Source organism: Hydra vulgaris, chromosome 12 (genome assembly GCF_038396675.1).
Source record: "Hydra vulgaris chromosome 12, alternate assembly HydraT2T_AEP".
NCBI classification, from domain to species: Eukaryota; Metazoa; Cnidaria; class Hydrozoa; order Anthoathecata; family Hydridae; genus Hydra; species Hydra vulgaris.
This window is the reverse complement of record NC_088931.1, coordinates 47,076,826-47,346,337: the sequence shown is the minus strand read 5'-3', so window position 1 is coordinate 47,346,337 and position 269,512 is coordinate 47,076,826. Positions and strand designations below refer to the sequence as shown.

At 27.6% G+C, this 269,512-nt stretch overlaps 6 protein-coding genes across 16 annotated transcripts in view; 3 read left to right on the top strand and 3 right to left on the bottom strand.

Annotated features, from left to right (window-relative positions):
* Nucleotides 1-9,695: 9,695 nt before the first annotated feature.
* LOC100213753 (protein DEK) lies at nucleotides 9,696-37,310 on the bottom strand. The gene is made up of 15 exons (XM_065813491.1): nucleotides 37,151-37,310; nucleotides 31,367-31,499; nucleotides 28,859-28,980; nucleotides 28,740-28,773; nucleotides 28,585-28,661; nucleotides 28,440-28,493; nucleotides 28,260-28,364; nucleotides 19,556-19,612; nucleotides 17,176-17,209; nucleotides 17,054-17,082; nucleotides 16,863-16,955; nucleotides 16,673-16,763; nucleotides 10,329-10,489; nucleotides 10,007-10,075; nucleotides 9,696-9,893 (listed from the first exon to the last, which is right to left on the bottom strand). The coding sequence occupies exons 1-15, from the start codon at nucleotides 37,184-37,186 to the stop codon at nucleotides 9,882-9,884; spliced, it is 1,107 nt and encodes a 368-aa protein (XP_065669563.1). The 5' UTR covers nucleotides 37,187-37,310; the 3' UTR covers nucleotides 9,696-9,881.
* A 21,469-nt stretch (nucleotides 37,311-58,779) lies between these two features.
* LOC136088780 (uncharacterized) lies at nucleotides 58,780-64,548 on the bottom strand. Of its 3 annotated transcripts, none has more exons than XM_065813489.1 (6): nucleotides 64,382-64,548; nucleotides 60,530-63,212; nucleotides 60,289-60,388; nucleotides 59,434-60,004; nucleotides 59,159-59,357; nucleotides 58,780-59,009 (listed from the first exon to the last, which is right to left on the bottom strand). In XM_065813489.1, the coding sequence occupies exons 2-6, from the start codon at nucleotides 60,723-60,725 to the stop codon at nucleotides 58,816-58,818; spliced, it is 1,260 nt and encodes a 419-aa protein (XP_065669561.1). In that variant the 5' UTR covers nucleotides 60,726-63,212; nucleotides 64,382-64,548; the 3' UTR covers nucleotides 58,780-58,815. The 3 variants fall into 3 exon arrangements, with proteins under 3 accessions (XP_065669561.1, XP_065669562.1, XP_065669560.1); XM_065813490.1 differs by having other exon boundaries at nucleotides 60,530-60,737; nucleotides 64,382-64,471; XM_065813488.1 differs by lacking the exons at nucleotides 58,780-59,009; nucleotides 59,159-59,357; nucleotides 59,434-60,004; nucleotides 60,289-60,388 and having other exon boundaries at nucleotides 60,725-63,212; nucleotides 64,382-64,522.
* A 4,033-nt stretch (nucleotides 64,549-68,581) lies between these two features.
* LOC136088155 (uncharacterized) lies at nucleotides 68,582-69,466 on the bottom strand. The gene has a single exon (XM_065811831.1). The coding sequence runs from the start codon at nucleotides 69,464-69,466 to the stop codon at nucleotides 68,582-68,584; it is 885 nt and encodes a 294-aa protein (XP_065667903.1).
* A 37,787-nt stretch (nucleotides 69,467-107,253) lies between these two features.
* LOC100215063 (ubiquitin-like modifier-activating enzyme 1) lies at nucleotides 107,254-179,825 on the top strand. Its single transcript, XM_065813487.1, has 26 exons — nucleotides 107,254-107,556; nucleotides 108,191-108,249; nucleotides 108,646-108,814; nucleotides 110,766-111,007; nucleotides 124,530-124,851; nucleotides 124,940-125,032; nucleotides 131,951-132,004; nucleotides 136,415-136,474; nucleotides 136,577-136,687; nucleotides 137,818-138,003; nucleotides 139,853-140,008; nucleotides 140,103-140,199; nucleotides 140,512-140,580; nucleotides 140,666-140,748; nucleotides 140,998-141,111; nucleotides 145,502-145,566; nucleotides 145,723-145,771; nucleotides 146,845-146,988; nucleotides 163,064-163,202; nucleotides 163,312-163,383; nucleotides 170,302-170,355; nucleotides 171,454-171,545; nucleotides 171,664-171,948; nucleotides 172,782-172,883; nucleotides 179,159-179,256; nucleotides 179,334-179,825. The coding sequence occupies exons 1-26, from the start codon at nucleotides 107,437-107,439 to the stop codon at nucleotides 179,476-179,478; spliced, it is 3,180 nt and encodes a 1,059-aa protein (XP_065669559.1). The 5' UTR covers nucleotides 107,254-107,436; the 3' UTR covers nucleotides 179,479-179,825.
* A 1,153-nt stretch (nucleotides 179,826-180,978) lies between these two features.
* Nucleotides 180,979-216,028, top strand: LOC100211465 (probable E3 ubiquitin-protein ligase makorin-1). 9 transcript variants are annotated; one of them, XM_065813484.1, is made up of 21 exons: nucleotides 181,005-181,096; nucleotides 181,185-181,260; nucleotides 181,418-181,508; nucleotides 181,626-181,701; nucleotides 190,611-190,685; nucleotides 199,291-199,331; nucleotides 199,436-199,505; nucleotides 201,217-201,324; nucleotides 201,740-201,829; nucleotides 201,985-202,086; nucleotides 202,347-202,445; nucleotides 203,543-203,586; nucleotides 205,090-205,169; nucleotides 205,256-205,319; nucleotides 205,722-205,804; nucleotides 206,865-206,943; nucleotides 207,067-207,109; nucleotides 207,256-207,323; nucleotides 215,570-215,643; nucleotides 215,732-215,822; nucleotides 215,937-216,028. In XM_065813484.1, the coding sequence occupies exons 9-21, from the start codon at nucleotides 201,800-201,802 to the stop codon at nucleotides 215,974-215,976; spliced, it is 897 nt and encodes a 298-aa protein (XP_065669556.1). In that variant the 5' UTR covers nucleotides 181,005-181,096; nucleotides 181,185-181,260; nucleotides 181,418-181,508; nucleotides 181,626-181,701; nucleotides 190,611-190,685; nucleotides 199,291-199,331; nucleotides 199,436-199,505; nucleotides 201,217-201,324; nucleotides 201,740-201,799; the 3' UTR covers nucleotides 215,977-216,028. The 9 variants fall into 9 exon arrangements, with proteins under 9 accessions (XP_065669552.1, XP_065669550.1, XP_065669551.1 ...); XM_065813483.1 differs by lacking the exon at nucleotides 190,611-190,685; XM_065813481.1 differs by lacking the exons at nucleotides 190,611-190,685; nucleotides 199,291-199,331; nucleotides 199,436-199,505 and having other exon boundaries at nucleotides 181,007-181,096.
* A 23,717-nt stretch (nucleotides 216,029-239,745) lies between these two features.
* LOC100214290 (brefeldin A-inhibited guanine nucleotide-exchange protein 1) overlaps nucleotides 239,746-269,512 on the top strand; it is an 89,173-nt gene continuing 59,406 nt past the window's right edge. The window contains exons 1-12 of the mRNA XM_065813475.1: nucleotides 239,746-240,173; nucleotides 244,260-244,293; nucleotides 245,774-245,888; nucleotides 247,213-247,359; nucleotides 251,792-251,971; nucleotides 255,870-256,179; nucleotides 256,429-256,744; nucleotides 256,873-257,107; nucleotides 258,361-258,460; nucleotides 258,623-258,783; nucleotides 261,461-261,557; nucleotides 261,898-262,057. Coding sequence (XP_065669547.1) covers nucleotides 240,050-240,173; nucleotides 244,260-244,293; nucleotides 245,774-245,888; nucleotides 247,213-247,359; nucleotides 251,792-251,971; nucleotides 255,870-256,179; nucleotides 256,429-256,744; nucleotides 256,873-257,107; nucleotides 258,361-258,460; nucleotides 258,623-258,783; nucleotides 261,461-261,557; nucleotides 261,898-262,057 — 1,979 coding nt within the window. The 5' untranslated portion in view covers nucleotides 239,746-240,049. The remainder of the gene's footprint in view (nucleotides 240,174-244,259; nucleotides 244,294-245,773; nucleotides 245,889-247,212; nucleotides 247,360-251,791; nucleotides 251,972-255,869; nucleotides 256,180-256,428; nucleotides 256,745-256,872; nucleotides 257,108-258,360; nucleotides 258,461-258,622; nucleotides 258,784-261,460; nucleotides 261,558-261,897; nucleotides 262,058-269,512) is intronic.

The following is a 269,512-nucleotide window of genomic DNA, read 5'->3' as shown; positions in this document are numbered from 1 at the left end:
TTTTCAAAATATAGACAAATGAGTGGAGGTCGTTTTCTTGTTAGTTTACGTGAAGTTGAATCTTCTGAGAAAATACTTCAAATTAAATCTCTAATGAAAGAAGATATAAATTACTGGGATTTAAATCTTAAACCAGAGACAAGTCCAGATCTTTCATGTGAAATCGATTTTGAAAATGATTTTGAAGAAATTGATTTAGACGATGACAGCGAGGAGGTGGCAACCTACATTGCAGGATTTATTATGAAAAAAATCTCTAAAAAATTTGTTTGTTCTGAATGTGAAGCGTTATTAAATCATGAGAAGGTCACCATTTCTGTTGAGTATACAAATTTGCTCTCTAGAGGGGGGCTTCAATTACCTGGGAAACATCTTGCATCATATATATCCCATTGCTTTGCTAAACTAGATTTAGCTCAAGAAAATTTATTTTTAAATGCTGATAATATCAGATATGCAAGAAAGCTCCTGAATCTTGGAAGAGGAGGGATCTTTATGTGTCCTCAGCATTTTAATAATGCTATAATATTTATTAATAATATAATTATAAACATATAATTTAACATCAAGCAAATAATTATCAATGGTGAAAAAAGAAAAGACGAGATTGTTGCTTTTAAATCAAAGAGAACAAAAAGAAAGCATAATGATTAATCTATGTCTTGTTGTTAATTTCACAGTATTTTAAAATTTATTGTGATTTTATGAATGTTTATATTACTTTAAATAAAAAAGAATTTTAAACAGTTGTTTATTTGTTTTAATAATTTATATATTTATTATTCCAGCATTTTCTATGAAAACTCAATAATTACAAAAAAAAAAAAACTGGCCTCCAAATTTTTTCCGTAAAAACCAACAAACCCGGCCGTGTATTTATAGTAAGCCATGCCCTACACCCGAGTAAATTATTAAACTTGCGTCTGAATTATCTCTTTCTTCCTAGTAAATCATTCAATAAAAGATGGTGTGATAATGATATTAAGTGATGTAATTAATAGTAAACAACTATAAACTTTTGGTTATATATTTAATTAAAAATACTTCACAAATACGTTTTTTAAGTTTTTAAATTATTACCCTATTATCCCCTTAGTAACTCGTTTAATGTAAGATGGTGTGATAATGGTATAAGTAATAGTAATAGGAACGATGCAACTATACATCAATAAATTATAAAATTAATTAATCAATTAATTTACAAAAACCTTTAAAAAACTGCAAAAACGATGTCACGCTGCAAAAATATCTACTCGAAAATAGACTTAAAACAAATTTCCGAACAACAAAGACATTCACTAGACAAACCGATTGATTTAGCCGAAGTCAAAAATGAAATAAAAACAATGAAAAACAACAAATCACCCGAAAAAGATGGGCTATCCGCGGCATTTTATAAATCTAACATTATTATCTTAGGAGAAAGTCTAGTTAAAGTCCTAAACGATATAATAAAGAAAAGCGAAATATCAGAAGCCCAGAAACAAGCCATAATAACTTGCCTCTATAAAAAAAGGGGATAAGGCCGATATCTCAAACTGGCGACCCATATCACTTCTTAACACCGACTACAAAATACTTACTAAAATAATCTCAAACCGACTAACAAATATACTATTGTCAATCATCAAAGAAGAACAAACCGCATGCATCCCCCACAGATCCATTCACGAAAACCTTGCATACACTAGAGACATTATTTACATCGCCAACAAAAACAATTTAGATGCCTCCATCGTATCCATCGATCAAATAAAAGCTTTCAATCGCGTTGACAGGAACTTCTTATATGACTGCCTATTTAATTTTGGTTTAAGCGTGCAATTTATAAACCTTATCAAAACACTGTACTATGACATAAGTTAACATCTAAAAATAAACGGTTTCCTATCAGAAAAAATAGACATACACAGGGGAGTACGAAAAGGATGCCCTCTTTCAATGACACTTTACGTTCTCCAAGCTGAGATTTTTGCAGGATACATCCGTAAAAATACCGAAATAAAGGGAATAACTCTCAACAACAAAGAGACAAAGCTCCAACAATACGCCGATGACACAAACTTTTACCTCTCTTCAGACAACTCTATAAAAGCTCTAGACAACGCCCTAAATGTATACAAACAAGCCACTGGAACAAAACTAAATACTACTAAATGCCAAGGTCTGTGGCTCGAAATGAACAGATCTCTGATAAAAGAAAATTTCCTCAATTTTTCCTCGCACAGCAACACTCTCCAGAGCAAAGGTATAACCTTCTCAAACACAAGTAACTACATAAACCGTCAATGGAATGAGAGTATCAACAACATAAGCAACAAAATTGATAGCTGGAAGCGATTCAAGTTATCCATAAAAGGTAAAGCTGTCATAATAAATCAAAGTCTTTTAAGCAGTTTATGGTATTTAGCCTTCACAATACCCATTCTGACAAGAAAATCAAAATAATTAAACGTAAAATAGAACAATTTCTATGGAATAACAGCACCGTAAAAACCCCTAACCATACATCAAAGCTTCCGATAGACCAGGGAGGTTTAAATATAGTCAACGTAAAGAAAAAACTCGTATCTTTACAGCTGAGCTGGATCTCAAAGTTATATAACGAAAACAAAAACGGCGCCTGGAAAGACTCAGCTTCCTACATACTTAATCAATACCGAAACGCTAATCAAGGAAACCTTGTCCTTCTCACATCACACTCATACGAATCTTTAAAAACTCTACCTCCGTATTACCAAAAAACAATGAATTATTGGAAGAAATTTTACCTAAAACACAATAACCATAAGAATCTCACCATCAAAGAAGTACTAATGCAACCAATACTTTTTAACCCATACATACACAACAAAATCCAAACTATTAAACCAACTCCATAATCCATAAATAATAACATAATTAAGCTAGGGGAAATATCAAAAGTATTTGTCCAGGGCTTTCTGAGATGCCAAGTTATTGGTATAAAACAACGCTTCTTAACAACCATAATAAAGTCATTACCACCCCAATGGAAAAACATCATAAACACCCAAAGTCAAAGCCTCGACTACATCAAAACGTCGTTGTGCATTAGCACCAAAAACAACCATCGACTACGATTCTTTGACTTAACTCCTAAAGCAATTTAAAATACTTCTCTAAATATAAACGATAAAAGTACACCCAATAAATTTTACAGATGGGAGGATATTTTCAACAGTATGAATAATACCGCAACAAAAGAATGGGTCCCTTTGTTTATATCCATACACAAAACCAAAAGCAACAACAAAACTTGATAAAATAAAGTATAAGCTAATACATTTTGCACTACCCACCAATACACTTTTAAAAAAAAGAGGCTATATAGTAGAAGATCTCTGCCCACAATGTATGAAGAAATCAGAAAACATACAACACACGATGTTTAAATGTGAAAAAGTTCAACCTTTAGTAAAATACACTTTGATCCTCATTCACAAAATATACCCATACCATATACCTCCTAAAAACACTTTCAAATCACTTCTTTTCTTTTCATCAACTTTTGTAAATAAATTTTATATCGGAAAACTTATTACTAACGAACTATTATACATAATATATTGCAATAGAATGAGGTTGTTCCACGACAAGAAAATTTACCCCAGAAGGACGCTCATGCTGGAATTCCAAGGCAAAATTAAAAGAACTTTGTCAGAAGAATTCCAAATTTCTATAATTTTTAATAAAAAGCTTTCTTTTCTACAAGAATGCAGAAATAGCTGGAGCGGAGAAAACAATATTAATCTTTTTTTAATATAAATCTGAAATTAATATTATTTCTTAAACGTGAACCCCCTGGGAGTCTGTCTTGATGTATTTTAATATTTATGTAAAAATGATTTACACATCTACTGTCTGAATTATCACATCCCCCTTAGTAAATCATGCAAAACGAGATGTATGATACTGATATGATATAAATTATTATCATATTTACTGTAAATGGGAACTTCTAGAACTTTTGATATTTAAGTTGTAGGACTTTTCTTTTACTATAATCAAATCATATGTATTCTGAAATAGATTTTACTTTTCATGGAATATTTACATATAGTCCAAGTACTAATTTTAAGTAAACACCATAATAAGAAACATAAATTAAAAAAAAAAAAAAATCGTAATGAAAAACGAAAAACTTTATGGAATAATAATTAAGTAAGAAGTTTGAAATATTTTGGACAAAATTCAATTTACTTTTATACGTCTATCTAGAATAAAAGACTTTTATATACCTAATTTAAATATAGCAATAAAAGAGAAGTAGATTATAATAATATACAACATAACAACATTGTAAATTATATAGTAATATAAGTATCACTAATAATAATGGGCAATAATAATAAAAACTCCAGTTATTGGTAATAATAATCAAAATGATAATAATATTAACGATAAAAATGATAATTCTATTAATAATAATAATAACAATATTAACAATAATATTAATAGTAATAATAATAACAACAGCAATAATAATACTAATAACAATAATAAAAATAGCAATATTTATAATAGTGAGAGTTGGAAATAGAATAGTGATATTATTTTGAGAAAACGTTAAGAAAGAGCAAGTATTAGTAGTAATAAATCAGCATTGAAATGAAGAAAGTAGTAGAAAAGAATTTTAAAAAAGATCAAGTATTTACGTAGGGTAGTTAACAAGTAGTTACGAGGTAAACAAGTAATTACGAGGGTCACTATTTATATTTCGGGAATAGAAACAAAAACAAATAATTAAGCTGCAAATATATTTTTATTAATTTTCAAAGTACTCGCCACGATGATCGACACACTTTTGCATGCGCTTAAACCAATTTTCAAAGCATTTATTCCATTCCGATTGAGGTATCTCCAAAAGATGATTTTTGAACGCTTCAATAGCTTCTTCAAACAGATGGTTGTGTACTACTCAGAATTTATTGTTCTACGATCCTCTAGAGGCACTGTTGCAATATGAACAATTTTTCCGAAGAAACAGGCCACCATTTTCTTTAAAGTGCTTCGTGAGCGAACAACTTTGTTGGATTTGGTTCATCTTGGAACACCCTTACAGTCGACTGCTGCTTACTTTAGGGCTCATACGAATATATCCATGATTCGTCACCTGTCACGATCTTATAAATGTCTTTTGAAGCACCGCGGTTGTATATCTTAAGCATTTCTTTCACCAATCGACACGAGCCTTTTTTTGAGCGATTGTCAAATTATGTGGGATCCAACGCGAACATAACTTTTGCACATATAAGTGTTCATGTAAAATCACATACAGTATTGGACTAAACATTTGCAACCAACATCGAACAATGCTAAAAAGTGTTCCTAATTTTACATGTCTTAAAAACGAAACGAACTATACTACCACAGCAAACAGTTCAGGAGTCTGGAGTCATAGCATGCCATGACATGAGCAATCAGCTGACAGATGACAGCACACAGGCAAAATTTCGTTGACAAGTGCCATTTTGCAGCGAACAAAACAAGTGCAACTTTTTTGGTTTGTTTCATTTTCTTAAGTCTGGTCCGTGTCAACGTCACGGAAGTTTTTTAATAATTAAAGGAAGTATCCAGAAGTTTCCAGAACCATGCAGAAGCTTCCAGAAGTTTTCAGAAGAAGCATCTGGAAGCATCCAGTAGCATCCAGAAGTATCCAGAAGCTTCCAGAAGCATCGAAAAGAAACATCTAGAATCATCCAGAATAGGTTCACACAGGTTCATTTTACTACATAAGAGACATGTAAATCGACATGTAATTCAGTCAGTATATGGAAGTCAATCAGTCAGTATTATCAAGACAGTTTATCGAAGTGAGTTTTATCAAAGTGTTTTATCGAAGAACATCAATACAAGAAGTGAAATACAACAAGTGTTTCATTACATCAATACAGTCCCCATCCAACAAAAACGTTGTGTTCCACAGAGCATTATTGTATCATCACAAGGTAAATGTAACACGGTAAGCCTTGAAAAGCGTGATTACTTATTTTTATTATTTTTATGACTTCAAGTGCAAAAATGGGTCCCGACAGTCTTGGATTGGAACTAAGAAAGAAAATTATTGGCGATTACGTAAGTGGAATGTCACAAAAAAGTATTTGTGATAAATATCGCGCGAATTAATGGACCGTATTAAGACGATGTTCCAAATATCGTTCTACGGGGAAGTTGGCAGCAGATAAAAAAGATGGAAGACCGCGTTCCACCACTTCTAGAGAGGATTCTATGATCGTGAGATCTGTCAAGAAGGATCCCTGGATATTATCAGTCGAGATACAAAAGCAATTAGAGCTGCCTGTATCGGACCGAACAATCAGACGACATGCTATTGAAGCCGGATTGTTTTCTCGACGCCCTGCAAAGAAACCGCTGATTTCACTGAAAAACCAGAAGAAAAGACTCCTGTTTGCTACATCTCATATTGACTGGAATGTGCAGAAATTGCGAACTGTCCTGTTCAGTGATGAATCGAAGTTCAACATCATTAGGAGCGATAACATTTGCCGTGTACGTCGACCGGCCGGAAAACGCCTCGATTTACGTTACTGCCATAAGACCGTGAAGCATGGTGGAGGCAATGTAATGGTCTGGGGTGTTTTTCTGCTAACGGTCTAGGTCCAATACATCGAAACGATGGAATAATGGTCCGTTTCATGTATAAAAATATCCTGAAAGATGTTATGTTACCTCATGCTGAATGGAATATGCCAATAAAATGGGTTTTTCAGCAAGACAACGGTCCGAAACACACTGCATAAGTAGTCAAACAGTGGTTTCAAGACAACCACCTATCGGTGATGGATTGGCCGGCTCAATCTCCGGATCTCAACCCTATCGAGAACCTGTGGGAGATCGTCAACCGCAGAATTAATCGTGAAGGTGTACGTAATAAGGATCAACTGTTTGAACAAATCCAAATGGCCTGGGCAGCGATTCCACAAAGTTTCATTGATCACCCGATTAAATTTATGCTTCGAAGATGCAAGGCTGTGATCGACAACAAAGGATTCGCCACGAAATATTGATAGCGAAATACAGCTTGGTCATGATTTTGTCAAGTTGCACTTGTTTTGTCCAGAAGGAAATCAACTTTTTTAAATACTTTTGATTAATTTATTAATTTTCGTGTACAAATAATGAACTTTGTAATGAATAAAACTTGAAGAACTTTGTCTCTAAACAGTTACATAGTTATTTCTCTTAATTGAAAAAATGCAGCACTTTAATATAAAGAAACTAAATTAGCATTATTTGGTTGCACTCGTTTTGTCCGATACTGTATATGCTGGTGGAACTAATGCTTAGGGGTGCCTCATTCTCACAATCGGTTACATGACGATCTTGCTTATTCATTTCGTGCACAGCATTGATGTATTCTGGCACTACAGTCGATTTTGGACGACCTTCACGAAACTCATCGGACAGCGAACTGCGACCACGATTAAATTAACTATACCAGCGATACACAGTGGTTTTTGATGGAGCTTCATCGTCAAGTCAAATTAAGTTGATTGACGCACTCTTGTTGTGATAATCCACGTCGAAAGTCGTAAAAAACCATCGCACAAAAATGTTCACGATTCAGTTCCATTTTTTGCCGATACGAAACTTTCAACTAAATATAAAATAAACAATAGCGTCCGTATGACAAAATGTTCTGAGTACGTATACCGTAAAAAATGTCAAACTTTACGATGGAACCGTCAGGTGGACTCACATGACATCAGTGTTGCCAATTCCCGAAATATAAATAGTGACCCTCGTATAAAACAGCATTGAAGAGAATAAAGTTAAAATGGATAGAAGATAGTTAGCAGTCGAGTAGCATAGAAATTAGAAAGAATATTTGTTAATAAAAAATTAAATAGACTGTTTTTAAATTCGGAAAAGGTAGGGAGAGATTTAACTGCGAGGGGAGACTATTCCATGTGCATATGCTCTGATATTGAATCGATTCATGTCTATGGCAAACAGTTCTATGTTTAGGTATAGATAATTTGAAGCTTTTAGCTGATCGAAGTTGGTAACGAGTATTTTATTTATAAGTAAAAAAATCAGTAAATGGAGGAGGTAAGGTTTAATGTTGCTGTTTCCAAACAAACAAACAGTTGGAGTGTTGAATAAGGTCTTTTAACTTAAGTATCTTTGATATGTAGTAGAGGATATTAGGTTCAGAGTTAAAATATAGGAACATAGAATAGAAGTGTTAATTTTAATTTAGTTATTATAGTTATTAGTGCAACATATCATTATTATTTTAGCTTGATTTAAAGATTGTAATGTTATATTAATATTTAATTTTTTTCCAAATTTGTGCATATCGATTTTTGTTATGAATATGTTTTTAAGTTTTATGTTTGTTATTTCTTATGTTCTACAAAAAACAAGTATTTATGTGCAAATTGACAAATGTTTCTGACCATAAGGTTCTGCTCAACTTCATTTTTTATGCTTAATTTGGCTACTGTTGAAATATGGTTTTAATTTAGTAAATTTTCATGAATTAAAATTTACTTTATTAATAATTAGCCAACAGTTTAGGTAATAAAATTGAATTCATTACTATTAAGGTAAGAACAACTTTGTTTTCTGGTAACACCATTAAACAGTTTTTTTTAATTAATTTTTTTTTATTGGTATTTTTCATTAAAACAGTTTTTTATGATTATTATTATGCCATTGCTATTTTGTGTAAACTATATATTTATATATATAAAAGATAATTCAGTTGACACATTTCTGAAAATATAATAGTTTTTTTATACTTTTAAACTTAAAAAGATGAAATAAAGATTTTTTCTAAGGGTTGTAGCAACCTTTTTGAAATTGGTATTTGTAAAACAAGGACTAAGTCAAAAATTATAAAAAAATGCTGAATTAAATCGAATAAGTTTGACTCTTTCGTGAATCAAAAAAATTAACTTTAAGCTAAAAAAAACAAAACATTTTATTGAAATTAAGCCTCAAAAATTGTCGAAATTTAAAAAAAATCATGTATCTTTGATACATGATTTTTTTAAATTTCGTGGATCGCAAATCTCGATTTGTCAAAAATCAGGTTTTCTTTTTTTTAACCATAGTACAAAACTTATGTTAGGATGTTAAATTCTATTGAAATCACGATGAAGCAGTAGTTAAAAAATTGCGCTTTCGACCGCAAGTAACACTAGAATTGAATTGTTTTATTCGTGTTGACGTCATTATGCAAAATTATTTATAAGTACGTGCATAGTGTCGGCACCGCCAACAAGATAACTTTGATATCACTATCTTAAAAGTACGCGCATAGTGTCGGCACGCCACGGCCAACGAGATAACTATGAAATCAATATAAAGACAAAAAATGGCCCCGACAGTAACCTCGAGAAATTTATTTTAATTTAAAAAATTAATTTTTGATTTTTATATTAAATTCATAAACAATTTTGCATAACGATGCACTTTAAGTAAATAATTCCAACCTTTTTTCTTTTTTTGAAAAATAAAAATAGCACCACACAATTACTCCACACTTAACTATAATACAAATAACTTTTAACTAGTAAAATTTTCAAGTAACATTAACCAATATTAGAAAAAAAAAAAAAACTGTAGTGTTTTGACTTATGTGGTTTGTAACTAGATATTAATTGATGTTATATTTGGGGTATTATAAAATAAAAAAAGAAACATTCACGCATCTATTTTGCTAATTTCACAAGGTAAAAAATTTAAAATTCCTTACTAAAATCCATTCCTGAAAATTACAACATACTTAAAGAAACAGCGAATAATTTAGTTTTCTTTCTTTAGATCCGAGTTGTTCTCTCGCAACTGCTTAATATTCGATTATTTTATCAAAATCTCATACATTCGACTCAAGAGATGGTCTAAAAAATTAATTTATATTTACAGTTTTTGTGAAACAAATCTTATATATTTATATTTGTGTCCAAGATGTCTAAAAACTCTTTAAAAACGCTTTTAACTTCAACAAAATTACCTCTTTAACTGTAGATTTGATAAAATCCTTCCTACTTGTGAGATCGAAATCGGGGAAATGATCATAAACCTAAAAAAAATTCATTTCACTTATCTATTTTGAAAGCTTAATAATAATAATAAGTTTTGAATAAAATATGCGTTTCATAGTAAGTTTTTTGTGATTCTTTCAATTCCCAGATAAAACCATGTTTTAAAAATAATTTAACTGAAAAAAGGTTCAAATGAAGCAATAAAGATAATGGAAGTAAAGAAAAGAATTAAAGATTACAAAAATTTTATTTAACGGAATAGGATTGTATGCACAAATATTCCAGCATTACCTGCTTACAAACTGTTTTCATGGTCACTTCTTCTAAATTAACATCTTTAAGCAAATCCTTTACAACTTTCTTGATTTCAGAGTCTGAAGGCTCTTTTTTAGTTTTTTTTAATAATGGCATATCTTCATTTTCAGAGTTATCATCAGCTGTACGTTTAGGTACTGTAAAGATAATATTGTTTTCTAATCTTAGATAATAAAAATGATTTTGAAAATAAAAACATTAGTAATAATAACACAGGCCTGCAATGGTTTTTCTCTTTAAAATCTGAGTAACGTTTTTTATAGTTTCTGATGTGCTGATTACGAGAAAAATAATAAAAAAAATCCATCACGTCAGGATTTTTTGATATGGAATATTTAAGATTTTGCTTTAAAATGTTTGAGCGCCTACCTTTTGAAATGTCTGAAACGTTATTAATTTACTTCAGCTCAATTTTTAATTCATATAATTAGTGTAAGGGAACATAGAAATTAACGCCAATTAGTAATTTGTTAATGACTACATAATAAGTATTAGTAATTCGCATTAAACATGTCAAAAACGGGTCATTTTGGCTTAATTTAGTAATGAGCTCATTATTACATAATGATTTGGTAATATTAACTAATTGTTGTGAATATTATTAGAAAAGGGTGTAATTAAGATAAACCAAAGGATTTTTGTATAAGTACCCGCACTGATTTAGAAATTTAACAGTTGAAGTGCGCATCTTGCAACATAAACTTTAAAATGGCATCGCGAAGTTGTTTAAACTCTCCTAATTGTTTCTGTTATATTTGCGGGAAATTTATGGTGATAAAACAACGAAACAGTATTACAGACTTAATAAAAAATATTTATAAAAGTTATTTTGGACTCGTTTTAAGTAACCAAGACAAAACTTGGGCACCTCATAAAATTTGTACGACTTGTTTATTAGAACTTCGCAAGTGGTCAAAAGGACAGAAAAATAGCTTCAAAATCGTTTCGCCTGTGCTATGGAGAGCCTAACAACCATGTTAAAGATAGCTACTTTTGTTGTTGTGACATAACTGGATAAAATTCAAAAAATAAAAGGGACATAAACTATCCAAACGTGTCATCAGTTACGCCTGCAATTTTTGGCAAAATATTACAGGCGTACAAAATATGCTGGCACCTGGTACTTCATTTTCATGGTACCGTCACAGAGAAAAAGATTTTCTTCCATTCTTCGCTGAAGATGAAGATTTAGTGTTCTGTAAAGATATTCCAGGCTTGACGAAAATGTACGACATTGAATACAATCCTAAAGAGTGGAGATTATTTATTGACTCCTCAAAAAGAAGTTTAAAAGCAGTTCTTCTGCATAATGGTAATACATATGCCTCGTTACCTGTTGCACATTCTGTCCATTTAAAGGAATGTTATGAAAATTTGGAAAAGCTTTTGACTAATATAGCTTATGAGCAACACGGTTGGATGTTGTGTGGAGATTTAAAAATCATAAGCATGCTACTAGGCCAACAAGGTGGTTATACAAAATACCCGTGCTTTCTTTGCAAGTGGGATAGCCGATAAACAACATCATTGAACCAAAAAGGAATGGACTCCAAGAACCAGGGTTGTTATCTGTCAAATATGTCTAAATTATTTTCTGCTGACATAAAATATGTCAGACATATTTTCTATTGACATATTTTGACATAATTTTATGTCTAAATTATTTTCTGCTGACATAAAATGTCAGACATTTTCTGTCGACATATTTTGACATAATTTTATGTCTGAATTATTTTCTGCTGACATAAAATATGTCAGACATATTTTCTATGGACATATTTTGACATAATTTTATATCTGAATTATTTGCTGTTTGATATTCTTGAAGAAAAAATCAGTCTGACAAATTTATTGCGCATTTTAACTTAATTTACAGAGTTAAGTGAAAATTGTTTAACAAATCTGATGCTTTTTTGCAATCAATTATGCTTCATAAAACTTTTACTTTAAACCCTATAAGCAAACATCAGTTGTTTCATAAAGGTCTTTTTCTGCCCTTTTTAGCGATGTATCATTTGATAGTATTGACTAATATTGGCATTTATTGACTTATTTATTGATTATGACTTATTTATTGATTATGACTAATATTGACATTGATAGTATTGACTAATATTGACATTTGATAGCATTGACTAATATTGACTAGTATTGAGGCATCATTTGATAGTATTTGATAGTATTGATTAGTATTGGCGCTTTCCCTTATTAGATTGTAAAAACCATCTCAAGCTGAGTTTTTATTATTGAAAGTGGTTTTTATTAGTATGACTAAACTTAAAATTATTTCTTTAAAATAATAATAAAAAAACTTTTTCAGTTATTTTTAATTATTAGTTGATCCTGAAAAAGATTTCATTATGAAAAATTGAATTCAAAAGATTCTATGAAAAAAACGGTTCACAAAATTTCAAAAAATTCGTGCCAAATTAAATTCATTTAAGCTGAAGAATTTGAAATATTTCACAAAAGTTATATTCATCTCATTAAATTCATATTAAGAAGACTAACCGGTAAAAATTTATAACTAATTACGAATAATATACTTTTAGTTATAATAGTTATGATTTATTTAACAATAAAATAATTGACAATTGCATTATAACAGCATAATTAACTGCCATAAACTTGCATAAAATGTTTTGAGTGAAATATATATTGGAATAATTATTTTTTTCGTTTTCCTTACGATTTAAAGTCAAAAATTGAGAATAATTTATTGAATGAATCAACTATTAGTTAAAAATAACTAAAAATGTTTTTTTTTAAAATATTATTTTAATCAAGAGAATAATTTTAAGTTTAGTCATATTAATAAAAACCATTTTCAGTAATAAAAACTCAGCTTGAGATGGTTTTTACATTCTAATAAGGGAAATCGCCAATACTAATCCATACTAATCAATACAATCAAATACTATCAAATAATATCAAATTCTATCAAATGATGCATCAATTCTAGTCAATACTCTCAAATGATACATCGCTAAAAATACTTTGTCAATACTATCAAATGATACATCGCTAAAAAGGGCAGAAAGACCTTTATGAAACAAAAGATATTTGCTTATAGGATTTAAAATAAAAGTTTTATGAAGCATAACACAGGTCAACAAAAACAAAATTTTTTTCTGGTGCCAAGAAAACAATTTGTTTTTTATGTAGGATTTCTTATTTTGATTTTAAATATGCAACTCATTTTTTACCATCACGTCAAGTTGTAAAGATATTTGGGTTCAAATTTTTAGAATTTGGGGTAAAGTCCCTAATATTGTCGAAAAAAAAGTTGTTCAAAAGTATGTCAACCTGGGTCTCAAAAGAAGCGTATTTTATAGAGATTTTAAAGATGTTATTCGTTTGGAATAAAAATAAGTATTTTTTGTATTATTGCTGAAAAACATTTTGTTGGCATTTTTTTAAGAGTCTTTAGTATTTTTTCAAATAATTTTTTTGCCAAAAAATTTTAAGGAAAAACTTTTATGTTTTCTAAAATCTCTATACTATCTTCTAAAATACGCTTTTTTTGAGACCCAAGTTGACATACTTTTGAACAACTTTTTTTTTGACAATATTAGGGACTTTACCCCAAATATTAAAGATCTGAACCCAAATATCTTAACAACTTGACGTGATGGTAAAAAATGAGTTGCATATTTGAAATCAAAATGTGAAATGCAATCCAAAAAACAAGTTGATTGCTCGGCACCAGAAAAAAAATTTTTTTTTTGTTGACCTTCAATTATAATTGATTGCAAAAAAGCAACAAATTTGTTAAACTATTTTTGCATAACTCTGTAAATTAAGTTGAAATGCGCAATAATTTTGTTAGATTGATTTTTTCTTCAAGAATAACAAACAGCAAATAATTCAGATATAAAATTGTTGTCAAAATATGTCTATAGAAAATATATCTTATATATTTTATGTCAGCGAAAAATAATTCAGACATAAAAATATGTCAAAATATGTTGATAGAAAATATGTCTGACATATTTTATGTCAGGAGAAAATAATTCAGACATAAAATTATGTCAAAATATGTCGACAGAAAATATGTCTGACATATTTTATGTCAGCAGAAAATAATTCAGACATAAAAATATGTCAAAATATGTCGATAGAAAATATGTCTGACATATTTAATGTCGGCAGAAAATAATTTGGACATAAAATTATGTCAAAATATGTCAATCGAAAATATGTGGGACATATTTTATGTTGGCAGAAAATATGTTTGAAAATATGTCGACAGATCTGCCAGACATATTATGTCGTAACAACTCTGCCAAGAACTGAACTAACCCCAGGATTCAAAAACGTAGTTAAACAGAGTTTGGTTCCCAGAGAAAAAGTTTTACTGCCACCATTGCACATCAAATTGGGTATAATGAAGCAATTTGTGAAGGCTTTAAATAAAGAGGGGGAAGGCTTCAAATATCTGCATTAAGTTTTTCCATCTTTATCAGAAGCTAAGATAATAGAAGGAATTTTCGTCGGCCCTGATATTAGGAAATTAATGTTGGATGAAAAGTTTGATGAAAAACTTAATGATATCGAGTTGCAAGCATGGCAGTCATTTTAAGGAAGTGGTGACAAAATTTTTGGGGAACAATAAAAGCTCCGACTTTAAGAAATAGTGGCCAAAATGATTTCCAATTTGGGTGTAATGGGTTGTAATATGAGCATTAAACTTCATTTCTTAAATTCTCATATTGATTACTTCCCAGAAAATCTAGGAGCCGTTAGCGAAGAACAAGGCGAAAGATTTCACCAAGATTTGAAAGAGCTTGAAGTCCGGTATCAAGGAAGATGGAATACCAACATGATGGCGGACTATTGTTGGTTATTGAAGCGCGACGATCCAAACCGGAAATTTAAGCGAAAATCGCACAACCGAAGCTTCCAGGAGAAAAGGACCAGGTTCCGCAAATGAAATTTGAATGTTATTTAGACTAGTGTTAAGTTGTTATTAAATAGTATAATATTAGTGTTAAGTCGCTATCAAATTCCAGAGAGGAAGTTATGACTCTCATTTTGCAGGCCTGTGTAATTTATTGAGTTTAACACTCAGATATTGTTATAGTACAAAAATATTTTAAAATCGTTAAGTGATCTTTATGTGGAAAATGAGTAATTACAACATAAAAACTTTAAAAAGTGAATTTATTTTCTGTCATCAACATACTGACAAAAAATAAAACAACAGCAATAAACAAATCAACATCACAGAGAAGCAAACTTCTTGTTAGTCGCCTTTTTCTATAATTAGATTTGATTAATGCAAATAATAAATTTCCATTCAATAAAAATAATTTTTTTTTACAGAAATAAACAGTAATTTTAGAGTATGATTTAAATAACTTTTATTTGTAAAGAAAAAACAGAGAATTTTATTTTTTTATCAAATTTTGTGCAAAAATCGTTTAATTTAACATGTATTCGTTTAAAATTAATTTACTTTGCAATATAAAAACAAGACCTTTATTATCAACACATATATTAGGAAATGATACTTAAAAAATCAGACATTTTTGCACTGCTGTAAATATGTAGTCAGGAGTTATGCGAGATACTTATTTAAAACAAGTTTACAAAAAAATTAAGAGTTTAGTTTAAACGCACCTCCAGCATTAAGAATGTTAACTTTACTTGAGGTAAAAACTGCTTATCCCTTTCAATTATCAAAGTTACTAATATGGTTGCTAATTAAATTAGCAACCATATTAGCAACTTACATATACTCAAATGAACTTCATATACTTGTTAACTTATGCAACTTAAAAGTTAGAATAAATTAATCATAATTATTAGATAAATTATTCACCTCATCAAAAAACTGTAAGTTACATGTTTGCAACTTTCCTTTGCAGAACATATTTTGCTAACAAGCTTCGTGAAAAGTTTAAAGTAATTTAGTTTTACCAGATATTGACTCAGTCAAAAAAAAAAACAAAAAAAAAAAAAACAATTAAAAAAGTGTAAATACCTTAAAAAGCAATTAGGAAATCAAAACAAACATTAATGAGTTTTAAGGTAAAACTTTGTTTCAACACAAATTGCAATTTCATAAAAATACCAACTATAGATTTATGATTAATAAAAATTTAATCAACTAATTTAATTTAGTTCTGCTAGAAAACTTGAAAAATATTTTAGTACCATAACAATAACAAAAAAAATCAATATTTTTTAAATTTTTTCAGAAAATTCTAAATTAAAATAAATAACATAAACAACTTTGAAACAATATTCAGAATATTTCTTTATAAAATAAAGATTAGTCTTAGATCCCATCAGACCCACATTTAAAGACAACATACCCTCTTTCTTTTTCGATGGTGTCTTTGTTTTTGGAGCAGGTAATTTAACAGACATGGCTTTAGACTTTTTCTTTTTTTTTTTAGGAGAATCCTGCATTATAAAACCAATTCATAAAAAAATGTGTATTAATATAACAAATATATATTATATAACTAATAACTTATAACATTTTTTTTACTGCTACAATACCTTTTCTGTATCCTCTTCACTTTCACTTTTAATAGCATCACTTTTTGTGTTATCTTTTTCCTCTTTTGCTTTTTTACTAGGTGCACTACTTACCTTTAAAGCCAAGAAAATTATTTATTGCATTCACAAAAATAAACACTTATTTTACAAATGTACTAAGAGAAATAACATCAAAATTGAAAAAATTAAACCTTTGTATCTTTTAAGTCTGTAGATTTTTCTAAAAAATGATAAAACTTAGCACTTTAATAACTTGAAAAATTCAAAAAATGGAAACGAATGCACTTAAATGAAACCAAATTCATATTTTTACTTTTTGATTTTGTTTTTTTGGTGCCAGGTATAGTCTAGAACAAAAAAAAAATTAATAAAAAGTAATTCATTTATACTATTTTAATAATAAGTTCAACTTATTTATACAATTTTATAGAATAATATTAGGTTGCTAGCATTAACTATTGATATAATTAATGCTAGCAACCTAATATTATTGCAAATATTAAATCTTCAAATCTCAAATGCCTTCAAACTATACTTGAGGCTACAAAAAATGCTCATATTCATTTTTGGAATAATTTCAGAAACCATTATTGTTATTTCTACTAAACAGGATTTCAGAAGGGTGTATCTAAAGGTAATGATTAACTTACTTAAAAACTTCAATCAATCAGTTGCAGCAACACAATAAGGATCTTAATATACAGACATTAATAATTTGATCATGAACATGTATTGTAGTTATAAATGGAGTAATATTAGATGAAAAAATTGTTCAAGATATTATTTAACCACTATAATAAAGAAAAAACAAAACAAAAAACAACAGCAACAAAGCAGTGATAAAACCAAAAAATCAAGATATCCTTGTAAATATTTTAAAATTTACTGGAAATAGTAAAACTTTAGGGGTTTACAGTCATGTGACATTGAAATAGAAACACTTTTGTTACTTGATTACTCTTAATTAAACAATATCTTATTTATACAACTTAATTAAACAATATGTAACAATAAGTTATTTATACAATTTAATCACACATTTAAAGTAGTTAGCAAAAAAAAATTTGTAAAAACGACGTGGTGAGAATTAAAAGAAAAGATAATTTAAATGAAAAAACTGAACGTCAACATTGACCATTAAAGCTAAATTTATTGCAAAATTTACAGATTAAAAACTTATTAAAAAAAGACATTCCACTAACTATTTCTGAATTATCTAGAAAGTTTAAGATATCAAGAAAGCCAATTAAATGTTATATTGATAAAATATTTAATTTTAAAAAAGTTTCTAAAGGATGTGCACATGCATTATCACCTTGTGTGATCGAGAGAAGGTTCCAAGATCAAAAAAGCGTTACGGATTTATTAAGAAAAACTGGACAAAAATCATTTCAACCGATGAAAAACTATTCCACCTTACTGATTGTGATCAAAAATCTAAATAAATTTACATAAATATCAAAAAGCACTGAGAGTAACCTATTATAAAAAGAAAAATTTTCCAAAATCCATTATGGTATAGGGATAAATTTGTACAAAAAGATTAACATCTATAATACTTGTCGAATCAGGAGTTAGAATTAATTCAAATAAACATATAGTGTTTTAAAACCATTTATTTAAGACTATATCCAAAAAATGACTTTTTTTCTATCAAGACTCTGCACCTAGTCACTCTTCGAAAATGACCATTAAATTTTTAACTGACCAAAAAATCAAATTTATTTATCCTGAAATATGGACACCAAACTCACCAAATAACGGACCTGCAGACGTTTTTACATGGGGTTATATGATAAATCAATCAAAAAAGCAAAAAGTAAAAAACATTACAGGATTTATTTGGAATATAAAAGATATATTGAGGAGCATCCCTTAAAAACTTATAAATAAAGCATTGATGTCCTGGTCTAAATGTTGCAAACTTATCTATGATAACAAGGGTCATTAAATTTAACATTTAAGAAAAACAAAAATTAAGAATAAAAAAAAAATATTGCTTTTTAAATGTTTCCATTTCAATGTCACATGACTGTAGATGCTTCAAAGCTGTTTAAAAATAACTTATGCAATTTAATGAAATAAACATCTATTTGGACTTTTCATATATAGAATATATTATATCATGCATTGTATACTAATTACTACAATATATTATTTATAATAATTCTATTTTAATATTTAAATATTAACAAACATTTGACATAATGATGTGATGAAATTTATTCAGTGTTTTTTAATGTTTCACTATTCAGAAAATTTAGACATTTACAAAAAGCAGAACTGGAATTGAGCATATTGCAATCATGTATTACAATTGCTTTCCACATCTTTGTGATTATTTTGTTTGCTTAATTTGTTTTTTTCTTCAACCAATTTTTTAGGCAACTCATTTAAATATTTGACAAAAATTAAATACTTGACATAAAACATTGATTCAACGAGGGTTAAAATATCAGATTGAGAAGGAAATATTGAAAACATTTTTTAAAATTAACAAAAAAACTTTTTATAAAAAAAATAATAAACAAATATAAATATTTAATAATAATTAAAAAGAAGGGTTCACATTGATTTAAAATGACAAAAATTAATGTAGCAAATAATAAAGCAACAATAAATTTAATTAGTAGAAAATAATAAAGGTAAATAAATATATAAATGTAATAAAAAATGTTAAAAATAAGACTCACCTTTCCAGTATCAACAGGCTTCATTAAAAACTCTAACAATTTTTCTTTTAACTTTCCCTAAATAAAATATAGATGAAATTTTTGATAATAAATATTACCAAAAATAATGTGTTTATGTCGGTGTCGGTATTTTACATTTTCATTCAGGTACATATTAGTTCAATTTCCTAAAGTTTTTAATATTATTTGAATATCCACTCTATTTTTACTAGACGCTTATCAACTCTAATTTAAATTTGGGATCACTTATGATGTTTGAACAAAGAATGAATTATAAAAGTTATAAGTGTGTTATAAAAGTAATAACACTATAATAGTTTTATTACTTTTATAATGCAGTTAGTGACTAGAGTGTTGTTACTTTTGTAAGTTTTGTTTAGTCGTAAGTTTATTGATTTGTTTTTTTATAACTTTTTGGCTTACAAATTTAAGTTAATTTGCCCCTTGAAAACAAAGTAACGGTTTTGCATAAAATATAATATATACAAACACACAACAAATGTAGCAAAAATATTTAATATAAATATTTTTATTTAAGAAAAAAAATATGATAAAAAGACATTCGGTACAAGTCTTCATAAATGAATTATTTGTTTGAAGTAAAAAGTGTAAAATAAAGCATGAATAAAATGTATTTTTATATTTTACTGTTAAACATATTTTTATTTATGAAATTAAAAAAAAAAAAAGATTGAATGTTATTTATTAAACATGTCATTAAACTAGTATGTATTTTTTTCTGAGTAAACTTTACATAAGTTTACATATTTAAAATCAGAATAGAATTACTTACTATATGTATGTTTAATACTTAAACGAGTTGCTATCATTCTTTTAATAGTATTAGGGAATTGTCAGATGTTTAAGAATCTTGAGCTTCCCCAGTGGTCAAAATAACACCCAGTCAATGATTGAATACTTTTAAAAATGATATATTTATCTCCCAAAATCAATCTGGCAAATCGCATTTGATCAGCAAGCATTTTAAGTCAAACTTTTGTAGCTCACTCCCAGCATAGCTGCAAGCAACTACTGCTAAGTTAGGAGTTACTAGAAAACAAAGAATAGAATTAAAGAGCAAGGAAATGGTTGATAGAAGATTGTCAGAGTAAATTATTAGACTTAAGATGGGATGTTAGAAATTTGATTAGACCTTGCTTATAATAGGGAGAAAACTGATTTGATGATAGTTAAAGGGTTCAAAATGTTATTCAGAGTTTTTCAAAGAATCACAGACATTATGGAACCTCAGGAGGCAGGAAAAAAAGATTCATTCAAGCACTTATTAAATAGTTTCAAGAAGAATCAAAGAGAGTTCTGGAGAACATCTTTGTACGACAGGAATGTTGTCTTTGTAAGACTACGACAGGAATTGAGAAATGACAACAGAAGCCAAAATGATTTAGACGTATAACAATGGTTAACTAAAATGGTAGAAAGAGTAAAGCCATTAGATTCAAGAGTTCAATTAGAGGAAAAGTTTTTTGCAAGTAGTTCTGCCTTATTCTTTGGAGAGGTAATAAGATTAGACCAATGAATTAGAAAAGGAATGTTTAACTTACCTTTGTTAATGACAATATTGAAGATTTATCAAGTTTCTAGAACATAACTCCTGAGATAATATAATGGAGCTTAGCATCAGACAGCACCCTTTTAAATTGATTTCTTACAATAATAAAAGGGCATTTATTATTAAGAGTTTTTTTTTTTTTTTAAAAAAAGATGAAAAAAATGATTATGATTAGATATAGCAGCTACACAAGAGAGTGAAAACCATGAAGTGAAATGAGACTTGATTTAAAACTGACAAGAAGGAAAGAAATTGTTAAGGATTTTTGATATTTGTCTTTCTTTTTTTGTTCTTAACACTAGATTTTCTTTTAATTGATTTACTCTCTAATGCACTCGCACTCCTACTCGCACATACATACATTTTGACCAGGCTGAAGATAGTAAATGCAGTTACGCAAAGCGTTTATTAAAAAAAAGTTGTGATAAAGCAAGACAAACATAAGGCTGATTTAATGGGAAAAAAGAGAGCTGATGCAAAGGCATAAAAATCTAAATCTGAGTTAGCTGCATTGCATAGAAAAGCAGTATTATCATCATAGAAAAGTCACATCAAAGTTAAGAATGGTTTCAAATTCTGATGAGAATTTGCAATTTCAGAAACACCAACAAAGTCACAAAGAACAAAGTGTTTAAGAAGATTTTCAGTGATTTTAGCTATTACAACAGTAACCCCATGGAACTTTGTGATATGCAGGTGTAGAATGGAAATACGGATTTAAGGAAAGAAAAATTGATAGAAATGAATTACCTCTTCAAGCTTCAAAGTCATGGGAAGAACTATTCAAGGTTAATGTCAACGCCTGATCAAAAGTTACACCAATTAAAAATTAAAGGTCCTAAGACTGATCCTTGTGGTATCCCACTACAAAATGTTTCCCATTCCGATTCAAATAGTCCAAAAACAACTCTCTGTTTTTGATTTGCCAAAATCTTTACACCATTGCAAGAATTTTCCAACAATACCAAATGTCTTCAGACAAATTAGCAATCTGGAATGCGGAGCTGAATCAAATGTCTTAGAAAAATCCAAAAAGGCAACATCAACACATTTCCCACTATTTATTGCTCCTGTTATTATGTCTAATGTCTCAAGAAGGTTTGTCACACAACTTTTTGTCTTAACAAATCTGTGTTGCTCTGGTATCATAAATTTATTTTAATACTAAAATGGTTCATTATTGTGTCCTTAACAACACTTTCTAATAGTTTACAAACAACAAAGGTCAATCAAATTGGATGGTAGTTACCTGCATGCAGCCTATCCCTATATTTAAAAATTGGTGTAATATTAGCTTTTAACCAGCTTGTAGGCAATGTTCCAGTTAGAAATGAGTAGTTAAAAATCAAACAGAGTGGTCTAGATAAACTATCAGCACACTTAAAAACATTGGATGAATTTTATCAATACCTGGAGACTTGTGCACATATAAATTTATTAATTGATTTTTTATATCTTTCTCATTAAACAACAGGGTAGGGTGAATTTTTTCTATTATACTTTCATATGTAGGCATATTAGCTAGACTTTTGTTTATAAATACAGAATTGAAAAATGGATTTAATTGATTAGCAATAACTTGACCGTCAGTTGATATTTTGTTGTTTTCAATTGAAATTGCTTTTATATGATCTTTAGCTTTTGGTATACAGTTAATATAAGCATAAATTTGTTTTGGATTTTTTTCGATTCTGTTGCACCTTTTTTTTACATTTTTTTAAATTGTAATCTTTACAAGTGTTCTGATTAACTCATTTTTTAATTTATATTCTTCCTTAAGATCTAAATTTTTGAAATAAGAGGCTTTGTATCAATACCAAATGTTAGGCTTGAGTCGAATTTTGTGTTTTAATTCTTTATTCATCCATCTTTTGGTTTTAGTTGTTTTTTGATTAAACAGCAGTATGAAGTAATTACATCCATTTTCTTATGAAAATTTTGAAAAATCTTTCATAACACTGATCAACATCAAATTCAGTAAACTCATGACTCCAGTTAAATTTATTTTGATATTTTGAAAACTCGTGATAATTTCTTTTCATGAATACTTGTTTTGTAGAGATATTTTCATTTTTGCAATTATTACAAGCTTGATAAATAAAATAAAGTTAAAAAATGGTGCTTAAAACTTTTTCTCAAGGGATCCACATGTACCAAGCTAGATATGCAAAAAGAAGAGGCTGTAAACACTAAATCTAATATATTTGTTAATTTTGTGTCATTTAGTTGAAATGTTGGTTTTTTTACATAATGTGTAAGATAACATTCTTCAATACATTCCAGAAAGTCTCTCTTTTTGTCCAATGCAGACATCTTCATAACTAGAATTCCATATATTATTCAAGGATGGAAAATTGAAATCAACACATTAAAACTTCAGAATATATTTTAGTTCTCGAAAAATGTTTGTAACTTTCCTTGATGGAATTGATAATGTTTTGACAGTTTACCAAATCATCACTTCCTGGTCGATAAATACAGCCACATAGTATGCATTCATTGCTCATTTTAATTGTACACTATATCTGCTCAACATTTTTATTGTTATAGGCTTCATTATTGACTTCAAACAAATCAATCAGGTCATTAACATAAATACAAACTCCACCACCTCTGCTATTCATTCTGTAGATCTTTTATTCCACCTCTGCTATTCATCCTGTAGATCATTTAAAGAAGATTGAATATAAATCTATATGCGCTTCTTGTGAAGATGCAAAGCACCATGGTACTAGTTTAGTATGAGATTTTAAAATAATTTTTTATTAAATATAAAAACTTCTTTTGGATATAAAATATTTTCCAAAAAAAGCTATGTGGAGAGGAGAAAAGGTTAATTAAGAATTAAACACTTTAGCAATAAAAATATTATTAAGCAATTTGGTTTATTTAAATTTTTGATACATATATAGATTAGAAAAAAGTATGCACAATAACTTTAATAACTAATATGCATAAAATGTTACACACAAAATAAAATATAAACAGTGAAAGTTTGATTGTCCATGGTTTGATCATCTACTTTACAATTTTTTCATTTTAGTTGATCAAAGTTGATAGACAACCTTTGAATAATAATTTTTTTTTTTTGGAAGTTGTTACTTTATTATATAGAACACATATAGGAAAGAAAAAGTAGAGCGAATGTTTCTTAAAAATGTCATTTTAAGTGCTACCTTAATATATGTAAATGCACAGTATGGGCTGAAAAAATGGCCAAGATTTTTTTAAAGAAAAATTTAATGTTAATAGCATTTGAAAGAATTTTACTTAAGTTTAAACCAATGTCTGCTTATTGAATATTTATTAATTATTTTTATTGATCAACCGAAACAGAAAAAAAGCCAAAACCAAAACAAACTGAAATTTTGGGTACTCTAGTTTGGTGCCGAAACCGATATTTCAGCAAATATTTAACCAAAACCGATACAGACATTTCGACTACTCAAAATTAACTTCATTAGGAAAATGTATTTAAAAATGCAATTTTCCATTGGTCTTTTTTAATGTTATTATGTTAAAATTGATTACATGCATGTCACAAATTGAGATTTATCATATAAGTTGGCGATATAAGTTAATAGCGAAAGTTAACAACTAGCAGATTTTTTCTGCAAGATCAGATTTTTTCAAGGTATTTTGTGATTATTCTCAAAATATTTTGTGATTATTCTCAGAAACAATTGCTTTTCTAAATTAGATAAAAATTTAAAATCTTAGAAATTTTTTGGTTTTTGGTATGTATTTCAACTGAAATTTTGCTTTTTACAAAATTTATAAACAGTACCAAAACTGAAATTTTTTTAAAAATATCTACACTGTTTCTAAATTTTAAATTTAGAAATTGTGTAGATATTTAATCCTTATAATGACATAGATGTCATTATAAGAATTGAATAGCTCTAAAAGTATTTGAACAAAAGCAGTTGAGAAAAGTAATTGTTTTAGCCCTGACTGAATAACGAATTTCTACTTTTATCTCTTCTGTTGAAATGCAGCAACTTTCAAAGGTATCTTAAAAATTGCCGCATTAAAAAGCTTAACAATGCATCTATCTCTTTTAGCAGTTTTTTCCTGGTCCAGATCGACAGATTGTTTGTGTCCTTATACTTTTTCAAAAAATCAGTAATGGTGCTTTTTTCATATCCAACCATGCTTGCAATATCTCTAAGTCATTCCAAATGATGACATCTCAATCTTCTTTTATTGATATCATTCAGGATCATTTTTATCTACATATTATATTATTTATATATCTAATATAAAAAGTATTAAATCAGCATTGTGCCATTAATGAATGCATATCAGATTTTATATGTGAGGATAATGGTTAGGTTAACACTATCTGTATACAGTTTATATTACTATCTGTATACAGTTTCTGTATACACTATCTGTATACAGTTTATATATACAGTTATAAAAATGATGTCTTCTTAATATCCAAATGATGATATTTTAATGATTCTTCCAATACTAACATCATTCAGGACCACTTTTATCTATATATTATGTATTTATACATCTAATCTAAAAAATAATCAATTAACATATTGACTCATTATTGAATATATATCAGATTTTATATATATATACAAGGTTAGATTAACTCTATAAGTTAATATAAACAGTATATATTTCTATTTTATTGAAAAATAATAAAGTACTTTTTAAATGCCAATGAAATAATTTCAAAATCCATTAAAAGTAAATTTTTCTTTCAAAAGATTCTTGACTAGTGTTTCTTGACCCATACCGTACATTTTGATTAAGGATTACTTTATATAATTACGATAAAATATAAATATATTTATGATAAGCTGAGTTAAAAACTATTTGAAATTTTTTAAACTGAAGTTAAGCAACAACATAAAAATTCTACAGAGCTCAATGATGTTAAGTGTGTTCTAATATATTGTTAAAATATTAAACCATAATAAAAAAATCAAGGAGTGAATTAAGCGATATCTGGAAATTTTCTTCAAATTTTTAGTTTAATCATTCTCATAAAAATATTGATCTCCACTACATCCCTGGTAGTACGGCATTAAAGTAGCCTCCTCACCTGTAGTGGTCTTCATGACCTCAAAAAGTTAAATTAACATTAAAAAAAAAAGAAGCTATGAACACTGTTTTCATGAAAGGGTCAATATTAGGTCATATTAGAAATTTTTAGGAAAAAACAAAACAATAAATTTACGAATGCAAAAATAATAATTGTCAAAACTTAGATAATTTAACTTATTGTTTGTTTAAACACCAGTTAATTAAAGTTAAAACATTCAAGTTATATAAAATATATAAGTTATAAAATTCATTTAGTCGAACTGTTTTTCTTGGTCTCTTGATGGGTTAAGCTAATGGAAATTTATTTTAATTACTAAAGGTTCGAAAAAAATGTGCAGTAATTTTAAAATCAACCAATTCAAAATTATACTAAAGCTATTTTGCACATTGCGCCAAACATAAAAATCTGATTTTAGTTAAAGTTAAACTTGAAAATTTATTTATTTAAAAAATTAAATGTTTGTAATTAGAAATAAATTAATTGATAATAAAAATGTCAATATATGTTATTAGAGTTTTGTTAGTTTTATTTTAAAATAACTGAAAGTTGTTTAAATTAGTTTTTGTATGCTTTTAAACAACTCTGTCTTTCATATAAATATTTGTGCTAGAAAATTACAGGCATTTAATTGAATTTAATTATAAATTGTTAAATAAGATTTAAATTAGTTGCAATGCTTTTAGATTAAAAATATTTGATTACTGCTCAATTCCTAGGGCTGTAAATCCTGGCTTGTGTTCGTGAACGGCTCCGTGATCAGCTCGACAAGAGCTCGTTCATGTTCGGCTCGAATGGTAAACGAGCCGGGCTTGAACAAAAAATTAGGCTCGTTTATTAAACGCCGAGCCGAGCTTGAACATCGTTCATATAGGCTCGATTAAAGCTCGAATATATATATATATATATAGATATATATATATATATATATCCAATGCAATGAGAGCAAGACTTATATTTGTGAAAATGTAATTTGAACTATTAGAGTGCAGTGTTTGATAGGAATTATTATGTTTGTGAGAGTTTACATTATGTTTGAACTTTGAACATTAAGTTTGAAGGTTGAACTATTAGTTTTAACTTTAATTTTAAACTATTAGATTTGTGGGATTTTATTTCATTATCTTGTTTATTTGCATGTTTAATAGACTGTAGGATTGTTTATGTTGTTTGTTGATTTGGACTTGCATTATTTACAGACGAGCCTTTAACGAACAATTTTTTTTTACTAAACGAGCTTTAAACTAACAGGTTACAATAACTATTTTGAGTTTTAAACCACTTGAGCTCGAGCAACATGTAAAACGAGCCGAGCCCAAACAATACTAATCCTTAACGAGCCGAGCTCAAACAAAGAATCTCATGTTCAAAATGAGCTCGAGCCGATCCTGAACACTCTTAATATGTAAACGAGCCAAGCCGAGCCCTGGCAAGCTTGGCTCGCTCGGCTCGATTTACAGGCCTATTAATTCCATTAGACAATTTGAGGTTATTTTATTTTAATTATTACATTTTATGCTTTATTTTTCTAGTTTTATCTGATGATAAACCAAATTAAAGTTTAAATTATAATCATTATCATTATTAATAATGAATAACAACTATTGAGCTTTGTGACATAACAGTGTCTACGGTTTAAAAAAATTTAAAGACTAGAATATAAAGAAGCATTTCCAGATACCAAAATTTGCCCTTTGGAAATCCATCTAGAAAAAGTAACAGGTTTATGGTTGCCATCACTTGATAGGGTTAATCTTTGTGTGATTTTAATAAGTTTTATTCTATCAAATTAAAAAAAATTTCCATCTAAAACTTTAAAGTAGCTAAAACTTTTATTCTTAATTACTTTGGTTTTACTCAATGCAGGTCTGAAAAAATATTACTAATATTATTATTTATTAGAGGTTTAATAAATATACTTTTTGAAACTTGATTTAGTCTAAGCTAAGAATTAACCTTCTTGTACTTTTGAAGACAAAATTTTTTATTTAAGTCTGAAAAACTAAAATGGTTAGACAAAACCAACCCTCTGATTATTGCAATTCTCTCATTAAAATATTTTGACATACCTTGTCACCACCTTTTTCTAAACTTAATACTCCAGAAATAAACTTTAATTCAGGTATTGAAACTCTCTCCATCATGGATGAAATGCGAGTGCTGAGTTCAGAACTCTAAAATTAATAATAAATTAAATATATTAAACTGCTGAAAAAATTTACATAAACACTTTTTATAACATGAATTACCTCCTCAAAAGGATAGCCACAAAATGTGCGTATTTCTTTTTTCAACGTTGTATTCTAAAATTATTTTTTATATAAATTATTTTACTTTTTCAAATTGTAGAAAAAGTCTTTTGAATATAAAAATCATATTCAAAAAAACACATACTTTTCCTGGTTTGAAATATAGAAGTTTGTGTAGTGTTTTCAGGTCTTCTGGGCGTGTTTTATCTATCATGTATTTGACTAAAATGAAGAACAAATCAATAAAAGCTTTCAAACACAAAACAAAAAATTAAGTACTATTTTAAATTTATTTTATACCATATTGAATATCACCCAACTTCATTCCTTTTCCCTAAAAAATAACAACAACAAAATATCTATTACAAAAACAGTTGTATTAATTCTTAGAGATTTTTAGAATAAAAAAAAACAACAACCTTTGAATAATCAAGGTCATTTTCTGGAGCTTTTTTTAAATCAGCATTGTTCAAAGATAATCTTTCAACACTTTTTCGATCTCTTTTTTTGGTTAATATTTCAATAGGCTTTTCCAGAGAACCTGATAAAAACAGAATAGGTTATTAAGATTAAAAACTACAATTAGAGGTTTATTAGAATATCAGTCATTCCACAAGTCATGATCATAACATTTGAAGCTCTTAACTGTTAAAGCTAATTAAAAGCATCTAAGCATGTTTAATGACTTAAAACTCTGCATAAATGTTAAAAATTATCATATTGAAATAACTTTTTGTTAAGTTTTAATTTTTCTTACATAACTTGACATAGTGTGGTCAGAGCAATTTTAATTTTGGGGCTTGAAAAAAAAATGGTTTATTAAAAGCTTCAATAAATCATTTTTTAATCAAGTCAATACAAATCAAAAATTATATTATCAAAAGTGAGCTAACTTAGTTAAAAAGCATAACAAATGTGCTTAAATATATATATATATCAAAATAGAAATCCAATATTTTTTTTACGATTTGTTTATTAACTCTGCATAAAAACAGATAAATTTGTCTCATTTGTGAGTACAATAATTAAAAAGGTAGATAACAATAAAGATATAAAGAAAAAAAAGATATGAAAAAAGATAAAAAGATGAAAAATATATATTTTTAGTTAAGTAAAATTAAAATCTTTTGTTGAAATTTCTTTTTATTATTTATTCTGATGTTGTTACGTAGACACAGAAATAATTCTGTAACATGTAAAAATGAACCTAACATGATTGTCATTCAAGTTAACTTAACCATGCATTTTTAAAACAGAAATTATTTAATTTATAGAAAAAACTTTTAGCATAACTAATATAGTAATTGAGAGAAACACTGATCTTAATAACCACCCTATTTATTTATGGTTACATATAATATAGATATTATTTTCTTTTTAACCCCCATGTTTGGATAAATTTCCATAATGCCATTTTATCACAAATATGAAACTAAGGGAGAGTTTAAGATAAAATACTCAAAAAGAATTACCATCAGAGTTACTTATCTTATTTATATATTAGTTTTCTATTTTCTATTTTTGCATAGATATTTAATTTATCTATTTTAATTTGACGACATTTCAAGATCTGAAATTCAAATTTTATCACAAATCATTAATTCCACTGATGCTGAGTAAATGTATACACATTTCCAAGGATGTTTTACCTAGAGAGTCAGTCAATGGATTACTGAAACACATGCAGCTACCTATTTCAATATAATGACATCAGTGTGTATCTAATGCTGCATTCAAAAGTGTGTGTATATTATATTAAGGATCAGCAAAGTCAACTTCTCAAGACCCAAATTTAACTAGATGACGAATTTAGACCGTATACGTTCACCAAATTTATGACATGCGCACTCCAAATTTTACTGAAAGCCAAATTTGGACTTTTAAACCAAATTTAACTGAAAGCTAAATTTGGATTTTATAAACCAAAAAATATTATTGTTTGGCTGTTAATTAACCATATTAAAAAAAAAGTGAAACAAAATAACTTTATTTATTCGAACGAAAAATATACGCTTATAAAAAACAACAACAATTTGTGTCAAAATTTCAAATCCAAAAATGCAGTTATAATGAAAATTCTCAATGTTTAATGAACATTAACAAAAGAACATTAACAACATTCATTAAAAAAATTTGAATTTTATAAAGAAACAAGATCAAAAAAAAATATTATGTTAAACATTTACCTGTTTTTTACCTTTAAAAGGCTTCTTCTTTTTTTTTGAAAGTGATAAATTAGATTTAATAAGTGATGTCTATTTTTAAGCAAAGTCATGTATACCTTAGAACACAAAGTCTACTGACTTTGTGTTCTAAGGTATACATGAAACATGTAATATATTAATTATAAAATTAGTAAATTTTGAATTTAACTGAAAGTTATAAGTAATTTTGCGTTTGTTACTGAATTTAACTTGAAAGCCAAATTTCTATTTAAAATTCAGTTTTTACTTTAAAAGCCAAACTTCTACTTAGAATTTTAACCAATATTTGCCAGTCCTTAGTATATATATATACACACACACATATATATATATACATCACATGCATAAGCACACACACACACACACATATATAAATCACATATACACACATATATATGAATGCAACGTTTGATACACACTGACTTCATAGTTCAAAATATAATTTTATCATTAAACACTCTTTTGTAAGTAATAACTTTCTGGTTGCCCTGCTAGGCTTTTTTTTTTTTTAAATTTCAGTAGAACTTTGCAAAAACAAGTTATCCAGTATCACTAGACAACTATAACGTTACACCCCTAACATATATAACATAAAACAAAGAATCATTCAAAAGAATTTAAACCTTTTTAAAATATTTATTTCAAGATTTATTGAAACGCAAATGAAACTCTTTTTATATTTATACATTCATTTTCATGATAATTCGATTAAACATACTATACCAAGTTCCTCTTCTGATGATTCTGATGCTAATGTCTCCTCCCCATTTTTCGGTGTTTCTTTCTCTTCTTCAGTGTCAACTTTTTTAAATTTGTCTTCAGTATTAGCTTTTTCATCCAAAGGAACATCAGAAATCTATAAAATTAGAAGTTAAGAAAACTTCAACCAAATTTTTAATAATCATGTAACCAAACTTTTTTTTGCTTATTTTTTAACTATGGGCAGGACTTCTGATATATCTCTACATAATTTGGGGAAATATGTCGATTATTGAATGATACTGACATGCAATGTAATGACAATAACTTGTTTTGGAAAGTTAAATTAACTTTTAACTGATTTTCTAATGTTTATCTATGATATGAACACAACTTGTCTCAGCACATGGGAATTCCTTTAAGTTAATACACATAATAAAAAAAAACAAAAAAAAAACTTTGTTGAAAAAAATAAAATGAATTTTTCTGAAAGCCATTATAATTAAATAACTTTGATCTTTACTTATTATATTATTTAGACACATTTAAATCAAGTAACTTTTAATGAGTAATTATTTGTATGTATTTATATGGACATTAACTATTTTTAAACATGTTGAAAAAAAAAAAAAACTATGATTTAAATTAAATGTGCCTATTTATTAAGAAATCATTAAAAGTCAATACTTTTCCTATATAAAAACATGAGTGAAAATGAAAATCGAAGTTTATTATTCCAAATCTATTTAAAAACTTCATTTCATCTTAATTGAGTTATATTTTTATATTTTGTGTTTTAGTTTTAGTTAAGTATTTTCATTTTCACTTTTGTTAAAATTTCTTTTCTTATTTTAAATGCAGTATTTTTTGAGGCCTTTTTTTTTCTTTTTCTTTTTTAAACATCTTGGCTTCCAACAAGGCTGCAAGCAACCACTAATTAAAGTTGGAAGTTACTGGAAGAGAAAAGACGAAGATTGTAGAGCAAGATAACAATTGACAGACGAATTCCAAAGAACTGATGTTCGAGGAAAAAAACTAGATGAACAAGAGCTTTTAGAGCATTTAGGAACAGTCACAGAAAAAGGATAAGACTTAATTGAATGACGAGTAACACGAGAATGAATTTTAGTAGATGGCACAAGAGACGCTAGCTCTTTAGAGCAGAGCCCATTATAGTATTTGTAGAAAAGAGAAAGAAAAACAAAATTACGACAATCTGATAATGGTTGAAGGTTGGCTGCTAGAGCAGGTCCAACTATGTTTACAATGTATTTTTGCACCTTGTCTAAAAAAGAAAGGGCATCATTAGAAGATCCGCCATAGATAATGCAACAGTATTCCATTCAAGGCCGGATTTGAGATTTATAGAATCCGGAGTAAGGAAGTGTCGAGCTTGATAAAGAGATGCAACCTTAGCAGATGGTAATTTTGTAATGGATTTGATATATGGTTTCCAAGAAAGATTGGTAGTAAGAGTTAATCCTAGAAGATGAAGAGTAGGTGACTCATCGAGTACATCACCATTCATAAATATAGGAAAATCTAAATTATTGCGATAACAATTGGCTGAAAAAAATTGAGTTTTATCTGAATTAAAGTTCACCAGCCACTGCGAGCCCCATGCTGTACCAGAAGTGAGATCCTTTTCAAGCTTAATTACCCCCTCCAAGCAATCTGAGTGTTGGCTTCTTATCATGTTAAGATTAAATATCATCAGTTAAATCAGATTAAGTATCATCAGTGAACAATGCCACCGATCGTTAAAGTAAATAAAAAAGAGTATAGGGTCAAGGATTGAACATTAAACAACCCCTGAAATTACAGAATAAGAAGAGTGCTATCCAATGTTTTACATTACAATTGGAAAGGAAGGATTACAACAAGTTTTACATTACAATTGGAAAGGAAGGATTGAATAATCTTAAAGATGTTACCAGATACATCACAAGAAGAAAGCTTATGGAGAAGACCAGCATACCAAACTTTATCAAAAGTTTTAGAAATGTCAAGAGCGATGGCCTTAACCTTTCCACCTTTATCTAATGCACGATAAAACCTATCGGTTATTACTGTTAGCAAATCAGCTGTAGAACAAGAAAATCAAAATCTATACTGATGATTAGAAAGAAAGTTGTTAGATTCAAGATGAGAGATTATGTGCGTGTTAATTAAAGATTCAAAAACGAAAGCACATAAAAGAATAGTCTGTGATTTAAACCTAGTTTCCTGACGAATGGGTGAATTCTTATGAATGTAAATGCCCAGACCATGCGACTATTGGAGTTTTTACAAATTAAAGGAAGATAACCATCCACACTAAGATCACAAGATCACATCATTAAATAATTAGCGATTAGATCAGCCCCCACGCTGATAGTGCATGCACAAGCCATCAGCATTGTTGATAAATTTTTCGATACTGAGATAAAAAAGCTCATGGTTGTAATAATTATGCTTTAGTAATAGTTTTTTTAGTTACACTGGAGTGTTTAGTAAAAAACATTCTGAATTGGTTTTCCTATTTTTATTTTATATTAATAATTTTTGTTAAATAATACGTTCGTTTTTTGTTATAAGGAAATATAATCTTTTACAAATACTGAATTTAGATTCTATTAATAATTTTTGTTAAATAATACGTTCGTTTTTTGTTATAAGGAAATATAATCTTTTACAAATACTGAATTTAGATTCGTTTTTTGTTATAAGGAAATATAATCTTTTACAAATACTGAATTTAGATTCTATTAATAATTTTTGTTAAATAATACGTTCGTTTTTTGTTATAAGGAAATATAATCTTTTACAAATACTGAATTTAGATTCGTTTTTTGTTGTAAGGAAATATAATCTTTTACAAATACTGAATTTAGATTCTATTAATAATTTTTGTTAAATAATACGTTCGTTTTTTGTTATAAGGAAATATAATCTTTTACAAATACTGAATTTAGATTCTATTAATAATTTTTGTTAAATAATACGTTCGTTTTTTGTTATAAGGAAATATAATCTTTTACAAATACTGAATTTAGATTCTATTAATAATTTTTGTTAAATTAGTTAAAATAATTTTTAAAATTAAATTTAATTACAACGCGATACTTTAAAATACTTTCAAAATATTATTAATTTTTAAGCTCCTGTAACAAAAAAGATCTTAATAATTACAGCACATCAAAAGCAAAGGGTTTTAAAGTATTTGTAAATTGTTTTTTTTTAACATTTATCAATACTTTGTTGTTGTAAAAAAGAGGACATAATTTTATGCTAAAAAAAACAACGCTTAATTCAAGTGAAAAACCTAATGACATATATATTGGCATGTGTTTATTCGGAGAAGTGAATGTTGTCAATAGTTTACAATATTACTTTTAATTACGCAAATTACTTCTAGTCTACACTTGGCCCTATAACGAAAAATGACTAGAATATGCAAAAAATCTGCTGAGTGCAAAAACTATTATAAAAAATAGCAACAAGCAACTTAAAAACTTGGCAGGCAACCAAAATTAATGATCTAGTTACTTTCAGTCGCACTTCTGGCGAACCAAAAGTCCAAGTGTACACCCCTGATAAATATACACACAGTCAATTGCTGATAACTTGAACCTCCAAAGGACCAAGAAAAATGGTTTAACTTAACTTATGTTCAACTAAATGTTTAATGTTTTTAAGCGAATTCCGGTTAACTCGAACATCAGCTGATATGAGATAATAGTTCAAGATAAGGCGATTTTTTAAATTTAATTTAAACATTAGTAATTAATTAGATGATTTTAAGGGACCAGGTGAAACAGCTTGAGATAACAAAAGTTTGAGTTTATCAGTGTTCAACTTACCAGGCATTAACTGTATATATATATTCATTCTAAAAACCATGATAAATTTTTTTTATCATCCTATAACTAGAAATATAGCAAGAGATGTACAAAAGCAGCATTGACCACTTTATAGTGTCTTCTACAATTTTACAACATCTCAGGAATTATATAACATTATTATTAACTTTACATATATATAAGTATAAAAAATAACAAGCAGTCAGGGGTTGAAGTAAACAAAACTATTATTTAAACCTTACTGGTAAAGGTTGGTCATACAAATTTATAAAAATAAACCAAGATTTGAATATTTAGGCTTCACAAAAATAAATATTATAAATATTTTTAATTACTATAAACAAAAAACAGTTGCTGTCATTAAATTCTCCAAAAAAAACCTAAAGTCTTTTTAGTGAGCAATTAACACAAAATTTAATACTTTGATGATCATATTTTCATCATATTTTAACGAAGTAAATAGACTTATTTAGAGAAATGCTTTTTTATTAGCAAAATCTTAAATGATTTTTACATTTAAAAATGGATACCAATTTATTTAGGTTTCAAATTTTAGCTCCTAAGAGAATATTTGTGTGTTTTATGACACTGTGAAAGAGTACTTTATTGACTGCTAAGAAAGATCATTAGGGATGAAAGAGTTGCAAATAAATAACCCTCTTTGACTGTATTGCCCTCTTCATAGCCATGGGTAGACAAAATTAAGAAGATTAAATTATAAATAAATTTACTATTTTAGTCCATAATGTGTCAGTTCATAAAGAAATCCAATTTTTAGGTGTCAAACGTGTACGTTTTGACACTACCAGTGACAGTTGCATCTTGTGAAAAAAGTTTTAATAAGTTAAAGATAATAAAAAACTATTTAAGGTCTTTAATGGGCTAAGACATTTTATCAAGTTTCTCTATCATCTTAATTAACATTGAAATATTGTTATTATTGAAGTTTAATAATTAGTTTGACTTTTTTTTTGGAGGGGGAGGGGCCCCAAATTTCAGCCTTGCACTGGGCTTTGATTTGGCTTGCTACGGCACAGATAATATTTATTCTTTATTTTTAAAAAGTCAGTAAGTAATAAACTAAAAACTTTATTATTGTAAGAAAAAAACTGTGCCATAGTTTATTATTATAATTTTTTTTTTTTTACAAAATGATTTTACATATTGTATATGTTTACAAGGAACTTTATTCCTAGTAAAATAAAAAAAAAAGGTTAAATGAAAGCCTTAGATACGCTTGTGTTATTAAAATGAGTTATTTACACTTGTGTCATTTAAACAACTTTAATGTACATTAATGTACATTAGTGTACAATTTTTATGTACTTTAATGTACAACGCTTTGTACATACTTTTATGTCTACAAGTAATATCATTTTTAGTAAAATGGAAATAGTGAAATAAAGTCTCTTAAGTCTAAATTTTCAATAATTGCTTATTGAGAAATGTAATAATAATTGTGATAAAATTTAAAATCAATTAGGTTTAAGGAAGCATTACATGGTTAAATATGAGAACAGGCCGTGTTTTAAATCGTTACGCTGCTGGCACCTTATGTATGCATTAAGCCATTTTATGTATGCCTAAATCGTACAAACAATATTGGTAGTATATTTCAATAATTATAATTCTATTTTTTTCTAATAAAAATAATGGTTCATATTTGTATAAAAAAAAATTTAAAAACTTAAAACGAGTTGCATGTCTTAGAATGCATTGTTTGCAAAATATAAAAATTATATCAAGTATTAACTTATTACAAATAAATAACTATTTTCCTTATATTTATAAACTAAATAATTTTTAAATGCAAAATAATATTTTGCATTTAAAAATTATTAACAATAAATAGTACACTCCATACAATTTTGTAAATTCAATATTTTGAATTTTTCTTTGTTTTGTTTAAACACTCATCATTTATACTCATAAAATATAAAGTAACAAGCATTGTCATAAAAGTAACCTCTTCTTTTTTTTGATCGTCAACAACTTCTGCCATAGTTAAAACTAATATTACAAAATATTTATAACGATATTTAACAAATGCAATTTAAAAATTCCAACGAACCATGTATTAGATGAATGAAAATGATTTAACCCGCCAAAAAAATAGAAAATGAATAAATAATTCGTTACCAGTTTTCTGCTAATTATTTGAAACTCTGCAAAGTATTTGAAAAAATAACTCTTAGGAACTTCAGATTGCTAAAGTGCTGCAAAAGTATTATGTTTGATAACGTTTTATAGTTGTGGTTTTGGAAAATATTAATGGTCCAAGAAAAATTGTTTATTGTGTGTAAAAGTTAGGATCAAAACACGTTTTATTTAAAACTCGTTTTATATTTTGAACGATAATATCTTGATATGTCATGTCTTTTTTTAAGGAACAATCGTAAGGAACTTGATAACCCATGTCGTCGACCATGATAAAATAACTAATGTTATTTTATCATGGTCGACGACATGGGTTTCGAAGTGGAAAGGCACAATTGTCAATTTCTAAAAAAATTTCTCTATATCTAGTTTCTAAAAAAAAAAGGGTCTTTAGAAAAAAAGTGGGGGACGCCAGTATGCTCCTGGGTCCCCCCCCCCCGCCTTTGTGTCGCGCTCTGTTTATTAAGAATATATGCTTTTTGAACCACAAGAAAATGTGATAAACTATCTAAGCAATGTATATTTTGTAGGAAAAAGGAAATTTATACCAAAATCATCAAATTTAGAAAAACTTTTATCTTCTATGGAAATGAGAGCCGATAAGCTAATTAGAAAGCGTAGCATTGAAAGAAATGATCAAAGAGTTAAGACAATATGCAGTGATGATTTAGTTGCCAAAAGAAGCAAAGTATCATGAGTCATGTTATCATAATTATACTCGTGAACAATACTTTAGAAAAGAATGTAAAGATATTATATCATTTGTAAAAAATGATCTTGCTGAAAAGATTAATGAGCAGAAAGTGATTGCATACGCTCTTAAATTGTGTTAGAGTGCAGGCATGAAGAAAAAGTTGGAGCCAAAATTCAAACAAATTAGACAGCCATTTACTTTACCATTGAACAACAGCACAGTTAGTTTTAACTTTGGTAAACGATTAGGACCAACCAACTTAAAGTTATTAAAAAATGAAAAAAGTAAAATGTTGCTGGAAAGTTAACAAGTGAATAATCTACTTTAAATTTTAGCACTAAAGACTTCTTCACCCCAGACAACTACTAGTTGCACAGGATTCAATATTGAAATAAGAAAAGGTATAGGTATCACAAAATCTACAATTTGTTATCTTAAAACTACTAATAGACCTGCAACTGATATTTCAACGTATATACCATACTTGATCGATTTAAAGTTGAAAGAACAGTTAAATGTTGAAGTGATTATCAGTGTCTTTGATCAAGCCATATATGCAAAATCTGTTCAAATTAAATGGAAAATCCAGAAAAATACAAAAGTTGCATTATAATGCTTGGAATCTCTCTCGGAATTATTGGCAAAAGGTGTAGAGATGCAAGATTATGTGATGTTGTTATTCAAAGTGAAGTAATTAAAGAAGGGTCTGTAGAAAGGGATTTATCAGGTAAGATGTACAGTTGTTCAGTGCGTTTCAATAAATTACTTTAGGAAGCTTTATACAGATTGCTTATAAATAAATTTGAAGAAGAAGTTGATCATACCAAGGATTAAATTGTTATTGATAATGTCTTTTAGCATCTGTCTAAATTTAAACCGAATGTGCGCAAATAAGAATTTGAAAATTTGAAGGAAAAAGATGCAATTAATCACTTTTACATAAGGTTTGTTAATTTAAAAATAACTTACTTCAAGTGGGTGCAACCACTCACAAAGTATTGGTTATCTTACTTAGAAATGGTTGAACTCCTGCTAAACACATTATATGCTGTAAGAGCTGGAGAGTAGTCACTGCTACTTGATTGCATTCGAGATATTGTAGTTTATGCTTTTGTTTATGATAATTACAATTATGCCAGGTATTTGACCCTTTACCTTGCAAAAATGATTGCACTTGAAAATAATTTTCCTATGGTTTATGAAGAATTTACTAATGGAAAATTTGTTGTTCAGCTTAGTGAGTTTAATACATTTGGTAAAGTTGGACCCGATAAGGTTATTGAGGTCACAATTAACCAAGATACTAAAACTCCTGGAGGTACAACAGGGTTTTTAATGAACAGTAATGCAATAAATAGATGGATACTTAATTCACCCTTAAGAGCAGGGATTAGAAAGTCTTTGCATGAATTTGTCAATATGCGTCATAAACTCCATCAACACAAAGATTTAACATCAAGTAGAATTAGAAAGGATGAGAACTATGTCAAGTCATTGATGTCACTATTGCATTGATACCTTTATAAAGCTATTGCATTCACTTTTGCATTGATACCTTTATAAATCTATTTTCTGAAAACCCTTTGCTCTGTTTATTAAATGCCATTGTTGCCTCAGATGAAATGCCAATGATTTATTAAATGCAAAAAAAAAACAAACGGAAAATCTGCTTTGAAAACATTTGTAGATGAAAGGTTATCTTTTTGTGCCACTAAATCAATATTTGATTCCATGAAAATGTTACAACTTTAAACATTTTCTTCTTTGAAGAAAGAGGTACATATTAGCTCAAGCAAAAAATTTATTCCTCTAAAGGCTTCACGAAGCTTATTATCAAGTATTTGTTTAATCATGGAATTAAGAAATGTATTTAGTTATCCATTAGGACCCCTTCCACTGTCATTAGCAGATTACATAGGTGACCTAAAAAAACATCAAGAGTTTCTATCCTTCATGAGGTAGAAAAAGAACCAGAACCTTTGTCTGATGAACTTTTCCACTACGTTAGTTTGATTGATGGTATGGCTATTTTACAACAAGCAAAAACTGCAGCTTTAACTTTTGGTCAATTGGCTTAAAAGTTGTTGCAATTAATATTGAATCTAAGTTTTAATGCAGACCGCATAGATGTTGTATTTGATACATGGAAAATTCAATTAAAGATGCAGAACAAAAAAAACTAGCATTAGCAGATTTCATAAATTTTGTAGTTTAAAAAAAGATCATCCAGTTAAACAATGGAATGACTTTCTTTGAGTTGGAAGAAATAAGACAGAAATTATTGAGTTTCTTATTAACGAATGGGATAGAGATAATTACTTTAGAACAGAAAACACCGTGACTTTTTATGTTACAAGTAAAAACAGATGTTATAAACTTTCTATATTAGGTATAGAATTAGTTGAGGAATTGCAAACAGTGCAGGATGAAGCTGACACTAGAGTTTCTCTTTATATGTTTCATGGATTCTCAGTAGGTTTCATGAAGTTTGTAATTCACTTGCCTGATACTGTCGTATTTATTATGAGTTTATCATTTTTAGAGCATATAAATGTAAGTGTATTCTTCCATTCAGGGACTAGAGATAAAGATAGAGTTTACCAGGTATATAGAGATATCCATGTTAACACATTTCTTTCAAGGCCTTCTTGGTTTTTATGCATATACAGGTTGTGATACTGTCAGTGCATTTTCTGGGCTAGGGACGATTAAAGCCATGAAGCTTATGATTACCGACAAGAAGTACATTGAGCTGTTTTGCAATGTGTGAAAAAATGTTAATAATGACGAGAAAATAATTTTAAAGCTGGAAGCATTCACTTGCCACTTGTATGGTGCTCAATGTGAAGTCATAAATCATCTTCGATAAAAAATGTACTGCTCAAAAAGAGGAAAGATTGATTGTGAGAAACTCAAATGCATGCAATCTTAAAGGTGTGAAAATGTAGCTGCGAATAGTGATGATGAGTTATCTGATTTTGATACAGAATCTAAGTATTCTCTAAGTAATGTTTGTAAATTATAATGTAGTATTTATGAATTACTTTATGTAGTACTTAAAATAAAAATTTTCTCCTGTAATTAGTTGTATTAGTAAAAATTATTCACTAGTTCTTGAAATGTCGATCTGTATTTAATAACATAGATTCCAAAAAATGTTAAATATAAAGTTTAATACAAATGTAACAAAGATAAACAATTTTTATGCCCTCATAAATTTCATGCATTTCCGCGGTGCTCTGTGACAAGACCGTTAGGACTTCTTGGGGCACCTAAAATAAAAAAAAATAAAAAAATAAATGCTACTATTAGTTAATCATAAATGTCATTAAATGGCAAAATTTATGTTAAGGGTTATTTCGTGTCAAATCAACCAAAAAAAATTTTTTGGCACCATGTCATCTTGGGTTTTGATGATTTTTGGAATACAAGCTTAAATTAAGGAAAGAAAACTTCACTCAAAATTTTAGTATCTGAATTCATACGGTTTCAGAGATATCGATACTCTTTTCCAATCTCTTTTTTTTACTGTTTTTTTCAGCGCCATTTATTTTTTTAGCTAATACAATTAACTTTAACTTTTGAAATACTTGTTCAAAAGTGGTAAAAATGTTCATCTAACTATTTGTTAGGGCGAGGAACTCAAAACTGATGGCTAAAACCCCCCAAAAATCAAGCTTCTATATGAAAATCTAATTTCAAAATGGTGTAACACTTATTGTATGTGTTTTGATGCCCCGTACAAAAAAATATTTATTTTGAGATGCCTAAATGACATGATTCTGAAATTTTTCTTAAGGTTCTATATGTAACAAACTCCTTAATATAAAGAAACTGCAAGGGTTCTATTTTTTAAATCATATTTATTTGTATTTAAAGTCTTATAATAATAAACCAAAAAATATAGAAACAAATTGAACAATAACAAATAAATAAACAAATTGAAATAAGTAAACTGTAGTAAGAAAGATTAAAGTTAGAAGGCAATAAAAATTAACAATCTTTAACAGTTTTATAAAAAATTAGTTCTCTGGTTTAAAGTTCGCCCAACTGTCTTCAACGCGTTGATGATCAATTTCACTGATTTTATATTGTCTTCCTGTGACAGTTGTTGGGATATTAATCATTAGCAATACTTTTCAATTTTTATTTTAGGTGCCCCAAGAAGTCCTAACGGTCTTGTCACAGAGCACCGCGGAAGTGCATTTAACCAGGAAGTTCACGCCTCCTTCCTTACCGTGACGCGAAAATTTGTCCAGAGCTCGTTTCGAACCTGGATCTCCTGCTTATTAAGCAAGCGCTCTAACCACTGCGCCACGGCCGCAATAGGTTTGTTGATGGAACCCCGCACACATCATCTCTAGAAGGCCAATAAAATGACTTTGAAGGGTAACATGGATGCATAAATCTAACTTGAAAGTCTTTATTTTCAACATCAATCTCCTCAACTAGTCTGATCCATGGATTCTTATTGTGTATCAAACATACACAATTTTAGTTCCAATTTTAAACAATTTTAGTTCCAATTTTTGTGTTACTTATTGGAATGAAATTGTGATAGCTGCGAGTGCCTGGGAAAGTTTTTGCAGTTGCATATCTTTGCTCGATTTCAGTTCGAATTACCATGTTTGACTTCTTAAATATGTAATAAAGATTAATTCCTATGATTTCATTTTGACAAAAATAAAACATTGCAGATGCTTAAGTATATGATTTGTTGTTGTTCGATAAAGGCTAGCAATTGAAGTTAGTCATTTAACAGTCCCACCAATACCATCACAGGGTGATTTACCGTGACTTGTAGCAAAGAAAGATCATGTACATTTTATAGAAAAATCTTGTTCATGGTGGCATATATTTATGAAGTGTTTGCAGTTTTTGTACTCGCTAGAGCACCCATCTCAAAAGTAATGAACAGTTTCTATTTGATGAGCAATATTGCTTTTAATATGTTCAACTGTTAACTTCATCACATGTTATACCATATCTACATCATGCAGTAAATCGTCAGAGATAAAACATATTGAATCACATTTGAGAACATTATTTACTTTATAGTAAACTACTGTTGGATGCAATGTTGCTTGAATTTTGTTTCAGTGAAAACTTTGTACTTCGACTTGTACTACAAACCCATAGTTTTCTGAGAAATCACAAAGGACAATGACCTCAGTACTACTTAACTCATCTTTTAATTTTTTTAAAGTAGCAGCTTAACTTTTTGCAATATAAGAATGAAACATTAATGTAAGCTTTTGTAACTTATTTGTCAGAGTATTAATGAAGCTATTTGTGGTTTCTGTTAGACTTACTAGCTCAGATCGGTCTGTTGTCTTCCATTATTTGTAACCTATACAACAATCATCATCTCCATCAATATCTACTTGAGAACTCAACTCATTTTCAAGATAATTTATTAATTTAGAATCATCTGGACACAAAGGGCAACGATGTATTACGCAATTTTTGTTAGCCCTACTACAAACAAGCATATCAATAAGTTCATGATAATCCTTTGATAATTCAACTGCACCAATCATTAACTTAACATTTTGATGGTAGTTGCACACACATACTGTATGTGTACTAGATGCTTTTACTGTAATGCACCATTTTGGACGATGTGAGCTAAAGTTAGAATAATAAGTCTTTATATCTGGATGACCGGTTTTAAACTTAGCATATAGTGCTTTTAGATTTGAGAGAATCAAACCTATTTGCATTTGAGATCTTCGAGCTATACTCACAAAATTTTGTTTACCAGCCATTTGTCTGCTATTTTTGTCGTTACAATAAAATTCAATAATTTTATCTGCAGTCTCTTGAGATATTTCTTTGCATTTTTTTTTCAGGGAACCATAAAATACCATTTTTCTGCAGCAATTTGCGTGATATCTGCACCATATAATTAGTAACACTAAATTCTCTTTCTATATCTTTGTTAGACCAAGAAATTGGAACCAGTGTTAGTAGTTAAATTTTCTGATTCCGATTTGAAATTAACATTTTTTCTTTGATTTTTTCATAGTATATTCCATTTTCCAAGTATATCCATATCATTTGCTTTATTTTTAACTTCCTTAGATAATTTATTGAAGGAATCTTCTTGGCTGAACTGATTAAGATCTATATTTAAAGTCCTTGCAATACCTAACTTTACTGTTTTTTGAACATGTAATAATTTCTTTTTACCAAGGGCAACTCTTGAGTGTCTATTCACAGCATGCATTTAAAGAGGATATATGTTCATAGCCGTCAAAGAAGAATTAAGATTTTCTTTTAACAACTCTTTTATAGTTAGTTCATTATCTTTATCTTCATAAATTTGGCTGCAAGTTGGTTCTCCTGGTCCGTTATCCTTAAATGACATCAATTTAATCTGAGATGAGGGAAATTAATACTAATGTTTTTGAATTTTCTAAGTTGGATATTAATTTCTTTACATCCTCCTAAAAACATTATAATTACTGCTTCAGTGAGAGTTTTGCAAAAAAAAATCTTATATATAATTACAATGAAGCTTTAAAAAAGTTTTATGGCTAAGTAGTAAAACCTCTTCTTCTTTTTCCATTGTGTAAATGAAATGGATCACAGCAAGTTATGTGGATTGTTGAGTAACGTTTTAAGTAAACATATTTATAGTGTAGGCAAACTGTTGTATTTTCATTAATTTCAATACCAGAACGACTAATTATCAAGTCTATATCAAAATGATTAAGACTTGAAACTTTTTTGATATTATTGGATTTTACATATGTTTGTTTGTGACAAACTTCTTTCTTTATTAATCCAATTGAACATCTCTTTTTATCATTCATATTGTTATACTATTTTTAGTTCTGTAAGAAATAATTTTATAATAATTATAATTTTAAGATTCTTAAATAGAAAATCCTTCAGCTATAAAACATAAAGATTACATAAAATAAAGATGTTTTTTTTGAAATGCAAACAAGTTTATATGTTAGAACTCTACCTAAGATACTGAAATTCTACAAATTTTTTTAAAATGCAAAAAATAAATGCATATAATTTGATATTTTTTCATTATTAAATTAACAGTTTTTTCTTATTTTTTTATTATAAAACTTTAAATCCAAATAAATCTGGTTTAAAAAAGAAAACCCTTGCAGTTTTTTTGTATTAAAGAGTTTGTTAAATATAGAACATTCGGAAAAAATTTAGAACCATATCTTTTAGACATCTCCAGATAAACGTTTTTTTGTACTGGGCATCAAAAATCTTAAAAAAAGTGTTACCATTTTAAAACTAGATTTTCATATAGAAGTTTGATTTTTTTTTTGGGGGGGGGGGGGTTAACCATCAGTTTCGAGTTTCTCACCTTAAAAAATAGTTAGGTACAAATTTTTACTACTATATTTCATAAGTTAAAGCTAATTGTGTTGTGCAATTGGCTTTAAAAATTAATGGCGCTGAAAAAAAAGTCAAAAAAGAGATTGGGACTGAGTATCAATATCTCTGAAACCGTAAGGTATCAGACACTAAAATTTGGAGTGAAGTCTTCTTTCTTTAATTTAAGCTTGTATTTCAAAAATCATCAAAATCTAAGATGGTATGGTGCTGAGCATAAATTGAATTGAGCTGGAATGATTCTTAATGCACTTATTAAATATGCAAAGTTTATAATTTTTGACATGCGGTTTAAAAGTAAGTTTCTTAATTCATTTTTTTGATACAAGATGCTAACAACACAGAAAGGTTACGTACCAATTTTCTTTTTATACTTACCGATTTTCAATTTTTTAGTAATTTGTTACCCTTGATTAATACGTAAATTTGAAATTTGGCTAAAATATAGTACCAGATTCAAGTTCGTTATCTTGAAAGTAGGTTATATACTAATTTTGGTATTAATACCTGTAATTTAAAAATATGTCCGTATTTGGGCATTTTATGATTTTTTTAGGCTTCTTTCCCAAAAAATCACTCAAAATGTAGCTAATCCCTTAGTCTATATAAGATTTCTATATAATTTTAAACATTTTTTTTTAACCAAATCTTGTCATATCCCATCAAAAAATGTGTCATCTGTTTCTTTTGCATCTGTTAAGGAAAGAGTACTAACTCATACTCAACGATACCAGACAGTAATGTCATATTTACAACCAATAGCTTCAATTCTTGCAGATCTTCCTCCTTCAAATTTTGTTAATGCATTGGAATGGGTAAAGACGTTGGAAGATCACAGTCGCACCACTCAATGGATGTCAATAAACCCAAATGTTCAAAGTAATGGCTTAACAGATTTTGATTTAAAGAACTCTTCCAAAATTGGTAGTAGATTTTATTTCTTCGAATGTGTTTTATTTGATCTAAATAAAAAATAAATAATGTTATATAGTAATACAAAAGTAATAAATACTTATATATATAAAAGTTAATTGTTGTAAATATATTTATAAAAATAATTCAAGATGAGATAATGGGGCTTGATAAAGAAGAAAAAGAAGAGCGGTTTGACTATTCAATTCATCAGAAAGAGGTAGAACAATGCAAAGAAGAACCAAATGAGCATGAAGTTCAAGGAAAAGAACTTGACCAAATCAACAAATGACGAAATTCCAACAAAGTTAATTAGCCAACCAACTCTTTTATTAAAATTTAATAGATAGGCAAATTATAAGTTTGCGATGGTTAGTGTCCGATGACGATGCTAATAAAGCTATAAATTTTTGTTCAAAATTTTCAACTACATCATTAAAATCAGTCATTGATATGCGAGCTGCTGATCCTAGAGTCGATATTCAACAGTTTAAACAATATTTTGATGATTCGGCATGGATGGCATTGGAAAACCAAGTCAAAAATTTAAACAACATCAGTCGACGTTGCACTCTTTGCCATCAGGAAGATGATCCAGCACAGGAAGATGATCCAGCACAGGAAGATGATCTAGCAACGATATTATTGTTGGTAAAAAAAAAAAAAAAATTGTTGCCTTCAATGTGTTAGATGTTCATCATTTGGTAATTTTTAAATTATTATATCATGCTGATCTTATTATTATTTTGTGTAAGTTTGTTATATTAAACTTGGTATTTTTGTTTATTTTTTATTTTTGTTATGTGAAACTAAAGTTTAATTATTATAAATTGTTTATTTGAGAAAACCATAATCAAAAGTAAAATATAGTAAACTAGTTCTTGTTTTTTAAATGTGACCGTTGCTTTTATTTATACACTAATATATACCAAACATTTTATTAGATTTTGACAAGAGGTCTCTATATACCAAACATTTTATTAGATTTTGACAAGAGGTCTCTTTAATATATTGATGTTTATACATAGCACATATTAATGTTTTATCAATTTTTGTTTATTGTATTATATGATTCAGATACATAATTTTCTCTTATACTTTGTAATCTAAATGGTTTAAGTCTGGATAAGGTAACACTATAACCGTTCCCACACCATAGATTTGCATTCACAAAATTTAAACGGCATTTTGTAAGGACTGCGGAAGTTATAGCCATATTAATGTTTTTAACAGTATCCCTAAAATTCAAAAAGTTCCGATGCTATATTTTAGCTATAGTATATCCAATACTATGAAAATTTAAAAAAATAATAAATAGATAAAATTTGCAGTAATAAACCAAATCTGACTAACTAAGTCTTACTAACCACAGCTTAGTAGTTGTGAAAATATATTATGTAAAATTATAGATAAAACAAAACAGAATCGGTGAAAAGAAGAACAGTACTAGTCCAATATTTTCATTAACAGTATAATCAGATAATCAATCTTTAAGTTTTAAACAGTTATAGTTTATAAACTATTTATCAATCTACTTTGTGTCAAAAAATAATGAAAGAAAGATGGACTAGTGATGTAGTACATAGAGACTAGAGATGTAGTACATAAAATGGACTAGTACTGGTCTTCTTCTCACTATTTCAATTAAGAACGCTTGATTCTAAGTGGGATTATCTTTTCCGGATATGTACGTAATTTCAGATATTTCTTTCATCTTTTAGTTTTACCGGATTTACCCAAAAAATTTATAAATTTGTTGGAAATACTAAAATGGGCACAAAATATATGTATATATATATATATATATATAGATATATATATATATATATATATATATATATATATATATATATATATATATATATATATATATATATATATATATATATATATATATATATATATATATATATATATATAATTATTATTATTTTATAAACATCAATTAACACGAGTTTCTCTCGATACTAAATTTATTTTTTAAAAGAAGTTTTCGCTGGATTGTTGTGACCAGCGTCTTCAACTTTGAAGCTTTTTTTTTTTTTATTTTTATTTTTGTTTGTATCTTATTTTTAAAACGGCAGTTCTATTTTATGTCAATGGGACGGTTTCATCTTTTTCTGACGTAAGTGCGCCATAAATGGTGTCCAAAATTTTGTTGACACATATTGTTCCTCATCTTAATTGATACCGTTTTTTTGAGGGGCACATTGGAGGTACTGTATTTCAAGTGCCTCACGAACTTTCCTATCAAACTTTTTAGCTTTAACTATTAGAGTTCTGCAACTGTCCCAGTTAATTTGATGTGCACAATGTCTCATGTCGCATGGACATTGTGCACATCAAATTAACTGGGACAGTTAATTTAAACGATATGCATTAGCTACACACATGAGTCATGTGTGTAGCTAATGGATATCGTTATGTTTTATTTCCTATTGTACTGTTTTTGTGTTGTTGCATGCTTGTTTTTATTTGCATTTTTGTTTCACCTATATACTTTTTGCTACAATGACATTTAATAAGGTAGACTCCTGGGGGGCTGTTCATTTGTAGTTTGGATTTATTTCTTGATGTTAATATTACTTCTAGGTTCATTTTTGATTTAAAGATCGTTTTATATCCTGCCTTCCTAAACACCTTACGTAATTTGGGAGACAATATTGGTACCCAAGGTAATGAAATCGCTGGATACGTACTGGTGATGTTGTCAATGTTTGTAATAGTCACTAGTGATTTTTTGTTCTTTTGTTTTATTTCTTTTATGGTTTTTATCAGATTAGACTGTTTGTAGCCATTTTCGACAAATACTTGAATAAGGAATTTCAGTTCATTTTCTATATGTTTTTGACTGCATACATTAAATGCTCTATGTACGAAACCCTTGAATATTCCATTTAAAATTTGTGGGTCATGGTTTGATTTTGCCTTAAATTGAATGTTAGTAATTGCATTTTTTCTGTGTATTTTAAATTCATATTTACCATTTTTGTTATTTATTATGCATATGTTAAGAAAATTTAGTGTTTTTTTGTCATTTTCAAATTCGAACTTTTGGATGCTGTTGATTAAGTATTGTCTTAAATTGATCAGCCTGGGTAATGTTAGGGACTCTAGCATGACTGTCATCTACGTATCTATAAAATGACTTTAAATCAATAAGTGGGTTGTTTTTCAGCGCTGTATTAAGTACTTTTTTTTCAAGATGTTGAAGAAAAGATTCAGCTAAAACTACCATAAATGAAAGACTTATCGGACCTGAATTTTCAAGTTCATGTATTTCATTGTTCCTTAAAAATTATGGTCAGTATAAACATAGTTCTATCAGAATTTTTATTCCTTTCATATTTAATTTTTTTGCTTTTTTAAAGTTATCGCTCACCTCCAATAAACTTATAAGTACTTCAGTCGCTTCTTTAAGAGGAATTGATGGGTATAAGTTTATAACGTCCAATGATACCTGAATTTCGTTACTGGATATGTCCCACAATTTTACTTTTTCTACGAATTGTCGCAAATTTTTTAAACGAGTTGGGTTTTCATTTAATATTGATTGTATTAGTTTTACTAAGTAATTTGAGATTCCGTAGTTTGGTGGGCCTATTGTGGATACTACAGTTCGCGTTGGGTAAGATTGTTCAGGCTTATGTGCCTTCACCACTTCACTAGTTAAATTCATTGCAAATGAACTCATGAAAAAACTTGAAACGAAGGATTATGAAGCCGTAAAAAGAATCACTGAAAACGCACAAGAAAATATGTTCCTGAAATCAAGAGACAGATTAATCAAAAAATTCAAATTTCTTCAAGATCAACGCGTTAGGCGAACATTCCATTCAACAATCTATACTAAAGCTGTTAATATAATTTCGTATCTACCGGTATAGCAGCCTAAGTATCTATTAGACGATTCTTGTCTATGAGATAATTACTAGTGTTAAAAACTGAATCTATGGCAACGCTAATTGCTCATGTGTTTTTTAAAAGTCATTTAGGAGTCATCATCAGTCAACGGTCTCATCACAGAAAACTGCAAAAAAGGATTTAACCAGAAAGTTTACCCCCTCCTTCCTTACCAATGTTGCATATATTGCGAAAGCTGGTCTCGAATCACGGACCGTGGAAGAGCTTTTAAGGTGGTCTTATGGTTTTAAAAGTCCTAAAATCTAAAGAAAAAAATTGATATTGTATTAGTTTTTATTTCGAATTTATCCTAGATAAATATAAACGGGTTCGACCAAAACTTATTTTAAATTATCCGATAACCCTTATTTAAAGGATGTTGCGTCTTCATGGCATAATCTTTTAGTTAAATCAGACATTATACGTCTTATTTGCTCCTGTCCAACCTATAGTAGTAGGGATATAGACTTCAGTTATAATGTAAAAAAGAAGAAAGTACTTTCAACTTTCTCTTGTAGAGTTTGTGAATGGAGTTACTGAACCTACACTAGTAAAAGCTTGCACAGACTCAATAGTTCAAGGACTGTAATAGCATTTCGCAAAATAGAAAAAAGTTTGTTTGTGGAACCTAGTGGTCTAGTGGCTATTTTTCGTACGTCAGAACAGTTCAAAGGCTTGCGATATACTGAATGGAGATACAAATATAAAACCCTAATCCTGATAGAAGAAAGGGTTTTAAAGACAAAACTAGTAAAAAGAAGTAAACACTTATGGTGCTGGTTTTAGTTTACTTAGATGCATTGTAATTTGTTATTTAGATTTTACTGTAAAAATCTTTAAATGCTTTTTTTGAAAATCAACATTTTTCAACCGGTGTGGCTCATAACTTTTAAAATACTTACCCAAATTAGTTGAAATTTAGAAGTGTTTATCATTATATGAAGGGTGTTTAGAATTGATATTGTGCTATTTGGATGATGAGAACTTATCTAATTTTTTGGGGGGTAAATATTTTTTGTTTAAATTTTTTATTTTTAGAATTTTAGTTGTCAAATTTTCTTTCCAAAAAAAAACATGGTTTTAATCAAGCGTTCAGATTCACAGTTACGATGTAGTAAAAAAAAGGTACTTTAGTGGTATAATGTTAAATTTTTTTGCTATCTTCTTTATTAAAAAAGAAAATATTTTTAATCAAAATATTTTTTAACTGACTAATGTACTTTCTAAAGTTGTCCAAAATCAATTAATACATTTTTGAAATCAGACTTAAGTCAGAAATCTTATAACGAATTTAGAAATAAGAATGTCATGATAATTAACCAACTAAATCGACTTTTAGTCTATTAGTAGGAAATCCATAATTGATTGACTACTCAATTTTTTCATAGTTAACTATTTTCAATTATTTTAGAAATGTCACTTAATTAAAGTTTTGATTATAAGTGACTTTTAGTTGATTTAATCAAATTCAATTACAACACCAGTTGATATTGCAAAATAAAAATAACTACATACAATTGATCGGAATTTTTTAATGGAATCATACTCTGTTATGAAACTATATAAGCAGATATAAACTTTTACAAAAAATATATTTAAAATATTAATAATCTCTTTTTAAATGTAAAAGATTTTCTAAACCGTCAAGTTCTTCTTGTTTTTATTAAATCATCAGCTGGTGCTTGAATTAGTTTCTTTTTTTACATCAATTTCAACGTTTCTTTTTGAACTTCAGTTGATAATGCTTTTACTTTTTTGGGACTTTAAAAGGCAACTTAATATCACATTCTAGATGATTTTAAAGATTTTAACATTTCTCTAGTAATTGGAATAGCTAGATCATTTTGTAGCTTTGATGATATGTGATCGTTTACAATTCTTAAGAAAATCTTCAATTAAATTTTTCAGGGTTAGGGTTAACAATATGCAAGTACCAAATCAAACTTATAATTTTATACGACTGCTTTAAAAGTTTATCAAACTAAGCATTTATATTAGAACCATCCACACTGATATGTATAGTCCATAAATTTTATATTAAGTTTAACTTTTACAAGAAACTCAAGGAAATGTTCTTACAACTTTTCAGCAATGCAATCACATACAATGATAAATCCACAGAGTGTAACTTTAATGCAGCTAATTTTTTAGATCAATATTGTACATACCTATTACTTTTAGTAAATTATTGCATTCTAGAATCGTTAAATTTAAATTTTAAAAGAGTTTAATTTAAATCCTATAACAATAACTTTAATATAAAAATATTCCAGACTGAATGGTGCATTAGGACTTTGTTTTGCTTTGTTTGAGACCTTTGGCAATTTTTGAATATGAAAACATCTTGATTGATCAAGTCAAAAGAATTATTAGATTCAACATACATAAAACCACGAAGGTTTCAGCTTTTAAAACCTCTTTCTTAACTGCGTAATAAACCATTAGCAAAATATCTACCTTTATCTTTATTGTCCTTACTTTCTTTAAACAATGACGAAGATAACTACATTACTTGCTCTACTTTCACTGACTTTAAAAAAGATTTTCTGACATAACTTACAACATGAAGAATAATGATCACCATAAAATACTTGGATCCAGTTAAATTCAGACTCTTGCAATTTAGTATATTTTATTTTTCTCTTAGATATCTTAAAAGTATAAATAAACAGTTGAATTTTTGAAAAGTTAATGAAGAAATTTAAAAACTTTTGTACAGTTTTTTATATTTTAAATTGTGATCAATGAAAGACATTAAGAAATTTTACAAAAATTGACAACCACATATTTCATATATCTTTTCCCTATATCATCATAAATTACACATTTTAATAACAATAATATATATATATATATATATATATATATATATATATATATATATATATATATATATACATATATATATATACATATATAAATATATATATATATATATATATATATATATATATATATGTATATATATATATTTATATATATATATATATATATATATATATATATATATAAATTTTACTTTCTAACTTTGATTCCGGCGATTAGCAAATATCGGATCACTTACACTTGACGTCAGATGCCGTTGCAACGCTAAATTTGTATTTTTTATAACGGTTTTTATTTTATATTTGAATAATATGGCTGATGATTGCCGAATGGCATGAAACTTCAGGTTCCATTATAAAGTTGTATTTTTTTATATAAAATATTTTAATATTATTTGATCTATTTTTTTCAAAAAGATATTGATCTTTTTTAAACAGACGAGAGTTGTATTTTAAGCAGTATACAACATTTATCAATAAATAAATATATATATATATATATATATATATATATATATATATATATATATATATATATATATATATATATATATATATATATATATATATATATATATATATATATATATATATATATATATATATATCAGGGACGTGGTGGCCCAGTTCGAGGTTACGAGGACTTGTACTGGGCCCTTAACCTGGCTCAGGAAACTGGGCCCCCAATCCTCAAACAGAAAAATTTATTTCAGTTCTATAAGTTTCTATCAGGGCATTTCTTACAACATTTAATTTAACTTGCTTTCACGTCGGTTTGTTTGTTTGTTTGTTTGTTTGGTGTCCGCTCAAAACAAGTACTAGGTCAGCGGTTATAAAAGAAATACGCTAAACTTTAGTTTAGCGTAAATACAAGAAATCGTTAAGAAAAGTAATTTAAACAAACAAAAAACAACAAACTTTGTTTAGCGTAAATAAATAAAATCGATGAATAATAATAATAACAAAAAACGTTGTTGACCTGAAATTGATAGATTTTATGCTGTAAAAAAGTAAGTAAAGTTTTAATACTTTACTTATAAATAGTAATTAAAAATAATAATTAATGTTTTTAAAGTAAATAAATAATAAAAATATCTTATAAACGTAGAAATATAAAGAAAAAAGCTAAATATAAAAAAGAAATCTGGAAATTGAATATGATCGATTGTCTTGCTCGAGAAAGAGAACGGAAATTTCGAGCTAGAGCAAATGAATCAGCTGAACAACGAACATCTAGGCTAAAAAAAAGAAGAGAACGGTATGTTAAGGGAATGGCGTCTGAAACAAAAGAAGGTAGAGGCAGGTAATTATAACTCATATCATAAATTTCAATTAAAAATAACATTTTTATAGGATTTATCAATATTAATGCAGCACTGATCATAAACTCATCCCCGGTCGCGGCTATGTGTTATCAAACCTGGCCCCGGCCATAGCCCCCGTCGTTTACTAAAATGAGAAAGACTTTTTCCTGTTGGTATGTTAACTAATTTCGTTTTTGCGAACTTTGGTTTTGTCACCATTGAAGTTCTTGTCAATCTTGAGAGCATCCAAAAATGACAAACTTATGGCTGACGCCTCAATTTTTTTTATTAGAAACTCTATCAAGCAGTGGTTTGCACATCACAAGGGTAAATTCCACACTTTTGAAAACCATTTTAAAGATTTTTATAATATTTGGTTCTAGAAAATCAAGTATTTGTTTTAGTAGCGACGGAAAGTATTGCTTAGGTAAGACACCAAGACATAAACCTTCTGGAGTTCCTTTCCACTCTAACAAAATTTTTCTCCATGCTATTTTTATTGGCCTAAAAAAAACAACATCTAAGGGTTGTGTAAGATGCGTACTGTTAGGAGGCAAAAATACAATTGAAATATTTTCTTCTCAGCACATTTGAAATATAGTAACATTAAGGTGAGTAGATACGTTGTCAGCAATGAGAACCTTTTTACCAATTAACTTTTTTAGTTTTGGCAACATAAGACTTTCAAACCTACTATTAAAAGCAAATGAATCAAACCAATCTTATTTACTACTTTGAAAGCGACAATATTTTGACCCTCTCTCTGTCCATGTATTCCAAATTTTAATGGCTTTGTACAAAACAAATGGTGGAAGCAATTCACCAGCTGCACTACCAAACATCATTAAGAAAGTGCTGGACTTTGAAAAACTATAAACTTTCTCTAGATACTTAATGCCACGACGACATATCACTCTTCTTATTCCAGGATCATCAGTTAAGTTAGTTTCGTCTAGGTTCCATATGTTTTCTGCAGGTAAGTTTTTTACAATCTCCTTCAAATTTTCAATATATGCTTTTTGCATAATTTAAACTACTGATAGTTTCTTCGCATAAAAAAACTAAACTTTGCTTAAGTTGATTAAGTTCTCGTGTTGAAACATGCCACTTTTAAAGGAGGAAAAAATCGGTAAAAAAAATGGCTTCATAAATATAAAAAAAAACAACACTAAAAATGACAGCATCATTCAAAATTAATTCCGAAAATTGAAGATAATGGCCGAACAAACAAAAAAAAACCAAATACATTTAAAAATCAACAACAAATCGGTAGGAGTAAAGTAAAGTAGCTGGATAAGTTTTTTTGCCCGAAAAAGAAATGGCTTCCACGGCTTCACTTTTCGGACCAAAGTTAGACATCTAATATATATAATATATCATTGACTGGTAATAGATTTTACGGCAAAATATTATAAACAATCAAAGCATCTGTTATAATAGTTTTTCTGTAGATATATCAATATAATTATAAAGATATCTTGAAGTGTTTGTTTGACACAATTTATAAACCTAATTACAATTTAATACATTTGTGTTGGTATGTTTTAAAAAAATATGCTACTTTTAAAAGCAGTTGGAATGAATTATGTAATATATATTTCATTTTGCGCTGTGCTCACAACAAAAAGTATTTATCTTAATACATTACTGAAGCCATAATAGCTATTTGTATCGACTTTGTGTTCAAAGAAATAATTGTTTTTATAACAATAAGTTAAAAGTAACTCATGTTATCTTAAATTATTGTTATAAAAATAAAAGAAACCGAATGTCAATTAAAGTTTACTGCTAATATAAAAACGAAATGAGTTTGAAAATGAAAGTAATTTGTTAATAAAGTTTACCGCCTCCAATGATATTATAAAACAAGATATAAAACTTCGATCCGAAAAGTAAAGAGCCGCTTTTTGTCCTTTTTACAAATGGCGGATTAAATTTGTAAACAAATATTTTTAACTTTTCTTTTCTTAAATGAAGTTAATATATTTTAAATTTAAATACTATTTACGTAAAAGTGTTAAGCGGAAATTATAATACTTGTAAAATAATAATTTATGATTCCTTAATTTATTTTCGATTAAAAAGAGATTAAATTTTTGAATAAAAAAAAAAACGACAGACGCTTTTGAAGCATTTTTATGAAATTAAAATACTTTTTAATAAACAAAGGCACACAAAAAGAACTTTAATAAGTATTTTATAATTATTAAAATTTGTTTTTGAATTATCTTTAATTTATTGGGAACTTTTGACTTGCATTTTTAACTTTTATTCCACACTTCGGCTTCAGCTTTTGCTCTTTTTACAAATGGCGAACTATTGTTATTAACAAAAAAAGCGGCTTCATTTTTTGTCCAATAAAATTCCGCAAGTTAGACATCTAGTTATCTCATATATTATTGACCGCCTCTGCTTTTTAATTGTTTAGCATAAATGGAATAAATTATTTTTTCAAGATAGCCGAATATATCCGGAGTATTTCTAAAAATGATACTAAATACCGAAAACAGTTTTTTGAAAGGGTTTTTTGAAAAGTTTTTTTGAAAAGAAAATACTTTTAATATAATTTGCTTAACAGAAACTTGGATTTCTTCGAATGAGTTTAAAAATAATTCTATTTTCCATCTTCAGGTTTTGAAACAATTTTGTTAGAAAGACAAACAAATAAACGGAGTGGAGGAGTTCTGATTTACGTTAAGAAACACATTGTATATCACATTAGGAATGATATGTGCGTTTCTGACGGTGATAAAGAAATCGTAACTATTGAAATTTTAAACAAAAAAAAAAAGTATTCTATTAAGCTGCTGTTATAGACCACCAGATGGTGCGTCTGAAAATCTAAGTTTCTTTTTACAGCGTAATATCATTCACAAAGGTAGCAAAGAAAACAAAATTACTTTTATAATTGGAGATTTCAACATGAACTGTCTAATTTATAGTAAAGATAAAAAAGTAAAAAGTTTTTATGATGAAATATTTATGGCAGGAGCTCTTCCTTTAATTAATCGCCCTACTAGAATAACCAAAACTTCAACGACGTTGATTGATAATATTTTTACAACAGATATTTATAATAAGAAATTACAAAAAGGAATTATAAAAACCGACATATACGATCATTTCCCAATTTTTCTTACAATTCATACTGTACCCTCTAATAACCCCGAAAGACAAAATATTATAAAAAAATGTGTCTTCAACGAAAACAATATAAAATCCTTTCAATATCAATTATCACTTCTGCATTGGAAACATATTAACTTTAATGATGACGCAAATACAATATATAATAAGTTCTTTGATACTTTCTTCTCAATATACAATGCAAACTTTCCACTTTGTGAACAAATAACAAAAAACAAACCTTGAATAGTCCATGGATTACCAAAGGACTTATAAAATCCTCTAAAATCAAACAGAAACTATATATAAAATATTTAAAAACAAAATCAGATGAAAACCAACAAAAATATAAAAATTACCAACATCTATTTGAAAAAATTCGTAAAAAACTTAAAAAAAAATTATTATTCAAATTTAATTTGTAAATTTAAAAACGACTCAAAAAATACTTAGAGAACGTTGAAAGAAATAACAGGAAAACAAAATTGGCAAATAAGATTCCTATTACGGAAAAAACTTTTAGTGATTTCCTAGAGCCTATAAATAATTCGCTTTTTATAGATAATTTATATTCTGACTTATCTTTTGATGAGTTTGAGAGAGCTTACAAATCTCTTAAAAGAAACAAAGCTACAGGTGCGGACGAAATAAATGGCAACATAGTCATAGATTGCTTTGAAAATTTAAAATGTATTCTTTATAAAGTGTTCAGGGCATCTATACAGCAAGGTGTATTCCCCGACCAATTAAAAATAGCTAAAGTTACTCCAATTTACAAAGACGGAAAAAAATCAAATATTAGTAATTATCGCCCTATCTTAGTTCTTTCAACTTTCTCGAAAATTTTAGAAAGAATTACCCAGCAAACATGCCTTTATCGGACCGCCGTGTTGCCGCCGTCGGCACTATATGCTGGCACGACGCTGACGTCCGGTGCCGGTGCCGCTGCATTTTGCTCATCGGTTCTATGGCGGCCCACCATCCACAAGCCACTGATGGGCCATCATCGAACCGGCAGAATCCCCGAAAACAAACCTTCCTTGGACCACCGCGTTCCCGGCGTCGGCTAAATATGCTGGCCCAGCTTAGGCGCCCCGTGCCTGTACCACTGCTTACTTTTCTTATAGCTCCTATGGCGGTTCTTCGGCGGCAAAGCAGCATTGTATGTTGCACTAATTTTATAGCATTGTTGCACCTCGCGGTGCAGCAATGTATGTTGGTCAACATTGTATGTTGCACTAATTTTATAGCATTTTTGCACTTCGAGGGAGCGAATTCGAATAAAATAGTAAAAAATTAGTCATGAAACTAAAATAATGCTATTATTAAGATATAAAATTTATTCTTGCGGTTCGTCATCATTGTCGATTTCAGCTCTTCTCTTTTCGATAAAAGTTCTTCTTTTAACACTTACGATTGCTCGCGCTTGCCTCCCACCATTTCGGTCTGGCGCTCCTCGTAAAAATCGTACAATTTCTTTTTGAAAATCACACTCACTAACTGTACTTGTAGGCGGATTCCTTAGCACGGCTCCTTAAAATAAATATACGCGTAAGAGATTTTAAAATAAAAATAGCAAGTTTACAATTATTTTATAACCTATAAAATTATCTCCGACAAAACAAATGACATTTTCTCAGAAAGGAATGCTAATATACCTGCATAAACAAAAAACAACTCACTTTCAAGTACACGCCTACACTGCGATTCTTTTAATCCAAATTTATTTTTTATATCCAATTTAAGGTCAGCTTCACTTCCTTTACGTTGACCACCGGTCCAATTAAGCTGACAACAAAGTTGATTTGTAAATAGAGAAGCAGACATTCTTCTTACAGCATCTTTCAGGTTGTATCCGCCTTTGCTAGCTACAGCAATAACCTATATATAAAGATTGGAAATACTTTGTAGCAAAATATTTTATTATGTTTATTAATATTTAAAACAATTTACTTACTAAGTTTGAAAATACTGTCTTATCGTTCTGTATGAGCTCTTCAAGTGTATTCAGCTCTTTTAAGTCGTTAAGAGGTAAGTGTAGCTTATCAAAAATTCCTTTATCATTTTCCCCCGCAGTTAAACTTTGCAGCAATTTTGTATTAATTTCAGTTTGACGTTGAAGATCTTTCAAGCAAACTTTGATCTCCATAACAACATTTACTAATGATGTTATATCAGTTGGCAAAATGTTCAAAGATGTAGAAGGAACGACAGGATCATTAAATGTATTTTTTTTAAATATGGGTTGTGTTGCTTTCTCGAAATTGAATTGACCATTTGTTACTGATGACAATTGATCTGTATTATTATTTGGTGAAGATGTTAATAAACCTGGAGAAGTTACTCTATTAGTAAGTATATCATTTCGAACCAGTTGGTTTGGTATTGCCAATGATATTTTAGGAGCTTCAGGTAGAATGTGTCTCTTCAATAACTTTGTCATCTTAGCTTTGCTTTGCTTATAGCTGTTATTAAATTTATTTGTGTCATTATCACTCTCGTCCTCATAATACCAGTAATCGTTCTTTCTGGAAAAAAAAAGTAAGTTAATGCAGAAAATAAGTTAATGTTTTAGAAATGAGAATTTTTTATTAAATACAAGAAATTCTTATCTACTAAATTCTAGTTTTATAAACTGTGCAGAAATTCTATTGAAACTAGATAAAACAAACAAAAAACTAGACAAAAAGGTATTAAAAAAATAAGTAAAAAATAATAAAAATAAACAATTCTCAAGTAAGAAAATGAATAATAAGAGAAAAACATCATTAAAACTATTTCCATAAAATCAAAAAACTGTTAAAACATAAACCTTTTTTGGCGGCTTTGTGTCTTATGCTCTTCATCTTCTGTTTGTAAATCTGAAGTATCTTGCGCAACCACCAATTTTTTACAAGCTTTTTCATATGTTTCTGAATAATAAATAATTTTATTTTATTTCATAAATATTCGAGAGGTGGTTTTAATATTATCTGAAGATGGTTTAACTTAGTTTGCCCACTAATTATACAAATCTCTTACTTTCTGAAAAAAAAAGTTTTAAAAGATTATACCTGTTCTATACATGATGGAAATAGTGTGCTTTGACCAGGTGTCACCTGGGATCTCCCCGGCTTTGCTTGATTTTTTAATTCTTGCATCACTAACATATTGTGGCCAATAGCATGAACAATCATCCACTAACCAATTGTCTGGTATAACATACATTGAACCTTGTTCGTTGAGAAATGATACAACAAGGTATTTCATTTTTCTTTCTTTCTAAAAATCAAAAACACTACTGGGTTAGGGTTAGGGGTTAAGGTATTACGGCTAACCCTAATCCTGATGAGTAAATATTAAAAAAGATTCATTGCTGTCGAATGAATATATTGCTAAACAAATATTTATTTATGATTTAAATGTTATTAGTAAAAAAAACTAAACAATCTACAAACAAATCAAATAGTAATTAATATTTAAAAATACATTCTATAATAGCAAGCAATGAGCAGCTTTTTTTATAAAACCTGGTATACAATAACTCTAGTGCCTGCTTATTTTCTTCTTGACATTAGACTTAATTAACTTATAATATATTGCATAATTTAGTGAAACTAAATGTTTTTTAAATTATTAATTAAAAAAATACAATTTGAAACAAAATACAAATTAATTTTAAATATATTTTGAACTTATAAATAATCCATTACATAGACAAAAAAAGCTTTTAAAAATGCAAAAGTGGGAGTGCAGCATATGTTTGGTTGTAAGGCAAAAGTGCATACTTCTTATCAATGTTACCAATAGAGCAAGACTTTGTATTGTCTGATAAATTACAAACTAAGTATATGCCAACGGATGATGAGTTCCAAGGATATGTGAAAAGTGTTTCTACGCTTTCAAATGTGTTGTATAAAACTAAAATATCACCATCTTTTCCATATTTTTTAACTATGTTTTGCACAAAAATAATTTCACCAGTTTTCAATTGACAACAACTGTCACCCACAGTACACTTAATACAAAAATCTCCTAAAATCACTTGCTTATGCTGAGATTCAATATCTGTAATATCGTTTGGAAGCCTAATATTCTGCTGCTGTTTTAATATAGGATACTTTAATTCAACCGCTTTTAGTTCCAATAAATTTTTTTCATGCAATCTTCGTTGTACCTGTTGTAATGGAAAATTTGGCTTTCGTATTAACTTTTTCAGCTGACCAAGATAGTTTTCAAATGGAAACGCAGATATGTTGTCTAAAGGTCCATACTTGATTGCATCTTGGCACAAATGTGAAAGTCCATGCACATTATAAGTTATCATTTCTGGACCATATATATCTGAGGTATGTTTTATGAACAGATTAAGAAAAGTATCAGCACTGACAGCATGATGTAAACATAATTTTGGACACAATAAAATTCTCATAGCAACAGATAATAACAAGAAGTTTTTATACATGGCTTCATTTAGTATATCTGCTAAGTATACAACACCAGTATATAACAAGAACTGTCTGAGTTCGGTTGCTTTCCATCTTTCAAATTCAGACACAGCCCTAGGCTTACGAGCAAATTCTTTTGGTATATACTTGGAAGCACCAACCAATCGAACAGAAAGTCGTGTTGAATCTCTTGCACCTAATCTAACATGCAAAGGACCTTTCAACCATATGTAAAGCAACTTTCTTACCACTCCCAAGCAGACAAGATGCATATAGTCATGAGGAAACTGTGTTACCATTCCAATACCAAGTTCCAAAAGAACAGACTCCCCATTGTGATGTTTTTTTTGAGTCATGTTAAAAAATGACTGATCTGTTCGAAGTTTAGCACCTAAAATAGGAAAGGTTACCCTTCCTATATAAAAACCTTTTTGGCAGCACTTATCACATCCGAAATATCCTCCATGCCCTTTGCATGCTTTTACAAATGCTCGTGCTGGACTATCACAAATAACAGCTGATATACTAAATTTGTATAATTTTCCACAGATAACAATTCCAGAAAGTAAAAGTGCTTTACTTTCTTCAACAAACTTTTTTAGAAACTCGTTGCAGTTTGATGGTTTACTTTTACCATAAAATAAACCAATTATAAATGGAGATTTGTTTTTCTGAATATTGTTTTGATGATACTCAATTAAACCCAATATTGGCCAAAACTGACCATTAGAACTTCGAAACAAAGGAAGACCATCAATATTTACTTGTATAGATATACAATTTAAATCATTAAAAAAAATTAAATTTGATATAGAACTCTTAATTCCGCTTTTAACACCAAAGTGATAATACTGTCCTCCAGAAATTTTGTCTACAGACATAACCAATTTTGTTTGACGTAAAGTACGTGAATCATTTGGCAACTCTGGAAACCAATTTTGCAAAACTTTTAACAATGAAGACAAAGCTTTCTCTGTAATGCCAAACTCAATTGACCATTGTGCCAAATTAAATCTTAAATTATAATCAATATGTAAAATACTATCGCCAGAAGATTCAGTGTCGGACGATTCTGGATAGCAATCAGAATTGTTCAAAATAGAATCTAAGTTTGCATCAATTTCATAAGTAGAAACATTGCTTTGACATTGGACTACATGATTTCGTGCTATATCAGGACTAATAACCAATTGAAGATTTGCATTATCTGCAGTTTTTGGTAAAATGTTTCTCTGATCATCTGTGTAGTCATCTAAGAACCTCTTGACATATTTTACTACCATTCGTCTTTTTGTCCAATAACTCATTACTAAAGATAAATAAGTAGATTTGTTAACATCATGTAGTTATTGTATAGTTTTAAGATTCCACTCAAACAAATTTAAGAAATATATATATATATATATATATATATATATATATATATATATATATATATATATATATATATATATATATATTTACAAATACATCATAAGTTGCAAAAAAGTGCGCTTTACTGCTTTAAAAAAGTGCGCTTTAATTCTTCATAAAAAATGAGGGAAACGAAGAAGATGTCATCAGTTGCGCCTAATGCTGCATTTGTAGATGTATATATATATATATATATATATATATATATATATATATATATATATATATATATATATATATATATATATATATATAATATATATACCTAATATATATATATTTATATTATATATATATATATATATATATATATATATATATATATATATATATACATATATATATATATATATATATACATATATATATATATATATATATATATATATATATATATATATATATATATATATATATATATATATATATATATATTATATACATTTATTATTACTTAGTATATATAATATAAAGGTAATTTTAACAATAAAGCATGTACAACTTAAGTTGTACATGCTTTATTATTAAACACAAGGAGAAACTTCTTAACATAAGGAGAAATTTCTCCTTATGTTGAGTTTAAGCTATACAAATTTTTTTGTGAACTTTAAGCACATCTGAAATATTATGAAAAAATTATTATGAAGGAAAAAATAGTTAAATGTTACTTATGTATTTCTAAGATCTTTAGTTACTAAAGATCTTAGAAATACATAAGTAACATTATTTAAATATTTTTTTTACTAAAAATTTACAAAGCTAAAGTTTAGTAAACTTTTTTAATTATAAATGGTAATGGGGTATATACCCCATTACCATTTATAATTTTTCAATTAATATATATATATATATATATATATATATATATATATATATATATATATATATATATATATATATATATATATATATATATATATATATATTAAAATAAAATTTTAACGTTAAAATTTTAATATTAATATTAAAAACCAACATTTTTTCATTAGAAGGTTTTAAATAATAACATAATAAATTTCAGTTGCCATAAAATATGAACTATATTTATTTACTTAAATTTGTTACCTTATAGAAATGTGTCCAATCAATTTAAATAATGAACAATTTGAACTTTACAATAAAACTTTACTTAAGTACTTAAGTTCTAATTTGAACTTTACAAATTTCAAATTAAAAAAAAAACAGCGTGAACTTAAGTTCACGCGTAAGAGTAAATTTACACTTCTCGCCAATTTATTTTCTAGTTAAGGCACTACAGATATCGGACCGCCATGCTGAGCTGCCGCATTCGGCATTCTGCATAGAAACGACAAAGGGCCAACATGCACTAGCCTCTGTCGGCATTTTGTAGGCAAATCGAGCTATGGACCGCATTATAAATGCCGGCGGCGGTATTTTGTAGGGTAATCCAACTATGGACCGTTTTCAAAATGCCAGCAGCGACATTTTAGATAATGGTCCGCAACCGGCATGTTTGCTGGGTATATACATAAGAACATACAATTACCTTAATCTAAATAAACTTCTATATAAAATCAATTCGGTTTAAAAAAAAATTGTTCAACTGAACAAGCCATTACACAGTTCATTCGTGAAATCTCCAATTCATTTGGTAGATCACAATATACACTAGGTATTTTCATTGACCTATCAAAAGCATTCGACACGGTCGATCACAAAATTCTACTTAAGAAACTCAAGTTTTATGGCAAATTAATAAAATGGTATAAAAGTTATTAGACAAATAGAAAACAATTTGCTTTCTATGGAGATTATTTTCAAAATGAAAAATTAATTGACATAAAATGTGGTGTTCTACAGGGTTCTATTCTAGGCCCATTTTTGTTTTTAGTCTTATGAGCTTTTTTTAAATATGAATAAAGAACTCAATCATATCTCCAACTGGTTTAAGTGCAACAAGTTAACTTTAAACATTGACAAAACAAAATGGATCCTTTTCCATTCCCTCGCAAAAAAGCGTTTTTTACCAAATAATTTACCTAAACTTTTTATTGATAAAATTGAAATAAAAAAGGAGTCGGTCACAAGATTTTTAGGCATTTACATTGATGAAAGTATTACATGGAAGTATCATATCGACTTTATTTCTACTAAATTGGCCAAAAGTATTGGAATTCTATATAAGGTCAGATACTAAATAAACAAAATTTAATTCAACTCTAGTACTCATTTATACATAGCTATATAAATTATGCCAATATTGTTTGGGGAAGTACCTCTAAAAGTAAGTTACGAAATCTCTACCATCGTCAGAAACACGCAATGCGTTTAATATGTTTTGAAAATCGTTTTTCTCATTCTAATATTTTGTTTAAAAACGTTAAAGCACTTAACGTTTACAAACTCAATGTTTATAATATTTTATGTTTTATGTTTCGTTGTAAAAGTGAACAACCATTATTCATTTTTAAAGATCTTTTTACCCATAAAGCTATAAACAAATATACTTTACGAAATAATAATTTAATAATTGAACCCTTTTGTCAAACAAAGTTTAATCAATTTTGTATAAACTATGGAGCACCGTATTTATGGAATTCTTTCTACTGACAATATATATAAATATTTTTGAAATGTAAAACTATTTTCTGTTTTTGTTTATTCTACATTGTTAATAATTATTAAATCAATTGTATTTTTATTATATTATATATACACGTTTGATATATTTTATATGGTTCTGACAACAAGATCTTTTGGATCTTCTTTCAGATACCAAGTTTATTTATTGTTATATTGTTATATTACGATTAATAATGGTAAACTAAAAAAAAAAGAAAAAAAAAAGATATGATTATTTATACAAAAACGACTTTTGTAGAAAAGTTAACACTACCATAGTTTATCTGAAACGTGACATTATTGTTAAACATACTCATTTAGGTATGGTATTGAAAATATTAACTTTTCATAAAAATATTAAATTTTCATATTAAAATTTTTTTTCATAAAAATATTAAATTTTCATAAAAATATGGTTTTTCATGGATAATTTTTCTAAATAATGTCTGATTATAAATGTCAAGTTACATTCATTGAAAACAAACACCAATACATACTTTTATGAAAAAATCAAATCCATAGACTTATCTATAAGGTACTTTATGTTGAAAATTACATCTTTCTAAATAAAATTACGCTTGACGATTTGTTATAGTCGCATTACTTTTACCAGATTATATTAGTGGTTAAAATAATTTTTCCATACACACCAAATATATCATACTTTTTGATGAAAAAACTTACACATATTGTAATTGAAAAAAACTTATAATTTTGTTCGGAAAAACGTGTACCATGCCTTAGTTGCATTGACAATATCGTACTACAAAAAACATTTAGCCAATGTTTTTTTTCGACGTAATATTTCAATTCTCCAAATCGGTTTTTTGCAAATATCCTGTTATGTTGGGCCAAGGGCGTAAAATAAGATGGACGTTCAACGCATTGTTTAAAAAAAAAGATATGCGTGTTACGGAATTGTTTGGAGAACAATGGGAAAACAATAGGGAGAATAGACGTATCCCGCATTCCAATGACGTAATGATGTAATGACATAAGGCAATGATGAAACGTAAATATCGAAATAATTGTTAAAAAAATGAACTCTCAAGTAGAACATGTTCTGGTAGATTCACAAAATTATTCAACTGAAATACCAATTGTTTTAGAAATAAATAGAAATTTAAATGTTTTACATAACTTTAAATCTGCAGATGAAACTTAAGCATGGTGTAAAAGTTTAAAATACTTGCCACTATTCACTATTAAAGAAATAGAAAACTACAGAAAAAAAAAGCTAAAAACAAAAGTATTGCAATAAAAAAAACATTTGAAAGAGGCAAAAGATTTAAATCTGAACGATATACATCATCCGATACACTTCATATAACCTAACGTGTATCATAGTAAAAGCAAAATTCAAAGCAAGCATGAAAAATGAAGTTCGTGATTTAAAAGTTTATATTAGCAGATTGACTAGCTCTGTTAGAAAAGCATATTTCTCGTGCCCTGCTGGAAATAGTGGTTATTGTAATCACGTGATGGCTTTATTATTTGAATTTGCAGAATATTCTTTAAATTTACTTAAATTTGTACTTGAAGATATTGCTTGTACAAGTAAATCAAGGCAATGGGGCATTCCAGGTCATAAAACTAAAACAATTAAAAATCCTGTTATGTTTACGAATGTTCAAAAATTTGAATTTAAACGTGGCATTAAGCCTACTTTATATGATCCAACGCAAATAAAATGTAAAGAAGAAACTTTAAAAGGAAATATTAACAATCTAAAATCAAATGTTGCTTTTTTCAATAAAGATATTGGTATTGTTCATTGCGTACCTGACATTTTTAGTTTTACTAAAACATCATTTGGAAATTTTCCAATTGGTTCTCCTTTATCTTATCAACTCCAGATAAATGAGAGTTTTGAACTTATCACTAATATTGAAAAACTTAAAGCCATTTCTTCTAATGTGTTTAATACCCTACCTCTTTTACCTCTTGGCTTTTATAATAAAAATCATTGCTATATACCTTGCAATTGGGAGCTTAATGAAAAACAAAAAGACTTTTTGTTATCAATAAAAGAAACTTCTGAACAGTTAATTAATAACTCACAAAAAGTTGACTTGCCTAAATTTATTCAAGAGTCTTTAGACCACGGGCTTGATTATGAGCCGCACGCACGATAGAAATATACTGATGTTTTGAAAAATAGATTAAATTGCAATATTTCAGTTAGGACAACTGGAATTGTAATGCAACCTAATTTATTTTGGTTATCTGCGAGTCTGGATGGTCTTGTATATGATGAAGAGGCTAAATATTATTATGGTTTAATTGAAATTAAATGTCCTAGAATGAAAAATCTCTTGTCTATTTCCGAATGTTTGAATGACAATGATTTTTATATTGGACTAGACAATGGACACCCATGTTTAAAAATTATACTGGTTATTATACACAAATACAAATGGCTATGGGGTTAAGTTATTCCCAGTTTTGTGACTTTATTGTGTACACATTTGAAGGAATTGCTATTATAAGAACACCTTTCGACCATCAGTTCTTTTTTGAATTAATTACAAAGTTGAATAATTTTTACATTAACTATTTTTTACCACAAGTATTGGACAATAATGTAAATACCAAAGAAAGTATATTACCTTCTATATGTAAATAAATGTTTTTATTTTTGATTTTTGATAAGTGGTGGCAAAAAGTTACATAAAAGACAAATTACTGTCCAAAGTTGGTTAATTGAACCATGAAACACCAAGGAATTTCATTACTTAATTGGCGAAATACTTTAATTCTACGAATAGCACATTCTACATGAATTCTCAATGATGCAATGGTTTGACTTTCTGTAACATCCTCTTTACTTAGCTGTAGTTGTCCATTTAAAAAAGATGGTATATTTAATTTAACATTGATTGTGTTTAAATGGTCTGAAATGGTAAACCCACGATCAGCCATAACTGATTCATTTTTGTTCCAGAGTTCTTTATTAAGGAAACCCGATCTTACAACAATTTCTTTGACAGAAATAGCTCCATTGTAAAGTTGATTTATAAAAGTTATTGCTCCTGAAGGAGAAATACCTAACAACCCTTTGTAAGTTACATGATGTTTATAACTAGAGAATAAAGAACTCTGGTGTCTCAGTGATGAAGGTTTCTGACAAAACAGTTCAGTACAATCAATAATGCATCTTGTTGATGGAAATGTCATCTTAAAGCTTTCTGGCATAAACTTATTAACTTGTTCGCGTGAAGGCCAAATAGGTACACTTCCCAAAGAAAAATATAGAAAGTTTGTCCATGTTATTAAATAGCGAGATGGTGTTGATTTTGAAATTTTAAATAACCAAGATGTGTGCAAAATTGTAAATCCATTTTTTAGCCACACTAAAAACATAAATAACTGATTTTCTGTGTTTAATTTTGTTTTTGGACCAGTTTTTGCATGATTACCTAACCTGTGCAAATTTTCAGATAATCCTAAGTTGTGGTATTTAACATTTTCACCATTTTTTTCTGGATTTAAAAAGTTGTACAGATTAATATACTGTTCATGTTTAATGCCAGTATATTTTTGAAACAGTTTTTTGTCTGTTGACATAATTTCATAACTAAGTATATGTTTACTTTTATATTGATTCAGTTGATTTTTTATTTTTTTATTTTTAGATTCTAAAATGCTTATTTGAGATTTCAACTCGTGTTTTTCTTTTTCCAGTAGATCAGTTTTGTTTTGTAGTTCAACACAACATAAGCAAACTTTCTCAACCTCAAAAAATCAATTAGTAGTTCTCTATCGTTAGTTTTAAAATTGTCTTCATTTCTAGAACATCGCTTTTGTACATCAACTTGTTTTTTAAATTCAAAAATAGATGGAAATGCTTCTTTTCTTAAAGCTTTTCTGCCAATATTGGATAAAAATTGAATGTCTTCATTTTTAAAATGAAGCTCGCATACTAGAGTCATGTCCTTAATAACAAAATTATCATTAGCACCTTTTCTTCTAAATTGAGAAATAATTTTTTCCCACTTATTTCGACGAGCAATATTCTTGGGTATTTTAAAAAATCCAATTCCTGACTTTTTTTTTTGAAAATCGTAAAATGAACTTTTGCATTGTGGAATACAGCAATAAGCTCCACTTCCTCCTCCTTTATTTAATGTACAACAGGCAAAATCACTCATGTTAATTTGAAATAATTAAAACTACAATATTCTAATGTTTACGCTTTATCGTTGCCTTTTGTCATTACGTCATTGGAATGCGGGATACGTCTATTGCAAAATGTGGGAGTATTTTTATAAGATTCGACGTCAAAAAAAGTTGGTCTCGACTATCCAATAAAATATCTTAAAATTTCGTAAAATATATTTTTTGAACAGTTAAACATAAAATGGATATGACAGATGACTTTAATATTAATCAAAAAGATTATTTTTTTTTGCTTGAAAATATTGATTATAAAATTGAAATAGTTGTGGAGGATTTAATCGAGCTAGACCTTGACGAGTAAGCAGACTTCTTATCAGAAAATTTGAAATTAGAGCTCATACCATCAGCAATACCGACAGAATAATCGATTTCAGAAGCAGAACCAAATAAGCTCAAAAAAAAAAAAAAAAGAGCGAATAATAACTAAATATACTTGTCGGAAATGTCATAACAAATATATTAGAGAATCGAATTTTAAAAAGCATGAAAAGAAATGTTACATTGGTACTAAAGGTGTGTTTATACTCGAGTATTTATTATTTAGTACTCAATGAATGTCTGGTAATGTCTAAACTGGTAAACTCACATTATGAGTACTCATAATGTGAGTTTATTAGTTTAGACATTACCAGACATTAATCATTTTAGATATTCCACAACATGTTGGTCACATGTTATGAAACCTAATTTCTAAACTGGTGCTGCTGTTTTTAGGATCACTCCAAAGTTATGAAAATATTGCATATTTCTAATTTTGATTTTATAAACCACTCAAAACTATAAATTGTTGCAATTACTACTGGACCTCCAATAGAAGAATATTTTATTACATTTTTATTACTTTTTTACAAATTGTAAGAAAATTGGTGAAGTTAAAAATGGTAGGTTAACGGTTTGATTTTATTGAAACAATTGAAGTTAAAATATTAGTTATAATATATCCCAGTACTTTTGATTGGTCAAAACATGTTTACAATATCTCTTAATCTTAAGCAATCTTCCACAGCCTGCAAACTAATAAATTAGGCCTTATATAAATAAATATATATATATATATATATATATATATATATATATATATATATATATATATATATATATATATATATATATATATATATATATATGTATATATATATATATATATATATACATATATATATATGCATATATATGCATATATATATATATATATACATGTATATATATATATATATATATATATATATATATATATATATATATATATATATATATATATATATATATATATATATATATATACCTTTTTAGAAAACACAAACCATCTTGTCATTTTTTATATTTTTTCTAATATAACAATGACTAGACGGGATAGTATTTTAAAACTACTGTGAAACCATACTCTAAATTTTTTCTTCCCACTTCAAGCATTATATATTTATATATATATATATATATATATATATATATATATATATATATATATATATATATATATATATATATATATATATATATATATATATATATATATATATATATATATATATATATATATATATATATATATATATATATATATATATATATATATATGAAAAATGTTTGTCATATTGTTTAAAATTAAAAAAGTAACATAAATTGTTCGAAGTGAACTAGAGTTATTAAAAGTTGAATTTAAGCAATCAAAATTTAGGTGTAAACAATGATCTAGCCTAGCTTCCATGATATGATAATGTTAGGCCTAAGAAAAATACTGATACAGCCGTATTCGGAAAAACAATTATGTAAGTTTTTTCATAGATTTTTCAGTGTTTTTTTTCTGAAATCTAGTAACATATTCTGATAACTTGTAACATATATTGTTTTTGTGCTTCGTCTCCCGTTAAATTATTTGCAAAGTCTGTGATGAGCTTCATTGCCCTCTCGGCTAAATCATTGACAACTTTTGCATGACGTATAAACATTGCTGCTTCTTGAAAATTATTTTCGGTTTCCCACTGCTTTGGAGGCAAGTGCAACCAGGCTGTTTCGATTCCAAGTAAATTGAACAGGACCCAGGATTTCTCGCCAATCAGATGTACAAATTTTGTTGAGGATACTAGCTGTGGGAAGACAGGAACACCTTTATCTAGTGGTTTGTCTTTTTTTGCTTTGATAAGTTGTCTACCAATTTGTTTTTTTTCCGAATCTGACACCAAATTTGAAAAGAGCGAAAATGTGACCGTTTCTTCTGCCAGATACCACATATGCCTGTTCAATGCTGAAATTGTTGCTCCAGCTACCTCGGGGTCAATTTTCTTGAACATATGTAGATCATGCCATAACTAAAGATCATTTGATGGTGCATCAGCTGCAGAAGGGGCGGCTAACCACGCTTTCACATAAAATAGGGCAACATTTTCATTTTTTCACGATCATAATTCAGCTGATCACCAAAAGCGTACATTTTAGCACTGTATATAACAGTTGCCATTCACCCTGCATGATGGTGTGCACCAGGCTTGAGCCAGTGCACTCCACGAGAAGGCGATTCTCCTAGAAGTATGAGCACAAGTTCTGCACATTCTTTGTAATCATCACGAGGAATGCTGTTACCTTCTAAGGCCAAGATTTGTTGCAAGAAATTAACAACATTTTCCTTCTGTTGCTTGAGACGTCGATCAGTAACATGTTTATATGGGTTTTATTTTGGCGAGCCCATTTAACTAATTTGACAAAACATAAAGAGTTATACACTTGTTCAAAAAATTAACTTTTTTTATTAATTTGTGAAAAAGTTAGCAAAAGTTATTAAAAATGGTATTAGTTAAATATGCAATATTACTAATTCAACATAGTTATGCTGCTTACAAAGCACACAAAGCAGTAGATGTCTTGCAATTTAGCATTGCTTCATGCAGTATAAGTTATTGCTAATATTAACTTGTTGCAGTAATCATTTTTATACATATATTATTATATATCATGGCATATGATAATATAATATATTATCATATACCATGATATATAATATATATATATAATAATCTATATTATTATACATGTATAATAATGTGTTAATATGTAAAAAATTGAATGTTAAATAATTGACATTTAGTTGATTTAATAATCAAATCATATATGACTTAAATAGCATTAATAATAGTATTTCGTTATATCTGTAATAATCAATCATATATATCTAGCATAATCATAAACATAATAGGCACTGGTTACCATTTAACAAAAAATTAATTTATGCCTTTACATGTATAAGTGTAACATGTATAAATGTAACGTTAATGACATAACAGTTTTCAAACTAAAAAAAAAAACTTTTATCTTTTTTACACAGCATATAAAAAATATTTACTTTTAAAAAAGTATATCATAGTAATTCGATCAGTGAAATGATTTCTATGAAATAGCTCTACTGGTCAGCCATCAGCTTGACCTAATCTCGCATAGAAAAATTTAATGTTGTACTTAAAGAAAAGCAGGTTGTTTAACATTTTAACATGCTATCCACTTCTATGTCCCAAGTTATAAAATATTTGTTTTCAACCATAGTTATCATAACTCAAAAGATATTTATTGTATACTTTAGTAACTTCCAAAGAGCAAGAGAAAAACTATAGTTTTCAGAAAACTCATCTGATTTAAATATTACTAAAAATAAAAACACTCACAAACGCAACAGGTATGCTAAAAAGAAAGAGGTAATATCTTTATAATTTTAGAGATATTACCTCTATATTATTTAACATAAAAAAATATCTTTAGTAATTAATTTTGAACTCGTTTACAAATATATAAAATGCTTAAGTAATTTTACTACTTACGTTGAAGAATGAAATAAAAAATTTGAAATTACAATTATGTTTTTGTTAAGTATGCACCATATACTTTTGAATAAAATATATATAAACTTTTTTTAGTAACGTTGTATACATGAAGTTATACAGTGGTGTGAAAAATATTAAGACCACCAAGAAAAAAAGCTTTTTTTTTAGTTTATACCACTTTTTAGATTCTAAAAAAGTTGCAGCACTACTTTATTTTATTATAAACGTGCTGTGGGTGTGGCTGAGTATTGAAATTATTAATTTTAATTTTAATTTATTAACTTTTATTGTAGAGTTATGTGTTTTAGTAAACATTTGGTATATTTTGCCTTGTGAAATGTAAGTTGCAGACAAGTGAATATGTATGGTTCAAACGAACTATAAGTGATTTTTGTTAGATTATTGCTGTTGTTAGTGATACAGTTTAATATTTTTCTGATTTTAAATATGTGATTTTGATTATTTAAGCATTTTTTTTTGTCAGATTATATTATATTTTCAAAATATGGGCAAAGTTGCTGACCCTAGTCCCAGAAAGCGAGGCAAAGTTGAAGCATTATTAAAGTTGGAAACATTTTCACAACGGGAAATTGCCAAGAGATGTGGACTAAGTAAAACAGCAGTTTTTACCATCAAGAAACGATTGGACTTTGGTTTTACATCCTCTCCAAGACGTTCCACTTCAGGACGAAAACCAGTCATGACGCCACGTGCAAGAAGGGTTCTGCTTGCAAACGTTCGAAAAAACAGAAGAATGACCAGCAAGCAGCTCCAGGGTGTGCTGCAGGAGCACCAGATCAATGTCTCAACAAGTTGTGTTCGGAGATGGCTGATACAAGATGGATTTGTAGCACGTCGACCGCGCAAAAAACCGCTCTTGACCAATGCTCAACAAATGCGACGGCTGCAATGGGCCATGGATCACAAAGATTGGACCACAGAACAATGGAGAAAGGTATTTTACCCTTTACCATTTTTTATATAAGAGCTTACAATCATGTACTTTAAGTTGAAGCAAAATGTAACATATTTTTTCATATAATAATGATGTTTAATATCATTACCCACTAGTGCAATTGTTTTATGTATCGAACATTGTAGCAATGGCTATGTTTATTGCATGAATTCAAAATGAATTGAACATGTAACCAGTGATTACAGGATGTTAATCTAATGTAAGCTCAAGGCTTTTACAGTGTGTTTGTATTTTTAGGTTTGCTTTAGTGACGAGTCTATGTTCGAGATACTCGATGATAAATGTCAGTACGTGCGCCGTCGTTCTGGGGAAGAATTTCATCCGCAATGTCTGGTAAAGACCGTCAAGCATCCTACCTCAGTAATGATATGGTCAATGATAAGTTCCCATGGTGTAGGAGCCCTTAGAATTGTTGAAGGCAGAATGAATCAACATCAATACATCAACATATTAGAGAAAAGCCTTCTACCTCAACTTCCAATTCATTTTCCCGATGGTGATTTCATCTTCCAACAAGACGGTGCACCGTGTCATCGGGCACTCTCTGTTACAAACTTTTTGAATCATAATAATGTTCCTATCCTACCATGGACTGGTAATTCACCTGATATGAACCCGATAGAAAACTTGTGGATGATAGTCAAAAAGAGAATTGCCGACAGAAAACCAACAACAAAAGTCGCATTGATTGAGGCGCTCATAGAGGTTTGGACACATGATCCAGAAATACAAGACATGTGTCCAAGACTGATTGATGGAATGCCTAAGAGGGTTGAAAAACTTATTGCAGCTAGAGGAGCATCCACAAAATACTGAACTATGCCCATTTTATGACATTGTGTGCGTGTCTTTAAAGGAAATATTCAAAAAATTTACTTTTTCAACAATGGTCTTAATAATTTTCACACCACTGTAGTAAATTTTATCAAGCTAATAAATATGTAAATAAGTTTTTATAATAAAGGTACGTTTATTTTATTGTTCAGTTACATTTTGTTGAAATGATTTTATAATTGTTTTATTCTAATCTAATGCTTTTTTCTTTCAGAATGGTTACCACCTACTTTATCAACTGACTGCAATATAGATTTTTTGCAATGTACATTTTTAAACATACATTGTACATTTTTTACCTGGAATTTGATATAAGTACATAAAAATTACCTTTTCCTAATCACAAAGCTTCGCAACGTCTTTCCATCCATGCTTATTTTAATTTAAATGTGAATTATTTTTGTTTCTGTATTAAAAGCGCTTTGTTTATTCAAAAAGCTGCAAAATACAATTCTAAAATGTCAATAATAAAAAGTATAAAAATGACACAAGAATATTACAGAGCAGCCTCCTAAAAAACAGTAGTATTAACTTTTAGGCTCCTTAGTTGCTTGAATTCATAATTTTGTCGCAACCTATAAAAAACTTAAACAGCAATGGAAGAGTTTAATTTAAAGCTGAGAGATTTTGACGAAAACCTTGTAGGTTAAATGTCAATAAGCATCATTATATAATATACTATATTATAAAACGTATTATATAATAGATGCTTATAAACATTCAACATACTTGTGTTTTAAAGATATCAGGATCCCTCACCTTCACTGAACAAGGAATAAACTATAAATTTATAAAATTTATTGTGTGTTCTGTCGACTAAGTACTTTAGAAACCATTCCAACTTTTTAAATTTTTTTTTCTTTAAATATTAAAATTATTCTTTTTAACAGGTTGGATGCTAATTTGATTAAGGAGGTTGTAGACTACGATGAGCAACTCATTAAAATATTCTTTTTTTAAAAATAGATGGATTAAATTTATTAATTTTTTAAAAATTTTCCGCAATCCCAAGCTTATTAACACCCCCTGTTTATCAATTTAAGGCCTTAAAAATCTGAATATTGGATTATTTTTCTTAAATTAAAAAACAAAACAAAAAAATTCACAAGAGACGCTTTCTCAATTATTACTTTCGATTTTTATTTATTATATTATTAATTATATAATTTCAATATATCAATCTTATATATTTAATTTTTAAGGTTGGTTGTTTTAGCTAATTCCAACTTTATTAAGAATTAATATTGCAAACAAACAATTTCAGAAATAATTGATTATAAAACATGAATAACATAAAAAAAAGGTCTCATGCTGCAAAACAATTTAATAAATAAAAGTCGGAAGTTAAATTCTCTTAACATTATACAATAGAGATAAATATATACAACATTATACAATAGACAAATTAGGAATGTTTTTGGCATTGTTCTTCCCAATTATATATACATATATATATTTATATATATATATATATATATATATATATATATATATATATATATATATATATATATAAATATATACATATATATATATATATATATACATATATATATATAAATATATATATATATATATACATATATATATATATATATATATATATATATATATATATATATACATATATATATATATATATATATATATATATATATATATATATATATATATACATATATATGTATATATATATATATATATATATATATATATATATATATATATATATATGTATATATATATTTCTGATGAATCAACATCATTCATCAACAAAGATTCATCAGAAATATATATATATATATATATATATATATATATATATATATATATATATATATATATATACATATATATATATATATATATATATATATATATATATATATATATATATATATATATATATATATATATATATATATATATATATATATATATATATATATATATATATTTCTGATGAATCAACATCATTCATCAACAAAGATTCATCAGAAATATATGTTAAATGGAAAAAATTTTTGTTAAGTGATTCTCTACTAATATATAATTGCTCTGTTCTTTTAAGAACATTGAGCACTCTATTGTGTAGAATACTTTTTAAAGTTGTTTAAATATATATATATATATATATATATATATATGTATATATATATATATATATATATATATATATATATATATATATATATATATATATATATATATAGATTACAGATCAGCTGTTGGAACCAAGGTACTCCATCTACTACAAAATTATTTGAAGTTTCTCAAATAATTCAGTAAAAAGCTTGATGTAATCATAAAATAACTTACATATAATCTAACATCATCTATCGCTTTATATCGATCGAGATCTGGTTTTTGAGAGTAATTAAAAATCTTTGAAACATTTAAACAATCGAAAAAATTTGTCTATCATTCGAATAAACTTAATTAACGATTTTGTTGAATGGAGCCCTTGTTCTTCTAACATGCCTGCTACTGTTGAACTGAGTACCTTTTTATAAAAATACACTACAGATAAAAAAAAAATACATTTTTTTTCCTGCAACAGCAGCCTTTAACATAGTACAGATTGTGAATAGGCTGAGGAATACATGTATATCATTAAACCCTCTTCACTGGCATGTATGAAATATCTACCAGGTCAGCAGAAGTACAATTGGTTTAATTCTAACCTATACTGCTAGATTTACTCTCATACGTGTTCTTAAATTGAGGTTGATATGTTCTTCACTTAACTTGTGTCCCATTGTCAACCCCACGGCATCTCTATCTATTCCAAGATCCCAGTCATACAACCTGATTATTTGATCCCAAACAAGCGGCTGGCCATCAATCTGAAATTCACCAAAAAATATTATATTTAAAATAACAAATACCTAAGATAGTAGTTACAAGGCAGGGGAACCTATATGATTTTTTTAAAGTGTAACTAAAAATTTTTGAACAGTGTTATAATCAGAACTATTTTATTAGTCGACCTACATCAAAAAGACGTCCTACAATCAATTTTAATACGTTTTTCACTGAGTAAAAAACATTTCTTGCTTTAAGTTGTGCTTATTAAACTCCCATTTTCCCTGATTTTCTATAATATATTCAGGTTAACTCGGAGATTTTGCATTTATCCATTTAAACACATTTTTATATTTGACAAGCTAAAATGCTTTACATAAGCACCAAAGTTTTATTAATTCATTATAATCTGTCTTGATAGTTCTTAGAAGTACAGGTTTTCTTGAAATTCATGGCAAGACTGAATTATTCTTTCAGTTTTAAATGATAAATGAAAGAGTTGATAAGCTATTTCATCTTGAACCTAGTTTAGTTTACACCTATTATATATTTAGTGCTAAAATTAATACTAAATTTGCCTTGGCTATTCTGTTATACATACAACATGTCTAACTTACTTAATGAAGTGCACCATATGGAAGGTAACCCATAGGACTTTGCACTCCATTTGTTGGTTGTAATGTTGCCTAAGACCTAGAAAACATTACAACCCTACTTTTTCTTGATAAGCAATAATATATATTATTATTAATATAGCATAGGCTAATAATATTTAAATTGAATTTTTTAATCACCAGAGAGGAGTGCTCCTAAAATGCATGGAACAACTTGAAATAGTAAAAATGTTAAAGCAATTCAAACATCTCTCCTTGTTAATGACATTAGAGAAATTACATCCTTATTTAATAGAAATTAAATAAATCTTTATTTAATAGAAATTAAACAGCAAAAATTGAATATGTTGTTTAAAAATACGCATTTGTCTAAAACATATACATACCATAAGACTTCTAGTTGAAGAGTTTCCATGTGATTTTTCGAGGTTGTTTCTAGTGGTTTTTATCAAGTGAGGTACATCACAAATAAAAACATCTTCCGGTCTAAAAAATAGTTTCAATAATACTTTAAAAGATAACTTTTTTGAACAATTTAATGTTGAGCCACTTTTCACTGGTTCTTATTGAAAACTGACATCTGTAGATTATAAATGCTAATAAATTTAGTGTAACTATATTCATTACTTTTTTAAGTCCAGTAAGTGACACCATTTTTAGTATTTTCTTCAGATTTTCTTCAGATGGAGACGCATAAACTTTCTATTTGGAGATGCACCATCAGCTACAATAGCCATCACCATTAGACCAACAGAATCTAATTGCCTTACACCATCCCATATAGTAAAGTACAATCGGCTACTAGAAAGACCTCCAGCAGATGCAAAATGGATAAACACATATTTCAGAGAAGATCTGATCCCCCTCACCATTAAAACAGTTACATATGATGCCAACGGTATGTCTATTGGATCTTCTTGATTGCTCTTTTCTTTATTTTCTGTATATTTATTTTCAAAATTCAAGAGCAGCTCATTAATTGATCCACTTTCTAAAAAATCCACCAACTTTCCAGTAGATGAGCTAAAAGCAAGCCCACTTTTTATTTTCATTTCGCCAACAATGATTGAAACATACCTCTGGTGCTCTTTTATATTTGGTAAATCAATTTTTTTGGTCAAGTTGTACATTACATCTTTATTAAAACACACAACCTTTACATATATATACTGGGTCAGTAAAGGTAATATATTTCTGAACAGTATTTTTGCATGGTAGATTTAAAAATGGTGTTGAACAAATATGACGATAGGCATTCGGAGATTTCAAATATAAACTGATGCACCATCTTATAATTAAAGGATGCCACCTCGTGACCTTTTGTCTTTAAGTCCAGCCTGGATTTTTTGTTGCTGCCACAACAATGCTTGAGGTGAGTCCTCAGTAAATGGATTTTCTTCCCCATATTATATATGTTTCCTCAATAATTGTGTGTTCCTCCTTTTCAAGAACAACCCCTTCTTCTATTATGGATTTTTCAAGTTTTTTTTGCATACATTGTTGTTTTGCAAGATTTTCTTTTTTTCTTTCTTTAAGAGTTTAATTTTTGTTAATAGTTCTGATTTATAAAAGCACCAGTCGTTCTTCTTACTGTTAGATGAGGTAGATGATTGGTTTCCATTATTCTTTCTTCTGGATTCCATTACACGCAAGTTAGTATGGTACATGGTACAAGAATCGCAACAGACTTTGGAACATATTATGAACAATCTTTATGTCTAATAATTTTAAAGTTATCAACTGTATTGCCTTCTTCCATCTCAATTATTCCAACATCCTAATTTGATGTGCTTTGGAAATTTTTAAAATCAGAAAATTTATTTCTTATTAAATAGTGAAAGTCATTATTACCTTTACATATGTTTACACATAAAATGGTTGAGAATATAATATCAGCAGATTGAAGATTTAAGTGATCTGGTAGTGATATATTAACATGATTGGAAATAGTACTTCACGATTTAAAACAATTAGTCTCCACATGCTGTTTGACTCTAATGACAATGTTTTGCTAATAGTTTGACAACTATTGATTTCAACTATTACAAAATAATTTTTGTTGTTTTCATTGTAACAGTCAAAACCATGTTTTGATCCAATTGCTTTTAACTGTTGATTTGTATTTATCGCAGATACTTTTTTATTTCTTCCAACTTCTGTGAGTGTGTTACATATATAACAGTTTTCTGTGTGTTCAGTAAAAGTGAAGAACTTATCACTCCTTTTAATTACAAAGTTATTTTTTGTCATGTTTAACATGATTTGCATAAATATTCATGGTGTACCTTTTGATTGTCTGAAGTTATATCCAGCTTGTAAAAACTAAGAATTGTATGCTTATAGATAATAACAGGTTTTAGTTTGTAGTGACTATCCTTTCTTGTTTTTAAGCCACATTTTCTACATAAACTTTTCAAAGATTCCTCATAAAGACTCATTATTTATCCAGCAATGAGATAAAAGATATGTGCATATATTTCTTTAGATATAATACCTATAAAAGGTTAAAGTTGTGCATCCTTTGTAGAATACATAAAATTTGATACTAAAAATACAATCTCTAAGATAGCAATACTTTAATAACAATTGCATAATAAAATTAATAAAATTATCTTATTATTCTTAATAATATCGATTAATATAGTAAGATTATCTTATTATAACTACAATAACACTTTTGTTAATAATAATAATTATTTATCTAGATTATCTTATTATAACAACAATAACATAACATCATTGTTAATAATAATAAGAATATAATCTTATTAATTTTATTACTATATTTGTTATTGTCAAGTTTTATTTATTTACTATCATTATTATAAAATAAAGTAGTTTACACGACTGACTGTTTAAAAATGCTTTATTAAAATTACTAATTAAAAATGCATACTTTATATTTCTTTCTAACTTCTGAAACTAATAATTTTTTATACGAATTGTAAGATGCTCTTAGCTAAACTACCTTAAAATTTTAAACTTAATAAATATTAAAATGCAATTTATAAATCAAAAATAAGGAACTTTATAAAAAGGTCGTTCGCGGAAAAAAAACAACATATTTATTAAAAAAAAAAAGTGAGGCAAACAAGTTGGACATTTCCTACAAAAATTTGAAATATTCTCTTGTTCAAACCCTAAAGTGGGAAGTATATTCAGAGAGTGGGGTGAAAAGAACACTCAAAATATCTTATTCGACCTTTAAATTATATCATAGTATTTTCAATTTAGCGTCAAAAATTCGCTTCACTTTATACTATCTATTCTTGTAAACTATACATTGCTTTTGTGCAAAAGCTTAGCTTTAACATCAAAGTTTAACCTTAGGTATCTTTTTATTAAGCAAAGTATATAACTCAACTCTACCTTTTTCAAACTTATGAATTATTTTTGAATAATTTATGTGTCTTTTATAACCTTATATATAAGATGGACGTTGAACGTCCATCTTATTTTACGTCCTTGGTTGGGCCAACATTTGGCCATAGTCATAAGAAATATATAGTCTGGCCGCTTGCGGTATTCCTTTGACCAACTCTTTGTAAGCAATTTTTTATTGTCCAGTCCGCCGCAGAGTGCACAAAATTTATTTTCATCGTTTTGTTTTTCTATGAAGTACTTGTTTAAACTGCATGTTCTTCATCCAATTCTTTAAATGCCTGGTGCTAATTGTTCTATTTATAGATGCAGTACTTCTAGGAGGCATAAGGAAGTTTCAATATTTAAAATTCCTGCATCTAACAATAGTTTTAATACTTCTGTATTAAAACTATTGTTAGTTTTAATACTGGTGTATTAAAACTAACATAGTTTTAGTCTGTTTATTTGTGAAAAGCATTATCTTCCAGAAATGATACTTCATAACGATAACAGAAAGTTACTAAAACCTGGATCATTAACGACTATGTGTCTACCAAAAAAAAGTTTTATGTCATCAATACCTATACAAAGGGAATCTGCATCTTCAATTGTTGCTAAAAGAGATGCTTCAATGATTTCTAATAGTATTATTACTTTTAAACCTTATATAAATCATACAAAGCGTTCCTAATTTGTATTAGCAAGTTCAAGATTTGTGACTGGACAGTGAGTGTGAGTCCTGTTGTGGCAGAATTTAAACTTTATGACACAATCCACTTATGTCCTCAATATGAAATATATGTTGATGATAGTCTTGCTTTTACCATTCGTGTATATTCTTGGCTCACTCAAGATGATCATTCAATATATACAAAATATAAAAGATCAATGCGACACATTTCAGCTTCAAATCTAATTTATGTTGTTACTTCGTTTAGCCTGTGTTCTGGAATTACTGATGTATTCCCATTAAAGTCAAATCTGTATATTAAACATTATATTTCAAAAAAGTTTGATTTATTTTTATCTAGGAATGAGTTTCTCTTAAATCAGACAGAGTATTTTCGATCTCAGTCATGTATTATGCTGATTGAGTTAGTGTTAGACTGTTCTCAATGCAAAAGCATTGAATAAAAAAAGAAATCACAAGTTGAAAAGAAAAAAAATGTTGCTGTTGTGTTTGCGGCCCTTTTGTAACGCGACATTTCTTAAGATAAAACATTTTCTGAATACATCACGATACATCAGCGGAAAAACGTGCTAAAAGCAAGATGGCGGTTTTCCAGAACTGATATATGTATATATATTTTAAGTGCTAATTATAACAAAGAGATTTTATTACGAATAGTATTCTTAGTGTTCATTTTTATGTAACCGTATACAACGTATTTAAAATTTGGTGACGAAGATTATTGCATTACTTAGTGGTTTAATTATTGGTGATTTTATTAAATGGTGTTAATATGGTTATGATTATGAGTAGTACAAATTGATTAGTGCGTTAACGTGATGACTTCGCATTTCGGAAATTTATCAGAATTCAATTCAGATGAGGATTGGGACAATTATGTCGAGAGACTAGATTTTTTCTTTATTGCTAACGACATTATTAATGAGGAGCAACAAAGAGCTATCCTTTTGAGTTCATGTCGGCATGTGACATATAAGTTGTTCAAGTCTTTGGTAGCACCGGGAAATAGAGCGATAGATCGTACACTGAGTTATGCAGGTTGATGAACAACCACAAGAGCCCAACTCCAAATCCAATAGCCGAACGTTTCAAATTCAATTCAAGAAATAGAGACACTAGTGAATCAGTAGAAACATTTATTGCTGATCTTAGAGCTTTGACCACCCATTGTGCTTATGAAAATACACTGGATGAAATGCTACGAGACAGAATAGTGTGTGGGAATAACGACTCGAATTCAGAGGAGACTACTAAGTGAAGGATCTAACTTTTCTTTACAAAAAACATTAGACATTGTACTAACTATGGAAGCAGCAGCAAATCAAGCAGCAATAATTCAATGCCATCAAAACATTACCATCCCAACAGCAGTCAATAAAGTTGAAATCAAATCAGAAGGGCATTATGAACGTGACTGTTTTCGTTGCGGAGGCAAACATAATCCAGAGACATGTTTTTTCAAAGATCAGGAGTGTTTTTTTTGCCACAACAAGGGGCACACTACAAGGAAATGTCGTAAAAAGAAAAGGGTGTCTAAAAATACAACAACCCAACACAAGATAGACGAGATTAATGGAAATCAAAATGAAGAAGAGCTATTTCGCATTCAAAACAAGTCAAATAAAAGGAAACCAATCATGATTGACGTGGAAATTGAAGGTATTTGTACACAAATGGAACTCGACATTGGAGCATCTGTGTCAGTAATGAGTCTAGAAACATTTACGAGCTTGCAAAAGAAAGGACTCATGAGCAAGGAAGCTTATCCAACCAAATCTTTTTTGCTGACATTCACTGGGGAAGTAGTATCACCAGTTGGGAAAGTTGAGCTTTCTGTCAAAATAAATGGGCAGACTAATGTGTTAACTTAAATAACCACTCTAGGTAGAGGACCTTCATTGATTGGCAGAAACTGGCTGAAAAAAATTAAAATTAATTGGGAAAAAATATTTCATGCAAGCTCAGGAATCCTAAGAAGTCCAAATTCATCAATGATAAATACATTGGTTAAAAAATATTCTACAGTGTTCCAAAATGTGCTGGGACAGTTTAAGAATACAGTGGTGCACATACCTATGCTGCCTAATGTAAAACCTAAGTTTTGCAGAGCACGACCTATACCATATGCTTTATTAGAAAAAGTAAATACAGAACTCGATAGGTTGATATCTTTGGGCATCTACAGACCAGTAAGTCATTCCCATAGGGCAGCTCCAATCTTTCCAGTCCTAAAAAAAGATGACACCATTCGATTATGTGGAGACTATAAACAGACTGTAAATCAGGCAGCAATATACGATTTTTATCCCCTACCGAGGACAGAGGATTTATTTGCAACTTTGGCCGGCGGACAAAAGTTCACAAAACTGGACTTAGCATTTGCCTATCAACAATTACTTCTTGATAAAATATTTGATAATATTTGAATATAATATAATATTGAATTATAATATTTGAACCTACACGATTACAGTTTGGGGTGCATTCAGCATCTGGAATTTTTCAACGAGAAATTGAGAAGCTAATTGGCAATTTTACCAAAGTTCGAGTTGATGACATTTTAGTGTCAGGCCGGTCGGATGAGGAGCATATTTAAAAATGTTGAAAGGATTTTACATATTCTGGAAAATGCAGGACTAAAGTTAAAGGAAAATGAATGTGTATTCATGTCACTTAAAGTTGAATATCTAGGTTTTAAATTAACAAAGGATGGGGTAGTACCGCTGGAGGACAAACTTACCTCAATCAGGAATGCTACTGAACCTAAAGACACTACCCAGGTAAAATCGTTTCTTGGCATGATCAACTATTACCACAGACATTTACCAAACCTAGCAACAATCGTGGAGCCACTCCATAGGCTTCTCAGAAAAGGGTTGTAATATCCGCATCGTTATAGGAGATGATATTAAAAGAGTTGCACAGTGCCCATCCGGGTGTGGTACGCATGAAAGCGTTAGCGAGGAGTTACGTGTGGTGGCCCAATATGGACAAATCGATTGAGGAAACGGTACACCGATGCCGGTTGTGTGAAATGCATCAAAGAAGCCCTGAAAGTGCGCCAATACACCATTGGGAATATCCAAGTAAAGCCTGGAGTAGAATACACCTTGATTATGCAGGTCCATTTTTAGGACACATGTTTTTAATCGTATGCGATGCTTATTCAAAATGGATTGAGTGATAAAAAATGCCAAATCCGAAAACACCATTGAGCAATTGAGAAGTATATTTGCGGTTCATGGGATTCCCGAAGTAATTGTTAGTGATAATGGAACTTCGTTTAGCTGTGCTGTCTTTGCTGAATTTTTCAAAAGAAATTCAATAAGACATATCTTTACAGCCCCGTATCACCCTTCGTCGAACGGGCAGGTCGAACGCACGGTGCAAACATTCAAGGAAGCGATGAAAAAGTTGACCGCTCGCAAGGCAATTCTATTGAAACTACGGTGAATCGATTCTTGTTTTCATACCGAATCACCCCTTATTTGACCACCGGAATATCACCAGCAGAGCTTTTAATGAAGAGAAAATTACGTAGTGCGCTTCTAAAACCAGATCCAAAAAGCAGAGTGGAAGAAAAGCAAGAAAGAGCCTAAGGGCTTAGGAACAGGAAAACACACTTGAGGCAATTCAACTGTGGAGACAATGTGATGGTAAAGAATTTCGGAAGTGGTCCGAAGTGGATACCGGGACGGATTATAAAACAGAAGGGACCAGTCAATTTTGAAATCCTATCTGACGACGTAGTCGTTCATCGACTCATTGATCAAATAAGGCTGCAATTTTCCGATTTACCGGAATACGATTCGAATCCCGTAATCACGTTTCCTGAAAGCACTAACCCTCATCTACCAATTAAAAATTCGTTACTAAACCCGTGTTCGCTGCAACCGAATACGTCTAACGTGAAAGAACTACCATCCGCGGAGGAACCAATAGCCAGCAATGCCGTGCAAAGTTACACAGAAGAGGACGGGGCTAGCAAACATCCCACCGTGTTGGAATCGAGTATTGCGCCAGTGGAATCACGCAAGTCAGGGCGACTCCGACAGAGGCCAGTACAGTTCCGGGATAGTGAATGAAAAAAACTTATTGGTGGAGGTGTTGTGTTTGCGGCCCTATTGTAACGCGACATTTCTTAAGATAATACATTTTCTGAATACGTCACGATACATCAGCGGAAAAACGTGCTAAAAGCAAGATGGCGGTTTTCCAGAACTGATATATGTATATATATTTTAAGTGCTAATTATAAAAAAGAGATTTTACTATAAATAATATTCTTAGTGTTCATTTTTATGTAACCGTATACAACGTATTTAACAGTTGCCAATGCTTGTATCCCTGCTAAATTAAATGCACCAATTAAATTTACATCTCCTGATTATCTGAAGCTTACATAACTTAGTGTTCGTCTGGTTAATAAAGAATTAAAAAAGGAATTAGCTTTTATAAAGCAGGAGATTGAAAATTCATCACTAGTTATAAGTAAAGGTATTGAAAGTGATTTAGTTCAAATAATGGCAGGAGTTGATAAAAGAAAATTTCTCCTTTTATGAGCCTGTTTTGGGAAGAGCAGCAAAAATATTTAAAAAGCTCGAAGCAAGGGATTCACTATATTACAATAATACGTTACTGTTTGGAATTAGCTCCAAAATCACCAGCTGCTAATCAAGCAGCACGATTAAATGAGAAAAATAATTCTGGTTTCTTAGTTTGACCATTGGCGGTTGCGTGTGTTCTTTGGCGTGGTTCTGTGGCGATTGCGTGAATTCTGGTTTCTTAGTTTGACCATTTGGCGATTGCGTGACTATAAAAACTATGTGAAGCCAAAGTTAGGATTTAATAAAAATATAATCAAAAAATTAAAAAATAAAGTCGAACATTTTCAGCTCAAGAAAAGTTTATTGTCCTAGTTCTTGATGAAATGAAAATTCAAGAAAATCTTGTTTGGGACAAACATTCTGGAGAATTAATTGGTTATGTTGATTTGGGCGATCTTATTGTTATTTTTGCAACCTTACAACAGGCAGACAAACTTGCTTCTCATGCATTAGTTTTCTTAATAAAGAGTGTTGTAAATCCTTTAAAATACAGTTTTGCAAACTTTGCTACTAAAAATATTACAAAAGTGCAATTATTTTCTCTATTTTGGAAAGCTGTTGACATTTTAAAAATCTCAGTTGGTTTTAAAGTAGTAGCAGTTACTTGTGATAAAGCATCATTGAATAGAAAATTTTTTAAAATACATTTTAATCTGACTGAGAAAGAAGATAATAATGGTCATGTTGATGTGACTTACCGCACTGATAATTTATTTGCTGATAATGACAATAAAAGGTTTATATATTTTATTTCTGATGCCCCTCATTTAATTAAAACAGTAAGGAACAGCCTTTCTCATTCTGGAGCTGGTAAAAGCAATAGTTATATGTGGAATCATGGTCAACATGTTTTATGGTCTCAAAACTGATTTGTTTTATGAAGATTTAAAATGTCAATTGCATGCGCGTCCAAAGTTAACCGTTGAGCACATTAAAATAACTCCATTTTCAGCTATGAATGTTTTTTTAGCTGCATAATTTTTAAGTAATTCATGTAGTACTGCATTAGAAATCTATTCACCATCTGCTGGAACTGCACAGTTTTGCAAATGTTTTAATAATTTTTTTTTATTGCTTAAATGTTTGTAATACGAATGGTTATATATTAAAACGCAACTCATTTTTGAAACCATTTTCTGACACTAATGATGTTCGATTTGCATGGCTAAAAGAAAATTTTTTTTATTGAATCAAGACCGGAAATTTTTCACAAAGTGATAGAAGTAATATGTAAACCCATGAAGGTATAAAGTGATAGAAGTAATATGCAAACCCATAAAGGTATAAAGATCACAGTTAATTCTGTTATTGAGCTTGTCAAATTTTTAATGAATAGCAATGTAAGTTATGTATTAACTGAAAGGTTTAGGTTAACCTGAAAATATTTATTTATTATAAATTTAAAACTATAGTGTGTAAATTTTAATTTTGTACCACATTTTGATAAGGGTCCTTTAGAGTTAAAGTCTTAAGGGCCTTACCTATGATTTATTGACACAAACAAATCAAAACACTTTTTCAAATTATTATTTTTAATGACAAATAAATAACAGAGTTACTGTCAAGTATGTTTTTGTGAAATTTATGGCTATGAAAATAGCCATTTTTGAATGTGATGTTACATTAAACTATTTATTCGAATCCAATTGACGTTTTTATTTTTTATTTTTGAACAGAGTGATTTTGACTTTGTTTGATTCTTTTTAAGTTTTTGGATAGCTTTTCTTTTGCATATGAAAAAGATCTCACTCTAACATAAAGTGTAACCAGATGATAAAATAAGTCTTTAGTCAGATTGTTAATGAAAATTCCTCTCTCGCAATTAATATTTTTGTAAAATTGAGGATAAAACTTTTCTGCATTGACATTATCTTTAAAACTAGCAATTGTTGCCTCTAATAGTGATAGGGTTTGTTGTGAATTTTCCAATAGCATTGCATGATTAATTCTTAACTCATTTCTATACAAATCAGGATAGCATTCGTCGCTAACCATGGTAGTAATGCTTATATCGGTAGCAGACTTTTAAATTCGCTGATAAGAATAGTTGGTTTAGGGTTTTGTAATGTAAAATCCAAAGGAATACTTTGATGCTTTGAATTTGTATGCCTTGTAAATTGTGCAAGAAAATGTGCTTTCAACAGATTCACTAGACAGCTCCAACACCAAGGCCTCAAAATCTTTATTAAAATTTTTGTCTGCAAAAAGAAAATCATTCTCCAAAAAAAAAGTTGTTTCAATATCAAATTCGCCATTGAACTCTTTGTCCGTTTCCATACTTTGTGCACTCTGTTCCTGGCCGTTCGACAGTTTTCAACTGTTTTTAACGAATATTTGAAAAATCACATATTACGACCCGAGTGACCTATCTATTTCTGATGACTATGATTTGGCCAATGTTGCATCGGCTCAATATTTTGCTGTTCTTACACTAATTGCCGTAACAATGTTTAGCCAATATTCAGCAAATGTAGTTGCGGATCATTTTTTTGGTATATTTTTAAAATTTGTTGCATGCCATTTTTAAAAGTATCGTTTTACAAAATAAAAAAGGCTTTGATATTATCTTTCCTTTTTTTTTAATTATAAAAATAAACAAAATAAGCTATATTTATTAACCTTCTAAGAATCTTAGAAGGTTACCTCATAAAAAGTAAACTTCAAGAGGTTCTCGTGACTTAATGTTTTATTTATATTTAAATAATGAAATGTTTATTAATATTTAAATAATGTGCTTATAACATTTTACTACAATCTAAACTATCAATGGAATAGTAAAGGCAATAATCAAATTATTTTTGTGTAAGATCTTACAGAATTTTACAACTTTGTATTTAATATTAAATTTTTTTGTAACAGCTGTATATTTAGTCCAATGTTCAGTTCAAATTATTTATAACTGAACATTAGACTAAGTATGCAGAAGCTGTTACACAAATATAATTTTTACTGTGTGACATTTAAAATGTCTTCTTTATTAAATAAATCAAACATTTGAAATGTCATACAGTAATTAGTATTGAAAAAAAAGTTTTTTTTTATTAACTTATTCATAATAGTTTAATTTTTAGTTCATAAAGTATTAATAATATTAGTGTCATTAGATATGAGATTTTATATATGACTACTACAGTAGTCATTTATAAAACTTTGTAGTTGGCATTGTAGTTGTTGAAAGCTGATGTTTTAGATTTTAAATATGTTTCTTTTGTTTGATTTTTCCTGTGTTTGATTGTGAAACCCATCGACAAACATATTATCACAGTGTACAAAAAGTGAATGCACATCAGCAAATTCCATAATTCATAAAAATTTTATGAAACTATTTGCAAGTATATATTTTTATCATTAAAACTTTGCCTATCTGTTTTTAATTTTTTTTTGCTTTATTAGTGAATGTTGTATTTACTTTCAAAAATTCTAAATGTTAAATGCAATTGTATAGTTTCTTAAGATTATTACTAACTTTATTGTTTCAAGATAAAATTGTATCCACTAAAGATATGCAGATATTATTGTCACAATTGGCAAGCATTGAAGTGCATCCTGTGAACTACAAAACACATCAAATTTAATTTTGAGCATCATTAGAATGGGTAACAAAGACATGCCTATAATGATTTGCCTGACAGAATGTCGTTGCCACTAAAAGCAGTAAAGAATTTAAGTGATCTAGAAGAAAAGTTAAAAGACAAGAAAATACTTAAGTATATGGTAAATATTTTTTTATGATCTGTTTATGCATTTCATATGATATCTTTATACAAACTATGTACTCTAAACAAAATACTATTTGATGGCTTTTTGTAAATAAGATTTTATATTATTTTTAAGTCCAACCAAAAGTAACTTCAATTATTGCCAGGTTGGATATTTTTGCAGGTTAATTATTCGGGACAAATTGGAGTCAAAGACGAAGGAGATTGTATATGTTTTTTACTAAGAATAGTTTTTAAAAATGGCCTAGTTTTAAAATTAAACAATACAGGGAGAGAACAAAAAATCGGAATAGGAAAAAAGTTGTATAAGTGGTTTAGAAAAGCTTTTTTTTTTAGTTTCAATCTTGCATTAAATAACTACTTTCAATTTGTTATGTTTCTTGGAGCGTAGTTAAACAAACAACAAATTTTTTTTACAGAAGCAGTGAAGTCAAAGCATGGCTTAGCCAGACTTGTGATAGAGATGGTGGTTTGCAAAAAACACGTCGCCGTCCTATTCTCTTGACAATTACATCTATCTTGAATCAATAATATCGATAATTAGCAATCTCTGTGAATCTATTCCTCAATTTGTCATTGTTGGAGATTTCAACTAATCGAAAGTTGGTCGGCTTAGTTACGTTTTGCCGAATGAAAAATGCCAAAATTGTTTTTTTACTTTAGTTAACAGTCTTGAAATGCACCAATATGTACTGAAGTCCACTCGAAAAAAGAATACTTTTGATCTTGTTTTTTCAAATATCATTTTCTTTTTAAGTAATTTTTCTGTTGAGTATCCATTTAGTACAAGTGACTATAACTCAGTCCTTTTTCATATAAACACCTTCGATTATTGCCACTCCGAAAGGAACTCTGAATCTTTTTACGATTTGAAAAATACATTTGTAATTGGTTTTATTTCTTATTTATAAAAAATTAGTTAGGACTACGATTTTTCTTTTGTTTTTACAACCGAAGAGTATGGAACATCTATTCTGACTATCTTCATCAAGGTATTAATCGTTTTATTCCAATCAGAACAATATACCATAAGAAAAAAAGTCGTTCTTATTCAAAATGTATTTATAAATTGCTAATTCGCAAATCATTTTTATGGAAAAGATAGTCGATCACTAAAACCATCTTGCATAAAAAGGCATTTACCAAATATGCACCAAAATGTAAAAAAGCCATATTCACACATCACAAAAATGTGGAACTAAAACTTGTCGCAGAAAATAACTCTAGTAAGTTTTTTAGTAACGTAAATAAAAATCTACACAACCCCCCAAAATATATCCTGTGAAAACCAATAACAACTTCATTATTAGCAAGGTTAAAATCGCAAAAGTTTTAACAAGCACTTTGGAAATGTTTTTACGCTAGACAACGGAAATTTGCACTTTTGATAGTGAATATATAAAGATGGATTTCGTATACTTTTCAGCAAAGATCAAAAACTAAAAAATCAAAAACCTACCACATCATTTGGACCTGACGGTATACCAAATATACTTTTAAAATAGTTTGCACATCTAATATGTATTCCACTTTCGTATATATTTAAATCAAGTTTTACATGAAGCTCATAATCTAAACAGTGACTTCAAGCTTCGGTTTCCCTTATTTTTAAAAAAGGATCCACTTCAGATGCGAACAATTATAGAATTATCTCCCTAACACATACTAGCTGTCGTGTCATGGAAAGTATTGTTAGTTCAAATATCGCTGATTATCTTTATGTAAATACTTTGATAACACTTAAAAGGCATTTGACTCTATACATCATCAAAAATTTTGAAAAAATTTGCAATGTACGGTATAATAAATAACCTCCTTCATTGGATATCAGCATTTCTTTCCTTCAGATATCAAATGGTTCTGGTTGTATATAAACTATCCAATCTAACAAGCATCTTTAGTGGAGTTCGTCGGGTAGTATTTTGGGTCCAACCTTTTTATATATTAATGATCTACTCTCTTTAGCAAAAGATCTTAATTGCTCTCTAATGTTATGTACCGACAATATCAAGCTATATAGTTCTTTTAAGGATGCCGATTACAGTCACAATCTCGCTGTTACTATTTATAAATTTATCTCTGGTCAGAAATATGGCCAATAAAAGTAACCAATAATAAGTGTTTTAGTCATAAAATAGAACTTAGGGGAGATAGGGGCTATCTCCCCTAGGTTCTATTTTCACAATCGTAAATTTCTAAAAAAAGTTCACCATTTCTAGAATTTTTGAAAAAAAAAAAAAAAAGGTCTTCTAGAAAAAAACTTTTTTTATAATTTTACATTTAAAAAAAAAGTAAAATTATAAAAAAATATATATATCATTACAACTTAATACACACCAATGCATAGAGTTTTCATTAGAATAAATTTTCATTAGAAGAATGACCACAATTGTATGTATGAAAATAAGCCCGTTATATACTACTAACGTATATATGTGTAAAGTTTTACAAAATTTGAAGCTTATAAAGTCTATAAGAACATAAAATTTAAAAGTTTACAAAGAATATATTAGATTCTTACAAGACTTTTATTAAGACTAAAGTTTACAAGATTGTCTTTTTATATTATCATTTGTCAAAGTTCCCTTTTTTTATCTTTTGGGATGAGTTTCTTTTGTTGGATGGTTTGTCTTAGGGTTTTCTTTTCTTCTGACAAACGAATTTCATTCCTGATTGGGGTATCAGTTGAGATCCTTGTTTTTAGTTTCCTACCTTTAACACTTCTTTTTCTAGCAGATGCTTTCAGTTAAGGTTTCAAAACTTCAGGTGAGAGTAATGAAGCAATGCTTGGTAACACTTTGTTCAAAAAACTTGTTTCACAATGTACTACAGGTATTTCAGGCTCCATCCCATCAACATATGCTACAATCATTTCAGGTTCCACAAGAATCGTATTTACTGCATTTGGAGCAGCACGATCTGTAACTGATAATGGTAAATAATATTCGTCATCTTCAAAAATTTCTGGATTAAATGGTTCAATGCCAGCTACTTGAAATCCTCTCTATATATGGTGAGAAAGCTTTTGTATATGGTTTGAAAACTATTGAAACAATATTGTTAATAGTCATAGGTCTTGGAATTGTGACCATCCAGTTGTTACACGCAGCATTGTAAAATCTTTTCAATGGTTCGAAAACAATTCTATCCAATGGTTGTAATTTATGGGTGCAATGGGGAGGAAAACCTAGCATTGTAATTCTATGTTGAATTGCAAGATCCAAAGTTCTAACTTTGTTAGAACTTTGGATCTTGCAAAGATCCAAAGTTCTAACTTTGTTAGTTGTTAACTTTGTTTTTCCAAAATTTAAGTTCTGACTTTTATGGCTGTCCAGAAGTAACAAAACTGGAGATTCAATAGTTTGAATAACTCACAAAATATTTAATTCATTCTATAAAAATGTGTAATTTCATCCAACCAGAAGGAATTCCAAATGCCACACATCCAGGACGACCTTTATCATGTAATCATTAAATTTGACCCTAGGAAAAACAAACAGTGGAAGGATAGAGTTTCCAATTGCATTTGAAGCACAACATAGAGTTACTAATGTTCCTCGTTCTGCAGATGCGATTCTTCCTACTTGTTAACTTCCTTTACCTGCTAACACTTTTACTGGATTTTGTACAGTATGTCAGTTAAGGGCAGTTGATTGAGCAAAGCTTTATTTCAGGTGTTCGTAAAGACAACTCTGATTGTCTTTTCATAAAATCTTGCAATCAATAAATCCATGCTATTTTATTTTTGATCCATGATGATGGGCAGATCTTATTATTTTATACAGCAAACTTATATGCCAATAATCGTGTTGACTTAGTTGAAATATCATAGTTCATTTTTGATGCAAGTAGTAAATAACTTGATCATCTTCTGAAGTAAAAACTTGTTTATTTTTGTAATTAGGCTTTAAAGATTTATTTGGATTGAGCTTCTTTTTATGACAATATCTTTTTAAAGTCATTCAATTTATGCTAAACTTCCGAGCTACAACATTCACTGTCTGTCCTCTAAAATTTCATTAACAGCTGCTTTCATTGTATCACAATATATATATATATATATATATATATATATATATATATATATATATATATATATATATATATATATATATATATATATATATATATATAAATTAGTAAATTAGTAAAAAACACTTATCTAACTTTTTTTTTTAACTTTAAGTTTCACCATTGCTGGATCATCAGGAAGAGTTTCTCTTCCTGATGATCCATCAGAAAGGGCAGTATAATGGCAGTAATATTAGAGACAGTATAATTAAATTACAATCTCTGTCATAATAAGGCAAAAATGAACGAGTAAAAGCTAAAAGATCATACTGTCCCGGCGTTCAATGCGCCCTTATCTCCCCGACTTCATTTTGTAAAGATTTAAACTGCAACAATCAATTAAAAGATCATATTTTAACCTAATCTACAAACCCCAAAGACATTTTACCAAGAGAATAACTAGCCTTAATAACTTATTCAAGCTAACCTAAACAACATATTATAATAAACTTAGAATTCTTGGTTTGAAACTACTAGAAATTCGTCGCCTTAAGCAAGACATGATTACATGTTACAAAATTCTGAGCAATTTAGTTTACCTAAATATGTTAAGTTTCTTTTTAATAAACAACTATATTTACACTCAAGGTCACAAATTTAAATTTCGCATATGAAAGTGTGAACTCGATGTTCGTAAATACTCTTTCTAACTCAGGGTTGTTAATATTAACTATATCAACTTCAAAAAACACTGTTCCGGCTAACTAATTTGAGCATTGAGCATGATAGTATTAACAGAAACAAAAAGAAATGTAACCTTACAACAGTGGGAGAGTGGCTCATGCTTGGCAGATAAAGCAGGTCTAATTACATTTACAATGTGCTTTTAGACTTTGTCTGAGAGTAAGAGGGTTGTTATTTTTTTTTGCAGTAAATGAGTTTTGTTGTCTAACAAAAATTGTGTATTTTTAAGTCCAGACTTAAAATCCACAAGCAACTGCAAGCCTTAGGCTGTTACAGAAGAGAGATCAGGTTAATAATTGGCTGCTTGTTTTAAGCAAACAAAAAGTGAAGAATTTTTGTCCAGACAAGAATATAAAGTTGAGTCACCTTAGATATAAAAATTTTATAAAGATTGTTATTGTAGATAAGAAGCAATACAGGAGCGAAGATTTAAGGGTATCACAAGATACCTTGTGGTATCTTTAAATTTACTTGAAATAAAGAAGAGCGTAGGCCTTCAAGAATAACTATAATACTGCAGTTAGAAAGAAATGATTTAATAATATCAAAACTCTTTAATAGTTAATAGAGTTCTGGGGAACACTTTTTTAAGACTATCATAGAAATCTTGTATAAAGCGCAAACTGTAGAAGTGTTTAATTGAGAATTAAATTTAGCATCGGAAGCAAGAGTGATTTGGATGTTTAACAAATGATTAATCTGTTTAACTGGTATGAAAGAAAGAATATGGCCATTAGATTCAAGAGTCAAATTAGAGGAAAAGTGCTTCCAAATAACTCTGCCCTTATCTGGGAAGAAAAAAAAAAGATTAGATCCTGTAAATTAGAGAATAAATGTTAGACCTACTTTAATTAATGACACAGTTAAAGACAATCTCTCTTGTTATTCTCTCAACGTTAATGTTGAAGACAAGAACATCGGTCTTAAAAACATCTTAAGAACATTTGTAAAAAGTCTCTTGAACCTAATATCTGAAATAAAATACAGGGTTTAGTAAACTGAGAATAGAGCTTTACATCAGACAGGACCTTTTTATATTGGGTTCTTGCAGTAATAAAAGAAAATTTGTACTTAAGAGAGATGCTCTTGTAAAAAAAAAAAATGAAAAAATAGATTACAGTTTTACAAAGCAAGTGCTCAAGATAATGTAAAATGTGGATAAGAATGATGCTTGACTTAAAATTAAAGATAAAGAATAAAATTTTCCAAACTTTTATTTCAGAATAAATAAAAGCCTCCAAGATGCGCATTTATCTATACATAATATGGGTATAAACATATACGCCTGCTATTTATTTAGATGCTGCAATACCCTTACATATTTAAATAATCATTAGTATTTAAATGGTATAGTATTTGAGAAAAGAGAAGATGATCAGATGGATGTTTGGTGTGACTCTAACAAGACAAGAAAAGAAGGTATAAGCTTAGATTAGAAAAAAGTGAAGTATCGAATAATCATGTTGATCATAATGATGTTTATACATGCATATATATACAAATTATAACATGAGTTTTGAATAAAAAGATATATACTTTAGGATGTATAAATGTTTATGAAGCCGGTTACAAACCCGGACCCGGCCCTGGCCCTGGCTATATTTTATCAATATCGGCCCTCGTCCCGACCCAAAAACCCGGTCAAATTTTAAACCCTGTTGCTTTCTACCACTAACTACCACTACTAATAGAGTTGGAAGTTACTGGAAGAAAAAAGATGAAGTTTATAAAGCAAGATAACAGTTAACAGTCGACTTAAAAGATTGGAAATTATATATATCATTTTAACAAGAAGAATGGAGTGAATTCCAGAGAACTAGTGTTCAAGGAAAAAAAATAGACGAATAAGAATTTTTGGAGCACTTTGGAAAAGTCACAGGAAAAGATGAGACTCAATCGAATGACGAGTAATACGAAAATAGGTTTTAGTAGATGGCACAAGAGACGCTAGCTCTTTAGAGCAGCGCCCATTATATTATTTATTGAAAAGAGAAAGATAAGCAACATTACTAAGATTTGACAATGGTTGAAGGTTGTATACAAGAGCAGATCCAACTGCTTACAATGCGTTCTTTCAATTTGCCAAAAAGAGAAAGGGCATCACTCAAGAGATCCGCTCAAGATATGGCAACAGTATTCTATACAAGGAAGAATTAGAGATTTATAGAGATAAAAAGTAGAATCTGGAATAAGAACGTGGAAAACACGATAAAGGGATGCAACCTTCTCAACGCCGTTAATGCAAGTTCTCGAACTTTTTTGTCTTGTTTGTTCTCGGTGATAACAAACATACTTTTTTTCCGGTCTGCAACATTTGTTAAGATATTGTTTAAAACTTAACATATCTTTTGCGATGTAGTAAAAAAATATGTAGTAAAGAAAAGCAATATTTTGTTGAATATATATATATTTTTTGTTTAACTTTACTTAATTATTAGAAGTAATATATTTTTTTATATCATGAATAAAAAATTCATTTTTGATAACAATAATAAATCCTTATTTAATATAATAATCCTAATATAAAATAAAATTAATAATGTTATTAAATAATGCTTTATATCATATATACATATGTATATACTATATATCATCACATATACATAATAATACTATATATATGTATATATATATATATATATATATATATATATATATATATATATATTTATATATATATATATATATATATATATATATATATATTTATATATATATATATATATATATATATATATATATATATATATATATATATATATACAAATATTATATGTGTAGTTATAACTAGTAGTTATAACTACTAGTTATAACTATAGTAATGTTATTATATATTATATAATAACGTTATTATGCATAATATGGCATGCATACTGCTAAAATTATGGCACAATGATTGTGTACTTGACTGTACATACAATGGCTATGTACTACATAATGGTAATGTTGTAAACACATTATAAACATATTTTTTATAATATTTAAGTTCTTTTATAATAAAATAATAATAACATTAGATGTTGTCATTAAGAATAATAGTATTATTTATATAACTTTTTTTAATACTATTTGAAAAACTTTGATATTATTAAATCAAAATTATATCTAGTGGTATAATACTATTTCTAGATATATTTCCAGTGTTAAAAATATGAAAATATTGAAGTGTGTCTAAATAAAAAACATTTGCATTAACTGTGATTTTATAAGCAGGAATTTTGTGTTTGTTTTCCAAACAATGTTTTCAGCATTTTTCTAAGTACTCTGACTGTTGTTGCATTGAGGAGGAACGAAAATGGGAAAATGTTTTTTTCGAATTATTGGGGTAGTTTATATCAAAGAATACTACTCCATCTTCAACTTCTTTCCACCATACATTAATGCCTTCTACTAAATAGTCAGCTGATTTTTCTAAAAGTTTTTGATATTCATTGCTATTCTTTTCAATCCAAGTAATTGATATTTTTGTGTCATTAAATAGACTATGTAATGGTTGGTAGAATTTGTGAAGTATTGAAACGCCATCACATAACTTTTTTCCTTCCTTTAAATATTTTTTTGCTTGGTTGCGGATTATTGCATTAGAAATAACATTATCTGAATGATGATTAGAAGATGTTTTTGTAGACAGTTTCAAATTTTGAAACATTGCTTCTTCTTTTTCCACATTAGACGTACGACCTGCAAACAATCTATACTGTAGTGGAACATGGGATGTGATTGAGTGATAGTATGCACCAAAGAATTTTCGCTTGCTATTTTTTAGATTTGCTTCTAAATGTTCTTTTATAATTATTGCATTCACAAATGTGGTATTTATTAAACAAAGAATACTGTGTGTTGATCTAGATTCTTCTGGCATATAAAGGATGTTTTGTATTTCAAGTTAGTAAAAATTTAAAAACAAAGTGACCAACCTTGTAATGTTCTAGGAACAGTTAGTAACTATTAATCTTTATATATAAATACTTTTTCAATAGTTATATATATACTTAATATAAATACTTAAATATAAATAATATAAATACTTTTTCAATAGTTGGCAGCATTTTTTGCTTCAATGCCATTGAAAGAGCTTTCAATTATATTTTCTACAATTTTTTTTATCTTTTTTTTCTACTAAATATGGCAATTCATCAAATATATTTCTAATATGGTTTGAAATATCATGCATTGGTTCATTATTTAAAATTTTATAGTGTAAAAGATTTAGTTGTGTTAAAGAAAAACCTGGTTTTTTAAAAAGAAGGGCAGGCAATCCTTGCACTCCATGCATTTCATTTGCCAATAGCTCCTTTAATTTTTTGACAGACGTATTTAATGGAAATTGAATATTTCTTTCATAAAGCTCTCGTTCAATCTGATTTTTTTTTAGACATGAATATAATTTTGTTTTTCCTTGGTTTACTGCCAGCTGTGAGGTGTTACTTGCATTTATATGGTCTATACGATTTTTTAAGGAAGTGTATGGGAAGCTTAGTGATATAGATATATTATTAGAAAGATCTGCATGCATGTTGCATGCCCAACAAAAATAATTACCACCCTTCTGATGACCAGCTTCCAGTTGTGCTGCTGGATTGTCACCTTTGAATATTCGTGCAACATCTAAAATAGGTGTTCCCTTGAATTCTAAGAGATCGCTCAATTGCAAAATGTCATTAATCCTGTCATCGCTATACAAAAGTTGCTGGTCATTGGAAGGACATCTACCAAGTATGTATAAATAAGGCTTTTCGACCTCTGATTGAACATTTATATTCTCTCCATACTTTTGTTTATATTCAAAGCTACTTAAAAATATGGCTGTATCATACATTAAGCTAACAGTAACAAGAAAGTGAGTGTGATTAGATATACTGTAGCAATCATACCAAAACATTAAATTCCTTGTTCTTTCATAAGTTTTAAGTATATTTATCAGCTCTTTTTTAGTTAGGGTGTCATATTCATCTTTATATTCCTGAATTCAAGAGCATCAACAATTTGCCTTCGAGAAAGTGCTTCTAGTTCATTATCGTTTTGAACTTTCATAAAAATCTCATGGTCTTTGAACATATTTAGTCTTATATCTTTCAAGGAAATTTTTCTGCCTTCAGTATGAACCTCTTTTTTTGTAATTGTTTGATTTTCAGATGATATAAATACTTTTTCATATCTTTGGGGTACAATCTTTTCCCCTGAATTATATGTTCCATCGTCTATTTTTTTTTTGAGTTGCTGCTTTATTTTTTTATTAGTTGGTTCGCATGGCAAAGATATATCTCTGATGTATGGCATGTTTAACCTATAAATGAGTTTAAACATGAATGATTAATAAAATTTGAAAAGTTTAACTTATTAATGATAAGTGAAGGTAAGGTAATAAATATCTCCGTTTTTTTCTTCTATACTGTATGTTATTAATATTAGTGCCATCAGGGTATGTATTGTCTGACATTTTATCTTTTTAGATTTAGTCTTTTTAGATCACAGTTCATAGATTCTAAAAGTCTTTTCAGTACTTGGCCTCTGTTTGCGGGTGTAATACCTAAAAATTATTTTGTTTAAAATTCTTGTTTTTTATTGGTACTTATTACTGTTAACATGGTAAAACTAGTTTATTAGTATAATACTTTTATTATTGGTTTATTATTTTTGTAAATATACTATATTGCAGACATTTAAAACCATTACCTTTTTTGTTTGTCACAGAAAATTTACGTGCTAGTTCAGAAAAGTTTATTTTAAAACCATTAGGGTAGGATGAAATTACATCCAAACACTCAACTTGTTTCCAGGAATATTTCTCAACAGAACCGACAGGGTTTTTTGCTTTTTTCTCTCCCTAAATTAGTGGTAGAAAAAAAAAAAACTTTGTATAAGCCTCACTATATGCACCTTTCAATCCTTAATCCTTCTCTGTAGTATGCTAGAAGGTATATAACATAACTACATAAGGAATGGCTAGTACTTCTCTGTACTTAGAACACATTTGTCATATGGATTGTTAAACGAGCTCTGTGAGTGTTTCCACATCTCGTAGGTTCCTTCTAGATGTGAATAGAGTTTTAAAGTATGTGTGTATGAATATATATATATATATATATATATATATATATATATATATATATATATATATATATATATTGAAATATACAACTTGAAATTATAATACCAAGGCCATCTGTTGCATTTAATTAATACACATTAATTAAATGTCCAAATTATAAAAAATTCATACATCATTTATAATTAATGATCATTTGAGCTGGTAAGAACTATAATGGTGTAAGTTAAATTTTCCTCTATTTGATATTTATTAGGTTTTATTAGATTCTTTATTTGGTTTATGTAGAAAAATCCCTACATACTACTTCACCCAGGGATCACTGGATGAACTAATGACTTATGCCAGTCCTAAATTTAACATAATGACGCATTGTAATTATAAATATTGACTTAATTCAAATCTGTTTTGATGTTATACTATTCTTTTTTTAACCAACTCATTTGCTTGTACTTGACTTACATTTTTTATAGCTGATAGTTTTAATATTCTTCTTTTTTTCGCATTTTTTTGTGTTTCAAAACTATGGGTTAGGCGGAGCTTATCTCTATTGCTTAATGATACAGGAACACCAAATGCCGTAAAAAAGTTAATTTTTTATTATACTTTGTGTTATATACATATATTATACATGTAAAACAAAGTGAGAGAGAGTACACTCTCTCTCTCTCTCTCTCTCTCTCTCTCTCTCTCTCTCTCTCTCTCTCTCTCTCTCTCTCTCTCTCTCTCTCTCTCTCTCTCTCTCTCTGGTGCAGCAAGCACATACACACTTGTGTAGTATATACAGTATGTACAAACAATATTTATTATGTATAGATCTAAATACTCAGGTGTTTATGAATACTTATCTGCTGAGCTTTCGTATATAAATACCTATCTGTTGAGGTTTCTTTTCATTGATTTTCAATACCATTTTTTATTTTATTTGCATCATATCTGTGTTTTTTATTTTGTGGATTAGGTATATTGATTTTCATAGCCTTTGTGAATGTGGTGGAAAATGTTTTATTAAAATCCTGCTCTAGTTTGTTCAGTGCTTTATGAGTTGCGATTGAAAGTTTTTTCTGCCTATACATTGCTCTTTTTTCTTCTTTATATTTAAACCTTTTACATTTGGCAGGAAATATTTCTAACACTAATTTTAATCTTTTGTTAGCTATTCATCCTTGACAGTTAAAAAGGCTATGAAGCATTTTTGAGCTTCCTATATTATTAAATCTTTCTTTGGAAAAGGTAAGCAAAATATTTTTCAAAGACAATTTTGACCTGGTCTTCCCTAAGTTTTTTAAATGTTTAACAATAACCCGGCCTTTTCTTTTTATTTGTTTATAGCTAAAGTGAAATGTAGGATTTTTTTCAATATAAATTTTGTATTGATGATTTAGCACTCTTGATCTAAAAACTTTATAATTTTCATTTACTAAATGTTTGATTCTATGTTTTTCAGTTAAAGCTATATATACTGCAACTTTAGAGAAACCGCAAGTTAAAAGATCAGCAATTGACAGCTCTGACATAACAAAAAATTGAGTTAATTTTATTATAAATCTGTTGCTTACTTGTATTCTAAATTTGGTTAAGTAAATTTATATTCTGCCCGCTATTTTACATGTTTACATTAATCTATGGTAATTTAAAGACCGGAATTTTAGTAAAATAGTTTTATGGCATTATAAAATAGGGGTGGCTCATATCACAGTAATGTTAAAATTTTGAGCTTAGACTTTTAAATAAACATTAAGAGGTTTAACTTTAAAAGTCTAACTGGCCGTATGTCAATTTGTGTGTTCTTCACACTCAAATTAATAAAAACTTTCATATAAAATGGAAAAAACAGATTTTAAACTTGAAATGACTAATTTTTTTCGACCTTTAATATGTTTGCAGACATATGACTGGTTAGAAATTAAACATATAACTTAAAACTTGTTTGAAAAAGTTGTTTTCTAAATTTAATGTTTTATCTTCATTGAGCGCAGCACCATTTTATACCAAAATATGGTTCATCAACCATAAAGAAAAATTTTAAATCTAAACTTTAGTAATTTAAAAAAAAGTTAACTTTATTTGATTTTAGACAAATTAAAGCGCTCGGGGAAAAAAAAATAATTAAAAAAAATAAATTATTTGGGCTAAAAAAATGCAGTCAAACATAACCTTTTTATAAAAACGCAAAATTCGTGTATTTTCCAGAACATGCATTAACGGCGTTGAGTTAGCAGATGCTAGTTTTGCAATGGATTTGATATACGGTTTCCAAGAAACATTGGAAGTAAGAGTTAATTCTAGAAGACAAAAGGTAGATGAATTATTGAGTTCATTACTGATCATAAATATGGGAAGATCTAGATTGTTGCGATAATGATTGGCGAAAAAGAAACTAAGTTAAAGTTCTCCAGCCACAGAGAGCCCTAGGCTGTTGCAGAAGTGAGACCCTTTTCAAACTTGAACGCCCCCTCCAAGCAATCAGAAAGTGTTGGCTTCTTATCAAGAAAAGAATAAATGTTAGTATCATCAGCGAACAATGCTATCTGAGATGTGAGAATTTCTAGGAGATCAAAACTGAGCAGTGAATAGGATTAGAAACGAGACATAAATCAAGTAGAGAAGGTAAATGGTTCGGATTGTCTGGAGAGCGAGAATAATTAGAAAATAACTAATCAGATCTATTTAATAAATTCAAAAACAAATTGAAACGCGCATGGCAAATTATCAAAGAGATTACTGGAAAACTAAAATTATTCTTAGATTTTCTGCCGCAGATGATTAAAGTTGATAACATAAGTTTATGTGATCCTCTTATGAGCTAACTCAATTATTCTCCTAAAATGAGTACATTTTTTACTGAAATAGGTGTTCCTTAGAAACTATATATTTTTTTAATCTAGCAGACTTAAAAAAATATATTCTTTACATACATACATATATTTCTACTCAATAAAAGTTAATAGAAATAAACTATTTATAAGCGTTTTCCATCTTTGTAATAACTTAGGCACTGATTTTTTTGTTGATCATGGAGTGTAAAGCTTGCTATAGTTTAATGCTAATAAGCAGGGCCATCTCGAGGGGGCGCGTAGGGGTGTCTAACCCCCAACGAAATTTATACTCAAAAATTATTAAGCAAATTTGGACACTGAAGTCGGCAAAATTGGATCTGTTGTTGGCAGTCGGTGAATGTTAGCCTTCGAGGACTTTTTTGATCTTAGTCGGCAAAACATTTTTTCTTGGTCTTATTTGGCAAAAAACAGAGGCGTCACACCCCCTTTAAGATCTCTTAGGGACGGTCCTGTCAATAAGTTCTGCTATTATCATTGTTATATTTATATAATAGGTCCAACAAACTGATGACACAATATAATGGAAAAATATATAGCAATAAATTACACATTGACCCATATTGTCTTCAAATAACGTCAAGTAACATTTGTTAAGTTCTGTAGTAAATCTTTCAAATACCTCGGAATAGATCTTAATATCACTTTCGTCAACGTTGTTCCTTTTTGATATGTCCTGTATTATAAAATATTTTGATATAAAATTAACAGCACTACCTGAATCCTGCTTTTTCGGATGACTCTTTTGTGCAGTTAATGTTTTAACACAGAAAATCCTAAGACATAAGATTTTAAGACATAGCACAAGATTTTGCTGTTCTATAGTTCTTGGCCAGATAAATACTTAATTTAGGTTTGATAGTTTGATGATAAAATCATTTTTTAACTTAAATAATTTTTTCAAGTTAAACCTAGTTACAGTTTTTTCAAGGCCACAGTCAGAATACCTTAACTCTTGCAGACAATAGCAAAAGAAAATTATTCTTGTCTCATCTCGTATTCTTATCAATGTTTTTTGAAAAACGGTAGCTTTATACAAACTTTTTAAAGTTTGTATAAAGTTTTTAATAGGAATTCTGAGCCTTTTTGAAGCAAGAGTATATTAATTACACAACAATTTTATAGATCTACATACTAGAGTTAGTTTAGTCTAATTAGCAAGTAATGTCACTCTTAACCGAACGGAATTGTGCATATGTATTTTGAAAAAAAAGGAAAGACGAGTTGGCAAAAAAATACATTCGCAGGGAATAGTCTCAACCTCCAGAGTCTTTTTATTAACAATTTCATATTTATTTCATTAATTTCAAAGAAAGAAATAAGTCTACAGAATATAATCTATAGTCTACAGAATATAAGAAGATGCAAGAGATTCCAAAAAGAGAGAAAAGATCAATACACCAAAAAATTGCACTGCTCTATTCAACTTACAGCAATTGAGGAGTGCAACCAAACTAAACGTAAGCTCGGAATATTACCTTCGGAAATTAAGAGTACAACTTTACAATTTTAAATCTGGCGAATTAAAGCAGCAATTGGCGTTAATACTATTTTACCTGGGCCGAGCATTAAGTTGAAAAAACTGCAGTAGGCCAAAAATATAACTTTGTATTTCTAAGACTAAAATATAAAAAGATGTTGTGGTGGGGTGCGTTGAACGTTAGAGATATTTTTGTTTCAAGGCTAAATCACAGAAGTTTTTCGAAAAGTGTCTTAATTTTAAATTAATATAAAATGGTGGATCTTAGTGTTCATACAATTCTTCTATCGATCAATAAAAAAAAACAGACTTATGCTGGTTTCAGAGCTGAAGAATTGTGGTTTGAAGCCGGCTCCGGCCATGTATTCATCATTGGTAAGGAATCTCCTGGGTAAATGCAATTCCGCGGTGCACTGTGAATATACCAATATGATTTCTTGGAGCACCTAAATAATTAATAAATAAAAAAAAGATAGTAAAAAAATAAATTCATTTATCGTAGCATTTATTGTTTGTTTTTTGTATGAATTTTATTCAAAAATATGAATAGCTTAAATAATATTTTGTTTATTTTTTTATTTGCATACGATGGAATCCAGGCAAATATTTAATTTGGCGCTATGCAAAAAAGTTTGCATTTCGCAAAAGGAATTTCACTTGTCCAAATAGAGCCGATTGCCTTGTTTTTCCAAATTTTGGCGTGCATTAAAATCAGTGTTTCGTTACAAAGGGGACACTAAAAGTTAAGCAATTTCACCCAGAATCGCTGCTAAATTATTAAAGACAGTAATATAAAACTGTGTACTTTAATCTATATTGATGTCAACAGTAGATCAAAGTTCTCCTCCAAGTAAACGAATTCGACCAAACCCGTCCTTTGAACAATTAAACGGAAGTTCTTTTGAAACATACAACGATCAAAAATCATTTTCTGAAGATGTAAGATTTGATCCTAATCAGATAATAAAAAATCATTTATTTTTTCCAGATTAAACTTTTTAAAATAAAAAGTAAAAAATACTTATGTTTTAAACAATTCCAGAAGCCTAATTACCTGTTCAAAAACAATTACTATTAAAACAAATTACTATTAAAACAAGTCTAATTTTGAATTTACTAGCAGTAAACGATATTTAGTATTTATTATTTTTGGACAGCCATTAAATGACTCTATATAAATAAGTTTATATAGAGATAAAGTTTTTTGTAACAAAAATTAGATGTAAAAAAACAGCAAACATACTTCATATGAATGTTTAAGTTCTTACTCATTTTTTTAAAGAAAATTAAGTCTTGGAAGTTAGAAAATTATTATGCAATCATCAAAATTTTAAAGCTGTAATGTATAATCTGATAAACATTGTTAGGTTAATGATATTTTAAATATTGTTAAATAGATAAAAAAATCCACATTTTGTTGGGTTGAAATTTTTCACATGCATTTTTTATTAATAGGCTAGTTTTCTAGACTAACACATTTTAAGATCTATTTTAATTAGTTTTTCTTGTTAAGTTTGAAATCAGCAAAATTTAAATAAAGGGGCACATTTTAATTATATTCAATTTTTTGTAGATTACTATGATGGCAGATAATGAACAAGAAATCGATGAGGGACTATATTCTCGACAATTGTGAGTTTTTTAAACTGCTATATACTACATAAAAATGAACTTAGTAAAGTGCGAAACACCACTGATGTTGCACTATTCAGCAAAAAAATAATTTTTTTGTATATATATATATATATATATATATATATATATATATATATATATATATATATATATATATATATATATATATATATATATGTAAATATATAAATATGTATTGATACAAATGTATATATTATATATATATATATATATAATATATATATATATATATATATATATATATATATATATATATATATATATATATATATATATATATATATGTATATATATATATAATTTTTATATTTTATAAATTATTTTATAATTATATATATATATATATATATATAATTTTTGTTATGCAATCAGATATGTTTTGGGTCACGATGCTATGAAAAAGATGGGAGTATCTAATATACTTATATGTGGATTAAAAGGACTTGGAGTAGAAATTGCAAAAAATGTTATTCTAGCTGGTGTAAAGTCAGTTACCTTATATGATCCAGAACCTTGTCATTTGGAGGATTTATCTTCACAGGTTATTATCATTAAACATAAAATTTCAAGAAATATAGATGTTGCTTTAATAATTAGAGAATTATTTATAACTTATTTTAACTTTATACAAAGTTTCTTTGCAAATTGATGTTCCAAGCCAATTGTCAATTTTTGTAAAAACTCAAATGAATTTGTTTATTGTGCCAAATTAAAAAAAAAAAAAAGTAATTATAACAATTTTTTTGTTTATTTTTGATAGTTTTGAAATTGTCCTATTAAAGTTAAAAAAATGCGTTGTCATTGCCAACGATGAACCCAGAGTTTTTTTGGGGATACTGCTTTTTTCTCAGCAACGTTGAGAGAGGGGGTGTTTTTAAAATTACCCCTATTACAATTTCTCCCCTAGTTAAAAGTGGTGCCGCGATGATGATTTTTAATCATCATTTTAATCATTTGTGTTTATCTTGTTTAGTTTTATTCTAAGATAATTTAAGTTGATTTAAAGGCATTTCTTTGAATGCATGAATTTACTGCAAGATGTAACCATGTTACTTTAGTTATGAAAAATAAAACTATTTTAAGAATTTAACCACGCTGTTTGTAAATAATTATTGAAAATTGTTTAAAGTATTTTAAACATTAACTATACTTTAATAAATTTAATATTAGTAGATATTAATGTTTTAAGTAATTAGTAATTAAATGTTTAAATTTTTAATGAATAATTACATTACATAATGCATTTACATACATTAAATTGTGTAGTATTTTTAAAATTAACAAAATAGTTTTATGTCTTGTATTCAAATAACTATTCGAAAAAAAAAAAAACATTTAATAAACCTTTTTACTACTATTAAACTTGAAAATTTTAATTTAAATATTAGCAAATCTGTTCATTTAAATTTTACTAAAGGTGATTTTAAGGCACCTTTTAAATTAAAGATAATTAAAGAAGAGTTATGATAAATGTAATTTATTAAAATGATATAGTTTTTTAATTAAAAATCATGTTATATTTAAAAAAATATATTTTATTTTTTTATTCATTAAGTAGGTAATTATAATTAAAAAAAAATTATGTTTAATAAATAAGTTACATTTACTATGGATTTTTTTAAACATTAGAAACATTGAAGTTTAAAAATAACTAGATCTTTGAAAAATTTGATTAAGTTATTGTAATTGTTATTTTTATTATTAGTCAAAAAGAATAGGAAATAAAAATTACTGAAAAAGTTTACATTTCGTTTTCTTCATGTTAACTAAAATAGAAAGCTAAAGATCAAAAGTCATTCATTCAAAAATTAAATTTGCGCGATAGTTATTAATAGTGAAATTTTTTTCTTTTGTTCATTTATTATCAAAAGCAGTTCACTCTTGCCAATAATTGCCAATAATTGCCAATAAACAAAAGTTAATTTTGTTATGAATGGATGTTTTAAAATCGTTCTATCTTTCAAAAAAGTAAACTTTATACATTCCATTGTTATAAAATTTTGTAACAAGTTTTTAAAATTAAGTTTCGTAACGACATTAGTTTTTTTTAAACATTCAGTTGTAATTGAATGACAGTTATGTCACATAATTATGTGAAAAAAGCTGTTTCTTTTTATTTCATTTTATTGTCCTAAAGAAAAAATGGTGTAGCTAAAATAAAGTGAAGATTAATTATATGCTGCTGCATTTAAAACCAAAATTTGTTTTTACAACTTAAGTGAAAAAGAAAAAGAAAAATTAAAAAATAAAACAATTTTTGGGCGCTTTTTTTTGGGTGACCATACCGCGGCACTAAAACAGGTCTGGGTTTGTCCCTGATTGCATACAAAATCTTTTTTTTTTTAATTCACTTTTATTTCAAAACGGTGTCAGTAATTATGTTACTGACAAATATTTTTTGATTTGCAATTCAATGTTTGATAATTATTAGTCTTAAAATTCTTGAGAAAATTTTTAATATACTTGTAGTGTTTTTTTTATTGAAATTATAGTTTTATCTGACCCAACTTGATGTTGGCAAAAATAGAGCAGAAGCAACCGTGAGTAAACTTGCAGAGCTGAATAGTTATGTGCCAGTGTCTGTTTACGATGGTGAGCTTACAAATGATTTTCTCAGTAAATTTCAGTGCGTTGTATTGACAAATTCATCGCTGTCTGAGCAATTTCAAATAAGTGATTTTACACATCATAACAACCAAAAGTTAATTATTGCTGATACAAAGGGACTTTTTGGGTTTGTATATTTATTGTTTCTTTTTCTTTTTTTGTTGCAGCTTTTTTAGTTTTCTAAAATTTTTATAAATATAATTTTGTTTTTATTTCTGACAAATATAAGTTTATGGGTGCTGATTTCTAGTACTGTAACAATAATATATATACTACATGTGTATAAATATAGCTAGTGAAATGTGAAGGATTAAGGTTCCCACAAGAAAGCTGTAATTGTCTATTAGCAGGTTAGCAAAAATTTGCTATACTCTGCAATGATTTGTTGTGAAACATAAGGTTCATTTAATTGTAGGGAATAACTGAGCATTATTGAGGTAACTGAAATTCAGGGTATAAAGTTCAGGCCTTGTTAGAAATGATGCACATTTTATCAATGTCAAAGTTTTTCTGATAATGTCAGCGATGAACACAGAATTTATTTGGGGGTACTGTTTTTTTTCGCCAATGTGGGGAGGTGATGTTTTTGAGATCCTCCTCCCCTAGGTAAAACTGTTGCCACGGCAATGATTTTTAATCATCATTTTCTTAATCATCATTTTAATCATTTGTGTTTAGTTTTATCTGGAGATACAGAGTTGATTTAAAGCATTTCTTTGAATATATCAATTTACCAGTGGACATAACCCAGACTTTGTTTTGATTAAAAAATGTTTAATACATTAGTTTTTAATACATACTATAATAAATGTTTAATACATTAGTTTTTAATACATACTATAATAATAAATGTTTAATACATTAGTTTAACGGGATATTTGACGTCATAAAATTCTCTTTATTTTTTTATTTTTTAAAAACATTAACTTTTTTAATTTACTGCAATAATATTAATTACCACAAAACGAGTTAAATGTTATTTAACGGCTTTTTTATTATTACTATGAGGGAATGTTTATTTTCTTTTTTCAATATTAAATAATTAACTTAATATTGCATTTTTAAAAATGTTTGATATTAACAAAGTTCTTTCTTTTCTCGACATTTGCCCAAATGAATTAAAATATGTTAAAATGATTATTTCTTAAATTTCTAATTGCGGCTTGGCAACTACAAATGATTTTTTATTTAAAAAAATTAGTGAGTAACAAAAAGAAAAGTTATGTTAATTTATTTACTTTATTTATTAAAAGTTTATTAGTTTATTTTATTATTAAGATTATATTATATTGTTATATGTGTATAGCATTAATTAAAAAATAATTGCTGCGATTTAACTTGCACTATAAAAAAAAGTTTTGTAATTTTTGGTGCAAATTTTTGCAAATTTTTGGTGCAGCCGTTTGTTTAAAATTTAATTTTGAGTAAAAAAAAAAAATGTTTAGGAAGGAAAACTGAAAAAACAATTGCGATAAAAATGAGCAAGTTTTTTTTTAAGAACAAATAAATTTTTAATATTGAATAATATTTAGTAATATTATTAAATAAATTTTATAGTTAAGTTAAACCCAAGCATTAACTTTAGTTTTAATAAACTTAAATATATTTTTTAAATCAAAATTAAATTATGTATTTTTAAAATCTAAATTAAATTATATATTTTTTTAATCAGAATAAAGTTATATATTTTTATTAAATTAATTTCAAATTAAATCATATTTTTTATCAGAATTAAATTACAGTGAGTTACATGAGTATAGAGTCATTACTTTGTTTGTGTAAAATTTACCAATTTTAGTTAAAATATCTCAATGAAATGTTATCTGAGCAATCTAAAATTTGGTGGTTGATTTCTTTCAAACTATGTAAACGTTCTTGCGAAAATAAAATAAAATAATTATTTTTATGTCTTGAGTTATTTGCATTGGTAATTATTTGGTAAAGTAAAAAGACAAAATTGGGCAGAAAAGCTGTTTTAGACAAGGTACGATGACAAATTGTAGGTCTGCTAAAAGATAAAACAAACAACGTTGAAAAACCACGAGCTACATAATGATGTCAAAGATTTACCAAGGCTTGGTAGGTCTTTAAAGCTAACTTCAAGAGACCAAAGTTATCTCTATCGAAAGGTTAGACAAGACCATAAAATTTCTCACTGCCAACTTGTTGAAGGGTTCACAAATACGCCTGATAACATTAGTATTAGTAGATGGACTGTACAATAATTCCTGAATAAGAAAGACTTAGATTGCTATGTCGCTGCTCGAAAATCACTTTGATGTTTCTTAGATTGTCTAAAAAGATTAAATTGGTGTAGAGAAAGACTTCACTGGTCTGTAGAAGACTGAGACAAAGTCATTTTCAGCGACAAATCCAATTTTGAGGTGATAAATCACAATTCAAGATTAATCATCAGGAGGCTGGCTGGTGAAAAGTTCAAAAAGCGTTTTTGTGTACCAAGGATACAAGATGGAGGAGGATCAGTTCTCTCTTGTTCTCCAGTCCCATTGAGAACATTTGGGCTTGGATAGACAAGAGATTGGTCAAAGAGAGCATAGCCATTAGTGTTCGTGCATGTGTGAAAGTTTGTGGTGCACATATAATCTTAAGTTTGTTTTTTTTGATAACTTTTTTTCTTATTTTGTTTATGAAACCACTGTTAATAAAATTTAAAACAATTTAAATTATTAACTTTTTTGTTTGCTTTGAATTTTAAAAAACATAAAAAAAATCATGTTAAAAATTAACTGACTCTATATTTATGCAACCCACTGTATGTTTTTATTATCTTTGCTTCAAGCTTAAAAAATCAATTATTAATAAACTTTTAATTTTGAGTTTTTTTCATTAGTAAATAGGGCTTATCTTAAACATTATTGTCATTCAAACTTTTGTAACAAATATTTTTACATAAATATCATTCAAAAGTTAATGTGATTTTTTTTTTAAATTAATAGTTTCTTTTATCTTACCGCTTATAGAATAATTCTATGCGTAATGCTTTAAAACAAGGCCTAGTAATAGTGAACGACCAGGGTTGATATTTGACCGGGGCCGTATTTGATAAGATATAACCGGGGCCGGGTTTGTGACTGGAACTGCATAAACATTTATACATCCTAAAGTATATTTTTTAAATTCAAAATTCATGTTATTTTTTGTATATATATATGCATATATAAACATCATTATGATCAACATGATCATCATCATCATCTTATCTCTCAGCAAATACTACACTATAAATACTAAAGTTTATGTAAATAGAAAGGATAATGTATGCCAGTATCTGAATAATGTATGCCAGTATCTAAATAAATAGCAAACATATATGTTTATGTCCATAATATGTATGCATAAAGCACATCTCAGAAGCTTTTATTCCTTCTGGACTAAAAGTTTGTAAGCTTTTATTCCTACTCTTCAATTTTAAATCAAACCTAATTCTTAGCTCATCTATTTAACAAGAACATCTCTCTTAAGAACAAATGTCCTTTTATTATTCCAAGAAGCAAATGTGATAAGGCATCAAACAACAGGCGGGACTGATGTTTAGCTCTGTTATTCTCAGTTTACTAAATCTTGTATTTTATATCAGATATTAGGTTCTAGAGACTTTTGGTTAGTCTTCAACAATGTCATTAGCTAAAGTAAGTCTAACATTTAATCTTATTAATTATATAATATTTAATAATTTAATTTTTTTTTAAAGTGCTAAAGTGGTTCCAATTTTTCAAAACTCTTAAAAACACTTTGACCTCTCTAGCTATCCTATGATTAATCTTCACTCTGTTTTTTTAATTAGTTTTTTTATATAAAGGTTTTAAGATTATCAAATTATTTCTTACTAACTGCAGTAATAAAGTTATTCTTGAAGGCCTACACTCTTTTTTATTTCAAGTAACTTTAAGGGTACCACTAGGTATCTTGTGGTACCCTTAAATTTTTGCTCCTGTATTGTTTCTTATCTACAATATCAATCTTCATGAAAATTTAACATCTAAAGTGGCTCTATTTGTTGATGACTCAACTTTATACTCTTGTCTTGACAAAAAATCTTCACTTTTTGATTGCTTAGAACAAGTAGCTAATTTTTAATCTGATCTCTCTTCTGTAACAGCCTAAGACTTGCTGTGGCTTATGGATTTAAATTCTGAACTTAAAATCTGCAATTTTTGTTAGACAACAAAACTCATTTACTGCAAAAAAAAATAAAAAAATAACAACCCTCTTACTCTCAGACAAAGTCTAAAAGCACATTGTAAATGTAATGCGGACGTGGTGTAGTGGTAGAGCTCTCGCGTCATAAACGTACCAAATTCGATCCCCACCATGTCTCTGGTAATACCGTGCTCAACATATTTCTCTGAGCAGTGGCCTTGGTTGTCAAGGTTCATGTTTTGGAGTTATATAGTTGAGAGAGGTAAATAAAGACAATTAAGTAGCCTCCTCTTATTTATAATACTTTTATGTATTATAATTTTATGTAAGCATAAAATTATAATATATAAAGTATTATAAATTTTTTTCTAGCCCCGGCTATCAACCCCTGCTAAATCTTATAGTTTAGCCGAGGCTAGGGCCAGGTTTGAAAAAAGTCTCATTTTTAGCTGGGGCCCCAGCCACTTACTACCTGGTAACCATGTTACTTTAGTTTTGATAAAAAAACTACACTACCTAAGAATTTAATAAACGCTTATGTTGCAATCACTACACTATTTATATATAATTATTAAAAATTGTTTAGAGTATTTCAAACATTTATTAACTATATTTGAGTAACTTTAATTTTAGTTAATAATGTTCCAAATAATTAGTAATTAAATGTGTAAATACTTTAAACAATTTTTTATCCATATTGCATAAATTATACATATATTGAATCGCGTAATATTTATAAATTGTAAAAATCAATAAAATAGTTTTGTCTTGTATTTGAATAAATATTCAAACAAAAAAACATAAGCATTTATAGACATATTTACTGTTATTTTAATTTTGAAATCTTGATTTAAATTTTAGCAAATCTGTATTTTTAACTTTTACTAAAGGTTAATAATTTTTATTGTGATTTTAAGGTGCCTTTCAAATTAAAGATAATTAAAGAAGAGATAATTGCAGTAAACATAATTTAATTAAGTAATTTTTTTGATTAAAAGACATAATATATTTTAAAAAATGTCTAATAAAAAAAAATTATGTTTAATATATAAGTTATATTTACTATGGATTTTTTTAAACATTAAAGACAAATAAGTTTAAAAGTAATTAGATTTTAATAAAACTTTTAAAGTCAAAAAGAATAAGGAAAAGAAACAAAACTTTCTGAAAAAGTTTACCTTTCGTTTTTTTTTTTCATCAAATAAATTAAAATAGCCGGCTAAAGATCAAAAGTTCATACATTCAAAAATTAAATTTGCGCGATAGTTATTAAGAGTAAAATTTTTTTCTTTTGTTCATTTATTATCAAAAGCAGTTCACTATTAATTGCCAACAAAAAAAAGTTAACTTTACTCTGAATGGGTATTTTAAAATCATTCTATCTTTCGGAAAAACAAACTTTTTATACATTCCATCGTTATAATATTTGTAACAAGTTTTTAAAATTAAATTTTGTAATGACTTTTATTTTTTTTAAACTCACATTCAGTTAGTAACCAAAGGACACTTATGTCACATAATTATGTGAAAAAAGCAATTGCTTTTTATTTCAATAAAAAAAAAGAAAAGATTTTTGCTTTGGTTTGATTTAATTTTATTTATTTTTTCAATAACTGTTATGTTGATTGAAAATGAAAAATCCATTTTAATTATCGAAGTCCTAATAATATACGCCACAATCTACAGACTTGATAATTTAGTTCAGGAGAATTTAATCCATAAGAGTTTCAGCATAAGCCTTATTGTAGAACCTTTTTTTTTTAAGATATTGAAGCATTTTTTAACCCACAATTAGCAAATCATATTTTTCACTAAATCCCAAAAAATATTCGTAATGCAATTAAAAACTTGAAATTAATAAATCTTTTATATATTTGTTTTGTTTTTTTAAATAACAAAATTTAAACAAAAAAATTTTTTTCCAATTTTTTTGTAGGCCATTTATCACTATGAGTTTTTTTCCTCCTATCACAATGATGTTTTAAATAATAGGTTGAATAAATAACAGTATTTAGAAAGGATATTTGACAAATTGTTAAATTTGTTTATAAAAATAAAACTAACAACATAATTTTGTTTAATAATAATATAGAAATATACTGCAAAAGTGGGAGGACAAAGCAAATGAAATATTTGTTACTTTATATTAATTTACTTTTATATTTTATATGAAAAATTTCTATCCTTAAAAAAAAACATTCTGTTCCTTTAATCAGGAAAAACTCTGTTTCTTTTATAAGGCTAAAATGCTTGATTTAATTACAAATGTCCTGACAAGCACATTGCTAAATATTGTAACTCATTGTAAAGACTAAAAAGTAGAAAATAATATATAGCAAAAACATTTGCTAAAAAATATAATCTTTTTTGTACTAAGACATGTACCAGAAAAAATATCCACATACATTTTAAGGGATATTTATTTAACTATTGTATTTTGATATTGAATGTTATATATATATATTTTTTGAAAGTACATATATTAATATTCTTAAATTTCACTTTAGAAAGTTTGTGAAGTTTTGTACGTGAGAACGCACTCGACATCAGCTTTTGCACAGTCTTCGACTGGACTTTCTTGGTAGCTCTAATCCATTTATTTTTGAAGTCTTTAATGTTTTTGGTTTCTTTTACATTGAACCTTATTTTTCTTTTGACAAGAGCCCAATATCTTTCGATTGGATGTAGTTTGGGACAATTTGGTAGATTGCAGTGTTTTTCAACAAAATCTACTTTATGTTCTTTAAACTAGTTTAAAGTTGTCCCAGAGTAGTGACATGATGCTAAATCGGGCCAAAATAACGGGTTACCCTTGTGTGTACTTAAAAATGGCAAAAGACGTTTCTTGAGGCATTCTTTTATGTTTATTTTGGTGTTGTTACCGTAATCACAAAACAAGAGCTTCTTTCACCACATTCACAAATTGCTAGTCAAACTAAGAATTTTTTAGCGAATTTTTGCATTCCAATACATTTATAATTGGAACTCAGTTTCTTGCGATTAATTGCTGAATAATATAGGTGTCCTGGAAGAGATCAGAAATATGCAGCATAATAAGTTTCATTGTCAATAATCAAGCAAGATTTTCTGGCGTCTTTCACTTTTCTACCAAGATCTCGTCTAACAAAACATTTTTTTTTTCCACTTTCTGATTTCTTTTTAATTGTATCAGTGTCTTTAAATCGTTTGACAATGCTCTGCACTATTCTCAAAGCAATCTGCAATTCTTTAGAAATTGTTTTGCTTGATACACCAGGATTTTCAATAAGAAAATGCAAAAAATTTTTACGCTTCTAATCTTGATTCGATGACATTTCAATTAAAACTAATTGTTTTGATAACAGAGTTGTTTAAGTTTTGAATAACACTAATAAAATGACATTTAAAAAAATTAGCTATTTAAAATAGTGCACCATTTCTGTAAACATCACATCAGAACACACGCAGAATTTTTCTGGTACGTGTCTTAAAAAGCAGAAAATTAACTTTTAAATTTAATAGTTCAATAAACTAAAGATTGACAGGTATGTTTCTAAATAAATCTTGTACAGACCTGTTAATCTTTAGTTTAATGAATTATTAAATGTAAATTAAAAAGTTTATTTTCCGCTTTTTAGTACAAAAAAGATTACATTTTTTAGCAAATGTTTTTGCTATATTTTATTTATATTTTTACCCATATTTGTTGCAAGTTTAAAAACTTTAAGTAGATAAAATATGTAATACAAGTTTTACAAAATAAATTTGATATAAATATATTCTTACATGAACAAATAATACATATTTTGTTAAGATGTTGAAAAAAATGCTAATTTTTTAATATAAAAAATAAAGATTTATACTTACAATTGTTAGAAGCAAGTTGCACTTTTTTACTAAATTATACAAATAAATATGATAAATAATAATAATAATAATAATAATATATATATATATATATATATATATATATATATATATATATATATATATATATATATATATATATATATATATATATATATATATAAACTCATAGAACTCTTAACTCTTGTCAGAAAGCTTTTTCCGTATTTTGTTGACAAAAAGTAAAAATTAAAATGCAAGACCGGAATTTTTTTTTTATTAATTAATAGACTGCCTGCCCTAACCAAACCATCAGTCGATGTAGCAGCACTCCCTTGCGAGTCAGGCTAAAAGATAGTAGATGTAGCAGCACTCCGTTGCAAGTCAGGCTATTTCTCAGTCGATATAGCAGCACTCCGTTGCGAGTCAGCCTATTTGACAGTCGATGTAGCAGAACTTTGTTGCGAGTCAGGCTATAAGATAGTCGATGTAGTAACACTCAGCGCATGATTTACAGTAAAAAAAATTAAAATAAAAACATTTTATTAAAAAAAGCAAAAATAAAAACATTTTAACATAGTGACGTATAAAAAAAATTAAATAAAAACATTTTATTAAAAAAAATAAAAATAAAAACATAGTTTATATTGTTAAAAACATTCAGAATGTTTTAAAAACATTCAGAAGGTTTTAAAAATATTCAGAATGTTTTAAAAAACATTTAGAATGTTTTTAAAAACATTCTGGTCAATTAAATTTGCGTTTTTGCGGGTTATTTAACAAACGAGTAATTTGTAATTAAATTAATGGTTTTTACTTTCTGACAACATGCAAATGTTGGACAAAAGTCAAAAGTAATTATTAGTAATTAAAAGTGACGTATTTGTTGGCATAAGAAACATTTTTTTTCTTCCGTACTCCCAAATGCAACAAACTATATATATATATATATATATATATATATATATATATATATATATATATATATATATATATATATATATATATATATATATATATATATATATATATATATATATGTATATATATATATATATATTTTTATATATAATTTATATACATTATAGTGTATATATTGATTGTATATATAAATATATATATATATATATATATATATATATATATATATATATATATATATATATATATATATATATATATATATATATATATACAATCAATATATACACTATAATATATATAAATTATATATAAATAATAATGTATAAATTATATATATATATATATATATATATATATATATATACAATCAATATATACACTATAATGTATATAAATTATATATAAATAATAATGTATAAATTATATATATATATATATATATATATATATATATATATATATATATATACATAAATAATAATATATAAATTATATATATATATATGTATATATATATATTATAATATTTATATATATATATATATATATAATATATGTAATATATATGCAAGCTAAGACAAGAATGGAGTGATCAAACGCTACTGCTGACCACGCAAATGATTTTTATTTTTGACAACTTGACCATGACTATTTAGTTTGATGATTTAAACATTTCAGAAATGCGCTGAAAAAAAAAATGCTGAGCTAAATTTGAAGTAGGAAGAAATTTAAAAAAAAAAATCTGAATGTGAAGAGATGTGTATCATTCAAAAACATACAGAACGATTTTCTAGAATGTGCAATTGGCTATGACCAAGTTGTCTAAAATAAAATACTTGCTAGCAGTAATAACCGATAGGTTTTATTGTGCATTAGATAAAGGTGGAGAGGTTAAGTCTATCGCTCTTGACATTTCTAAAACTTTTAATAAAGTTTGACATGCTGGTCTTCTCCATAAGCTTTCTTCTTACGGTGTATCTGGTAACATCTTTAAGATTATTGAATCCTTTCTTTCCAATTGTAGCATTAAAGTTGTTCTTGATGAACAACACTCTTCTTCTTCTTTTAAATCTTCAGGGGTTCCTCAAGGTTCAATTCTTGGCCCTATACTCTTTTTAATTTACATTAACAGTCATTGGCATTGTTTGCTGATGATACTACCATTTATTCTTGTCATGATAAGAAGCCAACACTCTGATTGCTTGGAGGGGGCGTTTGAGCTTAAAAAGGATCTCACTTCTGCTACAGCATGGGGCTCACAGTGGCTGGTGAACCTCATTTTAGATAAAACCAAATTTTTTTCAGCCAATCATTATCGCAATAATTTAGATCTTCCTATATTTATGAATGGTAATGTATTCAATGAGTCATCTACCCTTCATTTTCTAGGATTAACTCTTACTTCCGATCTTTCTTGGAAACCATATATCAAATCCGTTGCAAAATTAGCATCTGCTAAGGTTGGATATCTTTATCGAACTCTACACTTTCTTACTTCGGATTCTATTCTCTATCTCTATAAATCTCAAATCCAACCTTGTATGGAATACTGTTGTCATATCTGGGGCAGATCTTTTAATGATGTGCTTCCTCTTTTAGACAAGGTGCAAAAACGCATTGTAAACATAGTTGGACCTGTTCTAGCAGCCAACCTCCGACCATTATCAGATTGTCGTAGTGTTGCTTCTCTTTCTCTTTTCTACAAATACTATAATGGGCACTGCTCTAAAGAGCTAGTGTCTCTGGTGCCATCTACTGAAATTGATTTTCGTGTTACTCGTCATTCAATTAAGTCTCATCCTTTTTCTGTGACTGTTCCTAAGTGCTCAAAAAACTCTTCTTCGTCTCGTTTTTTTCTTCGAATATCAGTCCTTTGGAATTCACTTCCTTCATCTTGCTTACCTGATTCATATAATTTGCAATCCTTTAAGTCGTCTGTCAATTATTATCTTGCTCTACAATCTTCATCATTTCTCTTCCAGTAACTTTCAACTCTAATTAGTGGTTGCTTGCAGCCTTGTTGGAAGTGAAGATGTTTAAAAAAAACAAAAAACAAAACAAAAAAATTGTGTGTGGACATATAAGACAAAAAACCCCATGCGTCTTCTGAGAAGGCTTGCATGTATTTTTAAAAAACTTAAGTTTTTTTGACAAAGCTTTTGGAAAACATAACTTTATTGTGTATTTTTTAACTTATGTTACATGAAAATTGCAAAAGTTCTTTCGTTAATTTCTTGAAATTTTCTTTATAAAAAAAGTAAAATATTTCACTAACAATAAATTGAAGATACCAGCTCCATTTGCAGAATAAAATAATTTAGATTATGCCATTAAACTCATGGTAAAATTAACGTTTTATAATGATTCATTTTTTATTATATGTCATAAAGTACAATGACTTTCAGAACCATAAAAACACATTTGATAAGTAACTTTATTATTATAGTAATAAGTAATTTTATTATTAAGAATATATTTTTAATAAACTTTTTTGATTCTACTTCAATACTCATCTATTAAAAATTGACTAGAAAAAGGATTGAAAATTAACTAGTTTAACTTTTTTCGCTGTGAAACACGCTATATGTATATGTCTGTATATACACACATATATATATATTTATATTTATATATATATATATATATATATATATATTTATATATATATATTATATATATATATATATATATATATATATATTTATATATATATATTTATATATATATATATATATATATATATATATATATATATATATATATATATATATATTTTTATATATATATATATATATATATTGTTTTATTTAGAGTTAGGTCCAAAAATGGTATTTTTGATTGAATTTCTTTTTCCATTGTAATAGAATTATGTTTATTATTGATATACTTCAAAAATAAATCGGCGTGATTTTCGGAAGTGAAAGCACCAAAAATGTCATCTACATACCGTTTATAAAAAGCTGGTTTTTCTCCATTATATGATTTGAGCCATTTATCTTCAAAATTTCCCATGAAAAGATTAGCAAGAACAGGTGCTAAGGGAGAACCCATAGCAACACCATCATTTTGGTCATAAATTTGTCCTTTGAAGAGAAAATGAGTTTGAGATGTTGCAAAATTGAAGAGTTTTTTTAAATCGCTTTTACTAATTTTAAGATTTAGTAGACTAAACGCAATCATTAAAAGATATTGTAAATCGGTTACTGTAAAATTGGTTTTTACTTCATTTAAAATTTCAAAATTTTTTCCGCAAAAGATCCCTTTCCTACAGACTTTAATTCATTCGTTGTCTATAAATTTGAATGTACACAGACTTTAATTCATTCGTTGTCTATAAATTTGAATGTACACAGGCTGTAAATCCTGTTATATTGGCGAAGCTACTCACCATTTAAAGACACAAATAATCAAGCACAAAAAACAGGATAAAAACTCACAGATTTATAAACATATTCTTCAAATAAAAGCTGTTATAATAGTTTTAATCATGTTAATTTTTTAATTTTGGATTCGGCCTCCATCAAATTTATATTAAAACTCAAAGAAAGCATGTACATAGAGTGGGAATAACCCACTATTAATAAACAAATGAACCATTTAAAAATGACAATTTTAATCTAGTTCCTTTTAACATAAAAGGTTCTTTTATCTTTTTAAAACATTTGTTACATTATTTAATTGCATTTTTATTGTATTAATTCAACTTAATTTTACTAATTTGATTTAACCATTTTAATATATTTTAACTGATGATGGCTATAATATAGTCGAAACCTGTATTTATTAAATAAATGATTTTAACAAAAATTAAAAAATTTGTCTTATTAATTAGAATATATATATATATATATATATATATATATATATATATATATATATATATATATATATATATATATATATATATATATATATATATATATGTTTCAATGTCATATCTTGTTGTAGGTGAATATATATATATATTTTTGAATATAAAGCATAAAAAACAGCTGCGTACAAACTAAATTTATTCTTCGTAATATTTTGATCTGCTTTTGCACAGATCGTCATCAGACGTAAAATATAATACAAAAAAAAAAAAAAAAAAAAAAAAACCGTTACAAATATTACTTAAAAACGTCAAAGAAGACATTAAAAAGAAGCCATAAATGATTACATAATAACGTAAATATAAAACTAGCAAATATTATTTGACTCCTTTTTTTGGATAATTTTTTGAAACAGAGATCTCCAACTGTTTGTAGAAATTTTAATGCCATTGTCACGGTTCAGAAGTATTGGAGCATTTTTTATTTCTTGGTATGTTGAGGCGTAATTAATTTCAAGTGATTCTCTAACTTTGCGTTGATCGTACTCTGATTTTATTGCTATTTTATTTGTAACGTTTTTTTTTTTTTTTTTTTTTTTTTTTGTATTATATTTTACGTCTGATGACGATCTGTGCAAAAGCAGATCGAAATATTACAAAGAATAAATTTAGTTTGTACGCAGCTGTTTTTTATGCTTTATATTCAAAAATATATATATATATATATATATATATTTATATATATATATATTTATATATATATATATATTTATATATATATATATATTTATATATATATTTATATATATATATATATAGCCTGCCATTCCTGCGGAAGCATATATATATATACACACACACACACACATAAGTTTATATATATGTGTATATACATTGATTGAAAAAAATAAAAAAATTATTTCTTTAGTGTTTTGTTTTGTGATTTTGGCAACAATTTTATTGTTACTGACAATAATGGTGAACAAGTGATTAGCAATATGATTGCATCTATAACAAAAGATTCTGAAGGAGTGGTTACTTGTTTAGAAGAAACAAGACATGGTTTTGAAGATGGTGATTATGTAACTTTTACTGAGGTTGAAGGCATGACAGAGTTAAATGGCTGTGTTCCACTTAAGATCAAAGTTCTAGGCCCTTATACATTTAGTATTGGTGATACTACACATTTATCACCTTATGAACGTGGTGGTATTGTTTCTCAAGTGAAAATGCCTGTAACAGTAAATTTTGTAAGTACTTCCTAACATTTGTTAATTTAATAATGCGATTGGAAAACATTAAGTCTTTTTATGTTGATATATATTTTTTTTTTAATAGAAAAGTCTCAGGGAATCAATAAAGAACCCAGAATATCTTGTAACAGATTATGCAAAATTTGACAGATCTTCACAACTTCACTTAGCATTTCAAGTACACTCTACATTTTCATTTGTTGTATACTTTTATATGAAAATTAAAACAAAAAGATAAAAGATTGAACAAATCATTTATAAGATTACTTATTTAATATCTCCAATATCTCAAATTACCCCTGTGTAAATTTTATTTTGCTTTTAACATTTTTATTTCAAGTCTAACTTGCCACAAAATATCTGGAAAAATAACAAAACACAGAACTATAGTTTCAAAACTTTTTCAAGAAATCACTAAAAAATATTTTCAAACATAAAAATAAATCTAAATGTCATGCTTGGTCGGGTGTGATCGCACTTTAATCCTGGCCACGTATATTATATTTAGCTTCCACAATTTGATCATTGGTGTTAAAATGTTTTGAAGACATTCAAATTTATGTATTTTTTAAATTTTTTCAAATTTCATTCAAATTTATGTATTTTTTTAATTTTTTATGAATGTCTGAAAAAATAAGTTTCAATATGTTTAAATAATTAACTTCATCACATTAATCTTTTGTTATCAAATTTTTCTATATTAGCAAAACACTTTTAAACAAACAAAGTGATTATTGATTGTTTATAAAAAGAAAATTAAATTTTTTTTTTAAAGTTAAGGAAGTTTTATTAAAATTTATATAAAGTTTAGTAAATTATATATATATATATATATATATATATATATATATATATATATATATATATATATATATATATATATATATATATATTATATATATATATATATATATATATATATATATATATATATAGATTTTTATTATTTTAAAAGTATGTATATTTTTTTATTTTTTCAATGTAAATCTTTCAAAACAATTTGTATGATTGATATTATAAAACAATACTTTTAACAGCAATTGTTTTTAATGAAATTTTATTAATAAATAATAATCAAATAAATATACAGGAACTTACAGTCGACTTAACACAAACATACATATATACACACTGAACAAGGTATTCCAATAGTAAAATACATGTAGATAAACACTACACCAGAGGTCTGAACAAAACACAAATGTACATTTATTAAAATATTAAAAAAGTGAAATTGTATTTTTCATTTTCTATTCGAAATTCCTTGTTAAAATAATTTTTAGATAAAAGCTTATTATGTGTTAAAAACATATAAGATATAAATAGAAATATTTCTATGGTTAATTTTTGCAAGTATATGTTTTCGATCATATTAAATATACGCCTTGTTTTAAAGAAAAAATGCCTGATGCAATAGCCTAATTTGAATTTGACTTCATAAAATTCTCTTTATTTTTTTATTTTTTAAAGACATTAACTTTTTTAGATTACTGCAATAATATTAATTACTGCAAAATGTGTTAAATATTATTTAACTTCTTTTTTATTATTACTATAAGGGAATGTTTATTTTTTGTTATTTTAATATTAAATTTTTAAAAATGTTTTATATTAACAAATTTCTTTCTTTTCTCAACATTTGCATTAAAGAATTAAAATATGTTAAATTTTTGAATTTTTAAATGATTATATTACTTAAATTTCTAATTGTGGCTATTCAACTACAAATGATTTTTTATTAAAAATTTTTTTGTGAAAGCAAAGATTATTTTTCCTAACATCATTTGTTAAAATTACATCGCTGTACTTATCATTATTGAAAAATAATTTACCTTGCGCTATAAAAAAAATAATTTAACTTATGTTTTGTGCAAATTTTTAATGCAGCCCTTTATTTAAAATTTAATTTTGAGTAAAAAAAAAGCGTTTAGGAAAGAAACTGAACAAACAATTGTAATTAAAATGAGCTAATTTTTGTATAATCAAAATTTAAAAATATTTAGTAATATTTTTAAATAAATTTGACAGTTAAGTTAGACCCAAGCATTAACTTTTAATTTAATAAACTTAAATATGTTTTTAAAATCAAAATTAAATTATATATTTTTTTTATCAGAATAAAAGTATATATTTCTATTAAATTAGTTTTAAATTAAATCATGTATTTTTTATCAGAATTAAATTATATTATTATGATCTTTGCTTCAAGCTTAAAGTATTAGTGTTTTTCAAGCAAAAAAATCAATCGTATACAATAAAATACAAAAATTTTTACTTTTAATTGTTTTTTTTTTTCATTAGGAAATAAGGCTTTTATATAACATTGTCATTCAAACTTTTGTAACAAATATTTTTATATTTATGTTGAATGACATTTATGTCATTCACATTAACTTTTGAATGATATTTTTGCCATTCAAAAGTTAATATGATTTTTTTTTAAATTAATAACTTCTTTTATCTTACTGCTTATAGAATAATTTAAAAGTTAAAAAATGATAAAAAGTCGCTTACTGCTTATGTAAAATTGCTTAAGGCGTATGTAAATTGCTCTACATGTAACGCTTTAAAACATGGCCTGAAATATATTTAATAATTGAGTAATTTATCTGGATTAACTAAACTAGTTGTTTTGATTTAGTTCACAGGTAAATTTACTGTGATGTACTTTATTTGTAAAGTAAATCACACAAAAGTTAGAATTAAAATAAAAGTTGGATATTATTGGTTTCCACACAGAGATTTAAAGTAATTAAATTCATAAGTGCTTTATGTTGAATGAAAATCTCGGCCAAGAGAGCAAATAATAGTACTTTTCTTTAAAAGTTGAATTTGGTGTGGCGTACTTTTTGGATGACCCCTAATAAAAATCTCAGACAAAAATATTTTTTAGAATGGCCAAAAAAAAGCTGAATTACTTTTTAATGTAATCATTTTTTACATAACTTACTTTTGAAAGTAAAAAAACTTACATTATAAAATAAAAGATGTTTCAAAATAATTAATTACTTAGGGGTCATCCATAAATGATGTCAGTGTTTTTTCTCAGTTTTTTGACTCCCCCTCCCCCCTTTTTAAAAAAAAACTTTGTCAATTTTTGGCCAATCCCCCATTATATATGATGTCAGTTTTTGTGTACTCTCCCCCTAAAAAACAATAAAAATGCTTAAAAACCATTGATTTTTTTTCTGACTAAATTATACATTTATATAATAGTAGATCTCATCAAATTATATTATATAATAGTCAATATCTCATTAAATAATCAACTAAGCAAATAGTATTATATATCTTTAATATATTCTTGCCATGGGTTGTTAAAGTGATTATTGATTGAAACAATAGGGAGTGAATGCTCTCCGCGCTCTAAAAGAATATCATATTCTTGAGGTACAATCAAATTCGTTGCGTCAACTTCATTTTCATCTAACCATTCAGCAGTTTCCGAACTCTTCTGCAAGGCAATGACTGCCAAAAATTCTGTCTGACGCTTGGCAGTGATACGAACAGGTTGGACCCTTTTGATTAGAGGGAGTATTATAGCAGAAGAATGGATAGAAGCGTGCTTTTTCAACATAGCTTGAGAGGCAAAGTAGATATTGCACTTTTTACAGATTTTATCAGCTTGGCTAGACTAAATTGATGGACAAAACGCATCATACGGCAAAATTGAAAATCCTATGGCAGTACGAGGAAGAATACTTTCAATGTTTGATGCGATGAGCATAAAGGCGGATGATGGAAACAACTCTTTTGCTCCTTCTAAGCCATCTACTGCTTTGAGCCCGTCTCTCGTTTGGTTGACAGGGACAGGTAGCGGAAGAAATCTTGCTCTAATTAGAGTAAAGTAAGAGCTTCTAATAGTCCGACAAATGAACGATTTTCATATTTCACAATTTGAGTTAAATATTGACTTGTACGAAGATGATCGGCAACCCAACGTTGATCTTGTAATAAAAGGCTCCTTGACTCTATCTCTGATTTGTCTGGATCAATATACTCTGCAATGGTTGGATAACCGTCAATTTGTAGATCAGACCAAATATCAGCCTAAGCCTGTCCAGCAAAACCAAAGTTCTGTTTTTCTAAATTTTCATCTATTGTCCTGCCTGATTTAAAAAGATATGTTGGTTATTATAAGTTTAAAATTATATTAATATTTTTACAAATTAACTTTTGTCAATGCAATTACCTTGAGAATCAAGATGGTTTCCATAATGTTTGTGCGGAGGAATCACTCCAGATAATTCTTTACTTAGAGGTCCCATTCGTCGCTCAGCTCTGTTAAATGCACTGCGTTCGTCATGATAAAAGGTTTGTCATGATACCTAGGTTCGTCATGATACCTAGGTTCGTCATGAACCTAGAGCGTTCTTCATGATAAAAAGAGCGTCAAGGTTATTCTTCAAGAAATGGTGAATCCTGATTTCAATTACTTTCTGGGATTTTCGTCGGGTCCTCCATTGACGCTAAACACAACAATAGGCTTAACCATAATAGTTTGAGGATCTCTGGTATTAGAGTCGAATTCTTTGATATCCAAGAGCCGCTGAAAGTCTAATCTATGAGTGAAGGCGCTCGAGGATGCGCGTTTTTCTGATCGAACAGCAGCTTAGGTAGGACCAGAATAAGTTATAGCATCTGTTTTTCCGAGACCATCTTTTTTGATCGTAATTCCAGCGTATACAGATGGTATAAGCTTGTGTTTAGAAGCCAGGACCCAGTCGTGGTCCGGGAGAGTTACCCGGTACTCCAAATGCATCAACAACGGCGCCTGTTTTTTGGCTGGTATGATTCCAATTGGCACTCTAGCCTTGTCGTCTTGGCTAATGAAACACACTTCATATAGTTCTAAAATAGAACAAACTTCTTCCACATTTTATAGCTGAACTGCAAAAGAGTCCGTCAACATGTTTTAAATGAGATTCATTCTGAGGACTGATCAATTTAACAGAGACTGTTTTGACAGGCCTTTGGCCTTCTAATGTCCCGTAACATCTCGGAAGTAGACGAGTATAGAGGGCGTTCTTGCTGATTGCAAACCTAATTTTGTTCATCTCAGATGTCAATTCATCGAGAGTTTCAATGCTCTAAATAATAAAGAAATATATTTGGATATAATTAACTTTTTTACAGAAAATAGGATTTCTTTTGTAAATTATATTCAAATCAAATCTTGAAATTAGTTGTTAACATTTCAAGGATATTTACAATAGTGCAAGTACTAATTAAGAGTAAAATTCTAACAAATACAATATTAACAAACATAGCAAAGCTATCATTACCTGAAGAACCTCTGACCGACGTCTTTCATCAGCGGACAAACCATGGAGAGAAATATACATAATCGGCTTGAAAAGAAGAGGTTGATCTACTTCTAATGACAGTCGATGGTTTCTTTACGCATCATACGGCAAAATTGGAAATCCTTTGGCAGTACGAAGAAGGATACTTTCAATGTTTGATGCGATGAGCATAATGGAAACAACTCTTTTGCTCCTATTGAGACATCTACTGCATTGAGCCCATCTCATGTTTGGTTGACAGGGACAGGTGGCGGAAGAAATTTTGCTCTAATTAGAGTAAAGTAAGAGCTTCTAACAGTCTAAAATGATATCTGTTTGCTCTTGAACTTCATTGTTTTTTCATTAAATAAATTGATTAAATACATTACTCTTGATTCAAGATCCTTATGCACCAGTTTCTCTTCTTTTAATGAATTCCATATACTATGGACTTCTTTCTGGATATTAGCCTTTTTTTATTGGGATGAGCATTTCCATACGAGACCATCAATAAGTTAAGTAATGCGGTTTTATCCATATTTTAATATTGATTTGTTAGTATTGTTTACATCACAATTAGAATAATGGTTTTGCTCATCGTTAGCGCAAGCTTTTTAAAAGAGTTTCTTCAACCCGCAAGGGAGAAATTAGCGTTTCGAATTTTCAATAGACTTTATGTGTTTGCATTGCGTCACGTTTTACAATCAACAAGAGAGCAATTAGAGTTTCGTATTTGAAATAACGACAATTTAATTTCAAAAAATGACAAATTTATGAGTTTACTTTTATGAGTTTACTTTGAACCACATTTTATAATCCGCTAGGGAGCGAATAACGATTGTGAATTTTATATACAAAGAGTTAATATTTCTAACATAACTTGATTTTCAGTCAAATGGTAATATATTAATAAAACTATAGTAATTTTTATTTACGTTAGTAGTTGTTATATATTTAATGTCTCTGGGAAACTTATTATATTAATTTATAATACTATATTATAAATAATTTAGTAAAATATAATATCAAGTTCCCCGCATTTAATATTAATTTTCCCACAAACAAAACATCATTTCTATACCATTTAGTAGATGTAAATACCATTAAAATCTGCTCATTAAAACTAAAAATATAATTTAAATTGACATCATTTTGGCCTCAACACCCCCCTCCCCATTGTCAATTAGTTTCAAACGTTCCAGCAGTCCCTCCCACCTTATATTTACTGACATCATTTATGGATGACCTCTAAGCTAATTGTCACACCTAAATATGTATAACTTCTTCAAATATAACATCTTCTTGTAGTCTATAAACCAAATTTAATATTTTATTAGAACTCTATTTGCAAGTTTTTTTTTAATAATTAATGGAAAAAGTGGTATAGCTTTGAAGTTATAATTCTGTGTGTTTTTGTTGTTTTTCCAGTTAGATTTTTTGTGGCGAAGTAAAATTAAAAGAAACTTAAAATATTATAAGCAAAAAAAAAAAAAAATGTTTTTGTACTGGTTTTTTGAGGTATTGGACCCCAAAGTTAAGCAATTTAAGTTGATTTTCCTAATTTTTAAGCATTTTAGATACTTATTTTCATATTTTTGTTAATTTTTATTTTGTTAAAGAAAATATTTTTTTAAACCATCACAATAACTGGGTCATTTTAGAAAACTAGGTCAGTATTAAAATTGCAATATTGTGGAAACCGTTCCTCATTTTGTGCTTAAATTTTCTGTGTGAACTTTTTTTTTTGTATCATGCTAAAACATTTTTATATTTTTAATATGTATTTATAACTTCAATAATTTTATTTTTAGGCTCTTCATGAATATAAAGAATTAACAGGTCTTCTGCCCAAACCAAGAAATAAGGTAGCAATAAGTTGATTATAAAAAAATTAAAAATTTTTGTTTTCAAAAGTATTTTTGAATAGAAAAATGAATAATAGTATTAAGTCATCTTTATGCTGTAATATTATTACATAACGTTGAAAAACCATAGACTAAAAATATTTTTACCAGTCATTCTTAGAGAGTTTTTCCAGATGTTGGTTAATAAATAGTGTGTAAGCTGAGCTCTTTGTTTTCTAGGTATTATATTATGTGCTATGAAATGCACAAGTGTTTTTTATGGGTTCAGTAATTTTTTTACTCTTTTTATTGTTCTCATTTTTGGATCATAGTTATTTTGGCGGACGTGTGTACCGAAACCTGGCCCTAACCCTTAAGGCCAGGGCTTGGTTGTGGTTCTCAAAATACTCTCTATAGCTAGCGGCCTTGTTACAAGATTTCATTGCACAAAAAATATCCTTAGCGCTAATAAATGTAACTTAACTCAACTTTGATATTTATATTGTTAAAAGTTAAAGTACCTCATTGTAATTAAGTTTAATATTAAACCACTTTAAAAGTCATTCAAACTATAAAAATAAGAAAAATTATTGATGAAATCTAATATTTAAAAAAGATTATATTTCCTTATAAATTTTGTCCTAAAACTATCATATAATAACGTAATAGTCTTTTACATGCTTTAACACAATTTGTTTATTTTTTACATATTTATAAACTATTTTTAATAAAGAATTTATAGATAGATTTTATCAGTTACCAGTAAAAGTATTTGTAAACGTACTTTATGTTCATAAATAAAACTTATGTCACAAGAGCATAATCTTAATATATATAAAGGGCAATGTGTGTTTGTGTGTGTGTTTGTTTGTTTGTTCTCTATAGAAATCCAAACCGCCGGACCGATCTATATGAAATTTGGCATGGGGGTAGTCCTCGAGGGGGAGAAGGTTCTTAGCTGGGTTTTGACCCCCTTAGCTGGGTTTTGACCCTGCTGGGTTTGACCCCAGGGGGCCCAAAAATGGGCCCCCTGACCCCGGAGTCAGTGGGGACCATTTTTTGGGCCCATTTTTGTGTACAGATATCAGGTAAGCCAGTTTAAATATTGGCCCGGGCAACACCGGGTAACTCCAGCTAGTATAGAATTAAAAGAAACAAAAATTTTAAATCTATTTGTGAAAAAAATTCTTGTAAACAAAAACACTTCTTAAAACAAAAAATTTTTTAGTTACTTTCACATATTTTAATCTATAATGGAGAGATTTTTGATTTTTTAGGTTTTTTTTATTTTGAATTAGTTAGCCGACAATAAGAACTAGTAAATCAAAAAAAAATTCTTTTTTCAAATCCATGCTATATGCAAGCAGAATTCTATTGGGCCTAGAAATTCTTTTTTTGTTATCTTTTGTAGAAGGAAAAATTACTGTTTTTTTTTTTTTTAATTTAAAAATTACTGTTTTTACTAAGTTTTTCTTTTTTAACTTAACAATTTAAGACTTATTAACTTAATAACTTAAAACAATAGGTTTTTAACTTAATAACTTAAGACTTATTACTTAATAACTTAAAACAATAGGTTTTGAATCGCTGCACTTTAATGTCTTCGAAACTGCAAATAATTTGCAAATCAATGATTTTTGTGACGTAATACGCAATTCATATCAAATAAATAAAATGTATGGGGAAATACAAATTAAATTTTTGTTAACTTAATTAACTTTTTTTGGTCACATTTTTCCATTTCCTTGTATTGTCATCGAAAATAATTAAGTGTGCAAAATTTGAGCAAAATTGGTTGAGAAAAAAGCTTTCAAAAATTGATTTCAAATTTTGTGGTACACAAACATATATATATATATATATATATATATATATATATATATATATATATATATATATATATATATATATATATATATATATATATATATATATATATATATATATATATATATATATAATACAAAATAATAAATGTATACCAAGAAAAACAAACTTTGCTGTTTTATTTGAAGCTTGCCGTCTCCATGTAAGCCAATCTCTCAAAGTCTTTAAAATATACGCCGCAATCTACAGACTTTATCATTTAGTCAAGTGCGTTATAATATTTCCCAATATAATTTGTCGTATTTGGCAAGTATTTTACATTAAAACCTGTCCTTAAAATTACAAATCAAAGAACTGCCAAATTTGACCATAAAAAGTTTTTCATTAAATGATTTCAATTTTAAAATTTACTCGATAATGCTACACTTTTTTGCAATCTTGACAATTGTACAGAATTAATTTCATTAAATATATTCTCACATGATTAAATAAGAATTTCGATAATACTAGTACCCAATGAAAAGTTTAGCAAATAAATGCTGTTAACTAAACTTTCATAAGGTTAACTCTTTCGCCATCAGCTGTTAATAACAACATTCATTACGCAGCGATCGCACATTTTTTTGAATAAAATTTGGATGGCATAACATTGACAACTAATTAAAATTCGAATATAAATCTCATTGAAAGCATAACAAACTATATATCAATAGAAAGCTAAACAAATGATCTTTTTAATTAAATATGTTTTTAACATGCATCATTGAACAATAAGAAATGCAAAGTGCTAAAAATCTTTGTTTTATAAATAGTAATTAAAACATTAAGTTCAAAACAAAACTCATTTAATGTATAAAAAGAATGTTTTTCTTCAAAAGGCGTTTTTTAATTACTCAACTAAATACTTATACACTTCTACGAGTTAAATTTTACAGTGTTAATGCTGCTTTATTTTATAACTAAATTTAAAGAAGTTTTTTTTAATCAAGGATTACTCAAGATTTGTTAAGTTATAACTTTTTATAATATCACAATAAGGCTCTTATTTGTTTTTGATTATGTAGAGAATTAATTAAAATAGAGAATTAAAATTAGATTAATTAATTAAGAACAAACAAATTATGTCTCTAAAGTGAAAATTTATGTACAAAACAAGATTAACTGTGAAGCATACTCAAAAGCAAATAAAATTTGGAAAAACCACAAGGCAAAACCACAAAAATAAAAATAATTGCTGCGATTTAACTTGCATTATAAAAATAAAATTTAACTTACGTTTTGTGCAAATTTTTGATGTAGCTGTTTATTTAAATTTAATTTTGAGTAAAAAAAAATGTTTAGGGAGGAAACCAAAAAAATAATAATAATAATAAAATAAAAATGAATAATTTTTTTTTTAAGAATAAATACAATTTAAATATATTTAGTAATATTTTTAAATAAATTTGACAGTTAAGTTAGACCCAAGCATTAACTTTTATTTTAATAAACTTAAATATATTTTTAAAATCAAAATTAAATTATAAATATATATTTTTATCAGAATAAAGTTATATATTTTTATTAAATTAGTTTTAAAGTAAATCATATATTTTTTATCAGAATTAAATTATATGATTATGATCTTTGCTTCAAGCTTAAAGTATTAGCGTTTTTCAAGTTAAAAAATCAATCATTACAATAAAATAAAAAAAAATTTTACTTTTAATTTAGTTTTTTTTCATTAGGAAATAGCGCTTTTATCTAACATTGTCATTCAAACTTTTGTAACAAATGTTTTGCATAGTCGTTGTTCAATAGTTAATGTGGTTTTTTAAAATTAATTACTTTTATCAAATGATTCAGAAGTTAAAAAATGGTTTGTTTGACCAAAATCGCTTGCTGCTTGCTTAAGATTGCTAAAGGCGTACGTAAATCACTCTATGCGTAACATTTTAAAACAAGGCCTGTGAATGCATAGTTAAATTGCTATCTTGTTTGTAAATTATGTACAGGGTAGCACTTCTTAACGAGGTCTCTAGCTAGGGTCATGGCTAAGCTATGGTTTTCAATAATATTTGTTTTGTCAAGACTTGTTTTCAATAATATTTGTTTTGTCAAGATTTGTTTTGTCAAGACTTGTTTTGCATACGATTTGCCATTTTCAAAAAACATGTCAAAAAACAAGGCATATCCAAAATATTAAATGAAATTACAAACAAATAAAATTTTTTTTTTTTTTTTTGATTAAATAAATTTCTAAATTTTAAAATTAAGAAAGTAATTAAATTATATAAAGGATTCATATTGTTCAGTTGAAATCGGAATCTCCCATGTTCAGTTAAAACTCTCATTGCCTATGTTGCAGTGTAATTAGTTTCTATGAAAAGATAATAAACATATTTATTAATTTGATTCATTATCTTTTGATAGTGATTGCTAAATAATATAAAAGAATTATTACTCTAAATACGGTAAAAGAAAAAGTTTATATATTATTATTTATTTGAACAAATAAAAAATAGTATAAATTTCTCAAATTTGTTTTTTATTTGGATAATTGATTATTATAAGTATTCGTTTTTTATCAAAAATATCTCTTAATATAGCTATTTAATATTTTAGGTAGATGTATCTAGATTCTTAGAAGTTGCAAAGGAAGTTAATGACAAAGTGGATGCAAAAGTGAGTATTATTACATTTATCAATTCAAACAACTAATAAACATTTGTTTAAACACTTAAATAGCCAAAAAATATTGTTTTAAGTAAGCAAAATTTCTATTAGGTAGAACAGATTGATGAACAATTATTAAGTGAGTTTGCATCCCAGGCTGCTGGAGATATATGTCCTATGCAAGCAGTAATTGGGGGAATGGCTGCGCAAGAAGTCATGAAGGTAATTTCTTTATATTTGTAATTTTATTAACCTTTAGACTTTGCTCAATTTTTTAGGCTTGACCACTCAGCATGCAGTATTTTTAGCTAAAGTTGTAGGTATATTAAAAATGAGATTTTGTTATGTTATCGCTGTCTAAACCTTGAAGTAAAAGTTTTCTGAAAGGCGAATGAATATATTTACATAACTTATATAGATTGATACTATACCTATCATAAAATTTATAATTTTTGGTCTTTGTTTTTAATAAATAATTCATATAGCCTTTTTTTAATAAAAAGATGTTTGTTAAAAACAAAAACAGGCGGAAACATTATGTAGGTAATAAAATTAAATTTTTTAACATCCCATAAGCATATTTAAATAGAATTATTTAGATATATACTAATAGCACTTTCATTTTTTTCTTATTTTGAAAAAATTGTACTTATAGTTATGACAAAACTATGAGTAAATGTCTTAAGAATGTATGGAAAATCTTGTTGCTTTGAAAATATATTGACACTAAGGACATAAAATACATTTCTATAGAGTACTAGTGTTATACCTTAATTAAATATATCTTTATTACATGATGCAATTTTTACATATAATTCATACCATAATTTGTTGCATAGCAATTTTTACATATAATTATACATAAATAATGTTTATAAAACAAACTTAATAAGAAGTGTAAATATCATTTTTGATTTCAAATCATAAGTTTAAATGAACTTTTCAAGGTTAGAAAAATAGACTAAAATATATATACTATCATGAGAAATCAGTTATTTATCATTAGAAACATTATTCGTACTACTTTTAAGCTCTTTAATGTTTTTAACTTAGGATCATGTTGATCGGTGACCTTAGGGGTCATAATTTATCTGGTTTTTCAAAGTGAAAATGTAAGCAAAGTTTACAATAAAACCATGTAAAGTTGTTGTTTTTCCAGACTGCTATGGATCAGTTGTTTGAAATTGAAACCCATTAATGCAATGCTACCTTTAGTTTTTGAGTAAAATATATAGGTATATTAAAAAATTCCAAAAGGTGTACTTTAGGATCTAGCAAGAACGCCAAAAAGCGTACTTCAGAATGTTAAGGATAAAATTGAAACTAAAAAAGTTATTATTATTTTTTCTCAGGCTTGTTCTGGAAAATTTATGCCAATAAAACAATGGCTGTATTTTGATAGTTTGGAAAGTCTGCCAGAAGATAAGTCATTGCTTACTGAAGAAAACTGTTCTCCAGCTAACACACGTTATGATGCACAAGTTGCTGTGTTTGGTAAAGATTTTCAACAAAAGCTTAAATCAAGCAAATATTTTGTAGTAAGTTTCATTATTTATGTGTTCAAAAAAAAAATTATTTCTTTTAAATCTTTTAAATTTTTATTTAATGTCTTACTTAAAAAAGAATATTTAAAAGTTTCTTCTTATAATAAAACATTACCAAAAAGCACTTTTATAATATTAAATTTTTTATTGTTTAAAAATTAAACATCCTTCTTTAAGAACTATAGAAAAAATTAGAAATTTTCACAAGTGAACATTGAAAGGGGAACATACTGTATGCGACCGCAAATTTTGTAAAAAATGTTTTTTTGACTAAAATTAATTTAGAATAAAAGCTAACAAAATTTTCATTTATTAAAACGTGTTCAGAAAGACATTTACCACATTTTTATTCAATATGTCCTCCCTCAACATCATTTCACAGCTTTAAGACAACTCCTGAACCTGGAACAAGTAGTTGGGATATAGTCTTGGGCATCTTGTTCCACTCCTTGATGGCAGCCTTCAGGGAGTTGACACTGTTGTGGGGACGTTGACAAGCCTTTGACTCTACATACATTCAAAATGACTATTCAAGAGGTGACAAATCTAGAGATCTAGGTGGCCATAACTTTTTTGACCCTTGTTTTGGCAGGTTCTCCTGAAACCACCTCTGGGTCTTATGGGATGTATGTGAATGTATGTGATATCCATCTTTTTGGAATACCGCATTGTTGTCTGGAGAGTAGTGGGCATCGATCCAGGGTATGACATGGTTTTCCAGGATTCTAATGTACTCATTGGTGTTGATTTTCTGACCAGGTTTGATGAAAACTGGAGGTATTTTAAAACCATTAGATGAAACCAAGCCAAATCTTGTAACTGAAGCTGGATGTTTGGTCTTAAATGTATACTTAACATGCTCTAGGACTGCCTGGACTGGTTGGTGACTAATAAAATGATTGGTTCTACTGTTTGAATTAGAATTAACAGTAAACAATTTCTCATCTGGGAAAAGGGTGGTCATTATTCTCTTCTTAAAGAGGCTCAGAAGTTTCTTTGATCTTTTAAATCTTTTTCCTTTGACACTCGGGGAAACCAATGGGTTTCTTAATCCTGGCTCTTGAGTTTGCCTTAAAATCCTTTCTCTGATGGTGTGCTCACTCACTGAGAGCTTATTAGCCATTTTCCTCATTGGCCTTTTGGATTCCGAGAAATTTGACCATTGACAGCTTTGATCAATTGAGGAGTTCAAACTGATTTTTTAGCCAATACTAAGCTTCCTCTTAACAGGACCAGTCATTTAAAAATGCTTAATCACAGTGTAGACAGTACTTATAGGCTTGTTTAGCATCTTGGAAATATTTTAAGGCGTGGTGATATTCATGGTCAGATCAACAATAGGTTTATTTTTACTACTCATTTCCACTTTTTGGCTGTTTTTTTAGTTTATTTTTATTTTCAAAGTTTTATGCATCAACAAAAATAAAGTATGCGCATAAAAATAACAATGAAACATTTAATTTGAAATTACCAACCTTATTGTTGTGTGCCTAATTGCTGGTGCAATTGTAAATACAAGTTTTTTTTCAAGGTAGGAGTTGGTGCAATTGTAAATAGGAATTTTCTTTTCAAGGTAGGGGCTGGTGCATTTGTAAATATGAACTTGGGGCTTAATGATAAGACTAAATTTGGGGCTTAATGATAAGACTAAATTTGTCTTCTTCTAGCCTCGGTCATGTAGTTATTTTTTTATAAGTTACGGCTGTAAATTTTTTTTTATCAGCAAAGTGTAAATAAATAATAAAACTTTTTTTTTATATTAGAAGCTGGTGCAGTTAAAAATATAAATTTTTTTTAAGGTTGGTGCTGGTGCAATTGTTAGTATGAATTATTTTTTTTTAAGGTAGGGGCTGGTGCAATTGGTTGTGAAATGTTAAAAAACTTTTCTATGATGGGAGTTGGATGTGGTAGTGAAGGATTAGTATTTGTGACTGATATGGATCTCATTGAGAAGTCCAATCTTAATCGCCAGTTTCTCTTTAGATCCCATAATGTCCAGGTATCATTGTTTTTTTTGTTTATATGATGACCAGTTATTGTAACTTTTTTTTTAAAATTTAATTTTATTTACAAGTATTATGTTTTTTGTTAAGAAAATGAAATCTGAAATTGCAGCTCTAACTATTAAAGAGATGAATTGTGATATTAACATTATAGCACATCAAAATCGTGTGGGTCCTGATACCGAAAGTATCTTTTCTATTTTAAAATACTATTACTTTAGTCTAATTAGTTTAGTTAGGCATTCTTTGTAGTTGTGGCTAAACAGTGAAAAAAGTTATTAGGTTTGAGTAAATAGTTTTTAGGAAGGAAAAAGTAAAGAAAGAAAGAAAAGGAATGATTCAGAAAAAGTTCAGGGATTTAAAGAAAATTCTTTAAGATAAAAAAATGCTTGACCAATTTTGAGTTAACTGGTTTTCAATATGTGATAAAGTTTGTTAAAGTAATTTCTTTAAAAATTTAAAAAAAAAAAGATTAAAATTTAACTTAATTCTTATGCAGATATTTACAATGATGACTTTTTTGAGGCTTTAGATGGTGTTTGTAATGCACTTGACAATATTGACGCAAGTAAAAAGTTTTTAATTTTATACAATTATTTATTGAATTAAATTGAATGCAATATTGTTAATAATGTTGGTATTACAAATTTCAGGAATGTACATGGACAGGAGATGTGTGTTTTACAAAAAACCTCTTCTTGAGTCAGGAACACTTGGTACAAAAGGTAACACTCAGGTAAAAAAAATATTTTTTGCTGTTTCCAAATTCTTTATGATTCTGCTTTTAAAACTTACTTGTAAGAAAAGCTTTTTTTTTTAAAGAATAATTAATGTTGTAATAATATTGCATATTTTAAATAATCATTTGTAATCATGTTTATTTTTAAGGTTTATCGAATTCAAAAACTTTATTTTTAATGTTTTTTTGTCAAAAATCATGTTTTTAATCTAAAATTTTTGAAAATTATTAAATTTTGAAATATAGGTTGTTTTACCAGATATAACTGAATCTTACAGCTCATCTCAAGATCCTCCTGAAAAATCAATTCCTATATGTACATTGAAAAATTTTCCAAATGCAATTGAACATACACTTCAGGTAAAATATGCTTTGGGTATATTTGATTGGTATAATTTATACTTATAAGTTGTATTAATTTTATTTATATTTACCAAGGCTCGAATTAAGTGATCTTGAATTGTAATATCTGAAAATCTTTAAATTCTCAGTTTATTAAAAACCGTCAACTCTGTTTTAATGAAATAATCAATTTATCATATTGCAAAGATTAATTTAAAAAAAAAAAAAACAATAAATTTACTACTGCAAAAATAATAACAGTCACTTACATTTTTTTAATTATTGTTTTTTTAAACACCAGGTAATTTAAGGATTATAAATAAATAAAGTTATAAAATAAAAAAATTACTAAAGGTTCGAAAAGTTAGCTCAGTAATTTAAAAATCAGCCAATAAAAAGTTATGCTAAAGCTATAAGTGCATTGTATGAAACATTAAAATTGATTTTTGTTTAGGATTAAGTTGTAAAGAATTATTTATTTAGAAATTTAAATGTTTTAAATAATAAAAAAGATATATTTTAAAATAAGTCGTTAGAGTTTTTTTGTTTTGTTTTAAAATAAATCTAAAAAGTTTCAATTAGTTTTTATATATTTTTAAACTCCTCTGTTTTGAATTTATGTATACATATTTGCAAAAGAGTTTTGCGCATTTAATTTATAAGAAAGTATTGAATAAGATTTAAAAATGATATAAAAGTATTTTATATCTATAATTTCTTTTATTTAAAATCACTACTAAGTTCCTTTAGACTGTTATGATTAGATCACCACTAAATTCATTTAGACTTTTATGATTAGGGGTTGTTTTCTAATAATTATATTGTACTTTATTGTGCTTTATTTTTCTAGTTTTATCTGACAGGGCTGACGACATGGGTTTCGAAGTGGAGGAGCATAATCATCAAGTTCTAAAAAAAGTCCTCTTGAACTAGAATTTTCTTTAAAAGAAAAAAAGTGGGAGGGTATGCCCCCCTTTCTGGTGTTGTCGGCCCTGTCTGCTGACTTATAAAATGAATTAAAACGATAGTTTAAATTTTTTAATAGTAACAATAATAATAACAATAATATGGTTTTATAATGAGATTTTATATCATCATTCAAGATCAATTTATTTTTTATTGAATAACAGCTATTAAGTTAAGTGATTAAATCAGACTTTACCGTTTCAAAAAAACTAACAATTTAAAGACAGGAAGCATTTTCAAATATCGCGATTCATGATTTCACTTAATTCAAGTCCTGTTTGCTACAAACTTACATTTGGTTTTTCTCTAATTTATTTCTTAAATCTTATCACTCTCTTCCTGATATATCCCAAAGATTTAAATTTGCTCTAACTTCAGTTGATAAAGTTATTTCTTATAAGAACTCTGTCTTATTCTACAGCAACAATCCAGCTCCAGTCAAAAGTGGTTTCTAGAATTTTCTTTAATACTTTTTAAACTTTTTAACAAGTGCTTAATTGAATTTTATTTTCCTACTTGGTTGTTTTAAGTCAGATTTGGCATCTCCTAGCTTTTGCCTAAAAATGCGTATCCTACAAGGCAGCAGGACAAGAAGCAGATTGCACTGGGTTACATATGAACTAAACCAATAATTGCTTAATAAAATGCTTTTATAAAGGAAGGGTTATTGCAAAAAAAAAAAAAAAATTAAAGAGTGCCAATTGAAATACAATTATTTTTAATTAGATTAGACTAAATAATTGGTTTCTTAAATAAAAAATCAGTTACTTATAAAAATGCCATTATAAAAAATTGAATTGATAATATTCTTTTTCTTAGTCAAGCTATAATGTCTTCCTACATAAGAAGACGTAGCATTGACTAAGAAAATGATTAACTAAATAATAACTATTAAAGCTATTATTTAAAATTCAGTTTATAATATTAAACTTTTTTAAAAATACATTTGAAGTAGATTGTTTTTTAACATTGTTCTAACTGTTTTTTTTTTTAATGTTTCGCACTAACTCGTATATATAATTATTACACACATTGTTGCATAATAATTTTATTATTGAGACTTGTCTTAAGAAATTTTTTATGGCGCAATAAACAACTCTTTTTATGTATATTTTCTTGTAACATTACAAGCATATGGTTGTATTAAATAAAAAATCAAATTTTGAATTCAATAAAGATTTTATTTAATGAATATAGAGAGAGCTTGTGCAAAAACCGAAAGCTCTCATTAAAGCTGTTTATAGGAGCAGATCACATGGTTTTTCATGTTCGTTTTAGGAGAGCTTTTCTCCGCTTTCGCACTCATTTACTCCCTCTGAGAACTGCCAATATATGCGCAAGAATATTAATTCTTATGTTCTTACGTTTAAAATTTTGAATAACGATGCTTAGTTAAAACACATTTTAATTTTGAATTTATGTAACGCAAATTAAAACAATCTAAATTTACCAAAGTTCTGGCGGTTTTTCTTTAAGTTTTAGTTATTTACAAAATGAACATACACGTTTTATGTTGCAACTTCCAAGGGGTTTGAAATAATTTAGATATATTTTTTTGAGTTACTTTTGTTTACAAAGAAAAAAATTGTTTTTTATTGCAATTTTTTCTTAATTTTTTATGTATAAAGGATTAAATAAAATTCCTTAGGGAATTGATATATATATATACATATATATATATATATATATATATATATATATATATATATATATATATATATATATATATATATATATATATATATATATATATATATATATATATATATATATATATATAACTTTTAGTAAATTAAATAAAAGTTTAATAAGCAAAAGGTTAGCAAAATTTGTTTTTCATTTTTAAATGCTAGCGTGATCCATAACTGAAAAACTTTATGAATGCCAATTACCAAAAAGCTCGTCGTCACCTAATAAAAGAAGATCTGGAAATAAAGTTTTAAGAAAGATAAAAAATAAAACAAAGAGTCTAAAAGTATAGATTCAAAAAGATAATGTCTGCAAAAACTGAACTTTTTTATCTTCCTAAATGTTCAAACAAAAGAAAAATTATTCAAGAAAATCTAAAAAACATAGCTTAATGATCCCGCAAAATATAACTAAGTCCTAGTCACATTGTTGAATGTTCAACAAAGAAACTTCTCTCTCATTAAATGATGTGAATAATTCAGCTTTGATTAAATTAGAAATAATAATTGAAAAGTTCTACTCCCAATACAACATTAGTTAACTGTCTCCTAATGTTACAGACTTCATCTAAGTAATTGAAAATGGAAAGAAGATTAAGCTCCAAGTTTGTCATCTTTTTTTACACCTGTAAGAAGCGTACCAGCTTTTTAAACATGACTCTTAAGATATTAATATAGGATATCAAATTGAGTTAAGCAGGTTTTCTGAACTTTGACCCGTAAATATTTGATGTATTACAAAGTTGCCTCCCAACGTATGTGTTTATACTTACCTCGAAAACATGTGGTTTGAATTAGAATTTTTCAAAATGACTCAAACAGGTATGAATAAAGTTGTCATACTAAACTTTCATAAATGTTGATTAAAAATTACTCGGGAAGAGAGCCACTAGTTATTTAAAATTGCCTTTGTTAATTATTTTTAGTGAATGAGTTCAATAGATATGCAATTTTTTTGTTACGTAATTCTAAAAAATCTAACTCTAAATAATAGATGCTAACTCTAAATAATAGATGCTAACTCTAAATAATAGATGCTAACTCTAAATAATAGATCTAAATAATAAATGTAAGTGATTTAATGTAAATGTATAGTACCAAGACAACAAGTTCATTTTCTTTAGCCAGTCACCTCTGATGCAGTTAATTTTTTTTTTTGTAAATAATATAAAATTCACAACATCTTGTGAAAACTTTTAATATGAACTGCATTATCGATTAGCAGAAATTCTACCTAAAAGATGAAAAAAAAATTTTTACTTGGTTTTCTGTTAAACATAAGTAAAGTTGCATTTCCAGTAATAAATTTGCCCTCTTTTTATCAAATTCAAAACTTTTTAGCTTATTTTATTCTTTAAAGTAATAGCTTTTATACAAAATTGTTTAAAGTGTAATCTACAGTTTAAATAGGAGAATATTTGATAAAGTTATTGCACGTGTAGCATCTATAGATAACATTTATTGACCTATTTTGCTAACCTAATTCCATATGGTTTTTTCACAAAAAGAAGAATAAAAAAGGACAATAAAAAAACTTTTTACTCAAACTTTTGGTGTTTTAACTCCTCAACTAAAGCCTTATGTCGATGCAGCAGTAAAAAATTTGCATGTTCTCTCTTGATCAGTCAATGTATGCAATAAAGCCCTCACAGCCCTTAAATCAGTATGATGTCACATTGTTAATCTAACTTTGCTTTTATATTTGTATATATACATTAAATGCTTATTTATCATAATATTTTACCTTGTTTTAGTGGGCACGTGATTCTTTTGAAGGTTTATTTGCCCAGCCTGCAGAGACAGTAAATCAGTATATCAAGTAAGATGAATATTTTTAGATTTTTTGTATTAAAGATTTTTGAATATTTTAGTATCCAATATTTTTGAATTTAAAATGTTTCAGCATCTTTTCTATTGAATTTTGTAAGAAAATAACATGTTTATATTTAACTTTTAATTTAAAATTGTTTTATAGTGATCCGAAATTTATGGAAAGAACTTTAAAGCTTCAAGGAATGCAATTGGTATGATTTTTATAAGGTTTATTATAAGCAATAGTGTAATATGTTATAAAAATATTTTTACTTTTAATACTTTATTAGACCGAGTGGGAGAAAAAGAGAGAGTAAAAAAGAACTGGAACACCTTATTTCTGTTCACACCTCTTTTTTTTTTTAAATAATGGTTTAGAAATAATAATCACAGTGTTGAATAATTTTGTATGCATCACTAATCTTTATTTTAAATATTAATGAAAATATCAGAGTTTTATATTTGTATGAACTGTTGTTTTGAATTAAATTTAAAAATGACTTTTAATAAAAAACATATTGTTGGTTCTTTCACTATTATTGATTATTTTGAGAATGCTGCAAGTTAATACTTATGTTAAAGAGATCTGTTATGGTAAAAAAAAAAAAATAATAGTTTGAAAATTTATTTTCTATTCTTTTAAAAAAATTTTTTATAAGTGCTTATTAAGACAATCAAAAATGTAACAACATACCAATGAAATTCTGTTGTTGCTGTTTTTTGCTAAAATGGCTCTCAATTACTGACCATGGAAATAATATTTAGTTGCGAAAAACTGGCCAGGTTTTGTATTCGTTTTGAGAACATTTAATTTATATATGTCTGTAAAACAAAAAAATTTTTGTTTTACCGACATACATGGAAATATAAATGTTCTCAAAACATCTTGGTGCGGAAGAATACTAAAATCCCGCCAAATCTACAAACTAATTTTATTGGTTCAAAAAATACACTGACTAAGTGAAATAAAGTACTAGAGTTTTCTGTTGAATTGTTTTAAAAATTGTATTATTCAAAAATTGTTAAGTTTTGAGATATCTAGCATAAATTGTTTTAAGAATATACTATCAAACAAACTATTACTTTAATACTATGGCTCATACTCATGGAGCCACATCTGCAAGTTTAAATCAGCCAAAAAAAGAAAGAAAGAAAAATATTTAATATAGTTAAAACAAATCATTTGTTCAATATTAAAAGATTAGTTTTGATATTGTTATAATAATATTTTGCAATCATAACGGAAGATATTGTTACTTATGTATTATAGTGTTTTTACTTTTAGCTGGAAACACTTGAAACACTTATAAAATCAATAAAAAAGAAACCAAATGGGTTTGAGGACTGTGTATCTTCGGCTAGAATTTTGTTTGAAGAATATTTTCATAATCAAATTGTTCAATTATTATTCAATTTTCCTCCTGACCAAGTAAGTATACTTTAAGGGAGACAATTTTTATTTTTCAAATTGTATGTATTCAAAATTTTTTTAATAAGCTACCTGCAACCACTGGCAGAATTGAACAAGCTACCTGCAACCACTGGCAAAGTTGAACGAGTAAATGATTAGGGAATATAAAAATATCAAAAAAAAAAAACTGCTTTTGTATAATACTTTATAAATAAACAACTTTACAGCAATACAATCACGGTTTAAGATTAGTTACAAGGTGAAGCAATATTAGGTGTTTTTATTTTTAATGCCTTGTCTAATTAGATCTCTTTAGGTAAAGAGGTTCAGTGATGCCATATGTAACAATATTTAAAAAAATCCCAAAAGATTTTTGTAACATGAAAAAAAAAATTTATATATATATCAGGCTTGGACAGGAATGGTGTGCGATTTAATGCTATTGCTGACCACATAAATGATTTTTTTTGTTGGCAACTTGACCACGACTGTTTTGATGATTTGAGCATTTCAGAAATGCGCTGAAAAAAGAAACACTAAGCTAAACAGTTTAGCTTAGCATTTTTAAGTCTTTTTTTTTTAAGTTTGGAAACTATGAAAAAAATTAAGAAAAACTGAAAAAGAAAATAATTCCTTACGAAATAGAAAATAAATAAGCCTTAAAATAAAAAACTCAAACTCAAAGCGAAATTTACTTTTTGTTATGTTAATTGCATTTAAAATAAATTTCTTTAAACTTATCTCTTGAAATGTTTTATTAAAGTTACGTAAAGCGCTTTAGCAAATTACTTCTAATGATTGTTTAATAAATGAACAAATTTTAAATTGTTGTTTATTTAAAAAGTGAAATTAAATTGTTGAAATGAAAAAAATATAATATTTTGAAATTGTATAAACATTTGTTTTTAAAAAGTTGCAAAAAAAAAATATTTTTTTAAAAATAATGTAGTCTTTTTAAAATAGTAATTTTTAATTATGCTGTATATATAAATATATATATCAGGCTTGGACAGGAATGGTGTGCGATCGCACTCTGTAACTGACCACGCTATTAATTTTTTCCTTTACAACTTGACCATGCTGTTTTAATGTTTTCCCTATTTAAATGCAATAAAAAAATTATTACGTTATGAATAGCAATAATCCGTTGATCTTTTCAAACATTTTTGTTTTACGCAAAGCCTTTATTTAAATAAAAAAATTAATTATAATGATCATTAAAAATAAATTCATTTTGTGTAAATTAAATATGTAAATTTTTTTTGGTAGACATGTAGTTTTTATAATAAATTTTTTGAAAATTTGAAACTATTTTTTCATGTCTTTTTAAAAATCTTTCATAAGATTACTTTTTTAATTTTTTAAATATTTTAAACTATGATTTAGTTTAATTAAAATTTCACGTTGAAATGATTTAATTGCTTAATTAATTTTTTTTTTCTATTTTTACAAAGAATTGTTTATAAGCTTTTTTGTTTAACTACAAAACCAATTAAAAAAAAAATAAGAAATCAGTGACAAGCAGTCAATTCGACTGGCCACCACAAAGAATTGAAAATCGATTGTTTATTTTTTGGATGGTCAAAATTTTTTTGTTGTTGTTGTTCAAATTTTTAACTTAGTAAAAGTTCTTCATGACTGAACTTTATAAATACAAAAATAAATTAATGCTTTGAAAGTTAACAAATTTGTATTATTTAATAATTTTAAATAAAATTAATCCTTTTTTTAAAAATGCAAATGGGCAATGGATAATTTTTAATTTCTTTAGAAATAATTTATTTTATTGCAATGGCTTTGCAAGCAGTGGGAAAAGCTACAAACTTGAGTCTCTAAAGTTAAAAAAGAAATACTAGCGCACATTTTATATCTCTTGCTCATTTGAAAAACTGCAGATTTTATACCCTGTTCACAATGCCGTTAAAAGACCTTTTATTTTAAACGCGTTTTATGTTTTAAATGTTATAAACTATATAAAACATCAATAAAACAACATGGTGAAATATTATATATTATATTGACAAAACAACCTCATAGTATTGTTTTATTGTTGTTTTATTATAATATTTTTATAATAATAATTTAATGTGTATTTAAAATAAAACTTGTTTTTTTGTCAGTATGAACAGGGTATTAATTAGTTTATAACAATGTTGTTAACTCTTTTTGGAAATACTATTTAAACTGCATATTTAATTCTAAGAAGATGATTGTTTTATGAAATACTACTATAAAAATTACTGTCACATAAAACAAGATTTTACTAAACATATTTATATTTTTAATAATCCTATTAATGAAAAGTAAGTGCACACAATATATTAACAATTTTAAATTTATCTACATATCATTCATTGATTTATTTGCAATTAGTGGCAAAACATACAAGAAAATAAATAAAAAGATATTAAAGAAAATAAAATGAATTGACTAAGTGCAGTTGAAAGAAAAAAATGTGCTTAGTTAAATACAGAAATTTTTATATATTAAAATATTACATTAAATGTTTTTGTTAAAATAAAAGTAAAATATGAACTTCAATTATTCATGAAAAAAGGATTTTCATCATTGGTAAAATGAAAGTAATTTAAATAAGTGAAGCAAAATTGTCTAATAAATATAGTTTATGCCATGTATAATATATTCATCTACCAAGCAAATTAATGGGTTAAGGGTTGTTAAAGCGAAAATATATTGGTTTCTATTAGCATGCAATTACTATTAGATAAAAATATTACCAATGATAAATTTAATATAAATATATTGAATATATATTGAGTAAAAGTTAATTATTAATATTAGATATTTTCTGAACAAGTTATTTTACAAAAATAAAAAGACTTGTGAAGGAATGGTATTAGCATTCCTGTACAGAACCCAAAGTTGTTGCACTACCAAAGTGACACTCGCATCCTAAATCAGGCTGTAATGTTTCTTCTTACAACATGACTATCATATAGCTCCTTAAAATTTCTCAATCCTGGAGCATCAATAATTTGCTCTGGCAAAGTGTTCCAGTGTTTCACTATACGATTTGTGAAAAAATATTGCCTCTGTTCGCAATGCTTCACCAGTTGACACTTTAATCGCATAGCATGACCACGAGTACCACCAGCCGGTCCATCGCAAAGAAAAGAGGAAAGAGACATGGGTGGGTGATGCCAGTTAATGACATCAATCTGACTTGTTATTATTAAAATGCTGTATCATATCTCTCAGTCAGGGTGGTAAGTCCTAGTTTTTTGAGTCTTTCATTGTAAAGCAGTTTTGAAATCGAAAAAATTACTTTTGTAGTTTTTCTTTGAATGTTTTCTAAAATATTGATGTCTCTAACTTGATATGGTGACCATGGTTGAACGCAAATTCTATATGTGGTCTAATATAGGTTAAATAAAGCGATTTCCACAGATTTAATCCTCTGTGCTGAAATTCTTTTTTAAAAATTCCAAGTATTTGATTGGCCTTCATAGCAGCAGAATCTACTTGCATCTTAACTTTAAGGTTATCAGAGATGAGTACACCTAAATCTCTTACAATATAGGTATCAGCTAATTTGACTTGTGTGTCATGGTCATCATACATATAGTATTTTTGATTTGATTTAGTTGATCCTTGACCAATATGAATGTCCTTACATTTTATTATATTAAACTTCATCTGCCGAATTCTTGACTATTCAACAGCTTTATTTTTTATCAGCTTGTAAAAAATCTACATCTGATGGTGAGCTGATTACCCCAATGATTTTGCTATAATCAGCATATAATTTTATGTTGTGTGTCAAATTATCTGGTAGGTCATTAATATACAACACTAACAGAAGGGGGCCAAGGACTGATCCCTATAGGACTCCACTAACTATATCTTTCCATTCCAATGTATTTGGTCCTATTTTGACCCGTTGCTGCTTTTTATTTAGCCATGCTTTAATCCATGCAAGAATCTGACCGCAAATACCATATGCATAAAGTTTATATAGTAGTCTTTTGTGGGGCACTGTATCGAAGGCTTTTTTCAAAGTTGGTAAAAATAACGTCAACAGGGTATCCTTGATGTAAAGCCTCTGATGATGTCAAGAGTTTCTAACAATTTAATCACACATGATTTTTTAAATACAAATCCATGTTGTGTATTCGAGATGACACCTGTAGCTTCACAGTAGTGCATGATAACCTCTCGGATAATTGCTTCCATTATTTTTCCAGGAATTGATGTTAAAGAGACTGGTCTGTAATTTGAGGCCAAAAGTCTAAAACCTTTTTTGAAAATTGGAGTAATATTTGCTTTTTTTCATCTATCAGGCACAACATCAGTACTAAATGAATGATTACACTGATAAACAAATAAAATTTTATTGTGCATATCTTGTTAACTAGGTGGTTTTTTAAAACAAATTAAATATGCTGATTTCAAATATGCAAACCATTTTTCACCATCACGTCAAGTTGTAAAGATATTTGGGTTCAAATTTTTAGTATTTAAGGTAAAGTCCCTAATATTGTCGAAAAAAAAGTTATTTAAAAGTATGTCAACCTGGGTCTCAAAAGAAGCGTATTTTCATAGAGATTTTAAAAATGGTATTTGTTTGTAATAAAAATAAGTACTTTTTGTATTATTGCTGAGAAACATTTTGTTAAAATTTTTTTTAAAGTTTTTTTAAAAGCATTTTTTCACATAATTTTTTTTGTCAATAAACTTTAAGTAAAAATATTTATCTTTTCTAAAATCTCTATGAATTAAAGAAAAATACGCTTCTTTTGAGATTCTTTTGAGATACAACAAAAATAGAATGAAAGAATTTACTAAAAGCACTGCAAATATATTCACCTTCAGTTAGATTATTCCATCAGTATTTTTCAGAGCTTGTATAGTTTTTGCACTTCTTTTTTTTTCCCACATTGGAATGGAGTATTTTTGGAATCAGCTTTTTAAACAATGTTCTCTTCATATTCCAGGACTGCTTTTTTTATAACTTTTTTTACTGATATGCTAGCTGCTTTATGCTCTAATTTTAATTTGGCAAGAAGATATCTCCCAGCAGATTTATATTTGACCCAAAAGTTTCGTTTTAGACGAATAGCAGCTTTTACATCAGTTATCATCCACGTTTCATGATCCAAAATTAGTTTAGATATTTTTGTTGGTATATATTGAGCACATGCTAAATTATATTCTTGAATAAAAACTTCATACCAATCATTTGCTGATAAGCCAGCAAATAAATTACTCCAGTTTACTGATTCAAAATATGTTGAACTTTTCTCAAAATCTGCTTTCGCCCAAACAAGTCTCAGTAAATTATTGGCAGATTGATTTGCATCAGTACTAGCAATGGCATATTAACAGGTTATCATAAAGTGAGTACGATCTTGTGGTGTATGGCCTAGAGGTTCACCTGTTTTTAGTGCAAAAACAAGATCTAGCTCATCTGTGATGAGTAGGTCAAGGGTGTTTTTTGGCTCTTCCTCAAAAGAATTTCGAAATGTGGGAAAGATAACAAGTTACATAAGATGATTATTTTGAACTAAGGAATATTTTATCTGGTCGCTTATCATCTATAGATGACTCCTCGATGTTGGCTATTGTTGCTGTTCTTCCACCAATGTCCACATCAACATATCTAATGTAACTATAATCAAAATCACCAAAATCTACCATACTTGAACAACCTAAACTTGATACTTGTCTAATGATATCAAGTCTAGGTTGTTCAAGTATGGTAGTTTTTGGTGATTTTGATTATAGTTACGTTAGATATGTTGATGTGGACATTGGTGAAAGAATGGCAACAATAGCCAACATCAAGGAGTCTAGGTTGTTCAAGAGATTGCTTTGCAATTGTAAGAGATTCACATAACAAAGCATTAACATCTAAACTGCGACTTGGTGGTCGATAAATGCATCCAATTAATATTTTATCACATCCCATTTGTAATATTTTCCATAATTGTTCAACCATGCTATTGTTGAGTTGTATGTTATTTACTTAAAGCACATTGATACATTCTTTTATATAAAAACAAACACCACCACCAGCATGAAAGCTATTTCGATCTTGTCGAAACAGCTGATATTCACTTAACAATGCTGCATTATCAGGGCCAATTTTTGTTTCAGCAACTGCTATAACATGGGGCTCATTTTTTTCTATTGCTGCATTACAAATTCGGCCAGCACGTTCGTAGAGTTTGTTTTGAAGTGACTTTGCATTTGTGGATCAGATTCTTAAAATAAATAGCTTAGGAGGTATGTTTTTACACTGTTTTAATTATTTTATTTGATTCTGCTTTTGCCTTCGCTTGTGTAATAGCTTTATCAAATGTTAATTGATTAGTGAAGATAGACCGCAATTCTTTGGCTGACTCTGAACCATGTCAAACTGATTAATACTACTACTGTAGTATTAATCAGTTTGACATGGTTCAGTTGTCGATGGATGACAAAATGAAAAGGCTGATCAAGAAGACCAAGTATATTCAATTTATCATTCTTTTTTTTTTTCTCTCGGTATAGTTCATTAAAGTTTGCTTGTTCTGAATCTGTGTGGTCCTCTCTTGCGTATACATTCTTGTAAGCTGGCACTGTGTGATGACGCGCCTTTGATAGTACGTTTATCCTGTCTGATGAATCTTTCAAAGTTACTTGAATTATGCTTGGTTTATGGTCATTATGATTCACTAAGTTAACATTTTTAGGACGAAAACAATTTACCTTGACAATGATGTCTTTATCGATTTCAACAGCATTAAAAAATTCATCCCTCTTGAATAATAATCCCAGACACTATTACATTTGCCTCACAAATTTGACGCTCTTTTTGCTCTGCAGCCGTTTTATTTAGTGAAATATTTCTTTCACATCTGCTATCAGTAGATAGAGACAGTAAATATGTTGTTATCAGTAGATAGAGACAGTAGGTATGCTGTTATCAGTAGATAGAAACAGTAGATATGTTGAATAGAGACGTAAAACTAACTTTCTTATATGATGATGTTGCTACTGTTTTATCACATTTAGATTGCGAGTTGACTTTGTCCTTCAAATAAATTATGTCGTCACGAAGTACTGTTAACTCTGCTTTCAATAAATAGTCAAGCTTTTCTAATTTTGTATTCCCAGGACCAAAACCAACAAACTCATACTTGTCAGATAATGCCAATGCTGATTATTTATTAACTATTTTATCTGTCATGACTATAATGCTTTTGATGAGAAGGGCTATCACGCTAAATTACAGTGGATTACCTCCCGGTCATGAACTTTTATCATTATTTTAATTAATAAACTTATTCCTTATTACACAGGGGCTAAAAAGTTTCAGTATATGTTTTTTTCCGTTTAATAATATAAAATTAATAATAAATTATTTTTTAATCATTGACTTATTAACCAAAAAGTTAACTTATTGCAATGTTTTAAAAATAATGATAAAAACCAGGCAGTATTGAAAAAAAAAATAATCGCATTAACATCTTTTACCTTTTAAACTTTTCACTTTAATGACCCGCTAGCAATTAAAATAACATATGATTAACAATATAACTATTTTAAATATTTTTTCAAAGTTTAAATGATTTATGTTTAATGATATGAAGTTTTTGAATATGCTTTTTCCAAATAACATCTTGATTATTTGTCAATTATTGTTTTAAAACTGTGTTATTGTTTTTTTCAATTGGTCTATCACGACTGTTTAGAATTCATTTTGGGAGGTCAAAAAGAGTTTAGTTATTTTGGGGGGTCATTGACTGTTGACCAGCCGTTATTTTCTGCGCTGATATATATGGGGTCATTTTCGCAACTTAATTTTAAAATGTTATTTTATTATAGATATATATTATCAATAACAGCGCTGGAAATAACCTAACTAAAATAGCGTAACATAAATAAATAAAAAGTAGATGATTAATGATTGTCTGCTTTTCGTCGACAAACTTAATAATAAAAAATTTAAGTACCTTCAAAAACAGAAAGTTGAAATTACTAAGTTAGCAACTAAATTTTTTTGATTATTGGAATAAAAATTGTTTTACGACCATAAGAATTTTTAGTTTACAGTAAAAAAAGTTTTGAAATATTGTTAAATAATCATGATTTTTCAAGTCAGAAAAAAATTTCAATTAGTTCAATTGAAAATTCAATTAAAATATTAATGAATTTTTTTGAATGAGTTAAATTTTTTGAATAAAATAAATTTTTTTAATGAATTTTAAAATGAATTTTTTTAATGATTTTTAAAACGAATTTGAAGTAATAACTAGAAAGGTTAACAATTCTTTCATATATTAATCAACTTGCTCGACATGGAACCCATGGCAGCCATTACCCCAGAGTTTATGGCAAGATAGTCACAGCACTTTTTTTTTTATAAGAAAATATGAACAAAAATGTATGCAAATATCTAACTTATGTAGACTTCAAATTATGTAATGTTAAAACATATATCAAGTTTTACAGTTAACTGAATCACCCGGAAGGAAAAAAGTAAAACGCTTTATTTTTTTCTTAGAGAGGTTATCTTTTCATATTATTATAAATCACACAAAATAAATGATATTTTTATATATTTTCTGTTAGCTCTTTTTAATTGCAGTTTTTTTTAGAAAAGAAAAAAACCCACTAAGAAGAAAGTAAAGTTTTAACAAGAAATCAGTATTGCAATCACCGATGAAAATATAAAAGTCGCTATTTCTTGCCTAAAATTAAATAAATGCCAAGATCATTTCAATATATCTGCAGAACATTTAAAATATGCCCAGGGTTAGGGTCAGGGTCATGCCTAGTGTGATGCACTAACGCAATGGATAAGAAAATTTTTTCACTTTTCAATTAATCATGGATGGACCCCTACATCTATGTCAACTTCAACTATTATACCGCTAGTCAAATCGTATAAAAAATCACTTACTGACCCAAATAACTACCAAGTTATCAGTATTATTCCAATATTTATGAAACTTTTAGAATACATAATTTTACTCATCAGTCCTGAGATTAAAGAAACACATCCCCTTCAATTTGATTTCAATAGTAAGAGTTCGACCTTGCATGTTAAATTTGTTATAAGCGAAACAATTAAGCATTACAACAACAATAATTCACCTATTTATTTATGTTCTTTAGATGCTGAAAAAGCTTTTGACAGCTGCAACTGGGACATTCTCTTTGATAAACTTTACTTTGATAAAAACTTACCTCTCCAAATAGTTAACACTATATCTTCTTTATACCACAAAAGTAGTGCAACTGTCTCTTACCTAGTTTCCAAATCAGTTTCATTTGCTCTTAAGCAAGGAGTGAGACAAGGACCCATTCTGTCCCCCTACCTTTATAACATATACACCGAAAAGTTACTCAAAACTATAAAAAATGATAACGTTGTGGGTATTTCTATTCATGGAAACTTCTCAAGTGTTGTTGCTTATGCTGATGACATCATTCTTCTTAGCTCTACTCTATCTTGTCTTGAAAGGCTGATTACAATGTGTAATATTTACAATAACTTAAACGGCATAAAGCTCAATGCTGTCAAAACAGAACTGTTGCTTTCAGGAAAAAGACAATTAACTAATTGCAAGATAACCCTAGACGAACATCAAATAATACCAAATGAAAAACTTAATCATCTAGGCTTTATTTGGGATACACAAAAATCTATTTTTGCCTCACTCAATAGAACAAATATTAACAATAGGGTATCAAATTTCTAAACAATAGTGCAAACTCTGATTCAATCTGGTATCCGGTTTGTACATCCATCTTCAATTATTCAGTTATATACATGTTTAGCGGTTCCAAGGCTAATGCATGGTCTGGAACTCTGTGAAAATAAAGAGTCAACCATGCAAAGACTTAATTAACTTGGAAGAAATGCAGTTAAGTCATTTTTTAATATCTCTAAGTATAGCAAAAACTATATAAACTCTCTATTTAAAGTTTGGGAGATATCGACTTACATACAACAAAATAAAATAAACCTATTTATCCGTCTATCAAATAATAAAGTAACTTTTGAAATCATCAATTCTCAGCTTAGCTATTGTTCATTAAAATATTCATTTTTAGATGATATAAAGGAATTATGTAAGATCCATAAAATAAATATGAAAAACTTAATTCAGGATAAGAAGAAAGTGAAAATTAATATTTCAGAAAATATAATTCCCGAAGATACTTATCAAATTTTAGTACAGGCAATTCAATGTTGGAATGCAAAGCAACAGTGAACAATTTTCAAAAATACTCTTGAAGAAAACATTATCAAGTGATATACTTTATCCTCTCTTTATATATCTTAAACTATTTTTATGTATTTTTACCTTGTGAACGCATTTACAGAGAGTGTTTAATAAAATAAAATAAAAAAATATAACCAGCTGCAGGGAAAAAAATGTTTTACTTCCTTTTTACCTGGGTTTTAATAAAAAGTAAAGATTTAATTTTTTCTAAGAATAAAAACTTTACTTTTTTTTGTTAAAAAGTTATTGTTTGTTTTAAGCGATTTAAAATAATATGATGAAACAGCTGCATAGGAAAATGTAAAAATTTATTGAGGGGTAAAAGCAAAATATAAAAATTTATATTTAATTTTATTAAAAGATTATTCTTAAACATTTATTTTTCTAATCAGCTGTTTTTTTTTTTTTTTTTTTTTTTTTTTTGTGTGGATAATCAGGCTTTATAACAATGTCACCTTACAAAGTGTTGTGTAAACTCAAAAAGCGTTCTACATAAAGTGTTATGATTACTAAACTTATGTGAAAATTACAAAAATTGAATTTAATCGTCTACTTGTTAATATTTTTTATTTCAGCCCATTAGTGTTAACTGGCAACCTTTAAATACTTATTTCCAGCGCTGTTATTACTTTAAACAGGGTTTATAAAGGGTTTAAAAATTATTACTTTAAAAGGGTTTAAAAAGGGTTTTAAAAAAAAATTTATTTAGAAGAAAAAAAAAACCATGGTTTTTTGGTTTAATCCACTTTTTTAAATAAGTTGTGTTTTAGTGAACTTTTTCATTAAAAAAAAAGCTTAGTAAATTTTATTTTCTTACTTTAATTATATTCTTTTACTTAGTAAATTACATTTTCTATCAATATTACTGCTATAATTCATCAACCATCATTATTTAATGTTCTGTATCTAAAACCAAGCTTATTCGTTTTTTCTACTCCCATCTTGTTACTTAACCTGGTTCGAATCATAGTTTAATCCAGCCTTGTATATGTATGTATGTATGCATGCATGTATGTATGTGTATATATATATATATATATATATATATATATATATATATATATATATATATATATATATATATATATATATATATATATATATATATATATATATATATATATATATATATAGGGCATAATTTAATTTTAAAAAAGGTCCTGGACAGAATGTCTGATCAAAACTTGTTTGGGTCGGACAGTGTCTGATCAAATTTTTAAAATATAATTTTTCATGGTTTTACGGAACCGAATTATGCAATCGAAATCTTTGGTCATGTTATTCAGTTTGTTTAATGTTAGTCTAGTGAAATAGTAGTTTCTTTTCTTACTATTTAGAATATTTCATCGCAGATTTTTGTTTTTTAATAAAATAGTTTTAATTTAATATTGTATGTTCTTGTAATTTTTCTTGTCAATTTCAATATTCTGAATAACTTTGCTTGCTAAGTTTACTTGGTTCAAAGTATTGAACCATATCACAGTACAGCAACAAAATTTAAAGTTTTTCATCTTTTGAGCTAACACCTCTGCTTTATGACGTGAATGGATCATAAGAAATGTCCTGGCTGATTTCAAAAAGAGCATCAAAGATTTCTCCAGCACAGTATTGAAAAGGTTGCACAGCTTCAATCCTGCTTTCCCATCTTGTTGCACTCAAAGGCTTTGGAAAGATTTTTTTTCCAAGATGATTTTTCAAAACTGTCCATCTACAAGATGATCCACTAAGAAAGTTATAAGTGGCTTGCACCATTCAAAAATAAGCCACAGCCCCTCTAGATGATTTTGCAGCATCATTAACGACCAAATTTAATAAATGAGTATGGACAAAGAAGGCTCTGCTGTTCTTTTCCAATATTCTTTTCTACACTCCTGACTGATGTCCTCTCATATTTGCACCGTTATCGTAGCCCTGTCCACGCATACCTTCAATTGGAATCCCAGTTTGAGTCAACATTTGTAGAATAACATCTGTGAGTGCTGCACCAGTTGTCTGCTCTACAGGTATGAAATCGATGAAATGTTCACAGACTTTAACTTCAGCATTTTCCATCTGAACAAAACGTAGCACAGTTGACATTTGTTCCACTTTACTCAAATCTTGGGTACAATAATTGGGTAATATAATGGAAAAATATTTTGCCATTTTCAATTTTGACAAAATTTCTTCACGAATTCGTTTTGCAATTATTTGAATGAGTTCATTTTGTATATTTTTCCCCAATTAATGGGTGTTAATCTCCTCATTCTTTATTCGGTGAACATGATCTGCCATAACTGCATCAAATTGTGCTAGCAGTTCAACTAGTTTTAGGAAGTTTCCATTACTTTTCTCATGTAAAACATCAGGATTTCCACGAAAGGCAAGACATTGTTCTCCTTAAAATGTCACTATTACAAATAATCTTTCCAAAACTAACTCCCAACGCTGCACAAAAAAGTTGTTATTGTGATGCATCAATTGTTTTGTTGGTATCTAGTCTGTTTGCTAATTCCATCCATTTGCTTAATGAACAGATGTGATTATTAGAAGTTTCATTTTCCTTCAGCTCTCTGTGCAAATTTTTTCAGTCTCCAAAACCAATTGTCTTCAAATGTATGTCCACGTCATCAAACAACTTACATGAGAAACAAAACACAACATCTTTACTTTTATAAAGAAAAGATGTTGTGTTTTGGAATATAAGCCAGGATCTTTTAACAACTTCACCATTCTTAAGTACTTTTTGTGTGCATAAATGATTAAATCTTCTGTTGTTTGCATTGGCAGGAAATAGAAAAGATGGATTAGGTGTTCATGAACCATTTTGAATAAGAGTCACTCGAAGATCATCTGGAATTCAATCAGGCCAATTGGCAGGATCTGTCAGGTCTGTAGTTGGTAAAGTTCTCTGTTCTTCTTCTGGCAATGCAATTTGCGAAGTTGTAGATAAGTTTGCTTTATCTCTCAATTTAAATTTTTCACCTTTCAGCTCATTTTTCACTTTCAAGTTTGAACTTGTTGTTGCATCTTGAATTTCATGGATTTTATCACAAATACTAACATCACAAGGATCTCTCCTAGTTGTTGTTGGCTTGCTTTTGGTGTTAAAATAAAAGTATTAAAAAAATTGCTTAAAGATTCAAACATTTGTTCATCCTCTTCTCTTCGTTTTTCTTTTTGCTTTCTGTAGAAATCACCAGACTTCTTTTTTTTATGTCCTACCATTTTTATCTATGCATGTCAGAAAATATATAATCGAAACTCAAAATGTCGCCCTAGGAAAGTGTCGCCCGAGGCAGCTGCCACTCTTGCCTGTGCCTAGAGCCAGCACTGTATATATATATATATATATATATATATATAATATATATATATATATATATATATATATATATATATATATAATGGAAAAAGGTATGCCAAGCAAAAAAAACAATAATTGAATTTTTGAAATTTGAAAAAAGATTTATTTCTTTTAAATAAATATATAAATAATAAAAAAGCACTAGAGGCCTTTCACTATTTTCATCAGTAGTGCTATGTTTAATGCTTTATCAAATTTTTTTTTGCCCCAGACTATGCATGTCTTACAATTGGATTTTTAGAAGAAACTTTGCTTTTTCCGAAAATCTTACCAAAATACTTTTCAAAAGAAGAAGTTAAAAATATTGAACAGTTTTATTTTAGATATGTTGATGATGGTTTTAACATATGGCCAAAAAATCTAGACATCGCCAAGTTTAAAAGTTCTCTAGAAGAACTACATAATTCAATTAATTTTACGATTGATTTAGGTACACAATACAATAAAAACGGAAATATCTACAATGTCATTAATTTTTTAGATGTATCGGTTATTCTTAAAAACAATAAACATATCAAAACAGATATATTTTACAAAGAAACAAATACCCACGACTATTTAAATTACAATAGTTTTCATCCTTTCCACATAAAAAAGAATATACCATATAATCTTGCTAAAAGAATAATTGTTTTTACCTTGGATTATGCTACATAAAAACTACGTTTAACGGAACTAAAATTATGGTTAAAAGAATGTCTTTACCCAGATAATATTATAGAAAAAGCATTTCATAATGCCAAATTACAAGGACCAGCACCTTTAAAAAAATCCAAAGAAGTTTTTCCTCTGGTAACTACATTTTATAGCAATTTAAACTGCCAGCCTATTTTAACAGAAACTAACCTTTTACTTAGTCTATCTACTAATGCAAGGGTAAAGGAGGTTTTTTCAAATATACATCCAGTAATAGCCTACAAACAACCACCAAATTTACTTAGACAACTAACTTCTTCAAAATTTCATTCTATTTCATCTATCAAAAAAACGGGTTTATTCAAATGTAAAGATATTCGTTGTAAAATTTGCCAATTATATTTCCAAGAAGTTGATAAGTTTGAGACGTCTAATGGAACTATTTGGAATATTAAAAGTTGCATTACTTGTAATAGCAAAAATGTTATTTATTATTTAAAGTGTTTATCATGTAATGGTTTATCTACTTACACTGGAAAAACAAATAATTTAAGAAACCGTACTAATGGTCATATTTCCAGTTGCAGAACAGGAAATTCTACAGACCAATTTGACAATCATGTATTTGAATGCCAGAGATTGCACAACAAAACTATAGAACCTTTTTTCCAACTCTTTGTTTTCCTTGAATTAAAAAGTGAAAAAAATTTGTTGTCTTATGAAAGTCATTTACATAAACAAAAACATGACACATTTAATTGAGACTTCCTTTTTTAAAAGAATGTTACAATGGTAACTCATAGTTACAATATAGCAATTTAATTTTTCTATTATCTAACTTTCTACAGTAATATAAAAAAATTTGATAAAGCATTAAACATAGCACTACTGATAAAAATAGTGAAAGGCCTCTAGTGCTTTTTTATTATTTATATATTTATTTAAAAGAAATAAATCTTTTTTCAAATTTCAAAAATTCAATTATTGTTTTTTTGCTTGGCATACCTTTTTCCATTATATTGTTTATTATCAATTTTGTAGTTATATATATATATATATATATATATATATATATATATATATATATATATATATATATATATATATATATATATATATATAGCATTCATATAAGTGCATTCACATTTAGTATTTACATGAAAGATGTAGTTCTTTTTGTAAACATAACTCTGCTTTACTTTCCTTAAAATTTTAGGTTGTTTGAAAAATATTAGTTTGGTTTAAATTGTTTTTTTTTTTCAATGGTTTAAACCATTGGTTTTTTTAAAATATATTTTTTAATGTTATTCGCCTCTCCAAGGTCAAGAAGGCCATTACAGTCGAGGAGGCTACTTAATTGTGGTTGTAACCCTCTCTCAACTCTTTAACTCTGAAACACAAACCTGTGAGATTAATGCTGCTGCACAGAGAAACAAGTTGGTTTGAACCTATCAACTCTAATATATTATTAAAAAAGTTTCATTTAAAATTTTGAAATGATTTCTATCCATGAATGATTTTTTGTTGATGGTTAATTAATTTATTTATAATCATAAAAATGTAATTTTTTTATGAATGAAAATTAATGTTTTTTTTTTTTTTTTTTTTTTTTTTTGAAAAAAGTGTAAATTATACATTTACCAACTTTTTTTGCAAACTAAATCCTTATGTTTTATACACAAAGAAAAAAAAAATACAAAAAATAATGAAAAAGCTTATTGCTTTCCCAATCAAAACCCTCAGGTCAATGAAACTCCCTAATATTTTCTCCCTATATCAGCTGTTTTATGTATTGACGCCCTTACAACTCCCTAAATCAGTTTAATGTCAGATTACCAATCAAAATCATACACATAGCTAATAATGTTTTTAGACAACATCTTCTGGAGCTCCATTTTGGTCAGGTCCAAAACGATGTCCATCTCCTATAAAATTTGATTTATCTGTTGATTTGCATCTTGATTTTGTCATTGCAGCAGCAAATTTATTTGCATATAACTATGGGATAAAAGGTATTAATGACTTAACTATATATTGATACTTATATACTAGATATGTTATATATTATAACAATAAAACATAGTTTACTCTTACTTAAATGAATAATTTATTCTTTTTAAGGCTCAGTTGATAGAAGCTACATTCAAAGTCTAGTTAAAAATGTTATTGTGCCAGAGTTTGTGCCTAAATCAGGTATAAATGGTTTTTATATTTTTAAAAATAGAAAATTTAGGTATATAACTTCCAGCTTTGAGTTTAAATAATATTGGATATATTTCATAATATTATGTGATAGGAGGTTAACTATCTTGAATTAAGACCAAGATAGTACTATGTCACAAGTTAAAATAAAATTTTATGAATTGCATTTTGAATAATATTCAGTTACTAATTTTATAGTGGAATCATAAAAAGTTTTGAATAATTAGTAATTGAATAATATTCAGTTACTAATTTTATAGTGGAATCATAAAAAGTTTTGAATAATTTTTTATTAGAAAAAGAAGATTTTTTTTACCTCAAAAACATCTGAAAGTTAGAACAGTAAAATTAGACATAAACAAGACTGTCAAACTGAAGGAATTTATTATATTAAAAAAGTCAAATAAAATTTTGACACAAAAATAAAATTAATCACTATTCATTATTTAATACATCACTTAGTTTTTATTTATTTATTGGAGTTCACTGATCCTCAAAAATCAGAAATACCACAGAGACAAAAAGGAAATGATCAAGTACAAACGATATTTGATCATTTCCTTTTAACACAACAAAAAAGAGGGTTCAAATTTTTAAAATATTTAATCATAAAGTGAAGAATTAGCTAAGAAAAGCCATAAATAATTTCAATTGCATCCAATGAGAATATTGAGGAATATAAATAAGCTTATTTTGTTTTAATTAAAAGAAAAATCAATCTTGTCAATAAAAATTCCATTTTTATTGACAATATTGATTATTTGTAATAGTAGTGGTATTGGTAGTATAAAAAAGTTTTTTTTTCTTAAATGTCATTGGCTAATTTTAATTTTATTTTAACTAGTTCATTTTTTCTTCAAGAGAATAAAATAAATTAAAAAGTAACTACATGCTGTAACTTATTTAATGTTTAAAACTGTTAATTACTAATTGAACATTAGAATTAAAAAGATTTTGAAGACAATGGAATGTATGAAAAATTAAACAAAATTTAAATTCCAAACATGATATTCACCCATGGTATCCACTAGTGCTGAGCACAAAATCCGGATCAATCCATATCCGGATTACCAATCCGGATTGAAACAAAAGTAACAATCCATTTAATCCGGATTAAAATACCAAATCCGGATTATGATCTGGATTATTCAAAAAAAAAAAAAATTGGAAAAATTAAATATAAAATTTAAAAAACTCAACACTAATATAAACATTTGGTGAAAATTATTTACATTGAGTTACAACCATATAAAAAAGTCAAAATCAATTTTGTCGAAAACTGTTTTTGCCAAAAAATTCCCATTTTCCCCGATTTTTTTGAAAACTACTGAAATATGATATTAGATGTAGGTAAGTACTCTGCTTAGAAGTAAGTATCAGACCTTTTATTCAATTGTAGGATACAACTTGGGAGTTGGGTTTGGGACCTCCTAATAATTTTGATTAAAAACCCATGTTATATATTATCTATATTACAAGGTGGAACATACATATACTTTTTAAAAATAACTTGAAAAAATGAAAAAAAAATATTAATTGATTAGAAAAATCAATAAAATAAACTTTAACACCTTTGACTTTTTATTTTAAAACCATATGAGGTTAGATTTGGCTATGAATTGCATACAAATACGCACATAACATCTCCTTTTTTTATTAATAAAAATAGTAAATACCTACTTGCTACTTTCTAATTCCTAGTTCCTACCTCATAGGTGGGTATCTAATAATAAATTGTGAAAAACTCGAAAACCCTTGTGTATTTGCTATTAGGGGTCTTATATTGAGTCGATTGTCAATAGATCTGAGATCGTAATTCAAATTATTTAGGTTGATACTTGATAATAATAAAAAATAGCTGATTATCTCAAAAACAATGAAGCCGGATTGGATTCGAAATCCGAATCAACGGATTGAATCCGAAATCCAAATCGACGGATTGGATCCGTGAATCCGGATAAAACGGATTGATCCGAAATTTGGATTAAATAATTGTAATCCGGATTGGTCAAAATAATGCTCAGCACTAGTATCCACCCACACAAAGCTGATTATTTATCAATTGAGAAGATTTAGGTTGGCTCATAAAAGTATATGTTGAAAATTATATGAACTACTTTAAATGTTACTGGATAATTTAAATTGTTCTGGTAACAATTTTTCTGACTTTTAGTTCATTTAACTTAATCTTGAGTAGGATGCCTCTTCAGGCCACAATGCAAAAGTTGTGCTACAAGTTTCTTAATGCAACAGTATTCATTTTTTCAGATAGTTGAATTCTTTTATTCGTATTAAAAATATTATAACTGCTGATTGTGAAAGTTTTATTTAAAACCAGCTAACTACAAACACTTGCATAGAAAAATATAATTTAGTGAAGCTGATCTTGCTTTATGAAAGATAAGTAATCAATAGATAAATATAAGTATCCAAAGATATCAATCTAATTGCCAAAGTTAACCATCTGGAGTGGTTTAATGATCTAATTTTAATATTTTTGATCACAAGGGTTTTCCAGGTCAGGAAAAAGTCACGGAATTCAAATATCTACAAAAAAAAAAATCAGGGAATAATAAGGCAAGTCCTGATAGTTCTCAGGATCAAATTTCCTTTAAAAAATTTCAAAAGATCATTACTTAAATCTTTTAATATCTTTTCAGGAAATCTTTTAATATCTTTTCGTGAGTGTCTACAAGTTAGCTAACTAATGAAGTTGACTTGCGGGAAATCTTGGTAATTTTATTAAATTTTCTTATTGGACCACTAAAATGACTTTAGAAAAGTCTTTTTAGTGGTCCAATTAGAAAAAACTTTTTTGAAAAATTCTTTTGTTTGGGAAAAAAAATTGGAGAAACCATAAGGGGTGTTGGTTTCTCCAGTTGTTTTTTTTTACAAAAACATTTAATGAATTGGCACAAAAATCTGTAAACTACATTTATCAGCTCAGAGGCAAAGGAAAAATCAGCGCAAGGACGATCACAAAGAAAGTCATGTAATGAATCCCAGTTAGCATTAAAGTAATAAGAAGTGAATTGATAAGGTGAACCCAATGGTAAAGAAATATGAGCTAAAGGTTTTGATGAGATCATAGCATAGTCTGATCTGATAACGAAGAACAAGGAGAAACTAAAGTTAGAAACTAGGCATAATTTAGTGTCAAGGACAAGTGTCTCATAACATCAGTGCAAATTGTCTCATAACATCTTTACAAAAATTAAATGAATATTACAGATGTGGTTACATCTTTTAAATTATCAAAGTGTAACTGCATCTTTGGATTTTACAAATGTAGTTACATCTTTTAAATTATCAAAGTGTAATAACATCTGTGCAACTACATCTAGAGATTTTAAGATAAAGTTATTTTTAAGATGAATTAACTAATAATGCATTATTTTAACCAGATGTTATTACATATAGAAATTTTTTCAGATGTTACTGCATCGGGAAAAAAATATTAACTAATGATGCATTATTTTAACCAGATGTAGTTACATATAGAAATTTTTTCAGATGTTACTATATCTGGAGAAAATTCTTCCAGATGTTATTGGACTTGGAGAAAAATTACCAGATGTAGTTACATCTTTTTAAATATGTTGTTAGATGTTATTAGAGTAAAAGAAAAATACAGATGATCTTGGACAAAAGTGTAGAGATGATCTTAGACTACTCTACAGATGTTGTTGGACAGATGTAGTAATCTTTTACCATCGTGAAGCGGGTGCGATCGCACTTGGTTACTGACCACGTAAATAATATTTAGTTGCGACAACTTGGCCACATTTATTACATGTTTTAAGAACATTTAATGTCTTTTTAAAATTTTGTTTTGCGGACAAACATGGAAACATACATTGAGAACAATCCAGTTTATGAATTTAAAAGAACTTAGTTTTACGGACATACATGGAAAATACAAAAACTTAAATGTACTCAAAACATCTTGGTGCGGAATAAAGAATATTCGCAAATACAAAAAACCTGCCAAATCTACAAACAAACTAATTCTATTGGATCAACAAATACGCTGACTATGTAAATATGTATTCTGTCTGAAAGATTGTTTTAAATTTTCGTTGAAATTTATAGCATTAATTGTTATAAGAATATGTTATCAAACGATTATTTTAATTTAATATATTATTTTAATTTAATTTTTATTATTTTAATTTATTAAATATTTAGATTTAATTTATTATTTTAATTTATTATTTTAATACTATTGCTCATTCATGGAGATACATCTGCAAAGCCATAAACATTTTAAACTGTTGTTTACAAAAATAGAAGTTTTTTTTTTTTTTAAACATCTTCGCTTCCAACAAGGCTGCAAGCAACCACTAATTAGAATGGAATCAGGAAAGCAACATGAAGCAAGCGAATTCCAAAGAACTGATGTTCGAGGAAAAAAACAAGACGAATAAGAGTTTTTTTAGCATTTTTTAGCAACAGTCACAGAAAAAGGATGAGACTTAGTTGAATGATAAGTAACACGAGAATGAATTTTAATAGATGGCACAAGAGACGCTAGCTCTTTAGAGCTGTGCCCATTATAGTATTTGTAGAAAAGGGAAAGAGAAGCAACATGACGGTGTGAAAATGGTTGGAGGTTGGCTGTAAGGTTTTGCAGGTCCAACTATGTTTACAATGTGTTTTTGTACCTTGTCTAAAAGAGAAAGGGCATCATTAGAAGATCCGCTCCAGATATGGCAACAGTATTCCATACAAGGCCGGATTTGAGATTTATAGAGATAGAGAAAAGAATCCAAAGAAAGAAAGTGTCGAGCTCGTTAAGATATGCAACCTTAGCAGATGCTAATTTTGCAACAGACTTGATATATGGTTTCCAAAAAAGATCGGAAGTAAAAGTTAATCCTAGAAAATGAAGGGTAGATGACTAAATCAAGTACATTACCATTCATAAATATAGGAAGATCTAAATTATTGCAATAACGATTTGCTAAAAAAATTAGATTTTATCTGAAATAAAGTTCACCAGCCACTGTGAGCCCCATGCTGTAGCAGAAGTGAGATCCTTTTCAAGCTCAAATGCCCTCTCCAAGCAATCAGAGAGTGTTGGCTTCTTATCATGAGAAGAATAAATGGTAGTATCATCAGCGAACAATGCCAGTATCATCAGTGAACAATGCCAGTATCATCAGTGAACAATGCCACCTTAGATGTCAGAGTATCTGGAAGCTCGTTAATGTAAATTAAAAAGAGTATTGGGCCAAGGATTGAACCTTGAGGAACCCCTGAAGATACAGAATAAGAAGAAGAGTGCTATCCATCGAGGACAACTTTTATACTACGATTGGAAAGAGAGGATTCAATAATCTTAAAGATGTTGCCAGATACACCATAAGAAGAAAGCTTATGGAGAAGTCCAGCATACCAAACTTTATTAAAAGTTTTAGAAATGTCAAGAGCGATGGCCTTAACCTCTCCACCTTTATCTAATGCACAATAAAACCTATTGGTTATTACTGTTAGCAAATCAGCTGTAGAACGAGAAGATCGAAATCCATATTGATGATTAGAAAGTTATTAGATTCAAGATGAGAGATTAAGTTTTTGTTAATTAAAGATTCAAAAACCTTGCTTATGATAGGAAGAAGACTAATAGGATGGTAGTTAGTCAAATTAGATGATTCTCCAGAATTTTTGAAAATAAGGATAACAGATGCCGTTTTCCAGCAGGCTTGAAAACAAGACTGATAAGTACTTGTTGAATAGTTTTGAGAGTATAGACTACAGCTCCCAAGAACAAATCTGCAAAACTATAACAGGTATGTTGTCCAGGCTCCAAGCTGTAGATGGTGGGGTGGTTTCTTATTTTGACCAATTTTGCTTTATGGAAATTTTGATATAAAAATTGAGCAAAATATATGTTTGCTACTCTAAACTGCCTTTTTTTTCAAAAATGACCCCACTTATAAAATAATACGGTACTGGCCTGCTTTCTTAGTTTTTTTTGTAATTGTCTCTCATCGGTACAATTAAATCTTTCTTAGCGTTTTTTTTTTTTTGGAATCGTTCTCAAAACAACTAAAGAGCCATGGCCAAATTATCGCAACTAAATATATGTGTGGTCATGAATCAAGTAAGGTCGCTCCCGCTTCCTGACCTTGCCTGCTTCATGCTTACAAAATTAAATTAACACAACAACTCAACCCTAATGACAATGCACAGCAAGAGAGTTTGTTAAATGGAATATTGAGCATCAACAAATACATGCTGATTTTTCAAGCAAAGTTATCCTAAGGGACAAAGTTGTAGTGGTAGAGCGCTCGCTTCATAAATGAGAGGTTCCGAGTTTGATCCCCACCACATCCCTGGTAGTACTGCACTCAACTTGTTTCTCCGCACAGTGGCCTTTTTTGTCAAGGCTCATGTTTTAGAGTTATAGAGTTGAGAGAGGGTTATAACCACAATTAAGTAGCCTCCTTGTCTGTAGTGGCCTTCTCGGCCTTGGGGAGTTGAATTAACAAAAAAAAAAAAAAATTATGTATCTGTCACCAATAATATTGTTAGCACATGATGTTTTTTAATTCTAAAAAAACTATTTAGGTTACAGACTATTGATTTAAGAAAAATGTTTTCAAAATACTTCTTTATTTAAGTTACAGACTATTTAAGTAGAACATTTTCAAAACACTTCTTTATTTAGGTTACAGACTATTTAAGTAAAACATTTTCAAAAAACTTCTTTAATTAGGTTACAGACTGTCTATTTAAGTAAAAGATTTTCAAAACACTTCTTTAATATTCTTCAATGTCTGCTTTTATTTTTAACGGTTTTTCCTTTGAAAATAAAAATCATCTTAATAAAAATTATAATTTTATTTTATTATTTCATGAATAATTATTTTTTCAACCCATGTGTTAAAAATATTTACATTTAAGGTGTAAAGATTTCAGTTACAGAAGCTGAGGCAGCTAATGCAGGTGTTGATGTTGGTAAGTTTCTCTAGTTTTAAAATTATTTTTGACATTATTTTAAGTAAATATGATAAAATAAAAATAGAGCATAAAAAACAACTATTGAATTTTGAGTTTGAAAAATTGAAATTTATTATAAAATTGATTTCCTTTAAAACATAAACTTTTCTAGTAGCTTTTTGTTACATTTTTTCCGGAATTACACTTGTAACGTTATTTTTGGGCCTATAAAATACAATTAAAGCTTTTTTTCAGCTGATAGGTAATATATGGTAAATAGCAATTGGTATAACCAATACTACTAGATTATTGTTTTCAAGCATTGTCTTGAAACTGTTGTTGAGCCTTGATTTTTAATCACAATTTAAATTTTAAAATTTAGAAATACCACTAAATAATTATCTAGATGATTAAATAAATTTAAGTTATATGTTTTAACAACAAAATGTATTTAGTATTTAACAATAGATACAGTTATATATATTTTTTAATTTATTATTCATAAGACAAATTTCATGACTGCAACTATTAAAAAGAGTTGCTTAATCAACAACCATGTTCATTTTCTTTATTTCGAAGTTTTTTCATTTTCACACCGCAAGTCAATTAAATAGAAACAATGTTTAGTTTTATAATCAAAAATAAGCATAATTATTATATAGAGAAATAATAACGTAACAAATAAGAAAAATACAATAATAAAGGGAATAAAGCTTTTTATAAAGAGAGAGAACGTCAATTACCAATAGCAGAAAATTAAATTTCAATGACCATTAGTTTAAATTTTAAAACAATTGCTATCTTTTGTTATAATTACTGTTACTCCTTCATACATAGCTAATTAAACTATTTATATAATACAATAGTTAAACTTTTCAATCCTTTATATAATTAATTTCTTCTTTATCCTTTATATTTTTATCTATTCATTCTTCATTATTTATATACTTCATTTATTCTTCATCTTTTATATTTTCATCAATTTAATTCTACATCCTTTATACTTCAAACTTTATCTCTCCTAGTACTCAATCAAATGTTTAAAAAATCTAAAATTAATCAAAAAATAATAATTTTTTTTATACATTATTAGGATATTAGTTAAACTTTTTTTAGATGAGCAAAAGGTTGAATCAATCAAATTAGCTTTGCCACCAGCAAATGATTTGAGAGGACATTTAAAAATGTATCCTGCTGAATTTGAAAAAGTTTGTTGTTTATTTTTTAAGAAAAAAGTATTTTGAAGTTTTTTAAATCTTTTAAAGTATTACTGTTTTTTTGTTGTTGTTGTTGTTGTTTTTTAAGTTCATGGTTTTTATTTTTCAGGATGATGACACAAACTTTCATATTGATTTTATTGTTGCATGTTCTAATCTACGAGCAACTAACTACAAAATATCCACAGCAGACCGGCACAAAAGTAAACTTATTGCTGGCAAAATAATACCAGCTATTGCAACTACAACTTCAGTTGTTACTGGATTAGTTTGTTTAGAGTTATATAAAGTAATTAATGGTAATAAAAAGATAGAATCATACAAGAATGGCTTTGTCAATTTAGCCCTTCCATTTTTTGCATTTTCTGAACCCATGGCTGCCCCAAAAATGAAAGTAAGTTAAAAAAGATTTGTTAAAAAAGAAGTTTGATCTTGCTTGAATAATTCTAGATTAATTTGCCTAAAATTTTTCCCTATAAATAAATTTTTTTAAATTCTACATACCGTTAAAATTCTACCATCTAAACATATTTCAAAGTTTTCTTCAATTTTAATGAATAAAATCATTTCATAATAAAATAAGATTTTTTAATAGTTCTGCAAAAAAAAAGAATAAATTATAGTAATAAGTTGTTTGCAAATATAATAGCTATGGCTATTTTTTAATTTTTTTTAACTATAAAAAATAAATTAGTTGTATAATTTTCAATAATTTTGAAAAATTATTTAAGGTTTTGTTCATGTTAAAATTAGCTGATCTTTTTGAGTATCAAATATGTTTGGATTGCAAAGACAACATGCATTACATAAAATTATGTTAATGCTGCTAAATGATTTTTTTTTAAATATATGTCTGTTTTTTTAAAACTTTTCCAGTTTTATATTTTGATTTTGTTAAAGACCTTCCATCCACCTAATTTTTAAAAGTTTTAATTGCATGGATTTTTAAGTCTAGTAGGGATGTCTTAAGTTAGTTTAATTTATTTTTTTAAAAGTTAAGAACAAATTTGATCACTTAAACATTTAATTTAAAAATTTAAAAAGGTTTTAATTTATGAATTTGACTTTTCCATAAAAATAATTTATATTCTAAGGGAGAGTTTAGCTTATCAAGGATTGTCTGAAGTTATGTTTCTATAAAATGCCGTTGATGGAGTTTTATAATAAAATATTAAGACTATGTAAGATTCTTGAATAATTATAGTTTTAAGTTTTCTATTGTTATAGTACAATGATCAAGTATTTACATTGTGGGACAGCTTTTTAATTGATGGTACAATGGAAGATGGTTCAGAAATGAATCTTCAACAACTTATGGATTATTTTATGGTAATTCATTTATTAATTATATAAACATGTAAGTTACAACTATGTGCCCTTCCTCACATTAATCTATTTTTAGGGACCAGTGAATATTCATTAAAATTCAGATTACAAAGTTTACTGAAAGGCGAAGTTGACTTTGACTTCAACTTCGGTACTGAATTTGAAATAGAAATTCGGCTTATATATCAGTTAATATTTGTAACAATTGCAAAAATTCATTTAACTTTTAATTAAATTCAATAGTTGTTAATTTTAATTATCAATTTAAAAAAAAAAAAATTTAATAATATATATTATAAAAAAGGTGTCTTACACAATCATTAATTGAAAAGTCTTCTTTTAGCATGAAATTCTTTTATTACTTATTAAAGGGATCCCAAACCTCCGAGACATGTTGTGTTTATATCAAAGAGAACGTTAAAAAAAAATGTTTAGGCTAAATTTTTTTTATTAAAACAAAAATAGATGAATACCAAGAAAATTACCTTTTTTATTTTGGTCGAAGCTTATCTTCTCTGTTTTGTCGTAGGCCAAAAAGTCAGCATAATATACATAGCAATATACTGACTTGATAATTTATTTAAGTGCATTTTATTCTTAAGAGTTTCAGTGCATGGCATCATTGATTTTTTTTGTTAGTGTAAAAGATCGATCATGTAAACAAACAAATCAATCAATCACATCGTGTACTGAAACTCTTAGGAATAAAATGCGCTTGAACAAATTATCAAGTCTGTAGATTGCGACGTATATTATGCTGACTTTTTGGCCTACAACAAAACAGATAAGGCGAGCTTCGACTAAAAAAAAATGAAGTTTTTCTTGGTATGCATTTATTCTTGTTTAAATCAAAATTAAAAAATTTTGATTAAATTAAATGTTTTAAAAAATTCAGCCCAAACATTTTTTAATGCATAGCCGAAGCACCAGCATCGGTCTTGTAACCATAGGCCTATGCTGATTGTTTTGAAAAATCAATTTTTTAACTTTTCAGAAACAAAAATGCATGTATAAGTCTAACTTATTATATTGACATATCTATGTATAAGTATCTATGTATAAGTCTAACTTTTGACATATCTATGTATAAGTCTAACTTATTATATTGAAATATCATATATTTAAAGGTTTAGTGGTTGTAGATACAACCACTAAACCTTTAAATACTTTTTGAACTGATTTTTATCAGGATCTTCCTGCATTTAGTATCTATTTATAACTTAAGAAAGCAATTATATGACTTGTGGATCCAAATAAAAGAAAAAATGCTGAAAATGAAAAAAGAGATAAGTTCCAAATCAAGAATTGCAAATATAATGTAAAATTTACAAATTGCTTTGAATGTTTATTTTCATCTATATCATAATATTAGACTTTTAGTTTATTTCTAAATTTAATTCCAAGAATAAAGTTAGATAAGCAATAAACAATAACTTTCATTAACTCTACTAGATTATTTATTTACTAGTCAAAGGAAACATTGTAATAGCAGATCTAAACTATTAAAAAAAGGTAGAAATATGTACCTTAAAGTAGAATATGTGATATATCCTTAATAAGGTATTATTTTCTACCTTAGAAGAATACCTTACTGAGGGTATACCACATATCCTACCCTAAAGTAGAAATTTCTACCTTTTTTTTTTTAGAATGTAATTGAGATGAGTTCCCTTCATACTACTTATACACTGAATAGGCAGTACCTAGATTTGAACCTGCAATCATTCTGCTACAGCTAATAATAATTCCTAACTTTAACAGTGGTCTAACCAACTTAGCTATCACGGTTAGAAATTTATGTATATGTATATGTATATTTTAATTTTAGGTGATGATATAGTAATACTTTTAATAATGTTATATAATGCCAACCAGAGTTGTTGTTGAACCACAGATCTCTAGCTTCTTAGGAAAGCGCACTAACCATTGCACTATAGCTGCTAAAATGTATAAATATACTAATATATAAATTTCTGACTTCTAGAAATTCAACTTAAAAATAAAATTAAATAAAAAATAAATCAACAATAAGCAAAGTAACTGAGCATTTAGCAATTAAGCATAGCGTTAACATATTTGAAAAAAAATCCTAATTTATCTATTATTAAAAAAAGAAAAAAGTACAAATTCGAATTTAGAGCCGACGTATCGATATGTACGGTAAAAGTAGGCATCGGTGCACCCCTAGTAAAAACAGTGGGATATTTAGCATAATATTCTTCACGGACTTTTTCCTTTATAAAACTGATGTTGAAAAAATTTTAATGACAGTTGTTATTGTACTTTTGTTAATGTTCTTTTAAAAACATTAGTTGTAAAGGTTACATAACATGATTTCTCATTATTACTGCATTTTTAGAATTTAGATTTTTGTTTTAGACACAAATTGTTCTTGTTTATCATCATGTTTTGAAATATGGTTAGTTATGAGCTTTCTATATAAAAAAATAATAACTTAGGTTTATAAAAAATGGCTTTTAGAAAATGTACTTTCGTTGTTCTTAGAAAAGTAATAAGTTTATATTGTGTTATATACACACATTATAAAAATTAGTTTATACACAAATTATAAATTAATGTTTATATTATTTATATTATCAATCAAATTTCTTGCCAAGTCGTTATCACAATATGTTAGCCAATCGTTATCGCAATAAGTTGATGTACTCGATGAGTCATCTACTCTTCATCTTCTAGGATTAACTCTTACTTCTGATCTTTCTCGGAAACCATATATCAAATCAGTTGCAATTTCAGCTGCCTTGTTGGAAGCAAAGAAAAAGGAAAAAAAAAAGTCAGTTAAAACGGTTTTAAAATTCGATTTAAAAGTTAGATTTCTGTTGAATTCGTCTTCCAATAAAATTTGGGCCTTATAAAATCAACTTCGCTGGTCCTTAATCTGTTTTGCAGCTCAGGGCTAAATATTGTGCTCTCACAAATATAGGAAGATTACCATCCAAGGTTTTTCAATTTTGCTGATTTATGATGACAAATTTTGCCTAAATGCTGATATGCATTTTTGGCATTATAATTTTTTAACAAAATAAAGGTTATTTTTGTTCAAACATAATCTGACTTTATTCATATAATTTTACGTTCTTATTTATGCTCTTATACCTATTTGTAATAATTAGAAAAGGTTGACTTTCACTCAGAACATTTCTTATGTTTAGAGTATAGAGTTACTGATATTGATAGTATTATCTGTAAATCTATAAATGTGAACACATTTCAAAAAGAAACACTTTTAATTTAAAAACATTCTTTTCTGTTGATCATTTACAATAGTTTTTTAAAAACAATAAACTAAATAAAATGAATGCATTAATCTAATATATATAATATTGCAATTAATATATTAAACTATATAAGACAGTACACACTAAAGTATTGAGGGTTAAAAGTTTAAAAATAAATGAATAGTTGTAAATTTACATAAAATTCTAAATTAGTCTGGTTATATATAAACTACAATAAGTATAACAAATTGTTTTTTACAAATTTTACAAAAGCAAGATTTCCCATACCATTTTACAATTCTTTTTTCGAACATCTTTAGAACATGTACCAACATGGTTTCATTGTCTATGAAACTATGTTGAAAGTTAACATAGCAAGATATGAACTCTCTACATGGTTTCATGTCAAGAGTTGTTGTGAGAGTTTCATAGTGAGATGGCTCTGCATAAATTATTTCCTATACATTTATGTTTTGAGACAATTAGTAATAGAATTAATTTTTACAACAGTAAAATCTATGGGAGGATTTTTTTAATAAAATGATCTAAAATAAACTTTGGCTTTAAGCCATTAATTGATTTAAAAACCAAGTTTCTGAGGTGGATCTTTGAGTTATTATCTAATTTAAGCATATCATCCAATGAGAGATAAAATATTTTGTGGACAATTCAGAGTCTTTTTTTACAAATTTTATTGATAAGATTGTTATCACTTTTTGAGCAAAACATCCAAATTAAAAGACAGATTTTACAGAGTTCTGCATAGAGAAAACCAGGAAGTTTCTCCATAACTATTAAGAGATAATGCATTGTTTGTCAAATAGAAGTTAAATATTTTAGATAGTTAAAGTTAGATATCTTCCACAGGGATGTGAAGGAAGACCTAAAGGAATTAGTATTACTAAAATACATTTTCTTTACTTTTGTATTTAAGTTCGCCACATAATTTCTTTGTTTTCTGTAAATAGACAAAGAAATCTCGATTTATCAATCTGAGACTTTTTTATTTTTAGTTTTGAACATAACATAATCGCTTTTCTAAGCTCTTTTGTGATAATGGTTTATCATTACCTCTTTTTTATAGAATTATAATTTTCAAAGGTAATATTTTGTAAGGAACATATGAAAAATAATCAACAGTTAATACTTTTTTTAAAAAAATTTATTAAAGATAAAATATTGAGAAAAAAAATATATATTGCCATCTTGAACAAGCATTTATTTGTCTTATTAATTCTTTAAAATATTTGATTTATTTTTAGTTGATAATAAAATAAAATCAGTCTCGCATTTTTTTCCTTATCCCCATTTTTTTAAAACAGATCACAGCATTTTTGTTATTGTCATTTAATTAAGCCAACATTCATAATTCATCTTTTTCCTTTTGAAAATGTGAATGGATCTAATTATTTTCTAATCCAATAAAACACCTTTTCACAATTTATCAATTCAAATCACTTTTTTAAATCTTTAATCTTATAGGAGATTACAACAAAGTAAATAGAATTATAGTTTTTTTTTGAAATAACAAAATAAATTAAAATTTTATTTAGTTTATAAATTTTTATTGCTATCTGTTTTCTGGTGAGGGCATTGAAATTCCAGTCCCTGTGCTTAAATTGAAAGATAGGAAAGCTCAAACAATTGCAGAAGAAACTCACTATGCATTAGGGGAATTCAACCTGTAAGCTGAATTTCTCTAACACATTATGAAGTCCTTTTAACGATACAACAACTGTAAATAATGGCAAGAAGACAGGCATTGTTGTTTGGCAGCACCAAATGTTTGAAGAGAAAGGTTAACACAAACCCATGTCCACAAGTTTCCAACACCATGTGCTGGATTGCATTCTTTGCATTGTCAAGAACAATGAGGTAAATGGATTGACTGAATCACCAAAAATTGAATACTTCTTTGTGAAGGATTTGATGTGTAGTTATAATAAATTGAAATCAGCCTTCAGCAACAGTAAAAATGAGAATAAGGAAACAGGCGGCTGGAGAGGCGATATGAAGTTTCTTTACCATCCGTCACCACACTGAGGTAAATGAGATTTGCAAATGAGTAATCCCAAACATCACAATGCATGCTGGAACTCTTGAAGCATTCTAGCCCTTCTTGTGTTTATTCTGATGCCTGAAACCTGTAACAGGCTGCGTAAAAGTCCGACTTGTGGGTCTACCACTGATTTCGCAGTCAATTGTTCCATGCTGAAGATTTTGATGAACTATCTGCAGTGCTGAGTGACTATTCAAAAGGTCTCAAATGCTTGCAAAACCACTGGAAAATTTACCAATCTCCAATTGACAACGCCCGAAGCAACCGGTGCTGTGAGCGTACGATCGAAGTTTTCCAAGACCTTTATGACTCCTGCCACAATAAAAACAACCTTTCACTAAGATTCATCTTGTTCAATAATATTATCGTAAATAATTGACTTCCTTTTGTGTTTGATGACCCTATAAAATGTTGCATATTTATGACTCTGAAGCTTATGTTTAATTTTGTAACTGCTTAAAGGGACCTCAAAAATTAGGCAAAAAATATAATAAATAAAAAGTTTTAAGTCAATTTGTGCTTGACATTTTTTTATCAAATTACCTTGAAAGTAAGATTTTATCTAATCTTTAATAAAAGCTCATCAAATAATGATACAGGGAAATAAGATTGTAAAAAAGTCATCACACTAATATAAATACATACACAGTGTGTACAGCCCATGGAATTAGGCATGGCAGAATGCCAACCTCATTGTCGACCTAAAAGTGTTTGAGGTTGACAAAAAATTGCCGACCCTGTTTCTATGTTTTATGGTAAACCCCTTGTACCCCTTTTTTTTTGCCAACCTGATGCTGACCTCTAATAGTTAAAAGTCAACCTCATTTTTCCTAATTCTGAGGGCTGCGTGTATGTATTTAGAAATGCGTGTGTGTGTGTGTGCATATATATATATATATATATATATATATATATATATATATATATATATATAAAGAGAGAGAGAGATGCCAGTATCTTTATTTGTGTATTATTCTTAGAAACTTGGTCTTGAAATTACAATGATTTCACAAGGGGTTTCGATGATATACTCATTTTTCTTGGCAGCTGATAAAAGAAAAGAGAGATTGACTTCACCGTAAGTTAACTCTATTAAAACTCATTTTCTGATTAATTTTCATGCCTAATCTTTTTTTATTTTTTTTTTATTTCTAGCATTTCACAAACTGTAGAAAAGATCTCTAAAAAGAAAATTAAGCCTTATGTAAAAATACTTGTCCTTGAACTTTGTTGCAATGATGCAGAAGGAGAGGATGTTGAAGTCCCTTATGTCAAGTATAAGCTTCCCCAAAGAAAATAAAAATAATAATTAATGAGTTTGAGGTTTCTTACATAAAGTATATATTGCTCCGTAGAAATAATTTATTATTTATACCAGTGATGCTTAGTAATAATTCAAAAAAGTAAAAGTTTTTAACTTTCATTTTTTTTTGTTTTTTTTTTTTCTTTTTTTAGACTTAAGTAGCTTTTTTAGCATCTTTGTTATGTATAATACATTTAGTTATATATATTTAATAGTAATAAAATATAACATTTTTACTATGTCTATTGTGTTGTAAATTGTGTTTGCGTTCTTTAAAAAAAATTGTTTTTTTTTTTTTACTTTTATGTAATAGGAACTATGTTAGAAGATCTGTTTAAAGAAAAGTTGTAATTTATTTTTGTTAATACTATTCATTGCTTAGCTGATAACCGGCAAGTGTCAGGGTACCTAAGGGTTTTGATAAAAACATCTTATTTAGTTTTAATCAAACATTAAGGACATTCTTTCGTACACCATTAAAAAATTTTTATTAAGTTTATCAATGCTGAAGTGTTTGACTACTTTCTTATTAAAATTAATTGCAGTTTTTGCATTTTTGTAATACCTTTTAAATAAGTTCTGAAAACCTAAAATTTAAGGAATGAGTATATTTGAAGAGATTATGAGATCATCTGTAATCTTTCTATTTAAAGAAATTTTGTTATCATCTATGGTCTTTCTATTTAAAGAAATTTTGTTATTATCTGTGATCTTTCTATTTAAAGAAATTATGTAATCATCTGCGATCTTTCTGTTTTGATCTTAGTTTTAATTTGGTTTGTATTGGCCTAAAATCAAAGAACATTAAAAATAACAGATTTTAATTATATTTTAAATATAAACAGTGTTGTATTTTATTAACATATTTCTTTTTTCAAATAATACAGTATAAAAAAAATTCTAAAAATCAATTACTTAAAGGAAGAAATAAAAAATTAAATTTTTTAAATTTATCTTTAAAGACTATTTTTGAAATTAAGTTTCAAATGTCATTTTTATAGGTGTTTTTAACCAATTTTTATAGGTGTTTTTTACCAATTTTTATTAAAAGTTTTAATTACAATGATTGTTATTTTTAAATTTATTTTGAAGGTTTTTTAAATTTATTTGTTCAAATCAAATTCTGGTCCAATTATTGAAAAATATTTGGAGTTTGATTTGAACAAAATATTATTAGCTGCTAATATAAAAATTGTTTTAATATAAAGAAATCTCAGTGTAAAATTCGGGCTAGAAATTTGATTTAGACCAGAATTTGGTTTGAGCTAAATTTGGATATTTGATTTAGACCAGAATTTGATTTGAAAGAAACTTATTGCTAAAGAGATTTTTTTTAAATATTTATCAATTATAGAACAATTTAATTTATTTAATTTAACACCTAAGGTTCAATGAAATTGAGAGCTTTAAAATTATTCTGTAAAAAAAAGTTATTTTACTTTAAGTCAATTAAATGAGTTGCTCTCGTGTGTTGTAAATATTTTCTAGCGCACAATAGAGACACTGTAGTTTATGTTATCTTTAGTTCTTACTTATGCAAAAATATATATCCATATGAATTTTAAAAAAGCATTTCTGACTGTTTAATAATGGAAAAAGAAAATAAACTTTGCAAGTAAGCCAACTTAATTTTCATTTTCACAAGAATTTTTAAATTCATCATGACATTTTTTATTTATTTTTGAAAAATTATTTATTTTTAGGTATTATATTCACAACAATTGCAAGAATGGAAAAGAATGTTGCTTTGCACACGATTTCAAAGCCAAAACTGAGAATGTAAGATTTTACATTTTACATGAAGTTGAGAATGTAAGATTATATTTTACCTATGTAAACATATGTAGATATGTAATCCATGCAACTTTAATACAGTTAAAAAAACATGCAGTCCACCTTTTATTTATTGATGTTTTTTTTGTGTTTTATTTTGCAGCAGAATGATTACAGATACCAGTTAATTTCTAAAGTTAGCACAAATATTTATGTAAAACTTATGTTACATAAAAGCAACTTATCAGATTTGTGTAAGTTTAATAAAACTAAAAGGTGTTGTGAATCTATAAGCTATGTGTCAGAAAATTAGGTTTTATGATGCAAAAAATATGACGCTAAGTGTTCTCTAACTTTGATTCTTTTTTAAGGTACAAGGTTTTGGGTACAATGCCTGACAAGAGTACTTATAGAAGTTCACCATAAATGCAACCCAACAATTTTCAGGTAGAAAACAGATACTTTAAAACTTTCACTTTTTTTATCAAGGCAGATTTTAAATATTTTACAGGAGTCATAGATGGGTGCCATTTTATAGATACAAAGTTGTCAATTTTTGAATTTTTTTTTTTAAAAAAAGAAAGGTTCATTGGGCTTTTCCTTTCATTTGATGGTTTCGTATATTGCATAAAGAGAAAAGTTTTTCTTCTGTAAATTCCATATTGATTTGGCTAAAAAGTAACTGACATTTTTTCCAAATTATTTATAGTTTTATTAAATCTTCTCAACTAATTTTCAACAATATAACAAGCCTTCCAGGGAGCGTGTGCGATTGCACGCCTTGTTTGTCCACATATAAAGTAATTTTTTTAGACAAACTGACCACGGCAATTCACATCTTTTAACTTATAAAACGTTTCAATAAGTATGGCAAAAAACTTAACTTTTGTTAAACGTCAAATATAGCAAAAACATTTTTAAAAGGCGAAGACATACAAAACTTTGTTTTGTATGTCTTCGCTTTTAAAAATGTTTTTGCTATATTTGACGTTTTTTTTCTTATATTTACTTATATAATAGAAAAATAAGAAAATAAATTGTTATTTGTTTGTAAAATATATTATTTGATTAATAATTCTTGCAATGACGCATTAAGTTAAATAAAAGAATAACATGGTTTTTTTTAATAAATACTTTAAATTGATTCTTTTATAATGCTTAGTTTCCAATGTTAATACGAATTACTAGAGATATTGAACATAACGTTTGCTCTGTTTAAAAAAATGTATTTAAAAACTTAAAAAAAAGTTTTAAATAGGCTCCAAAACATTTTGTTAAAAAAGTTTAGTAAATTAACAATGCATAAACCCACAAGCTTTTGGAGCATTGTCAATAACAATAGTTCATCAGGAAATAAACTATAGGGTTTAAATGCACAAGTTGGATAATCTTACAAAAGTGCAGACTATTTCAATGGGGTTATTGGAAACAACCAAATATTTTATATTTAAATATTAGTATTAATGACTTTTTATTTTTTTTTACATAAAAAACTTATTAAAAAATTTTTTTCTCGCTTTTCTGTGCATTGATAAAAACAGTAAAGTTTAGCAAAAACATTTGAAAAACAAATTTAAAAATTGTTCAAGTTTCTTGCACAAATTATAAATATTTCCAATATTGACTGAAAAAAGTTGTGAAAAAATTGTATATCAAAAAATATTTTTATCTTTGCTATATTCTTTTCTACTTTTTTCCTTGACTTGTATCAGTTTTGGTGTGGAAAATAACAAACGATCTAAAAATAAGAAAGCAAAAACAATAAAATATTTAGTTACATTTTTTTTTGAGAAGAATTTCTTTTTTTTAATATTCCATTTATTTAACTCATTTTGTTTAGATTTTCTATTTCGTATAGTCTTCAGTTCTTTTCTTCGAGTATTGCTATTTTATTCTCTTTAGTTTCTCATAGCTTTATTTTGCCGCAACTTCTTAAAACACTTACTATATAAAAACGTGGTCAAGTTGTCTAAAATAATTACTTGAAGTGTGAACAAACAAGGCATGCAACCACACACGCTTCCCTGGAAGGCTTGATGTAAACATTATCATCGTCTATGACCTTCTGCCAAACTTAACTAAGTCTAAAAATGCCACCTCAGTTTTAGTTATTGATGATGAAATTAAGTTTACAGATAAAGAAAAAAATTTAATTGAATATTTGGGTGGGTATGTATTTAGTACTTTTTATCGAAGGATATGTTATTTAGAAAGTTGGCAAACCAGATTGTCAAGAAACAGTCTCAATTCTGTTGGCTGGAAAAATTGTGAAAAATGATTCTAATTATTTTGATGAGTATAATCATGATACTAATAAAAAATTACTAGTTTAAAAAATCGAAGTGGTCTTTGGTTTAAATCTTCTGATGCTTTGTCACTATTTAAAATAGCAGAAATAGCATTCAGAAAATCAAAAAAAAATTTATGTAAAAATATTGACTGCAGCAAGATGACTGCAGAGTTACTTCAAGATGTTGGGGTTTTATCTCACTTCTCAAAAATTTGCAATTTTTCTTCTGCTAAAGTATCTAAAGAAATGTCTCTCAATCTTCTAGACCATCTTTTAACTCTTTATATTTGTGTTTGGTCATTTTCCTATTCAAAGGACCTTGTAAACTTGCATAAAATCAAGTCTAAGAACAAAAGAACAAATTCATTAAGAAAAGAAATCAAGAAAGGAACTTTGAACTCCACGGAATAGTTTAGATAAAAAAAAGACATTAGAAAAGGTTATTTTTTATAGCCACAAATGTCATTAAAAACATATTCTTGCATAGGAACTATATTGCAGCATGATGGAGAGATGCAATGATTAATAAAGTGAAAACCAAATGAAATTAAGTAAGTTTTTATTTTAAGTATCAAATGTTATTTAATTAAAACTAGTTTAATAGTTATTTATTTTTACTATTTTATTAAAATAATTTTGAAATAAATAATGTTAAGAATTTTATTTTAGCCTCTTCTTTCTTTATAACACAACTTCAGCTAAGAGTCACTTTTCAGCCTCCTAGAGAATTTTAAAGGTTAACAATCTACCTTAATCTTTTCATCTCACTATTTTCAAGAAGGGTTCCCAAGTCTTGAATACTAAAAAATAGTATTCAAGGCTTTTTTTTTTTTTTTTATTCATCTCCTCAAGGCCTAGAAGGCCACTACAGATGAGGAGGCTACTTAATAGTGGTTATAACCCTTTCTTAACTCTATAACTCCGAAACACGAACCTCGACAAACAAGGCCGCTGCGCAGAGAAATAAGTTGAGCGCGGTACTACCAGGGACGTAATGGGGATTGAACTCGGAACCTCTCGCTTATGAAGCGAGCGCTTTACCACTACACCACCACCGCACTTGGGAACCCTTCTTTCAAATACTAAGGACAAATGTGTATATATGTATATGTATGTATGTATATATATATATATATATATATATATATATATATATATATATATATATATATATATATATATATATATATATATATATAGACACACAATTATTTTATACAAATAATGCTTTTAAAGTTTGTGGCTATGAAAAAGGCCGTTTTTAATTTCCTTCCTTTGATGAGTTCATTTTTTGTTCCAATTTTGGCGTGGTGATTTCTCTTTGGTAAAGGTCTTTGGTTCAGGATTATTTTCAAGACTATTAGTTCCTATAATTGGTTTGAAAGTACATTGGTTTCTTATGGTATTGTTATTATACCCATCATGTAAAGATAGGTTATCCTTTCTTCTTCCAATGGCTCGTTGTTGGCCAAAATAAGTTTCTAATGAACCTTGACCTAGCCGTTCAGTTAAAATATATTGGACACCCATATTTAAAAGGTATTTAATTAAATCAATAACTGAATGAACAGTAATATTAATACCTTCATATGTTTGCCAAGATAAAAACATATTCCTCCAATCAGCCTTAGTAAAATTTCCAGGTCCTTGATCTATAGACAATTTCCAATCTTCAAAATATTTTAAAAAGACTTCAGTCAACCATATTAGTCTTTTATCATTCATCAAATAATAGGGCTTGGAAAATCGATTTTGATTTCTAGTGCAATCTATAATATTTTTCACATTACACGATCAAAAAAATCATTTTACATCTGACAATATTCAGCAGGACCAAATGCCTTTAAAGCAGTGCCATCAGATGAACTAAGTACTTGAGCTGCTAATCTTACATTCATTTTGGAAAATGGGCTTAACCTAATGTGTTCTAAGAAGAAATTTGGACAATTGTTAAGGCCACAGTTTAGATCTTCACAAAATAATTCAGATATGTGGTTCCACAAAATGTGATTATAAGTATTCCACATATATCTTCCTTTACCTGATGCAGAATGAAAAAGGCAATTTCGAGCAGTCTTTATCAAATGTAAATGATCAGCTATAAAATATATATAACGATCATCATCAGCAAATTTATTTTTGATGCAATAAATAAATTTAACGTTTGTATCTTGTTCTTCTGTCATATGAAAATGCATGCTAAAAAATTTGCGATTGCATGAGGCACCATCACTTGTTGTAGCAATTACTTTAAAATTGCATGAAAGCTCAAAAATACTGACAGCCTTCCAAAATAAGAGGAATAATTGAATAGCTTGGATGTTTGTAGTAGCAAAAATTGCAAAACTATATTTAAAAGGGTTTATAATACCTCTCACAAGGAAAACAAGGATATAAGTTGCAATTTCATCAACTTTGTTAAGAGTTGCATAGTTAATATTTGTGTCACCAAGATCAACAAATCCAAAAAGATCACCAGAATACTTATCCCAAACCAAATTTTCCTTAATTTTCATTTCGTCAAATAAAAGAGTTATAAACTGTTCTTGCTCAGAAAAATCCTTTACCTTTAAACTTAATTCATTGACAATTTCATGGTTAAATCCATTTTGTGGTCGGATATAGTTTTTGTAGTCTCTTAAATGCCTTTGACTTAGTAAAATTACAAATCCAGAATCTGTTTTTTCATTAAAACAAATTTCCTCATAAGCTGCGTGAGACTTTGCAACAAGGCCTAAACAATAGCAAATAATCATTGGGTGATAACGAATTCCATGTTTTGAAGTATTTAAGTATTTTTGCTGCTCATCCCAAAATAGCTTCATAAATAGAGTGACTGTCCTATAAGTTTTTGATCTGATTGAAACCAAGTCTTTGTGTAGGTCATCACTGACAAGATGAGAGGATTTACTTAATTCCTTTTGCATTTCTTTTATGTTCTTTTTTAGCAATTTATTTTCTAAACAATAATTTTGTAGGGTTAATTTTACACATTCTTGTGCAGTTTTAGATATTGGAGCTCTAAGTTTAGCTGGAATAAGTAATTTATCACTATTTTTTGAAAAGATATTTTTTCTTGAGACTGAAGACATTGGCGTGCTTTACAAATATATACAAATAAAGACATTGGCATGCCTTACAAATTTCATCCTTAGTAATAATAACTTCGCATGAAAGAGATCAGATATGTTCTGTTTGATTTAAAGGTAAAGAATAACTATTAAATAATTCAAACTTTTTAGGTATAACATGAATAAGATATCCATAAGAACTGATTTATTTGTAATACCAGGGCATACCATATATGAAAACAAAATTGAAATAAAGTTAAAAGTAGTTGTATTAAATATTGATCTTTTTAAATGCAAGTATATTTCATAATTATCTGGTTGAAGCCATAAAAATATACGAATAGTAAATGAGAGGCTATCATCAATGTAGATTTCGTTTTTCGAAACAGTGAACATCTTACTCAATTTAAAAAAAGTTTCACTAGTATTTATATCCCAGTCAAGTTTTTGAAAGCTTATACGTTTAACCAATTCCTTAAAAGACTTATATGACTTACAATTAACTGCTTCATCTGATATAGAAGGAAAAGCTGATCTCTTTAGGGATATAAAAGAAGCTGATCCTCGTGCTTTGGGAATAAGCAAACACGAAGAAGGGCATTGCAATGAAAAGCTTTTAACTGGAAGATTTAATTTAAGTAGTGAACCAGGCTTTAGAGTAGTTTTAATTGGATTGACAATTAACATGTTAGCCTCGTAATGCTTTTCGCAAATAAATAATTTTTATTTTTTTATTTGGGTCTTTAGGCTTTTGTCAATTACTCTATCTTTAGTTATAATGTGTATAAGTTTTTTTTCTTCATTCTTTGTTGAAATCGTCATTAGTGGATGGTATCTTAAAAAGTGAAACACCTTTATTTCTTTGAGAAGTACCACAACCGAAAATGGAACAATTAGCACCAGGCATTTGCAAATACCAAGGTTAAATCGACAACCTTTTTGTAAATATTATTCTTAAATGAGTCTTTGTATTCAAACAGTGTGCACTAGTTAGTAGACTGGGTTCTAAAAAAATGCTAACAATAAGATAAACAAAAGCGCTCTTCAACTGGCCAGACTATTTATTTTATGACTATGATTAATCAAAAGAATTTTACTTAAACCTAATTGTTAACTGAAACAGGCATTATTAAAGTTGGTAAAGCAAATAGCATTATTTTACTAGTAAAGTATTTGAGGTCAGGTGATTGTTTTAAAATAAAAACAAAAATTTACACATAAAAAAATTACCAGGATGATGTAGGAATCTGATAGAATGGACATTCATGGCTAAGTGTTTCAAATTTCAACTATCAAGTACATAGCTATGTTATCAAATCTTAGTTGACCCATCTCAGGTTTTCCGCAAAATATGCGAAAACCAGAAAAGTGATTCTTAATCATTTTTTAATCAAAATTTTGCAATATTTATTTTTATTCCACCTAATGTAAATATTTATTTAACAAGGAAAGATGGATCTTTTACATTTTTTTAAATTGAAGATGAAAATATTTATAGAAAAAAGTAACTATTATTTAAAAGTTTGTGAATTTGTATACTTTTTATGCGGAAATATTTTTATTTTTGATAAACTCATGACGTCAAGTTTGTTTTTATATTGAGCAAAACAGCTGTGTTCAGTGAGTAGGGAAAATGAGGCAAGTTTCAATAATTTTTGCCATGTAGATTTTTTTATGTAGATTAAACTTTCTTGTGCTCCGGGTGATTTTTTAGTATTTAAAGCTCATTTATTTTAGCACAGTAGGTTTCTGCCACAGTTGTGATGTTTGTTGGAAGCAGTTGATAGTACATAATGTCCACAAAACTTTTAAATACATATTTAAGGTTTAGGTTATCTTTCAAAGTTGGTTTTTGTAGTTGTTCCTGGACAAGTGATACCAGGAGCAACTACAAAACCTGGACAAGTGATACCAAAACTAGGAAGTGCAAGTGTCTAACTTGCACTTCCTGGTATGCTTTAATTAGACTACCCACTTCTCATCTCTGGTATATTGATATAGTTATATCAATTGAACATAAAGTGTAAATTAGATGCTGCATAACATTTAGTTATTGTGTGGTGTTCAAACAACAAGATTGGATGTCTTTTTCATTTTATGTATGTAGAGCTCAAATGTACCATGAATGCATCCAGGTTCATTTCTAAAGCAGCATATAGTTGATATCAGACTGCTTTCGGTTAGCTGTAATGTAGTTGCTCCAAATCAAATTTTATTGGTCTACTAGATTTGGATTTTATCTTGCAAATTTTATAAGATCCATAAGTGCTGAGACAAGTTTATATTTTGCATAAACCTTAGGAGATAATTTTAGAGTTTTTTAACTTTTCATAACAAATTATTAAGATACAACAAAAAACTTGATAATTTTTAACATTTTGACGATCTTTTAAATATTTGAAACTTATCAAGTTATAGAGTGTTCCTGTGGGTCACGTGACTTAAGAAATGTTGCCATTATGAGAGGATAAAAATGTAAACAAAGCTGATATAATAAAAAATATAGCATTAGGATTTTTAAATAATTTTTTAGGGTAGCGTTTTATTGCACATAAAACTTTATAAAATATTAATTATAGTATATAATAGGTGTTATAAATTATATATCAAAACTTATGAAAAAAAAAACAGAAAATTAGATTTTTTAAACTTCCTGAAATTGTAAAATATGACAAAAAGTCTTGTTCTCATTGACTTGATACTAGTTGATTTTTTATTTACTAAAGATGGAGAATCTCTTACAACATTAGATAAAATTGCTCATTCAGTATTGCTTTGATTAACTTTAGCATTTAATTAGCAAATAAATTAAACAATAACTTAAAAATAATGTCATTAAACTATACAGGTGTTTACAAGATTAATTAAACAAAATATCATTTTATCTTGAGATATTTTTTTTAAAATGTATATTAAATAACCTTTCCTCTTTCTCTCTCTCAACATTTTTTTCAACCAAGTTTTTTTTCTCAGCATGCATTTTTTTACTTTTAGAATGTTTGTTTAAATGTATAATATCTCTTAATGTAAATGTTTTTTTGTCTCAAAACCATTTACCTTCAGCAATTTTTAATTTTACAATGTATATTGGTACATCTTACAATCATATTACTATCTTTTGAACTGATGTAACAGTAATAAATTAGATCCCGAAATGATAAAGCATTTCTTTCAATGTTTTCAGGTTTACTAGTTTCAAAATTAATCTTTTAAGGATAATGATACATTTTTAAAATTCTTTTAGTATGTTAATATTTCTTCACAAAAAATTCCATAAATTTAAATGTCTTTTTCCTGTCTATACAAAAAAATGTAGCATTAATATTCAGTAACAAGAAGTTGAATTTTTACTTGGTAGTAATTTTCTTAGTCTTTTTTAAGTGATAATTGTTTTTTTCTAATTTATGATAACGAGTTTTTTCAATTTCAATCATATCTTGTAATTATTTTTCTATAACTGTATAGAAATTTAATTTCTAAGCATATTTTTTTTTAAAAAAGAACACTTAACAACACCTCTGGTACTTAAGAATTATAAAATTCAGTAGAGTATTCATGAGCTGATTTAAGGATTGCTCATATAATAGCTGCCTTTAGTTTTGATTTATAATTGAAAAAACATTTTTTTGTTAACTTTGCTGGTGGGTTTGGTGGTAACCATTAATAAATAATATTTGGTTACTGTTTTTGATTCTCACATTTTAACAGTTTTATCAATCAAAGTTTCAGCAAAGCTTACCTTGCAATTACAGTGTGGATATTAAATTCTGAAAAAATCCATAGATTAATTTGGGTATTGTTTAGATTTTGAGAATGAAACACCTAAAAAATTTACTAAATATGTTATTTCTTATTTAAACGCTTCAATGATTTATAGGTCTTATTCCCAGATGTATAAGAAGATATTCCCAGATGTATAAGAACTTGGTGAAAATAATAGATAATTTAATAAATCAGTGTAAGTTACAGCTGGAAAGGTTTCTTTATTGTTTTAGGAATTTGTTATCTGGAATTGAGCAAGTGTCTATGTGCCTTTGTATAAAATTTGTGATCATATCTGTTTTTGGAAGGTACATCTAATGTTTTGTAGTACAACATTTCTTTAGAGTAAATTTAGTAAATAAACTTGATATTGATTTTAAAAATTAAAAAAAATCTTGATTATTATACAACATTAAAATAAAAAAATTAATCAAGAAAAGACTTTTAAATCTTGAACAATTTAAAATCGGTGTTCTTTATAAAGAAAATTGATTACCTAGTTTTTAAGAAAAATGGTCCTATCAAGTATTTTTTATGTTATATTTTAACAATAGCAATAACATTAATAAGGTCTCTTGTCAAACTCCAATGGTGATCTTAAGGTATGCAAACATAAGTTTTATTTGGCTACCTACCCAAACCCTCAGTTGCTTCACTGCGCCTATCCCTTTATATCCCAATTTACCAAACCCCTATAAATCCGCGTTAAGAAATTGCTGTTTTGGAATAGTGAATCGATTCTTGATTCGGTCAAATAAAGTTGTCGTTTATGTTTTTTAATTAGAGAGAACAGTCATTTTTGCAAGCATTTAGTCATGTATATATCTGATGACAAAGTTTGATTTATTATAAAAGGAGAGCTTTTAAAGCCACAACTGCAAATAGCCTGCTATACAAGAAAGTTGCAGGCAAATTTTTTGGCTCAAATGTACTTAAATCTGTTAGACACTTTAAAATGTTTTGACTGATACCAGTATTGATTACCTGGAAGCATCAAGTAGTCTTTTTTACAGTAAGTTTCATCGTCTAAAATGCACAAATAGTTTTGGACACTAATTTGAGCAAACTTTTAGTTTCCCTAATACATTTCTCCATCAAGTGACCTTCTTAGTATTTTTTTTTGTGAGAAGCTTTTTTTTTAATACTCATTGAATAAAAGATCTGCTGCATTTAAACTTTATAGCTAAATCTTAATGTGACTGAGTTGGATTTCGATGAATTAAGCCAACTATTAATTTTGCTTTATTTTTGTCATTAAATCTTGATTGTGCAATACTTACCTGTTTTTGTGATTTTAAAGCGACAAAAAAGTGCATGTTGCCTAAGTAAGGCTACTTAGGTGACAAAAATGGTCAGTTCTGCAAAATTTTACTTTCAATTTTTTGCATCCTGTGACAAAAGAGGTAATGATTGATTATAAAAAGCATTGCTTTTAATAACTGTTTTTGTTAGGCATACTACGGCTTATTTAAACATGTAAATTAAGGTTTTCAGACTATAAGATTTTATTACGTAATGAAAATGCATAGCGCAAATAAAAGTAACTTTAACAGAGCTTTAATATTTACATTGTTAAAATTTAAGTTGCGTCATTAGCGTATTTTAAAGTACCATGCTGTAATTAAATTTAATTTTAAACCGTATTAAAATCATTTAAACTAATATAACAAAAATTACTGATGAAATCTAAATCTATTTAAATTATAAATTACTGATGAAATCTATAATTTATTTCTTAAAGTAATTATATACTTAGACCTTTGTTTGTTAATCATGATTTATTTATTTTATTTTGTTTTTCATGTATTTAATGTAATATTTTAAATTAAGATTATAAACAATTTATAGATAGATTTTATCAGTTCCAGTAAGATTTTCGTAAACATAGTTTATGTTCATAAAGTAATGTCAAAGAACTTTACATGACATTTATAAGAATTATTAAGAAACAAAAAAAAAATGGTGTTTTACATTTCTTTGAAACTAAATTTTAGATTCTACATCTTACATGTTTTACATTCCTTCAAAATTAAAATTAAAGTTTTAAAATCATGCTTGATTTAAAGTCATTTAATTTAAAAATTTTATTTATAAAATAATCTGTTTCTTTAAAAAACTCAGTTACAGTTAAATGCTTTTTTTTACGACCTGATGTTTTCTGAATAAAGGTCACATAAATGATATTAGAAGATAATTTAGATATTCCAAAATTAAAAAGTTTTCGCTTAACATAAAACTGCTAAATACGTATGCAAATTGCCGTTTCTTAACAAGGCCTGGGTTTTTTGAATACAACACATATTTAAGAAAAAATGAATGATTTTTTTTAATTAAATATCTGACTTGAAAAAGCAAATAATTACAAAAATACAAACTTTTTTCATATATTTTTGCATGCTGGTACCTTTAGAGATTTAGATCAGTAGTTGTATACTGTAATAAAGCAAAGTCAGATTGACTTCTGCGTTGGCATTGCCAAATGCCAATCTGGGTAATGTGGGCTGGTTTTGTTCTCATTAAAATATTTCATTACAATTCTAACAGTTGATTTTGGAACTTTATATGCTTTTTAGCTTTTAAAGTTACTGAATATAAACAGGAAAGATTTTCTTTATAAAATTTCAAAATATTTCTTATGTTTTCATACTTAGGTTACTAAACATTGCAAAAGCAAAGCAAATGTAAGCGAAACTACACCCATGCACAAAAAACTACTTATGTATGTATCAAAGAAAAAAACCATTTGTTAAATGGTTTTTGAGAAAACTCAATTTAAAATCGTCCCATTTTCAACCAATCACTTAACAAAATGTATGTAATATCTGATTACATACATTTTGTGAGGCTTTGGCTGCCAACTAAAACTTACATAGTGGACAGTTATGTTAGTAATCCAAAATGGACAATATTTAATTGGCTTGATAGGCTATTCAATGCCCTCAATATACTCAAATCATGGAAACTTCTTCAAACTTTCATTACTTTCTTGGAATTTTTAGAATTACTGCTCATTACTTCTGATAGTTCCTGACACATGGCAAGCTATATGAAATTTACCAATATTGTTTTTTTCCATAATTTTTTATTTTAATTTGTCACATTCAAATATTGTTAATTTACAAAAATATCGTTATCAAAAATCTGTTATCTGTATCATTATGCTTATATTTGCAATGAATCTGTCAGTGTCAAAAATCTATCATTTATTTAGACTTAATTTGAATACGGTAGTGGTGTAGTGGTAGAGCACTTGCTTCATAAGCAAGAGATTCCAAGTTCTATCCCCACCACGTCCTTGGTAATACTGCGATCAACTTGTTTCTCTGCATAGCGGCCTTTTTTATCAAGGTTCTTGTTTCGGAGTTATAGAGTTGAGAGAGGGTTTTAACCACAATTAAAGTATCCTCCTTGACTGTAGTAGCCTTCGTGGTCTTAGGGAGTTGAATTAACTTTTAAAAAAATACTTTAAGTGAATCTAATGGTAGGTTTTAGCAATTTTTTTGTTGTTTAGTTTTATGTTTATAAATAGAAAATTCTATGTAGTTTTTAAAGTTGAATGAAAGTGTGTGTGTTTATGTGTGGGTGTGTATGTGTAAATATATGTATGTATATGTGTGTGTGTATATATATATGTGTGTGTGTGTGTGTGTGTGTGTGTGTGTGTGTGTGTGTGTGTGTATGCATGCATGCATGTAAACATGTATGTATGTATGCATGTAAACATGTATATATGTATTTATGCATATAAACATGTATGTATGCATGTAAACATGTATATATGTATGTATGTATGCATGTAAACATGTATATATGTATGTATGTATGCATGTAAACATGTATGTATGCATGTAAACATGTATATATGTATGTATGCATGTAAACATGTATGTATGCATGTAAACATGTATATATGTATGTATGCATGTAAACATGTATATATGTATGTATGTATGCATGTAAACATGTATATATGTATGCATGTATATATGTATGTATGCATGTAAACATGTATATATGTATGTATGTATGCATGTAAACATGTATGTATATATATATATGTATGTGTAAGCATGTATATATATGAAGACCTCAGTGGAAAAACTGGTGTTGTCGTTTCATTCGTTGTTCTTTGCTATTGTTATTTTTCCGAACTTGAAAAAAGAAAATATAAGTCACATGATCAATGCAGATGCAGTAGTTAAATTTAATATTTTAGATGAATCTCTTAGATAAAATATATGAAAAGGATATCAATAAAGCATTTAAAAAGGTGTACGATTCTTTTTTCTTATATAAATTTAATCTCAAGGTTTCTCAAAGAAAATACACATTACCTTTCTTCAAAGAAATACGCATTATCATTTTTTGCTTTTACTTTTTAGGTAACTTCTTTGGAGGAAATTTCATGTATTACATGTGCAAAAATTTGCAAGTCAAAAGGAGGTTTAAAAAGACATGTAAATTCAGCACACCCATTGATTAGTAATGTATCAAAGGAGAAAAATTCGATTGATCATTTAACTATTAACATGTTTTCAAATATTGTGGAGGAGGGGCAAAATACTTTATTCTACAATACTTTATTCTACAACACTTGTTACCCAGAACAGATAAGACAGACAATTAAAGGTTATAAGTTTGAATTTAATAATAACCTGTACAACAAAGTAACCAAATTATTAACTGAATTCAGGTCATCAAGAAATGCTGAGATATTTTTATCAAAATTTTATTCCAGCTTTATTCTGTATGCCCATAATTATATTTTAAATTTGGATAAACGTTTATGTGCTTTATTAGTGCTTCATATCTGAAATCATATTTTGAGTTTTTATAAAAAACAACTAAACTCTGCTTATGAAGAAGAAAACAAAATGAAACCAATAAGTGCACAAAAGCTAGTTGGATTGTAGTATTTAGCTGGTTATGTTGTACATAAACTTATCAAAAAAAACAAGAAACAATACAAGTTATAATTCAAAAATAAATCAGGACACAATGGAAATACTTAAAAAATTTACAGCAGATACATTGATCAAAAATTAATTTGTTCCCAGAACAGAGGGGGTTCAACTGCTTTAATAAAAGAGTGTCAGAATATTTTTATTGTAACTGAAAGTTTGTTTCAGAGAAAAACTAGCCAAAGCAACCTAAAAAAAATTGATATTGCTAAAATGGTAACCTCATTGATGGAAGACAGAGAAATTATAAGTTTGTATAGTAATGACAGGGTAATAATTTTCAATTACATGTAGCACTCTTTCACTTAATACTTGGGTAGCCAATCGAAGATTCATTACAGAATATGGTGTCAAGTTAAAATGTTTAGATTTAAGTTTTGGAATAAGTTTTAAACAATGCTCTAGTTCATTGTTATATATTTATATATATATATATCATTATATATCGTTATATAGTTTTTTTAAATGATACCAAACAATATCATTTCCATTCCACATATGACGTGTAAAGTTTCCACTTAAGCCTAATAAGGAGAAAAGTAAATTCATTTTATGTCTTCCAAATGATATCAATGATTCACATATAAAATATTTTAATAAATATTTTTGAAATTGTTATATACAAATATGCAATTAATTTATGTATGCATTTTTAAAAAAATATATAAACAAAAATATATTAACACATAAACATATTTACAAAAAAAGTATTAACACTACATATTTACACAAACACTTAAAAAATAGGCAAAATTTTACTTGAATGATAAAGGCAGTTTCTCAAAGTTTTTATTAGGTGAGGAGCATCAGCAAAAAACCAAATAAATCAATCATTTGCAAATAGATTTGTGATACGATATGTTACTTCATTATCAACTAAGCCATCCATCATTCTATGCATTCGATAAGACTTTTGGTTGGTAGATGCCCCATCCGAAACTGATGCAATGACATAAAGATTACATGTTAACTCAAGGATTGAAACAGCTTTCCAAAAGGTCATCATAAGCTGACTTGATGTTGCACCTTTCGTAGCAAAATATGCTTAAATCAGATGCTATGCCTCTTAGATAATAAATAAGAGCATGAGTTGCAAGTGCACTTAAATCTGAAAAATTACAGTAGTTGATACTTGGATTGTCAAGGTCTACATATCCAAGTCCGTCTGTATATTTGTATTTCATCATAAGCAGATGCAAACTTCATTGCTAATAATAAACAAAATCTAATTATCATTGGATGATATCTCATCTTTGAAGTTGGATTAGAAAAAAAAAATTGCTGTTGTTCTCATAACATTTTTACAAATGGGGATACTTCATTGTCATCTAATCTCATAATTTCTAACACTTCATTACTAATGCTAGATGGTACAGCTATGGATTTTGATACAATCTCATTTTTTCTATTGTTTCTGTCAATTCCTTGCATTGGAGTCTTTTCTCTTTTAAGACTAAGATAATTTTGTTTGGGTGAATGTTTTTTAAAGGTGAATTATTTTTTTTAGTTGGTACTGCAAGTAACTTTAAAGTTTTTCTTTTGTTCTCTGAAATATAAAAACCAAAAGTTTTACTAATCGTGGATTTTTTTTCTGTATGGTAGGTAATGCAAATAATTTAAATATTTGTATTAATTTTTAATTATTTGTAACTATTCTTTATTTATTTAAATACTTACTTTTTAATTCAATATCTGTAGAAAAATGTCTTTCGCGAATGAAAATTTATCCTGCAGCTACTCGATCTTTCAAAGCTTTATCTGCATCACGATATTTAAACAGAATATTAACTATTTCTTTCCTCCAGTTTGATTGAAATTCGTCATTTCTCTTAGGGATTTGAAATATGCTAACTCCTTTATACTTATAAGAGCAAGAAACTCCGCATCCAGGGAAAGCACAGTTCTTACCTGGCATAATGCTATACTAACACTTTTAAAAAACTTTCTTTTGATACTATAAACAAATATTATCAAACACAACAAGCTTTATAATTTTTTTCTGAAATGTATAAAGTTTTGTTTGTTTTGCACCTACATTGATCATTGATCATGTGACACAAATTTACGGAATTTTAAGTTCAAACAAAGACATTGCCAGGTTAACTTCTATGCTTTAAATAAAGACTTTTATTAATGATCAATAATTGCGGTATGGTGTAGTGGTAGTGGTAGTGGTGTAGTGGTAGAGCGCTCGCTTCATAAGCGAGAGGTTCGGAGTTCGATCCTAACAACGTCCCTGGTAGTACCGCGCTCAACTTGTTTCTCCGTGCAGCGGCCTTGTTAGTCAAGTTTCGGAGTTATAGAGTTGAGAGAGGGTTATAACCTCAATTAAGTAGCCTCCTCGTCTGTAGTGGCCTTGGGGAGGTGAATTAACAAAAAAAAAAAAAAATTATTTTCTCAAAACTTTTTAAATGTGACAATGCCATTTTTCCCACTGAAGGTCTTCATATGTATATATGTTTGTGTGTGTGTGTATGTATTTATATATATATATATATATATATATATATATATATATATATATATATATATATATATATATATATATATATATATATATATATATATATATATATATATGTATATATATATATATATATATATGCCCTCGGAATCAGAAAAAATATGGTCAGCAAAAAAATGTCAACCTAAAATTGTTTTAGATTGGTATCAGGTTTGCACAGAAATTAGTCTTGGGGTTTGACAAATAAGCCAACTTTTATCATAAAGTTGACGGAAAAATAAACGCCAAGTTGGCCAACTCTTCTTCCAAATGTCGATCTTTGTTTCAAGTTTTGAATAATGAGCACAGCATTTTATTAGGAATTTAAATAGAACAAATTAAAAACAAATGTTCATTATTTTGTTTTTATTTTAATTGATTAATTTAAATTTTAAAAAGTTTGTTTTGCAGTTTTTTGTTTTTATTATTTTCTTTAGAATTAAAATAAAATATATTTTTTTATTTCCATTTTCATTTTAATTATTTTATTTAAAATTTAATAAAAGCATTTGTTTTGCCATTTTAAACTTATTTGAAACAGCAAATAAAATTAAGTTTTAAAATTCTAATATATGCAAAAAATTGCCAATCTCAGACTCTGTCAAGCTGGCTGTTAGGTCTGCTACACCAAATGCATACCTTAATTTCAAGGGCTGATTTGTGTATTTATATATATATATATATATATATATATATATATATATATATATATATATATATATATATATATATATATATATATATATATATACATATATATACATATATATACATATATATACATATATATACATATATATATATATATATATATATATATATATATATATATATATATATATATATATATATATATATATATATATATATATATATATAGTGTTCTTATTTCTAATTTTTAAGTTGTTCTTAAGTTCTGATTACAGGCCCTTAGTACTATTTTCTAATTAATATTTTAAATATAAGAAACTTTTTGTTACAAAAATTTGTTTTTTAAATATTGTTGTTTTGCTTCCCTACTTTTATGTTCATATATATATATATATATATATATATATATATATATATATATATATATATATATATATATATATATATATATATATATATATATACATGCATGCATACATACAAACATATACATATACAGGAGCAGACTAAGGGTAGCGGTTAGTTAATTTAAAAAAAACTATAATGATTTTTTTGGTTCTTTTCAGCATATAATTTTAGAAAATAAAAAGAAAAAATATGGTATTTATGATTGGGTCCAGAGGTTCAAAACTAAAATAGATTTTAATCTGTATACATATAGTGAGGGGCTGAGTCAAAAATATTTTTCAAATACTATAAATGCTTTGTATCATTTTATATTTGCTTTTAGAATATTTTTTTGTTTTTTTTTGTTTTGTTTTTTGTGCATAATAACAGCATTCATTGTTTTTATTATAGATTCTGACAGTTGGAGAGAGTTGTACAAGTAAATTTAGCATGTAAATTATTACTTTACTAGAAATAGTACTTTTACGTAATAGAAATAATACTTTTACGTAACTTTAAAAAAAAGTGCAATTTCCAACAATTTTTTTTTTGCTAGAAGTCGTTCAAAAATGTTGGGCAAAACTTTTGTAGAACATAGTAAACACCAAATCAAAGGGAATTATTAGGTATTTTAGAAAATGATAAAAGTGTTATAATGATAATAGTGCTTTTTAAAAAAATAAAATGTTATGTTAATACTCTTTTTGTTCTGAAAATATTGGAAAAAACTCATCTGTTATTGTATCACTTTTAAAATAAGTGTAGTATTGCAGAGTGCATCAATTGCTTTTCAACAATCTCTTGATAAATTCATTTTTTTTTTTTTAATAAAGCAATGTATTAATGGAAGAAAAAAAAAAAAAGTTATAAAGTTTCTTTAAGATAAATTTATTGTCTAAAGTTTAAGTCTTACTGCACACTGTTTTTAAAAAATCTATTCTTAAATAAATTCATAAGGCCTTCTCAAAGAACTCACCATTTCTTGAAACTCAAATTTAAGACTATTTAATTCTGCTAAACATCATTTTAATATCTCAACATAAAACAATCAAAGTATTTATAAGAATAATTTTTCATTGCTGATTATTGTATGTTGTTTTGCAAATATTAAAGCATTGTTTAGTATATCCTTTATGAATAATGGGTAAATTTTGTTAATGTTAGGTTGGATAAATACTCTGTGTATTTATCCAACTTAACATTAACAAATTTTACCCATCTTTGCTTTTTGTTTATGTTTGTAAACCATTTAATGGCTTCAGCTGCGTTTTTTTCCATTTGTTTGATTTTAATTTAAAGTAAATTAAAGCATTCAAAAAATTGAATTCTAAATATAAATCCAAACCAACCTGAACAGTGGTAATTTTCTAGACATAACTTTTAATCTTCTAAATAAACTCTTATCAATATTTTAAAGAGAAAAATAAAAAGTTACTATACATTCACACGGAATAACACCACCTTAAGTACTTAAACAAATCCTTGTCTCCATTAATAATAGGCTATCCCTATCTAGAAAAAGAATATATTCCAACATGTTTATGGAGATATAATTTCTTCACATCTTCAGTTAGTTACAGCTTGAACAATATTTCTAAAAACCACAACAAAAAATAAATTCAAAAAGCATGCCTGTAAATGCAATTGCAAACCAACTGAGTACTGCCCATTGAACAAAAATTGTAGAAATACAATTTACAAATGCACATAATCCTCCCTAAACACACCAAGTAAAATACACATTGATTTTTCAGAGGTTGTATGAGAAAGGTGATAGGTTTATCATGATCATTTAATAGCAAAAAAATTTCAAATGCAACTACACTCTTCAAATATTTATGGGGTAGCAAAAGAAAAATGATCCATCCTAAAAAGTGCCCTTACCTACAACAACAAAAAATGCTTACTCTATATGAAAAACTACTTTACTCTATAAAAACATAATAAATATTCTATGAGAGGCATAAGAACATAATGAGATGCATAATAACATAATATATGCTCATACGCAAATAAAATTTTGATAAATTAATACCAAGCATTGTTCTTATCCATTGCTAAAAAGCAAACCATATTTTAAAAGCAAAAATATTTTTTAAAGTACTTTAAAAATATTTGTTGTACTGTATCTCCCTCTATATGTATACAAATTTTAATATTTTATATTTTTTGAATACTGAGATCAGTTATAGGAGTAGTTGTTAGATTTTTGAAATATATTATCTAAAATAATACATCAAAAGGAGTTCAAAAATTCATAACTTTTTTAAAAATAATTTATAAAAATAACTTACATGTTTTATTTCCCGTATATAAAACAGTTTTTCTGTTTTACAGACATGCAAATTTTACTTGGCTGGTTCATGTTTTTATGGTAATAAATGTCGTTATGACCACGCAAAGCGGCTCTCAGTTTTGAAGCCTGCACGTTTTACTGCAGCTGTGGTAAGATTTTTTTGAAAATAATTTGTCTTTAGTTTTTTGATGATCATTATCAATCACAAAAAGTTTGAATTTTTGAATACCCGAGTATTCTACATAACAGGTTTGTCTCTTTTGAAAACAAAATGTTTATGTAAATAATCTGCTTAATTAAAATGTTTAGCAGCAACAGTTACTAACCAATAAAAAGACATGTGTTTAAAAATGTTTAACAGCGACAGTTACTAACCAATAAACAAAAAAGTGTTTAAAAATGAAAATTTAATCGTAAAACCTTAAAAAATGATCAGAAAAAAAATTTGTAAATAAGCTCCATTTTAAAGTTGACTCAAGTTCGAATTATATTTTATTTGGTTATCCTGTAAAATATATTTTTATTCATTTCTAATTTAGTTAATTTTAGTTATAATTTTTTTAGTCCGGACCAACTACATTAACAGTATTAAAAGCAAAGAATTTTGTTTCACCTGACTCAAGTATGCCGGTTGATGCACCAGTATTTATTCCAGTGAGTTATTTGCAAAAAAAATTTTATATGATTGAAATTTGTTGTTTAAGATTTTATATAGTTTATAATTTAATCTACATTCTTATTATATGCACAAAATATATTTTTTAAATTTAAATTTTTAAAAGTTATGTTTTTTTCAATTCTGCAAATAGGGTAATAAAGCCCATATTGGAAAAGTTAGTGATTTTAGCAAAGATGTTTCTAAAGATTTAAAAGTCAGTGATTTTAGCACAGATATTTCTAAAGATTTAAAGGTATGTATACAATGTTTTGTCAGTATGCTACTTTTATTGAAATTAAATACTGTTCTTTTACTTAATTATTTAGGGATAGACAAAGTAAGTACACCTAATTGGGTTGTTTAGTTAATTCTTTGGAAATTTCTGCTTATGTTTTCTTGGCTCATACAGTTTACAGTTTTTTAAGTCTTCATTCAACTGTTTTTGTGTGTGTGTTGTGTGTGTGAGTGTGTTTGTATATAGTTTTTCATCTTAATTTATTAAAATGTTTTTAGATAGATTGTCTGCATCTATCTTACTCTTCAATTGTTTCATTTAATCTTCATTCTGAAAATGATAATGGAACATCTTATAAAGGTGACAACAAAGAGTTAGTGAGTGATTATTTAAGTTAGAATTAACTTGTTTGATTTTTTTGAACTTGTTTTAACAGGTCTTGAGTTAAAATGAATTTAACTTGTTTCATTTTAACTTTTAAATGGGGTTTCTAAGTTTGATAAAAATATTCCTTTATGGAATAAGTGTTTTTATAATATAAATTAAAATAAAAATTTCTTACAAATTTTCTAAGTCACTCTTACAAATGTATTTTTGAATACAAATTTTGTTAATATGACTAAAAAAATTTGTATTCAAAAATAATCTTTTTCATACCATCAAAATATTTACCCAAAGGTTCATTTATTAAACTTTTTCAAAATATGTTAAATTGTGTCATGAAAAAGAGAACAAATCAAAACATCATTGCAAAAAATTTGCGGTAGTGGTGTAGTGGTAGAGTGCTCGCTACATAAGCTAGAGGCTCCAAGTTTGGGTTATAACCACAATTAAGTAGCCTCCTTGTCTGTAGTGACCTTCTCAGCCTTGGGGAGATAAAAATTAAAACAAACAAAAAAATAAAACTAATAATGTTAACATGGTCATTAAAAAAACTAAGTACAATTTTTTCCTCTTTTTATTTTTCTGTCACTCTTGTAATATTACTAATAGCTGGACATTATTGTTTTCTTCGTTAAATAATTTTTTTTAGTTACCATAATCTCTAGCTTTCTTATCTTTTATATGTTTCAAAAGTATATGGTATTTTGAAATGTCTTATTTAGGCAGAAATCAATCATGACTTATAAATGTTTCAATAATTAATGTGTTTTTGTCTTTTTATTATATTGACATTTTTTTTTAAAGCTGTAGAAAATTTGTTAGAGAAGCAACTTTTTATGATTGATATCAAAATTTTATCTATTTTAGATAAAAAAAAATTTGATTTTCTATTAATAATATGGTTGATATATAGTTATTATGTTTATAAAATACTGGTTATCAATCTACCATTTTTGGTTGATTGATAACCAGTATTTAATTGAACAAAATGTCTATTATTCTCCTAAATAGAAATGTTTAATATTTACACACTTCATTGTTTACTTTGACTGACTGTTTTTATAGGTCATCTATCATGTTTTTTCTTTAGCTATGTCCTTTTGCTGCTGTGAGGGAATGCCCTTTTGGAGATAAGTAAGTACTTTGACAACAGAATTACTTTTGTAATATAAATTAGTTTTTAATTGTTCAAAGAAAATTTCTCAAATATCTAATTTGATAAGTGTACTGGGTCAATTATTATTGCTTATTATTATTATTTAATTATTATTGTTTATTATTATTATTTAATTATAATCGTTTATGATTATTGTTATTTAATTATAATTGGTTATTATTATCATTTAATTATAATTGGTTATTATTATTTATCCATTTTTCTCTAAAATCTCTAAAAAAAAATTTTTAGTTTAAATTTTTAATAATTTTTGATAATTTAAATTTTTAATAATTTTTGATAATTTAAATTTTTAATAATTTTTGATAATTTAAATTTTTAATAATTTTTGATAATTATTATTGTTTATTATTATTATTTAATTATAATTGTTTCTTATTATTATTATTTAATTATAATTGGTTATTATTATCATTTAATTATAGTTGTTTATTATTATTTATCCATTTTTCTCTAAAATCTCTATAAAAAAATTTTTAGTTTAAATTTTTTATAATTTTTGATAATTTAAGATTTTAGTGCAGCTAACCTGTAATTAAACTGACCCACATAAAAAAGTTTAGTGTTAAGGAGAGGGATGTAGCAAAGTCTTTCTTCATTGTGTGACCTCTCAAACAATCAATTGAAATCTTGAATAAACTTGATGCTCTCAACACAGTCATTTACAAAATGACTGACACATTTAGAAAACTAAGTGAAAGACTGGGAAACTTTCTCCATTTTATCAGTCTTTTGAAACATTTTTTTTTCAAAACAGAAGGCTTCTTTCAGATCTCTCAAGAGTTTTTTTTTTTTGTGAGAAAAGGTAGTATTGTTTATTTACCAAGTCCATCAGTTTTGAGGAATAATTTAACTTGATATTTGTCATATATTAATCATATTTGTCAAGACACGAGCTTGTTTACTATCTTAGTTTTAAGCTTAGTTTGAACTGGTTTTAATTTAGTTTTCTATCAGCAAAAGTTTTTGTATTGCAGCAAATTCTTTAAAATTGTCAATGGTTTACAAAGATAAAGCAATTCTTAATGCCATTAAATCATTTATGAAGGCTTTAAAAAAATTTGAGTTTTCGAAAAGAAATGGTCATGAAAAAATGCAATACAGATGGGTGCAGTTATTAGTCTTACTTATATTTGTTTATTTTTTAACTGTCAGAATTAATATAGTAATACATTTGAATCATCTGTATCAAAGTCATATGTCATCCTTCAAAAATAGGTTGTCGACCATAAATCTAGCTTTATGATTAGCTCTAGGCTCAAATAACAGTTTTTTATTAGTATTATGGTTAATGTGTAATATAAAAATGCTAATGGTATATTTTGGTTCGATCCCTCTTTTATGTCCTTAATACTCTGCTTAGCTAGTTTTTCTGTGCAAAGGCTTTATTTGTCAAGGTTTATGTTTCAGAGTAAGATTTTTAAATAAATAAAAAAATGAGTAGATGATTTTTTTTTTAGATGTGAATACATGCATGGTGATCTTTGCGAGATGTGCGGGTTTCAGTGCTTGCATCCAAATGATGAAAATCAACGTAAAGGTAAAAAATGAAAAAAATTTCAATTTTTTCATCTTTGATATTTAAAAAAAGGAGTTTTTTCTAAAGTACATAAAATTATCCTCTAGAGCATGTAAAATTTTGCGTTGCAAAACATGAGTGTGAGATGGAGATAGCTTTTGCAGCTCAAAGGTAATTGATTCAAAATATTATTCTTGTTAATTTTACATATACATATCCATATTTGTGTGTAAAATTTAAAAAACATTTAAAAAATACAGTTTTTCAAAGTTAATTCAGTGATAATACCTAATCTCCAAAGTGGATTTAATTATAAGGGATCTGTTAAACCTAGTTTTTGTGATGCGCATATTTAGATAGATAAACAGTATATATTATAAATACAATACAATTATAACACTGGAATTTTATTTATGTCTGTTTAAAGAAAATTTTTTTAGATCTTATATTAAACATTTTAGTTTACAAATATATTACAATAAGAAATGATATTTGTAGATCAGATTTTTTTTGTTTAGAAAGTATCGTGGCTTCTAATTTCCTATTTTTTTATTAATGATTTTTAATTATTAGAAGTCAAGATGTGGCTTGCTGTATATGTTTGGATATTGTTAAGAAAAAAGCCTCTCCAAATGAATCTGTATTTGGACTTTTAGGTAAGTTTTTTATTTTTTTTTATTTTATCAGACAAATGTACATAGAAATGTGCACTGCAACATCCTAACATTAAGGTATTGTTGGAATTTTTTCAAATATAATTTATGTTTTGTATATATAGGGGCAAACATTGCTTCCTTTTTTTTAAGTTAAGTTTATGTATTTTTCTCTATTTTACACCAAGAGAAATTACTATATTTATAATATCCTTTTAAATTTTAAAGGTGTTTTGAGAGGGGTTTTCTATAACTCTAAATTTTGTAATTTTTTTCTACTTTTATAAAATCTTTTTTATCACTGTTTTGATGTATATAATATATATCTATATAAACTATATTTTTTGTAATAATTTTTACTATAAACGTTACCATTGACTGTTTTTATAAATTCATTTACCAATAATATTTAGCAGTATCTCTAGGAATAAAAATACTCTTTTTAGAGTTGCTTATTCTTATTATTCTTTCAAAACATATTTTTAATGAGTTTAATGTCTATGCTTCCACACTTATGCAATTTGGATGGGTTTCCATTTGCTATTTTATAATTTAGATATGAAATCATGTAAGAGTTAAAGCATTAACTAGTACTACAACTAACGTTACCACTAAATGTTTATGAATGCTTTCACTAAATGCTTCTCCAACTTTTACCCAAAATTAAGTTACGGATTTTATATCAAAATTTTTTTTCTCCTTGCTAATTTGTCCACAGCTAAAGGTTTTTTACAACTTTTAATTTTTATTCTCTATACAAAGTATTTAATAACTTTATAGTTTTATAATTTATCACAACAACAATGTCCATTTGGATTTACCAATTCAATTTGTTATTAAATTACATTCTCATACTTAAAATAGTTATTACAAATTTGGGGTACTTTTTGGGGTACAGTTTTCTTAAGAGTTTTTAAAAAAATTTAAGTTGTTGCTTGTTATAATTCAATGATTAGTTGCTGGTTGCATCTTGTTTTGATTGAGATGTTGTCTTACGATATGAGCAAAAGGTTGTCTTTTTATTTTCTATTTTAAATCTATCAATAAAATTTTACTGTTTTAGAAAACTGCAATCATCCATTCTGCTTATCATGCATTCGTAAGTGGCGTTGTTCGTACAACCAACAACAAAGTGTAGTGAGGTTTCTTCTTTTTAAAAGTTACCATAATGTTTAAAATGTTGTGATGTAATACATTTTTTTAATGCTTTTTTAATTTCTTTTTTTTAAACTTATTTTTTATGATTTTGTAATTTTTCTTCTAAGGAGCTGTCCAATATGTAGAGTTACATCTTGGTTTGTTATTCCTGTAAGATTTTTACTATAGTTTTTTTTTCAAGGTTTTGAAGTTTCACATGTGTATAAGGAAGACTTTATTTACACTTTCATAAATATACTAGTCTTATATACTTTTTCCAGGCAGACAAGCTTGAGTTATGTGTTTAAGTTTTATAGAGTGAATTTTGGATTCAAGATGAAATCGAGAAAAAAGAATTAATTGAAAACTATAAAGCCTATCTAAGGTAATTGAAATTCTTTTGATGTTTTCAAGCACTTTTTTTTTTTTTTGTATTTAGTTATTAAATTATTAAAATAAATTAGAAATTGGCTTAGTCAATGCTGATGCATCAGCCAATGTTGATTAATCAACAAATGCTATTGGCTCATTGATAAGCAGATTAATTGGCTAATGGTTACTGATGATCTAAGCATTTATTAGAATTTTAAATTTAAGGTTACTGATGTATAAGTACATTTTATAAATTTATTTTACATCCTTAATATTATTATATTAATCTTAAATATATACATACATAAAAACCTATTATTAGCCACAATTAGCCTTTGACATCATTATTCATAATGCCTTTTCAATTAAGAATTTCTTAAACTAAGTGATCTTTTTGAATTATACTTTTTAATAAAATTTTTCCTTCGATTATAATTTAAAAAAGATATCATGTTTGAGTTTTCTATTTCTCGAATATTAATAAATTTTACAAATGAGAAGAAGGAAAAAGAAAGAGCTATGTACAGAATAATTAATACAGAAGAAGGAAAAAGTAATTGTTAAAATAAAGGCGATAGTTATAAGCAGCTTTTGGTAAAAGCATTTTCTTAAAATCTCCTATACAGCATGCTAGGGGATTAGTTGAACAAAAAAAGGATTGTATTAACAATTCCTTTTTTTTTTGTTCAACTAATTAAATTAGTTGAATTAACTAAACAGCCGATTTTGACTTCTTTTTTACCTAGAAAACAGGCAGATTTGGCTTCTTTTACACCTCAGCTGCTAGTCCTGACTTCACTTGCATAGTTTCTGATTGATATTTAGTTTAAGAAATATAAGAAGAATAGCATATTTAGAGTTATAAAATGAGATATAGAAAAACCAAAGATATTTTAAATTAAAAAATCCAATTAAAGAGTATTAAAAAATAATTTATTTTTTCCAAAGGATACCTTCAGTTTTAGTCAATGATGAAAATTGACTTTTTCCTTTCTAACCTTGAAGTGTTTACAAACATCTGGATTCAAATCAACTTGAAGTGTATACAAATATTATTTGGACGACAAAACAATTTGAGTATCCAAACATTATGTGGATTCAAAACAACTCGAAGAGTATACAAACATTATCTGGGTTCAAAACAACTTAGACACCTTGTTCATATAGTCATTGGACTTTCTTTACTCCAAGTGACTTGATGTAAATTCATCGATCCAGGTACATCTTCTATTATAGTTAACATTTGTCTTTTGACCTTTTTGATTTTATGAGCTATTATAATTATTTTATTATTTTATTATTTCTATATTGTGCAGTGAGCATTTGATATGAAATGAATTGTGTTAACTTTAGGTTTTTATCATTCAAAGTATGCAAAACAAACCAAGATGAGCCCAAATAACTGATGCACTATGACAAGTTCATATGGTAGCAAAAGATTTCACATTATTTGTTCCAATAACAGTGTTGTACAAATATTTAACACCAGTATGTAAAGATAACTGAACTTTTGAAGCTTCAAAAATGCATAGCTACGCTTCTTCTCTAAACTTACGCACAGTTCTCATAAAAATCTATTTTTATAGTAGTTTCATTGGTTACAATCATTTGTTTTTGGTCTTCATCTATTGATACTGATATCATATACTAAAAACATTCTTCATGAATGCAATAACTTTTCTAATTGGAAAATTATATATATATATATATATATTATATATATATATATATATATATATATATATATATATATATATATACATATACATATATATACATATATATGTGTGTTTGTATATATATATATATATATATATATATATATATATATATATATATATATATAAAAACTTGAAACACGATATTTAAATATTTAACCAAATAAATTCAAAAATAGTCAAAACAGTGAAACAAATAAAAATATCCAGTAAATCTATTTCTCAAAATGTTTTTATTAAAAACAATATAATTACCAAAAAAAATACAAATACAAAGTTTTTTTTTATATATTAAAACTATTAGCACTAGAGGCCTTTCAAATAATCATCAGTAGTGCTGTTTTGGTATTATTGCAAGATTTTTGACAAGTATAGACATAGTTGTCAAATCGATCAGTTCATAAGCCAGTTCTGCAACTGGAAATATACTGTTTAAAACATTTTTAATTCTTTCATTATAAGATACTTTGAGCAAAAGGTTAGCTTCTGTTATTAAAGGTTGACAATTGAGATTACTATAGAATGTTGTCACTAAAGAAAATACTTCTTTAGATTCCTTTTGTGGTGCTGGTCCTTGTAGTTTTGCATTATGGAAAACATTTTCTATAATTCCATCAGAGTATTCACAATCTTTTAACCATGACTTTAGTTCTGTTAGGCATAATTTTTTGATTTCATAATTAGATGTAAAAACAATTATTCTTTTAGCTAAATTATAAGCAATATCCTTTTTAATGTGAAACGGATGATGACTGTTATAGTTTAAATAGTCATGGGTGTACCCTGGCCAACAATAACTATCATTGTAATGTTGGTTGTCATACATCTGAAGGACACGCCAATAACACGAAACTAAGGACAAATGAAATAACGAATAATAAACATGTGATACGAATTTCATATTTAACTTTCAAATTTCTATTAACTATAAATAGTCACCAGCATGTATGACACATTTTTGTTTGAATGAATAAGTATTATACATGTGCAAAGCACCATGAACACATAGCGTCGTTACATTTAACATTATTAACTTATTTTAACATAATTATTTTTAGAACACCTTTTAATTAAATATTCTCTGGAGGACAAATTACACATTTATTGCATCGTAAGAGATTGCATAAACATGTAGAGTAGCATACCAAGGACGAAAAGTAGACATAACATATGGCACTAGGATATCATCAAGCATAAAAAGTAGACACAACATATGACACATATTACATTAAAATATTTAAATAAATTTAATAGTTTCCATGATTTATGGTACACTTACGAATATTACGAATATTAATGTGTAGAATAAACTAACTCTAAAATAACACACCAAAGACACATGACAACATTTTTTTGCATTTATATTTAGATCATTTATATTTCTATATTTTGACTTCCTGGTCAATTAATAAACAAAATTATTGGGCACACATATTTTATAATTACCTAGACATGAGTATTCTATGCATATGGGAGCACAATAAGAACAAATGACTACTTACAATGAATGCATAATTATGGTTTTACACTGAGATTATAAATAAAAATAAATTTTAAAAAGATATTTCTATATTATTATTATTATTTTTTTTTTACTAAACTGAGCAATTTAAAAATAAGTAATTATAAAGGGTTTGAGGTTTTAAAAAACAACAATGAAACAGGTGTCACATCCCTATTCAAAAAATAAATGTGCTATTGTGTAAACATGCAGCTTTTTACAGATTTCTTTAAATAAAGTAAATCTATATAGAACCCATATTATTAATAATACAATTAAGAATAAAATAAAGAATATAATTGTATTAAGAAAATCACAAAAGAAGGTCTAAACATTCTGCTGGAAGAGCAAGTTCCTTCTTTGATTCAGACCTTCGCCTCATAGAAGTAATAAAGGGGTCTGATGAGCAAAGCAATCTTTGCATTAGATCTTTATATTTTTTCTAGAAAATTTTCTTGTAAAATGTTCTTGAAAATTTTTAACATCTTTGTTTCTACTTTCCTAGGCCTCTTCAAATAAGAGGCCAATTAGAACTGGCTTGTCTCTTACAACCTGGTGTGAATGGACAATCATCTTATGCACTCCAGCAGGCATAGGATACCATTTTAAATGTGCTGCATATGTCTTAAATGTATCTTTGCAATATATTTCTAGTTTATCTGGATCATTTGGGTTCTTACAGGATAATACACAAAGAATAATGAAAAATTTTTTAACTAGATCCTTATCAATTCTAAATATTTCAGCAAAAGTTTCATGGCTTCTAAATGCCCTTTTCGCTGTGTTTCCATCATTGGATGTACCAAAGCCACCACTTTTTGTATATCAACAATAAGTCCGAGTGTATCTTTAAGTTTTTCCTGAATTTCTTTTTTTTTGACTTGGAGAAAGAAGAGTGGAAACTTTCCCATAAATCATAGTACATTCTAACTTGTGCTTGACTTGAAATAAGTCTATGATTGTTGTTCTGAGTTCAGTTGACATAAAAAAATCATATTCTGCTTTAACAATTTGCTGATTTTCTTTGATGTATTGCATTCGAACAGGACAACAATATTGGGTTGAGGATGTTTTGGGGTTAGTTTAAAGAATAACATTAGTTTCCTGTATTTTAAGTTTCACAGGTACTATACACAAAAGAAACAAAGATTCTTCAACTGGAACTGGTAATCTGTTCTCATCATTTCAGTTCTCTGTTTATAAACCGACTGTCCTGAGGAACCATCGAATCCGACTTTGCTTATGAGAAGAACAGTATTGCAAAGCTTAGGTAGTTTCAATTTATACATAACTTTCCAAATTCTGTTTGTAGTGTGATCCATTATTCCTTGAAGATTCACTGAAGCACTGTAGTTTGATGTGACAATTCCGGAATCTGGAAGGCAATCACTTTTAACTTTCACAATAAAATTGTAGGCAGGGTATAACATGCAACCTTTATCTAAGGCTTCTTTACGGATAATTTGATAGTCAGTCCTACTCATTCTGCAGTCTAGCATTAAAGCTAAAGCTTCTTCTGCTGAGTAGCTTTTAGAGCATGATATGTTACATGATCCATCAGTTTTACTTTCCATCAAATGTTTAACAACTTTGGCATCTTTAAATCGTCCTTCTTTATTAAGATTAAGAATAAGGGCATGAAACAGACTTTCAGTGGTAACACTTAATTTTTCAGTAAATTCTCTAATTTTTCAGTAAATTCTCTAACAAGGTCTAAGAAAAGAAGATCTCTGAAGATCTTCTTTTCTTAGACCTTGTTGAGAAATCTTCAAATGATTTTAAAGGTGCGCCTCATTGTACATTTTTTATCCTAACTTACTGTTGAGGTTCGTTTACAATAAATTCCATATTTAACCATTTCTCGTAACGATTTATAAACCTTCTGTTTTAATTGTTTTTATTATAAAACAATATTTTTTTTTTTGTATTTACGGCATGGTACTGGACCACTGTGCATTGCAATCATTCTTGATTGTAATGTTGTAGTTTAAACACCCATGACTGTTTAAACTACAACAGTCATCATCCGTTTCACGTTAAAAAAAATATTCCTTATAATTTAGCTAAAAGAATAATTGTTTTTACATATAATTATGAAATCAAAAAATTATGCCTAATAGAACTAAAGTCATGGTTAAAAGATTGTAAATACTCTGATGGAATTATAGAAAATGTTTTCCATAATGCAAAACTACAAGGACCAGCACCACTAAAGGAATTTAAAGAAATATTTTCTTTAGTGACAACATTCTATAGTAATCTCAATTGTCAACCTTTAATAACAGAAGCTAACCTTTTGCTCAAAGTATCTTATAATGAAAGAATTAAAAATGTTTTAAACAGTATATTTCCAGTTGCAGAACTGGCTTATGAACTGATCGATTTGACAACTATGTCAACGTGCCCACAAAAATGTAATTGAACCTTTTTTCCAACTTTTTGTCTTTCTTGAGCTTAACAAAGTTTTTTGTTATCATATGAAAAGCATTTTCACAAACAAAAACATGACACATTTAATTGATATTTCCTGTCTATAATTACAATTCAATCCTTCACAATCAATAGTTACCCATAGCAACAATATGAAAATTAAATTATTTTTGTTTTTAATGCAAAAATCTTGCAATAATACCAAAACAGCACTACTGATGATTATTTGAAAGATCTCTAGTGCTAATAGTTTTAATATATAAAAAATATTTTGTATTAGTATTTTTTTTGGTAATTAGATTGTTTTTAATAAAAACATTTTGAGAAAAAGATTTACTGGATTTTTTTATTTGTTTCACTGTTTTTACTATTTTTGAATTTATTTGGTTAAATATCATATTTCAAGTTTATTATTATATACATATATATATATATATATATATATATATATATATATATATATATATATATATATATATATATATATATATATATATATATATATATATATATATATACATATACACACATACACATATATATATGTATATATATATTTAAGCTATTTGTGAGAAGAATAAAACACAGATCGCTCTATATCGCTCTAAAACACAGATACTCTAAGACTAAAACAACACTGTTTATTTTAAAGGAATTGTAGTACTTGAAGAATTACACTGTCTGAAGATGAAAAAAGCATCATACAATGTATTCTACCTATAATGTCTAACATCACTGAAGTTCTTGGTAACCAAATAAGATGTTAAATTCAATCTAATTTTATATATGTCAAATTACTTTTAAAATAATAAATGTTTGAAAGCCAATTTAAAATGAGAAAATCTTAGCTTGAAATAAATGAAACATGATTTGAAGCTTACATTTTTTTCAATTCAGTTAAAGGTGACATTTAGGTTTACCGAAGGCAGATAATTTGTGTTTGCATCTAATAAAAATACATTTGAAAATAAGTTTAATGTTATTTCGACCAAAATTATTTATTTAATTTATATAAGTGAAATTCACATGTTGTTGCTTTGGTTTTTGTTCGTTTTTTAATATTTGGTCTGCTTAATAAATTGGTTTATTTTTATTTAATTTTTGACTTAAAAAATTTATGTCCATTACATTAATAAATTGGTTTATTTTTATTTAATTTTTGACTTAAAAGGTTTTATGTCCATTACTTGAAGAAAGAAAAAAATATTATTAGGCCATCAAATTTTGACATTTGTCCAAAAAAAAATGTTTGTTTAAATTATATCTTGTTATGGAAAAAATTCTTGGAAAATGTTTGCAAAGTTTTTCAATAATTAAAAAAAAAAGAATAATCATTGTTGTAACTTTGATGTCTTTTTCTTGTTTAAATTTCTACAAACGGTTGCAATAAATGAATTATTCACAGCTTCCTAATATGACCGATATATACAGACTAACTTTTGAAAGAGAAATTAAAAAAAGAAAGTATTTAAAGATAAATAAAAAGCAAAATCTATCATTCTCTCCTTAAAGGTAAATTCATGTCACTCTCAGAAAAAGTTAAATGGAGGAAATTGATAGGAAATCTAAATGCAGCTAAGCTTTGATAGGAAAATATTTCAAGAATATGAAGCATATCATTAAAGAATATGAAGCATATCATTAAAGAAAACTCCAAAGCAATTCATTGATGGAGAAATTAATGCAATGCGTCGTTCAAAGAAGCTATATAAACTTTTAAACCGAGAAAACTTGTGCATTATTAAAGATGATGACACCTATTGCAACAAAACTTTTCACAATGCCAGGCCAGCAATATTTTTATCTGTCAAAAGGTAGATGTGTCGCCAAAAATTAAAAAATAAATTCAAAGTAGGATTTGCTAAATTTGCTCCTTAAATGGCAAGCAATCTGCTCCTGTGGTTTAAAAAGTACACCATAGTTAACTCTAATAGTAATACTCTAAAAGTGAATATGTATATAAAAGAATGCTTTTAGAAACGTTTTTTACCATTTATTAAAAAGCATGATATGCCTTCAATATTTCACCCTGATACGGGTACAATCTACTACTCCAAGAAGTCTTTAATGAAAAAAATAGTTAAAAGCAAATCCTCCAAATTATCCAAAGCATCGAGTTATTGGTAGTTATTAGTCAATTGAAAAAGAAATCATATTAAAAAACAAGAAATAAGCTTAAAATGTATAAAATTTTAAGAATAAATGGATAGTATAAAAAACTCTAAGCAAGATCCAGCAAATGATCTCAAATACTGTCAAAAATATTCGGTTTATATTTAAGCGTTACTAAAAAATGTAAAAAATTATTGAAATAAATAATTTAAATTTTTTGAAACTAATGATTTTTTAAAAAATTAAAAAAAATTGTTAAGTAGTTTTTGAGTAATTAACAAATAAAGGGTGCTGAACTTGTGAATTTTTTTTTTTTTTAATTTATCTATTATTTATTATGTCATATAATATAATATGAATATTATCACATTTCATATATATTTTATTGTCCGATTTTTTTGATATTATAAGAGGATGTTTATTGATTTTAATTTTGTTAATTTAAATTGCTTATTTACTTGATACACCAAATAAAATCGCAGTAAACTTGACTTTCAGTACTATATCGTGCCGCAATTTTGATCAAGGAAGAGGATGCTGTCAGTTTGGTACAAGTTGTTTTTATAAACATGGTAATTTTGTTGTCGCGTGATTTATTTTAGTTCATACTTTTTTTAAATGAGAATCTTATTTTTAACATTCAAACAAAAACATTTATAGCTCTACCTGATGGAACTGTTGACAAATCAAAACCGATTATTCGATATCGTGAAGATGACCAAGGTCAATCAACTGCTTTGACAAAAGTTGTGTAAGTTTAATAAACATTGTTTTACTGTCTTATTGATATTTTATATATTATCTATTGATATTTTTGTATTGTTTTTAGGTAGTTTTTAATGAAAAATTGTTGTTTTTTTTTTAGTCTTAGCCAGTTCTTTGATGCAAAAGAATCGCAATTGTAAGAAATAGAATGGACTTCGTGTACTAAATTTATATTAAGAACAGTTTTATGCACTTCTTTCTCATTTTTTATCTATTTTTCTTTGATTATTGGGTTGGTTAAAATGTAATGAACGTTTTCTCAAGAATATTTATTTTTTAATTCCATGACTAATATTTAACAATATATGCGTCATCATTGCCTGTGATCCTTTGCCAGCATTTAAGCAACGCATTAAACGTAGTGCTGTAAAAATTTCAACATGGTGGTCTACGCAAAAGAAGGCAGTACTGATAATCAAAGATAAATATCTTGCTTATAAAGGTTTGGAAAAAGGTCAAACTAAAAAGAATCTAGCCAAAAAGTTTAGTGTTACTCAAAACACTTTAACTCACTGGAGTAAGGTAACACTAAAAAAATAAGGAAGTTTTAAAAAATTTTAAGTTTTTCAATTTTGTATAAATTATTTGTCAAATTTATCAAAGAACGTTCATCCAAAGTTTCAGAGCTAAAAAAATTTATATTCTTTAAGATACGAGCATTTTATTATAACACTCTGTGCCTTTTTTTCCTTAGTGACGGAGAGACTAAATATTGAATTTGGTTGTTAGGGCGTTTTCTGCCTAAAAAGAAGCTCAATTCAAATGTTTTCCGAATTTAAATTCAGTAAAAAATCATTTTTCTTGACCACTAAGCACGTTTCATAACAGTTAGCAGATTTGAAAGTTTAGTTTATTTTAGATTTGGAGTGTTATTGTTTGTTTACCCTTTGGATTTGTAATATATATATATATATATATATATATATATATATATAATAAATAAAAGCAATGTCAAATAAATTGAATAGTACTAGAAGAAAGAACAGAAAATGAAATGGGTTCAAATCGTCTGAATTTCTCAAATCGAAACCTACTGATGTGATTTCTTGTGCTAGCTCCAGAAAGTAAAATGTTTCGTTCAACTCTGATAAATGTGAATCTGACGACTATTTTATATTTCATACTTTTTATTGGTAAAGAAATTAATTGCACACACTAGTTGCTTTATTGGAAATTTGTTCATCAAAGATAACGTTGATTCTCGCTTGGGCTTTTGCCATTTACTTGAGATGAATTGTACGAAGTGTAAATTTTGTAAAAATTTTAGAAATTCATCAAAGTCAAAGGGTTGTTTAAACACAAATAAGTGTCCGATTGATGCTGTTAAAAAAGAATTTTCATCTCTAGAATCACAATATGAAATCAACCTGCGAGCTGTCGTCGGATTGCGAAAAATAGTTGCTGGTCATAAATCGATGAAAAATATTTCCTCCTGTATAAACATTTATTGTTTTTCGTCTATTGGCTTTAATAAGTTAAATACAACTGTAATGTTGGTATACAAATTTGCTTCTGAGGAAAGTATGCTAAGAGCTCCTTATGAACCCAAACCAATAAACAACTCTCTTGAAATAAAGGAAGTTAGAATTGATCGCTCATTGCAATAGCGAGGTCATAATTTTTTGAATGGTATTTTAACTACTATTTTTAGCAATAAATGTATTGATGTAGAGATCTTTATCAAACATTGCAATTGATGTAAAATGTGAAGATCTGAAAGAGGAACTCCAGAGTATCAGTGTTGGTTAGTTGATCACCAGTCTGAATCGAATCACGAGGGTTCGTTGGGTAGTATGGAATCTTTAAGAGCTGTGGCTATGTTTAATGATCTTTACAAAAAAAATAAGTTGCTATATGAAGAATATCTTGGAGATTGAGATACATTTTCTTTTAATGATGTAAAAGTAGCAGATCCTTACAAAGAGTTATATTTTTTTCACTTCACTGATTTTCCTGATTCCTTCACACGCCAGCAGTTTTGTTCTCAATAAAAGATTTAATTCTACCAATCATTATAAATTTACAATCAGATGAATTGTTATCAAAATGTTTATCTCATATACGAATATAACTTGGGCGAATAAGCATATAACCAAATTGAAAGTTTTATATTGACGTCAGAAACATGTTATAAGATAATCTCCCATAAAGACAAATTTACACACGCTGAACCCCTGTATAAAAAAATGAATGTTTATCTTAATATTTATCAAATTAACATTTATCAAAATATATTGTTTATGCTAAAATTTAAATTAGGTCAAATGCCATATCATTTTATAAACAACTTCTTTATAAATAACGTTAAAAAATATATAACACATGAGAAACAGGAAACTTTATTACATCATTCAAAAAATAAAACTTTCCCAATTCTCAATTTCATATCGTGGCCCCTATTTATACAACAAACTAGTAACTAAAAACAAATCAATGTGCAATCTAGATAATCAAAATTCTTTAAAAACGAAGTTTAAAAACCTGATACTGAATTTAAACAAATACTCTGAATTTTTCCAAATGACTATAAATTAAATTACATATACATCAACTACAAATTTAACTGACTCGTTTATGTGTATTATCTAAATGACTTTCGCCTTTTTTAAAACATTACGTTAAAAAAGTTTATTTTATCCTAAAAAAACATTTTTCTTAACAATTTTAGTAAGTATTCTGCGTCCTGTTTTGTTTAATTTTTATTTTATCTTGAGTTTATTTAATCATGAGTTTATTTTATTTAAAGAATATTAAAGTAGGAGAGACCGGGGCTAGTTGGCCACAGGGGTAAGTTGACGAACTGCGTTTATCTTCAGAGCCTTTCATCAGAGAGTGACAAAAATTACACAGAAACTCAGGATTCGCGCATGCGCATGGGAGATATTGAGATTTAGGCGTTTTTTTGGACAAAAACGTAACTTTTAGTACATCGCTACCTTTTTCCTTTACAAAGAAAATAGTTAGTCGTATGAAAAGAAAAATATTCTAAAAGTTCCAGTCACAATTGGTTTAGACTTTTTTTTCAAAGTTGCCGTTTTTCAGGATCTATAGACTGTTTATTGAAAAAAAAGTTTCGCGGTAAGTTGGCAAAATTTTCACGGGGTAAGTTGGCTCATAGCCTTTACTATGGAAAAAAATATATATTGTTATAAAAATTTATTCTTACAAAAAAATTTTTAAAAAACTATTTTTAGTATTTTTTTTCACAGATAAAAAGTGGGCTACTGTTTTGGTTTTTATACGGACTAATATTTGGTACCAGCTAAAAGTAATATTAAATTTTGGGATGAAATAGTTGCAAAAATTAATAATAAAAAAATTTCTAATAATTTTGCACTTTATAGTGCATTAATAATCATTTTTATAGTTTGCGCCAACTTACCCCGTAAATTGGCGCAAATTTTTTTTTTTTTTTTTGTGGGCTTGGAAAGGCCCCAAGAATTTTTTTTTGTAAATGAATGCAAATTTTATAAGTTACCCCAATTCATACTTTTTAAGACTACACTTTAATATTTTCAAAAAAATGTACTGTTAGGGCTACAGAGCTCATAGATTAAAAACCGAGCCAACTAGCCCCGGTCTCCCCTATTGTTGTATTTAATTTATATTTATTATTAACATAATCATAATATATAATAGGTCACATTGTTAGGCCTTCCTGATAAGATCATTATAATCTTCTCGAAAAAGACATATTGGGTCTCAAAAGAAGCGAAATTATATAAAACTTTCAAAAATAACAATCATTTTATAAAAAAATTATTATTTAAGATTTTTTTAGGAATTATTATCAAAAAAATACACATCTTTCATTTTTATTTATAAAAAGCTTTTTTTCTGCAATAAAATCAAAAATGATAATTATTTAATAAAATGACTTTTATTTTTATATAATTTTGCTTCTTTGGAAACCCAAAGTGACATACTTTTAAAAAAAAAAATTTTTTATAATATTGGGGACCCGGTAAGTGTTTAAGGGTCTTGTGCTCCCCCTAAATCCAATAAAACTTTAACCGAGTTAAAGTTTTATTGGATTTAGGGGAGTTAAAAATTTAACCGAGTTGCTTGTAAGAACCAATAGAAATTTTTAAGAATATGAACAGATCTTTTTTGAAATATAAAGTGCGGCTGGGACACCCTAGTTATATATATATATATATATATATATATATATATATATATATATATATATATATATATATATATATATATATATATATATATATATATATATATATATATATATATATATATATATATATATATATATATATATATATATACTTTGCTAAATTTTGCTTCCGCACATCGTTTACCTTTAAAGTAAAAGACAAAAACCTTTTAGATCAAAGGTTTTTTCGGAAGCTGTTGATAAAATAAACCAAACTCGACAGCGTTATAAAATCCATCTGTAAATATCCCTCAATTGAGGGATATTTACAACCTTGTCGAGTTTGGTTTGTTTTATCAACAGCTTCCGACATCAACCTTTCATCTAAAAGATGACCGATGTGTAGCAGCAAAATCTAGCAAAGTTCGTTTAACATGCCTAGCAGTAAAAAATGGGTTGGCAAAAAGCAGCTTATGTTAATAATTGGAATGGAAGAAAAACCACGATGTTTCAAAGATGTCAAAAGCCTTACCTTGTCAGTTCAAGTTCCAAAATAAATCCTGAATGAACTCTTAAATCTTTACTGATTATGTAAGATTTGAATACAGAAGGTAGAAAATTTGTTTTAATCATAGATAACTGCACAGCTTATCATAAACTTGACAACCTCATATTTATTTGAGTTAATACTTTACCACCCAACACAACCTCTAAAACTCAACCATAGGACCAGGGAGTCACATTTTTATCGCACAAATGTTGTGAGGCGTCAGATTAAATATACCGATGCTGGTAAAACGCCACCAAAGATCAATATTCTTGAAACTATGAGCATGTTGGTCAGGTCATACAACGCGTTGACAAGCTAAGATCACGTGGTTTATTAGATAAAAAAACTAGCTGTTGACGATTACGTCAATATAGATTTTGAGATCTCTACATGTGAAACAACTGCTATCATATATCGAGAAAATCTGGATGCCATTTAATCAACGATTGTGCTAAGGTAGAAGAAGAGATAGGTAAACTATCACACAATTTGCCTCCTGAAAAGTTAAGACTATTAGAGATTGCACGTGCAATAAAAATACTTGAATGTTTGTATGTTTTTGACAATAATGGCATCGAAATCCAACAACCACTAAACTACGTATCAAAGATGTTTGATACACAGTTTTTAGAATCAAAGAAGCAATCGAAAATGGAAGATTTTTTCCAAATATTGAAATAATTTGTTTTTTCAAAAACAAAAAAGTTATGGAAAATAGACTACTTAAGCAGCATCTTATTCCATCTTATTCTATTTTTCTTCCTATTTACTCTCTGTTTTTGTTAAAACCGAAAATAATCAGTGTTGCTATCGGTAAAGAACGAGCCGTGAACTCATTAGTTAAATGCTTTTTCTTAGTGCTCTGTAACAAGACCGTAAGGAATTTTTGAGGCACATAAAATAAAAATAAAAAAAAAAAAAAAAATTGATGGTAACTTGAAATAAGTCACTTTAAAGAGGATTTTCAGTTATTCAAAACTTCAGTTATTCAAAGTAAATTCTTATTCCCGTAGAAGATTCGAATAACCAGGAGTTTACTGTATTTACAAAAACAATTTACAGGAATTCATAACCAAAACAACTAAAAGTAATAAAAAATAACAACACCCACATAAGCATTAGAGACAATATTTATATTTTTCTTTTAGTGGTACAACAAAATAACAGTTGACATTTTATAAACATTTTTGCTTGGGGATTATAAAAACTCAAAAAGCAAAATTTTTGAAATTTTTTTTTGAAAACTTGATCGGCAAGATGCATTAGTCATATTTATTACAAAAGATGGGTATTTTTGTACAAAAATTTACTGCATATTAAAATCTACTTAAGACATGCACCAGAAAAAATCTGCGCAGATATATAAAGGATATTTATTCAACTATTGTATTTCGATTTTGAATGTTATATATATTTTGAAAGTACATATATCAATATTTTCAGAAATATGCAGCACAATAAATTTCATCATCAATAATCAAACAAGATTTTTTAGCATATAAATTTTTATAGAGCTTTGAACAACAAATTGCAATATTTTCTTGCTTTTCTAAGATTTATAGCCACAATTTCTCTTGAATCTTTGTCTTGTCTTAAACTTAATTGCTAACGCTCAAACAGAAATCTCCGGATTTCTGTCTAAGGTACCTTTTATTTATTTAACAAGATCTTGCTGAATAAAAACTTTTTTTCTTCCACTTCCTGATCTCCTTTTGATTGTACCAGTGTTTTTAAATTAAACGCTCCTCATTGTTCTCAAAACAGCCTGCAACTTTTTAGAAATTGTTATCTTTGATAAACCAGGACTTCCAACCAGAAAATGCAAAATATTTTCTCGCTTCTTATCTTGATTCGATCACATTTCAATTAAAACTAATTGTTTTGATAACATAGTTGTTTAAACTTTGAATTACACTATACAATAACACTTAAAAACAATTAGCTAATTGAAGTAATGCACAGTTTCCATAAACACCGCATCAGAACACGCGCAGATTTTTCACTTAGAATTTAATATAATTTATTTATATATTTATGGAAATGTGGTGATTTTAGCTATAGTAATCTTAATATTTATAAAGGGCAATGTGTGTGTGTTTGTTTGTTTGTTCTCTATAGAAGTCGAAACCGCCGGACCGATCTCGATGAAATTTGGCATGGGGGTAGTCCTCGAGGGGGAGAAGGTTCTTAGCTGGGTTTTGACCCCGTACCCCGACCCCCGGGGTCAGGGGGGCCCAAAAATTGGCCCCCCTGACCCCGGGGTCAGGGGGAACCATTTTTTGGGCCCATTTTTGTGTACAGATATCAGGTAAGCCAGTTTAAACATTGGCCCGGGCAACGCCGGGTAACTCCAGCTATATATATAAAGGGCAATGTGTGTTTGTGTGTGTGTGTTTGTTTGTTTGTTCTCTATAGAAATCCAAACCGCCGGACCGATCTCGATGAAATTTGGCATGGGGGTAGTCCTCGAGTGGGAGAAGGTTCTTAGCTGGGTTTTGACCCCGTACCCCGATCCCCGGGGTCAAGGGGGCCCAAAAATGGGCCCCCTGACCCCGGGGTCAGGGGGGACCATTTTTTGGGCCCATTTTTGGGCCCATTTTTGTGTACAGATATCAGATAAGCCAGTTTAAATATTGGCCTGGGCAACGCCGGGTAACTCCAGCTAGTAGATCTATAAAGTAGTCTATATAACTCTAAGACATAAAAAAGATGTCTTTGTTAAGAATTTTCTTTCGTCTAATAATCGTCTTTAAAAATGCATTTTTGTCTAGACCTATAATGTATATATTATCTAGACCTATATATATATATAGACATATAACATCTATAATGCATCTTGTGTTTACTGGATAGCAATTTAATCTCTAAGAATCGATTTTCTAGTTCTACAGCTGACCTGTTAACTGTCATAATTGAAAGGTTCTATCGTGCATTAAAAAGAGGCAACGAGGCTAGGGCTATTGCTCTTGAGATATCAAAAACTTTTGATAAAGTCTGGCACGCTGGACTTCTCCAAAAACTTTCTTTATATGGTATAGCTGGGGAAGTTTCTTAATCATTAAATCACTTCTTTCTAATCGCAGCATTAAAGATATCCTTGAAGGACAACACTCATCTTCATTTTTAGTAACTGGGGTGTTACAAGGTTTCATCTTTGATTCTGTATTGGGAAACAATACAAAATCAAAGAAATCTATGCTAACGATCCTCATAACAACCTTACATCTAAACTAAAGTGGACCTATTTGCTGACGACACAATTATATATTCCAGTCCTGACAAAATTACCTTTTTATTGCTTAGAACAGGTTTTGAGTGTGACCTCTTTTCTTTATCAGCTTGGGGCTTGAAGTGGCAGTTAAATTTTAATCCAAACAAAACTTAGTTTTTTACTGCAAATAACTATTGCACTATTGTTGATGTTCCTATATTGATGAATGACAACACTCTGAGTCTTTTACTTTACTTCGAGAAGACAGTTTTAAGTCCTGTTCTAAGTAAAGTAGATTTTCTTTTAGAACCGACCCCTTATGAAAACCTTATATACAAACCATTGCAAAGTTAGAACTTATTAAGATTGCCTTATTTTATCGTGTTTGCCATTCTCCTACGCTTGGTTCTATTCTCCACCTTTACAAATCTTTTGTTCGTTTCTGTATGGAAAACTGTTGTCACATTTTGGCTGATTTTTTTTTAAATGTCCTTTCTTTGAGTCTCAAGCTTAGAACCTAATTCAATCCAACATGGCGGCAATCAATCACTATTTATATTAAGAGTTACAGAAAAAAAGAGAGGTAAGATAAAGAACAAGAAAACAGTTGGCAAAAGTATTTAAAAACTGTGGAATGAATGCTATGAAGTTTTTTAAGAGTCACTTAGAGCAACGTAAATGAGTCTTATTGATTATTTCGAGCCTAAGTGAGAACCTTAGCCAAAATAATATTAAAATGTCTGACAAAGAATTAAACAATTGCACCATTCAAAATTAGAGATGTTTTTGTTTAATTCTTTTACACGCAGGCGGTCGATTTAAAAGGCGGTCGATTTAAAATTTTAGTAAATAAAATAATTTTTGATATACATTTATTAATATTTAATCAGAAATAAACCAAAAAAATAATAAAATAAGTGAATTACTTACTAATGACTAATTTTTTGAAAAATTTTTTTTATATTTTTTATATTTATATATTTATACAGTACAATCTCGCTAATTCGAATTTTATAGGGAAAAATAAAAGTTCGAATTAAAGAGATTTTCGAATTATAGAAAGTTAGCTTTTCAAGTTCTTTATGTAACGAACTTTAGGTAACGAATAGAAATCACGCAAACAAACAAATAGTAATTCTTAGGCCAAAAAGCAATATATATTACGTGTTTAAACTTTTAAATTTGAAAAAAAAAAGTCAGTACTTGTAGATTGTCTTTATGAGCTAGTAGTAAATTCATGTCAAAGACATGATTTATATCTTTAAGAGCCTTTGTCAAATTATCTCAAAATTAGTTTGCTTTTTCTTAAATTAGTCTAGCCATCCTTATGAAGCTTGAAAATTTTTGATGCAGATTTCTATCGCAAAATATAAAGCTTTTTATTTTACCAGCAAGACACTAATTGGTACATTATCAGCTCTCATTCGTTTGAACCATTTAAGTACAGCTTTGTTTACTAGGTAATACGAACCAACTTTCACCCGTTTAGTCAAATTTCTTTGACAAATAGCGTCAAAGATTTTATCTTTATTCTTTTTCCAGGTTGAAAGAGTGTTTGGTGGAATATCAAAAATTTTCGGAACCTCTTTAGGGGTCATCCATAAATGATTTTAATAAATATAGGGGGAGAGGGAGTGCTAGAAAGTGTGATACTAATTGACAATGGAGAGGGGGGTGTTGAGGCCAAAATGATGTCAATTTAAATTATTTTTTTAGTTTTAATGAGCAGATTTTAACGGTATTTACATCTACTAAATGGTATAGAAATGATGTTTTGTTTGTGGGAAAATTAATATTAAATGCGGGGAACCTGATATTATATTTTATTAAATTATTTATAATATAATATTATAAATTAATATAATAAGTTTCGCAGAGACATTAAATAAATAACAACTACTAACGTAAAATAAAAATTACTGTCGTTTTATTAACATATTACCATTTGACTGCAAATCAAATTATGTTAGAAATATTAACTCTTTGTATATATAATTCACAATCGTTATTCGCTCTCTAGCGGATTATAAAATGTGGTTCAAAGTAAACTCATAAAAGTAAACTCATAAATTTGTCACTTTTTGAAATTAAATTGTCGTTATTTCAAATACGAAACTCTAATTGCTCTCAAGTTGATTGTAAAACGTGACGCAATGCAAACACATAAAGTCTATTGAAAATTCGAAACGCTAATTCTCCCTTGCGGGTTGAAGAAACTCTTTTAAAAAGCTTGCGCTAACGATGAGCAAAATCATTATTCTGATTGTGATGTAAACAATACTAATAAATCAATATTAAAATACGGATAAAACCGCATTACTTAACTTATTGATGGTCTCGTATGGAAATGCTCATCCCGATAAAAAAAGGCTAATATCCAGAAAGAAGTCCATAGTATATGGAATTCATTAAAAGAAGAGAAACTGATGCATAAGGATCTTGAATCAAGAGTAATGTATTTAATCAATTTATTTAATGAAAAGAGAATGAAGTTCAAGAGCAAACAATTATCATTTTGGGCCAATACTCCAAAACAGTGTGCCCCCACGTATACTCCACTTGAATTTGAAAAGAATTCCTCACTATTTGTTGAGCCCTCAATATAGTTTTTTAGGGGGGGAGTACACAAAAACTGACATCATATATAACGGGGGTTTGGCCAAAAATTGACGGAGTTTGACAAAGGGGGAAGGGGAGTCGAAAAATTGAGAAAAATACTGACATCATTTTTTGTTTTTCCAGGAAAGCGGAATAGTATTGAAAATTAACTGATCGAAAAAATGATTAATATCGAAAAAAACTGACCGAAACCCATTTTAATGATTAAGATCAAAAATGTGATTTTCAGATTAATATCGAAAAGCTTTTATATCGAAATACACAAATGTGGAACAATATCGAAATCAAAAAAAACGGAATAAGATCGAAAACTCATTCATCGAAACATCGGAAATGTGATTCTTTATAAAAAACTAGTACTAGTAGAAAATCTTAAGAAACTTTTAATGCTAAGTCACTTTTCAATAAGAAACTTATTTAAGAGTTCGATGAATATTTCCTAACTTTTCACCTAAATATCGCATCAACTTTATACGAAGTTAGCAACTACAATGGAGAACAGCAGTTTAAATGAACAGTTTAATTTGCACGTGCAATGAAATTCGATTCGATATAAAACTTGAAACTTAAAGAAACTTTTAAAAAAATCAATATTCCCAAATGTCGTTAGAGAACTTATCAATATAAAATATAAGTTTGCATACCAAAAGCACTGTTTAAAAAATAGTCACAGTTTCAATGGTTTCATTTCTCAATCAATCACTATCAATTTTTATAACTGAAGCAGTTTTTATTATGTACAGAATGTTCCTAATATTTAATGAATGTTCTTAAAGATTTTCTATTGTATACCATTTTTGAAAAGTTTAGACTTAAGTTTTTTTAGTTCAAAGTTCAGAGTATTTTGTATATTTCTGTAAATACATTTGATCAAATATTAAAAATTTGTTATCTTGCAACATTTTGGGCCAATATTGAGTAATAATTTTGCATATTCTATTGTGTCAATACTACCAGAATGTGTTTTCGATAAAGAAAGCAATGGAAAATCTTTCCAAATAATTTTTAATGGTGGTATTGTTTGAATAATTGCATTGAAGTATAACACTAAAATAATGCATATCTATCAGTATTTTCTAATTTCTCCTTTATTTTTTTTAAGTTCTTCAAAAACCAAACCAAACAGATTCTGCATGATTTTGTAAGTAAGTAGGAAAGTGTTCCAACATAAATATGTAGGGCATTTTTATAACTATTACAAAACGTTATGTAAAGATAATAGACAACTTGTAAGATATTTTCATTTAAGCTCTCAGCAACTTGTATAATAAACTCAATAACTTCTGGTATGGAAATTTTATTAAATAACATCTTGTAAAATAGGGGAGGATGGGTAGGAGTGAGCCACTTTTTTTTAAATCGATTATATCGAGAAAACCAAAAGTGGAAAAAGTATAGGATAAGGAGCCTAATGTATTAGGTTTCTAATAGTAATACATGAAATATCAAAATATCTTCAGATTTTTAATAACTTGAACAATAACGCAGGTGTTGCTACTGGTTCACTCCTACCCATGAATGGGTAGGAGTGAACCAAGCAAATGGTAGCAGTGAGCCATTATCTTTAATTACTAGAAAACTAAAATTAGATATTTTTTTTAACTAATTTATTGAAGATTAAGTAAGTAACAAATACTGGGCAATTCCACATCAAATCACTCAGTCCATTGAACCATGTGTCTTCCTTTTGTGTTATATTTTGACACATTATTCCTAAATTATAAGAAAATATTGCATGCAAAATTTCAGCTAAAAATGTTTTGCGGTTGACAAGATATTGCAATTTTAATACTGACCTGGTTTCCCAAAATGACCCGGTTTTCATAACACTCTGAAAAAACATTTTCCTTAAAATAATAAGAAATGAAAATGGCAAAAACATGAAAATGAACATATGTAATGTTTTTTTGATGCTGAATTCAATTAATGTACTTAAAATGCTCAAATATAAAAAGAACATGCATAAAATTTAATAAAACAACTAGTTTCTATAAACCAACTTTGGGGTCCAATATCTCAAAACACCCCCATCAAAAAAAATTTTTTTTGCTGGTAATATTTTCAGCTGTTTATAATCTTACTAGGCACAAAAAATCTAACTGGAAAAACAACTAAAACATATGGAACTTTAATTTCAAAGATGTATTACTTTTTCAAGAAATTCCCAAAAAATATTTGTAAATAAAATAAAGTTAATCGTAATTTAAAAAGTTACTTAAATATACAAGATTTGTAAAGGTATCAAAGATGAAAGTTATTTTGACTGTGTTTGTAATAGTTTACAATATTGCTCCCATTTTACTTGTACTTCCTCTATTTCAGCATTTTCAAACACATAGTTTCTACCAGAACTAGAGCAAGCTTGTGGAACAGATAGTTTTTTCAATATGTTGGTGTTTGGAATAAAACAGTAGTCGTCTCTTTCAGGCCAGTTAAAACAGATTGATGGACCATTTGGATAAAGAAACTTAACTTTAGCATCAACTTCTTCTAAGTTGGTTTTAGTTACAATGCCGATCCACCACTTATCATCACAGACTACAGCGACATAACAACCTAAAGTGACAGTATCAAGTTGAGATATGTCTTGTTTCTTTTTAAGATTGTGGATTATTGTATAATTAGTGTCTGTACTACACCTCTTTTCCCCAACCTTGTTATCTCCAAGATGTATAAATTGATGAAAGCTACGAGTACCAGGTAGAGTTGTTACACCAGTGTGCCTTTCTTTTTGCTCTTCACGTTGCAATTGTAAGTCCAACCCCTTTATGTAAATGAAGTTAACAACTTTGATTTTATCAATACAAAATTAATACATAGCTTCTGATGTGAGAATTTGTTTTCTGTACGGTCGTTTTAAACTTTCTTGTGCTGTTAATCTTTTTACAGTACTACCAATCCCATCGCATGGTGACTTTCCGTGGGACGTGGCAAAAAAGTTCCATTCAATTTTAAGGCAAAATTCGCTCTCTAGTTGACATAGATTGTAAAAGCTTTTACAATTTTTGTACTGTCCTGCGCAACCATCAGTGAATAAATATAATTTGGATTTTTAATATTGGTATGATTAGTTGGAATATTTTGTACACATAAGTTACATCATGTATAATGTCATCTGATTTAAAACAGTATGAAATATGTTTCAGTTCACCTTTATCATCTTTATAGTATATGACTAATGGATGTAAAGAACATTGTTAGGTGTTCCAATGATAGCTCTGTATTTCATCTTGGATAACAAAAGCATAATTTTTAGCAAAGTCGCCAATAATGATAATGTTTGGTTGATCCATATATTGTTTCAGTTGGTTAAGGTACTGTGATTGAGAGTGAGCAATAAAAGAATGAGCTTGTAGCTTTTCAAAACAAGATGCTAATAGTTCAACAAACGTTGGAACATCAGCTGTTAAACTTAATAGTGTTGCACGGTCAGTAGTTTGCCATTGCTTGTAGTGTATCTCAAAATCATCTTCGTATTCTCCAAAAATCTCATACAAATATTTGGTGAGGGGTTCTTTACCAGGACAATCATCACACTGTGCAAGCATGCATTCTTTGTTTTCTACTGAGCAAACGGTTTTTGAAAGTAAGTCCTTATACTTTAGTCCAATATTTAAAGCATCTACTAGCAATATGGCATTTTTGTGATAAGAACAAACACAAACAGAATGTGTACCACTTGCACCTGGCAAAATGCACCACTTTGGTCTAAGTGAAGCAAATTTTGAGTAACTTATTTGTATTTCTGGATTGTTTTCTTTGTATAATAAATATAGTTCCTTTAAATTACACAAAAGCAGTTTTTTTTGTTTATGGACGTTCTTTTGAATGCTAACATAATCTTTTTTTCCAGGCATAGTTCTACATAAATCACTTGAATCATAAAAAAGTTTAACAGAATCTTCTATTTCTTTTTGTAAGACTTTCCCTTTATACAAAGGTGAGATAGCCAACAATCCTTTTTTATTAAAAAGTTGTCTAGCTTTTTTTGCTTGGTATTCTGTAACTGCAAAATTATTTTGTACTTCTAATATTGACCAACTTGGGGGTGCCATTGTTAGAAGTTGAACAATAGTTCTTTTGTCAGAACATAGAATTTTTTCTTTTATCAAGCTCATAATTTTATCAAAATTTTCAGCCTTCTTTTTAATGTCATTTGGTTCATAACACAGTTTTGAGGGAACATTGAATTGACTTTCAGTTTTTCTAGTAAGGTTACTTACCATTTCGTTGATGCGCACAACTTTTCGCTTTCCCTCTGAGAGTATATGTTTTGATGACTTTGAAAGAGATTTTAGAGGAGATATATTAAAATTTTCAAGTTTTTCATTGATCTCCTGTCTTTTTGATTTGAATGATGATATTAGAAAATCTTCATCTTGTTCACCCTGACTTTGCTTCTCTTCTTTAAGATCTGCTTTTTTGGCAATCTTTTGCTTACAGGGTTTGCAAAGTTTCTTCCCAGGAGCAATATTTAAGCTACTTCTCATCATGTCTTGTGACTCATTTATCGTAACTACTCTAAGATTTTCTAAAAGTAATTGAATTGTGTATATAATTGCATATAGCTTTATGTATTTTGTATATAGTATAATTGTATGTATAGTTGTATATAGCTTATCTGCACAATTATTTAAAACATTGTTTATGTTTTGGAAAACACAAATTAAAAAAATATATATATTAAAATACTTAAATAATTTGTAGCCTGTTTTTCACATAATGTTGTTAAGTTTGATAGTTCAATGTTACAGCGTAATGATAAAGCTATTTTTTCTTCGTTGCTTAAAGTTCCAATTACATCTTGTTGGCCTTTGCATGCATCTGATGTCATTAACCCAATAGAACACATCTTATAATAAACTACTTTGTATAAATGTATTTCCTAAAAAAAAGAGAATTCTCCTACTTAATTAAAAGAATTCTCCTACTTAAACAAAAGAATTCTCCTACTTAAATAAAAGAATTTTCCTACTTAATTTTTAGTAAAAAAAAAAATTTAATATAGAAATAATTCAAACCTTTTCAGAATCCCACTGTTGTTTAATTTTTTACACTGATAGATATTGTTAATTTTCTTTATAGATATATTTATATATATATATACAATTTATATATATATATCAAATTGTTAATTTGTTAAAATTTAAATAAAATTTACGAATGCTGTTTTTTAATTGAACTTTTTATAAACTAGTTATTATAAACTTTTACAAAAGTTGTCAAAATTTTAAAAAAAAATGCACATCCATATCACACTAATTCAGTTTTTATATAAAACAAAACAGGATGTTTTTTTCAGTTGTTAAGTTCAAATAACTAAGTTATCATATAATTAAGACTTCCTTAAATATAACAAAATTTTTTTTTTTTTTTTAAGGAGTCTTTTAACTAAATATAATATTTTACAGAATTCTATTTGAAAGTTTTTTAAAATAGCTTATTGAAAATTTGATACATCTTTGAAATTAAAGTTCCGTATGTTTCAGTCGTTTTTCCAGTTAGATATTTTGTAGTATTTTAAGTACATTTATTGAATTCAGCATCAAAAAAACATTATATATGTTTATTTTCATGTTTTTGCCATTTTTATTTCTTATTATTTTAAGAAAAATGTTTTTTCAGAGTGTTATGAAAACCGGGTCATTTTAGGAAACCAGTTCAGTATTAAAATTGCAGTATCTTATCAACCTCTCAACATTTTTAACTAAAATTTTATATGTTAACTTTTCTTTTTAAGATGCAACAGCTAAAGAGGTTTTTAAAAAATTTGAAAACCCATGGTTCAAAATTTTCTAAATTTTGGGTGATTTGATGCGGAATTACCCTACTTTATAATTAAACATAACATAATTAAGTAATAATGTAACATAAATAAAAATAAATTCTGCCATGACAAATGATTATTTCCAAATATTAAGATATAATAAAAGTATCTATATGTAATGAAAGTAGTATATTAGCATATAGTATATTGGCAATAAAAATAATATTTAGCAAATACTGATATAGTCAAACACAACCTCAAATTTAAAATGGCAATGCTGGGTATTACTTGTTCCAGAAAAAGTTGGCCAAGGTAGCAATAATTTAACATCCATTCTAGGGATAGTCACAATATCTGGTGAATTAGGCATCTTAAAAATATCAACTTTTTTCTAAAGAAAACTAATTGTAACTTCTTCTTTTACAGAGTTTATACATAATACCTTTCCAATATAAAACAATTTTTTTTTGCTGTTCCAAATTTAACCAATACAAAGTCATCTTCTTTAGGATATATATCACAAGCACCCAAATCATCTTCTAGAATTATTAAACCTTTCTCATTTGTGATTGTCAAATGTTCCAATACAGAATCGTCTTTTTAAAGTAATTTTTTGTTAATATTCTGTAAATTTGCTTTTAATTCTTTTGTAAGTTTGACTAACTTTTTTATTGCAGAGCCTTTTCTCGATCCGATCTCTCTCAGGAGTGTCTGTGGCAATCATAGAGCGACCCTTCTTCTTTTCCTTTTTATTACTGCTTTTTTCTCCAGATTTAGGAAAACCTCTGAATTGTTTAGGACTGATAAAAGAATCTGATGATGTAGACAGATCAACCATTGTATCATTGGTAACTAGTTTGTTTGTATCTATAGTTAGCGGAGATGGCATTATTATTGTATCTATAGTTAGCGGAGATGGCATTGTTATTATATCTATAGTAGTAGAGGTAGTGGGGTCTGCATTTGATGAAACATGAGGGTTAAAAAAATTATCAGAAATAATACTTACGTGATTTTTTATGCAAGTATTGTTGACATCAAAAGTTCTGTTTGTCACAGAGCTGCACATAAAATCGATATCTGTAAACACGTTCCTGTCATAAGGAAATATACCTGTCTTTTTAAAAGCAGCTACAACGTTAGAAGGTGTTATGGCTTTCAAAAAAGCTAGCAGATGCAGTCACTTGGTAAATTGTAAATGTCTTTCCAGGATTGTGGAGCATCCATAAATCAATTGCTGCATTATATGCAGTTTTAAATAGGCCCATAACTCCCACATCAAGTGGTTGTAATTTGTGCGTGGAATGAGGCGGTAATGTCAAAATGGTCACTGCATGCTCCTTTGCTAAATTTAACACTGTTATAAATAAGTGCGCTTTGAAATTGTCATATATTAATAATGATGGATTTTCTTTCGTATTAGACGAGAACTTGATAAAGTGATTCATAACATCTAAAAAAAGTTTACCGTTCATCCAGCCTGTTTTCATGCAAGTCTGAGAGATCCAGAAGGAGCTCCTGACAACATATGCTTCTTGAAATGCAATCTTGGAAAAATAATTACTGGTGGAAGATATTGTCCAGAAGCACTGATTATTATACAAGGTGTGACAAGGGTTCTACTTTCAGCACTTGTGACTTTACAGACACTCTTCCCACCTTTTTTTGCAAGAACCTAAATATTTAGATGTTTTATGTAAGAAATAAATATGTCATGAAAAATATACTTATTATTGAAGATTAACATACCTTTTGTGGGTTCTGCACGGTAATAGTTTCAGTTACATCAAGGTTAAATCCGAGTTCCATTTGCAAATCACCAGCATTTGCAAATGGAACTCGGATCTAGCAAAAAGTTCTTTTAATTTATCAAAAAATATATTTACATTATGGGCATTAAATGATGTTGCCCTAGAGAGAGAACACCTGATGGATGTTCTCTCTAGGGCAACTAAGAGACAAATCTGGATGTCGCTTTCTAAAATTATTCATCCAATCAATACCTGCCATTGAGTCTTTGTGCTACCTCTGGGGAATACTAATTTTATTAATGGTTGCCATCTCAAAAGCATAACACCGACATTCTTTAATTGGAAGGCCATAGAACATTCTTGAACAAGTCAAAATATATTTATTTAACTCTAATTCCTGCTTGTCTGTAAATATTCTTTTAACATAATAATTCGGGGTAAGTCTTGTATTTTCATCAAGCAAAAAATTTTTCCAATAACGACGAAGCGTTGGATAGGGTATTTTGGAAGTTATTGCAGTTTCTTTAATACTTTTTTCTTTTTTAATTAAATGTAATGCATCTTTCATATCTTTACTGGAAGTTTTTGTTTTCTAAGTGGTTCTTTTATAGACTCGAGGCATTATAACATATGGTAAAAATAAATGTAGTATCGCACACGAGTTTTCTTATAATATACTAAGATATAATAGTCAAACGTAAATATGCTGTTACGCTGAAATCAAAACTTTTTTAACGTGAAATATTAGTGACCCGCGGTTCAATCCTACCCGTGAAGGAATGGCTCATTCCTCCCCAAGCTGTGCAACTGGATTAAAACATTAAATGAGCAATAAGTACGTGGTTTATGCATGTAAAATATTTTTTTCTAAAAACTGCATTGTTTATTAGTAAATTTTCAACCACTATCTAATGTCTCGAAACAGTCGGTATGCTCATTAAAGAAGTTTCAAAAAATACAAAAAATTTACTTTTGCACAGAAAAGAGTGGATGACAACGCTAAAGGAGACACCCGCACCAAGAAGCGGTAAAAAAATTGGATTGTGTTAACAACAATTTGTATGTAAGTGCTTGGTGAAAATTTTGAGTCTTTTTAAATTCCCGTTTTAGCTGTAGGATCAACGATTCACTCTTACCTTCGGCTCACTCCTACCCATCCTCCCCTACAATATGATTATTAATTTTTAACAATTTTAACTACATACCAGCAATGTATTTAAAATTGTGTGCTCAATATTTTTTTAGTATTTACAATGTTAAACATTCTGGAACAAAATGACCAGATGACTACAATTTTTCCATGGTATTTGGAGGTAGAGTGAGTATTGTTTATAATCTTTTATTAAAAAATATCTTTAGCATGCTCTTTTATTGTTTTATTAATCAGGATTTTTTACAATTTATACAGGAATTTATACAATATAAGCTTTTAGTTTATATTGTATAAATTATACAGTTATACGCTATAACTACTACACTTAAATTCAAAAAATACCGCAAAATACTGGCCTTCTATTTATTCTGTATTTGGAATTTTCGAACGTCTTCCTTGTTTCACACTTTCGATATTATTCCAGAAAATCCCTTTTTAATTTTATTCCTTTTTTTCACAATTTCGATATTATTCTGGAAAGTCTCTTTTCGATATTATTCATTTTTTCACAACTTCGATGTAATTCCGTTTTTTGAATTTTCGATAGTATTCCTTTTTTTTTTTAAAAAAAGGAATACTATCGAAAGGCTCCCTTTCGATATTATTCTCTGTTGAGCTATTTCGAGATTACTTTGCTTTTCGGATTTTCGATACTACTTCTTTTTTAACAATTTTGATGTATTCTCTTTTTCGATATTATTCCGAAAAGTACCTTTTCGATATTATCCCTTTTTTCACAATTTCGAGATTATTCTGTTTTTCGGATTTTCGATACAATTCCTTTTCATACAATTTCGATGTTATTCTCTATTTCGATGTTATTCCGGAAAGTCCCTTTTCGAGATTAATCAGTTTGGCTGTTTTCGATACTGTTACTACTAACCGTTTTTCCTTTCTTCAATTCCATTAGAGATTTTTATTTCCGCTTTTTTTATTCTAACTTTTAGACATATCCTTACCATTAATCTATTCGTTTAATTTTCTTTTCGTTGTTACTACAATTATCATCAGTACTTTTTGTTTATTTTTTTATTTTTTAATTATTAAAACCTGCAAAATATGATTTCTACATATTTGCTTTAATGTATGTTCTATGTGCTATTTTTACATGTTTGTTAACATGTAGAAATAGCACAATAAGTAAACATACTTATTATTACTATAATTTGTATTAATTTTTTTTTTATCTTATATTATTATAATATATTATCATTACTATTATTATTGTTATTATCATTATCAAAACTATTGCAAAAATGATTTACAGAAAATAAACATCTTGTTGTTGTGTTATTGTTGTTTTAATTGTTTTATTTATGTCTCTTTGATGCCATGATTGTTTTTAAACAGTAGAAGATAATTTACACTAATCGTTTTTCAAAAACTCGCAACATTGGAAATTTGAAAAAAGATTTTGACGGTTTATAATGAGCTTTTTTACACGTCAAAAGTTAAAAAAGTTCGATTTACTGAGAGAATTTTACTGACAGGTGTAGCAGCCTAAAATAACTCCCTTAGGGGACTAAATTAACTCCCCATAGGGATTCTAAATACTACAAGATATAAGTGTTTAAAAGAGAAATAAAAAATTAACAACGGGAAACTCAATAAAATGCCGATTAAAGTTGATTACCAAAAATAGCCGTACAAATAGAAAGAAAAAATACCCTCTTGAAAAAATTTTTTATAATATTTTTATAATACTTTTGAAAACTTTAAAAGAAGTAAAATAACAAAAAATGCAACCGCTTTTCAATGGAAAAATAGTGTAAAAACCATCCGTTTTTTAACCAATGTTGTTGCGCTAAAAATTATTTAATCAGTACGCATTAGAGAGATGAGACGCGCCACCTCAAATTCGATGTTATATTTATATATTTCAAATTCAACTTTAGGGGAGTACTTATATCCTGGGGGAGTATTTATATCCTAGGAAATAAATACTCCCGTGAGTAATTATTTCCTAGGATATAAATACTCTCGGAGTACATATTTCCTAGGAAATTTATACTCCGGGAGTATTTATTGACGGGAGTAATTTTAGACTGCTATACCGGTCTAAAAAATCCATTCGAAATGCCGAGGTTTTCAAATTATAGAGATTCGAATTATAGAAAGTTAAAACGTAAGAGTTTCTTATGCGCATTTCACGGTGGCTTTGGATTTAATCGAATTATGGAGGTTTCCGAATTAAGGAGATTCGAATTAGAGAGATTGTAATGTATTATTTTTAAACATTTTAGTCAAAATCCTTAGAATGTCTGAAAGAAAAACGAAAAGATTGTCCGGAGCACAGTATAGAAGAAATTGAGAAGGAAAACAAAATGAAGCTAAAAAAATCTTTGATTCACTAACAAAATATTTGGAAAAAGCAATACCATCAGAGACGGAAAATGCTTTTAGCCAAACAAATTTAAGTAGAGAAATTTCTTCTGATAAAAATGAAAATAAATTATTAGCAGAAAATACAAATGACAATATTATTAGTAACAATAAAATAGGAGATAATACAGTTACAAATATTGAAGATATCACGGGAAATGCTTGCAGTAGCCTTGCAAATCCAAGTAGTGATTTTTTTTTCCGAAAATACAAATGCTAATGACAATATTGCAGTTGCAAATATACATAATATCACTAAAATTGATGAAGCATATTCTGCTTTGTGTCTGGAACTAAATGATCTAGCTTGCTGGCCTATAACGCTTATCAATAAAGTGGTGGATATTTTAATCAAAAAAGGTCCTATTCAATATACACAATCTACATATCCAGAAAATAAATATAGAAGATCTTTTTCAAAGGTTTATTTTTATAGAAAAATGACAAATGGTGAAAATTTAAACGTCAGTGGTTACTCTATTCTCCGAAAAATAATGCCATATTTCGTTTCTGTTGTAAATTATTTGGCAAAAAAGAAATAAAATTAGTTAATGAAGGCTTCAAAAATTGGCAACACACATCTGAAAACTTATCTTGTTACAAAAAAACATCGATACACATCGAAAACTGCACTCGTTGGAAAGAGTTGGAATTAAATTTAAAAAGAAAAACTACAATTGATAACAATATGCAACGGTATTATGATGCCGAGAAAAAACGATGGTGTCAAATTGTCCCACGCATGATATCTGTGGTACAATTTCTAACAGGGCAGTGTTTAGCTTTTTAGAGGTTCATCCAGCATATTGTACGAAAAAATAATGATAGAAAAATTTAATGATATAATGGCATAAAACACGTACAAAAATCAATAGCTTTAAAGAACCGCATGCCACATTACCTGGGAAATCGCTTTTAAAATGAAATAATCACTATCCTTGCAAATCAAATTCAAAAATATATATTAACATCAATAAAAGAAGCAAAATATTTTTCGATCATTTTAGACTGTACATACTAAAAATAAAAAAATTGTAAATACTAAAAATAATAAAATAAGAGAAAATTTCATTGATTTTTATCAAGCTGAAAAAAGTACTGGAGAATGTTTTTATGATTTCCTAATTCACAAATTAAACTATCTTGAACTAAATATTAACTACATGAGGGGCCAGGTATACGGCAATGGATCTAATATGTCCGGAAAACATATTTGATTGCAAAAACGAATTTTGTACAATTATCCACGAGCTTTGTTTATGCCATACAACGCGCATACATTAAACTTGGCGATTAATGATGCAGCTAAAGATTCGTTTCCAACGGTGGATTTTTTCAGTACTGTATCAGCAATATATAACTTCTTCAGTGGTTTACCATTTAGATGGCAAGTTTTAAAGAAAAATGTAAAATCTTTAACATTGAAACAGGTTATTGAAACTCGGTGGGAAGCAAGAACTAAAGCGATTAGACCACTGCGACATGAATTAAGTAAAATTTACGATAGCCTTATAGAAATAGCTGAAGAATGTTTAACGCCAACAGTTCGACATAAGGCTGAATGTTTGGCAATAAAAATTAAATCTTATAAATTTATTTGTTCAATAATCATATGGTACGAAATCTTGGAAAAGGTAGATGTCATTAGTAAAATGATGCAGAAAGTTTCTTGGAATATCAGTTCAGGTGCTGAATCAACTATGGAAGTTTACTGAGAAAGTAGTTAAAAATAATAGTTTAAGAAAGTAGAACCTTACAATAACATTAGTGTTTTTAAACATTTGTCAAATTCTGACTATTTCGTGTATGTAGTAGGCTTATTTATGCTATTGGAAGAGATGTAATTTCCGTTTTCAACTTGCTGAACAATGTATGAAATATGACAACTTCAACAGATAATTGAGTGCTAATCCATGTTTACTCAGTCGATTTGTAAAATGTTAATAACATCATAACTTTTTTGCAAGTAGGCTTTCTTAGATGCATTTTTTTAATATTAAAATAAATAAACTTTTTAAGAACACTTTTGAAGTTTGACTGATGAATTTTATTTGAAATTGTGGTACTCTCACAGTTTGAGTTTGTTTACACCCGCGCTGAAAATTTTTTATCAAAAAGGTGTAGGGGCTTAAGCCTCTTAGCCTTTTAGTCTTTGGTAATCAACCCAATGAGACAATATTTTTGGAAGTAATTACAATATATTATAACGAATATTTCTACTAATGACAGTGTGTCAAACAATAGATTAAGTTTGCAGGCTGTGAAATTTTCGAGTATTCTCTTTCTTATTACTTTTATTTTCGAAGAAAAAAGAAAAGGAAAAATTTGAAAATGCGGCAGACGCCCATATTTTGGGTTAAGTTACGAAATACCTGAGTAGGTTACTAATTAACGGAGTAGACTAATAATTCATCAATTAGATAACTAATTAACCGAATAGGTTATAAATTAAGAATATTGGTAGGGTTACTAATTAACCGTGTGTGATTCTTGATTGGTATTAAAATGACTGCGGTTTATTACAAGTTACAATATTAGTAAAATTTCAAAATGGCTGCTAAAAGTAAATGAATAAACAAAGCTTATAATACTTTTAATTAATGTCTGATCAAGTTTTATAAAGCTGCGTTTTCTTTAAAAAGATTTTATAATTAATTATAAACCTTTCAATGATGCAGAATGTAAAGACCAAACATATGTTTTTGAAAAGGGCTTTGGAGAAGATACTTGCAGAAAAGGAGCTTAAAAAAGCAAACCATTTGCAATTAAAAAAAGCATGTGAATCAGCTTTGGGTTAGAATTTTTAGTTATTTCTTTAAAACTAAAAATAATTAAAATACTATTATTCATTTAAAATCTTTGTTTTATTAACTTATAGTACTGTTCTAATAATTACTATTCCTAACATTGTCATTATTACTGTAATTCCACATATAACTTTTATGATGTTCTTATTTTAATTTTTGCAGCACCTAATAATAATAAGCAGGGAAAAGCAATACTGGAAATAAATAGTCCTGTAAAATTTTAGTTAAACTGTCAAATTGTTTTCTATAGTAAAATTTCAAGATTTTTAAATCTAAAATGTTCTTTTTAAATATATAATATTCTATTATCATATGAAGCTTAAAATCGACGCATGATATCTTAATAGTGTTATTTAGCATTTTAGAGTTTGACCCTAAAAATGATGATATATATTTAATAATGGTATAAAATGATGATATATAATAGACCTCCAGCTAATATTTTTTTTAATCTTGTTTCAATAGTAGTACAAGTTTTCCATATCTATGCTTTTTTGATAAATACCTGATTGTAAGACTTTTAATGATGCAGTTTTAAAGACCAAACATATAGTTTCAAAATGGATTTGGAGGATGTTTTTGCTGAAAAAGAAGTTTAAAGTCATATCAGCTATGTATCTATGAAACAACTTAGCAAAGTATTCTTTCGGAGTAAAATTATCTTGGTAAATCTGTAGTTAAGTGGTCTAAAATAATTATATTTTTTTGCTTATTGTGTTCTTGTCAGTGGAGACTTTTTAAACATAAAATAATATTTGTCTCAAAATTTTGTTTTCCAGCTGGCAATTTAACAAGACTCTGATAAACACTTTTTAAATAGTTTTGAAAGTATAGATGACAGTTCCAGAGAACACTTTTGAAAAACTATAACAGGTATGTTGTCCGGACCAAAAGCTGTAGAAGAGTCTAAGCACTTAAGATATAGAAGCTGGAATGATACAAATGTCAATCAGTGGATCAACCACTGCTTGACATTTGTATCATTCCAGTTGGCTATATCAGATAGGATGTGATCAGTGGAGTCATGGCATAAGATTGATGAAAAGTTCTTAGCAATTCAGCTTTTAGGTGAAGTAACAAAATCTGAGCCATACAAGAAATAACAGATTTGCCCTTATTATTAACACTGTTAAAGATTTTCCAAAACTATCTGGAGCCTAATTTATGAGATGAAATATGAGATTTTGTGACCTGAGAATAGTGGGCTTTGGCGTTAGACAAAAGCCACTATTCTCAGGTTATTATTTTTTACGTTTTCTAGCAATAATAAATAAAGGTCTATTTGGAGAATTGTTTCCACAATAGATATGGAAGTGATGGTTACAGTTGAAAATCGCTGTAGCGCAATGAGATAAAAATAACAGAAAGGAGTGAGGCTTGACTTGGAATCGTTGAGAGGGAGTAAAAGATTCCATGCCAGCCTGAATCCAAAAAGTTACATACAAAGCATATTTGTCAGTAGAAAGGTAAAAGATTTATAGCCAAGGGCCATCACAAAGAAAATCACATAAAGAGTCCTAGTCAACTTTAAGGTTGTTGTGAGAAGTACAATGATAGGGGGATACTGATGATGAAAAAGAATGAGATAATAGTTTTAGAGAGATTAAACCATAATCAGAAGCACCTAAAGATGAATGTGAGCAGTGGCTAAGATCAGAAACAAGACATAAGTCAAGTAGAGAAGGTAAATGATTTTAATTGTCTGGAAAGTGAGTTGGAAAGTTGACTATTTGTCTCAATTTGTGATTGAGAAAGGCAAAAGTTATGGGCCTTAACACATGCAGAGTCACTGACACTAGAACCAAGTCATTCAGTGTGATAAGCATTAAAGTCACCAACAACAACGTCATTGGCTGAAGGATAAAGAGAAAAGGTTTGGTCAATTTGATCAGAAATAACATCAAAAAGAGTGCAGTCTTGAGACGAAGGAGAACAATAACTATATTGCTCTTCTTCATCTCAAGACTGCACTCTTTTTGATGTTATTTACCACTTCACTCCATAACCTTTTGATGTTATTTACCACTTCACTCCATCACCTTTTGATGTTATTTACCACTTCACTCCATCACTTTTTTCTTTGTTCTAACAAAGAGAAAAGTGATGGAGTGAAGTGGGAATAGTCTGTGGGTTCCAACCTATTTTCCCGACAAATGTGTGAATTCAAGCATGTGGTAAAATGGGTGAACCAAGCATGTGACTATTGGAGTCTTTATGAATTAAAGGAAGATAACCATCAACACTAAGATCTCAAGGTGAGACAGCCGAACTCAAATTAGTCTTACAAAGAGCAAGTAGATCTGGTGAACTTTGCAAGAGACTGAAGCAAAGGTTGCTTCAAAAACAACACATTTTATTTTGTTTTTAGAAATTTATAGTTTTGGTTTATAAGTCATGGTTTTTTTTGTTTATAAGTTTTGATACTAAAGTCATTTTTTAAATTGGTTAAAGAACTTGACTCAAAAACACAGATAGTACTCTATCTATCTGTGTTTTTAACACTATTATTTTTAGTACTTTGATATTTTACAGTTGCTGATGGAAATCAGCCTCTCTGAAAGCTACCACTGAGAGATACAAAATCACTGTCAAATCAGCATCAATATTTAGACAAAAAAACTTCCAATGTTGTATGAAAAGGTAAAGGAGAGGTTTTAAAATGAATTAAAAAAGATTTTACTGAGTTAATAGGAGTTAGTTATACAACAAGTTTTGTGGATAAGTTGAAACAGTGATTTGTGGAAGAGGGGTAGAAATTGTGGGGTATTTCACATTTAAATACTAAAGAAGTGTGAGTGTGTTAATGACAATAATGACAACAGTGTTTTGGTTGTTAAAGGAATAAAATTTACTCAATTGTCATGCAATGACAACAATCTAGCTAGTTATCATTTTGCAATAAAAAATTTAAACAAACTTGTTTCTACCCTGACTTAAAAGCTTGATCTTTATTTAAATGCCAACATAGAAAAGAAAAAGAAAACATAGAAAAATATTAGAGCAGTGGAATGTAATAAGTTGCAGTATCAAATTTTTTCTAAACTATAACACAAAAATATCTATTTATAATAGTAACTCCACAGTTTTCTCTAGTTGGAATAGTTGTCCCAAATAAGTATGTTGGTGTTTGACAATTTTGTTTTTATAAAAGAAAACATTTTAAGAATCAAAATTAATTTTTTGTTGATGTTTCTGAGATATATTATATTAAGTATATTAAATAAATGGTCTACAAATATATATTTTTTACCCAAAAATTATTTAAATTTTAAGCTTATCAGAGATTAATAAAAAATGCATTTTAACTTAACCAAAAACATGCTTGATTGCTTTAAATCTTCTAGTAGAAAAACCCAAACTAATAGAAGCAGAATTACAATATGATTAAGTCAAACTCCCTGAAGAATGACTGTCTACAGTATCAATAAGAGATCTAGTACCATCAAGAGACTGGAGTAAATCTTTTCATTCAATAAATGTTGAAGTGAATGACAGTGTATTTCATATGTTAATAAACCCAAAACAAAGGTTTATCAGCTGATGATGATGATGATTAACCGGTGATGATGATGATTATGATAATGGTAAAGATGATAAACCCGAAACAAGGGTTTATCAGCTGATGATGATGATTAACTGGTGCTGATGATGATGATGATTATGATGATGGTGAAGATGATATGGTGATGATGAAGATGATGATGATGATGATGATGATGATGATGATGATGATGATGATGATGATGATGATGATGATGATGATGATGATGATGATGATGATGATGATGATGATGATGATGATGATGATGATGATGATGATGATGATGATGATGATGATGATGATGATGATGATGATGATGATGATGATGATGATGATGATGATGATGATGATGATGATGATAATTTTTGTTATTATTATCCATTGTAAGAAAAATTAAATTCGCTGCTAGTTCATTTCTTTTCTTTTTTTAATCTTGTTTTATAACTTGATAAGTTTGCAATAAATATATTAAGTTATAAGATTGTTTGAATTATTTTTTTATAATAGATGAAATTTATTTTTTTGTACTAGATGAAATTGAAAAAGCTTCAATTCAGGGTGAGAGGTAAATGTTTTGTCATATTTTGTTATTGTTATTTATCATTCATCCAGTTTTTAGTATAATAAGAAGAACCTTTTTCTGGTATATAGTTGATATAAAAATTTAAACAATTAAGAACAGATATGAAAATTTAAACAATTAGGAAAAGTTTTTTTTTCTTAAGCAAAATATAATAATACATAGTATATATATAAAAAGAGTAAAAAATATATCATATAACATGCAATATAGTATATCATATGCTGATCAATTTCATTTTATCAAAATCTTCTAAATAGATTATATAATATGCTGATCAATGACATTTTATTAACATCTTCCAAATAGATTATATTACATGCTAACCAATAACATATTACTAAAATTTTAAAAATATTATTTCAAAATGATAAGAAAAAGAACTTCAAGTTTTGTTAACAATCTTTTGATTCTTTTAATTACTTTTTAATTTTTTATCTAATTATTTGGTATATAATTCAAAAAAACTTTTTTAAAATTATTATTTTTGATTTCAGACTCCCATTCTCAAAAAATTTAAAACTTCGTTACATGCAGATAATTTTAACCTATTTGTTTGATATGTTTTGGTTTGTAATAAAGCTCAAAACCACCTTTTTTGGTCATAGGTCTTTTGAGTGAGCAGAAAAGTATTTAATCCTAATAATTTATTATGGTTTTGTGTATGTATAATTGTTTTATAAAATATAACAATTTATCAATCTTTATTTGTAATAATAAAGTTTAAAAAGATTTAATAATTCAAACTTTTAAAGTATATAATAGTATAATTCAATGAATACTTGCATTTTCGATGTGAATATTTAAATTGCTGTAAAAAGTTTGCAAATCATTAAAAATATATATTTTAATAATAAGAATGACAACATTATTTTTAATGTATTTCATATAACTTGATTTAATTTTAATAATAAGAATGACAACATTATTTTTAATGTATTTCATCTAACTTGATTTAATTTTAATAATAAGAATGACAACATTATTTGTAATGTATTTCATCTAACTTGATTTAATTTTAATAATAAAAATGACCACATTATTTGTAATGTATTTCGTCTAACTTGATTTAATTTTAATAATAAGAATGACAACATTATTTGTAATGTATTTCATCTAACTTGATTTAATTTTAATAATAAGAATGACAACATTATTTGTAATGTATTTCATCTAACTTGATTTAATTTTAATAATAAGAATGACAACATTATTTGTAATGTATTTCATCTAACTTAATTTAATTTTAATAATAAGAATGACAACATTATTTGTAATGTATTTCATCTAACTTGATTTAATTTTAATAATAAGAATGACAACATTATTTGTAATGTATTTCATCTAACTTGATTTAATTTTAATAATAAGAATGACAACATTATTTGTAATGTATTTCATCTAACTTGATTTAATTTTATAGACATTTTTAAAAATAGCTAGTTTATTTGAATTTCTTTTACAGTGAAGATCAAAATCGGTTAGGTATTATAGCTACAGAAAAGTACTTCCTTCCATTTGAACTTGCATGCCAATCAAAGACTCCCAGAATTGTGTGCAGTGCTTTGGATTGTTTACAGGTATGATTTACAAAAATATTATTTTTATCTTGGTTTATAGTATACTCCTTTGTTTGTCCTGTGTATATTAAGACAGAATTTGAATTTTGACTTATTTTATTTTTACTAATTGGTAATATTTTACATTTGTATTTTATTACATTATATTTTATATATATATATTTTTTGAAACAAAACAGTAAAACATCTTTTCAAAAGACAGTTTGATAAGTTATGTTTATTTCATAATAGAATATGTTCATTTTATAATGAAATTATGTTCATTTCATAATACAATTATGTTTATTTCATAATAGAATTGCATAATCTTGTCTAGCTGGGATGAAATCTTGACCTTTAATAAAATAAATAGTTATTTTGGTTATATAAAAAATAAGTTAAAATCTTGCAAGATTCTGGTTAAATACAATCAATATTTCTTATCATGACTTTATTTATGTCGTCTTTAGAAAATCAGATTAAAACTCATTTCTAATTTAAAAATTTTTTGTTTAGAAAAAACAAAAAAATTTTAAATTAGAAATGAATTTTTTTTTAGAAGGAAAATGTTTCTTTTTAATTTAAAAAAGTTCTTTTTCTTATATTCAAGAACAATGAGTATTTAAAATTTAAAATGCAATATTTTAAATATGAAATAAAACAAGTCCCAAATATTATTCATATGTAACTTTTTTCGCGACTCTATTGCTACACTATTAAATAATTAATATGCTGTCGCACTATAATTTTTCTATTTATCACACTATTATAAGTTCACTTGATTTCATTTTTCAAGGTAAGTGAGATCAAAAACAAAAAAAAGTTTAAAGATTCTGAATAAGTAGCTATAGTATTTTATATTATTATGGTATGTATTTTAAATAGTTTAAATATTCACATAGCAGTCTTCAATGGTTAAGCTAATGCAGCCAACACAACAAATATAAAATATATATTTTAAACTTACGAAAAATAGGGTGTCCTGTAAATTTCTTCTGTTATACTGGCTGGGAATTATTTAACTATTTAATTTTTATGCTTTTGTGAATCTTCTCACGATATTATAAAGCATTTTTATTTTCAATAAAAGTGGTAAATTTTTTGTTTACTTTATTAATTGCTAAGGTTGTACTTAATGATATTTTTTATTTTAATAATTTTTTTTTGTACTTATTAATACTTTTTTAATACTTATAAATTTATCTTTAATAGTTACTATATTTACAAAATACTTTCAACCTGTTTCTGTTAAACTGCCTTAAGGTTCTTTTAAGAGAATGGGAAATTTTTTTACTCATTTTTCAAAACTACTATTATTGCTTATTTTGATATTTTCTTTTCTTAGAAAATGATAGCCTACGGACACATAAAAGGTAATGTTCCTGAAAATGGGCAACCAGGAAAAATGCTTATTGATCAAATTATAGAAATAATTTGTGGATGTTTTAATGGAACATCAACTGACGAAGGAATTCAATTACAAATAATCAAAGTGTGTTTTTATTTAAAGTTGAATATTTTATTAATTGTTTTTGTATTTGAAATAAGGTGTTATAGGTTGATGATTTATAGAATGATGAAATAAGATGTTATATGTTTTAAGTTTTCTCATCTTCTGTACAATTTGAAGACTTACGTTAAGACTTCTTTCTTTGAACGACCTGTATGGTGATAGTCCCAACCCACTCATGTATTGTATTTAAATTTTATGTTTTTTTTTTTTTTTTTTGTATATATTTTGCTAATATATAAAAACAGATTTCTCAAGAAAAAAATTAAAACATGTTTTCTGAATAGCCGGCAGACATAGAGTTGAGAGAGGGTTTTAACCACAATAAAGTAGCCTCCTTGACTGCAGTGGCCCTCAGCCATAGGAAGTTGAAAAGCATTAGGGAGTTGAAAAGCAAAAAAACTTAAGCATAAAAACATAAAAACAGATGTTTCAAAGGCATTTAGTAATCTTGAAATTTTGTCATTTGAAGAAATCACTATTTTTCTAAAAAATTAAATTTTTTTTATATTTCTGTAAAAGTATGATAAAAAGTGTTCCTCATAGACTAAATAATACTTTAAATTAAAATATTCATTTCTTTATTATTTAATTAATTTCTTTAAGTAATTATGTTTAAACTAAAAGTTCCAACATATTTTTATCCAGCCATAATTGTTAAAATAGTAAACGATGGAATCTGAAATTAGCGTCATATAAAGAATAAAAGTAATTGTTGCATAACCATGGCAAATCTTGTATAAAAAACATCAAAACATTTTATATTTCATGAGTTTATCAAAAATTTCTTATGAGTCTTTATTGATGAAACACAGTGTAAAATGAAAAAAAAAATATTGTTAAGTGATTTTCTACTAATATATAATTGGTCTGTTCTTTTAAGAACATCGAGCACTCTATTTTGTAGAATACATTTTAAAGTTGTTTAAATATATATATAAATAAATATATATATATATATATATATATATATATATATATATATATATATATATATATATATATATATATATATATATATATATATATATATATATATATATTGTTTTTTGATTATGTAATAATAATCAATTATTTTTGATTTGAGAGTGATCAATATAAAGTGAAATAATCACAAAATAGATCAATAAATAGATAAAATAAACTTAAAAACAAGGAATTCACTTGCAAATGTATGCTGGATCATCAATTCCAATTTGGATTTTTTGTATCATTGTACCATCTGTTATTCCAAGAAGACCTTGGAATAACAGATGTATTAATAACAGATATATTACAATTAAATCAATGGAATAACACTCGAAATGTTATCGATTGGTTTAAGGCCATAAAAGATAAACACCTTTATAAATTTTTAGTTTTTGATATTATTGACTTCTACCCTTCTATCAGTGAAACACTTCTTAAAAACTCTACCAATTTTGCGAAGCAACACCTAACGTTAAATAAAGAGAACATATCACTAATTTTTCATGCAAGATTCAAATCACCCGCCAAGTATACTAAAACAAATACCACATTCGATTGAACTTAGATTGTCTACAAATTCATCTAACAAAGATATATTTCAAAATACTATTCCTCTATATAATGAAGTTTTATTAAAGTCTGGTTATAAATGTAGTCTAACATATAATCCTATAACAATATTTACTCTAAAATGGAACAGAGCCCGCAACATCATTTGGTTTAACCCTTCATTTAGCAAAAACGTTAGCACAAATGTGGGAAAATGTTTTTTGAAACTTATTGACAAACATTTTCCTAATAATAACAAACTGCATAAAATCTTTAACAGGAACACAGTCAAAGTTAGCTACAGTTGTATGCCAAGTGTAAAATCTATTATAAATTCGCACAACAAATACATTTTATGCAATTATACAAACCCTAATCAACAACCTCTGTCCGTTGTTCAATAAATGTTTGTCAAGCAACATTGTATATCAAGCAACTGTTACAACTGATAATCTTGATTCATCTTCTAATGAAAAATCCTACATTGGGATAAGTGAGACTCCTTTTAAATTAAGATACGCTAATCATGTTAAATCATTTAACATATCTAAATACAAAAATGATACTGAGCTCTCAAAACATGTATGAAAGTTAAAAGAATTTAGTTTCTATAGTTAAGTGGAAAATTCTCAGGCGGTGTAAAGCATATAATCCAACATCCAAATCTTGCAAATTATTTCTCACCGAAAAATATGAAATTCTCTATTATAAAAATACTAATTTATTGAATAAAAAGAGTGAGATTGTTTCTAAGTGTAGATATAGAAACAGATTCCTTCTTTCCCAATATGACACTGGCAATTTAAAAAGATGTTTTTCCATATTATTGTTATTATTATTATTATTATTATTATTAATATTATTTGACGTCAAAACTCATTCCATTGTTTTTTTTTGAATTTTGTAACGATTTTTTAGTTGTATTTTTGAACAGATTTTTCTTGATTTAAATATATAGCTTATTAAAAAAAATGAGTGATGAAAAAAGATTAGTGCCATAAAACTTTTTTACGGCACTCATCTTTTTTCATCACTTATTTTTTTTCATCTTACTATATATATATATATATATATATATATATATATATATATATATATATATATATATATATATATATATATATATATATATATATATATATATATATATATATACATACATACATATATATATATATATCAGGCTTGGACAGGAATGGCGTGCGATCAAACGCTATTGCTGACCACGCAAATAATTTTTTTTGTTGACAACTTGACCATGACTGTTTTGATGATTTAAACATTTCAGAAATGTGCTGAAATAAGAAGCTAAGTAGTTTAGCGAAATTTACTTTTTTTCCTTTTTTAATAGTGGTTGAAATAAATTACTTTAAAACTTATCTTTTGAAACATTTTATTAAAGTTATGCAAAGCGCTTTTACAAATTACTTATTAAATTATTGAAATGAACCATATATTTAAATCAAGAAAAATCTGTTCAAAAATACAATTAAAAAAAGTATAATATTTTGAAATTGTATAAACATTTTTTTGAAAAAGTCCCCAAATTTTTTTTGTTTTTAATAATAATGTAGTCTTTTAAAAAAAGTAATTTTCAATCATTTTATTAATAAGTCAAGTTTAAAAAGAAACTTATTAACAATTCTTTGTAAATATAAAAAGAAAAAAATAAAGCAGTTAAATCATTTCATTGCAATAGGAAGATTTTAATTAAACTTGTTCATAATTTAAAGTATTTAAAAAAAGTAATCTTATGAAAGATTTTTAGAAAGACATAGAAAAATAGTCTCAAATATTTAAATTTATCATAAAAAATACATGCCCACTGCAAAAATTTACATATTTAATTTACACAAAATGCGTTAATTTTAAATGATCATTATAATTAATTTTTTATTTAATTTAAAGCCTTTGCATAAAATATAAACATTGGAAAAAATCAACCATTAATTACAACATGTTATCCACAACGTAATGATTTTTTTATTGCATATAAATAAATGAAACATCAAAACAGCCATGGTCATATTGTAAAGAAAAAAAATTATTTGTATGGTTGATTACAGAGTGCGATCATACACTATTACTATCCAAGCCTGAAAAACTAATTTTTCCTGATTCTGAAGGTTGTATATATATATATATATATATATTTTTTTGTAATTCATCACCCCAAAAACTTGTGGTTATAACACTCTCTCTTTTCTCTATAACTCCGAAACACGAACCTTGAAGAACAAGGCCGCTGCGCAGAGAAACAAGTTGAGCGCGGTACTACCAGGGACGTAGAGTAATAAATATTTACTACATATCATATATCTAATTATACAAAACAAATTTATATTTCTTGTTTTTTGTTTTATTCATCCATGTTTTTATTTCAAACTAAAGATTGTTATAGCCTCAAAAAAATGTTTACTCCACCAACCAATAAAATTTTGATATTTTTTGGTATTCAATATAATATATAATTTTGTGCCTTTTTTCTATTAGCATTTCAAATTTAGTATATGTTTATTCCATCCATCAAACTATTTGATATTTTTACTTATTCATTATACTTTTCGTATTTTTACTTATTCATTATGCTTTTAGTATTTTTACTTATTCATTATGCTTTTAGTATTTTTACTTATTCATTATACTTTTAGTATTTTTACTTATTCATTATACTTTTCGTATTTTTACTTATTCATTATACTTTTAGTATTTTTACTTATTCATTATACTTTTAGTATTTTTACGTATTCATTATACTTTTGGTGCTAACTATTTTAACTTTTATTTTTATATATTTAAATATAAAAATAAAAAAATATATATATTTTATTTTTATATATAAGGGTTTATTATAAGTTGACTAAAATGTGTTTAATTTATTTCTTTTCGTATATAGGCTCTTTTGACAGCAGTTACCTCTGTATCATGTGAGGTCCATGAAGGAACATTGTTACAGTCTGTAAGAACGTGTTACAACATTTACCTTGCTAGTAAAAATCTAATCAATCAAACTACAGCTAAAGCTACTCTTACACAAATGATTAGTGTGATATTTCAACGGATGGAGTTACAAGGGGTAATTTAATTTGTATAAAAGTATGTTTATATATATATATATATATATATATATATATATATATATATATATATATATATATATATATATATATACATATATATATATAGTTTGCTTACTAGATACATTTATATATAAATGCGTTTATATTTGTTTTTTATATTTATATGTATTTTATGCCTTATAATTATACAATACTGAAATAGAGAGCTAATTGCTATAAAGTTATTGTAAAAAAAAATGTTCAACATAAATATTGAACAATCTGAATATTTTATTTATCTTGCTGTTAGTAGTTGATGATTTGTATCTATTAAAAGATAATATTTATCAACTGCAATTGGAACAATACAAAAATTGAGTCTTCCAGACAACTATTTGTAGTCTGAAGGTTTTTTCAAGAATTTAGTGAATTGTGTCAGAAATCAACACAAACAAATGCATTGCTTATTGTTTTTAAGACTTTAAAATTTTTCTAAACATTTAAAATTTTTATTTAATTTTTTGTCTATATTGGATCTAACCAGGCATTTAAATGAAACAAAGTTTTCTATTCTTGTTCTAATTTACTTAAAAAGCATAGAAAAGTGCAGAAACCCTATAAAACACTTTTTAAAACATAAACAATATAAATATTTTTATGTTCAATTTTTCTCCACAGTGATTAGGGTCAAATATGTAGATCAGGGTTTATAACAAAAAAAAAATTTTTTTAATTATTTTTCAAATTCTCAAAAAAATTTCTCAAAAAAACGATTTAACCAGTTTTGCAAATTTTTTAAATTATGAACAACAATTATATTTGTTTCACTCATTCTAGTTTTTCCTGAGGAAAAAAAAAAAAAAAAAAAAATGTCTACTAAATAGTGGCAAGTTTTTTTCTTATTTATTACACAATATTGTCTACAATTTAAAATACTTGTTCACTAGTAACTGAGCTTGGTTTTACAGTTTTAAGCACATCAAATAATAAAGTTTTTGATTCTTTTAATCTTTGGCTTAAATAAAAAAGAATTAGCTTTCAGACTTTAGACTTGTAAGGTTTTCTGCAGGTTTTTCAAGAAACTTATTGGTTTTTCCATGGCTTCTTTTTAAAAAGACGATGATGTAGTGATGGGTAGTTTATTTGATTTCTTTTTCATCTGAATCTTTGTCCACATTAGAATTTGGAAATATTCTAGATAAATAGAGAATTTCATTATTATATAATAAATAGTTAAATAATTTTGGTTTTTGAAGCTAAAAGGAGTCCACTAGATTTTTTTGTTAAATTGGAAATGTTTTAAGGATTTTGCAAATACAATAATCTTAAGAGTTGCTAATTCTACTTGACTTCTTTCTTGAGTTAGTTCTTCTAAAGCCTTTAATAATTTCAAACTTGTTTCACAGTTTAAATTTTTCAGTTCATTTAACAGAAATTCAAATGTACCTTTACTTGTTAACCTTGTCACTCTAAGTCTTCAACTGCTAGAAGATTCTCTATAAATCTCAAATCCGGCCTTGTATGGAATACTGTTGTCATATCTGGGGCGGACTTTCGAATGATGCCCTTTCTCTTTTAGACAAGGTGCAAAAACGCATTGTAAACATAGTTGGACCTGCTCTTGCAGCCAACCTCCAACCATTATTACATCGTCGTAATGTTGCTTCTCATTCTCTTTTCTACAAATTCTATAATGAGCACTGCTCTAAAGAGCTAGCGTCTCTTGTGCCATCTACTAAAATTGATTCTCGTGTTACTCGTCATTCAATCAAGTCTTATCCTTTTTCTGTAACTGTACCTAAGTGCTCCAAAAACGCTTATTCATCAATTTTTTTTCCTCGAACATCAGCTCTTTGGAATTCGCTTCCTTCATCTTGTTTTCCTGATTCATATAATTTGCAATCCTTTAAGTTGTCCGTCAATCGTTATCTTGCTCTACAATCTTCATCTTTTTTCTTTCAGTAACTTTCAACTTTAATTAGTGGGTGCTTGCAGTCTTGTTGGAAGCGAAGATGTTTAAAAAAAAAAAAAAAATTGGTTCCAAGACTTTATGAAGTTCCAAAAGTTTAAGACTTTGAGCTTTTATCCACATATAAGATGAACTAATATCATTTAATGCTAAAACCAAACGTTCTTTTGCTGCTAGAACTCTACTAATCATTTCCTCTGTACTATTCTTTTTTTTTGTAGTGAAGAAATGTTTTTGTTTTCCTTTTTTTAATTATATCAAATTAAAAAAATTAAAAAAATTAAATTTAATTCTTGACTACAAAAAAATAAAAGAAAGAATGAAGAAAGAACTTGTTTGAAGAAAAAACTTATTTGAAATTGTATAATTTGGAAAGAACTTACAAGTTTTTGTGATTTAAGAAACTGATTGTTCATAATTTTTAGAAAAAATAAAGGTAGGATATTCTCTGTTACAAACATAATAATAATATTTATCCTTATCTTCCAATTCCATACTTAAAACATTTACTTTGACTTAAGCTTCAATCATTTTTCTATGTTTTTATAATAGTAACTGTTAAGTGGATTGCTTGTGAATAGCATGATTAATTATACATGATTATTTATGCATGACAATTTTCCAAAAATTGTCATAACAGCAGTGCCCTCATTTGATGCCGCAACTTTGTCAGTTTCTAGATTCAAGTATAAATTTTTTTGTCTTTCAAATACTAATACTAATGTTATCTAAGCATCACAGGAACCAGCTATTAGAACTAATCTCAAAATAAAATCTTTTGCTAAGTGGAATAAATTAATGTTTAAATATCTATGATTTCTTTTGTTTGTCCACTTTTCTTAAGTCATAAAATATATTTTCCCATTCATTTTTACTAAATCTAACTCTGTAATAGTTCCAATTTGGCTTCATCATAAAATGCTTAAATGAGATCCATTACTCTAGATTTGTTTCTTGGTAGTTAACATCCTCGCTGTTGATGAGGCTCCCGTATAAGTAAGCTATTCATAATACTATTAATGGAAATCTCATCCATTGCTGCAAGTTTTGATATAATTTCTTTTAAACTACTCTTTTTCACTTTCATAAAATTTAGAATATTCATTTACTCTTTTGAAGAAGTGGAAGATTCAGGCATTTCTTCTTTACAAATGATTTCTGATTTCTTTTAGATAACTATTTTATGAACTGCTTTTAAGTGGTTTTTATGTTTGCAAAGTGCCCTAACTTTTTGAAACCATTTCATCTTAAAACTCCTAACATTATTATTATTTTTATCTCAATATGCAATTTAAGTTATTACATAAATATTTATGAAATTTATTTTACAATTTTATTATATTATCGCTTTTATTTAAAAACCGTAATTAAAAAAACGGTTTTTGCATGTGTCAAATCTGTTATAAAAACATGTTTTTTTAAACCAGTTTTAAACAACTGTTAAACTTTAATGTAGATAATATTTGCCATTTTTAAAACAATATATAAATGATAATTGTATTTTTAGAAATAAAATTTATAAGAATCAATCTTTTGTAAAATATATTGGTTTTATTTCAAAAATGATAGATTTCAGGAAACTGATAAATCTGTTTTTTTTCTGCTTAATATTTTTTAGTTTGAAAACATTTTAAAAGCTCCAAAATTAATAGATTCAGGCAAAGAATCTTTGAATCTTAAACATGAACTTTTTTTTGGAACTTTTTTTGTCTATGGTGGCAAATAACAAACTAAGTTCTTTATGGTTAATGGTTGTAAATATAAATAAATATGCCAATATAAGATAAAATAAGTTGTAGGTTAGCTACTTTTTAAGCATTTGTAATTGATATTACATTGTAGCATTAAGTAAAAATGCTTTATGCAATATATACATTGTATGTAATATTTAACTTGCCAATATTGAATGTATCAAATAAAGCTTTTTGCAATTTTCTTTTTCTTAGAATACAAACCAGGTGATTACTTCAGACTCCGATATCTCTATTAATAAGAAAACATTAGAGAATTTAGATGAAACATCTGGTGAAGATCCAGAGGAATATATTAATGAAAATGTAACATCGCCAGTAACTACATCTGATAAACTAACACCATCTATCTCTACATCTGAAAAACTAACATCACCTACATCAGGAGATGGACAAAACTCTTCAGGAATTATTGATAATAGTATTCTAAACAATTTAAAAATTCCGCAGATTCCTAAGAGTTTAAAAGAGTTATGCAATGATTCTCTATCAAATAATAGTGTTGGTAAGTTACAATTTATTTGATTTGGTTACATGCAATATAATAAAATATTTAAAATTTTATTGCACACATGATTTTTTAGAGAGTTTTGGAAAGTTTTCATTAAATTAATTAGAAATAAGAAAGTTTGATTGTGTTGGGAATTTATTGAATATCTCCTAGTTTTCATGTAAAATTAACAAAAAGAAAAATTTAAAATGTATTAGAAATTATTTGAACTATATGAATATAGTTTTATTATTTGAAATATAGGTGATATGTTTAAAAATATGGAGATTGAAGAAATCTCATCAAGGTGCTTAGATCAATCACCCATTACTAATTGCAGCGAAGCAAGTACCCCAGTGGATATTAATTTACTTAAAAAAGTGGAGGACACAGTTTCACATTCAGAAAATTGTACGTCAGAGGTTCTATTAAATGATTCATCAGAAGTGCAGTCAGAGATGCAATCAGGCAAACAATTGTCTGTCTTTGCTCATATTCTGCAGCGTGACACTTTTCTTGTATTTCGATCATTATGTAAGCTTTCAATGAAACAGTTACCAGAAACACCACTGGATCCTAAGTTGGTTGATAGACTTTAATTTTAAAAGAATACTATTATAAATTTTTTTTCAGCTTTTAATGTTTTGATTTATCTTTTGCTTAAAAGCTAAACATTTTATTTTTTTTAGTTATTTTTGTTTTTATCAGATCTCATGAGTTGCGTTCAAAAGTTTTATCTCTTGAATTACTTCTTGCTTGCCTTCAAAATGCAGGCCATGTCTTCAAAACCAGTGATATGTTTATTAGTGCCATTAAACAGTATCTCTGTGTTGCTTTGTCAAAGAATGGCGTTTCATCTATACCAATTGTATTTGAGCTTTCATTGTCATTATTTTTGACTCTACTTTCAGATTTTAAAACTCATCTGAAAATGCAGATTGAAGTAAGTATTTTTTTTTAATTATAGCTTTAACCATAGCTAATTTGGAGAAGAAAAACTTTGATATAATATCTCCTATTTACTTGTGGGTATGGGAGGAGAATGTAAATCTTGGGTGGTAATTTATATGTTTTAATATATTTATATTTTAGTAGATAGCAATATTTATATCTTTTTAATTTTTTTAAAAAATCTAAATACAAAATTTTCAATATCTCTCAAAATATGAATATACACTACTGTTCATAATTATTCGAATGACATAAACTTTTTTAAAAAATGCTTTTTTTTATTTAACTATTTTTCAATTTTTATTTTTACATTTATAGATAATTTAAAAGTATTTTAATTAAAATGCTTTGATAAAAATCATAAGAATAATAAAAATGCTAAAATGGGCAAAACTACATAAAACATGGATCATTAATGACTGTAAAAATGGACCGACGAGGTACGGTTTTAAATCTTTAAAATTTAAAAAATAATGCTACACTTTTGGAAAGATGGGTTAATTGAAAGCCATTAATTTTTCAGAAGAAATTGACTTGAAGTTAAAATCCAAAGCATATTTTTCAAAAAATTGTATAAGTTATTTGACTGAGTTCAAGAATGATCAAATATTGAATAAAATGATTTAGCCTCCTGAATCACAAGATCTCTCTCCTATCGGATTTTTATCAGAGGAATTAAAAGTAATATTAAAAACTAATGTCTAATAATGCATAAGATATGAAAAAAATTTATTAGTTAGTGGCATAGAATTGATATTATCAAATTGGATAAGTTGTATGTAGAATTTCAAGAATATGTATAGTGGTTATTGTTGATAAGGGTGATTAAAAAGCAAGTAAATTATAAACTAATCTAATGGGATTTTATATGAATTTTTTTGTAAACCTTATAAATAGGAAGATAACGTATAATTCAGGCAGACTTTGTTTTCAGTTTCTCTCCCAATAGCAAGTTAAACTTTGATATCTTATATCGAAAAAGTACAACCATTCAAATAATTATGGAGGGTAGTGTACATGTAATTAATGAATAAATTGAAAAATAAGCTTGAAATATTGAAACATATAATTGGTAATATAAATATATTAAAGTTATGTAATAAATAATATATTATTTGAAATATGAATTATTTAAAGCATAATTTAAATATATAATAAATCTTAAAAAACAACGAAATTATTTTGAAATTAAAAATAGATTTTTCACAAACAACTCTTTAAAAAAAAAATTTTTTTATTGCTTAGGTTTTTTTTCGTGAGATATTCCTCAATATTCTAGAAACATCCTCTAGCTCATTTCAACATAAATGGATGGTAATGCAAGCATTGACCAAGATATGTTCTGGTCAGTTAACTTTTTTTAAATTTTTTCAATTTAAGATAGTTGGATTTTTCTTATTTTTAGTTTTAATATTTGTTGTGACATTGGATTGTCTTTTATAAAGTCATTTTTGTGTTAAAATTTTTGTAAATTTCATATTATTTAATCCATGTTTGTTTGTTATAGATCCTCAAACAGTTGTTGATGTCTATGTAAACTATGATTGTGACCTACATTCAGCAAACATATTTGAGCGCTTGGTGTATGATCTCTCTAAAATTGCTCAAGGAAGACACGCTATGGAGCTTGGTGCTACTCCTATCCAAGAAAAAAAAATTAGAGTTATTGTAAATGTTTTTTAATTAATTTGTTTACTGACAAATACTGTGTAACCAATAGTAATAAATAAAAAGAAAAAATCATCTTTTAATCTTTTGGTCTGCACTTTAAACTTAATTTTTCTATTTAATTGATTTTGATGATAACATTTTATAAAGATTACTCATTTATTTTTTTTGTATTATTTTGTATAAACTGCAACATATTTTTTAATTGTAAAACATTCGCGGAGTGTTGCTACATCGACTATCTTATAGTCGGAGTTGCAATGGAGTGCTGCTACATCGACTGACAATTAGCCTGACATGGAACAGAGTGCTGCTACATTGATTAAGGGTTTGGTTTGGGCAGGCAGTCTATCAAATATTTAAAAAGGAAAAAAAAAATTTTTTTTTTTACGGCCTTTAAAATTAAAAAAAACATAAAACTGACATATATATATATTTTGCTTTGTACACTTTTTTATACTTCTTTTTTTCCTTTGGCTTTTTTATTTTAAATTTTTTCTTATTGTTGTTAAGTTTTGTAAGTCTTTTTTATGGAATATATAAATTTTACTCAGTATCTTTTTTTATCCTGTATCTTTTTGCAATTTCAATGCTTAGTACTTTATTGAAAAGTCCAGGTGTTACATGTACTAATAACGTATTAAAATTAAGTATTTAAATATTTTCTGAATTAAAAATTCTAAAATTTCAAGATCTTGTAAAGCTTTATAATTGTCTCTTTGTGTTTGATTTTCTTCAAAATAAACTACCAAATTCCTTTAATAATTTTTTTTTATTAAAACAAGTGACACACACAAATATTACACTAGAAATACTAAAAATTTTAACTTGCACACTTCCTTTTCAACACCAAATAATACCGTTTATAAGAAAAAGATTTTATCTAAATACCCTTTTATTATCAACATTCTTCACCCAATCGAAACCAAATTAAAAAATAAATTTTTATTTGAGTATATATTTAATGAATATTATTTTTATCTTTTATTATTATTGCTTTTTTATACTGTCTTTTTTAACTCTACTATTATTACTATTATCATTAATTTACCTTTGTTTTAGAAGTCTCATTAATATTATTTATAATGATAGTGATATTGATTCCATTCTAGTAAAAGTTTTATAGTTATTGTCCTAATTTTTGCTAATGTCATGTTTATTTTAATAATTTCTGTCATAGTACTACTATAATTATTTTATCATAGTTTTTATCATTAGTTATAATTATTAGTCAAGTTATTATGTTATATCCTTACTTTTTTTTTTCCTCTTTATTATTTATTTTATTTATAGTTTTTTTTTTTTTTTGTATTTGTTTTTTTTTAGGTGTTGCTCGATTGACTAGTTTTTAACTATATGAGTGACACCTAACCTTATTTATGTGAGTTTATAAAATATTATTGTAAATTTTCATATTTTATGGTTAAATAAATGGATTAAAAAAATACATTTATATAAATTAAGGGGATTATCTTTTTCCGGATATTTCTGGTATTCCGGATATTTCTTTAAAATTTTATTTTTTCCGTATATCCAAATAGTTTTCTGGAAATACAAGTTGAAAATGTTTTTTTCTTTGTCATCAAATATTTAAAATAGTAAAGTTATTGTTTATTAATTACTCTACGCTATATTTAGTTAGGTTAGGTATAATTTGTTTGCGTGTAAAACAAATCTTTTCTTATTTGTACATGAATATTTATTATTAATTATTTTGACTATTTCACCTAAAAATCTAGTTTAATTTAATTTAATAACTTTTTATATAAATTATGTTAATTTATAAACTCTATTTCATTAAATATTGAAATACTTTTCTTTTATATAAAAGAGTGCTTGTCGAAACCTAAACCCTCAGCCGACATATGTACGCTTTACTGTGCCTATCCATTTATTGTAGCAGCACTCCTTTGTGGCAGCAGGCTATAAAATATTTGATGTATGTAGTAAAGCCCCCGGTAAGGTATTTCAGTGTGGCGTCAGACATGTTATCCTAAACACGCATTTATACTTACATATGTATTAGTGATGTACCAATGGCAAAGACCAATTGTGGCTAATAATAGGTTTTAATGTATTTATATATAGGTAATATAATAATATTAAGGATGTAAAATACATATACATATGTACCTATACATCAGCAGTGACTCGGCCTACTAGTCTATGCCATTAATCGGCATAACCATATTATTAATATATCAGCTGATGGCATAGGTTGATTAATTGGCAATGGCCAATGCATTGACATCACTAATATGTATATATATATATATATATATATATATATATATATATATATATATATATATATATATATATATGTGTGTATATATATATATGTATATATATATGTATATATATGTATATATATATATATATATATATATATACATATATATATATATATATATATATATATATATATATATATATATATATATATATATATATATATATATATATACACATATATATATATATATATATATATATATATATATATATACATATATATGTATATATATGTATATATATATATATGTATATATATGTATATATATATATGTGTATATATATATATATGTATAAGTTGCTTTCTTTATTTTAAAGCCTATTTTATTTATTAGTACTAATTCGTATGTAATTATTTATAATTAAATTTTGTTTTTGTTAGGGGATTGAGTGCTTAGTTTCAATTCTAAAATCAATGGTACAATGGAGTAAGGATTTGTACATGAATCCTGTCAGCCAAGTTGCTATGTCTAATGTAGGTAAGAATAATAATAAACCTATTAACTGTTCATTAAAACATTTTTAATTTTTGTATGTTACTTTTGTATTATGTATTTGTATATCTTTTGTATTTTAACAATGTAAAATTTATTTAAATTCATGCTATATACAAATAAAAATGTTTAACCACATGTTTACATTCAAGCTAGCATATTTTATAAGGTAGCATATTATATTGTTTACTTAATTTGTTTTTATTAGACAAGTGATTAAAAGGTAACCTGATTTAAGTAAAAAATTGCTAACTGTTGAAATATATTTGTACTTACAATGTAAAACTAAAGTGGTTTTATTAGATTTTGTGTTTTTAATTTGTAGAAAATACATCTGATTCAAAGTCTAATGCTACTGATGACTCAGATATAAAATCTTTTGGAGGTAGTCAGCATTCCTTAACACCTGCAGCTGACATTGATGATCCCAATCATATTACAACTCTTAAACAAAAAAAAGAAATTATGGAAGAAGGAATTAAAAGGTACATATATATATAAATATATATATATATATATATATATATATATATATATATATATATATATATATATATATATATATATATATATATATATATGCAGTAGGGGAAAAAATTAATGGCACAAGCATTTTTTTTAAGTTTTTTTTTTTAATTTATCCGTTTTCACATCTTTTTTTAAAACTGTAAAAAATGTAAATGTACATCAAAGAGTACTACTATTATGAAGATTTTTATATGTATTTTTGCATGATTTTATCAAAGGATTGTTGTTATTAAAAACATTAAAAGCACACAGGTGTTATATTGGAAGCAAAAAATAAATTGGACGATTTCTCAAAGAAACTTAGTTGTGGGTTTGGTAAATAGTGGGAAGACCTACAGAGAAGTTAATAAACAGACTGGAATCCCTTTTTGAACTGTCGGCAACATTATAAAAAAGCATAATTTGAATGGGGCTACAACTGATATATTAGGAAAAGGCCGTAAAAGAAAAACATCTGCTGCTATTGGTAGAAACATTATTTTACAAGTGAAAAAAAAACAGATTTGAAGCTGCTCAAAAGATTGCAGACAAAGTTAAAAACAACCACAAAACATGATTTCAGCTCAAACTATCCGAAATAGAATTAGAGAGCAAAGATTTCATGGTAGAGTATGTCGCAAAAACCCTATTTGACTCTAAGACATATGAAACAAAGATTATTATTTGCAAAAAAGTATGTGGACAAGACTATCGAGTACTGGAAGAATGTAATTTGGAGTAATGAATCCAAATTTAACCTGATCTCTTCAGATGGACACCAAAAAGTCTGGCGAAAACAAGGTGATGCATACAAATTGAGTTGTATAAGAGGAACACTAAAACACGGTGGTGGAAATGTCATGGTGTGGGGATCAATGGCTTGGCGAGGAGATGGCAAATTGACTTTCATTGGATCAACTATGAACGCCAGTTTGTATATAGACATTTTAAAGCAAAATTTGAAACCCTCTGCTCGTAAATTTAGATTTGGAAACAACTTTGTCTTTTAACAGGACAATGACCCAAAACATACTGCCATAGCAACAATGGAATTTTTTCGAAAAAATAATATTAATGTGATGGAATGGCCTGCCCAGTCCCCCAACCTTAATCCGATTGAGCATTTGTGGTACACGAAAAATTGGAGATCAAGCGTACAGAAGACAAAATTATCTAAAAGCAGCAATAGTCGAAGCATGGGAGAAAATAACTCCAGAAGAAACCAAATCTCTTGTGGAATCGATGCCTTGACGTTTGCAGGCAGTTATTCTAGCAAAGGGTAGCCCTACTAGATATTGATATACTAAATTTTTTGTCTAATTACTAATTTTTTTGTCTAATTTTGGAATTTTTCTTATTTGTGCCATTATTTTTTTTGTGAGAATATTTGATCAATATAAGTGCAGTTGATTTTTATACGTCATATAAACTTATATTTGACAATTTTTGAATAGGATACTTCAATATAATGCTATTTTCAAATAATTCATAGTTTTTTCCCTTAAAAACAAAAATCAACTACCGTTTTTTAATCATTTTATACAAATTTTTTCCAAAAAAAGTTTGTACCATTTATTTTTTTGCTTACTGTATCTATGTGTGTATATATATATATATATATATATATATATATATATATATATATATATATATATATATATATATATATATATGTGTATACATATATATATATATATATACATATATATATATATATATATATATATATATATATATGTATATATACATATATATATGTATACATATATATATATATATATATATATATATACATATATATATATGTATACATATATATATATATATATATATATATATATATATATATATATATATATATATATATATATATATATATATATATAGATACATACATACATACATACATACATACATACATACATACATACATACATACATACATACATACGTATATACATGCATACATACATACAGCCCTAATTTTTTTTTTGCCGACCTGATGTCGACCTTTAAGAATTTAAAACTGGCAACTTATTGCTCACATCATTTTTACTAAATCTGAGGGTTGTGCATATATATATTAAGGAAGAAAGAACAACTTTTTCTATGGTACTTAAAGTTTCATGCCTATGCGACAATCATCAGCCATCGAATAACAAAATCAAAAACAAAAAACCCGCTAAAAATTACAAAATACTGTGCAGTGGGATTAGGGATGGCAAAAATCCCGGAAATTCTCAATCCCGGGATTTCGGGATTACAAATTTGTCCCCGGGAAATCCCGGGATTGAATGAAAAACTTACAATCATAGAAGATAAAGCCTGCGAAGAACTTTTAATTATCAAACACTATTATATGATTAATTTAACTGATGAAGTAAAGTAATTTAAACTATAAATAACACCTTTAAACGATAACACAAAATAACAATGTTTAAAAAAAATATAAGTATGCATTAATATATAAGAGTTATAATTCGTTTTGAAAGCTCCACCTTAAAAAACTCAAAGCGTCCATCATTTCATCGTTTAATCGTGTTCGATTTTTAGAGCATAAAAACCCAGCGGCTGAGAATGCTCATTCAGACTCTACACTTGTTGGTCGTATAGATTTTGATTACTTGTATTTGGTACAAAAACATCTGTGATTTTCGTTGATGTAACCTGGCCATTATGAAGATAAACTAAGCTACTTAATGGTGTTCTCCTCTCTTTAATTCGGTGACTCAAAGCAGCATACAGTTTATTCCCGATTTCAGATTTTTGTTGTTTTATTTTGGTCAACATAAACTCTAATGCAATGTCAGCTGTAAATAAATTTGCGTCTCGTCGACAAAGTGCTTCCACAGCGGCTTTAACAGGAGTCAAAAGTGCTACTAAATCAGATACAATTTTATATTCATTTTCGTCCATCTTAAATGAATCGTCAATTTTGGAATCCAATTCTAAATCTAGAAATGCCTTTTTAACACAATATTTTAATTTGTCAAATCTTTCGAGCATAAGCAATAAGCTGCTCCATCGGGTTTTACAATCCATAATCAAATGGATGACCTTTCCAAACTCAATTTTTACGTACTTTTGTAAATAATTTTCATTTTTGGTTGGGGACCTTTTAAAGATTTTTACAATTTTCCTGACCTTTGTTATAACAGGTCCAAAAACTTGGTGTTTAATAGTAACCTCAGAGGTTTCTTTAAACAAAAATGAATTATTTGAATCTTGAATACAGTCTTCCTCTTCAGAAGCATAGTCATTAATACAATCATTATCTTTTTCTTCATCACTGTGGTTCTCTATACTTGCAAAGGTAGTGTGCTCATCATCTAAAATTTCATCGATTTCCAAGTAATTGGGGTCATTTTTATAAAGAACTGATATTACTGCCAGCTGTAGAGCGTGAGCAAAGCATAGTTGTTGATCACTTTCTATAATTTTTCCAAGTTTCTTCATGACGCTTGCACCATCCGTGGTAATACCAATGATATCGTCCTCAAGTTTTATTTTAAAATTGTTGAGTCTTTCGTTTAGAAGTGAAACGCACTTTTCTGCTGGCATAGATCCTAAAATGCGAATCAAACCTAAATTCCAATAACTTTTCAACTCGTGTACGTTCACATTCATGTTTCTGCAGTTTCCAAAAGAAGTCCACTCATCAAGCGTTAAGGAAAACTTGAAGCCTCTTGATATTTGATCAATTATTTCATTTATAACTAGTTTTTTAACCTGTTCATAGTAGTCTAACACCATTTTTCGAATAGTGTTTCGTGATTTTGGGACATTTTTAAAGCCTCGTGCATTTTTAAAGCCTCCAGCTCGTATATCAGAAGAGTTGCAAATTGTATTAAATGATATACCATCTTTTGCTGCCATACGAGCAAATACTTCAGGTAGGCATTCATCTTTTTTCGATGTTGTTGGAAAATAACTTGTGATTTTCGGTTTTTTATTTTTCGGTTCTAATAATTCTTTTGAAGTTGAAGGAGTCGTGGATAAACTTGATTCCTGCGATGTTAATTTAATTTTATGTATGGAAAGTAAATGGGTATGAAGACCTTTTGTTGAACCACCAGCAATTTTTAATATTTTTTTGCATGTAATTACTTTGCATAAGGCTGTTTCATCTGCTCCTTTTAAAAAATGTTTCCATATGAGATTTGTGCTGTTGAATTCAGCGTAGTTAGTCATGATATTAGGTAATTTCTATCTTATTGAAAAAAAAAGTTATATTTTAAGCTATTTATTGACTAATTATCTTTATTCATAATTCAAAATGAACTTATGTGAAAACAATTATACTTCGAATTAATAAATAAAGTTTATTTAATATACCTTCCGTATTTGATAACTTTTAATGTTAAAGAACTTGTGACAATCACGCCAACGTTAAGAATTTAAAAAATAAAAGGAAAACATTGCATGAAGAATAAGCAGCTCAACAAATTTTATAGCGAAAATTTAGACATTTTAAATAAATAAATTAAGTTTAATCAATTTTTGTTTTTATTTATTGTTTATTACAATCCCGAAATCCCAGGAAATTTTAGAGACTAATCCCGGGATTTCGGGATCATGAATTTGTCTGTAATCCCGGGATTTTGGGATCCCGGGATTGCTATCCCTAAGTGGGATCTTTACGTCACTAAAAGACATACTTGAAAATCACCGGTGTCTAAAAAAGGATAAGAGGAATACACACACACATATATGAATGTATGTATGTATGTATGTATGTATGTATGTATGTATGTATGTATGTATGTATGTATGTATGTATGTATGTATGTATGTATGTATGTATGTATGTATGTGTTTAATAATTGTTTCTATACACAGTGGCAGAATGTAAAATTATAATTTGGAGATGCCAACTCTGACTTAAAACACCCCCTGCCTTGGGGCTCTTGGTTGAGTAAAAGCTAGAGATGGTGAGTCGATAAAAATACTCATCTTGGGCAGATGTTAAATGCATCCAGCTACTGTCTTGTAGAAGGCATCCTAGGCAAAGACTTAAGGGGTAAACAGATTCTATCTGTTGACCAGCCTCGCACCCCTTCGCCATCTATTAGGCTGGCGCAGATGTATTTTTAATGCATTGTTTCCAGTTTAGGATGTTGAATGCTGGATCTTTTTGACTCAATGCATGGGTTTTGCTTGTGTCTCTGTTTTTATGACTAGGCAACTCATTTTATTATCTCCTAATGAGGGTACAGCTCTAAAACTCAGTTTTATGGTTCTGAGGCCAGCTGGTAGTCAGATTTCCTGAACTCTGTGGTAGCTCTCAGAGAGGCTGATTCCATCAACAGCTGAAAAATATCAAAGTATTAACAGTGCCATGTTGCGCATGGATGGTGTCCCTGTTTGTACTTTTGGTGTGATTGCGGAGACCACATTTGGAGCCCTTTGTTACGGCTTAGGGTTTATTAGTAGTAATGAGGCAATTGGTTGGGCTATTAAACAATGTTCTGAGTACTATCTATGCTTTGAGTCAAGTTCTTCAATCTAATTTAAAAATGAATAATGTACCAAAAACTATAAAACACAAAAAACCATCATCATCACCAAGTTCTCTAAACCTATCATTCACTAATATTCGTGGTCTTGGAAGTAACTTTTCTTCTGTTGAGTCTTATCTCTTGGAAAGTTCACCAGACCTACTTGCTCTTTGTGAGACTAATTTGAGTTCAACTGTCTCATCTTGCGATATTAGTGTTGATGGTTATCTTTCTTAATTTGTGAAGTCTCCAATAGTCACATGCTTGGCCTGGGCATTTACATTCGTAAGAATTCACCCATTTGTCGTAAGAATTCACCATTCATAAGAATTCACCATTCATAAGAATTCACCATTCGTAAGAATTCACCCATTTACATTCGTAAGAATATACCCATTTGTCGTGAAACTAGGTTTGAATCCACAGACTATTCTTTCATGTGCTTTCGTTTAGCATCACTTCACTCTATTGCCTTTCTGTTTGTTCTATATTGCTCTCCTTCATCTCAAGACTGCACTCTTTTTGATGTTTTTTCTGATCATATTGACCAAGCCCTCTCTCTTTATCCATCAGCTAATATAGTTGTTGTCGGTGACTTTAATGCTCACCACTCTCAATGGCTTGGCTCTAGTGTCAGTGACTCTGCAGGCTTTAAAGACCACAACTTTTGCCTTTCACAATTCCTAACTCAAATAGTCAACTTTTCAACTCGCTTTCCAGACAACCCGAATCATTTACCTTCTCTACTCGACTTATGTCTTGTTTCTGATCCAAGTCAGTGCTCAGTTTCTCCACATTCACCCTTAGGTGCTTCTGATCACAGTTTGATCTCTCTAAAACTAATATCTCATTCTTCTTTATCACCTGAATCCCCCTATTATCGTACCTCTTACAACTACCTTAAAGCTGACTGGGATTCTTTCCATGATTTTCTTTGTGATGGCCCTTGGGTAGAAATCTTTTGTCTTCCTGAAGACAAATACGCATCTTACATAACTTCGTGAATTCAGGCTGGTATGGATTCTTTTGTTCCCTCTCGATGATTCTAGGTCAAGCCTCACTCTCCTCCATGGTTTTCCTCACACTGTGCTGCTGTGATTGCCAATGGAAACCGTTACTTCCATATCTATCAGCAAAACAATTCTCCAGAAAGTAGAGGTCTGTTTATTACTGCTAGAAACCATTGTAAAAAGGTTTTGTCTAACGCCAACGCCCGCTATTCTTAGGTTATGAAATCTCGTATCTCATCTAAAAAATTAGGCTCTCGCGACTTCCGGAAAATCTATAATAGTATCAATAATGAGGGCAAATCTTTAATTCCACTTCTCTTGTATGGTTTAGACTTTGTCACCTCACCTAAAGACAAAGCTGAATTGTTTGCTAAAAACTTTTCATCAATATCATCTCTTAATTCCACTAGTTGCGTTCTACCTGATATTGCCAACAAACAGGTTAATTCATTGCTTGACATTAGTATCACTCCAGCTTCTATATCTAAAGTGATTTCCTGCCTAGACTCTTCTACAGCTGATGGCCTGGACAACATACCAGTTATTGTTTTGCAGAAGTGTTCTCCAGAGCTGTTGTCTATACTATATCTAAACTATTTAACAAGTGCTTATCAGAGTCTTGTTTTCCAGCCTGCTGGAAAGCGGCATCCGTTATCCTTATCTTCAAAAATTCTGGGGAGTGATCTGATTCGTCTAACTACCGTCCCATTAGTCTTCTTCCTATCATAAGCAAGGTTTTTGAATCTTTAATTAACAAACAATTAATTTCTCATCTTGACTCTAATAACTTTCTGACCATCAATATGGATTTCGATCTTCTCGTTCTACAGCTGATTTGCTAACAATAATAACTGATAGGTTTTATCGTGCATTAGATAAAGGTGGAGAGGTTAAGGCCATCGATGGACAGCACTCTTCTTTTTCT

What these genes read in the sequence shown, in the direction of transcription:
- LOC100213753 (XM_065813491.1), bottom strand. Translation starts at nt 37,186, where the DNA reads ATGGCAGAAGTTGTTGACGATCAAAAAAAAGAAGAG. An exon ending in TAGAAAAAGGTGGTGACAAG is followed by an intron (nt 19,613 to 28,259) that starts GTATGTCAAAAT and finishes TATTTTATTTAG; the next exon opens with GGAAAGTTAAAAGAAAAATT. An exon ending in CAAAAAAACAAAATCAAAAA is followed by an intron (nt 17,083 to 17,175) that starts GTAAAAATATGA and finishes ATCATTTTTTAG; the next exon opens with AAAAATCTACAGACTTAAAA.
- LOC100211465 (XM_065813478.1), top strand. Translation starts at nt 181,071, where the DNA reads ATGGAAAAAGAAAATAAACTTTGCAA. An exon ending in ATAGCTTTTGCAGCTCAAAG is followed by an intron (nt 205,320 to 205,721) that starts GTAATTGATTCA and finishes TTTAATTATTAG; the next exon opens with AAGTCAAGATGTGGCTTGCT. An exon ending in AAGTTGTTTTTATAAACATG is followed by an intron (nt 215,644 to 215,731) that starts GTAATTTTGTTG and finishes AAACATTTATAG; the next exon opens with CTCTACCTGATGGAACTGTT.
- LOC100215063 (XM_065813487.1), top strand. Translation starts at nt 107,437, where the DNA reads ATGTCAACAGTAGATCAAAGTTCTCCTCCAAGTAAACGAATTCGACCA. An exon ending in ACTTGACAATATTGACGCAA is followed by an intron (nt 140,581 to 140,665) that starts GTAAAAAGTTTT and finishes TACAAATTTCAG; the next exon opens with GAATGTACATGGACAGGAGA. An exon ending in TCAATTTTCCTCCTGACCAA is followed by an intron (nt 146,989 to 163,063) that starts GTAAGTATACTT and finishes TAATGTTTTTAG; the next exon opens with ACAACATCTTCTGGAGCTCC.
- LOC136088155 (XM_065811831.1), bottom strand. Translation starts at nt 69,466, where the DNA reads ATGTCAACAGACAAAAAACTGTTTCAAAAATATACTGGCATTAAACAT.
- LOC136088780 (XM_065813488.1), bottom strand. Translation starts at nt 63,210, where the DNA reads ATGAGTTATTGGACAAAAAGACGAATGGTAGTAAAATATGTCAAGAGG.